This window comes from Motacilla alba, chromosome 19 (assembly GCF_015832195.1).
Source record: "Motacilla alba alba isolate MOTALB_02 chromosome 19, Motacilla_alba_V1.0_pri, whole genome shotgun sequence".
Classification (NCBI taxonomy): Eukaryota; Metazoa; Chordata; class Aves; order Passeriformes; family Motacillidae; genus Motacilla; species Motacilla alba.
The window spans coordinates 455,004-700,134 of NC_052034.1; the positions used below are offsets into that span (position 1 = coordinate 455,004).

Here is a 245,131-nt window from a genome sequence, read left to right on the forward strand (position 1 = left end):
CCTCTGACAGAAATCCCAGCCACCTTGTTGTCAGGATGTCCAGCTTTTTGAAGCGCCAGATGAGCAGTGTGAGCCCTGCAGAGGGACACCCCTGCAGCACGCCAGCACAGCACAGCCAGCCCAAGCCGTGGGTGTCCCAGCTCCCTGCTGCTCTCCAGCTGCGCTTGCCAGGGGCTGGGCTGTCCTCGGCTCCTCTGCTGGGATCAGACTACCCGGTTATTGAATCTGACATATACAGTCACTCACAGCACGTGCAGCGTGCACCTGAACACGTCCGGGCTCCACAGGGAGAGCCGGGGAGATGCCAGCTTCAGGCAGCCCTGGAGCAGCTGTGGCTGCGCTCCCGAGGGCTGGGGCACCGTGTGCCTGTCCCTCAGCAGTGCTCCCGCTGCTGCCGCAGGCTGAGCTCAGCACTCAGCCCGGCTGCTGGGGTAGAACTCCTCCATTCATTGCGGGAGCTGGGAGGAGCCGCTGGGGCAGCTTGCGAGATGATTGGAAAGCAGCTGACAAGTTCGATGAGAAATGAGCTTGTCCCTCCACGAGCTACACCTGCCCAAAGCTACCCCAGGTGAGTTCTTTCGGCCAGGCTTCATCTTCATCTGTATTTTATCTGCATCTTCTGCCCATGTGTGATGACGCTACCCTCATTACTGTGGGGAGGAATTCTGATAACGCAGGGATGAGTTCACGGCAAAGCCCAGGAGGAAATGAATCCTTGCACCTGCAGAGGAGGCTCAGAGGGACGTGCAGCGCATGAGGCCACCGTCACACGCTGGGCGAGGAGGAGGCATCGCCGTGACCGCCCAGCGCGGGCGGCGGCAAACAGAAGCACCTTTAGACCCAGCCCCGAGCTCCACAAACCAGTACAGCCCAGCCCACAGGAATCTGGGCTTGCCCCCTTCCGTGGCCATTCCTCAGGGTAGTTTTCGGTTTGTGAACTCCTTAATGTTTGTAGGTAGAGTGAAAATTCTCATATGAAAATCTGGGGTTTTAAAATCCCATTCCTTCAGTGAGAAGCACTGATTTTTCTAACCAGTTTATTTTCCCTTTACTTCAGTATCTCTTCCCAGCCAAAAACCAGAAGTCAGAGGTAGATAGAATGGAAATTAGAATGGAAAATTCCTGGTGGATAACTGAAGTTCAGTTTAGTTTCACAAGCTACTGACAAAGGGGCTGTACACAGCAAAACGTTGCTCAAGTTAACCGTAGGCAGCGTGAGGTGTTTCCCGGGAAGCTGGCACTGGTGTGCCGGCTCTTTCCAACGGGCTCCCTCTCTTCCTTGCTTTATCCATAAAAAGGGCTCGGCTTTTCCGTGCAGCCACCGCGCCGGCTGCGGGACAAGGACACGCAGAGCCACGCGTGACCCAGGACAGCCCCGGGAGGCTCCGCAGGGACGGGACACAACCGGGGAGCGCTGCGGGGGCAGAGCGGGACCGGGCCATCCCGCGGGCACCCGGTACCGGCGGGGCGCGGATGGCACGGCGGCCGCTGCCCGGCGTTCGGCGCGGTTCTGGTGCGGGGTGCCGGGCGCTCGGCGCGGTTCGGGTGCGGTTCTGCCCGTGAGTTCGGCGCGGTTCGGGTGCGGTTCTGCCCGGGCGTTCGGCGCGGTTCGGGTGCGGTTCTGCCCGGGCGTTCGGCGCGGTTCGGGTGCGGTTCGGGTGCGGTTCTGCCCGGGCGTTCGGCGCGGTTCGGGTGCGGTTCTGCCCGTGAGTTCGGCGCGGTTCGGGTGCGGTTCTGCCCGGGCGTTCGGCGCGGTTCTGGCGCGGTTCGGGTGCGGTTCTGCCCGGGCGTTCGGCGCGGTTCGGGTGCGGTTCTGCCCGGGCGTTCGGCGCGGTTCTGGCGCGGTTCTGCCCGGGCGTTCGGCGCGGTTCGGGTGCGGTTCTGCCGGGGCAGCCCCGGCGGCGGCGCGGTTCTGGCACGTGCGCGGGGCGCGGCGGGCGCGGCCCCTTTAAGGCGCGCGGCGGCGCGGGGCGCCCATGTGGAGGGCAGCACGCGTGTTGTGCTGCGCGCCCATTGGCCCGCGCGCGCTGACAGCGCGCCCCGGGCCGCGAGCGCACTGCGGGGGGAGCGCCGCCCGCAAAACGCGGCGCCCGGACCGCACCGCCGCCGCACCGCGCCGCCCGCCAGCGCCGCCCGCGACCCGCGCCCGCCCCGCGCCCGCCCCGGGTCGCCCCCGCCCCGCCACACCGGCGGGGCTGCGGGGCCGTGCCCGCGCGTCCCCGGCCCGGGCCGCCCGCCGCGTCCCGGCGCGTCCCGTCCCGTCCGGGCGGCGCCCCGAGCTCCACTCCGCGTCTTGGCGCCGCCCGCCGCGTAGTAGCGGGGCCGCGCCAGCGCCCGCCTGTTGTGTTTCTGTTGCCACCCGCCATCTTGTCGCCAGCGCTGCGGCCGGCGGGGCGAGCCCGGGGCGGCGCGGGCGGGGCGGGCCCGCGCTCCGGGCGGCGGCGGCGGCGACGGCGGCCGGGCCCGCGCCATGAGCATCGAGACGCTGCTGGAGGCGGCGCGGTTCCTGGAGTGGCAGGCGCAGCAGCAGCAGACCGCACGTGGTGAGTGACCGGCCGCCCGCGCCTCGCGGGGCCGCGCCTGACAGCCCCGGCCGGCCCGGGCTACACGGGCACTGGCACCGGGGAGGGGTGGGGGGGGGCACCGGCGCGGGCTTCGCGCTGCCGGGGGGGATCCGACCCGGGGAAACTCGGTACGGGCGGGGCAGTGTCAGCGCTCGGGGGGGATGCGGGGCCGGCGCGGCGGGGGCTCCGCGCGGGCGGGGCTGCCCCGGGCCGGGCCCCGCTCCCGCCGGGGGCGCCGCCGCCCCCGCCCCGCGCGCTGCGTGTCCCCGGCCGGCGGGGGGGCGGGGCCTGGCGCGTCACTCGCGCGGCCCCGCCCGCCACCACGTGCGCGCGGCCCCGCCCCGCCCCGCGCGGCCCCTGCGGGGGCTGCGGGCGCGCCCGGGGCCGCGAGGGGACGGGCGGGGAGCGGGAACCCCCGGGGCCGCCCCGCTGCCCGCGCCGCTGCGGCGGCCCCGGCCCTCCGGGGGCGGCGCTCTGTGCCCCGGGGCCGCGCAGCAGCGGCGGCGGGCGCGGCGGGGCGCGGGCTGCGGGACAGCGGCGCCGGCCCCGCTCCCGCTCCCGCTCCCGCGGCGGCCCCGGCGCGGGGGCTCGGGCGGAGCTGCGGGAGCGGCGCTTTGTGCCGCCGCCCATTGTGTGGGTGATGAGTCACGCAGCAGACGGGGGATGCGGCGGTGAGGGGCCGCGCGGGGCCGGCCGGGAGCATTCCCGAGCCCGGAGCGCAGCCCGGCGTCTGCAGATGGCAGGGGCTGCCCGGCCCGCTCTCCCCCCGGCTGGCTGACAGCTCCGGTGCTGCTTCCCAGCCCTTGGCAGTCTCCTTGCCACCGCCAGCCCTGCGGCGATGCCGGCTCCGGGCTTACAGGTGGTGCCCGTGCTCTGGGTGCAGCAGTAAAACACCCGGGGCTCGACCTCTGCGGGTTTGGGTTTGTCCCTGCTGCTGGGAGACAGCTTCCACTGCCGTCCCGCTCTTGTGAGTGTGTCCGACAAGCTGGGCTCTGGGTTACAGAGGAGCAGGAGGTTGTTGTGCTGGACAGCTTCTGAGGCAGGAATTACTGCTGAGCAGGGTATATGGGCAGGGTAGCACGGCAAAGAAAACGCACCCTGCAGGCTTCTCAGCTCCAGGAGCAGCTCACAGGGGTCTGTGGGGATGAGGCGTTACACGAACCCGCTGCAGGCTGGAGCTGCCACCACGAGCGTGCCCCGGGCTCTGGGTGCTGCTGGGGGCACCGACCGTAAGGGCTGGGCTGGCTGCAGGGCCAGCGGCGTCAGTGCAAACGTGGCCGCTTCAGGGAAGTCTGAACACCAGGAAGACTCTGGCACGGGAGGGAGGAGCCCTGCGGTGACCTTTGGGTGGCAGGAAGATGTCAGGGGAGACCACAAGCAGAGGAACAGCTGGGAAGCACTAGGAAGTAATAAGTAAGGGCAGTAAGACTGGATTGGCTTCTTTGCCTTGTGTTCTTCTCCTCCTCCCCCTTGAAATCTTGTGTTCTGCAAAGTGTTATGGTCTGTTACAGCCCCAGTTACACTGTGGAACTTCAGGGGTCCAGTATGGCCCGAAAATCAATCCATTTTGGGAACAGCATTAAAACATACACACCAAACTCCTCTAAGGGCTGCTGGGTCTGCAGCTGACGGCAGTGCCTGCTGCTGTAACCCTCTGTAAGCATGTGCCTCCCAGGCATGTAACACTTGTTTAACATGGGCCCAGACTCACAGCCTGGGGTCCTTTCTCCCTCTGCTGTGTGCAAGCTCCAGAGACATTTGAATTAGAGGATGCTGATTTCTTTGAATTTAGATTAAGCCAGGAATGTTCCATGATCTAAGAAAAATAAATTTTTTTATAATTGCAAGTAACCGACACTTGTTTTCTTAGGGTTTTTCCCATAGATTCTGATCTGTGACTGTCCAGCTTGTGTTTGCTGCTCTCTCGGTGCTGCACATTCATTCACACCACTCCTTTCCTGAGTGGTGCCAGTGCAGGCAGTGACCCCACAGCGAGCACAGTTCTGGGCTTTTCCTTCTCACCTGCCTGCCATTCGGGCACGCTTAATTGCCTGGGAGCGGTGATGGTGTGTGGTGGCCAGAAAGGTTTCCTTTGGCAGTGGTGCCACCTTCCCTGTGCCAGTGGGTGAGGAGGAGAGCCTGCTCAGACCCAGCCTGCGTGGTGGGCAGTGGCTCAGTGCTGTGCTCTGGGTGGTCTCTCGCCGTTGTCTCTCAACAGATCTCGTCAGTATAACGTTGGGATGCATCTCCAGAAAGCTTGTGGGGCGTTTTGGCCACCACTGGCTTCTGTGTGACCAGGGTGCTGTGTGGCCTCAGCCTTGGCCTCGCTGGCCTCGCTAGCACACCCACCTGGGTTTCTTTCAGGGGAGGTTAAAGCACCTCCCAACACACAGTGTGAGTTTATCTGTTTCCAGAGGCTTCCAGGAGAGCTACACTGCAGTTCTGAGGACAACAGTGCCATAGTGACAATTAGACTTTGACTTCAGGAAGGGCCTTGTTCTGTGACACAGCAATGTCTGAGTTTCGGGGGTGGCAAGGATAATTGTCGTGGGATTCCAGGGATAACTGCCTTGATGCAGCCAGTTCAGGTGGTGACTCCCTGTTTTGATGGGCAGATACCCCTGGTTCTTCTTTCTTTTTCAAGTATGGGGATAGGGTTCTACAGGGTAATCTGCACATTTCCATTCATTTCCTTGAGAAGAAAGCTGGCCAGAGTGAGCAGCCTGTGGAAGCAAGCCCTGGTGCAGCCCTGGGATGGAGGTGCAGCAGTGAGCCCTTGTTCTCGTCACAGGATCGAGGAATGTTACCTGGAGCAAACGTGCTTACCTAACAGGCTGGCTGTTATCTGCCAGATCCAGTTTTGCCATGAGTCACTGAACTCATTTCACCTGTCTGTGCTCCCTTGCTGCCTGTGTAACACACACACACAGACTGTGCTGCCTGTGTAACACACCAGCAGCGTGTTTGCTGCCTGTGTAACACACCAGCTGCAGACTCAAGGCAGCCTGCGGAGCACTTGCCAGCAGTGGATGAAGTGGGGTCTCAGAGTTTCTTCTGAGGGCACATCTGTGGGCTTTTTGGTCTGTTTTAAGGATACCTAGTCTGTTCATGATACTGTTTATTAAGCCAGTTCATGTTTGCTGTTCTTTTCCAGCCTGTACATTTAAGGCATGCCATGGTTCACTGTTCCTGCAGTGTGTGCCTCTGTCCCTGGGCCAGCAGCAGGGACAGCAGTGTCCTCATGTGCGTGGGAGCAGGTGGGTTGGGTCCTGCCTGCCAGCAGCATGACTTCTTGCTCTGAACTGTGACACAGGAGCTGTTCAGCTGGCAGAAATACATGCTTTTTATCAGAGTGCATTACTTTGTCTCCCTGCCTCTTAAAAACGCGGCTGCCCGGTGGAAGAGCACAGGCCCATGTTGTGTAGGACAGCTCACCTGCCTGGCTGCCCGAGTGCAGCTCCCTGGATGGGGGAGCGGGGTCAGCATGTGCTGCTGGTGCCCGTGTGGCCTGTCAGAGCCAGTGCTTTCCTGTGCTTTATCCCAAACACCGGGGAAAGGTACAGCAGGGCTTGTGCATCCCTCCAGCCCGCCACGGTGCGATGCTGCAGCTGTGACAGTGGCACGCTTGGCGTCCTGGTGACACGATGGTCCTGGGGTTTCTGTAGAGATGAGGCTCTCCATGATGGTTTTGTTTTTTTAGCAATCTTGATTTGTTTTCCTTTGTAGTGCTGCTAAATCCTCACCCTTTATTTCTTTCTTCTGTCCACAAAGAGTTAGTTGTAACTAAAATGCAGCTAAAATTACTCTGGAGCTGATTCAGGGTTTCATTTAAGCACTGGAATAGCTTATTAAAGCACAATGTAAATTATCTGTAGAGACTGGAGAAGCTGTTTTTAGAAATGTCTGCCAGGTGTTTATTTAGTTATCGTTGATTTTTCTTTGGGGCTTGGGAGATGAACTTCTTCAAGATTTCTTGAGGGTCTTTCCTGCTGTGTTCCAGAAGGTGCAATGGTTTTGTTGAAAGTAGATGCTTCCTTGTAAGCCATGTGTCTCCATAAAGTACCAATAAAGTGTGTGCTCCCTAGATTTTATCAGGCAAGAGGATCACCTTGTCATTTTTCATACTTGGTTTCGGGTTTGGATACCAAGGCTGCTGGTTTTACTAGTGGTCTGTACTGGTTGGTGCTAAGGAGGAATAGTTCACATGAAGGCTGATTTTGGTTTGCCTTTAGAGTTATGACATAAAGGTGTCATCATCCTCTGGCTGAGAAAGTGGAGATCTGAGTATTGTAGTTATTAGCAGTGAATAACCCAGCGTGCGCATGAGGTGTGAGCATGTGGCAGCAGTGGCAGTGCAGCAGCATCGCTCGGCAGGGAGGGTCTCAGGTGGGGGCAGGGGTCTCCGAACCCCTGAAGCTGCCCCCACGTAGGCTGGCCTAGCTCTTGCTTCTCTGTAGTGTATTGTGAACCTCTGAGTTCTAATGGTGAAGCATTTCAGGTTCCTTTGTGAGCAGTGTGCCCCTGAAGCACAGTGTAGTTGGTCTGTGAGGTGCTGGTAAGGCCCAGTGTGTGTGGGGAGCAGAGGAGTGGACTGTTTGGTGTCAGGCTGAGCACAGCGCTGGGCAGCAGTGGCGAGTGGCCCTGTGGAAGTGTCACCGGGTGCCTGGCAGCCAGCTCCGTACTGAGGGCACGGCCAGGAGCCCAGAGGGCTTTGGGAAGCTGTGCCATGTCTTGGGTCTGCCGTGGTCCTGGTGGAGAAATAACAGTGCTGAGGGCTGGGCACCAAGCTGCAAAGGTTTAGCTAAGATGGGAGAGAAAAGTGGGGCTTGTGCTGTTGTCAACCAAAATTCAGAAGGAGTCAGAAAAGTGTCCTGATTTTAAAGGGTTCTCAGTCCTGCAGGCTTGTTCTTGGGCCTGGAAGTGCCCGTGGCTGTGTGCTGCAGCCTCTGGTGTCAGCAGCGTTTGCTGTGACTCAGAGCTTGCTTGGCTGATGCTGAGCTTTGCTGGGCTCCAGTTCTGCTGACTGTTCTTATCTCCCCCTTCCTGGTTCTCCCCTGCAGAGCCAGGAACCTGCAGAAACAGAATCCAGCCTCCAGGCTCCAGCCTGCCCTTCCTCTTGGCATGACTTGTCCCCCCCCAGGGCAGCCTTTGGAATAGTAAATACTTGGAGACTCTTCTGTACCCAGCACTTTCCTGGAAGGAGCCTGGAGTGACTCCTGCGGGTGACACTGCTGCATATCCAGAGTGAGTGACACCCAAGGCACTCCTCTTCAGGGCTGTAGCAGTTCAAGGTGTGCAGGTTAAGTTCCCAGAAGCACTGAATGATTCAGAAAAACACTTCAGACCATTCAGAGATCAACACCACAGAACTGCCTCACCGTTCCTGGAGTGAGAGATGTTCTCCACAGCACACACACAGGTGGGATGCTTGGCTATGCAAAGGCACACGCTTTGATAAACTCCTGGTACTGATAGTGACCCTAGTGGAAGGTAGGAGCATTCAAAGGCATCCCTTAGAGCCTGCTCCTGCAGCATGGCTCGGGCCATGCCTGGCTGCTGCAGGCCCATGCTGCCAGCCCGAGGGCATGTGTGGCTCTGCCCACTGCTCCCTGGCTGCCACTGGCAGCCGTGCCCCTGGCAGATGGGTGGCATTTCCAGGGCAGGCCAAAGGGACGGATATATTTAAACGCAGCAGATTATTAGGTAACAAAGAGTGTCTGGTGCTGTGTACTCAGACCATCGAGGCCCTAAATAGCACCAGGCCACTGGTCAGGGGTGCTGACCCTGTTTCTGTGTCCTCGCAGGACAGGATTTGCTGTTCTGTCCCGTGGCTGCCGATGTTGCTGTCACTGCCTGTCACTGCCTGGGTGGTGTGGCCAGGGGCCTGAGGTGCCTGCTCTCGCAATGTGAACCTGCTGGCAAGCGGAGTGCTGTGGGCTGGGTGGCATTCCAGGACCCCTCGTGCTTGGGCTGTGGTTCAGATCCCCTGGGGGTTCTCAGGACTGGTTCACTCCCTTGGTTTGTTCTGTCCTCAGTCCCCTTGTTAAGAGTGTGAAGAATGAGTGGAAATCACACATAGTTTCGAGGTGCACCTTTGGATTTAGCTATCCTCTTAGCCAAGGGGATGCCCTGAGCCTTGGCTGCTTTCTGTGTATGGGCCTGCAGGAGATCCTGTGCTAAGTGTGCCACGAGGGAGGGAATGAGCCTTGCATGTGTCTGGCATGTGTCACAGCACACAGCAGGGGGATCACCCCTCCTTGATCTGTGTCTGTGACCAAACATGGGCGAGCTTCCTTCATATGAGAAAACAGAGCTTGGGGGGGCTTACTTCAAAGGGTGTCTTTGGTTTGTGAGTGTGAGTGAAAAGCGAGCAGGAGACAGACCTTCACCACCCAGTGAGACAGCTTCTGTCCAAAGAGGTAGCTCAGGGCCCTCCAGTCCTTTTGCTGGGGCTGGGAGCATGGGTCCTTTCTGCCTGTGGGTTACTCAGACTGAAGAGGACACTGGCTCTTCAGTGTTAGATTTTGGCTAAAAAAATCCTTGAAATAAACTCTTTAGCTCAAGGGAGCAACACCAAAGGCCTTGCTGGCAGGTAGTCAGCAGCCCGAGGGCTGCACCTGCTTCCAGAGACATTTACATAAATACTTGTGATCAGTAATGCCTGCTTTAACCTTGCTTTGCTGTTCTCTGCCTTCCCCATGAGTGTAGCTGGTTGTAGGAGTTCCAGACCGGCTCCCACTCCCTCTGCCCTCGGTGCACATCTCGGCTGTCCTGGCTGGGGGCTCTGCTGCACTGCGGCCGTGTCACCTCCAGCAGGTCCTGCTGTCCTCACCAGACCCCGGCACTGCCACGGCTTCCCGTTAGTGCCTCCTTTGCTGCTCCCTGCTCTCAGTCTCGGGGCAGCTGGAGGTCTGGGTGGCGGCTGTGTGGGCTTTGCTGTGCCATGTGCCTGGTAAGGTGGTGCCGCTCAGCCTGCGGCCGCTCTCTCTGTCCAGTGCCGCTCAGCCTGCAGCCGCTCTCTCTGTCCAGTGCCGGTCAGCCTGCGGCCGCTCTCTCTGTCCAGTGCCGCTCAGCCTGCGGCCGCTCTCTCTGTCCAGTGCCGGTCAGCTCCAGCCGCTCTCTCTGTCCGGTGCCGGTCAGCCTGCGGCCGCTCTCTCTGTCCGGTGACGGTCAGCCTGCGGCCGCTCTCTCTGTCCGGTGACGGTCAGCTCCAGCCGCTCTCTCTGTCCGGTGCCGGTCAGCCTGCGGCCGCTCTCTCTGTCCGGTGACGGTCAGCTCCAGCCGCTCTCTCTGTCCGGTGACGGTCAGCTCCAGCCGCTCTCTCTGTCCAGTGTTGCTCAGCCTGCGGCCGCTCTCTCTGTCTGGTGCTGGTCAGCCTGCGGCCGCTCTCTCTGTCTGGTGCTGGTCAGCCTGCGGCCGCTCTCTCTGTCCAGTGACGGTCAGCCTGCGGCCGCTCTCTCTGTCCCCAGGCCGGACGAGCACCGTGACTCAGCAGCTCCTCGGGGCTGGGTTTCCTCATGCGCCCTGTGCCAGGGCCATTGCACTGGCTCTGGCTGCGAACCAGCAGCAAAGTGGAGCAAAAGATCCGCAGACAAAGGGCTTTTCTTTATTAGTTATTAATGTCGTCGAACTGAACCACTCCGAAATTGTTGGTAGCTGAGATTTGTGTTTGCATCAGGGGATTCCTGCTGGGGTTTTGGTCACTCTGCGCTGTTTCGCATCTTCCTTTAAGGAACTGTTGATAATACCCTGAAATATTTTGAGAAAATACAGAAGAATGCAGCTTTAAGGCTCAGCTGCTGCTTAAGCAACCTCCCTCCTATTTTGGAGTCAGTCAGGTCTTTTGCTCGCTCACCCTACTTGTGCTGCAGAAGTTGAATGAAAACTTTGGGTTTGAGTCTCGGGCAGCCCTGGAAGAGTGCTGTGTGGATGTGAAACCCTTCCTGATGGCAGAATGTGGCGCTTTGTGAGTGCGCAGGGTCAGAGACTGGGGCTGCAGCCGCAGTGCTAGAGCTCGTTCCAGAGGGTGTTTCTCCAGGTGTGGGTTCAGGACCGTGTTTACCTTGGCAGCTGGCTGCTTGACCTGGCTCGTGCTCTCCAAGGGAGGTTGGGCTGTGTTTGGGCTGCTGCTGCAGCTGAACTTCAGGAAATTGTGTCGACTGGATCTGGGTCGGTGTTGCTGTGCAGTCACACGTACCAAAGGGCATTCAGAATCAGGAGTAAGAGTTTTGTTGCCTTTTTTTGCTCTCTGTAGTTTTTGCTCTATACCCCTCTAGTTTCCTAAATGCACGTTCTGACTTCAGTGTTTCAGTCGAGCCAGAGCTTCTCCTGGGAAAGGCTCTCTTGGGATGTTTCTTAGAGCTTCCTCTGAATTACCTGATTTTGGTGACTGTATAAGAGAACACGCAACTGTCCACGTCCTTCCCCTAATCCCTCCCTTGATAAATTAAGGTTTTATTTTCCAAATATTTGTATATCACTGTGAAGAGGTTGCTGCACCACCTTTCGTTGCAGGTCCTCAGAGGTTGTCAGGAGCGGGATGTGCCGAGCCTCACGGATGGTGGGTTTGGAGATATTTGATTAAGGCTGCGCAATGTCTAGATGCCAGGGCCACTGGCGCCACAGGACTTGTATAAATAAATTTTGTTTGTGCCATGTTCACGCAATTAAAGCCAGAGCCCTGGATTGCGTTTGATGAGGTTTATTTTGCTAGTTGGGCCACGCAGATTTCATTTACTTTGTCTGGTGTTCTGAAAACATATAGGAACATACACACATCAAAGCCAAGTTTAAGAGCTTGATTAAAATCCACAGCACTAAAGAGGTGCCCTGATGTGTTTGTATCAGTGCAGTGTCCGTTGAGCTGGGATTCACTCAGGATGGTATAAAACCCAGGGTATTTTAACTTAGGGATCCTGCCCCACGCTGGTTGTAGGCTGCTCTCAGGAAAGGTCAGGGAAGCGCCGTTGCTCACTGTGGGTATTTCTCTTCCAGAGGAGAATGAGAAGCATGAGAAGCTCTGCCTGGAGAGGGAGCAGGAGCAGAAGAAGCCGGGCAAGGCCAGCGTGCCACGGTCCAACAGCACCCTCTCCCCAGAGGAGCCCCGGAGCGAACTGCTGGTGCCCATCTCCCCGCCGGGCCCCGTGCCCCTGCCGCCCGCGCCCCTGGCAGCTCCCATTTCCGTCATTCCCATCCCCGTTGTCACCAGCTCCCCCCAGCAAGCGGCCCAGACCGCCCTGTCGCCGCCGCTCGTGCAGCGCCACCAGCCCCTGGTGAGCCCCGCCAGCGTGCCCAAGGAAGCGCCGTCGGTGGCCCCGGTGATCCAGCGGCCGCCGGGCCCGCAGCTGCCGGACGGCAAAGCCGGCACGCCGCCGGCGGGCAGCCCCAAGCAGCTGCCGCCCTACGCGGCGCCGGTGCTGGCCATCTCGCAGCACCATGTGGTGCCGCAGCCCATCCAGCCCCTGCAGCCCCCGGCTGCGCCCGCGCCCCTCGGCGCGCTCAAGCTGGCGCCGGCCGACGACATGAAGCCCATCGAGCTCAAGAAGAGAATTGGAGGGTGAGTGCGCTGCGTGTGGGTGCGTGTCCAGCAGGGACAGGCACAGCTGCGTCTCTCTGGAGCGGCTCCTGCTTGTGCAGAGTGTTGTCGGATCAGAAATGCCGAGAGCTGTGGATGTTTAACGTCTTTGAATTGCTGAGAGCAGGGGTTTTTAGCTTGGCGGGTTTTCATTTCCCTCCCTCACTCCACACTGTAAGATTTTGTGTAAGGATTTTTTTTTGCAGGCCAGAACCGTGTTAGGAAGCAAGTCCCAGCCCTGCATGTCTGATCTCAAGTGGTATCTCGTGTTATGTTTGGCAAAAGATCGCTGCTTGTACTGGTCAGGGAAATCAAAGTGCACTGCTGCTTGTGGGAGCTTTCTTGAAAACTGGAATGGGATCTGGGAGATGTTATTCTGAGGACAGAGATCACCAGTTTCTCAGTGCTGTGAGTGCTAAGGGCCTCCTGCTTGCTCCGAATCTTGCAGCTGGAAGTGGCTGAGGACTATTTAGTCTGCCCTCACCCTCTGACAGGACTTGTGGCTCTGATGTTGCTCCAGGTTAGTGTTTTTCTGGCTTGTTCTTAAGGGCTTTGGCTGGTGGAGACCCTGCCTTCTCTGTAGGTGGTTGTTTCCAGACCACAGTATCCCAGTAGGGAGTCTGGTATTGCTGCTTGTGGACTGGGAGAACAAACCATTCCCTTCTTCGCAGCAGTTTTACCTGTTTCCTTTGGCCCCTCAATTTTCCTGCAGCATAAGTGACCTGGATCTGTTCAGTCTTCCCTCCTGGCTGTTCTCCTGGCTGCCTGCAGCAGGGGGTGTCTCCTGGCAGTGGTGTTGGAGATGGTGTGTGAATGCCATGGGGACTGGTGGAGATGTATAATGGACAGCAAAAAGGTTCATTGGAATGTACAGACCCCAAAATGCATGGAAACAGTGAAAGTAATGCAGACAGGAGCTTGTGAAGGTAAAGGCTTCAGTAAAATACCAGTGTAATTCCTCTAAGCAGATTGGGATCTTCAGAGCCTGCCTGCTGCTGGAAGGGTCTGTTGGTCTGTGCACTGATGAAGAGAGCCTGTCACTGATGTTGTGTGGGTTGAGGGAGCTGTGGAGGAGGTTTCTGCTGGCACGGGGTACCAGGGCAGGCTGCACAAGTTTGGCTGCCTGGGCTGTGGGCTGTGGGGTGGCTGCAGGTGCACCCACGATCTGCTGCTGTGCCGTCAGACTGAGGTGAGCTGGGGGGGCTGTGGTGCCAGTGTGGGGCACAGCATCTCCACTGCCTCCCCCCAGAATGGCTCCATAAGCACAGAAAACATGTCCCTTTCAGACTGTAAATGTTTCACGGGAAAATGCTGTCAAATACTTGTGACAGTTTATTAAATATTATTACCTCAATGCCCTGTATTTTCAGTCAAAGGCAAATGATTACTTTGCACAGTGTATGAAAGATACTTGAAATCTCCACATCTGCTAATGTACCTTATCACTGAAAAACTGAGCTGAAAAACTGAGATAACGTATTGGTTTGGCTTTTCCTAAAAATATTCCTCTGATTCAGAGAGTGGGTGGACTCAAACCCCAAAACCAGAAACTCACGCTGGTTTTTCCTTGAGCAGTGACTGGAGAATTCCTGTATTGCTTCATTCTATGTTTATCCTCAGCTGTGTTTCACACACAGTAAAAACCCAAAGCAGCTGGAAGTGTCTGCCCCATGCCCAACGCTTGCATTTGGAGCTGCACAAACCTTGTCCCACTGGAGCGTAGGCATAGGTCAGAACCAGGGCAGAATCTGGGCTCTCTGGGTCTCTACAAATACTTAAAATCCATACTTTGTGTCCTTCCCTGTTGTTGGTGGTAGCTGCAGCTGCATATATGCACACACATCCCACCTGTTGGTATCTTCTGTGCACTGTGTGCACAATGCTTGGTTCCTCTGGTGCATGTGTAAAGCGTGGAGTTTATCTGGAAACAGTATAGGCAGAAATATATATATATACTTAATGTTAAACCAGTGATGTATGAACACTTCTGCTGCTTTTGCATCTTGACGTACAGACACTGCCGCAAGCACAGGTGCAAGGCAGGAGTTTCAAACCTGACACTGAGCTGATCTTTGTTCTGTTTGGGTTACAGGGTTGGGACCAGGGAAGTACATAATAAATTGGAGAAGAACAGGTGCGTAGAAAGCCAGGGGTTTGGGTTTTTTACTTGTAATTCTCCTCCTTTTTTTTGGCCTATTGTCTGTCAATATTTGTTTTGCTTTGGCGGGTTTTTGTTTGTTTGCTTGCTTGTTTTTTAAACAGATAACCTGAATAAAATTCTTAGTGACTTTTACTGAATCTTGCAGTATTGCTTGGCTTTCTTATAGCTCAATTCTGCATTTCTTGCTTCCCAGTATGTTCTGTTTAACTGCACCATTGCATCCCAACCACCCTGATCCTGCAAAGCAGTAACAGTGCATAACAGCGTGACTCTCTTTTGATTTTAAAAGAGTAAAATACCCCAAATGAGGGGTCAGTGTACAGTGTGAATACAGAATAAACATCAGTTTCTGACCCAAGACTCTTGTAAGCCTGACTAGCTAAATTGGAAGTATGGTGACAGTGAAAGCACCAGTGCAGCGAGATGAGATATTTTATTTAAGGCTGCACGGTGTTCCTAACAAAGCTGGGATAGAGCCCAGGCACAGTCCCTGCTGGGGTGAGCTGGCTCAGCTGTGACCTGCTGTGCTGGGGGCTGCTGTGCACAGGTGTGGCTGCTTTGCTGGATTAAGGCCCCAGTTAAGCTCTCCCCTCTGGTGGAATTGGTTCCTGCTGTGTCTCCTGGCAGCTGACGACCCACCTGTGTTTTCTTTAGACGTGCACATTTGAAAGAGTGCTTTGAGACCTTAAAGCGCAACATCCCCAACGTAGATGACAAGAAGACCTCAAACCTCAGCGTCCTCAGGAGTGCCTTGCGATACATCCAGGTACGTGCAGCGCTCGTGGGCTGGGGCTGGGCAGGGCAGAGCCCGGAGCTGACTCTGGGGTGCACAGAAACTCCCCTTCTGGGGGCTCCAAGTGAACCGCACATCATCCTTACCAGGAGGGCTGATGGCAGGGAGCAGATCATTCACATGATCTTAGAGATCCAGCTGAGTGAACTTCATTTGTTTCCTTTTGGGCTCAGGTGAATTTTAGTATGTATGGTTTGGGGAGGTTTTCTGTTTGCTTAATCAAAAGATTTCTGTAAAGATTTGGTATGTTTCAAAATTTTGGTGAGGTGGACGTGTGAGTACAAGTCATTTGCTTGGAGGCAAGGAAAGTCTAGAATCTGAGGCTGCAGCATGAGGCTGTAGGTGGATGCAGCACCACCAGGAGTGAATCTAGGAGAAAGCAAAGGTAAAAATCAGTTGTGTTTATAGCTGGAGGGAAATAAGTGTTAGTGTTTGCTTGTTTAGTGTTTGGGAAAGTGGTTAATGGTAGCACAAAAGAAATTGTTGTAGATGTCCCCTGTGAATGTGAAATCAGTAGCATGTAGGGCAGTTAAAATTCATCTGGAAACTGGAAGAGTTGCTGCATTTATAGTGCAAATAGAGAGCCAGTACACCTTGTACATTTTGACTGGAATAAAAGGTGCTGAGGATTGATCACAATGGTCTTTTCCACAGTAAAACGTAATCTTTCCTCACTTTGTTTCCATTTTTCCTCAGTCACTCTCAAACACCATTTCCCTCTGGTGTTCAGAATTGATTATTCACTTCAGCTTTGCTTTGGAGAGTCAGTAATGCCTCAGAATTAGATCAGTTCAGCCTTCCTCTTAGTTTTCACCAACAACTTCCCTCAGAGAGACTTTGGTTGGGGCAAATTCTGACTGTCCCCAGCCACTCTGTGTTGCTCAGAAAAGTGATTGTTGGGGGTGTGGTTGTACTGAGGCCTGATGGGCTTTGGAGAAGACCTGAGCCTTTCTTTGGATTTTGGCAGGCTGATGTTGTGATGGCAGGAGGAGCCTCTCTGGTGGCCAGTCTGGGGTGTGTGGTGCTGGGCTGGGACTGGCTGGCTGTCTGTGGCTGTCCGTCAGTCCATGTGCAGTCTGTCCGTGGCTGTCTGTTGGTCGGTGTGCAGTCTGTCTGTGGCTGTCTGTCGGTCAGTGTGCAGTCTGTCTGTTGGTCGGTGTGCAGGCTGTCCATGGCTGTCCGTCAGTCGGTGTGCAGTCTGTCTGTGGCTGTCTGTCGGTCAGTGTGCAGGCTGTCCATGGCTGTCCATCGGACATTGTGTGCTGTCTGTCCATGGCTGTCCGTCGGTCGGTGTGCAGTCTGTCTGTTGGTCCATGTGCTGTCTGTCAGTGGCTGTCTGTCAGTGGCTGTCTGTCAGTGGCTGTCTGTCCGTGGCTGTCTGTCGGTCGGTGTGCAGGCTGTCCGTGGCTGTCCGTCAGTCGGTGTGCAGTCTGTCTGTGGCTGTCTGTCGGTCAGTGTGCAGTCTGTCTGTCAGTCGGTGTGCAGGCTGTCCATGGCTGTCTGTCGGTCGGTGTGCAGTCTGTCCGTGGCAGTCTGTCCGTGGCTGTCCATCGGTCAGTGTACAGTCTGTCTGTTGGTCCATGTGCAGTCTGTCCGTGGCTGTCTGTCCGTGGCTGTCTGTCGGTCAGTGTGCAGTCTGTCCGTGGCAGTCTGTCCGTGGCTGTCCGTCGGGCGGCCGGTTGCTCGCCCGGCTGGCAGAGAAGGTGAGGGTGGCCTGGGCCGTGGCCGCGTCCGCCTGCACGTGTGCGGGGAGCACGTGGCGAGCGCAGGGCCCGCTGGCGTGGCGCGGCTCCGCGGCGAGCTGGCTGTGACCCGGCCCCGCAGGGCTGGCTCGCTGCCCGCGGGCAGGGACACGGCACGGCCGGTGACGTTGTGTAAGCCTCGCTGCACGCCTTCTCCTCCTCATCCTCTCTGGCAGCTGCTCAGGGAGTATCCCGAGCCCTGCTTTCCTTGGCAGCACCAAAGCCGCGGGTCTGTGGTTCAGTCACAGGATTCAGTTGTGCTAAAAACCCAGATTACTGGAAACCTGATTTGAAATTTCAGCATTCAGAGACAAAAGTTATCGTTTAAATTTATTTTTTTTACTGCAGTTTGAATTTAGGTGCGACCTGTTTTAACAGAACTAACATCTGTCAGTATGGGGATGGCTACCGATCACGTGCCAGGCTGCATGTGTTTCACTCACAGGCTCAGTGTTTCCCTTGAAAAGAGAACAGGACAATTGTACAATGGAGATTTAAAAGTAAAAGCTCTCACTCTCAGGATAGCAAAGTAGTTTTTCACTAAAGGGAAAAAAAAGCTCAAGAAACTCAAACCCAAATGAGCCTCGCAGGGGAGGAGCACAGCACCAGCCAAAGCTCTGCACAGCGGCTGTTCTGCTCCTGCAGGCACTGTGACAGTACACTGATTGTTGCAGCATGTCTTCCTACAAAATCCTTCCTTCCCCCCTTCCCAGCTGGAACATCTTAGAAACAGGCTGTTTGTTTCCTTGGCTGGATTTAAATATTTGTATCTGCATCAAATCAGATAAGTTAGAAAGTTAAATTCTGAACTTCCCATAGAGCCGTCATTTTAATTTATCCTTGGACCTGGGCTTGTGCTCTGCAACAGCAAATTAGAATTTGCAATTAAGCACGCTGTTGCACAAAGGAAATGGGGCCCAACGCAGCTGGAAGTTAATAATCCCTTTAGCTGGTGATTCAGCCTGAGGCAGTGTGGGCTGTTGTGCTGTGGCTCTCAGCTGAGGAGGGTGTCCCGGTGGGTCCAGCAGCGCCGTGGGCTCCAGACCCGGCACACAGCTGCAGCCAAGTCTGTTTGACATGGGCCACCTCAGCTCCTGTCCTTCGCTTTGCTGCCTGCACAACCTGAGTGAAAATGCCAGAGACCTCTGGGAAGTTTGTGAGATGCACGGAGCGATGTGGAAGAAACCACAGTGAGAATAAACTGCTGCTTGCTTTGCGAGAGCAGAGCCCTGTCCCCGGGCCTGCTCCTGATGGGTGTCCCCAGCAGAGGACAGCCCTGTCCTCCCCGGAGCCCCTCTGGCTCTGCCCTGCCGGGGAGGGCACGGCCTGGCGCATGTCAGACGTGGCTCACAGCCCGTGCAGCTGGGCTGGCTTTGCTTCTCCCAGGAGGATTCCTTCCCCCTAGGAAATGGAATCATCTTTGGAAGCCAGCTGAAGCCCTTAAGCAAGACTGCTACTCTGAGCTCTCAAGCTGTGCCTGTCACTGTGGCACCTGAACACCCTGCAGTTTTGGGGTTATTTTCTACTGTACATTTAGTGTCAGATGACATCCAGGTGATGTGCTCACCAGGTGACACTGGGACAGCTGGCACGCAGCCCAGCCCAACCCATCAGTCTTCGGTTGTGCTGCAGGTCCTGCTCGTTGGCCAGTTTCCCCAGTACAGTTGAAACGCTGACTAAATAACAAGGTGCTTTCAAAATCTGAGATGCACTGAGCTTCCCAGGGCATGCAAAACGCAAAGAGCAAAAGCCTTTGGAAGGCGTGGAAGCAAGGCACTGCTGTGATCCCAACCCCTGCAGATGCTGCTCGGGTGTGGCAGAGGCACTGGGGGCTGCTGTGGTGACAGGTAGGGCCAGGTCTACAGAGCACTTTTGGCTCTGTTTGTGAAATAGACTTTGCTTACTAATTCACCCAAGTCCTCTGGCATCCCTGCTTGTGGTGTTGGAGACAAAGCGTAGCTGTAGTGAACTAAGGGTTTATAGCATGGCCAGTTTGTCATTATTACCTTGGAGAGGGCAACAAGGGTGAAATTTCCCTGTGACTTACCTGTGCTCACCAGTGCTGCCAGGCATTTATGATGTTTAAGTTTATCCTCACCTCATCTCCCTTGGCTTCTCAAGCTGCCTCAAGTAACAGTTGTGCTCCTAAGAATGATACAGTTCCCTGTTCATGCCAACAGCAATCAACAGATTTGACTCCCTTGGGGTAGAATGATCCAGAGCACTATCCAAGGATGCCTAAGTAGTGCACGTAAAAATCCTTTGTGAAGCCCTTTTTAAGCTGATCTTGTGGACATGTGAACAGACCAGATACTGGTTTTATGTTGGTTAAATTTTCCTTTTAAGCTTCACAGCATCTCTTTGTCTTCTAGTTTGTTTTATTTATTGGTCTCTTCACTGGTGCCTGAGCACAGTCATTCATCCTGTCTGTGTAGAGGACCAGAACAAGACCAGTGGATTTTTGGGTGCCACAGCAGTGCTTGATTTGGGTGTTGGTGGGTGCAGAGGGCCCTGCAGCCATGCCAGATCCTGGTGCAGGGAGGTGCTGGACTGCAGACACAAACCACAGGTCTGACAGTGGTTGTGGTTAAAGACCAGAACTCATTTGCATTCAGGAACTGTTGTGACTGGATTATTGATCAAAATGCATAAACTGAACCGTGCTGCTGAATCCTGTTAAGTTCCTCACCTTGACAAGGATGGCTGTAATTGTTATTTTTTATTCTGTGCCAGCTATGAGGTGAATGTACCCATCTTCTGCAAAACTTGTCTAGTAAGAGTGGGGTCCATGAGTACCTGCCGTGCCTCCCTCACGTGAGCAGCGTTCAGATGCCAGGCTGTGCTGCTTCGTGTTGTTTACCTGACCTGATCCACTGATTCTATCTTGTCTAATTAGCCTGAATCTCAGTAATGAAGGCCTCCAGCATCCATAGGCTATGGTCATGCAATGTGGTGTCATCTGTAGATTTCAGAAAGTGGTGAGAAGAAATAAGACCTTAAAAAAACCCAGTGTTTGATTCCCCGCTGTTGCTCCAGCTGCAGCAGGACCTGTCTGCAGGGAGGCTCATCCAGGGAGCCATCAGGGCATTTTTATTTGCAGGATTGGCCACAAAACATGTCCTGTAATAGTGATTAAAAATGTCCAGCATTTGGACCTTGTTGAGTAATTGGAGCTGTTTCTTAACCATTGCCAAGAGGGATGGTGATTTTTTTTTTAAAGTATCTCCCTCATTACTTGTGCGTGAGAATTTGGAAAGGGTGAATGGAATTGTAAATCTGTCAGTGTGTTTGTAATTGTCAGAGACTCCACACCTGTTCCACTGCTGTCATTGAAGTAGTAGTTTGAAGAAGCACTCAGGGTTGTAAAAACCAAACCAGCCTGTAAGTGGATTGCAGCACGGGGTTTGGGAATGCTGCTGTGTGGTAGCTGGCGTGTTTGGGGGCTGTTGCTTGGTCTGTTCCCACCTGCTTTGAGAGCTGGCATGGGAGGGGAGACAGCGCGTGGGCCCTAAGGAGAGTAGTGATAATTACAGCTTGCTTGCATGGGCTCTGCTTTACGGGTGCCATTGCAGGGGTCGCCTGCCTTTGGAGCACAGCGAAAGCCCCGAGCAGAGAGAGGCAGCCCCTCAGCCCAGCGGAGGAGCAGCAGGGCAGTGTGAGTGCCAGGGCACAGAGGGCAGCAGTGCAGCCCCAGGCCCTCCTGCACAGACAGGCTTGCACCCGGGCACGGCCCTGCCTCATGGCCTCGCGCAGGCGCTGCAGCGGCTTTGCCTTTAACAGCTGGCTGCTGTGTCCTCCCACTGCCACCTGACAGCGAGGGAGATGGATGGAGAGCAATCCTCTGGTGACCCAGATCTGCTCTGTGGGCCGGGGGTGGAGCTGCTGGGGTGCAGTGACTGGCACTGAGCTCCTTGGAGGGATGGGCAGACAGGAAGGAGAGGTGGTGCGGAGGATGGCACCAGCTGAGTCAGCGGCGCCCCGGCCCTGCTGCCGTGCCGTGGGGGCGTGCTTCTGTCTGACCCTTGGCTCCTGGGACCAGCACCACCTGCCACAGCTGTGTTCTGGGAGCTGTCCTCTCCCAGGAGAAGCCCTCACCTCCCTGCTCCCTGCACAGGGTCCCTTCAGGTGTGCAGCTTACCTGTGCCGTGTGCCTGCTGGCTGGCCAGGGTGTAGGAACAGGAGCAAAGGGAGGGCTGCACCAGCACCCATCCAACACTCTGCCTTGGCTCCTGCGGCAGCTGCTCAGATCTGCCTCCAAGGAAAATAGGAAGCACTGCAGCAAGTGGATATAGGGATGAAGTGTCTGCTCAGAAATCTCCTCCTCCTCGCTGGCAGACAGCTCTGGCTGTGGCTCCAAGGTGTAAACCTGCCTGTTGCCCTCTGGAGCTGCTGTCCCTGCGTCATCACAAAGGCTTGGGAAGAGCTTTGGGGTCCTGCATCCAGCAGACGTGTTGTTAATAGTAATAATAATAATAATCCCTTCTTGAGATGCAGCATGCTTCATTTCTGTTTGCAGAAAATGATGACACTTAATCTCAAAAGCATATTTTCCCACAATTTTTTTTCCATTTCAATTTTTAAAAAATTTAAGTACTGCAGAATTAAATTTGAAATTAAAAATTGTCAAGTTTTAATTTCCCAAGTTATTTTAATTTGTTTGGGATTATTTTCTAAGTAACAAACGTGGTATTTCAGGGTCTTTGGGGCATCTGGAATCCACTGGAATCATTAGAAATATCTCATTTGTTTCCTGAACAACAGAGACTGGTTAAAAAATAAAAAATAGGAAAAGCAAAAGACATGACCAAACTGAACACCAAGGGGTTGCAAGTCATACTTCAGTTGTTTTAAAATTGAATTTCTTGTGTCCTTGGGAGTCATATCAAGGAATTAAATCAGATCTGCTTACCTGGTGACAACCAGCATGGGGCCAGCGACTGGCCTCGGCATGGCTCTGCTTTTCCTTGCTTTGTTGTACTGTGGGTTCCAGTTGGTTGCTGCCTTTTTGTTTTGTTTCTTGGGTTTTTTTTGGTGGTTTGTTCGTTGTTTATTTTCTTCTGAATTTATTTTTTGTCTTCCTGATTTGGATCATTCCTGCCCTCTGCCCCAGTGACTGTTTGTACTTTGTCCAGTGTGGTGCTCCAGGAGGCTGACTCGGGCAGGTCGCTGCAAGCAGCCACGTTCCAGCCTAGTTCTGATCACAGGTTAAGGCCTGATGTCTTTTTTTATCAGGAGCCTGTAGTGCAGTTGTCAATGTGAAGTGATAAATGTAAATACCAGTGCATGCTCTCATTTTCCACGACTGCTCCAGGCATATTTCCTATTCTGGGAAGTATTTCTGTCTAGAAGTCCATCCCTGCCCTGCCGCCAGGTTGAGCAGTGGTGGGTGGTGCTCACCCCACTGCCGAAAAGCAGGCGCAGCCTGTGCAGCGAGGACGGCTCCTTGCCTCCAGTCCCTGTGCTCATGGGGCTGAGGTCACCTCCCAGGACACAGCAGCGCTCCTTGGCTGCTGTCCTCGTGCTGGGCTTGGTCACTGGCAGAGCTGGGTCACGAGGCTGCTGGCAGGCACCCATGGCCTGGCTGTCAGTGCAGGGCTCACGCTCACGGGGAGCCAGGGACACTCTCTGCTTCACCTTGCAGCCTTTGCTTTGGTTTGGGTCCGGGTGTGAAGTTTCAGTTTGGGATCTTGGGAGGCTGCAGCTGGGGCACGAGCCCTGGGAGCCTGAAATCCTTGTCCTGTGGCTCCCCCCAGTTGCACACAGGCTGTCCTCTCTCCCAGTCCCCTGGGGACCGGTCCTGGTGAGACCCTCGCCCCGCTCCCCCGGCGCTGAGCACAGTCTGTTCACTTCTTAGGGCTTTGGGCCAAGCCCGTTGTGACTTTAGCTTGTGTTTGGGGAACTGTGCTGAGCAGGGGCTCCTGGGGCACAGGCTGCAGTGAGGTGCAGCTGTGGCTGGTGGCAGTGCCCAGGTGCAGCTGAGGCTGGTGGCAGTGCCCGGCTGGTGGCAGTGCCCGGGTACAGCTGAGGCTGGTGGCAGTGCCCGGGTGGTGGCAGTGCCCGGGTGGTGGCAGTGCCCGGGTACAGCTGAGGCTGGTGGCAGTGCCCGGGTGGTGGCAGTGCCCGACTGGCTGCAGGCAGCACTGACGTGGGCTGTGGTGGTGCCGTGGTGCCCCACCTGTATTTCGCTGTGGCGGTGCCGGGCCAGCACATCCCAGCACATTGCTGCGGGATCTCATCTCCAGAGCCGGCAGAATGGAGCAGTTGCCATGGAAACCATGGCTTTGGTTCCCGTGGCAACCAGCCGGGGTTCACACACGGCTGCTGCTCGCAGGCAGAGGGGCTCGGGGCAGGGAGGGGTCTGGCAGGTGCTGTCACCTTGGAGGGTGCAGGCAGTGGCTGCAGGGAGGGGTCTGGCAGGTGCTGTCACCTTGGAGGGTGCAGGCAGTGGCTGCAGGGAGGGGTCTGGCAGGTGCTGTCACCTTGGAGGGTGCAGGCAGTGGCGGCAGAGGCTGGGCACGCTGGCCTGGTGCTGGCAGAGCTGGCTCCTGGCCTGCCCAGCCCTGCAGGCTCTGCTCCTTGGCAGCAGGTCGGGTGGGCTTGGGGCAGCGCTCGGTGTCGGTGCCGTGCCGTGAAGAAACTGCTTGTGGCAGCTGAGGAACACTGACAGTTTAGCACCATTCAAAGTAGGAATGCCCAGAGTTGATGGGAGTGATGGAAAATCCCCAAATCCTACAGGTGAGTGCCTTGGCCAGTGGAGTTTTGGCAGCTGGGGCTGTTTGGGTTCCATTTGGGACTCTGGGGACAGCTTGTTCCCCAGCATCCCTCTGGTCCTGGGTGGAACATTTTTGGAATCAGGCTGGTGGATTCTTGCTCCTGCTGTGAATCTCCTGCACCATGGCAGTCCCAGCAAGAATAAGATCTTGGGATGTAGGGTTTTTTTCCATTACATATAGGAATCAGAGCTCTGTGCAGCAGTGGAGAGCCTGACCAGCTGGTCTGGTCTGTGCTGGAGGTCCTGCAGGTCGGTGGCAGCCAAAGACCCCCCTGGCTCAGCATGTCCCACTCTCTGGCACCAGCTGTGATCCCCAGAGCAGAGAGTTAAAGATTATCTGGCTCAAAATTGCAAATCGCTCTCCTGATTGCTTATTGATGAGGTATTTTCAATCAGCAAATGTTAGAGAAGAAAAGAGCTGAAATATGCTTTGGAAAACTCATAATTGAAAGCATGTTTTTAAACAGCTAATGAAATGTTTACAAGGGGAGCTGTGTAATAAGGCCTTTTAAACCTCTGCAGTGCCAGCCGCAGGGCCAGCAGCATTCCTGAGGCAGGTGCAGGGGAGGCGTTGGGGGCATTATTTCCAGTCTTGACAGGAGAGTGAGCAATTTAATTACAGTCGGTATAAACTGGAAAATTCTTTGCAGTGACAAATGACTGTTGCTATACAAGGAGAGCAGGAGTTGGCGTATGGTTTGTTTACCAAATGATGACAGGGAGATGCACACAAGGACCAACCAGTGGCTCCAAACCAGGCAGGACAGTGGGCACAAAGTGGGGAAGAGTTACCACTGGAATTGTGTCAGGCCTTTGCTGTCCCTGCCGTTGTCTGGTCTCGCTTCAGTAATCCAGGTGCATGAAGGCTGCCAAGGAGCTGACAGGTACAGGACGAGAATCAGATACTCCAGGGGAGCAAAAGCAAACCCACATGTGGATTTTAATTTGGTTGCTGGTGTTTAAATAAAAGATGAAGGGACTCACCGCTGCCCTCGTGTCCTTGTCACCTTGCACCTGCACACGGAGCAGCCCCTGCTGTGCCCGTGCCGTGCTGCCTGCCAGGGCAGGGTCAGGCCCTTGCTCTGGGCAGAGCTCACTCAGCTTCAGCTCAGCAGAGCTCAGGGTGTTCAGAGAGCAGCATCATCTGCTTTCACCAGAGCCAGCACTTGATTTGCAAAACTTCCCAAGCATCAAAAGCCATAGGTGGATTCACAGGAGTATGAGGAAATCCATTTTTTCTTCCTGGGGTAGCTCAGCTTCCCCCTTGGCATGGCCAGGGCCTACTCTTTTAAGTGATGCTCATGTGGAATTTTTTTTTAAGTGAGAAAAATAAAAGAGTTCTTAAGTCATAGCTTCTGTAGGTTCCTCACACTGCAGTGTAACAGTTGCCTGGGCAACCAGGGTTCCCAATTGCTTAACAGGAAAAGAAATGCTGCAGTGATGGAGATGCAGACGTAAGAAGGAGGGTCTGTGCTGGAGCCTGGTGCTTGCAAAGAGCAGTGTGGGATGGGGTGGCCTCAGTGACAGGCCACCCCCAGCTTTGGGCTGCCCTCTGCAAACAGGACAGAGCTCTAGGGCATGCCTGGCCTTCCTGGGACAGCCCAGCCTGGCCTCTCCTGAGGAAGTGGGAAAACAGAAATGCAGGTAACTTCAGTGATTTTTCTGCTGTGGAGAAACAGGATCACTATTTCATGAGCCAGGTTAAGTGTGTGTCCTTCAGGATCTTTGCAAGCACCTTGACTGTCATCCCCGGTGCCAGCCCCACATGGGAACCCTTGCCATGGTCCTTCCCAGTGGCTGTGGAGGTGGGAGAGGTGGCAGCTCCTGCCCTGCAGCTGGTCCAGGCCTCTGCCTTACTGAAATTTCAGATTTCAAAGGAAAGGTGGTTGGGCATTTGTATGAATTTCTTTTATCAAAATTTAATTCTCAATTACTGTGTTGTTTGTAGTTTTAGGGTCCCCTCTGCCCTTTTCAGTGCTACCATTACATTCCCATTCTGTTGGAAAATGGCAAAGGCTTGGGGAGAAGTGTCTGTGTGGTTATATGTTATTTTAAAGTGTCTGGTTTTGTACTGCAGGGGATCCATGGTGACAGTGCTGACAAAAACCCCTGTTTTAGAAGAACATCCTGGGGATCAGTGGGAGTCTCTAAAGGTTTTGATGTGCCGGGCAGGTCAGTGACCACAGTGCCAATGACTCAGGGTTGGCTGTCACTGTGCACTTTCTGTTGACTGACGGGAAATCCTGGCACCTGATGTGGGCAGGATGATTTGCAGAAAATAATCTGCCAGGAGGCGGGTGCCAGGACCTGCGTGTGCATGGGCAGAGCCACGAAGGCACAGGGGTCCCTGCTCCCTGTCCCTTGACGAGTACTGGTTTCTGCAGTGGGCTGTTGGTGCTGCCAGGCTCAGCTCCCAGGGCAGGGCAGCTCGCAGTCCCTGCCGAGCCTGGGAGGGGACTGCGCCCACGGGTACCTGCAGAGAGTGGGGCAGTGCTGGGGGAAGAGCTCAGAGGAGAGGGAAGAGGGCTCCAGTTAATCCCACCCAGTTCTTTATTAGGCCAGAGCAGCTCAGCCTGGAGATCTGTCCTTACCAAGTGAGCTCTGGTGAATTGCATCCCAGAATAGGTTTTGAGAGATTACCGGTGCCTCCAGCCCATCTGCTGCTCCAGCCTCCCCAGCAGCTCCCCTTGGAGAGCCCTGGGAGGAGATGCAGACCCAGCAAGGGGCTGCCGGGAGCTGGCACCCAGTCAAGAGCTGGGACTGCTGGCACCGAGGGAGGCAGAGCCCACAGGGCTGGGCTTGGAGCAGTGCCACATCCCAAAGCCTGTGGAGTGCCTGCAGAGTGACATAGTGAACTCCCTGGCTCTCTTGGCTGGGAGACACGTCCTGCTGCTTGCTAAGGGTTTGCCTGCCTTCCCAGTAATTAAAAGTTTGTAACTAATTACCAGCTGCCCTGCTCATACTTTGTAGTAGTGCTTTTCCCCAGTGCCGGGAGTCTCCTCTAGAGCAGGGAGTGAAGCCAAGTCTGCTTGAATATGCGTGTGCTGTGCCCGCTGCGGTGCGAGGCTGCTGCGGGGATTCGCGCCTGCTCCTCCTGGAGAGCTGTTCTGCTCTGTCCTCTCGTGCCCTGCGTGGAGAGCAGCTTGGGGAGATGCTGCAGAGAGGGACTGGGCTCACGTTCGCACAGCAGGTTTAGCCTCAGCCCTTCTCCTACTTGCCTGATGACAGTGAGGGGAAGACATTCAGACGAGTTACACGCGAGTCTTCTTGCGTGTTTAAACCTGATCTGGGAGCGTGCCCCTTCCTCGTCACCTTCCCCTCCATCCCTCCCTGTCTCACCCACACCCTTTGCGAGACAATCAGAGCACACGCAGCACGTGACTTTTCTGGGTCAGGCAGAATGCTTTGGCTGCACTCAGTAGGAAACAGACTTTAAAACTAGCCTGTGGATTTGGGCCTCAGCCATGTGGGAATCTCTGGGCTACAGGTCAGGGCTGGTGCAGAGCCAGGATTCCAGGAGTCCCCATCCTTCCTTTCTGGCTGTCCCCGTGGCTACCTCCCTGCAGTGGGCTGCTGGGCTTGCCTAGGACAGAGCTGTGGGAGTGTTGGTCTGTCTGCAGCCTGGTTTGGCTTGAAAAGCAACAGGAGAGAAAGGACTGCCCCCTTTGCCTGAAAACCCTCTGCTTTGAGGAGCTTTTAGCTGATCTGGAGGGAGAGGAGCTGTCTCCACTGACACACCTGCAGTGGTTGTGCCCTGCTAACACACATTGTTTGGCTCTTTTAAAAATACTTCCTTTATTGCTATTACTGGGACAAAGGTAGCAGCAGGAGCTGCCCTAATCTGTGTTGCCTTAGGCTGCATTAAAGGCTGGCTGAACAGGCTTTAAGGTCCTTCCCAGCAAACCTGTGAGTTACAACACCAGCAGAACCATTGAAAGGCACGAGGTCAGGCTCTGATTGTACTCATCTTGGAGAACCTGAGAGAGAAATAAAGAGATGTGTCAGGAAGACCATGAGCCTGGTCCTCTGCCAGGTGTGGGGTTTGCTTCTGAGCTCAGTGCTTGCCAGCAGTGAGGGGAATAGGAGCATCCGTGTGGGCTCTGTGTGGCTGGTATTTTCAGAAGTGTGTGTGGGATTTAAATTCCTAGTGTTGAAACTTAACTTCAGAAGATGGAGAGTCTGTATGTGGTTTTACAGATTTCACCTAATTTTGTCTCTCATGCATATAGTAAGTGTGGCCCGGGGCTGAGGGACCAGGTCTCTGACCGTGCAGTGCTACAGTGGCCTAAAAACTCGCGGAACAGGCCTTGGAATAGCTGATGCCCCTTGGGGGTCGTGGTTTGCATTTCCCAGCAGTAGTGCTGGGCAGTGTGGGACGTTTCTCTGTATTGTGCTGACTGATGCAGCAGCTCCCCTGACCTTACCAATGGCTGTGGTGATTCCCAGCTCCAAGGGGGCACTAGCAGAAGAGGACAACAAACACCCTGCCTTCCTGTTTGACCTCGGGATTTCCCCGTGATGCAGGGGCTTGTTGGTTCCACCGTCCACCATCTCCTCTAGGTCAGGAGCTCTTGCTCAGAAGCTCATCAGTACTTTGGCTTTTTCTTCTAAGCATTTCCGTTTTGGGGGCCTACCAGTTTTCCCTCAGGAAGCAGAACACCTTCACCTAGAGCAATACTTTGTGTGCCAGCTCTTGTCCTTCCCTTTCTGCCCGCATTTGGCAGGTGTAAATATAGCTGAACACGTTTTACACCGGCATCACTGGCAGTATGAAATAATGAGCTGTGGACATGGGAGTGACCAGATCAGTGTAGGTTATTCTTGTCTTTGTTCTCATTACATTTCTTTTTCTTTTCTCCGACTTCAGACTTTAAAGAGGAAGGAAAAAGAGTACGAGCACGAGATGGAGCGGCTGGCGAGGGAGAAGATCGCTACGCAGCAGCGGCTGGCGGAACTGAAGAACGAGCTGAGCCAGTGGATGGATGTTTTGGAGATTGACAGAATTATCCGACAGACAGTTCAGCCAGAGGATGACCAGGCATCTACCTCGACAGCATCAGGTACCCATAATTGTTCTCTTTTTCTTAATTATCTTGGAATGTCATTGACACAGTTACGTGGAGTGGTGGGGATCTTCATTTAGCAGCGTCAGAGCTTCTTTGCATTCAGAATAAAGTAAAAGGTTTTGGAGTTTTTGTAATGATTGATGTTGTTAACAACACACTGCTGCTCATGTGAAGTAAGCTGAAACTTGTTCATCAATGTCAGGTAGATACGAAGTGCAGGTTTGCACATCTGACCTGATTGTGGAGATAAATCCCTGCTTTCCAAACTTCGCTCTTTTCCTGCACAGCTCTGCAGCCCTGCTCATTACAAGTGGGCATCCTGGTGTATTTATGTGGATGTGGGAGGGTGTTCAGCACATATAGAAGAAGGATTTGGTACAGGGAGGATCACCAGAGCATTTGGACAACCTAATGAGCCTTCACATTGCGTGAGGAGGATTCACAGTGAAGATGAAATGACACTAATGGATATCTGCCGTGCGGTTCCAGTGAGATAGGAGAATGCATGCTTCTCTCCACGCCAGGCATCTGCAGCAGGAAGAGTAGGCAGTCTGTGGATGTAGAGCTTTCCAGAGACACAGAGGCTGTAGCAGTGCAAAACCATTCACAGCAGTTCCTTCAAGTCAGCATTTGCCCTTGGCATGCCAGGCAGATGATATGGCAGGTTCTGGGAAAGGAAAACCTGAGTTTGTTCAGGCTCATCACCTCTGGTGGTAGGAGCAGGCTCCAGGTGTGGTCTGATGGAAGCTGGGAGTCCCAGTGCTTTGTGTTACAAGTGCCAGCTGTTCCCTCTGCAGAGGCCTCTGCTGAAAGTGACCACATCAAGCTGCTGCTTCCCAGAGCTTGGGAAGGGGAAGTGTCTTCCTTGTGTTCCTGCTGCTTCTGTGTCTCCTGAGACTTTTATTCTTTGCTGCATGGCTGGCACTAGAACAGGCAGTGCAGGGTGCTGGGCTTGTCTTCCTGATCTCAGGGCTAGTATGTTCCTGTTTTGCTTCCTTAGTTCCTGGACTGGACAAGAGTCCATTTTCCAGAACCAGATGAGAGACTTGCTGCCATGTTTCTTCATGGCAATTTCCTTCCTGCTCTGGGAGCAGAAGGAATGGTGCTGATCAGTGGAACAACTGGCCAGGAAAGGAAACCCTGTTCCTCCTCCCAGAAGGAGCCCACTTCAGCCCAGACAGCTCAGCCAGGTGCTTTCTGTCAGCCTCTGCTCGTGGTGCTCCCCTTGCCTGCCCAGTGAGACCTCTCAGCCTTTTGGGAGCACCCTGCTCTAGCTGGGTTTTTGAGCTGTCACACCTGCCTGACTCGGGGTCCTTGGCCCACAGGCAGTGAGGAGAGGGCTGTGCCGTGCCGTGCCGTTGTGCCATGCCATTGTGCCATGCCATTGTGCCACCAGCCTGTAGCTCAGTGGTGCCTCCTGCACGTCTCTTCTGCTGATGCTGCCTTCTAGGGAAGCTCCTTGGTCCAGTTCATGCTCTGCTTGCGTTTTTATGGGAGTTTCTTCCTTTCGTGTTTTCCAGAGGGTGAAGACAACATGGATGAAGATATGGAAGACGACAGGCCAGTGAACTCATTACCAAAACTCACCCAGCGCCAGCACCCGGAGCTGCTGAAAGCCGTCCCCCCCAGTGCTGCTCCCCCCCTGCCCACGGTCCTGCCCCCACACGTGTCCATCCAGCAGAAGCCCCACGCCCAGCCCTCCCTGCAGACACAAGCACTGGTCCCGCCGCAGGCGATCGTCCCTGCACAGACTCACATCGTGGCGGCCTCGACCGTGCAATCGACTGTTATCGCCCACACGGCCACCACCCACGCCTCGGTCATCCAGACTGTCAACCACGTCATTCAGGGGCCACAGACCAAGCACATTGCTCACATTGCACCTTCCACATCCAGCCCCGTGCAACTCACCACCGCTGCTCAGCCCATCGGCCACATCACTGTGCACCCAGCCACCATCAACCACATGGCCCACCTGGGCCCGCAGCTGCCCCTCTACCCCCAGCCCGTGGCCGTCAGCCAGCCCGTCGTGAGCCACATCGCTCACACCATCTCGCACCAGCAAGTGAACGGCACGGGCGGCCTGGGCCAGCCGGCCGTGGTGGCCAAGCCGGCCGTGGGCACGCAGGTTGTGCATCACCCGCAGCTGGTCGGGCAGACGGTGCTGAACCCCGTGACTATGGTGACCATGCCGTCGTTCCCGGTGAGCACGCTGAAGCTGGCCTAGAGGGGACGGCCCACCGGCGAGGTCTGTGTTGGGAACCTTTCCTAAGGAAACTCCGTACATTCCAACCGCGTCGGCTCGGCGGGAGGAGGCGCGGAACGCCGGGGCCGCGCCGCCCGGGGCCGCGCTCGGGGCCGGCCGCTGAGACGCTTCAAAGACAGTTCTTCATGGTGATTTTTTTTCCTTTTATGTGTAATGAGTGAACTATGGATATGATGTTCTTAAGACTTTAATTTTGCCCTCTTATGTGTTGCTTCTTTGTAGAATAAAAATTGCTGATCTCTTTATTGAGACATTGCGTAGAATGGGAAAAAAAAATCATAGAAGTCTATATTTATATATATGTGTGTATGTGTGTGTATATATATATGTATATACATATATATATAAATATAACATTTGAAGGCCTTTTGTAAGGTTGATTATTTTGCAGGATTATGAGACAAAATTCATTTTTGGAGGAAGAAGCCAGAGTGTCCTCTCTAAACAAGAAACTATAAGATAGATGGTTTGGTGGACCAGAGTACAGTGACAAAAAACCCCCAACAACAAACCATGAGTCAAACCATGTTAAAGGTATTTCCCATCAATATATTACATTTCAAAAACCATCTAAAATCACTGTGACTTGTTATGGCATTTTAAGGAAATTCTCTGTCCTGTCTAATAAAAGGAAAAAGAATACACAACCAGACTTGATTTGTTGCCATTTTATAAATGATTTTATATCTATGTCCAAAAAATACTGGTTTTTATCATTTTAATGATTGACAACGCTTTGTTTGGATGTTTTTGGGGGAATTTGTATTTTGTCTGGCTTGGTTTGCTGATGCAATAATTGGTTTTGCAGATCTCTGTGCATGGCATGGCCCCGGTCAGGGTCCCTCCTGCTGGTCCAAGCTCCCCCCAGGTTTCTTGGGTTTGTTGTTTGGCAGAGGCACGCACTTTGTGCTGGCAGCTTGCAGGGCATTTCTGTGGCCTGGTGAGTAGAACCTGGGACGAGAAGACGTAGAGAAATGAGGTAGATTTGCTGCATGGGTTGGTGTTTGTTAGTTTGTTCTGTCCTGGCCACGCTTTGGTGTGGGAGCCGGTGGGTTTGGAGGGGGATAAAAGGGGCTGTGGTTCCCTTCCAGAGCGCAGGCAGTTCAAACAGCTGTGTTCCCTTTGGCAGGGAAGCAGTCTCTCCTTGTGCAGGATAAGGGTTTGCTGCAGGAGATCAGTGTGAGAGCTCGTGTCTGACCGTGAGACGTGCACCAAAGAACCCTCATCCCTCAGGACCCTCCCGTTCCCCCTGCCCGGTGGTTGGGGCAGGCCTGTCTGAGGTCAGTGGCAAATCCCAGAGAGCCAGGAGAGCAGGAATGCTGTTTGGCTCTGCTGGTACCTGCCAGCCTGCCTGGGAGGCTGCTTAGGACTTGTGCTGCTGGCTGGATGTTCTGGTCCTTGCACAGTGTGTGTAGCTACTGCTGTCCATGATCTCCATTCTGTCTTCCTCTCTTTCTAAAACACGTATTCCACAGTCCTTACTGCAGGCAAAATGCTGCTGTAGCCAGCAGCTGTTCTTGGGCAGGGTGGGAGGATGGTCCCACGCCTGCCCAGAGCTTTGGGAGAGGAGGAGAGGGTGGCTGAGCCCCTCACAGTGCTGTGTCCCGAGCGGGGCCAAGGTCTCCTGCAGGAAAACAGCAGCCATACTCTGCCCAGAAGACCTGCTGACTCTAGCAGGACTTCAGCCTGTTGAGGACTGGTGTGAGCAGTGTCAGGGATGTAACTGAGAACATCTGCCTGTTCCACACTGTCCCCAGTTAAAACTGGTCTGGAGGCAGGAGAAGTGACTGCAGAGGTCAGGGGTGATTGTGCCTTCTGAGCAGGTGTCACTGGGAATTGTGTGAAGTTTGTTCATAAAGCCCCAGTTACCACTTGTTTTATTTTTCTTTTGTGCATTCTTGAGTTCAGGAAGGTCTTGGTTGTGCTTGCCAGCACAGCTCCTGCAGAATGGACAAACCTCCAAGGATTTCTTTTCATAGAACCCCATTTAAGCAGATCATTTGTTCTCATTCCAGTGCACCATTAACACTGGGGGATTCCCAGAATTGCCGGGACTTTGTTATCCTCTGTCCCTGCAGGAGCTTTCCCTAGGAGGCCGTTGTGTGCCAGTATTTGAGAGATGGGGTTGGGTATGGCTCAGTTTCTCCTCATCAGAAACTCCTCAACGCTGAGTGTGTGCAACAGGGTCACCTCCCTTCTCAGGAGGGAGTGTGGCTTTGCCCTCTGCTGCAGTGTCAGGAGGGGAAGGATGTGTGCTTCTGCCTTTTTTACTGTTCCAACTCACAAAATAACAAATTCTCCTCATTTAAGGAGAGGGAGCCAGGTTGAGAATGTGCTCAGGGCAGGAGTGTTGGCCGAGCCCAGGGAGATGAGCTTGCTGCTGGGTTGCTGAATGGCCTGTGCTGTGTGGACAGGGGTGCTGCTGACCTCACTTCTACTCCCTTATGGTTTAGAGCAAAGAGTGCCCCTGCCATGCCCAGTCCTGTACCTTGGCCAGTTTTTCTTTCCCCTTGGAATTGTGCCATGCAGTCTGTCTGTCTGATCCCCTTCATGGGTGTTGGCCTCCCCATTAGGAACATCCCCCTTGGCCCATCCGGGAGCTGCTCCAGATGTCGTGTGTACCCCTGTTCCATCTGCCTTTTTCAGGGCTACCAGAAACATTCTTTGGGATTTTTCTTTTTCTTTTTTAAAGTCAGCGAACTTCTCTCTGTTCTGTGGGAAGAAGAACGGCCACAGCCCTTCCTTTCCACCTCTGTTACTCCTGCTCAGAAACTTTGGATTTACACTGATGCTCTTAGAAATCCCGTTCAGTACTGTATGACAAGGGGCACTTTAGGAATGTCTCTCCTCCTTTGATATATGTTTTCCCTATGGAGAAAGCTATATATAAATATATATGTACACTTGGGGATTCGTAAGATCTAATTTGTCCCCCAAAAAACCAATAAATATGAAGTTTACAAGAAATCTCTTCTGTTGTTGAATAATATTAGTTACTGGTAACCATGCCACAGAAACAATAGAAAATGGGGTTTCTGCGTAGCAGTTGGAGAGGGTTTTCTGTCCTGTCACACCTGGCTCCTGTTGGCCAGTGGAGGAGGTTGTGCCGAGGGCAGGGCCGGGGTGTGGCAGCTGGGCAGATGTTGGGCACAGAACCCCGGGGTGGCCACGGGGAAACCTCTGGGTGCTGGGCTGTGCCTGCCCAGGCCACTGCCAGCTCCCCCACCAGGGAGGGCAGGCAGAGGGCAAAGAACCCGAACTGCTGCTTTAAAATGATCCTGAAAAGAGCTCTTAACGCTGACACTTTAGATACAGGAATGTATTCCTGACCTCACCGGTGAAAACTTGCCAGATCTGTGTAGTTTATCTTAGGAAGGGAAGTGATCTGCTTTCCCGTGTTCTCTGCAGTTGCTTGCGTGGATCCGAGAGGCAGCGGGTCGTGTCCCTGGGGGCACGGTGGGGGCAGCTGGTGACCCACATCTCACATGGGAAATAAGGGCTGGAGCCACACCGCTGCCGTCGGGGTTCTTCTGCATGTGTGTGTGTGTGTGTCCATCTGTCCGTCCGTGCTGGGGCCCAGGCTGGGTGTCGAAGGCCAGAAGGGCTCCAGTGTCACTGCAGTGTCACCACTGGGCCCCTGGCCACGGGCACAGCTGGGTTTTGGTTTCTTGAGCAGAGCTGGACAGAGCTGGCCCTTTGCAGAGGCCTCTGCTCTCGAGGTGCCCACGGCGTGTCCCGAGCGTTCATCATCCCACTGAGCCAGCTGCTGCTGTTGGGCTCCTTGTCTTCTTTTTTCTTAGTTTTATTTCAAAGTGGCCTTCTGTAACAAAAGAAACAAAAAAAATGCCTTTGGGTGGTTTAGGTGGAGGTGAGGTGTCGCTGCTGTGTCGGTGTCGGTGTGGTTGTCCGTGCGCACGCCTGGTAGATTCCTGTAGACATGCAATGCAAGGCTTATTGTGTCTGGTTTTTGTATGTAGCCTGTGTCTCTTTGGACTGGTTTGCATCCTGAGGGTGTTTTTTGCATTTAAAGAAAAAAAAGTGAGAACTGTTCCAGGTTGGGTGGGCACAAGGGGCTCTGGGGCCCTCCCGTGTGCCAGGGGTCGGGGGAAGGTGTCTCCTGCCCCATGTGATGATGTGGTCGGTGCTTGTTTGGCCCCTTTGCTTTCTGTGATGGGCATCCAGTGTCCCCACTGTGTCAGTGGGTGAGCAGCCTTGGCCAGATGAACCAGGTGACCTCTGCTTACCTGAGCAGGACTTTGGCTCAGCCTGTCTCGGTGCTCAGGCACTTAATTAGCTTAGTTAGATACATGGCTGCTGCAGAGGGCTCCTGGAGCTGGTGTGGAGGTGGGCAGCTCTGAGCACTCACAGGTGAGGCTCCTCTGAGACTTGGCATGTTTTTTTCTGAACAGTTGTTCATTCCAGTCTTATTTTGATTCTAAAAGCTATGGGGGTGAGGAGAGGAAAACCCTCATACTGATGGCCTGTTCTCCATCCCTTGTTATCATTTGGGACAGATTAAAATGGATTATAACACTGTCTTTAGGTTATTTCCTCCCTGAGGGAAACATCAGTTGTTAGAAGCAGATGTTTAGTGTTAAGGAATATAGGCTGTGGGTAGACTCAGTCATGGCTTCTTTCTGTCCCTGTTACACAGAACTTGATAATCCAGACTTGAACTATTAGAATTCAGCCCGAGCCCAGCACGGGATGGTGCAGTCTCGGCAGAGGTTGTGTTTGGCTGTTCCCAGGCTGGCTCGCTCCTTGCCTGAGGCTGCTGATCAGTGAAGGAAGGCCCCACTCACCTCTGTCCCTGCTCTGTCAGGGCAGGGAAGGGCTGCTCTGTGCTGGGTTTTGGTGGGAATGGGCTGTGGGATGTCATGGTGCTCCTCATCAGGACGGCATGGCTGGTTCTGCTCTAGCTCTGGATGAGGCCCATTGATTCACCCATTCCTTGTGCTGTGAATAGGAATTTGAGTGTGAGGGAGCGCTGGTCACACCAGGGAAAGCCCCAGAGTGCCAGCCCGTGTGTGTCCTGAGGCTTTCCCTGGCTGGCAGGCAGGCAGTTCCTGCCGGGGCTGTGTGGCTGTGGCAGGCACAGGCCCCGCGCTGGCTGCGGGAACGCTCCGGTGCCGCTGCCTTACGGATACGCCTTAACAACCTGAGCCCAGAGAGTGCTGGGGCTCGGCAGAGCGAGAGCAGGGACTGCCTGCGGCCCCACAATGGTTCATTGGCTTCTGGTCAGGCCCCAGCCTGGGCATCGCTGGGCGAGGAGCCGTGGTGGGAGCGGGGACCCCCTGCTCTGTCACTGCATGTGACCTCCCCCCCTCTGCCTAAAGCATTTATTTATTTATTTTATCTCGCTGTGCTCCCCGCGTTAGGAATGTGTCACTGGAGCTGCTGACTGTGAGCCCAGGCGCTGCCATCGCTGGCCCGGAGCCCCGTCCCTCCCCTGCACCTCACAGGAGCCCCCCTGTCACTCACCTGGGCAGGTGCAGTCTGTGTTTACAGTGAGGACGTGTCACTGTGTTACCAATTTACTGAAATACTGAATATTGACAAACTAGACTGTAAAGATTTTTATGTGTTTGGATACATCTGCTATGTGAAAAAGCAACTAATTTTGTACATATTGTATTTTTACTATTCAGCTGTACAATACTGGCTCTTCATGCTCCAGAATTTAGGTATCCAACATGAATGATATCCATGTAATAAGCACTTGCCTGAAATAAATATAAAACTGAAATAAACATGCACTGAAATCAGAAACAGGTTTCTGCATTTGCTTCCCTGTGCTTTGCGTGCAGATCCCTCACTTTGTTTGTGATTTCCCAGTTGGAGAGCAATGCCTTCCCTCCCTGCGGAGCCCCCGCGGCGCTCCAGGTGCGGACACGGAGCCACGGAGCTCACCCAGGCCAGGCACAGAGCTTCCCGAGGGCCGTGAGTGTGTCTGGATCCAGCAGTGCTCTGCAGGGGAAAGCAAAGCCTTTGCAGCTTCAGCAATCTGTGAGAGCTCGGGAAACGGTGCCCTGTCCTGTGCCCTGTCCTGTGCCCTTCTCCTGCTGAGCCCGGCCCGGCCCGGCTGCAGGGCAGAGGGTCCCACCAGCCCCATCGAGGCCCAGCAGAGCAGCCTCGTGCCCAGGACCCTCCTGCTGGGACTCTCCCAGCTCTCCTAGGCAGCCCCTCCAGGGTGTCTGTCCTTCCTGTGCCGTGGGCTGGGGCTGAAAGTGCGGCCAGACCTGCCTCACGTGGAACTCTGTCTCTCCTGCAGGTGCTGAAGCTGGAGCCCCGGGTTCTCCTGCTCCCTTGTCTCCAGCAGTGGATGCCACAGACGTGGATGGTCATCAGCACGGGGCAAGTCAAACGCCAGGGTGGTGCTGGGGCAGCAGCTCAGGGGGTGGGGCTGGACCCCGGGTGGGCTCAGGCAGAGGGGCTGGGGGGACACCAGGGGTCTAAAGAACTGCATTAAAAATCACTGATGCCGTGCAAAGGAAACGGTGGGGACGTGTGGGAAGGACAGAGGGACAAGAGCCAGCTGTAACCCCCTGCCCACCCCAGTCCCACCATGTAGACAGGTGAACGCAGAGGACACAAGGACACTGGAAGTTTATTTAGGCCAGCATGTCCTTGGATCACTTCATAAAGGGCTGATCCTTGTTGATAGGGATAAATACCTGATTAGCAGCTGGAACGAGCATGGCTGAGGGATGGCTGCACCCACCCCAGCTCACAGAGGCCTCTGTTGGGCCCTTCTGTGGTGGAATGGGGAAATGGTCCGTAACTCCCTGGGGACTCATCTCTGGGCAGACCTGTTTAGCCTAAAATCCTGGAACACAGCTGCAGAAACTGCCAGTAGCAGCCAAGTGGGACTGAGGAGGGACCTTCCCTGCTGCAGAGGAGACGTAGCTGGAGGAGTTTAAGGGGTTTGAACAAGGACTGGGAGTGATGGAGGAGGATCTCTCCTGGAAGTCCAGCAGCTCAGCTGGATTCAATGCAGCTGCAGCACAATCAGGCCTGAATTTCAGGATGAAACTCTTACTTTTTAACACTTGTGATAAGCCTGTTTCTGTTCCTGGGCTGGACTGGCTCAGGATCAGCCAGTGGGTACATGAAAACTGCCCTTAAAGTAATTTAAGGGACCTCAGGAGTCTACTTAATGGTGACCTATTTATTGCCTTTAGCACTACAGCTCATGCAGCTCATCAGAGAAACATTAATTACATCTTGCCCTATCCTCCCAGACAGCCTCATCCCTGTTCTGTGGCAGGAATCACCTCAGGGGGAGAGAAATCGCTCCCAAAGAGCTCCATGGCATGCCTTGATGATAAGTATTTATTCATAAGTTACATTTAAACATAAATAATTGAGCAATAAAGAGAATAGTCTGCTCTCAACAAAAATAAATAATACACAACATTGATAAAATCCAATCAGACAGAATGTTCTAACAAATACAGCAAAGTTCACAGATTGGGTTTGTGTGAAACAGCTGTACAGAACATTCCCAACATACCAAAGGAAAATAGTGCAGTATTATCTGTACATCCATCACTCCCTGGGCTCTGGGAGTTGGAGGTTTTTCTCACTCTTCTCATTCTTTTAAAAAATACTTTTCCAGTTTTCGAGTGACCAGACAGACACACGGGGCTGGGCAGGGGGCCGGGCACAGACTGTCCTGGGGCACTTGGAGGGCTCCTTGGGGCTGCAGCAGCAGCTCAGAGCCCCCAGAATTCCAGCTCCTTCACCTGGCAGGGGCTGGTCCTGCTTGCAGAGACAGGGAGGGAGGAGGAGGAAGAGTGTGCAGTGAGGATCTGGGGGAGGCTGGGCACTGCCATCCGCTCTCCATGGGATGTGAATCCAGGAGCTGCCAGCGTGAGCAGGGTCCTGTCTCTGGGCTGAACCTGCTCACCTGAGCAACACAGGGCAGGGCCTGGCAGCTGGAGTGGCCACAGGGTGAGTTTATAAAGCAAAACAAAGGCAGGTCTGTGTGGGCCATGGAGACTGAGCAGTGAGAGCCAGTCAGCCAAGGCCAAACCAGTGTTTCAGCCCATGAGCTCATCACTGCTCCCATGAGCTGTGGCATTTAGGTTAAGGCCATTCTCCCAGCCAGAAACCTTATCAGCTTTAATCACTGCTAAATACAAACCCAAATGTTTTAGCAACATGAGCTCAGACACATTCTCTTCCATGTTCAAGGCAAAGACAGGACCGTGCTCCTCCAAGGACCCAATCCAGAGCTTGCAAGAGTGGGCCCAGCTCCACGGCAGCTTCTGGCAGAGCACACACAAGGTGCACCCGGGCTTTGCAGGCGCAGTAAGTCAAAATAGAAATGTTGCAGTTTGTCAAATCCCCCCTTTCAACATCGCAAAGATGTAGACAGATGTCTTCTAGAGAGGAAAATAGAGAATGCAAAAAGATTTTGTCTAGAAATACAAAGTCAGTGTAACAAGGACTATCAAACACCAACCTCATCTGGTGAAGGGAAAGTTCCGGTTTTAAAAGTCTGTTACTGTCTCCTCACTATTTATTACATTACATGGAAGATGCAATTAAAACACCATTTGGAATTACAGTGCAAGGAACGCTGCATCCAGTGGCTCACAGGGACAGCCTGTCCAGGGTCACTTGTTCTCAATCAGTGTCTGCACTTTGTAGACAAGGTCTCTGGCTATCCTCAGGATCTCCGCAGCATCGTGGTGCTCAGCCATTTCTAAGAGACACAGACAAACATCTTAACTCCCAGCACCACCTTCCTGCCCTGGCACTGGCATTCACATAGCATCAGCAATAATTAATTACTGTAACAAGCAGCCATCCCAGAACATTCCAGGGGGTTGGTTTTGGAGAATTAAAGACATAAGAAGTGGATGAATCCCTTGAGCTGCAGGACCTGGCATTGAGACTCAGAGCTTAAAATGACCATGGGTTTGTCACAACAAGAACTGCTCCAGACAGTCCCAGGAAGGGAGAAGGAGCAAAGTCTTACTACTTTTTATCAAAATAGCCCTTACCATTAAAAAACTTGATGATATCAGTGAAGTCCATGTTGTTATCACGGATAATCTCTCGATAAACTTCCACAAGTGCTAAGGCAATGAAAAGGACAAAATGTTCTGAAGAGATGTGCTTTGCTGCCCAAATAACTTCCCACACTGTAAATACATCCTCGTACAACAATTCTGAATGGGAATAAACATTACAAGAGCATCTGATTATTCAACTGACCATGTCCCTCCTCTCTCACCCATGTCTACAGGCCTTACTCAGACATGAACAGACCCTGGTGACTCCTCCTTCTCCTCTCCCCCTCTCCTTCAGCCAACTCCTGTCACTTGTGCACGTAAGGCACAGAACTGTTTAAGAACAGTTACACAGCCTGGAGGTGGGGTGGTGCAGAGCCAAGCCCAGGAAGGTCCCTGGACCACGGGGACCATGTGAGAGCAGCCCAGGAGGCCGGGGGTTCTGCAGCTCCGTGACAGGCTGCAGGTCTGAACGTGTGTCCAGGTGTATCTCGGCTCTGCAGTGGGCCTGTCAGCACCACCACTCTGCTGGAGTGTGCTCGTGCAAGGATCCTGGGATCAGGGCTGCTCCCACACCATGCAAGGCCCCTCACTCCAAGTGCAGCAGCTCCTGAGCTATTGCTGAGCTGCTCCTTATTGTCACAAGGATGAGACAGGAGGTACCAAGGCTCACAGGGGACTGGGATCACCTTCTTGAGCAAACAGGCATTTGCACTGGGCAGGAACTTGGCTTCAATCACATCATCAGGAATTTGCAACTCCCCTTTCTAAGCCTGGACTTGTTCCAGTGCTGTTTCATCTCAGAGCTGCATTACCTTTCCTGGCTACAAACTCTCCAGGGATCCCAGCTGCCACTCACCATCCTGACACTCTCACCAAAACACAGAGGTGTTACAGTTCTACACAACCCTAAACTACAGGCACAGAACATTATTACCTCTTTTAAAGTCAAGCAGGAACCAGCGATAGCAGAAGTAAAAATGAGTGTAATCTCCATTCTGGTGCATCAATTCAAAAAGTTCTGAGTCCAGAATCTAGAATGGAAAACATCAGCTGTCAGGATGTGGTCTGAAAGCAGCCAAGGTCAGAGGTGCTGGACACCCTCTCTGCTCCTCATGCCGTGGCCAGAGCAGCTGCTCAGCACAGGAACAGCCCTTTCTGTGTGTGCCAGTGCTGGGACCTGCGTGCCCTGACTCAGTGCTGAGCTGAGGAGTCACAGTTGATCTTCACCATGACTTTAAAGGGCCAAGGAACAAGGTGAAGATCCTACTGATTTCCAACGAGTGGCAAATGTCCATCTCCACCTCCACCCCGCTCTCAGGCTGTAACTCTACAAATCCACTTACAGCTCCTCCTCCCCAGCTCTGAAGTCACGCCTGAGCCCCGCTCCTTGGTGCTCTTACCCTTCACTGTGGCATCAGTGAGTGCTGAGCCTCTGGCACAGCCCTGCCTTCCTTCAGATCCCTTAAACCAGACTCACCTGGATGAGGGAGCGCATGTTGGCAAAGTGTGTGTCCATGGCTCCTCCGTTGGGGAAGTTCTGGCTCATCCTCTTCATCAAGTGGCTGAAGCAGCTGTAGGCCAGCTGATCTGCAGGGACAAGGCAGACACTCAGCGCTGGCAGTTGTGGGACTTCTTGAACCAAAATACTAGAACTGCAGGGCTTGGGAAAAACAGGGTCTTCCCCTTGGCTGTTCTCTGAATCCCAGGATTCAGATGAAAGAGAGGTTGGTTCCTGACTCTGGACCATTTTTACTAGTTATGTTTCAAAGAACCCAGCCTGCAGTTGACTCTTCAGCATCAGCAACTCCCAGAACACAGTAATTTTACTAACTTTGGTAAAATTTAATCTGGAAATCAGTGAGTGACAGGGCAGCCCCGAGACACTAATGTTAGCCATTTCAACAGCCACAGATGGAGAAAACACAAATCAGGAGCTGTAGGTTTGATTTTGCTGGTGACCCAGCCCTGGTTAATGCAGACAACTCCTTCTGAAACAGAATTTCTAAGGAATAGACCTCTCTAAGGATACCAGCATGTCCCAAAGGAAAACCCTTCCTACCATTGTCAAGAATAACCATCAAAGGAGCCAGGAGGTCACACATGCCTTGGACATAACCGACTTCTAGGTGCTCCCAGACATAGCTGTGGAAAGAAGAAATCCTTGTATTGAAGGCTGATTCCATGTGTGAGATCAAATCCTAGGCAGCTGCTGAACATGTGAGTCTCAGAACCTTCTGACTCTTCCCAGAGTATTTCACAGCCCTTTACTGTGAAATACTGGATAAAGTGGCCCCCTGAGCATGGAGGCATCATCCTGATCAGGAGAAACCCAAACCTCAGAGTACATTTAGAGAACAGTTCTCTAAAACAGGGTCTGCCACTTGAGAAATCTTCTCAAACCTGCATTCCAGACTTGGACCCATGCTCTAACCTGCCATCCTGCCTGTTCCTCCTGGCAAATTGATTCAAAGTCATTAGTGAGAATTCTTATCGACTGTTATTTGCATATTATTATAGTTTATAGATTAGAATATGGATTGTGACAGAAATGTGTCCGTAGTTGGGTTTACAAGCTCATTACCTGCACATGACATTTCGGAGCTTCTCCAGGTTCTCAGCAGTGAAATACCAGTAATTCCGGTCACATCTCTGGACATCTTTATCAATTCTGTGCAAATTTAAGGCAACAGTGTCCAATAACTCTATCTAGAACAGAGAAGTTTCAGTTAGATGTGCCAAGTTTACAGCATTCCCAGGACTCTGTGCAAATTTGCTCTGAGAATCACCAAACCAGAAACAGTACAATTATACTCTGAGGAGATGAGAGCATCAAAATACTCAATTACTGTCAAAAATGCAAGGTAAAACACATTTGTTTTCACTGGGAAATGTGCCAAACCTGTCTTATTTCCAAATGGCTATTTCTAGCTAAATAACTTCAGCAGAGAGAAGCAAAAACTATACTGCTGTGTGACAGCAAGAGTAACAGAGGTGGTGGCATCTTGAATCTAGATTGAGGTTGTGGTTCAGTTTGACTAGATGGAGGTTTTAGCTTGATTTAAATAACATTAGAATCTTACAAGCAGTATATTGTCCACACCCCCAGGCACTAGAAAGTTCTAACTGCTAGAAATGTGCCACACTGATTGTCTTGCCCTCCTACTTTAAAAAAACCCACAAATTTATTTTGCAGCCTTATTTCCAATCTAGCTCAAAATCCAGATGAAAAGATTTGGATGGGAAAATCCTCAGTTTTCATCCCACCAGCTGTAGTTCCAGTTTGGGACTCTCTCTCACCACATCCTATCTGACAAAGTACCGGTGTTTGCTGGCAAAGCACTGCTGTGCCGGGAGAGGATGGTACTCGAGGAGTGACCTACTGTGTAGGACGCGGCGCAGACCGAGGCGACATCCAGCAGACAATCCACCCGGGAGCACGGCTGCTCCTCTGAGACAGAGTCCTGCGCCTGCAGCCCCCCGGGCGCGCCCGGCTCAGTCCCCCCCGCCTCGGGGCTGCCTTCCTCCTCGGCCCCCTCCTCGAAGGAGCCGCTCTGCCCGTCGTCAATGCTGGACAGGATGCCCGAGGCCACCGAGTAGTTCCTGGAGGACGGCAGCCCCGAGTCGGGCGAGTCGAATTCCGCGGCCGCGGGGGCCGGCGCCGTCAGCGGGGGGTCCTCCTGCCCTTTGGGGTCCTGCTCCACCGAGTCCGTTTCATCCACAGATATAAACACCTGCAAAACCAAACACACACTTCAACAGCAGCAGTCATTTGCTCTGTGCTGGGTCTGACTAAAGGACCTACAAGGAAGAGATGTGGGGAGCTGTTCCTCCACTGAGAGGGGATCTGCCTTCATAGGTGAACCTTAGAGCCCCTTAGGCATGTCCTGCTTAAGAGCATCTGTAGACTGCCCAAAATTCAGACCTGCTCTTCACTCTAACATGAAGACACCACAGCTCCAATCTCTGCCCAGGATCCAGGAGCTGTGCTAACTTCCAGCTCTGCCTCCTGGGGCTGCACCTCTGCAAATGCTGAGCACACTCCAGACGGTGAGTGGGAAGGGAGCACCTACATCATTGCTGATGGTGGAGTCCCTGTGGATGAGCCGCTGGACGTGGCTGTCAATGCTGCTGCCCGAGGAAAACTTGGCCAGCGTGGCTGAATGCGACTCCTTCTCCCGCTGCTTCACAATGACCTCGCAGGCCTTCCACTCTGCCATCACCTTCTGGTACCTCAGAGCAATGTCTGCGTCCACCTGCAGACAGAGACGCGTCCTGAGACACTGCCCTCCTTGCCAGAAGGCACCGACAGTGGGAGGAAACAGGAGGGAGAGGTCTAAGGCAGGTGCAGGGTCTCAGGCTGAAAGCCCCAAGGGTGCCGAGACCCTCTTGCTGCAGCAGCACATCCCTGTGACTGGAGAGGAGTACTCAGGTGTTGGGTATTAAATGCAGGGAATTAATAACACTGTAGGCAGCAGAAAGGATCCATATGAGCAGGCGTATACACTGTCAACAGCAGTGTGCCACTGTGACAGTGACCCAGGACAGAACAAAAGATGTCACGTGAAACCTCACACAGAAGTCAAATGCAGTCTGCGGAGCAAGCGCTGCCTCTCCCTGCACCACCCCTAATTCCATCACACCTCCTTCCAGCTCCTCTGGCCCACCTCTAATGTAGCCCTTGTGAAGAATTCCAGGTCACAGGTTTATAGACACCAGCCTGTACAGAGCCAGATCCCGGGACAAACTCTGGAATCCCAGCTCCCACAGCCCCGTGCCGTGGCTGCACTGTGCATGCCAAATCTGCCTGCACTGGGCACCACAGGAACAAACCAGATCTTTGTCACTGGTGGCTTTCTCTTTTGAAAGACAGCCACAGAAACCCCCTTGAGCTATTAAGGGACATGTAGCAATTTGACTACTCTGTCACTTGTCAAGAGCTGAAGAGAAAGCCCAGTTGTGAGCTGGCTCCAGGCTCCGCACTCGGCTGGCTGAGCTGCTGCCCCAGCGTTCCCGCTCAGAGCTGCAGGCTGTTTGTCACTTGAGGTAGCTGTCGAGTCATAAATCATAAAATACAACAGTTACTGGAGGGCTGGAGGACAGCTACATCTGGAGAGTGCAAAAATACCGTCAGAAGACAAAGATGATAAATCACCTGCAATGACTCCAGAGAAGGACACAATGAGTTTCCTGTACATGCAGGTGTTATGACTGTTTTCATGTCTCTCATTTAACACACTCCTACATTCAGTGTAAGCTTCCATCTCCAACAACCCATTGCTTTGAGGAGTCACCTATTACTTGTGTTTACTACTGGTGCTAACTGCTCCTTACAATTCCAGGTAAGTTCAGAGTACCCCTGGGTTAGTAGGGTACAAACTCAGGGAGAAAAATCTTCTGTAGGAGCCTGTGTTCTGCAGATCAGATCATTTCTGTCTTGTAACATCTCTGTATGAATTTACTGTAATTCCTATCATACAGACTCCAGTATTTATCTCTTCTTGCCAAATCTCCCATGTTCTAGCTGTACAAATGCACATGCCCTTTGGAGATGGGGCTAGCATCCATGAGAGATGGCTTCACATCTCCCACTCTAGAAACTAAACTGGGTCCTTTTGTTCATTTCCAGACATACCTTTTATTTCTACACATGGATCATAAATTTGATAGTTCATGTACTTGTGGAGATCAGAGACAGCAAAATGCAATCTATGCAAGAACCCTCCAATATCCTTGCCTTTCTTGAAAATCTGAGATTAAAAAAAGAATGGAGCAGTGCTCAGTAGAATATTCCTGATGTGCACGCTACAGCCAGAAAATCTACAATAAACATCTACTAAGATGACTGGATTCAGGGGGGACAATCTGGGCTGTGACCCACTTTGAACAGGGAAGGGCTCTGTTTCTCTATCTGTGTTCAGAACTGGCTTTTAAAGATTATTGTGAGGAAAACAACTCAAATTGCCACAACAATGTTGGTTTAGTGCCCCATTTGCAAGACGCTGATTTGTCCATGGCAAGGCTTGAGGTCAGGCTGCCCTTCTGCTCTGCAGGGATATAAATTACCCCTTGGCAAGTAAAGTAATTGGGAGTTAGCAAATGCCAAATGTTTTGATATATAAACCCCTCCTTATCAATTTAATCTAGAACAGAATCAGCTACTGCATGAGTGCTACCTCCCTGGTAATAACACTAACTGAAAAGCAGATTAATGTGTTAATTATATTCCAGGCCAAACCTCATTACTGTTCCATCCAGGTCAGCCAATCTTTGGGAGATGTCACAGAAAAGCAATGTTTTACCACCACACAGTAACTCCAGAGGGTCCATCTGGGCTGTTCCAGGCTCCAGAAAAAGTTCATGCATGCAGATGCAGCACCATAGAGAATAGTGTTTTTCTCTTGGGAATATCACACAGTAATAAAGACCAACAGTTGCTATTCAGCAAACAAAACCTACTCTGGAAATGTGACTCAGATTCCACGGAAGCTATGGCTTACCTGGTCCATCTCCTTCTTGGCCATGCCAAATTTGTAGTGACCTAACAAGAATGGCCACACTTCCTTCCGAATCTCATGCTGGACCCCGCCATAGTAGACTCTTCTTAGTAATTCCAGCTCCTTGTAGTTCTACAGTGGCCAGGAGAAAGAGGTGTTGAAGGCAATACATCAGTATTTAACTCAGGTACACTCAGAGACACCTCACACTGAGTACAGAGACAGTGAAATACATGCAGGACACTAAATAAATCCTGCAGCTTGATTCAAGCCTTCAGGACCTCAGCTGAAATCCAGCCTAATATAGGCTGTCATGCCTTCCATAAAAATAACCTAAATTTGAATAGATCAGTTGCTTTGGTAGTAATTATATCTTTGCCATCATCAGAGAAGCAAAGGAGAGCAGAGACTGTAAGAACTGACTCTCTCTCACGAGCTGAGAAGCGACCCTGTGGTCAAACACCTTTTATATTAGTGGGGCCCACTGCAGGTGGTTTCCTGCCCGGCACAGCAGCGTGGGGAGCCCATGCACGCACATTGAGGGGACGTGTCACTGACCTTCTTGTCCTTCTGGTACTTGCTCCAGACCTCCTTGGTGAGGCCGGCGGCGGCGCTGGCGGGTCTGTCGGGGGGCACGATGCTGTGGTTGACCAGCGCCGAGAGGTGCGTGCGCACCGTGGACAGGTGCCGGCAGTGCGCCAGCCCTGCGGGGACACCGAGGGACAGCTCAGCCCCGGCGGCCTCGGGCACCCCCAGGGACTGCCCTGCCTGGACTGGGCTCGCTCTGCACCGTGAGGATGAGCAATTGCAGCAGAGCCAAAGGCTCAGCAGGCGGGACACGGACCAGCAACACCCGCGCCGTGTGTAACGCCGCCGTGCCAAACTGCACTGCCTGCACTGGGCAGCACTGCTCCCACTGCCAGCAGCAAAGCCACGAATACTGAAACACTGCCGCTGCAGCTACATCCACCCTGCTGCCCTCAGTTTAGGGCCAGACTGCTTTCTGAGCCACACATCCCATGTTGGTTAGATAAACATACGGATACCACATGGGCCACATAGAAGAAGCTTCACTTACATCCATAAAAGGCTCTGGAAATGATCTGCCTCTTCATGCTTTCACACAACATCTTTAGGGGAGTTCTGTGGAGAGGCACCGACAGGATAAGAGCAGGTAGTGAAGAATTACATGCTGATCCCTGTGTCCTACACATAGCAGTTTTTTCTCTGCACCAAGATTTATTTAGTTAAAGGACACAATAATAACAAACTCCACTTATTAAAGCATTTCCCCCTACAACATTTTGGCCCCAGACAGATTTCCCCCTGGCACACACAGCCACAATTGTAGAGGTCTGTGTCAAATTTAACTGCTGCCCTTCATTCAGTTGTGAATGACTTGTTAAAGATAAGGTTCCCAGAGCTGAAGTATTTTACACTAGACAAAATAACTAGATGAATTTTTTCTATCAAAATGTGACCTGAGCACAGTTTAATAGGTTAGTTCTAATAAACTATATTTTTTGCAAAATATATACAAAATATATTTTGTATTTTTATAAAAATTCATCTTTTTATACTAGAAACTACTTGAAAATTGTTACTTGAAAATGGTTACTCTTTGTCTTGAGTGCTGCAACCACTCAAACCTTCCTGCTTTTACCCGTGGCATGCACACAGTCCCCAGGTAAGCTCTGCACAGCCTGCTCACCTGTCGTGGATGCAGGTGCAGCAGCTGGGAATGTCGTAGGGAGAGCTGCCCATGGAACAGGAGATACAGGAGGAGCCCTGGCTGCAGTGCTCCAGCTGCCACGACAGCAGGTGTGCCCCAAAGCCTTGCATCTCTATCATCTCACTGGTGTCTGTGGAAAAACCAAACAAGACAGAAGGACATCAGCCTCTTCCATTCTCTCCCCCTGCCGCTGTGCACCCTGATGGCTCATGCTTCACTTCTCAGCAGGCTCAGAGCCTTGGCTCCAGAAACAGGAGAGCAGCATCCTCAGAATCACTGCTCTGGACCTGCAGCATGCTGTGCAGGGTCCAAACCCCTTCACCATTTGCCCCTCTCTTGCCCATGCACATCCCAGTTCATGTTTCAAGAGAATAGAGAAAAGGGTGCTGCAGTAACAACTAAACTGGTTCTTGTGTAATATTATGGAAATGTTATTTATGGCCAGAAGAAATAGTCTAGGCCAACGTTCTATTTAATTCAGGCCTCTGAATTTCATTTTGCAGTTCCTGGAATCAGCCATAGAACTGCTGGTCCAGCCAGAGTGAAAGCTGGAGCATGAAAGAAATTAAGGCAAACTGAGTCAGTTACTTTCAGAAGATGCTTCTTTCCCCCTCAGAACCAGATCCTAAAACACTTAGCACAGAAGGACAGTTCCAGTCCTGCCCATGTCCACACTGTATTTTAAAAGGATGTGATCCAACTGTACAATGCAGCTGCCTGAGTTATCCCTGCTCTACCAAATCTATTTGCCTTTTTAACCAGCTTCAGAAAGGCAACTCAAAAAATCAGCAGCTCCCTTCAGAGAGCTTGGCTCAGCTCTTCAGCCTTCCCAGCTGGCATTTGAACTCGTGGGGTTTTGGTTTATAATAAATAACTGGCCTTTCAGCTCACCCATGATTAAAATTAAGGCAAATACAATAATGCATGTCATAAAGTATGCCACTAAATTAACATTTACAAGCAAAATCCAGTCCCCTGGGCCGTGCTTTTAAAACAGATATTTGTTGAGTGGTGGGGAGGGGCAATTCCAAACCATCTCATGCATTTTAAATCAAGGTAGCACAAAGCATTTTAGGAGTGCCTATTAGAAAGTGGGCAGAGGTGAGGGAGGAGTGGAGTAAACCCATTTGTTAACAGAAAAAGCACAGGCTCATGCGGAAGCAGTCATGTGTGTTTCATTTCACAAAACAAAGTGTGATGCAAAAATGCTCTTCACCTTAATTCTTCAGGAAGGAGCTGAACGACCCAGTCTTTATTGCAGCTTCTTATTGGGTTCAAATAAAAACCACTGGATAAACATTTTTAGATCATTAGTTTTTGCCTCCCCTCTCTAGACAGGAAAATTGGGTTTTTCATTTCTAATTTTTTATTCTGTTTATTAGAGAAACAAGGAAAGAACCCCACAGAACCTAAAGATTCAGATGAAAGGTACCTGAATTAGTGAAGAATTAGAGTGAACAGCATCTTTTATTTAATTGTAGTGGTGTTATCTGTAACTTCAGCTACATGCAAAAGTCGAGCATGTTGCAAAATGTCAAAGCAGATGGCTGGCAAACCTGCTACAACAGTGTTGTCATTATGGGATGGGGCTGCTGGAGAGACAGCAGCCCAGACAGGCTATTCCCAGGCACATCCCTAACTCTACCACCCTCTTCAAGATTAAATAACCAAAAGCAGACACCTGACAGCCATTCTAGTGGGATAACTTACATGTTCTATCTGCTGACTAAAAACTAAGCTGTGTTCTTTATGGTTAATGTGTATGTGACAGTTCAATGTCTTCCTTCCCATTTCTGCCCATATCCAGGCATTATCAGTTAGGACACACCGAAACTTCCTAAAACAGAATCTTTTTTCAAGGGCAACACTATTTTTGCAACTTCTTTCCATCCATGCCTTCCAAGAACTCTTTATTAACTTGGGCTGGGCTTTATCAATTTCCAATTCCCTTGGGATAAGTGCGTGGGCAGCCTAGAAGAATTGAGGCTTTCCTTGAAAATCTGTTCATAGCCTGTCTAACCCAGAACTTTGGCACTGTACAGAGATGCAGGGCAATTATTGTCTCTTGCAGCCAGTCCAGGCTTTAAGAGATAGCAAGGACTTCTCAAAATCAGAGCTAAACTGGATGCCAAATGCACACACATCTTGAGAATATTAACTTAAATAGTATGAAGAAATAGATGACAAATTTGTGGAGGGGTGGTGGAGCTCACAGCTGATCCTCTGAAGCCCACCCTGCCTATGGATGCAAGTGGAATGAAAGCACTGACCCCAGACAGGCACTGCATCTCCACACAGCCTTGTCTGCATACTCTGCTGCCTCATCTGTGGGAGCACAAAGCTGTCACACCCCCTCCTTCTCTCCTGAGCACCTGCTCTAGTGTCCAGCCTTTATGAAGGTGGGGCACGAAGCCCCATAGGAGAGGAGGTTTGCTGCTCAGCAGCACACCCATCAAGGGACAGGGAGGATGCTGTTCCCACTCCCCACAGGCTGTGAGCCCACTGCCAGCCTCTCTGCACAGTCACCTCCATCTCCAGATCTCGTGGTGTGAGCGGAGCGTCTTTCCCTGTAATAATGCCAACACTGTTGTATGCATCAGTGGAAGGAGCTGCAAGAGAGCTCTGGGACACAGGGGGAGGAGGATAAAAACCTTTCATCCTATTAGGAGCTGTGAGGTTCCGAGAGCAGATCATTGATAGCATTGCGTGTAGCTTATCTTCCTCCTCCTCATCATCGTCAACAGAGGTAGAGCGGCTGGCAGCTAAGTGGTGGTAGTTAATAGTTACTGCTCAAAGAAAATAGTGAAAGAGGAGCATAAGAAGAAAGAACTCAGTGCTGTGGGAAAGCTCAAAAGGACATGGTCAGCAAAGACAACGGACCTGAATCCTGCCCTCTGCTCGAGGGCACAGCTCTTGCAAATGGGTGTGAAAACTGAGTTTCTTACAGAAACAAAGCATGCTCCACCAAACTCAGGCCAGCCTTTGAGTGTGCACAGGCTGTGAGAGCACACGTGGCACACCACAGCCAGGGACAGAGATCCCAGTGGCAGCCTGCAGCAGCTGAGCATGCTTTTGAGCAAAGCTCCAAGGGAATTCTGGGCTCCAGCTAGCTTCTGTCCTTCACTGTGCCCTAGCACTGCTGTGGCCCCTTCTGTGAAACCTGTGCCAGATGCATCTGGACAGCAAACGTCGCTCCCAGCTGTGTGTGGCTCTGCAGACAGGCAGAGTTCCTGCTGGCACAGGAGCTCCTGCCCCACGAGCCCCCAGGCTCTGCAGCCCTCCACCAGGCCAAGGCCCCAGGTGCTGTGCACACAGCACAGACCTACCTGTGCCAGCCCAGGAGCCTGGCAAAGCCCAGCCAGCACTGAGGCCTGGGGCAGGAGGCTGCAGAGGAGACTCCTGCTTGCTCAGCTGCACTAAGCCCCAGTGTCAGCAGTAACTCCAAATCCCCTGTAAACTTTAGGGTCTGATCTTCCCAGGAAGTTCTTGCTTCTTTGCCAAGGGGAATAAAACTGAACATGCTGCTTGAGAGCTAGCTCCAATGCCTTCTTGCATGTAAGGAATTTGTATTCACTGATGACATGAGGTGGTTTGGTGCTCGGGAATTCTTTTAGTTTCCTTGGAAGGGCCTTTATCCATTGTTAAGTTTGTGCTTCCAAGCCAGGAAAACTTAGCCCAGGGAGTTCTTGTGGTACTTTTAAGGGTTTATGGTGGAGGGTTTTTTTTTCCTAATAACAACATTATGAGCAAGCATTGTGGCCAGTAAAAATATCCTCACTTCAGGAGCAAAACTGCTCTTGGCTAGTCAAGCAATCTTTTTTGTTTCAGTCTCAGTTTGCAAGCCCAGGGGAGTATTTTGAAAACTTGCTCTGTAAAACACAGAGTAAATATAAGATTCCCCACCTCAACTCCATTTCCACTAAGATAACAAGTCTCACTGCATTAAGGAAACCTAAGCTGTACCTGTTGATCACAATTATCTCTCAGTGAAATTTATTAGAGGTTTGGTTTTTTTACCCGCTTACAAAAATGTGGCTTGTCACCTGCAGGTACTTCCCAGGATATCACTTCAAGATTTTTTCAGATGTCTGATTTGTTTTTCATTTGTTTGTTTGGTTTTTTTTCAAACAAAGCAGAACAGAGGCACTTACTGTTATCATGCTTGTGTCCAGGATAAATAATCCTGAAGACATAGTCCGTGGACGTGTCCTCAGCTGGCATCTCCTCCAGGTCCACTGATTTGTTGCTGTTCCGTTTTCGAAGCTTTGGAAACACCTTGCCCTAGAGAAAATAATAATTCCATACATTCATCTATGAGTGACTAACAGAGCACAACAAACTAAGTACTACAGTCCTTTGGCATCATAAATCTCCAAACTTTCAATGCTGGGAGAAGGTGAGGGAGGAAACAGTGGAGTCATATACAGGAGGTGGTTTAGGGGTACTTAATACTACTTTTCTGCGTGCTGTAAACCAGCCTTTTGTTGTGATCTATGGGAGCTGGGCACCCCAAGCCTCTGGCAGCAGCTCTGTCCAGCCCATCTGAGTCTCACTTCTATTGTGTGGGTTTGTATGTTGATGCAACAGCAGACTCCAGCTCATTCTCAATGGGGAAATGAAGGTACGAATGATTTTTAAAGACCACGTGTATAAGAAGCAGGCTGGACTAAATGGAGTTGTGTCCTACTTTACCATAAAGCAGCTTGAAGCCAGTGCCTGACCCTGTGGAGCAGGGATATCAACACCAGCCTCACCAGAAGAAGAGCTCACCAGAAAAAGCAGTACCTTGCCCTGCTGGGACCACAGCGGGGGCTCCAGCTGGCCTCGGGGCAGGAGCCCATTTTCCAGGCAGGACAGGAAGGCGAGGAGGTGCCCTCCTTGGGGGAAGTGCAGCGGAGGCCTCTGCGTCCCATCCTGACTCACCAGCACTAATGTCCATCTGCTTTCTGCTGCAAGGAGGACAAGGGGAGTCCACACTGTTACATCACAGCCTCGGTTTTCTGCTCTAACCTTCTAAGTAAATTTTATTTGGGATCATCTCTGAGTAGATAAATAAACCTTTAAGGCACAGTGTGATCTAAGGATATCAGCCCTTTAGTCCTAAAGAAACTCAAGATACAAGCAAACTATGAAAGCCTTATAACAGTTGTCATCCTCTATCAGCTGGGACTGGAGATTTTAACACTCATTCCCACATGGCCAGAATTAGTCAGGGGTGTTCCCAACAATGAGGGAGGAAAAGCAATCATTCAAGTGGCTCTCCTGTTTATGTATTTTTAAGGAATAGATGCTTAAGGGTTATGCTTACGTTGCTGGTGGCAGTGTATGCAGACGATCTGGCTCAGTGGCACAATCAATGCGTAGTCCCAGTAAACACTAAAAAGGAAGGAAAATGCAGGAAACATTGTTTTTTCCACATTCAGGAATGCTTGCAGTTCCAAGCACCTGATAGAAACTCTGCTAAGTTATTAACTGCTTATTAAATTTGGTCAATGCAAGTAAATTATTAGTGAAGTAAACAGCAAAGGAAAGCTAGTTTCTCCACACTGGATATTCTGGTACCAGGTTTGTACAGCCGCTGCTTCCCTCCTCCCCTCCCCTTCCTCTTTCCTGGTGCCTCCCAGCAGGTTACACAGTTCTTTCCATCTCTCCTGAATGCAATGAGTACCTTTTCTCCAGTTCTGAATCTCCAAGGGTTCCATTCATCAGCTGGTTTGGAGTCCATTTTAATGTCAAACTGTCTGCTGATTGATGAAGGGAGAGATACCCAGGAATTGCCTCCAGGTCATCTTTCTGTTCACAGAAGCAACAAACGGACAACTCAGGTGACTCAAATGCACAAAATATCTGCATGAAATATATGCTCCAGACTTTCTGTGCCATGCAAGCTCCATAGCTGCAGTATCTGGGCAGTGCTGAGGGAAACCCTAACAGCACAAGTACTGGTATACAATATTGCTACTAGCAAGAGGGGAAAAACCACAACAAGTCCAGTATGTGTGTCCCTGCCTGCAGCCCAGTGCTCACTGACAGTGGCCAGGCAGTGAAAGCATTTGTCACGTGTCAAATCCAGCCCAGCACAGGAGGGCCAAGCAGAAGGCAGCTCTGAGCTGAGAACAGAGCGCAGCGAGCCCGTGCCAGCTCGGAGCCCTTCCCGCAGCTGCACCCCTGCCTGCTGCAGCAGCAGCCCCAGGAGCTGCACTCACCGGCTGCACCAGCACGTTGTTCTTGCCGTAGAGAAGGTGAGTCCGGGAGTTCTGGTGCAGGGACTCCACGTACTCCCGCGCCGAGGCAGCGAAGCGATCCTCCGACGTGCTGCCGCTGGAGTGGCGCTTGCGGATCTGCACACACAGCCGGGGCAGGTCAGCCAGGGCACAGCACAGCAACCCAGCCTCTGCAGAGAGCAGCTCTTGTGCAGCCAGGGGCTTGCAGAGAAACCACCTGGACTCTCAACTCAGCCCTGGTCACGGCAGCTCAGAATTTCTTGTGAACTACCTGGTCAGATAACACCTGTCCAATGCCACAGAATTTAGTGCTGGGTCTCAAACTTTTCTACGTACAGGTAAAGAGGACACTGTGGCCCAAATGGACTTCTAATCTGTGATAAAGCTTTGTTAGAGAAGAAAGGCTGCTCCAGATTCAGGTACCTCCCTCATGGGGCTGTGTTTGTTGTCAGCCTGTGCCCTAACTCAGAGACAGGTACAGAGTAAATACCTACTCCCAGGGCTGGGCGCTTGGAGGGGGAGTCCTGGCGGCCGTGCGCGCCGTGGATCCGGTGCCGCTGCACCAGCTCGTCGGCCGAGGGGTCTGTCCAGTAGTGGTCAGCTGTCTTCAGCTTGGTGTACTCCAGAGCACATGGTCCAACTAGGAAAAGAGACCAAGGGAGGAGCCTTCTGAGCCTGTTCGGAGGCACACTCACTGCTGTCCTGCTGGCTGAGCACTGAAGGGGAGATTTCCTCCTCAAGCCAAGTGACTAATAATGGTCACTGATCCTATGGGATCAGCCCCCGCTACAGACAATATCATAATGTACCACTCCTATTATCCAGGGCTGCATGAGAGTGTTCCTGTAGGACACAGTGCCCTGCCACAGCAGCATTAGCAGAATGCCAGCAAGCATTCAGTAAAAATCCATTCCCGTTCTGCTTTCTAATCCAACCAGTAACTACCAATAAAACCAGATGATCGGTCTCTTCTGGTCTTGAAAGCAACAAACATCTTCAGTGTTGCTCTTTTTTAGATAGTTAACTACACACAAGATACTAAATTCACCTGTTGTAACACTGTTATAATGCAAAATACTTTAAGAAACAATTTACTTTCTTCAGCATAAAAAGTAACTTTGCAAGAACTCACCTAGAAGAGAAGCCAGTATTGGGCCACAAACAGGATCTGCCAGTAAAGCTTCCTTTTCATAGTATTTACTACAAATAAAAGATCAGCGCTCAGTTAAAAACAGGAGTTGGTATGCACCATTTCAAAGCTTGGGTTTGCTACAGGTCTAACACAATGGGCCTCTTGATATGCTCATTCTGTCTCATCCATTTTCCAGCTGAGCTCTGAGAGGCAGGAGCTCGCCTTGTGCTCAGTACGTTTACCCGGTATATTTGATTTGGGGCTTTGGGCAGAATTGCAATATGGAAACAAACAATAGTTCTCTGCAAGCAATTTTTCCATTTTCCACAGAGACAAAACAATCCACACGTTCTTAAACACGTCTTCCATCTGTGAGGAATCATCTTGAAACACTGTGAAGAACTGTGAACTACTACGTTGCTCTTGCAGTGACCCTGAAGTCACTGCAAGTGACTTTGCAGCAGGAAAAGCTGCTTTACAAAACCACACAGCCAAAAAATCCAAACACCCACAGTTCTTGAATGCCACTGTCCTCTGTGGTCTGTTCACTAGATGGGGCTCAAACTCTAAAGCACCTGCTCCTCCTCCAGGACAGAACAGCTGAAGGATGTGAACATGGAGCATTTGAGCAGTAGTGACACAAAAATGCATGGTAACAAGCCTTTTGAAAAGGTTTGTTTTATTCACCAAGTCAGGTTCTCAAAATCACACACCTGCAATGAAGGACCTGATCCTAACTCATCTGAACGGAGGGGGAAGGCAGTGAGGTGATGGAACAACTGAGAGCAAACTCCCCTGATGTGTCTCCTGTGGATTATGTGGAAAAGAAATTAAAACCCCTTGTACCCATGTATCTGCAGACACTGAGGCAGCGGACTAAAATGCTTCCATTAACTGTGTCTCTGGGACATGGCCAACCCTCCCTCTGTCTCTTCTGCACACAGCTCATAAAATCCAAGCTGGCATTACATATCCCAGAGCAACAGTTTGCTTGAACAGCACAAAGACCTTTCTTCCATTCTCTTGCTTTTAGTGGCAAGATACATCATGAAAGCAAAGCTGATGACAAGGAAAACAGTAACACGAACTTGGAAATACTGTGAAAACAAGCTGCTTTGCCCTTAGCTCTCATCCTTGTTCAGACCCACTGGCTTTGGATGAACAAGAACGTGTTGCCAGTGCAGAATGACAAGAGCACCCCACCAGCAAACTTCCTTCCTGGGACCACACCAAGCTTTAGGTGCCTTCCTTTCTCTTTTTATGGGAGACTGTCCTCAGTGTGCCCCATTAAGTCTTCTGTATCATGGGTTATGGGAGGGCAGGAAGGGTAGGAGTTAAGAGCTGCTCCTTGGCAAACCACGGCTGATGCTGGGCAGCAGGAAGCAAGAACAGAACAGAGAGGATTCATCTTTGCCTCTTAAGGAGTCCAAAGGGAATACATTCATAAAGCACTGATGCTCTTCTCTGCTTTTGCAAGAGAAAACTTTCACTTTACACAAAGCTTGATTTTTCTAAAAAAGAAACAACGTTCAAAGATTGTTTTCACAACCCTAAGGTTTTATGACACTAGCTCCTCCTGTTCTAATTTTCCTTTCTTTCATCTACAAAAGGCATTTTCCTCCCTGACATCCTAAGTTCCAAAGGATTACTTTCAACTCATGACCTATTAGAAGATATTTCTATTCCACTAAGGTCTAGGTCCCATTACAATATGGGCAACTAATATACTTGAAGTTATGTTTGTAGCTGATTTCTGGAAAGCTGAATGCCTGACAATGTTTTTTGTAAGCCTGAAACACTGTCAATAATGAAAAACTAAAGCACATTTTTTTTCTAAATGCCTATGTAACTGGTTTTCATCTTACCAGAAGCCTGCATCACAGGGGTTTGCCAAAGACTTTTGATGAAATCCCTTGCTGCAGACACCTAAATGCATCAGTCCAACAAATCCCTGTGCTTCTGCTGCTTTCCTTACCTGCAGTTATCAACAATGTACTGCACAATCTTGTCCAGCACCTTCTCAATCAAGGCTGTCCGAACCCAGATGTGCTTGATGGCCTGAGGTGTCAGGACAGGTGCTTTGCTTGTGGTTGATCCCTGCCTTTTGAGGGGTTCCTGCCCATTTGGCTGATTTTTCCTGCGAAAGGTGATAAAATAAAAGTAGTCAGAATTTGCACAGCTCCATCATCCAGCAAAACCCATCGTCCTGCATCAGGTAACACAGTGCAGCTGCAGGAGAAAGGTGGCTACAAAGCACAGGGGCACATGCCTGGGCTCTCCACACACTGCCCCGAGCTGAGGGGAACAGGAACCCCCTCAATGTCTTTGCCAGAAAACCCCTCCCCTTAAAACAGAAGAAGATTCCATTTTGCCTCAATGAGGAAAGACACCCTGACACCTTCAGTTCTTTGCCAGCACTTGGGTTCCCTTTCAGGAAACTGTCCAGTTACACAGAGTTAATACATTTGTTTGGGCTGCTTTGGGTGAGATCTGTAATTCCCCCCTGCACTGACAGGGTCCCAAATCCTACAGCAGGCTGTGACACCAGCCCTACAGGCAAGGAAGACACGTGGCACCACTGACATCAGAACAGTTTGGGTGTGTTTAGCTGCATCCCAAACACGGCTTTTCTTAAGCCACAGCCTCAGGAACAGTTAGGCTGTTACAGCTCTTCTGTCTCATTTCATACATCCAGCAGAGTGAGTCCACCCCCTGCAGAATTTCCCAATAGTATCTTTTCTGTGTGTATTTTCTACAGCACTTAAATTTTGTGGCTGTTAATAGCTGAAAAACATACAAAATTTGTCCAAGAGAAACCACAGAATTTAAGTTCATTTGCTCCTCTCTGTTAGAGGATACAGCCAAAGTTCTCTTGTGGTTAGAAGGTGTTTGTGTGGGCTCTTAACCAGGAGAGAGGCTGGTGAATTTTCAGTAGAAAGCATCCTTCTTCCCAACATTTAAAAAACTAAACTGAATAAAATCCTTGTCTGTATCAGTAGGCCCAATTAAAAATATATCAAAAATAGGTACATATCTGTCAAAAACTACATAAAAGTCTGATAATTATAAGTCTAATAAAGATAAATGTCAGAAAATTACACAGAAATATAGGTGCTAATTTAAATAATTGTCAGGAATGAAAGACAAGCTCTCTCACAAAGCCCATCTTTACAGCAGATTGATCAGAGGCTAAAAGTTCCTACGATGTGCAAAGAGCTCTGAGGACTCAGCAGTGTCTACAAACAGAATTAAAAACGCTCTTGTCCTGAGCTTATAGGACAAGACACTCATGCACTGTGATTCCATCTACAGAACCACATGGAAAATTTTAACTTTGCTACTCACCACCAGCAAGAAGTCTACGACTTTCAGTAACTTCAAGTCCTTGACTCCAGGATTCTGTTGTGCTTAAGTCTGGTTTGTACTGAACAGCTTTCCTATACCATCCTTCTTCCCGTCACTCTTTGTATCCATTAATTTAACTTTCTGCTACGATACCTAGAAATTTGTTCCTGATTTGGCAGGAGCATGCCAAAACAGCTCCTCCAGGATGTCTGTTCTTGAGTTCCTCCTTCCACCCCCTCCCTTCCCACCAACAGTCCAAGCTGGTCCACCATACCCAGACTGTGAGGCCTCTCTGAAATCACCAGTAATTAATCACTTCTCTTGCTGTGTGTGGGCCGAATGTGCTCCTCTGCTGTACTGAGAAGCAAAATGAAACACCAAAGCCCCAGTTCCCCCTGTCTGTCCCTTTGCTCACTGCCAGCTTGATCAAACACAAACACCTACAGGTGCCAACAAGGCCAAGCTGCATCACCCGAGACAAGCCCTGTGCTCTCGGGGGCAGTCTGTGTCCCAGCAGGCTGCACACACCCTGCATCCCCCTGGCTGATCAACAGAGCTCAGCCTCACCTGCTCTCTACCTGCTGCTGCAGCTCCTGCACCTTCTTGCACACGTCTCCAGCGATGGCACAGGTCTTGCCCACCTTGGTGAAGAGCGCGGCCACCTTGTCGGTGCGCAGGAAGCCGGCAGCCCTGCGCTTCAGCATGTGCAGGAGACACGCCTCCACCACGCCTGGGGACAGACAGGGAAGGGGACAGAGCGTTATGGTCCAGCTGCTCCTGCCTCCTCCTCGGCCAGCACCCCCTGCTCACTGCCTCTGGGCAGGTGTGGGTCAAGAACAGAGCTGGGGGCACAGACAGACAGACAGGAACTCAGAATCAGATGATGTCAGCATGTGTCTATTCTGCTACTACAAGCACCTTGTGAAGTACAGATAATGGCAGTATATAAATAAACTGGAATCTGAGTGTTTTCACCCCACTGTACAGAACCACACTAACATCCCCTGATGGCCACCAGTGAAACACTGCACTGCACTATGCAGCCTTGCAAGACTGCAGCAGAAATCTATCCAGCTCTCCTGTAACCTGCTGCAGGGCAAGGAAATGAGAAATACAAATTAAAACAACCACAACAAATCTAAACAAAAAAAAGCAAGCCTTCCTTGTCTATCAGCTTCTGAAGTGAGACTGCAGATGACTCACAGAGTCATACAAAGGGATGAAGAACAGACCAGTTCATTCACAGGCAAGGGGAAAGACCCAGCTCTGTGTGCCAGGAGTGTGCCCAGGGCAGGGCAGCCTTCACAGGGCTGAGTGCAGCACTGCGCAGGGCTCTGCTGTGCTGGGTGGCAGCAGGCAGCCCATGGGGACACAGCAGCTCCCCACCTTAAATACTGTTTACAGTAACAAATGGCACTCCATCTGCTCTGACACAGCGGCTCTTTTCGAGAGAAGGCAGCATTTTGTTGCACTTTATGCCTAACACTGTCAGGTGCCGAGCATTTCTGAAGACTCCTCTCCTTATTGTACTTGAAGGCTCCAAATCCCATAACACCTGAAAGCCTGCATCTGAAATAGACCTGTCCTCACTGTTCAGGCCCTGAAAGCTAACCTGAGTCCTGGGCCAGGCTGGGGTCGCACAGAAACACCTGCTGCTGAACGCTGAGGAGCCCCAGCCCGGGTGCGGCACCATGGGGCAGTGCCCTGGGCTCAGCTCTGGCACGCTCCTGTTTGCTCAGGACAGGAGAGATGGCTCAGACACAGACAGCCAGCAGCAGGTCTGATGCTGCTTCCCATGCTGGTGGCCCTGCCAGCCACAACGCCTGCCTCAGAAGCCACCCACCCCCAGGCACAGCAGCCTGTGCACGGCGCTGGTCCCTGCAGGAGGAGCGGCACATGCAGGCACATCCCTGAGCGAGCCCCCTGAGCCCTCAGAAACCTCCCCTGCGCTCCAAGGACAGCCGTGGGGGGCAGAGGCAGAGCCCGTGGTCTGGCAGGAGCTGATGCCATCTCTGAGGCCAGGCTGGTTCCACTGCCAGGGGAAGGAGCATCCGTGCAGGGAACGCCCGCGCTCCGCGGGGACAGCCAGTGATGACAGCGCGGACAAGCTCTGCGCAGCACGGTCTAGCTCCTGTCTAGCAACCATCACAACAGCTCCTAACCCAGCAACTGTTGTGCTCTGTCTTTCAATTAGAAATGAAGAAAAAAGAAAAGCAGCTTTCCAGATGCCTGGAGCAATGCAGCAATTTGATTCCAAATCTTAGATGAAGCAACCGCTTTAAAAATAACTGCAAAGAAGTGCACTGCTGTTGCTTAGGAAACAGACTCTTCCCACCTTCACCGTTTTTTTTTTATTTCTTTGAAACAATAAAATATTAATGAAACAAATTTAGTGAAAAGCACAGCAGGCACAGCTTTAATTATTAATAAATGCTGCAGCTGCCACTGAGGGCAATTTCCCCAGTGACTGTCCCTAGAGCCCCAATATTTAATTATTATTATTGTGACATTTCTCATCACAAAAACGTGGGTAAGATCAGTCCCCAGCTGCCCATAATGCTCACATAGGGGTCATCTGCAAGGGGTGAGACACTGGAATTTGCTGCTGGATTGCCTCAAAGTGTATTTTCACAGGACAAGAGATTAACACGTGTCCAGTTCTATGTGCAGGGAGCCCTTGGACTGGGGGGCAGGTCACAGCCCAGCCTGTGTGACCCTCAGGTCACTTCACTCTCCTACACTTCAACCCCAGACTGAGACTAACAGCACTGGCTGCCAGCACTCTTCTCTCCAGGCTCCTTTCTACAAGAATTATTCCAGAACAGCTGGAATACACTCATGTCTGACTTGATCTGAATGTGCTTGCAAATACATCGTGGCTTTAAACCAGTTTAACTGCAAGACATGCAAGCAGGGCAGCACATCTTGCAACACAGGTGCCACCCCGTTCCAACCCAGGGGACCATGTGGATGCCACCCTGGTGGCACAGGCCAGCAGCAAGGGATCCCTCCCACGCACCAGGAGAACGGCACGGCGCTGCAGGGAGGGCCCAGCTCCCTGGCAGAGCCCCCAGGGCTTCCCTTGGCTCTGTGTCCAGGGCAGGCACCGATCTCAGTGCACCTTGCCAGCGTTGCCCACGGCCACGCTTAGTCAGAGAGGAAACCTAACACACCCTGAGCAAACTGGCAGAGCAGGCACCTCCAGCTGCAGAACCTTTTCAAAGACATGAGAGGACCTCAGCTGTGGTGCTGTTTGATAAAGCAAAACCAGGTGATCCCCGGGAGCTACAAACTGCACAGCTCAGACTGCTGCCTAAAGACACAACACAAACTACTTCAGCAGTTAGAGTATGAGAACCTCTGGCACAGGGAAACGGGGCTATTTACCCATTTCTGGGAAAATGAACCATTTCTCCCTTTTTGTAATCTGACACTCTAAGCAGACCTAAAAATAGATGACTCAGGTGTTTCTGGAGAAACTGCTAACATCAGAAGGGCACCACTGGGTGGTTCTGAGTGCACACAGGTAGTCTGTACACCTGCTTTTGGCTACAGGTATGTGTGCACACAGGTAAGTAACTGCTGCACAGCCCAGAGTGATCCCGAGCCTGCCTACTGTCACTGTACCTACAACAAACACATACAAAAACCAACCAGATCAAAAGGCAGTGGAAGAGCAGCTCTGCACTGGGAATAAGTCAGCACAGCTCAGGTAATTCTCTTGTATGGTTCAGCTGACAGCAGCCATCTAAAAATTCATTAACTCCAGACAGATTTGAGGAACATTCTCTGCAGTATTCACTGCTGAATTTAATTAAGTGCAGATATATTATTGATTTACAGTTCAAATAATCACAGTGCCCACCAGGCTTCAGGAAATGTCACTTTTTGATGACTTCACCACAGCTACCCCTTCCAGGGTCAGGTGAACAGGTTTGTTTTTGTCCTTTTTTGGCTCTATGAAAATTCTGACATGACTTAATGGACTGTGAAATGAAAGTTCTGGGGCTGGAAGGGTGGTGAGCAGAGAAAAGAAGGCCTGTGGAAGGATTATTTATGGGGTGTACTTAGCAGATGAGATTTTTCTTAGACAGGAAGAAATACTGCAGCTAAATACCTTGTTTTCATGGAAACTGTGCACAGGGAATTGAATTCATGAGGCTGAAGAAATTAAAAACAAGTGAAAAGAGGAGGATGATAAAGAAGCCATCAGATGCTCATGATCTCCAGCTGCTGTTGCTTTGTCCTAAACACAGATCTGCCCAGTTTGAAACCAGCTTTCCTGCCCTGCTGCAGCCTGCTGTGTCACTGGGGCGGGCACGCCGAGCAGGGGACACGCTGGTACCCGAGGGCAAAGGGCTGCAGAGACACATCCAAACCTGCTCCTGGTGCACCTGCACTCAACCTGCTTCTGCTGGGCTGTGCCACTGAACATCCTATGTTCAATAATTCCCTAGAAAACAATAATTTTAAAAAAGTATCTGAAAGGACAATTCCCAGTTCTAAAGTGGCTGAGAAACTTCAGGGCTGAAATTTGGTGACTGTTCCTCTTTAAAATCATGATCATTAAGCTTCAAGGATCTCAGCAACCTTCATAAAACAGAAAAGGTTTCATTAAACACAGTTAAGGGTAAATCAAGATTACTGAAATTTCTCTAAATATTGAAAATTATCCAATTTGATGACCCAGGATCAAAGCAAAATATTTAGCAGAGTTCTCTAAAAAGCACAAGAGATTTTATTTCACTTCTCCAGCTAAAAACACATGCAGTTCAAAAACTGTTTCATTTCACATCAGAGCTAATATTCACTCTGTTTTTTTCCTCTCCACCACAGCACACCACTCATTAACTTAAGCATCATCTTTGGAGCACAATCAAAAACCTTCTAAATGTGCATGAAAAAATATTTGCCTCCCCCCAATTATGATCATCTCTGGTACACTCTCTGGGCTAATGTGTTTATCAAATGAGGTAGAGTCTCTGTAAACTATTTTTTGAGCATTATTCATCATTGAAAATGTTTGTTTCTCAAATAGGAGCAGTAATACAGGGAGACTTGTGTTTTGTTTGTGAGAGATCTGCACTTCCATAGCAGATGATCTTCATTTTTTTAAAATATCAACGCCAAGGGTAGAAAGCCAAAAGAATTAAGATGATAAACTCTCAGGTTGGGCAGTGGTTATTTACATCTGTTTCTACAGAAGTTACATATCTGTGAACTAAGGAAAAAAGAGAGAAAACTGAATTCTTTGTTTTCTGTCAAATCTGAATATGGCGCTATTTAGAAGCCTCAAGGCAATCAGCTAAAAATCCCAAAGCATAAGAGATCTCTTCCTCGTGGACACTGCTCCGTGACCTCAGCTGAAGCTCTTTGATTGTGCTCCTACAGACGTGCAAGGCCCTAAAATTTCACACCTTATCAGATCTCAACCACAGGGCCCCAGAAAATCCAGCCACACAAGTGGAGGAGGGCTCTCTGACTGCCTCCCCCTCCAGGATGGACGGAGTGCTCAGGAAGCTGGGAATCAACTGTTGAACTGTTCCATACACAGTCCAATCTTAGTGTTTTGCACATTCATTAGTGACAATCCTGTCAGACACTGGATTGCCTCTGAACTGTGAAGAGGACCCAAGAGCCACTCTGATTCTCAGAACACACCAGTCCTTTTGCTGTGAACAGATACTCAGTGGCACAGAACTATTTCAAATAACAATTCCCTCTACTTATTTTTGAAGGAGGAAGCATCTTACACTGATGATTATCCAAGTCTAGATGCCCCAGGGCTCTGTGAAAGGAAGCTGCAAGGATGGATACGGGGCCTACACATCAGATCTCGAGTGTGGAATTACAGCCTGAAGCAGACATCTCAGAAGCACTTGTGGGTGACAGCTCTCCTTGCTCTGTTTCTGAGAACAATAAATGCTCACACAGTCCTGATGCACACAGACACTGCAGGAGAGCAGAAGCACCAGCAAAAGACACAAATGCCAGCTCAGGAGTGCTTCACAAAAGCAGCCGTGGAGTCAGGCTCTGACCTGCCACAGCCTGGCACGAGTCAAGGCTGTATTTGAGTCTCTCCGAGTGGAGAAACTCAGGGAAGCTGCAAGAGCTGCTGTACAACTTACAGGAGCACCCAGCAGAAACTGTACTGAGAAGAAGTACGATAGCACTCCCCTACCCCCTGGCATGTGGTGCTTCTAGACCTGGAAGTCACCCACACAGAAGAAGGATGGACCCTGCAGAGCTGGCCAAGGGCACTCCCAGCACTGCACGGCTGCTGCAGGGATCTGTTTGAGCATGGACCTCCTCAGCCACCATGTCCAGAGCCACCACAGGGGCTGCTCAGCTTACAGACAAGACTGGACTGGCTGCAAGGCAGCACTTGGCTGTGCTCAGGCAAGTGTCCCTTCTCTCTGGGTGGCAGATGTCTGCTGCAGGGCCTCAGGCCACCTCTCTGATGCATTATTCACACAGAGAAAGCACCAAGGACTGCTTACTAATGGGAATTCATTACCTCCCAAGCTCCCCCCGGCAGGCACCACATCCTTCTTTTGTTTGAAGGGCTACACATATGACTAAACACAGTCACAGACCCCATACAAACACCTTCAGGTAATATCCAGATCCAGCCCTGCAGTCAAGCCCTGTCACCTTTCCCAGTGCATGACTGGACAGATCGTGATGTGGTTTTGTTCTTCTTTTTTTAAGATCTGTGTTATTTAAACACAGCATTACCCAGAAGAAAAAGCCAGTCATTTTCATCAGTTATTAAGAGAAGAAAAGCAATATGCATAATGGGGATGGAAAAAGAGAAAGTTGAGGTTAATGCAGCTAAATCATCCCCTAGGGCTGAGCCAGCCAAGCTTCCCCAGCTCCTCTAGGAGAGGCTCTCTGCTCCTCTTCTCTGCACCTGGAATTGCAGGCTCTGCAGCAAAGATCCTCAACAAATCTATCAGGACAGAGCAGTAATGTAACACCCAGAAACAGCAAATTTTCTCCTTGGGTTCAAAAGGGGAAAAGCATTTCTGTCTGTAAGTCTGGTCTAGACACAGTTTTAGAACAGATTTGGAAGGCAAAAATTATTCAATGACACTGAAGGAAAGGAAAACCAAATACTTCCAATTGTCTTTGAAGTGAAGGACTGAAACCAATCCTGGTGGTAAGTTAAATATTAGTAACTGAAGATGGGAAGAAACAGCACATGTCAAGTATCCAAAGTATACCAAAATAGCTACAAGCATCAAGAAAACAAAAAAAAAAAAAAAGATGGGATTTTTTTTGTTTGTTTTCTTTGATAGAAGAGCCTCAATGTCTTACAGGATTTGAGTTCAGATTCAGGAAAGGACCTGGTGATGCCCTTGCCACAAACCCACCCACAGCTGCACAGCTCTGGTGCATCCCCAGGAACAGCAGTGGAATCCCCCAGCTCCCTCCTCTCCCTCACACCCCAAGGGACACCTGCAGTGCCATCCTCAAACACGGTTTCCAATAAGCCCCAAGCACAACATTAAATACCATTCTGCAGCTCAAATCAGAACTGGCCTTTTCAGTTCAGCCACAAAGGGATTCTGCACATTTTAATTAATGGGTTTAATTACTGGCAGCAGGTTTATTATTCAGGCCAAAAAAAGCTTTTTGTGCAGTTCATCCCTTCCTTAATTTGAGCTGAAATCTCCTTGAAAAGCCAAATTCTGCATGTTTAACAGTGCCCAAGTTACTATTTTTACTCATGTTTACTACTAACCTTTCCCCAAAACACAGTAAGTATATTCCCTCTGCCAAGCTGGCATGCTAGATTTACACCTAAACAATATATATTTTGATTGTGACACACACTAACTCTCCAAAACCCACCTGAATTCTATGGGGATTAGTTTATAGCATGGGGAATTCAGGATTATTTAATTTAATATACTCAAAATATCATTCAAAGAGAACAAAGTACTAATTTCAAAGTAGATATTGGAAATGTAGAGATCATCTGGGTAACCGTGTCTGAGGCATTCACAAGTAAACCCTGTTTGCAGTATGAAGCTGACTTAAACAAGTTTTTTAATTGCTTCAAGCAGCACGTTACTGTCAGACTAAAGGTGGGCAGCCACACAGAAAAGGCTCAGCAAGCTGCAGCAGCTTTTGGACAAACACTGTAGGCGTAATGCGCTGCACTGGAAACCCTGTAAATACACTTGAGGTAAGGCAGAAACAGAGAGGCTTGCTTTGCCTTCCCCTTTTCCTCAGAGCTGCAGAAGCGGGCAAGGGCCGGTGCAGCTGCAGGGCAGCAGGAGCTCAGGGCAGGCTGGGCAGGAGGAGCTCAGGGCAGCAGGAGCTCAGGGCAGCAGGAGCTCAGGGCAGGAGGAGATGCAGGCAGGAGGAGCTCAGGGCAGCAGGAGCTGCCCTGGCTCTGCCGCAGAGCTCCGCCAGCCCCACGTCAGTGGCAGCTGCCGTTCCCAAGGAAACATCTCCCAGAGCCCAGGCTGCGAAGGGCCACAGCCAGCTTCCAGCAGGAGCGCTGGCCACTGAAGCTGCTGCAGACACACTGCCAGCACTGCACTGTCCCCTGGCTGGCCACTGAAGCTGCTCTAGACACACTGCCAGCGCTGCACTGTCCCCATGCCAGCCACACGGCCCCAGTGGAACTCGCCCCGCAGCAACCCTGGCCCAAAGGAAGGCAGAACTCTGTCCCGCAATGGCACGCATCAGCCCCAGGCCAACTGAAGCTGCTGTGGCTCTGAACCACAGAGGCAGAGCTCCTGGAAATCAGAGGGGATGACAGAGCCCCTGGGATGTAACTTAGGCTGGTTTTATGCTGGGCTGGGAGCAAATACAGACTCTGCTGCACTCGCTGCTTCTCCACAAGGATGAAGACATCGGCCCTGCTCTCCTTCTCCCAGAGCACCCCAGCAGAGAGCACAGACTGGAGCAGAGTCCTCGTGGTTACAGATCCCTCCTGCTGGATGAGCACAGCTGACCTGCAGGGAGGCACCGTTCCTCCAGGCCATGGCACAGAGCTGGAGCCTTTCCCAGGACAAGGGGCACATGACATTTAATTGGCACCTTCAGCCATCTGGGACAGCTAAGAACTGTTCAGCTACTGATGCAGAGAGACCCTGAAATCAGCCATCATGTATTTAAGAGGCTCTTGCTAAACTCAGCCTAGCAGGAGAGTAAAATGATTCACAAGAATTCTATATTTATAATGAAGATTCACCAAAAATGACTCATGTACTGAACCAATCTAATTTTAAATAGAAGGGAAAAACCTCTTGAAGAGTCACACGAAAGTGGAGGGGGGGGAGGGAAGAGAACTGTACACACAGGAGAGCACCAGCCAGGAGCTGTTAGCCAAATCTGCTGGAAGAGATTTCTCCATTCAATCAGCCAAAGTAAAAACAGAGCATTCAGCTTCACCTTCTTCTGGTTTAGAGTTAATCAAGGCCTCCGTTCAAAGCAGCAGCAGGCTGGAAACCTGCTTTAGGACAGGTAGGATTGCTGGGCAATAATGAGGCAGCTCAGTGCAGAGCTATTAGTTCTTCAGAGCATGAAGAATTCAGGACACAAAACCAACTGGAATCACAGTAGGAGGACGAGAGAAGTACGAAGACTTTAAAGTATTCCTAATTTTGGCCAAGCAGAGTCTAACAGAAACAGCTGCCACCCCACCACCTGTTACACCAACAATGCAGCACAGCTTCCAGGACAGGACTCCAGGACAGAACAGAGAGCAGGGACACCACACTGGGAGCTCCCCGGAACACACAGCCAGCCTCCAGCAAGGCCACCTGTCATCTTGGCTGGGTACGTGGATAATTCCATTTTAGTAAGAATTATTTTACAATTTGTAATGTAAAAACACATGTAGCAAATACAGAGGTGAAATGGGGCTGACCACCATGATTTCTAGTATCCAAATCCCTGCATTTACCTCTGACAGCAGAGAAAATAAATGTCTAGAAGAAAAGTAAGGTTAGGTAGCATTAGCTGTTCCGCGTGACATTTACCACATAAGGCGATGATGTGACTGCTGTCTTCATGTACAAATTTCCGGGTGACAGCTTCTTCCATGATCTGCTTTACCTAAAATGAATAGAGAGAAATGATTGCATGATCCCAACAAAGTCAGCACAGCACTTGGGAGTTTCAGTTTCAACCACTGCTTGCCCCTTCCCCCCCACCAACAGACTAACAACTCCCCCGCATCACATTTCACAGGAAGAATGGATTTAAGGAGGGAAGGCACAAACAAACCTAAGGGGCTTATAATAGCATGAGGAAACCTCTGGCAGAACAAGGACAGGTCTGTTTGGGCTGTACCCCCATAAAAGGCAGATTTCAGTGTGCCCACAGTACCCTCCAGAGAACTTCTCCAGCATAACTTTTGAAGAGCTGTGAAAGACTTTTTATCCTTGGCCTTCACAGTCTCTTCTGCTCATGAAACCAGACTGTGTTGCTATGTCCCATTTCCACTCGTGCCATTCTGCTCTTTTTCAAGCACAAAGCATCCCTGAGCAACAAGGGCACACATTCCCAGAGAGGTTTAGGGCCTTCCCCCTACCTGGGAAACATGGAACATGTCACAGCAATTACAAATTATGCCTTCAAAGCTCTACTGCACCAAACAGCACACAGAATTATTACAGTACCTACAGAGAAGGCACTGCCTTCAGTTTTCACTTCAAGACACAATTTAGCAATTGTAGCAAATAAAATTACATCTATCACACTTTTCACTGATTTAAAACAAAGCTCCTTTCCGGTTTTCGGGCTCAAGATGTGTCAAGCTCCAGAGGGAAATCATTGCAAATCACTGACTTTCAAAAATTAAAGAAGCAACAGACAATTCTTACAATGAGGCTCTTGGCAAGGGGCTGTAGTCACCCTCCATTCATCTGCCAGTGATTTCTCCCCAGTGGCTTCCTCAGCCTGACAGCACATGAAACCTCACTGGTTTCCAACTCATTCATCAGACACTCATTTCCTCCTGGCCGTGGAGAGCTCGCTCTCTTCCATATACAAATTAGCCATGATGTTTGACTTCTCTCATTTGTGAGCTGCAATTACAGGGTTATGACACTCTGACTAAACATATGCCAATTCACTTTCAATATATGAAAGTAAGTGCTACCATGGCAAAAGACTCAACCAGACACTCTTCTTCCAACATTTAGAGCTAACTGGGTGCCACTTGATGGCACCGACAGGTCCCAAGGTTTTGGGCTTGTCCCCTCGGCTCTGGACCAGGAGAAGCTGCAGGGGCAGTGCTCCACTGACAGCTGGGCTCTGCAGCTGCCTGTGGAGGGGCCTTCTCCGGTTTGAAGGGCTTCCTCCTCCAGCAAGACCATCTGTGAGACCAATTCTGGATGCTGTAATTAAACATCCCCTCCCCCAGAAATCCTCCTGGGGCCTCTGTGCCCACTCCTACACCCCCAGCCCGGCTGGCAGCAGGCTGCAGCTCAGGCACTTGCTGCACGAGCCTTTCAACACATGGCATTTGCCTCGCTCCAAATTCTGGATCAAGTGGATCCTCCAGAATTTGTGCTCCTTATCAAACAGGAGCCCTCTGAGTTGCAAAGAAAACACTGGAGGGGAAGAAGGAAACATGTAAGAGGCTTTGAAAGTAGAACGTGTTTTATAGCTGAGGATTTCAAAACAAGTCTTTTGCGCTTTATAAAACCTGGCTCGCTGCTCACACCTGAGGCCTGACAATATAAACTTTGAGCCAGGCAATTTGTTTCTTCCCTGTGGCTTTCCTGACATGGCTGTCAGAACTTAGGACCTCACAGTGAGGCAGCTGGAGGTGGAGGAGTAAGAGGGTATCAAGGAAGAAGCAGAGGTGTGAGGAGGTCTTGTGAATGGGCACTCACATCTGGATTATCCTCACTCAGCAATCCCTTTGGCACAGTTTCATTCACACAAGGAAAGGGCTGATGCACTACTGGCAAAAAGCAACTGAGTGCCCCTGGCCTGAAGACAGACAGACAGAGTCTGCCCTGGAGCAGCACAGTCACCACGCTGGCAGGGTCACACCAGCCTGTGCACACATAACTCAGGGTCACAGACAGGACTTCAGGACTGCAGAGCATGAAATCAGTCTCAACATTCCAGAGAACAGGAACTGGAATTCTCATCCTAACAACAGGGAGGAAGAAGAGTCCTTTCGATGAGGAAAAGCTCAAGTGCTCAGCAGCCAATTCATTGCTACCACACATTTCCCAGGCACACCCCAATCAGCTCAGCATGTTATTTAGATCCCCATCAACTAAAAATTTAAGTGTATAAAAACTGAGAAAGAAAAGCATTTCACATTCAATAATCAACCCTACTTTTCTAGAGCAGCACCATCCAGTGTCTCTCAGGAGACTTTAACCCCCAGACTCCAGAGCTGAGGACACAGAGCAGGCTCTCTGTGTGTTCCCCACTGCCACTGGATGCCAAGCAAGCTCCGTGCATTTTCTGGAGAGTGACTGAATGTTATTAGAAAACATTTTTAAGGCATAGACAGGATATGAGAAGATTCAAAAGCTGGAATGCAATGTTCTTCAATCCCACGTCATCCCTCACTGCCACGTAATTCATGGATGCTCCAGGCAAGGAGCTAAAGCAAGTGTTTCTGATCAAATGGAACACAAGCTTTTTTTTTTTTTTTTTTTTTTTTTGCTTGTTTCCTCAATTCCCTTGCAATATTGCACAGCTCTTCATAGGGGATTCTGCTGCTTTGTCTCCGTTCTCGGGAGGCACTTGACAATGGAGCTTTCTGAGCACAAGCCTCCACACACACCCACTGGCAGCTACCAGCAGACCTGACCAAACTGCAAATTAATCTCATTAACAGAAACATCAGCACCTGCCCCCACAGTCACCCATCTGCCCCCACAGGGAAGGGATGTGCAAGGGATGGAGGGCTGCTCCCAGAGCCTGGAGAGGAGCCTGTGCAGGTGGCAGGGAGCACTGAGGCCAGCTGTGACACTGGCTCGGGTCCTGGCCTTGGAAACATCCTCCTGTTCTCTGTGCCTCCCCTGCAGAACAACACAGGAGCCACTCGTCCCAGCCAGGCTCTTGCCTGGACCTGCCTGGTGGCACAAGCACAGAGAGGCACGCGTGTCACTCGGTGTCACTGTCCCTGAACCAGCTGCAGCCCCGGGGGCACCTGCTTGCCCTGGCAAAGGTGCCAGGCTCTGGGGACACGCCTGCCAGCCCCTGCGAGCAGGGACAGGAACGCTCTGCCCAGCCAGGGGAAGATCTCAGCGCTGGAGGACAGAGGATCCTGGTGGCAGCATTATACAGGTAAAGCAAAGCAAACTCCCCAGAGAGAAGCTGCTCAGCATCTTCTAATGGATCACTGCTCTTTCTCCCACATCCTACAAGGGCTAAAACTTTCAGAAGCAAACACTGAACACATACCATAATACATGGATCGTTTATTAAGTTTCACTGAAGAAATACACAAGAGAAATGCCTTTATGTTTAATTTTTAAAAATTTTATTATCTTGAAACTTTAAAAATGGTAAAGAAGAATGCTCATAATATACCACAATAACCAGGAACACAGTTAAAGCCTACAGAATTTTTACCTCACAGGAGAAAACCTAATGTCCACCATCCAGATCTTCTTCAGCTTGTGCAGCTACTTGTGCAGCTTGCTCACCTCCTTTATTGACAGCTCCCACTGCACTGACTCCTTACTCCTGATGAAAGACCGGTAGTGTAATAAAAGCTGTTCAATAAGTATTGCTCTTCTGCTCACAAGTCCTTACATTTCAGCTGCAAGTTGAGCAATTGAGTTTCTGAAGTGCTCTGAAATCGTTCAGGGTAGAACTGCTAAGGTTATTGTTACCCTGTTTGTTTCACAGCTAGAAAGTACTGTTTAAATTCAGAAATGGCAAAACCCTCCATTTCAGGAGGCAAAAGGAAATGGCCAGAGAAAAAAGCCTGTTTTATGAGTCTGCCTGTCACAACAGATTTTCCTGCAGAGAGAGATAAATGCTTGAAATGTGAACTTCCAAGCGGCCTCAGCATGAATCCCAGCAGTTACATTTTCGAAACACATTACATGTCTTCCTTTCTGTGAGAGCCAACAAAACACATTCCCTACCAATGGGAACTGCAAGTCCATCTGAGGAAAAGCAAACAGCATAAAATTTCCCAAAGGAAAAATGCAGAAATTTTAGCTGAGAGACTGAGGCAAAATAAACGCTTTGCACCAAGTGACTTTGGAGATAACTGTTCTGTACTTTGCAAAGACAACTGAATTTTACCAGGCTTGGTGGAGCAGCCCACAGAAAGAACCCACTGCCTATGAACTCCTTTGGCTACTGAGCTTATGGGAAAGGCACTCAACAGGAAATAAGGGTCTGGGTTTGAAGGACAAGGGGAGGGCAGCAGGGCTCTGAGAACAGACATGGACATGGAGTCAGGTGCTCCCAGCAAGCAGGCAGAAGTGGCTGCATGAAGTCACACATGATAAAAAATGAGGTTGAAAGTTCTATTGGAGAAAGTTACATACAGTCATTATGGGCAGCATTGTCTGGTGGGCAGTTACCATGGCTCGTGTTCAATTCCTGCCTCCGTGAATTGATTATTGAAGACAAATAAAATCTCCATCTCAGGGTCTCCAACTGCGACCTGAGCCATTTTCTGACTGTGAGCATAGGCAGGGGCCCTTCCACAGGTCTGTGAAGGCACAGGTAAGGGGTGTTACCTCAATCTGCTTATAATCAACAAAGGCTCTCGTGGCTGTTTTAGACTGGAAAGCTCTGGCCAACCCTAAAAAGCCAAGCCACTGTAAGTGCTCTAAAAGACCCTTGGTGAGGACTTGGGAGAAGGAAAAAACAAATCTGAGACAAAACAAAAATGCAGATGACAGAAGGTACAAATAACACTTTCAAGCATTATTCAAGTCATTTAAAAACCAGAGTCCAATTAAAAACATTTTAGAGATTTTAAAGACAAAAAATAGCCTCAGATTTTTTAATTACACACCACTACTTCTCCTCAGCTCGAGCTGGCTTGGATCATGAAAATCCATTTCACTTTCCATCTCACGCATTAGCGCAAGATTGCAATGTTCACACTTGGAAAACATTTATCAGATTTATTTATATATTTAAGCATTACTCAGGAGAGCAAGCGCACCCACTTCTAAATAAAACCTTGCACTGCCTCAGCTCAAAGGTTCTGGTTCAAGCAGAAATTTCTAATCTAAGTGGCATGTTTGTGGCAGCATTCAGCAGGTACCACCTGCCCAGAGCCAGCTGCTGGCTGGGTCATCCCGGGACACAGTCCTGCTGCTCCACACACACTGTCCTTGACGTGTCTGTCCCTGCTCTGCCCCTTCCACGCTCCCTGCAACACCTGATGCGTTCTGATTCCAGCATCAATGAGCACCAGGACATGGCAGTCGGGCTCAGGAACCCTGGCCACAGCAACAGCTTTACATCGGAACTTTGACAGCTCCTGTTGCTTCCCAGCAACGAACTGCAGAGGGGAAGGAGCAGGAGGGCAGGTACCTGTTAACAAAACTTGTTACTGCTGTGACGGATAAGCATTATATCTCCACTTCGCTGCTGTGTAACAGCCGGCAGCTCCACGCAGCTCAGCGCAGCCAGCGCCACAAAGGCACAAAATCCGATACCCGGGTGCGAGGGGAGAGGCGGCCGCGGGGAGCCCCGGCTGGAACGCGCTCCAGAGGCGCGCATGGTCCGGCGCTTGGACACCAGCGGCACCTCCTCCCGCCCCGGCAGGAGCCCTGCTCCAGCGCGATGCCGTCCGTCCGTCCGTCCGTCCTGCCCGGCGCCGGGCAGGGAGCAGCGCCCGCCAGGTACGGAGCACCGCCCTGCAGCCGAGCGGCACCGCCAAGCCCCGAGCGGCACCGAACACCGCTCAGGCGCGGGGCTGGGCTCCCTGTGTACACACGGCTCTGACCGCCCCAGCCCGGGAACGGCACACAGTGTGTGCAGGAACAGCCACCCAAATTAACCCTGCCCAGGGCACAGGTGCCAGGGCTGTGGCACCTGGGAGTCAGCTCGGCTCATCCACGGACACCTCAGAAACACCTTTCCTACCTCCGATTTCTCCCCCTTCTCCTCTAAAGCTCACAGTTAAGGAAAAAGTCATAAAAAACGAGCGCTACGGGAAACGCCGGGAAAGGAGCGGGAGCCGATGTCAGCCTCCTGCCGCAGCAGAAGTCCCGCGAGCGGCATCCCGGCTCCAGGTGCGCCGGGGGAAAGAGCGCCGAGCCTCTCCCACCGAGCCTCTCCGGGGAGGGAAAGAGCACCGAGCCTCTCCGGGGGGGAAAGAGCAAAGAGCACCGAGCTTCTCAGGGGGGTAAAGAGCACCGAGCCTCTCCGGAGCCGCACCGCCCGCCAGCCCCGCCAGCCCGGCCGAGCGGCGCCGGGCAGATCCGCGTCCTCGGCGGCAGCCCGGGCGGGCGCGCACGGCCGAGCCCGCTCCCCGCCGAGGCACCGGGAGCGGCAGCGGTGCCGGGTCCGGCCCGGTGCGCCCGGCCGGGCCGCAGGGCGTTCCCCACGCGACCCGCGGCCCCCCGGGGCCGGACGCCGCGGCTCTGCCCGCCGCACAGCCCCGGGGGCTCCCCCGCCTCCGCCCTCACCTCCTTCTTCACGTTCCACAGCAGCCTGTCCTTCACGGCGTCCGCCGAGCAGCTCATGTTGGCGGGCCCGGGGCGCTCACAGCTCCCGACCCGGGCCCGCCGCCATCTTCACCGCGGCGTGACGTCAGCGGGCGGGGCGGGGGCGCCGCCCGGCCGCGGGGGGGCGCTGTGCGCCGAGAGGCGCGCGCCTGGGGGGGACGGGGGGGGACAGGGGGACAAGGGGGATAGAGTGGGACAGGGGGACAGGGGGGGACAAGGGGGGACAAGGGGGATAGAGTGGGACAGGGGGGGACAGGGGGGGGCAAGGGGGGACAAGGGGGATAGAAGGGGACAGGGGGATAGAGGGGGACAAGGGGGATAGAGGGACAGGGGGACAGGGGGGGACAGGGGGACAAGGACCAGAGAGGGAAGACGGGGGGACAAGGGGGACAGGGGGATAGAGGGACAGGGGGACAAGGGGGGACAAGGGGGGACAAGGGGGGACAAGGGGGGACAGGGTCCAGAGAGGGAAGAGGAGGGGACAAAGGGGACAGAGGGACAGTGAGACACCGGGTCAGGGGGGACAAGGGAGCAGAGAGACAGAGGGAAGCGGGACAGAGACAGGGGGACAGCAGGACACGGTCCCCCACTCCACTGCCAGCCCCGGTCCGGGAGCTCCAGCCCCAAATCCTCAGCGGGGATCACATCAGAAACACGGAACATAAGTTCCAGAGACCCACACTACCAATAAAAAGTTATGACGCTGGAGAAAAATCACAGAGGACAAAATATAACACTTTATTAAAAATTAGTGTTCTATTTCCTTTTAATGCACCAGTGAAACACTTTAATCAACAGGTAATTGATTAATTACTGCATTAACTAGGTACTTTATCTGTAAAACTGACCCTTAAAAGTTAGACATGAAAATAAAACAAAGACTGAATCTCTAAGAAAATAACTTGATCACAGAATGTCAGTTTAAACAAGATCAGCAATCATATTTGTTATTCTCTGGATATAAAATATCATAGAAACCCAAAAGAATCCTTTACTCTCAATAAACAAATTAAGTGTCAGCCACCCTGTGAGGTAAGGGAGGGTCTTACTCGTTCCTTTGGATGAGAAGTGACACCCATGCAGAAAACAGCCTGCTGTCTGTCCCTGAGGGAGGGCAGAGCTGCACAGGACTGGCCTCCAGCACACCCTGCCCGCAGCACGGGGGAAGGTGGCTGCGAGGAGAATGCCAAGGATTGTCATCACAGCCTCGCTGTGTAAGGCAGGGGCTGCTGGCAGACCCATCCAGCTCAGGGGTATCTCCAGTATTGCCTGGAGGGAATTCTGTCTGAAAATGAAAAACCTCGAGGAGAACAAAACCAAACCAAGCCCGCAGTAGGCAATGCCCACTCAAACGCAGCTCTCGGTGGCAGCACAGCCCCGCCAACACCCTCCCTGCCCATCACTTATTTTCTGTTTCAACCAAGAAGTGCAAGAGATACAAGTCACTGGAGTGGAACATTGCAGCAGGATAAATGTCTCCTGTTCACAAAGGAAAATGTCAAGGTGAAGGTGAAGCAGTGACTTTTGTCACTGGGCCCACAGAGCTCTCCCCTCTGACCCTGCTGCCCCATGAACACCCACCTAGGGCTCCCTCCCTCGCTCTGACACCGAGCCTCCCTCCCTGCAGAGGGCCCGAGGCTGCTGTGCTGGCAGGGCACTGGCACTCCCTTTGGGAACACCCGGGGCCCTCTGGCACTGCTGGGCACGGCTGGCACCGAAAGGAAAGGCTCCCACTCACTCTGCCAGGGCACTGCCTGAATGCACGAAGGCTTGACTGAATGTAGGAGTGAAGAGGAGTGAAGAGTCCTGTAAGAAGGACAGCTCATGTAGTTACAATTCACACCCCACAAGTGGGACAGAAAGGCTCTTTTTTCTCCCAAAGGCTACTCCAAATTCCCGGGCACACCGTTAATGCACCCACTGGTGATGGTCTGGGTGGAAGCCAGCACAAGTCTCAACTTGCAGACAAACACGTAATTAGAAACCTGTATTGTCTTAATCTGTGCTTAATTTGAGCAGAGATCCTCGGAGAGCTCACTGCAGAGCCACCAATGCTGCCTTTAGACTGCGTCATCCTGCTGCTGCTGCTGCACTACACTGGTGTAAGCTCACGTTCTAGGATGTCTAGATCATTCCTGTCACAATAATTAATAGCCTTCAATTACGTAAAGACTGATCAAGGTGAGAATACAAAGCATGTGTTACATCTCAGCTCCGGTACTCGAAATGATCAGAACCTGGCGGGACAGAGACCGGACCAGGGCACGATTTTGGGGCAAGGGAGACTCAGTGACACCCTGTGCTGGAGCAGCTCCAGACAAACAGGACTCAGGAGAACCTGCAGCGAAAAGAAAGGGATATCTGCACGTATTTTAAACATGTGCACAACTGCTGACAGCTCTTACTGATACTGCACATCCACAAACACCAGGAAGATCCTTCGCACTTGGTAAAAGATTCTCACAACCCAGATGGTTCTCAAAACTGTTTGCTTCCCAGGTTAATTAATCTAAATTCAAATCAGAAATTAATACTACTTGTTGGCTGTGGGAAATAGGGAAAGGAAAACTAAACCCAAACACAGGCTTTTCTCTGCTTCTTACAGTGTAACAATTCACAAGTTGGGTCCATCTCGTTAATGAATGCTGTGAGTACAGAAAGCCTCTGGAGCAGCACAGGGATCTGACATTCTCTTTCACACACTCCTTCCCACACCTGTCCTCCCCAGAAAAAATAAAAGCAAATATGACATTTTTCTGCTTATAACTTCATTTAAACGCAGCTTTGCAAGGCTATCAGCATCACTTACTTACTCTGTTAACATTCACTACGATAGTAACAAGAAAAAATATATAAATAATTTGCCAAGAAACAAAAGTGCCACGTGTTTTTTAAATGGCATCAGCCTTTGTTACAAGATAGAAAAAGCACAAGATATTAACTTGAAGCTATTAAATGCAGCACAAAGTCCCCATCACTGCAGCCTCTGCTGGTGCCTTCCAATTAAACAGCATCAGTGGAGGGAAAAAAATTTAAAAATCCACATCACACTCTAGCAGAATTAGAGAGAAATACCACAAAAATCTTTGTTGAAACTAAACCTCAACAGCTGTATTTTCCCTGGCACAGCAGAATAACCAGCTGGAAAACAAAAACTTACAGAAAGAAATACAAAAGAGGTTGCCAGGATTATTAGAGATTCCAAGAGGCCTTTCACAAGAAGGCAGGTGCATCCCTGTGCAATGCTGCTTCCTGAATGTGAGGAGAATGAAGTGAATCCTGCCACGTGTAGAGGCAAGAAAATCCTACAAGTCTCTTAGTGTTTTCTTACTATCCCACAACTTAATTTTCAAAAACCTAGATGAGTGCAAATAATTTTTTGTTCTCTCCCCTGCTTCTATTACTCCAAAACCATCCACATCTCAATTCCCCTTATGAACTCCCTGCAACAATTTGGGATTATTTTCTTGTCAGGCTTTTGCAGTAATGTTCTTTAAATCTGTCAGGTGGATTTGGCACTGGTCAAAGCAGTTCAGAACTGACCATTGTGGAATCTGGAGCTTCATGACCGAGTATGACATGGGAACACAAAGGCAGCTGTGGAATATATCCAAAAAAACCCTGGCTCCAGTGGGCAGCCAGCAGGAATAACCATGACAGTGGCAAAACTGCTACCTACAGCTCAAACATACAAGCAAATGTTTAAAAATACAACGATGGCTTTTCATACTTGAACTTGAACTTTCATACTTGAGCTTGAAACTGTTTCCAGAAATTTCCAAATTTGCAGAGCAGACTTGACTCCCACCTCCTGAAGTGCCCTGTACGATCAGCACCCAGCCAAGCGCTCATAATAAAAGGGATTATTTCAGTTTAAAATCCAGTATAAGCCACCTCTCCTGTGCCCAAAGCCTCTCCCAGTTCCCTGTTAGAACAGTATTTTCACAGCTGTTTTCCTTCTCCAACTTCTACCCTCTAGAAGGGATTCAGGACACAAAATTTGAGTTCACATATTCTAGTCTTGGAAAACACTGTTTAGCCTGTACTTCTCCAGACACTGCAATTTTTCCCCCCACTGCTTGAGAAATTTAACATTAAATAGCACGTTTAGGCCACAGGAGGAAAAGAATGTAAAATCAATACTCCAGACTGCCCTTGTTCATATAAACAGGATTTCACAGTGACAAGCTTCCACCAGGGCAACAGTGCCACAATCTGCTCAAGTTTGCTTACTTCAGGTTTCTCCCCTCACCATACCCATTTCCCCTCTCCCAGGACAAGTCATTACCAACACATTTACATTTTCAGAGATTTCCATTTTCACGTGGAGAGGCTGATGACTTGATTCTTACCACTTTGGAAGAGCTTTCTTGGAATCAATGAGTTTTAAAGACACTATCCTGGAACACAAACCTTTGCAGGTGTTCTGGGACAGGGGTGGGAGAGCTCAGGTGCAGCTGACTGGCCAGCCAAACGTTTCTCCTGGGGCTTATCCAATGTAGGGTCTGCCAAGAGCAGCCACATTCAAGTTCTCTCTTCAGTATCTTGATTTAATAACTGCAAGTTCCATTAAACAAGGCCCTGAAAGGGGAGCTGTCTGGAAGCAGCTTTTCAAACCGCCCCACCTCACTCAGGAAGAGCAGCGCTGCTCACGGCAAGGGGGAAACTGGCAAATCATTAGACAGGAAAGAGCAACCACAAACCGAGAACCGGCGTTCCACATCCCCCTCCCCAGCAGGAAGAGGGGCCAGCCTGCAGGTAAAGCACAAGGTGCACAACTCACACCTCAGTTCTCCAAGCCCTCGGCCTTTAGAGCTGCTGCGTGCACACAAATCCCCGTTTGCTTTTCCAGGGGGCCGAGGCGCCCCGTGAGGATCCGTGCGCAGGGGATCCCTCCCTCGCGGCCGGGGACCAGGCTGTGAGCTGGAGCCCTGCTGCAGCGCCCGGTGCGGCTAGTGGCCGAGCTGGCGGTCGTCGTAGGTGCTGTACCTCTTGACGTGGATGCGGCGCACGCGGTCGCGCAGCTCGAAGCCCTCGTCGTCCTCGCTGTGCGAGGCCTGGCTGCGGCTGCGGCTCGTGGCCTCCAGCAGCGAGTTATCCGGGACTCGGGGCGTCTCGTACAGCAGCACGTTTAGTGTTTCCTCGTAGATCCGTGCCTCGGGGAATTCAACCTGCCAAGGACAGCACGCGCCGTGGTGTTGCATTTTAGTTCAATGGTGCGCTCTGTCTCACCCCTGGAAAATGTACGGCTTATTCCCAGCTGTGATCCTCCCCTGCAGTGTCTGTAACCACACTGGCCCAAGTCTTAGTCCGTGCTCACTTTGAATCTCCCTGTTAAGCTGTGCGAGGGGGACGAGACGCTCTCTTGGCCCCTTTTCTCCCCGAGGAGGACCCCCAAACAAACTGCTACAACATGTCCTGTTCCTCAGCCATCCAGGATAACAGCTGGAACACACACCCACACGTGTAAAGGTACTGAGCCATAAACCCACGTTAAAAAGAGTAAAAAATTCCTGGTAGAGGGTTACTCCCACCAGTTCACCTCCCTCACCTAATCTTTTAGATTGCTCTAGAAGGGAATACAGTATCTCTGATTCTTAACATTGGACCCTGGTAACCTCAGCTGCACCACTGCAAATTCAGAGTTACCTCCTGAAGCGAGAGAAACTCTGCAGACTCCTGAAGCTAATCACGACGGTTTCTAACCCGTAGCACGGGCGGTGAAGCTGCATTACCTTGGTTTGCTTCTTCTCCGTGGCGTAGACGATGGAGGTGCAGCACACCTCGGCCAGCTTGCGGCCCTGCCCGTAGAAGGACCAGCAGCAGATCTCGTCCCCGATCACGTCCTTGATGAACAGCACTCTGCCGTTGAACCGCAGGGACAGCTTGTCAAACAGCTCGATGTTCTTCAGCAAGTTGTCATCGGAGTTACTGAAACACAGCAACAAAAGCAGGAACAGGGCTTTTCACGCAGCCATCCCTGCGTGTTCCGCCAGCTTTCAGCACTGATCCAACTGCAGAATACAAATAAGTAGTGACTCACTGCCGCATGCTGCCAAGAAAAGAGGGGTAATAGCCCATTTCAGATACAAATACACTGCTCTGACCCCATGAGCAAACACACCGCCCTTCAGAGGTCAACTTACACAATTAATGAGGACAGCACAATGTCCCAAACCATTACATCAACTATCCACGCTCGAGATGATCAAACCCCACCTCACTGAAGCTCTCTGGCTTGACGACAGCAGAAGGCCAGAGTCGGTGTGTGCTGGAAGGGCCACGTGCTCTGCATCCTGCACACCACAGACACACTGCCAGCATGAATACATCATTTTCAAAAATAAGTCTTATTGACAGACATGCAATGTAGGGCCCTAATTACTTTTCAAAGCAAGATACAGTTGTCAAAACCCAAAACAAACCAAAAGAAGCGAAGTTAGATCATTCGTCATCATCTTCCACTCCCATAGTCAAAAAGCAACTTTTCCACTAAAGTGAGGGGAAAAAAGAAGGGACATACCTGGTGTAGGAGTATTTATTGTTGCTTCTATTATACAGCAGTTTAACAACAGGCTGTTGGGAGTGAGAGAAAGGAAGAAAAGGTAAGTTCTGTGTTTCGATACATTTAGCATAAATCCACAGTTGAAAAGAGCAGTTACTTTCATTGATGACTCTATCAGTCTCTCCTCTTCTTTCGGAGAGGTGATAATAGGGATGCTGCAGACAGGTTCATACAAGTCTTTCTTGTCCTGTTTTAATGAAAGAAGAAAGAGACGAGATAAGAAAGGAATGCTGAAGCTGACATTGCTGCTGCCTCCTTCAGCCCCTCCAGCCACGCTCCCAAACGCCGTGATGCACAGGAAAAGAGCTGGGTTGCTACAGTAACCACCCAGCTTACCTTGATCTGCAACCCAGAATCACAGCACAGATTTCTCATCCCCGGAAGGCAGCAGTAATTGAAATATTGGGATGCAGGTGGATGTCCTCAGATATAGCGAGGACAAGGACTAGTCATACTTGGTTTGAGTGGGTTTAATATTCCATCTTTTCTTGAAGAAAAGGATAGAAGGAGTCTGCAGTAGTTTTAATCAACTCAAACCACTGCACGGAAGAGCATCAGCCACTGTGAACTGAACACTTGGCAGAACAGGATGTCACCAACAAGAGCCAGCCCTCAGGGACACAGAGCAAAACCCAAGCGTGGCCAGGCCAGGCCATGTCCCCAGATCCCTGGGGCAGCACAGGCTGAGTCCCCAGATCCCCCACTGCCTATTTACTAAACCACATTTTAAAAATGCCTTGTACACCTCAGACTTGGTGCCATCTCTAAGGCCATGAAATAATCTCTCAAGTTGTCTGAAGTAAATTTTATAAGCAAAACACCCATGAAACACTTCACAGGATACTTCTGTCCTTACCTGCAGGGCTGCTTGGCACATGTCCACTAAGCCCTGGATGAGATAGTACTTGGCTTCTGCCATCAACGCTTTGATCTCCTGCCTGTGCTTTGGAAGTGCAATCGTGTCATCTCTGAGATAGTTTAAAATTGTTCCAAAGTGCTTCCCACAACGGTCTATAAGGATCCAGCCTGAAAAATAACCAACACATTTCAGTCACCTCAACACAAGAGGCAAGAAGAAGCTCCCTGGAGAGGTTAAACACTGAGGTTTCCTGACACTGCTCAGGACACTTCTCCCATTTCACCCAGTGGAAGTCCCCACTGCCTTTGAGCTAACTGAAGCTGGTTCCAGAACAGAACCTGACAGTGAAGCCCCTGTAGTGCTGCCCAGATGCTCCCAATGCTTTCCAGCACCCCAAAAGCAAAGCCCAAGCTAAAAACACTCAACCTCCAGCACAATGCACCGAGATTGCTGCAGGAAGCCAACTGCATGCTACACTGTGATACTGGGCAGTCAGAAACTTCTGAGAGCCAAGGAAGGACTAGAAGAGAGAATTCACCAATGACTGCAGCAAGCAGATATGGATAAGTTCTGTGGCCTAATGAGGATTTCTCTAAAGGAATTCTCTAAACACATCCGACAGATCAGGAGGAAGCACAGAGGGGATGAAGCAGAGGAAACAGTAGCAAATGGACAAATTCTTGCAATTTTACAAAATCCCTGAAGTCACATTCCCTAAGGAAACAGGATGTCTGACTGCTGCCAAACAATAGCAGTGTAGGATGCACACACACACAAGAATTAGTACGGTGCCAAACCCTTTCCCATAATGTGGAAGGCAGGAAAAAAGTGTTATTTTGGAATCTAGGTAGAGAAAACAACCTAGGAAAGTAAGCTAAACCCCTGCTGGACTCTCCAGCTGGAGCTATCAGAACATGACTCTCATTTTCCATCCAGGCTGAGGCTCTTACACAAAATTGCCTGTTCTGCCCTTTATAACGTTTCAGGGATTTAAAATATCCTGTGTCCAGCTGGAGGTGACACACTGCCTGACTGATCTCTAAATGCTGCCACAGCACCATGAGCCACGACTGAAACATGATGCTCAGGAAAAGGGGAAAAAAAAAAGATTTTTCAGCAAAGCAAGGCAGGCTATTCTGAGCCTCAAAGCTGAAAACTGCACGTTCCCCCTAACGTGCGTGGTTTGAATAATGCCACTGCTCGATGTGACAGAAATGACAATCCACAGACAGTCTGTTCAGTCTTTTCAACACCACCACCAACCTGCCCACCAGCTGCAAGGGCTGGAAAGAGGACCAGTCCTTCCCCAGTTCATTTGAGTAACAGAACCAGGTATTTCTATAAAGCCAAAGGATTGCTAGCACCAACAGGACTTGCCTGCCTCATGTCCCCAGTTATTTTTGGCATATATCATTCTCTACATCCTTAACGGAGTAAAACCACCACCAAACCCCTGCTGTTTTACGAAGCTGCCAGCAATGAAAGCCATACCCTTACCTTCCTTGTCAGTGAGCACCTCCATCCTGCCGCTGAACATGGCCTTGAGCATGGTGTCGTGCCTGGTGAGCACCTGCACCGTGGTGTAGTACAGGGAGCCCCCGACGTTGAGCCGCACGTACTTGTTCCCCAGGCTGCCGCCCTTCAGCCCGCCGGCCTTGGGCTTGTGGCCCGCGGCCGGGCACAGGGCGCTGCCCAGGCACGTGTCCCCCGACATGTCCTTCTGGAGGTAGATGACCACCCTGCAGCGCGTGGGCCGGGCCGGCCCCGCCGTGGTGCCGCCGTCACGCCTCAGCGGGGCAGGACGGCGGGGCAGGGGCCGGCATCACCGAGGGGTCAGCACGGCCAGGGGCCAGCACGGCCAGGGGCCAGGGGTCAGCACGGCGAGGAGTCAGGGGTCAGCACGGCGAGGAGTCAGGGGTCAGCACGGCGAGGGGCCAGCACGGCCAGGGGCCAGGGGTCAGCACAGAGCGCGGTCAGCATGGAGCGTGGTCAGCGCGGAGCCCCACGGCCACTCCACACACGGACGAGGATGTCACTCTGCGGAAGAGACACTTCCTAAGGACACAACCACGCACATCCTGACAAAACACGATTTAGTAATTTTTCAGACAATCGATGCAGCCAGTGCTGTGTCACACTTCTGAGGCACGCGAAACTCGTCCGACTTCCTGTTGTTGTATCTCCAGCCAACACTGCAAACGCCACACAGCACCGCACGCTGCTGGAACTCAGCTCCCCCTCGCTTCCCAACAGAACCCGTCTCTCTTTGAGCCCAGCTGAAATGCCCTGGAAGAGCTTCCTGCCTCTCCTTCAGCTGGGGTGTGTGTGCATCCCCCTGAGCGGGATTTGTTGATGTTGGTTTGACTTTAAACTGGAGACACAATTGTCTCTTCAAATGCCTCCACACTGAAAAGAAGGATCACAAGGTTCTATTTTTTTGGTAACTCCTTTCATTCAAAACTCTCCTGCATCCATCCTGAAGCCCTGACCAGTGAACGTAGTTCTAATTTGAAAAGAAAATAAACACGCAAGACTCCCCACCACGTACACCACTGTTTGTCACTGGTGTCCGGCCTTGCTTTAAACCCTCAAATCCCCTTTTTAGAACAGCGGCATGTTTGTAACAGCAGCCAGACCGAATCCGTGAGGAGACAGGAATCCAGCCTGTCCGACCGAGCTCCTCAGAAGAGTTCGCGGTCAGTTCCATCCCTCCAGGCAGTTTCTCACTGCTCTGACCGAAGAACGAAGCTAAACACGAGCAAAGAAGCTAATCCCCCTGCCCAGCCAGCGCAGGCAGCAGCCAGCACAACTCCTGGTCACGGAGGAGCTGCGAGGCCTCTGCTGTAAACAGCCAGAGATCTTTAATTACCCCCTTTGACACGACCGAAAGCTCCCCACATCCCTCCCGTCCCTTCGTGCCCCGCGTGGGAGGCAGCACGGGCTGCGAGCGATGGCCCCGCAGCGGGACCCGCCCGCCTCAGCCCGGCCGCGAAGGGAGCGACCCGAACGGCTCGGGGGGAGCCGGGGAGCCCGAGGTACCGGGGCACATCGGGAACCGGCCCCGCCGCCCCTCAGGCAGGGGCCCGGGCCGCGGCCCCGCTGCGCCACAGCCCCCGGGAACGGCGGCACGGCCCGGGACGGGCTCCGGGGGAAGCGAACAGAGGCGAGGCGGCCCGGCCCGGCCCCGCTCACGGCCCCGCACACCGCCCGGCCTCTCGCACTCACCCGCCGCCGCCGCCGCCGCCGCTCAGCCCCGGCCCGCCCCGGGCCCCGCCGGCCCGGAAGAGTTTCCCCGGCTCCCGGCGGGCGCAGCGCTGGCAGAGGCGGGGCCGGGCCGGGCGGTGCCGGAGGAGCCCGAGCCCGGCAGTGCCGGCTGAAGCCCTGGTCCGCTCGGTTCGGCTCGGCTCGGCTCGGCTCGCTGCCCCGGCATGGCGCAGGCGGCGCTGGGCGCGGCGGGGCTGCACTTTGACGAGCTGAACAAGCTGCGGGTGCTGGAGCCCGAGGTGGCGGCGCAGACGGCGCAGCTCCGCGAGCAGTGCCGGGCCTTCGTGGACAGTGAGTGCCGCGGGCCGGGCACCGGACACTGGGCACCGGACTGGGCTCCAGGCTGGGCTCCGGGCACCGGGCTGGACACCGGGCACCTCATGCCTTCTCTCATCTCTTTCAGCTGATTCGGCCCGAATGCTAAAACCTTCCTGCTTACTGTAAACTCTAAGCGTACAGCCGCGTCTAAAAACTGTACGACAAAGCAGGAGCATTAGATCTCGTGAGGGAAGTTCTGGGTATCGCTTGACGATTTTTTTCTTTACAGAAACAGCAGAATTTCAGAACATAGTGGGCAGCTTGATTGAGCTCGTTGACCAACTGGCCAAAGCTGTAGAAAGTGAGAAGATGAAGGTACTGTGCAGTAAATTCCTCGCCTCCCGCGTGCACTGTCCTAAGGCCTCTCTATCCCTCCCTCCCTTTACAGCAGAAGCACCGATTCTCTGTCAGCGTCCTGCTGGCATTCCCTGGGATTAACTGGGCCTTTAAAACTGATATTAATGATAATACTAATCAATAATGATGAATTAATGAAACTTATGACAGTGTCACATTGCTCACACATGAACTGGTCCTGCTCTCCCTGCTTGTCTGTATTTCTGCACAGAAACAGAACGTGTGCTTTCTAATCACTCCGTCTTGGTAGAACTTGTCCTCCAGAGGCAGGAGAGGCCTCTGGTAGCCTGAGCTTGTCTGGCTGTAGCACCAGTGCCCAGGTTGTGTGTCCAGAGGAGTCACTGACTTTGTTCCTCGAGTTTGGGGAACACCAAACTCCCACCAGCCCCTCAGGAGCACAGCATCACCCTGTTATTGCTGGCATGGCTGAAATGCCTCACAGTCAAGCTGCTGGGAGGGAAAGGGGCTAAAGGAGTTAACCAAAACCCCTCCACACATCCCTGCCCTGTCCTGCCAGGCCATCGGGGCACGGAACCTGCTGAAGTCGATTGCAAAGCAGAGAGAGGCTCAGGAGCAGCAGCTCCAGGCTTTGATAGCTGAGAAGAAGATGCAGCTGGAAAGGTGAGTTTTGTGTTCGGTGCTCTGGGGTGTGGTGCAGGCTGGGCAGGCTCAGGGTGGACACAGGGCTGACTGCCTGTGCTGTGGCACCCTTGGCTGGTTCCGACAGCCCCACGTGCAGCAAAGGCGTGTCCTGGCCAGAGCACATGGCAGCAGTGCCACAGGCCTGGAGCTACCTTCAGGCCCTGCAGGGAACCAAAGAAGGTTCATCCCTGAGGACTCCAGGGCTGAACAGAGGCAGCAGGGGCTGGGGCAGTGCAGAACTCTGACACCTGCATCGGCCTCGAGCTGGCTGATAGAGCTGCTGTGTGTGACTCAGGCACCTGCTGCTTTCAGGTGACTCACACAGGGAGCCCAGCTCCCCTCCCAGCTCCGGGGGCTGCCCTGCCCCACCTGGCACGGGGGTCCTGGGCCCTGTTCTGTCTCGCAGGTACCGGATCGAGTACGAGACTCTCTGCAAAATCGAAGCGGACCAGAACGAATTCATCGACCAGTTCATTTTCCAGAAATAGAGGATTTCAAGATAAAAACCAGCTCACGCGGAAACTTGACCATTCCAGAACCTTGAGAATTCCAGAAATATGCAATTTCCCCTGTGCAGGAGTGCGGATGGTTTGTGCACTGGAGGGGCTGTACCTCGGTTTGAGTGTCCCATGGCAATAAGAAGGGCTGACAGCTCACAGCTGCACAGACTGTTCTGGCCTTTGATTTTATACCAGTTTTGTACAGTCACTAGTTCTAATTCAAATTCCAGTTGAATTAATGCTACTGGTGCTTTGTTGTGTCGCTTTTTGAAATCTACAGCTCTTTCATAAAAATCAGAAAATAAATTATTGTTCTCAGACTGCCTGGCTGTACCAGAATTAGTTGCTCCTCCTCTATTATTTTTCAGTGTAAAGGTTTATACACAAGCAGCAGTATTGGATCTATATCTGCCTATGTTACTTTTTCTGTGAATTATAAAAGAAAGACAGAAATGTATGATTTCCAGAATGGACCAATTACAGATACAAAAAAAAAGCAGAAACTACATGAGAATTAAGAACTTTGAACTGTTCCTGAGGAATGTCCATTCTGGGCTGTCGTATTATGAGACCCAAATCCTCTTCTGGGCATCATTAGGATGGAACACCAGACTGATGAGGGAAACCATTCCAAGCGTCAGTGACACCAGGAGTGCACAAACTGTAAACTACAACCACAAGTGTCAACTCAAGCCTCATGCTGGAAGTGCAAACAGATGCATTTTGTGTATAGCACTTCAGTATGGAAATGCTGCCCTTTCCAAAGCCTGGGGAAGGCTTCAGCTTTACACGGTGAATAAAATGTGCCAGCAGTGCCTGAGCAGCTTCCCGGGGCCCATCACCTCACCAGGCTCCAGCTGAAAACCACCCCCAAGCACAGAGCTTCTGTCTGCACTTGTAACTTACACAGGGATTTACTCTGTGAACTCTCCACCATCTCGTGGTCACTGCAAGTTCCTTCAGCCATTCCCTGAAGAAGACTGAATGCAGTTTAATGCATTTAGTTATTTATTTCCATACCAGAAGTGATTTTAGGGAAGAAAGAAATTTCCAACTCCTTGGTTACAATTCCTGAAGTACTTCAGAATCCTCTGGGCAGTACTCCCGGTTGTCAAGGGTAACTTTAAGCATTCATTAATCCAGATTTTGGCACATTTATCATTGATCAGACATTTATAATTAATCAAAATGAAGCAGAGCAAAGGCAGTGGAAATTTTAAAGGAAGGGGCAAGGAAGTTAAGAATTATGATTTGATTTAAAATGCTTCAAAAGAACAGCTTTGCAAATCTGCGTGTAATGGGTTGGGGATTCTTCAGAATATGTGGTTGGAAGACAGATTTCCTACTTGAGTGGTTTCCAAACAGTCATCTTGGGAAAAGGGACCTTGGAAGAACAGTATCAGCTGCAGAGTGTGAGTGTGTGTGTGTCCCCTCACAGAGTTACACATCGAAGGGTTAAAAGACCATTTTCCTGGGAGGGAGGCCTTGCACAGACCTGACCCCAGGCTGGCCCAGGCCCCTGCCAGAGCTGTGAGAGGTCGAAGCAGGGCTGTGCACTCCGACCAATTCCATTTTTCCTTGCAGCAGCCAGTGCTCTGGGAAGAGCCGCTGCAGCCAACACGAGGGAGACGTTTGTCCCAGAGGACTCCGCCGGCGTAGGGTCGGAACCAAATGCAGCCCAGGTGTGGTGTGTACGACCTCCAGAGCCCGCTACTTCCTTTTCCTCTTCTCCACGTGTTTGTAGTGGGGGTTGCAGAGCATGGTGAACAGCAGCAGCAGCGGGATCAGCAGGTAGGGCAGGTAGATGGAGAGCAGCACCAGGCGCTCGCGCAGCGTCTGCGGGCCCGCGTGCTCCGACTTGGAGAAGTCGTGGAACAGGATGTGGGCCAGGATGGCAAACAGAGTGGTGGCCACGTGGGTGGAGTAGATAATGGCAGGAGTCCTGATCCATCTGCAGCCACCTGCACAGAAGCAAAAAGAAAACAGTATTTAAGTATTTTGAAACAACCAGAATTCCGGGTGACAGAGCACTGACTGCTGCCTCTCTGCCAGGGTAAGCCATGACTCAGATGGAATAGGGAGCAGAAAAAACCCTCAGTACTGGTAGGAAGCAAGGAAATTTCTCTTCCCTGATGGCAATTTAGAACAAAGGGGTGATCCTGAAAGATCTAAAGTAACAAAATAAGTACACAGGCTTGACCCAGACCTTTAGCTGCCCTGGAAATTAGCCAGATGTCAAATGCTGATGGTGGTTACACAAATGGCTGACCCAACAAAGGCCTGTAGTTACAAGGTTTTGTTTCTGACAAACTTTATTCCGTGCTGCTTTCTCAGGTAGAACACTCGTGTGGGCCCTAGCAGCCCAGCCCTCCGCAGTACCTCCCTCAAACCCCCTAATCTGATACAGAAACGTTCTCTGCTGCACAGCAGCAGCTGTCCTGCAAAAGTGCCCCCAGGAGATGCCCTCAGTCACCCTGGTTCTCCCCCACCTTTCAGGAAGGCGTAGGCAGCGATGGGGAAGAAGGGCAGCTGGAGAAAGGCTTCGCAGTAGATGAACGCCTTGAACCACTCTGGGGGCTGCAGCATCATGGGGTCCCTGAAGGCAGCTGCATACTGCTGCAACAGGTCTGTCAGCTGAAAAAACCCAAAACAACAGTCAGTCACTGAGCATCCCCCAGAGCAGGGCAGAGCTCGTGGTTCTCCGTGGGAGGAAGCCACCAGGGTGTGAGCCCCTGGTCCTGAGCGGGGCTGGGGCTCCTTCCCGGGGCTGCTGCAGGGGAACAGCTCAGCACCAGGAGCTGGGCTCAGGCAGTCACACTTAGCTCCTGACAGAAATGTAAACTCCAGCTCAGCTTTACGTTGGACTTTGAACAGAGAGATATGCATTGAGATCTGCTGGTTAACTATTAATTGGAAATGGTTCCTATACTGGAGTAATCCTCCAGGCAGTTCTGATGGCAAAAACCAAATCACCAGTTGTAAAGCTCAGACAGGAGGTGACAGCCCACCGCACCCTGACGATGAGGGCTGAACTAATTATCTGCCATCCAACTTTATTATCTGCCATCCAACTGTTATTTTAATTGACTTTATCATGTTCATAGTCTCCTATGATTTTGTTCAAAACCCAGAAAACCAGAGATTTTTACGAATAAATTGGTAAATTTGGCATGCCTGCTCCTGCAGCGGCAACAATTCCCTGTTGCATTTTTGGCAGGAGTTTGAGGGAAACCCGGGATCGGAGAGCGCCCGGGCCCGCAGGAGCCCGGCCGGGGCACGTGGCACCGGCCCCGCGCTGCCGCAGCCTCCGGGCGCCGGTGCCGAGCGCGACAGCGGGACAGCGAGGCCATTCCCACCGAAAGGATGTGCTCGGGCAGCCGTGAAACAGCCACAGCCCGCTCTGGGCAGGGGAACATCCCCTCCGCCCGTTCCCGGGGCGAGCAGTGACCCCGCACCGCTTCCCGGGGCCTCCGTGGGACACGGAGCGGCCGCCACATCCCCGTCACAGCTCCCGGCAGCAGCATCGGCCGCAGCCGCCGGACGCAGCATCCCTCTCCCGTTCCTATTCCCTCTCCCATTCCCATTCCCGCTCGGGTTCCCGTTCCCGTCCCCGCTCCTCCCCAATGAATGGCCCGGCTGTGACTCATCCCGCGGGCCCCAGCACCGCTTCGCTCCCAGGCGCTCTTTCACGCGTTCGCCGCAGTTCCTCTCTCCCTCCCCGATGTCTCCACACGGGACTGGGCGCAGGCCGCCCCCGGCCCCATCAAACCGGCGGATGCCCCGCACGCATCCGCGGAACGAGCCCCGGCCCGACCCCCGGCCCCACTCACGGCCCGCGGCGCGATCCCGGCGGGCAGCAGCGGCTGGAGGTCGATGAGCGCCGTGATCGGGATGTGCGAGAGGAAATAGAGGGCGAAGAGCCGCTCCCGCCACCGCGGAGCCGCCGCCATCGCCGCGCCCGGGCCCGCCCCGCGCCCGCGCCGCCCCGCCCCGCGCGGCCACGTCCCGCGACACGGCCCCGCCCCGGCCACACCCTGCCCTGGCCCCGCCCCGCCACACCCCTGCCTGGCCCCGCCCCGGCCACACCCTGTCCTGGCCCCGCCCCGCCACACCCTGTCCTGGCCCCGCCCCGGCCCCTTTCCCCGCTTTCCCCGTTCTTTTCCCGTTTCCTCGTTCTTTTCCCATTTCCTCTTTTTTCCCCTTTCCCCACTCTCTTCCCCCTTCCCCCGTTCTTTTCCCCTTTTCCCATTTTTCCGTTCTTTTCCCCATTCCCCCTTTCCCCACTCCTTCCCCTTTTCCCATTTCCCTGTTCTTTTCCCTTCTTCCTGCTCTTTTCCTCTTTCCTCGCTCTTTCTCTGCTCTTTCCCCCCTTTCCCCGTTCTTTTCTCCACTCTTTCCCTTTTTTTCCGTTCTTTTCCCCCTCTTTTCCCATTTCCCCGCTCTTTTCCCCTCTTCCTGCTCTTTTCCTCTTTCCTCGCTCTTTCTCTGCTCTTTCCCCCTTTTCCCTCTCTTCCTCCGCTCTTTTCCCCGTTCTTTCCCCATTTCCCCGCTCTTTTCCCCATTTCCCAGTTCTTTTTTCCCCTTTCCCCGCTCTTTCCCCTTTCCCCGGCGGTGCCCGCAGCCGCGCCCCCCCAGCCCGGCTCCTGCCCCGCTGGGTCCCGAGCCGCAGAGCCCCGGCGGGGACAGCCCGGCCGGCGCTGCCGCGCTCCGCTGCCCCTGCCCCGGCCCGGCACAGCCGCGGGAGCCGCGGGAGCCGCGGGAGCCCCGGGAGCGGCACCTCCCGCCCGCCGCACCCCAGAGGAGAACGGGAAACGGCCCCGAGACCGAGCCGCAGCCCGGGGGAGAGCGGGCAGGGAATAACGACAGCACCGCCGCCTTCTCAAATGTCACATTTAATGTTTTCACCACTGTACTCCAAATCTACATTTTACAAAGTGACCAGCAAGTGTGCCACATTAACTGACCAACCTCTGAGATTTTACCTTTCATACCAGTGTCTTCTGGGGCTCGATAATTAAACACGTTTCTCATTCAAGTGAATTGAAATGCTTCAGTTGGTTTTATTCTCGTGAGCCTCATAAAAAACAAAGATATTGCACCATCTTTGTTCAGTTATTCAATGTTTGTCTCTTTCACAGCAAATAATTACTTCATTGAAGTTAAAACTTCCAAACATAACTTACTAATAGTCTCCAATTCCAGCTCAGATCACTCTTGTTGAAAATACTCTGCTAAATACAGATAACTTACAATAACTTTAACAGTTAATTGTCCATAACAAACACCATGGTTTCTCTCCAGACCAAGGCTCAAATTTTAAGACCACCTTTTAGTATTCCTTTGTACAGGTGAAAAACAGTCTTCAATTTTCTAGTCTTGTTTTAAATACAAAAGTTGGAAGGGACATTCAAGTTTCAAGTCTCCACACTAAACTTAAAAAAAAAAAAAAAATCATGTGGAGGTAAACAAACCAAGTTGTATACTCCAGGAGGTAGAGGCCTTCAATTTGTGTTCATATATACATATGCACAGAATTCAGTGTTCCAACAGAAAAAGAATTAGCCAAAAAGTAATAAAAGTTATTTACTACTGTGACATTTCAAGACTTCCACAGCTCTGCCTAAAGACACGAACACAATTAACAGAATTCCCTATGTGCTTTTTTTTGTCCTTTTCTTTTTTTTTCTCTCAACTGTCCAGTGCAGGAAAAAGTTCTCACAAAATTTCACAGACCTAAAATGTGCAAGCTAGTTTCTCTCTATACAGCAATGATGTCAGGGATCTCTGAAATTAGCCCATAAATGGAATTATTTACACACATAGAAGATGCATGCTGGGGGGTTTTATGTAAGAAAGAGCAGAAAAACTTCTAATAAAAATAGATTAAATATATATATATATTTATACTGGGTAAGGAAACAGAAGTTTAGTCTCTCCTAGTCACAAACTCATTCTCTCTACTCACAACATTTGATTTTAGAACAGCACACATCACCATCACAGCTCTAGTGAGAAGCTATTTATAGGGTTGGGCATTGGGGACCTGGCCACTTCCCACGGCCACAGCCACCCAAAGGGACTTCATGATTGGTCGCAGTCAAGTTTTCTGTATTCCTTAGTTTTAGAAAACCCAAAATCTTCAGGAATGGCTCAATATCAAAATGTATGTCTATCTGTTTGTACAATCTCACTTCAATAAAAAAAAAGGAAAAAAAAGAAAAAAAAAAAAAAAGAAAAGAAAAAACCTCCCCGAATTTGGTTCAATTCTGTTTGTTCTGAGCTGAGCCATCACAGCTGCACTAGAATTCATAAAACACGTGCAACTCTGGGTAAAATATTTTCTTCTAAAAGCACAACCACTTTACAAGATTAAAAGTCTAGTACATTTCTAAGTATTATTCATATTGTACAAGTAGTGGTTGTTAATTTAAAACTTCATTAGTAAAATTACAGTACAAGCATGATTAACCTCCAGAATTGCAAATCCCAGACTCCAGTGGAAAGCTACATTACATCTTCAGTAGTACGGGGCGCTCGGGTCACTCCCACACCAGCGGCGACGGCGGCATCTCGGAGGGCTGGGCGACCGTGGAGCTGCACAGACAGACAGACAGACGGACGGCTCACGGCAGGGCCAGGGCACTGCTCACTGCTCAGGGCACTGCTCAGGGGCACAGCTCACTGCTCACTGCAGGGCCAGGGCACTGCTCACTGCTCAGGGGCACAGCTCACTGCTCAGGGCACTGCTCAGGGGCACTGCTCACTGCTCACTGCAGGGCCAGGGCAACAGCTCACAGCTCAGGGCACAGCTCACTGCTCAGGGCACTGCTCAGGGGCACTGCTCACTGCTCACTGCAGGGCCAGGGCACAGCTCACTGCTCAGGGGCACTGCTTACAGCTCAGGGGCACAGCTCACTGCTCAGGGCACAGCTCAGGGGCACAGCTCACTGCTCAGGGGCACTGCTCACAGCTCAGGGCACAGCTCAGGGGCACAGCTCACTGCTCAGGGGCACAGCTCACTGCTCAGGGGCACAGCTCACTGCTCAGGGGCACTGCTTACAGCTCAGGGGCACTGCTCACTGCTCACTGCCGGCCAGGGCACTGCTCACTGCTCAGGGGCACTGCTCAGGGGCACTGCTCACTGCTCAGGGCAACAGCTCACTGCTCAGGGGCTCAGCTCACAGCTCAGGGCACAGCTCACTGCTCAGGGCACTGCTCACTGCTCAGGGCACTGCTCAGGGCACTGCTCACTGCTCAGGGCACTGCTCAGGGGCACTGCTCACTGCTCAGGGGCACAGCTCACAGCTCAGGGCACAGCTCACTGCTCAGGGGCACAGCTCACAGCTCAGGGCTCACTGCAAAGGCCCAGGGCCACACCTCACTGCTTGGGGGACCAAACACCCAGGGACAGCAAACCCCAAACCCAACCTGAGCCCGCCAACGGCCACCAGCCCCCACAGCAAATATCCCTTATCTGTGCTTCTTCACCTCTCAGTCCCTCCTTCCAATGCCAGCTCCACAACCAAAACTCAACTTGCCAACCTTCCCAATTCCAGTGTCGGTCTGACTTCTGTTCTTTTGCACAAAAACCTTACTTGAAACTTTTTTTGCATGTTTTACTTAATTCTAGAAGAATTCATAAATACAGTTCACAAGGGTTTTATCTATGGGCCCTTCCTCATCTCAGGAACTGAAAACCTAAAACATTCTGGATGTCTGAATTATAAATATACTAATAAAGGGGAATTAGTATCAGATGTGATTACATACAGTTACCTAATAAAGCTCTTAAAAGCAGCAGACTGAGGGTTGATGCAGAGAGGCACTCTGTTTCCTTTCTGCTGTTCCAAAATGAACTGATGAATTATTTCTGTACACGGGAGAAAAATACAAAACAACACAGCATTAACACTTCTGGCTTCAGGAAAATGCAATGTCAACTGGAGGGAAACAGAACTTCCCTTACTGAGAGGACATTTTAGGGAGGATAAAAAAGCTCCAGCCTCCCTAAATCTGATGGCTCAACTTCAGCTCCAGGCTGCAGGACAGCTGTGGAGGTCACACCTCACAGCCCCAAAAGGCCACACAGTGACTTCCCCAGGGCCATCCTTCAGCAAAAGGATGAGGAACAGGGCACCAGGGATGGGCACGGCTGAGGTCTGAAACCCACAGACCTCTGCAGGTCAGCTCATGCTCGTGCCACTGCCTTATCTCAGAACACTTACAGTTCTGTTCTTTTGGTGAAAATGAATTATTTGCAGTGTCTACTATGGAAAAATACCTAAAAGAAACCAGCACCGGGGTCACTGTGAGGACCCAGAGCACAAATCCCAACTCCATCCCAGCTCCATCCCACGTCCCCCGCTGCAGGCTGGAGCAGAGGGACAACTGCACGTGCAACGTTAACTCCTGCTCACCTTTAACCTGCCGAACAGAACTGAGGTTCTTCTCGAAAGTGTCATCGAACTTGGGGTTAGTGACGGGCTCAAAATCACTGGTATAAACTCTGCCAGTCGACGTGGAGAAACAACACTTGCACATACAGGTGTGGTACCGCAAGCGGCCCTCGTCCAGGTAGGGGTGAGCTAAGGCATCCTTAGCAGATATCCTTTTGGACTGGGAACAGCAAGGAAAGGGAGGAGAGCAGCGTGAGCTGTGTTCAGAGCTACTCATGGATGAATCCTGCGTTTGTGAACCCCTGGTGGTGTGAAGGGAGCTGCCGCTAGAGGGGAGCTGAGGCTCACGAACCAGCCTGGGTGGCACGGCCTCAGCTCAGCCAGCTCGGCCAGAACGTGAGCACACAGCTTTAGAACGTGCCTTTCAAAGGCTTTTTTCTCTGGATAACCTTACAATTGTGACTCCTGCAATAAATCAAAACAAGCTGGGAAAAACAGCATTCCGACTGTTAAGGGAGTCAGAAAGGAATTTTTTTGTTTTAATGTGGAATTTTTTTTTGTTTTAATTTCCATAGTTCTGCTCAGCAAAGCAATCTTAAGGTTTAAAAAATATACACTCCAAAGGCAGTGCTTCTAAGCACTTCATCAACCCCCAGCCTCCTCCTTTGCACTGCAGTCACTCTGTTTTACACTTGCAATATTGGGGGGGTTCTGTGGGAATGAAATAATTAAGATTATCAATTCCAATATCACATTTTCTTGTGACAATTCTCTACAATGTCCCAAGAAACGAAATCCAAAATCCACAGCAGCACATTTTCATTAGAAAAACAGATGCTCAGTGGAAAAACGATCCTGTTCTGTGATTGGGGATGCAGGAGGAATTTTTTGTGTGTTGCAAGACCAGGAACACCCCCGTGTCCCTAATTAGAACTGCATCAAAGTAGCTGATGTTCTGCTACCTACACCCAGCTCGGAAAAGAGCATGAGTCATGCACAGCCTCATCCTTCCCACTGCCAGAGCTTCCTTCCCAGGACCACTCGGATTGAAATGTGAAACCCCCATTCCAGGGGGAATTGATTGGCCAATTATAGGATATTTTTACTTTTTTCATGGACCAGAAGTGCTGCAATGCCATGTAGAAGGAAATCAGCTAAAGCAGCCCTTGACTTACAACACTCATTTAAGCAGCAGACAACAAAACCCGTTCACAGCAGAGGTACTGGAGGTGATTTTCAGTCCTACTTACTGGATCAAAGACCAACATCCTGCAAAGGAGATGAACTGCTTCATGGGTAGCTTGACTGGAGAGTGTATATAGGACAGGAAGGGATGGCTGTAGGGGGAATGGGAGGAAGAGAAGCACAGAGTGTCCTGTCAGATCCATCAGCAGGAGAACCCTGTTCCCGCACGCGCTATTCCACAGCAAGGACAAACTCCTTGTTAAAGGGGACAAGTGGTACTAACGCTTTCCAGCATGACAATAATCACCATTACAAAACCCAGCAACCGTAATCGAGGTCCAACTGATCCCTGCTCCCCTTAGTTCAGGTGCAATCCCTGGAAAAAGCTGCTTTTCTTTATGCATTTTTCTCTACAGACACCACTCCAGCTGTAGCTGCTCCAGGGTTTGATTAACTCCATCGTTTCCAGTAGTTCATTTTTTAATCTCAATCCCTCCCAAATTATGGATTACTTTGCTTTTCTTTGCCCAGGCAATCCACAGCTGACTGACAGTGACAGAAGGACTGTACTGGATGTCAGGGTTGCTGTAAATTTCCCAGTGTAAGTAAGAATTACACCTCCAGAGTGACACCAGTCGAAGTTAACCCTGCAGTGCCACACAGAGCCCTGAGCCCTTCCCAGCCTTGGTTCCTCAGGGCAGCCTATGGAATATAAAGCAGCAGTGCCTGGTAACTCTCCTCCTCCTGGCCTGCTGTCCCACAGCAGAGGGATCACAGCAGGCAGGGGATGGACCCCACAGGTTTTCCTTTGGGAAGGGGGTCAGCAGGGACAGGGACAGCTCACTCACCTGAGGCTGCCAGGGACATGATTCACTTGAACTTTTAAATACCAAAGTGACAAAGTCAATGGAGTATGTAAATACCCATTTTGCCAGCACACAGTGGGGTAGGGGGGGTTTAATCAGAAACTTCTCGCATTAATCTATTTTTACACAGAGCAGCAAAATGCCTCACCCCTCTCTCCCACTGCGCTCACCTACGGCGAGTAAAAATAGTCGGTGTGACAAAGCAATCGCCCGTTTCTAACTTGGGCTTCTCTCCCTGTTAGCCTAATCAGGAAACCAGAAACGTTTAACCACTTACAACCAGCAAAAGCTCCATTGCAGAACATGAAAAGTCAGGAATTTGCACTCAAACATGAAGTGTGCTTCAAGTTGAAAACAGAAATACCAATCATCACCTGGAAGCTCTGTATCCCCTGTCTCCAAGGTGCAATGAGCACTCCAGCTCCCATGGCACTCCAGGGAGAATGAGCACTGTTTTCCCCAGCACACACACAACTAACTCTTAGAGTGTATTTCTTACAACTTTGTGGCCACAGGACATTAAATCTGTAGTGGAAACTTTTTAGACCATTTCACCTCACTAGCTTTTTAGGATTCCCACCACCCTGTGGGTCATAAGACACTGGCTTTAGGAGTCACAACTCTTCTAGCCCATGACAGCAGAAAAATAAACTTGACTTAAAACTGGCAGAGAAAACCTGAAGGAAATCCTCCTGTTATTAATGCTCAAATTAAAAAATCCTGTCATGAAATGGAAGAGTGACAACTTTATGTAGTGGATCCAAAGTGCCAGGGAGGCAGAACTCCCACACGTCAATAATAAAGCAGAATATACATGCAATGCTCATTTCTATGGTAACTACTATTGTAGTGAGCAGACGTGAGAAATTACTTCAACATGCAGAAAATAATGATGCAAACTTAACTACTGGAGCAAGTACAGGCCAATAATTTTGTTAATTTTGTTAGCAATCATAAAAATGACCCTATTGGAGAGTCACAGAGCCTTATCCCTGCACCAGAGATGCCTGCACAAGCATTTCTTTGTATCTGTTAACACTACATTGCATTTGCCCTTTTTATTGCCCAGTCAGCACAATGACTCCATCCTGCCTTTTTCCTTCGGTTTGGTGTCTTTTTCCAAGCTAACTTTTACTCCAGTTGTGTTGAATGCTGTATCTCAGCTTTCAGCCTCTTGTTGGGCCTTCCTGAGCAGCTCAGCTCTGAGCTCAGGTGTGCAGGGACCCTCTGGGTTTGGGGTGCTGGAGGTTCTGCCCTTGGCTCTGGGCAGTGGGTGAATTCCACCTCTCACACTCCTGATCCTGGCAGTGCAGCAGCCCTCCAGGGCTTTATGAATTATACTGTCAATTTTAATTTAGGTCTCTTGCCAGTACTAACACTTAAATTTAACATCTTCATTCAAAGGAGGTATCAAAGCACTGCCGCCTTAGAAAGGGACTTTCACCTGGCTCATCAAGTCCAACAATCCCCCCAAGGCAGCAGCCAGAAATGCCCCTGACTGGTGAAAAGCCCCCCTGTCTCCACAGCAGGTGGAGCCAGCACAGATCAGCCCCCATCCCGAGCGCCACAACCACCCGTGCTCCACTCAGCCCTGTTCCCAGGCACAGAGCAAACGCCCGAGCCGGGTGTTTTCAACCAACAGGCCACAGGAATTCAGTCAGGATGAGAAAGCCTTGGAAGCCCTGCCTGGTGGGGCTGGGGGGCTGCAGTACCTGTTTATGAGGACCCCTGAGTATGTGTGCCTTGGCGCCTTCACAAGCCGTCCTCATCGCCTCCAGCGACGGCGTGCCCAGCAGGTCTGTGATCAGATCCAGCTGCACAGAGCACACAGGACACAGCTCAGACACTCGGACACGGGATGCACTCCACTGCAGCAGCACACTCCCGAGCCACCACGAATCAACATCCTGTCCCTGTCCCCTGGGAGCAGAGCCTGACCCCCCGGCTGTCCCCTCCTGTCAGGAGCTGTGCAGAGCCACAAGGTCCCCCTGAGCCTCCTCTTCTCCAGGCTGAGCCCCTTCCCAGCTCCCTCAGGAGTTCTCCAGCCCCTTCCCAGCTCCACTGCCTCCCCTGGCCACGCTGCAGCCCCTCCCTGTCTCCCCAAGGTGCACCTCTGCCCAGGGGCAGGGGCAGCGGGAAGGCTGGCAGGGAGGGTGAGGGTGGATACCTGCTGGATGGGACTCTGTGCCTGGAACAATATCCTTCTCCCAAGCAACTCTGCAAAGATGCAGCCAACAGACCAGATGTCGATGGCATTGCTGTAGTGCCGGCTGCCCATCAGGATCTCCGGAGCACGGTAATACTGAGTGACAACTTCCTGAGTCATGTGCCGGGATTCGTCTAACTCTTCCACCCTGGCCAATCCAAAATCACAAATCTAAATTGAGAAGGTAAATAAGAAAATTAAAACAACCAAAACACCTTCTGCATTTCAAATAGGCAACCTTCTGGGAAGGAGGCAGGGGATCCCCAACCAGCATTTAAATACAGATAATCTGCTGTAACTGCCTAAGCCAGGGGAGAGGGGATAGGAGGAAATTAAGTTGCTTTGTTCCACAGCCATTTTAACTTCCTACAATTTGATTTGAAACCACAATACATTTTAAGTTGGCATTACAATATTTATAATCTGAAAGATTAAAAAGCTTTGCTCTACAAAAAACCCAACCTCTGTGTACGGAGTATTTCAACTCAAACAAACTTCATTTGCTCAGGACATGTCTCAAAATATTAAAGATTCAGCTCTACTCATTTGGGCTTGGAGAACTGTTAAAAATGTCCTGAACCAGAAGGGTTAAGAAAAGAGACCAAACTTTGCCAATTAGAACTCTTAGCAAATCCCTGTAAACAACACTGAATTTTTGTGTTTGGCACAGCTGTACAACACACCTCAGCCCTCCAAAATTCCATACACCCAAGGTTAATGAAGTGCCTTGGGCATTTGGTGCCATCTTCCCCTGAGGAGCACAGGGACACTGAGAACCCCCCGTCCCTCCCAGGCACAGCACATCCCACCCAAGCCAAACTCAGGAAGTGTCTCTCTTGCTTTCAGAGATGTGGGGAGAGGCAGGGAGGAAAGGGGAAAGGCAGATGTTTGCTCCATTTCTACTTTTTAAAAAATCTGCAGGATTTTTTTCCATTTACATGGACTTTCAGGGCAAGTGTTCACACGGAATGTTTGTTGTTTAAAAGTTAACTACATACACACATGAACATCTTCAATAAATGTAAGCAGCACCTTAAGGACACAGTTGCTGTTCACGAGTAGGTTCCCTGGTTTAATGTCTCGATGTAAAATGCCAGCAGAATGTAGATATTTCAGACCTGAAATATTAAAGGAAATTAAAATAATTTTTTTCCCTTTCAAGAGAAGTTTAAGGCTGACAGCATATTCCCAGAAGGTCTGGCAACTCCTGATCAGCAGAGGCTTTGCCTGTGCCTCAGTTTTCCTACGAGTATCTCCCAGCCACTAGTGCACACTCAGCCACTTAATGACAGGGTACAATTTTGGAGTATGTAAAATAAACAGAAAAAGGAATTCAGCAGTCTTGCTATAAAAATCCCCCTCCCCCCAAAAATCCAACAAATAACAAATCAAAAGCAAAACATCATCTCTGATTATGGCATGGACAGTCTGCTAAGCCCCACACTGGAATTTTCAGACACCTCTTACTGCTCTGTTTTTCAGTAACAATTTTTGCCTTAAGGGGATATAATTACACGTATTTACCCATCTGGTTCAGTCTGACTGTCCTTTTTGTTCCTTGATTCTAAAAGCATGACTTTTCTTTCCCTGACAACACTTCAAGGCAGCAGGGGTGCCATGCTCTTGTAGCTACAATAACTCATGCTTGGTATTTATTCAAATATGAAATTAAAAAAAGTTCCTACAGGAAGCTTATTCAAGATGAGAATGTCTTGAGAATAAACATTAAGAAAAAGAAAAAGAAAATTCTACTACACAATTTTCATTAAATTTAGAGGAAGAAAAATTACCTCTTAAAATCTGGTAAAGAAAAACTTTGACATGATCCGAGCTGAGAGGCTGAGGAGAGACGATAATCTTATGGAGGTCACTCTGCATCAACTCAGTGACAACATATCTGCAGTTCAGGTTAAGGAAAAGCAGAACAAGCACAGAATCTCTTGAAACATTCACTAACTCCTACTTACTTGAGCTCCCACAGGTCAGAGCTATTGAGTTAAAGAGAAGAACGCTGCTTCAGAGGTCAAATTCGCACAGAAATGAAAATAAAAAATGGCTTGTGAAAGAAAACAGATTACTCCACGAGAGTTTGCATCAAGGCAGTTGTACAAAGTTACTGAAAGGCAAATGACAAGTGAGACTGAGGGGAGGTGGCTCCCAGAGGGGCCTGTGTGTGTTCAGGGGTTTCAGAAGCACTAAACAGGGTGAAAGCTGCACACAGGATGGAGACCCTCCTGACAATGCCCTGGCTGTGGGACAACAATAACACACACAGAAATCACCGCAATAAATACTGGGGCAACTACAGGCATTAATTGAAAACATTACTGCTTTAAAAGCTTCGTTTAGCAGTCACATTTGAAACACAAGTCTGCTATTATCACATTTGTGGCTGAAGGAGGTAAAACACATTTGCCCATGTTAACTGATACAGTCAGGTATTGAATGCTCATTTTCTTTCATCTCTACCCAGTCAATGCTCTGCTTTCATCTGTTGCTCTACAAACCCTCTCCAGCCAAATCCCTGCTGGCCAAAGGGTTCATCTGCCAACAGAACACCACACAAAAACTCATTTCATAAATTAAATATCTCCAACTTTTTGAGGAAAAAAATATTAAAATTGCATTCATAAAGAATTCATAAAGAAAAAACCCAACCCTGCAGCACCATAATTTGTAGTCCTCTAATTTTTCTTTTCCTTTAGCAAAGACCCTTTAAAATATTTATACCAGACTTTTAAAATTTGCGGTTTACCTTATACCTGCAACAAATCTTTGCATTCAATTTAATGCAAAATACTTTTAAAAACCCAAAAGCATTACTCTGCACTTTATTATGATAAGATTTTTGTTTTGCTACGCCACAAATCCTCCTAAATCTCAATCCCGAGCATAATGTCTCCCAGATGTCTCAACTAGTTGCCATGCCAACTAAAGCAGCTTAAATTAAATGAGGGCCTGAAATGGCACCTGCACCACTGCAGGTCTGGGGCGCATTAAATCAAGCCCTTGACAGGCTCAGAGGTGCCATTAACCCCAGCAGAGCCATCTGATTATTGTCTCTGGATAATTGAGCCAGCGCCGACGGCGGCGGGCTCCGCGCTGGCCCACGCGCCTCTCCTGCTGCTGGGACCCCGCGTGCAGCAGCCACTGCTGGGGACACCGAGCCAAAGAGAGGCCCCAGCCCGGGGATCTCAGCCCCTCCTCACACAGGTACCTGCAGTTTGCTTTCCCCAGCGCCGGGCCCCGGCCGTGGGGCGGCCGCTGGTGCCGAACACGCCGCTACCCGGCGCTGTACCGGAGAGAAATTGCTCCTGACAGCAGTAATTAGTTAAGTAGCTGTATAAAATTAGATCTACAAATGTACCAATTTGCTTCAGAGTAATTATCAAAGCAAACGCGCGGCACAAAAGAACTCGGCTTGCTCTGCTGGCTGGGACCTGCTGAGTTGGTGAATTTTGTAACGCGACAGACAAGCGCTAGAAAGGGATGGAGTGCCCTCGGTGAAGTGGCACTCTCATCGCGGCTTGGACCGTGCTTCACTTGGTCTGTGCACCCCTCACACCCCGTTCTGTGCTCAGAGTGAGCCTGGCAGTGCCTGCCCAGCTGGTCTGGGTGCACGCCCAGAGGAACTGGCCGCAGCAATGGATCAGAGGAAAACCCTGTCCCAGGGCGAGCACGTGCTGCTGCTACAGCAGGGCTGGCACTGAGCCTCACTGCCTGCAGCAGCCCCTCACCCTGCTCCTCTCCACCCTACAGACACAGGGATCCACCTCAGAATCCACCAGAACGCAGCTCCTTCACCTCTCTGAGAATTCACTGCACAGCTTTGCTTTTCCTGCTATTCAAGCCTTTTCCAGACCCCAGCCCTGAAAAGCGGCGACTCTTCAGCAGCTTCTGATACCCACTGCAATGGGCAAAGTTCTCAAAAAGTTACTACAGAAACTCTGGATGGTTCTTAGAGGAGAACATCCGTGGATCTGCAGGTGTTGAATTCAGTATTGCAACCACCTGTGGAAGGTTTTGTCATTGGAAAAAAGAGCTATCAGTCATTCATTTTTGCACTAGGTGTTATTGGCAAAAACATCAATACCTGTAAGATCCAAAATGGCCACAAAGATTTTTCGACTGGAAACCTCATTATGAATTCAAATTACATCTTCACCTGACTGTTTGCCAGGAATTTTCATCCTAAAACAAAAATCTCACTAGATTAAAATTCCTTTATTCATCACTGGTTTCCTTAGAAATCTTTTAATTTATCATTAAAATGTTAAGGTGGCTTTATAATTAGTTCTCTTTAAAAAATACACTGCAATTCCTGCTGGTACCTACGAAACACTGAATAATTGAAATGAACTCTACCAGCTCATTTGCAACACATCATTCATATCATTTTAGTCATTCTTTTATTACATTTCTTTCCCCAAAAAGGGCACTACAACTCTTTGGAAAGAACAAAGGAAATCGCTCAATACCAACTCCAGCTCTTTACACTTTTATCACTGTTCAAAATGTCCTACTGTAAAAATGGAACAACCCTATGATATCTTTGGGAACTCTACCAGTGGACCAACAAAAGAAGTTTTGACATCCACACCCCCCAAATATGGAACATCTTTACCTGATCCTCTTCAAACCAATCTCAAGTAATTCTCCTTACACTACAGCAAGCAGAAACACATGCAATTAAAAATGGGTATATAAATCAAAACATTTACTAATTCACTCTTTTAAGGAATTTAAGGGTCCTAAGTGCACTTATTGTAATTATTTCAAAAGAAAGGACAAAGAAGACTACACATAGTCTTCTGTTGCCAATATCAGAGTTAAGAAATTAGCTAAAAATATAAAACAAGACAGCCCTATAGAACACAACTCAGAATGACTTAAAGTCAGTTAGCCATGAAGGAAACTAACACTTTGGTTTTATATTCAAAACTTGGCAGTAGCTAAGCTCATAAAAATAAGCTTATCCCATTTAAATATTCTTGATTGTACAATTACATGGAAGGAGTAATCCTTAACCTAGATCTGATTTATAACTCATATGACTTGTTCTAAATGAGGGCATTGAACTAGTGCACATAACCAAAATCCACTTTCTGAAGACTACTTATATGCTCTTCACGTGAAAGAAATATCAAAGCAGAATTTTAAAGCTTTACCTAAACTCATATGAAAAAACCCCAGTACAGCACAGCAATATTTTCAACTAAATAAAGTGCTTCCCCAGCAGCAAGCTGTGCTGTACTTTGGTTAAAATCACCACGTTGATTACACCTACTTTCTTCACCAATGAATCCAAGGCATTATATAAATAGATCAAACCATACTTCAAAAGTTCAGGTTACCTAAAAATAACGACAATTTCCCACCCATTAATTGTAAAGTGGGTCATACAAAAAAGCAGCTTAGGCCCACCAGCAACAAACCCAACCTGCCCAAGCCTAACCACAGGAGTGGCAAAGAACTTCTCCTCCCATGAGAGTCAGGGATTCACTTTTCAGTACTCCAGGAAGCAGAGATTCTCTACTTCACAACTAAAGACAGCCCAAGCCAAGTTAGAAAAGGAAAAAAACCAAACCAAAACATGACATTCATGCGAAGTTTTCCCCTCAAATTCACTGCTAGAACACAGCTCCCCAGAGGCAGCTGGTACCTGTGCTGCACCAGTGACACAGAACACCTGCGGGACACAGCTCTGGGCAATGGCTTCTGGACCAGGACAGAGCTGAGCAAGGACAGCCACAGCCTGCCAGGCCACTGAAACCTCTCTGAATCACCACAAGGTCTTCTAAAGTACTAATAACTGAGAGGAGATTAATTACTGGATATGGTTTTTAAAAAATGTTCTGGGGGATCCCTGTGAGCAGCAGCAGCAGCAGCAGGGCCTGCTGGCCAGTCCCACACTCCCTGCACACACTGGCCCATGTAGAATCAGAGCTCAGCTCAGTCCTGCACCATCCCACCCCCAACACCTCCTCAGAGTTCTGGATGCTGCAGGTTCACTTCTGGAAATAAAACCATCCACACGCAGGCTCGAGGCTTCTGTGGTTCCAGCTCATAGATTACACCCCACACTGGCAGCTTCTCAGCTAATGAAAATCACATCTGCCTCAATTCAGATGTTCTATTTTTATATTTAGGATACATTTCTTCAAAATAGTCGATGTGTGGAGGCTGGAGGATGTCGAGGGCAGAGAGTACCTAGGAAACACCACACAAGGTCAAGGCCTATTCCAGATCAAATCCCTTTCAAAAAGACAGACTGCACATTTCTCCCATTTTATTTTATTTTACTCTAGCCCACAGACAGACCAATGTTCTGTCTCACCAGGTATGTAAATTTAATAACCCACCATGTCAGATATTCTGTACGTTCAATGTCTCTCTCTTTTCTAACTCAAGACATTTTCCCAGCTGTTTGAGTAGTAGTTTGAAAGCACAAATTTATCTATCCAATGAAAAGTGGTTTCTTTACAATATATATGAACATAGAATCTTTGAAAGAAGCAATTCCAGCAAAGAAATGTAAAAGCAGAAGATATCACACTTTGTTCTGCCTTAAGTCTTTCAGAGTTTTGTGATTCATTGCTTCCACATGGGAACTGCAAACCCCAAAGTTGTTCCCATTCTGAATAAGCAGCTCAGTGGTACAAAAAGCAAAAGGTAAAAAAGGTAGAAAAAAGCAAAAATGTAGAAAAGCAGCAGCAGAGAATTCCCCATCCTCTCACACAGAAAGGTACTCCTTGATGTGGTGATTTGGATACTATCCTAGGAAGGTTCATGACATTTGGGTGAAACACCCAAACTTCAGATGCACTTCAAATTTCATGGGTCAAACCAAAGAGTGTTTTAACTTAAGCTGGCTGATTTTACCTAAAGCAGGTTTGGGAGAGGACCAGCAAAGGGGAGAGGACAGAGCAGCTCAGGAGGAACAGTGTCCAGCTGACACAGCTCTGTGCAGCCTGACACAAGGCTGGGCAGAAGTGTACTGATTATCTGTGTGCAAACACTTTGGAGGGGAAATTATGAGTATCCTTAGATTCCTGACAGTTTCATTTTTACAGTGTTTGTAACAGTAATATCTGAGTTTCCAGAAAATCTGATCACTGTAAAATCAGAGAGCTCTTCAAGCGTCTTAGATATTCTGTAACAAAACACACTTCTGTTACAGAGAGCTCCATTTTACATTTAGGTTTTCTCAAAGATTTTAAGATTACTTTGAATTTACTTACATTACTTTGAATTTACTTACGTTGTCATGCTTAAAAAAACACAACATCTTCAACTCCCGGAAGACCCTTTTACAAGAGACCAAATTTTGGAAGACGTTGGGCATCTTTTTGAGTGCAACTCTCTTTCCATCTCGTGGATCTGTTACTGACCTACGGAATAAAAGACAAAGAACATCACATACTCCTGTTAGACAGTTTTTCTAAAGAAAAAAAAAAGAATATTTTAAAGTTTCTTATTCTTCTCAGCTCAGTGAGTCAAAACAAAGCGAAGCCATTGCTAGGGAAAAGAGCAGTAATGTGAGGGCACTGAGCAGTGTCCTGCAGAGCCTGTGTCACACAGATGTGACCATTCTGTGGATGGAGCACACAGCCAGCCAGCAGTGCCACACAGCTCATGGTGGCATCAACTCCTGCAGTGGATGTCAGGATAAACATCCCCCTCACCTCCCAAAAACACCTCATTAAAACGCTCTCAGTTACCCAGACTGGATTTGATCAGCTCTATGGCTCACTTCTTCCTCTCCAAAGAGGGTGAAAGATCTAATAATCCTGTTCTGACAGAACACTGGCAAGTGTAAGACTATTTATTGGTCTATCACCAAATCACATCTGGAGAAGCAACAGCACGTGGTATCCAGGCTTCCACAAGTGTAAAACAGGCGTGGTACTGGTCCTTCTCCCACACAGCTTATGGAATGCAAGTATAGTAGCTCAGGAATTACAAGGTGCTTTGCACATGGCAAGTATTTTAATTTAAAATAATTGGATTCTGAAAATAGAATTTTATAATGAGAACCATAAAACTAGAGCAAGGAGATTATGGTGCCTCAATTCCCAATCCCAGTTTTTAAGGTGAGTTTCTCAAATGTCACTACAGAATAGAGTATATGCATATTTTTACTGGGATGACCAAAATAACTTCAATCTCAGTGCAGTGCTGAACCCACAGAAGAATCCACATCCAGCTGTGCACCCTGCTAACTACATTTGTCCTTTAAAAATTGCTGGCTTTTCTCTCTCATGTGACTCCTCAACAGCAGACATGCAAGGCAGCTTCTTATGCCTCAGGTCCATGTTTTAAATATCTAAACAAAAAATTAGACCGGAGTGTTCAGATATCTACCTCACTCCCAAGTACCACATCTGATTTCAAACCCATTCAACCAGTCCAAAGTCAGTCCCAACACCTCAGGCAGACACCTGTGAACAGCCCTGTTTGTGTTTTAAACAGGGGGCAAGGGGGAACTTGGGAAAGGTGATATCACACTGTTTATACGGTGAGAAACACAGCTAAAAATGATCTGAAAAGGTCTTTCAATCCATGACGTATTCCCCATTTCCTCCAGGACTTTTGCCTCTTGCCCGAAGTGGTGAGGAAGGGCAGAGAACTGCAGAGCTGCAGCTCACACAGCAGGGCACGGGGGACCTGGGGGCACCTGCAAAACAAGGTGTTCCTATCACCACCAGGCACACGAGGGGCTGGCACGGCTCAGGATGCAGCAGAGGCAGAGCCTGAGCAAGACAGGCACACAGCAGGGTCGGCATACATCCCCTGCCTGCAAACTCAGGCTGTGTCTGCAGCAATCAGCTTCCAATCCCTGCCACGCCAGCAAGGCACCGCTCTGGTTAGTCACAGAGAACATCCCATCCTGGGCACAGGAACAGGCAATTACTCAGCATTCCAGAACCAGCTGGGGAATTGTAGGTGGTTTTGACACATTACAGTTTCAGAAACTGCCCAGCACAGGCTCATCCCTGCCCAGCAGCTGATGAAGCAGGGATAACAAGTCCTCCAAAGCAGCTGCCACCGTCCCCTGTGGGGCTGTCCCTGCTCAGTGTCCAGCTCCACAGCCAGCTCCTCGTCAAAGCAAACTCCACAGGAATCATTCCAATGTTCCCTACAGGGTGCTTTGAATGCATACTTTAAACAAACATCTGATTTTTACTGTAAAACATCTACTTATATAGTTCCTATCTAAGAAAACGAAACTTAAAAACTGCTAACATTTTCATTTTATTAGTCTAAAAATCAAGCTAATAAAACTATAACCTACACTCATGTATACTCCTCAGATGGTGCCATACCTGCACACAGAATTACCAGATGACCTCAAATGTGTCCTTTTAATTCAATTCTAGATTAAAATGGTCATTCCCAACTTCTAATAAAATATTAAACTAGAATAAGAGAATTCAGTTTGAGAATAGTAACCCAAAACATTTCCAGGCAAAGTCTGAAATTTGATAAATTATTTTAAGAGACCAGAAGTACTCCTCTCCCACTGCCCAAACTGAGGGAAATGTTAAAATATGGAACCAGAACATCTGAAGTGCAGGTCACTGCAAAAAGGTATCAAGGATTTTTGATGACTTTGGATCCACTTGCTTTCTGCAGCTGTTCTTCTACAAAACAGTGGCTGCATAAGACACAGAAATCAACAGTCAGCTTTCACCAAAATCAGTTCAGATGGAAGCTACATTTTGGGATACTGAGTAAGTCCACGCCAGCTCCAAGGAGAGCCATGAAGCAGTTCCCAGTTGCCTTAATTGAAGTTCTTATATCAATGTTAATTACACATGAACAGTAATACAACCTGCATCACTTTGTTCCTATTGATATAGAGCCTGAACTTTGCCTAACTCCCTTCCAAATTCATTTATTAAAATTTTTACAAGGAAAACATTTTAGCATAAACATTATCTCATAGAGGAAGGCGTTCAGTGGGGTTGCTGTGGCGTTCGCATTTATGACCAGTTTCTTTTTTCTTTTAAATAACCACTTTTACAAACAAGTGCTGATCCCCTGCAGTATCCATTTGGAAAGCAATTCTCTGCTCTTTCCCCCACAGCAGCAGCAATGCCAGCCTGCTCCTCGCCTCCCTGCCTTGGGCTGGGAGCTCTGTGCTACTCACCAGCAATTTCACTTCAAGGGGCAGCACAAAACTAACAATCCAAGTTCTGAAGATCAGAACTGTCAGGCCTGCATTCCAAAGAACAGAAACAAGAAAGGAAGAAAGGAAACAGCCTGTCTGAAAACCTGGTATTTACAGCATCCAAAAAAAGATGCTAAAAATGTTGCTTTGTGTTTGTGTACAGTACCTACTTTGATACTAGTAAAATAATTATTTATAGCAATATGCTATCAGGTCACATATCCCCAGGAGAAACTGGAAAAGCAGAAAATCTCCTAGGAGCTAATTGAGAGAACAGCTAGAAAGGCAGCTTTACTTACTGCTGCTCTCAGAAGAACACATTTGAATTCCCTGCCCTGCTTTGTGAGGACATTCCAGCACGGGTGAATCCCGCAGCAAAGGGCCCAGCAGGCAGGAGCCATCCATCACAAGGCACTGCTGAAGCCTCAAAGGGTCCACTGACTAACCACCAACTGCAGCTGGGGATAAAGAGATCACAGGCCAAGACTCAAACCAAAAATAACTTAGCAAAAATTTATATATAGGTATGGGGCAAAAAATAAGTTATTGAATCTTGTGTCAAGGCAGATGGCTCAGCTCTAACCATGCCTTTGGGAGTGACACAGAACAGCAACCCCGAGCTGGCATCCAGCCCTGAACACTGCGAGTGCAGCCACCCCCAAGCCCAGCCCTGGAGGGACACAGGGGAGCTGGGCCAGCACACAGCTGGGACAAAGGGCCAGCACGTTTGGGGAGCACATCACAACCAGAGCAGGCGAGGGACAGCAGCAGACCAGCCCTGGGGCCACACAGGAATGGGAGGCGTCCCCTGAACTGCAGTGGGTGCCCTGTGCAGCAGGGCCACTCTCCTGCCACCAGAAACCCTTTTGTTCTGCTGATCATACATAATGTATGCATGTCTTGCTATATTTAAGAACTATATAAAAAGCTTTTTAAAAAATCTGACATAAAACACACAAAGAAAAAAGATACTTTACAAAACCTGCACCTTCTATTTACTTTGCAAGCTAATCACACCAGAAATAATACAATTTTTAAAAGTAATAGGACTACAGAAGAGATTAATGACACAATCCAGACCTCTAGTTAAAATGTTTTCAGAGACAATCCTTATCTCAAAGAATCCTTGCAGGCATTCAGCCGTTTCAATTACGCATTATAAGCCTTTAGCAACTCTCTGCCATGCTGATGGCAAATTTTCAAGGTGGAGTCTATGCCAACAGTGACTTTTTCTCTCCCTGAATCCAGGTCAAGGCATACACATTGTTCCGTAGTTTCAACTGGTAGAAAAACAAGTTTGTGACTGCCCCGTGCAATTATTGCACAGGAGCAAGATAATGAAAGAATGCTCTTGGGGTGGTGTGGGAAACTGCTGGTGGAGTTTGTTCTATCACGGAAACAAACCTTCCTTCCCGTTTATAGAGAACATCTATCAATTTACATCAGGACTTACCAGAAGGGAGGGAATTTAATAGGATTACTCTGCAAGTTTTTCTTATTAGTCAGTGAACTTTTTTGCTCAGTTGCTTGACTCTTATTAATCACACAGGCTTTTCCAGCAAGCCTTACTCTGAGATATGTAAGTGACCTGGTCCCACAAGCATTTCAGCTGCTCACCCAGGCATGTTTGATGTACCACTGTAAAACAAACAGCACAGCTCATACTCAAGGGCATGTGATCCCAATATGCCACTTTTGCAGCACACGGTATTGCAATCAATCACATCTTGGCATATTTCAAAATATACTTGAGCATGGGATGATATTAAAAATCCCTTAGAAAAGCTCACAAACCCACAAGATTCCCGAGACTGAAGTGGAAGGGCAGGGAGAGGCTGTGCACTTATCAAATCTCTTATCTGGGAAATGCTTGATTGAGTACATAAAATTTGCACACAGGCATGAGACCAAGCTCTGTTCTCTGTAAAACACTGAGCCCTACCAAAACGTGACAAAAACTGATCCACAACATTTCATGGACTGTTGGGTAGCAGAGGGGAGAGGTGAGGAAAATAAGGACCTAAGTGTGAAATCCTTAAGAAAACAAACCAATATATATACGTGGATTTAGCAACAGATGTCTTACTGAAGGAAAAAAACAGAAACGCATCCACAGAGGCAGAGTTTTTATGCAAAGCAGCTGCTTTAGCAATTGACCATTCTAAAGGTTCAAGCACCAGGACAAAGGTGATGTTCCAGGCCCTGCAGTGACCTTGCCTCCTGCAAGGACAGCAGTGTTTTCTCCCATCACAGACTGCATCCCTGTCCCACACCGCTCCTGACCCGCCGGCGCTCAACAAGGCACACAACGCCTTCTGAAGCCCGGTGACAATTCCTGATGGAAGTTAAATTATTCAAATGTCTTCTGTCTAACTTTAGTAGCCTCAAAGTCAGTTTTCCAGCCCAAAGCTGCGAGTGAGGCGTTCCTGCCCTGGGCAGGGGCTGCTGCAGCTCGGGCTGGCCCCAAACAGCTGTGCTGGCACGGTGACACGGCGAGCAGGAACAGCCCCCAGACAAAGGCAGGACAGACGGACGCTTGTTCAGGAACAATGGCAGCCTAGGCATATGTCAGAGAGGATCTCAGTCAGCCACGCTGCCTCTGCCAAGTGAATAAGGAGAGGGAGAGGTGGGATTAATCTCTTTTTGAGGGCTCTTGGGTAACACATGAGCTGTTTCTCTAGAGGTGCCTCACCCCAGCAGCGAATGCAGAGAACCAGCAGAGAACCTCGTAGATAACCAGATTCCTGATCTGAGGACCCCAATTTTCTAATTTCATAGGAGTCTTTTCTCCCTGTGTGTGCAGCCAGGCCGTGCTGAGTGTCACAGGCCACTGTGCACCCTGTCCTGCCAGCAGGGTGACCTGGGCTGCCCTCCAGCAGTGCTGGGAGAGGGATCATCAGGAGTGAGGTTTTGTTTTGGCTGGATTTCTCACGAGAGAGGTTTAGCATACACACTCATGCAATTAGCATGGCATTTTAATGGGTTTTACCCTCTGGCTGTACATACATTGTCTGAAAGATGCAAAAGCTGATACAATCTCGTTTAGAGGAGATATTCATAGTCATTTCAGCTGTAATTTTTAAAAGAAAAGCCACCCACAGATTCGTTAGGAAAAGGAGGAAAATATTACAGCAGAGCAGTGCTCAGTCCTCTTCACTTCACTGCCATGACCAGAGCTCTCTGGAAGGCTGCTCTGAACTTACAGCACGAGGCCTGTCCCCATGAAGGAGCAATAAAACTGGAAATCAGGGGCCCTGACGGGCACAGCAGCAGGGAGGCTGAAGGAGGGGCACAAGCCAGGGAAGCACACAGAACCCCAGGATGACTCCAGGGAGCGAGGAACAGCCATGACCAGAGGAGGATCCTGCACCCACCCACCGGCCAGAGACACAGCTCGGAGATGAATCACACCATTCCCTGTCACAGCACACCATTCCCAGGTACAGCACACCATTCCCTGGTACATCACACCAGTCCCTGTTAAATCACACCATTCCCAGGTACAGCACACCTTTCCCTGGTACAGCACACCTTTCCCTGTTAAACCACACCATTCCCTGTTAAATCACACCATTCCCTGGTACAGCACACCATTCTCTGTTAAATTACACCATTCCCTGTTAAATCACACCATTCCCTGGTACAGCACACCATTCCCTGTCACATCACACCTTTCCCTGGTACAGCACACCTTTCCCTGTTAAATCACACCATTCCCTGGCACATCACACCTTTCCCTGGTACAGCACACCATTCTCTGTTAAATTACACCATTCCCTGTTAAATCACACCATTCCTTGTCACATCACACCATTCCCTGTCACATCACACCATTCCCTGTTAAATCACACCATTCCTTGTCACATCACACCATTCCCTGTCACATTACACCTTTCCCTGTTAAATCACACCATTCCCTGGTACAGCACACCTTTCCCTGTTAAATTACACCTGTGAGCTACGTTAATACCTGCTCACCCCGAGGAACTGAGCAGGGCCCACGAGACTCAAACACTGACACGTGTGGCCACCTATTCACATCAGCAGTTTGGGGACTTAAAAAATATTCCACAACTTGCAGTAAATCACTGCCTAGAAAAAGTCCCAGCAGCTGCCCCACAGAGGAGTCTGAAGCACTGAGGCAGAGCTGTTAGCGACAGCAGAATTTTTAGCACACGAGCATGGAAAAATAAGGTTTCATTGTTAAAAGACATTATCAAAAAGAACAGCTGTTATTTTTCGAGCTATTTAAGCACTGGATGTGCTGTTGATTTTCAGGTCACTATTGCTCTGTAGCAGCCTCCAGCTGGCAATACTTCAAAGATCCTAAAATGAAATATTTACCGTGGGTAAAAAAAAATCTTTGAGAGATATGATATGAAAGCAAACTGCAAAAAGATAGCTAAGGAGATACTACTGAGCAAAACTTGGATTTCACTTGGATTTAACTTTGAGGCAGAGAAGCCAAGTCACACAGCTCCCTGTTTCACCCATCCTTGGGGATCAGCTGCTGCAGTCTGAGTGCTCCCTGACACAACTGACGGCCTGACAAGAAGCCATGGGCAGGCTGATTTGGATTGACAAAAGCTGGGTGAAGGTGTTCAAAGACAAAAGTAAAACCTTCTTACACTTTTAGACATCTGGGGCCTAAAAAAATACACTCCACCTGCTAAATATTTTCTTAATATTTTGGCAAGTAAAGTAGGTTTTGCATGCAGGAATCTGCATGTGAGCAACAATTGGTGTTTGTTGGAAAGGCACTGAACAGAAAATAAGTTACTTAAGAAGATTACACAAAAAGACAATTTAATTAACTGACTACCAATATGCATTCTCAGCATTTCATTAAGTTTTCTCAACATTCTCCATGGAATACTGCAAAGTAATCAAAAAATACCCAAAGGCACTTCAAGAAAACCCGTAAGTTACTCCAAATAGCAAAGTCTTTCTAACACATATTCTCAGGAGCTGGTCTTTTTAGTGGTGTGGGATCTGTTCAGGGAAAGAACTGACTGAAGGCAAGCTAACAGATTTCATGTAGAACTTTCACATGAGTCTGAAGAAAACATACAGATTCCATTTCCACTTACAGGTACTTGACAGGAAAGGGTTAAGCGACTTCAAAGGTGTTCTTCACTCCCTCCTGCTAAACCCAGACCTCTCCAGAGCTCCTTTTCCAACCATCCATGTCCTAAAAAAGCCTTTTAACGTTGGTTCTAATCACACCCTCCAGCATGTGTGCCATTATCACTTATTCTTTACAAATCAGAGCTAAAAGCAAAACTGATTACTGCAAGAAATCTGTCTCCTTGAACAAAAAGTGATTCAGAGTATCTTACTTAAAAGAAAGGAGTGAAAATTAAAGGGATACTGTTATGGCTAATATCTTTAAAAATGTTTAATTTGTCTTCCTTCATGGAAGCTTAAAATTGAAACTGCTTTCCAAATCAAATTTATTTCCCCATTTATACAAAATTTTCTGACTCCGCTTCAGACCTTTTTATTCACTTCTCAACTGCCTGTATGAACCACAGCTACAATAAATTACTACATACACATGGCATTTATTCAGATACATTTTTAATTTCATTTTTAACTTTTTTTTTTCAGCCAATGGCACAGCTATGGATGTGATGCTCACAAATAAATAACACGCCCAATAATCACACAGAGCTCCATGCATTTTTACAGATCTTTCTTCTTTATTTTTAAAGCTTATACCACTATAACATGCACATTCCTGCCCCAATTCACTGACCTCTATTCCCATTGCCACCAGCCAACCAAGAAAAGCCCAGATGAGAAACCTTCCCCTCCACGTCCAGCAAGCCTGCAGGCCTTGGCACGGTTCCTGGAGTATTTCTGCACCTCCAGAGCAAAGTAGGTTAATAAGGTCTCTGGTCATATCCCCGACCAGTGACCACCCAGCAGCTCTGCCCTGCACTGCCATCCTCCCAGCACAGAGCAGACCCGCAGGAAATGCTGCCCAACTCCTTCCTGCACAGCAATCCCTGAGAATCAGCTCTGCACCTCATCCCAATCAACACCCCAACACGTCCAGGGGAAGCCTGTCCTATTCCAGCCAGTCCTTTTTCCACCACAATCATGTCTGGCTGTTTCCTGATGTAGGAGAAAAGCAGAGGAGGATAAAAACCAAAGAGTACAACAAATATTTGAAACTCAGTACTTCAAAGTAATTACACTGCAGTGCTCCCCGCTTCCACCAGGGTGGTATTTGTATCTCTTGGTTCAGGATTAAGCCTCAGGACTTTGATGTATTTGTAATAAATATTCAAATAAATAGGTATATATGTATGAGGCTGAGGATGCCTTTTAATTGTATGAATTACTGCTATTTATATTTATCTCCCCAAATTCCGTAGTGATGATAAATACATGAACATTCATCAAGGTTTTTAGCTGGAACAGCCAAATCTTATTCACTGACCTTTCAAGTTTCAACTTACTCCACCCATTCCTTATTCAAAGGAATTCTGTATTCTACAGAATAATACAGAACACAGATTGAAACACAGAATGCTTTGTAGTTGACACTTTCTCTTCCATTCTCTTTACCAGAATTATTTTAGATAACAGTGTTTTATTAGTTTTGAACAGGCATGGATGTTAGAATCACCAAACTTTAAAATATTACTTAAAACACACACTAAGCCTGTAAGATGCTGTAATTCCCAAGCCCAATACTCCACAACGGCCAAAGTAAACACTAAGCAGAGACATCTCAATTGCTCTGGGCTGAACAAACCACAGCAAGAGCTGGGAGCCAAAGGAGCAGCACACCTGACACGAGCGGTGCAGCTTTTCCCAGAGTGGCAGCTCAGGATCATCCTCCAGGCTGCCTGACAATGGTGGTGAAGGCCCAGCCACATCAACAGCTGTGTCCCTGTAGCTGTACATGAGGCATTTCAGCTTTCCTAAGGCTTCCTCTGCACGTTTCACTCACGTAAATTATTGCAAACTGCTGCCATTTTTTTCTCTGTAAAGATTTCTAAGTGCTCAACCCTGCCCAGTCATTCCTTCTCTGAATTACTGCAGGGACAGAAGGGACATGCCAGAACACAAGTGTGAAATAAATACATTAATAACCTCTACCATCCAAAAGTCTAGAGGATGTCTCAGATGGGATATTTTTGGAACATGAAAGAAGTGCATTATGTTTTATTACATGTTAATGAAGACTTAAGAAAGACCCATAGCCTTGCAAAAAAGAAGGGGGAAAAAAGTAAAAAATCAGTCCTCTATTTATTGCCAGGGCATTTAAAGACACATCAGTGTCCCATTACCATGGGCCAGTGAAGTGAATGATCCTCTGTCACATACCATCAAGTCTCACGGAGCTGTAAAAATTCCACCTATTTCCTTGACAGTCTCAATTACACTGGAGCCATAACCACTCCTTTTCAATAGATTCAAAAGGCAATTTCAGAAACCCGGAGACATTGGAGTGACACACTAAAGTGGAGAGGTGAACAGCACCTCTGAGTGAACAGCCTGCTGAGAGTGGGACGAGGCTGCTCAAAATCCTTCCGTGTCTGCAGCAGCACAACATGTAGCTGATGAATTTCTGTGAGAGGTCGTTTGGCTACTGTTCAAATGTCTGAAATACTGTAAAATTTGCAAAATCTAAATTTTCAGGTAAGCCAGCCAACCCCGTCCATGTCTTGGTGCCAGAGCCAGGTGACCTGTACCAGGTGCTGGAGGCAGCACAGCTCCAGTGAGCCTCAGCCTTTTCCCCCTTCTGAAACTCACCCACAAAATGTCATCTGACAGAACTGTTCAAACTATTACAAGATCTTCAAGGAAAGTGTGTCTCTCCCTCTTCCCACTAGAAGAAAACCAGCCTGAATTGTTATAAACCAAATTAACTGATGATACAATGCAGTTGGTTTGGTTTCACATCTCCAGCCACAGAAACACCAAGGTCTGACCTGCAGGACTCCCTTTCGACCTCCTCCTTTCACAGCTGTATTTAGCTTCCAGTGATCTCCATGAACTGACAGGAAAAGCCTAATATATGTTTCTCTATTCTGAGCCTGTCAAAAACCCTGTGATAACAGATGGAATCACTACCATGGGTGCAATTCCAGGGGAATGAAATTAATGACTCTAAAATACTTCAAACTCAAAATTTAAACAATAGTCCAGGATGAAATAAAATTATTACAGAAGAATTCCCTTTACTGGGTCATTTGGAAAGTGACAAAATCTCCTTGGGAACAACTGTGGGAGTGATGATATATACATTTAATATTCAAATTACCAAACACCTGTCAGTTCTCAATGTTTTAGATGAGGCTTCACATGAGTAAACAGTAGCTTAAAAATGATAAGGTGACATGCCCAAGACAGAGATCAGAAAAAAAGCCACAAGTAGGTCAAAGCTGGTCCTGATTCTGTCAACATTCACCTACTTTTCCTCAGCTGCTTCAGAAAACAATAAGCAACCCAAACCTAAAGAACATACATGCTTTGTTTCTTCAGCAGGGGCAGAAGGGAAGCTCAGCTCAGCTTACAGGCTTGGGTGAGGATGTGAAAGCCCTGCTGGCAAAAGCACAGTGCAAGTCCTTGATCCTGACTTTTCAAGTGCAATCAATGAGCAAATATGCTCAGAAAAGCACTCTGATACCTTGAGGTATCTATAATAATTGAAAAACCAAATCAAATGTACTTTCCACTTCATAATTAAAATCTGCTTTTAGTTAAGCTCTTAGGTAGAACTCTTACTGTCTTCAATTAAATCAAGTGATCCATGGTAAAACAGATTTTTTTAAAATACATTTTTGCCTCTCAGAGTGGCTGCAGGACATTCTATTTTAGAACAGTGGTGCACAAAGCGTGGCAGAGTGCAGGATCAGGGCTGGTCTTGCTTTAGTCACTGACACAGAAGGATTCCCCAGCACACACAGACACTCCCCTCTCCACACACAGTCCAGATCCACAAGGGGAAGATAAAATTCTTTTTCTGCCAAAGCATAAACGGCAATTTTCAATGGCTTTTAGATTTAAACCTGAAGAGGGTTCTAGCAGGTCCTAATTTCACATCCTTTTGTTCCAGCTCATCAATATTCACTGGTGAAGCAGCACTGGACAGAGCACTAACCATGCAGGCCACTGTCCCTTTAAATTAACAGCAATTATTATGTGGGAGCTTCTGCCCCCAACAATTTGAATTTAGACATAAGAATAAAGTAGATGCTAATCATTACTCACTGCCATTTCACTTTAAAAGCTGGGTATTATTTTTATACTAGCCTTGGTTGGTTCTGTGTTTGGTAGTTGGGGTTTTTTTCCATTTTCATATGCTGAACTGCAGGAAAACAAAAAGCACTAAACCCCCCTGGTCTTTACCTGTAGATCATGTTAACAACAGAGACTCTGAGAACAACGACTTAGAAGACACGTGCCCTTGACAAAACTATTGCAGATCTCCATTTTTGGGTCCATTCTCATCTGTCCTTGCAATTGAGATACGAGCTGTGACTTGAAAAATGCAAATTGACTGGGAGACTCCCCACTTGTGTTCAGAAACAGTATCTCAATTCCCTAGCACTGTTTTGGCTGTCTTTATTCTGTTTTTTTCCAAAGAGCTGAGAGCAGCCCCCCGGCGCTGGGACACCCCTGCACACAGCCCACGTGTGACCTTGGGCAGTGCTCTGTGCACCTTCTGGGGAGGGACCTGTCTGATCCACAGCCCTTCCTCCGGCCACAACAACAACAAGAACAGTCATTCTGCTCCACCATCACACCCACCAGCTACAAATCAACAGCAACGAGGTCTGGTCTCCGCTTCAAACCCATCGGGGACAGCACAAGGGAGCCCGAAAGCACTGAGAGGCTCAGGAAATTATTTTCTTCATTTTACCAAAAAATCCTAGCCTAGGAATTGATAAAATTAAGAAAGATGGATGGCAAGCAGCCCAGAAATAATAATGCCTTCTCTTCCTTGTCCTGAAAAGAAATCCTCCTTCCAAAGACTGCTCTGAGCGAGCCAAGCAGAACGTACAGAAACATCCAAAGAGAAGTTACACTGCAAGAGGAGAACAGCCTTTAAACAATGCTTTTGTGCTGTCACTATGCAATCTCTGGGGGGAAAAAGCTCTAATTGAGGCTTTCAAATAGTCTCACATGGGCTGCCAAGGGCCTTCAAAAGCGAAGGCAGGAGGAAGCCAAGCAGGTCCCCAGTTAAAAGGCAGAGACACACTTGTGCTCAGAAGGCAGTGACCTGCAGCTCTACTCCAGACAGGAGTGCCCTACATCAATCAAGGCCCTCAGAATGGACTGGGACAGAACTTTTTCTGTATTTCCTGCAGTATACCTTAACCCATGAGGAACCAAACCAGCAAAGGCTGGACAGAATAGTTCTGAGAGAAAGCCAGGCTCCCCTCCCTCGCCCGCAGAGCACCAGCACACACCTGAGCACTGTGCACAGGAGGAGCACTGCCCCTGGCTGAGAGCTGCCACTGCCTTCATGGAGAAAGCCTGGCTATTCACAGAGAAATACTCTCCAATAGTTACATGAATTTACATCAGATAAAACAACAAACTGCATCACCTGCAACAGCCAACTGCAGACACACAGCCAAGGGAGAAGGCAGAGTCAGGCACTCTTCAGGAAAAGCGTAACAAACTAGCTCAAACCCTGAACGAGTGCTTGGCCACCAGCTCAACACCATCCCCAGCTTCACTGGTGCCACCGAGCAAAGGCTCTACCCTGACACCACCTAAGCTGCAGAACTCAGCAAGCCCTGAGAGCACCGCCTGCTGGTACCCAGATAATGGAGAAAAGTGCTGCGAACCAGGAGCAGACTGAGGATCAGCACCACCCCAGGACAAGGAAACTGAAGCACCAGTTTCTCTGGTGAGCAATTATGGGGTTTTTTTGCAACTATTAAAATGTATTTTCATATAAAAGAGAAGGGAGGAAAGAAAATCCTCCTCTAAAGTCCAAGGATTACTACAGTTCCCAGTATATTTCACTTTTCCACAAAACTTCCTGTAAGAGTTTTTGAACAGAATGCTCTGAAAAACATTTTATTTTTTTTGAATTACACATAAGCACCATCATATCATGTTCTAAGAAAATTAAAGAAATAAGAGAATATGTATTTTACACAATGATTCTGCTATAACCATTCTGATGTTATATCCAACAGCATTAAGAGCATAAAAATTCCACTCACACACAAATGCTTCCAAGCCTTCACAGAAAAACACCACATCAGGAAATTAAAGAATGATACTACCAGGACACACTGATTCTGCCACAGCCCTCAAGATTAAAGCTCAAATTCTTACTAGGCACTTTTAAAGACTGTACATGGCCACGTTCCAGAGCTGTAGCCATGGAAGTTGTTTCATATCAAGGCTGGTGTAAGTCTGCCTTCATTTATCCATCATGATTGCTGAAGAAAAGATGATGCAGCTTTAAATACTGAAGTCCAGATTATTCTGGTAGGTTTGGTGTAATGTTCTGGTGCATTCTGATCAGCATTCTGGTACCTGGCTGTCCTCCCCTGCAGCTCCCTGCCCTCCTGTCCCCTCTCAGGGCTGCACCCACACCAGCCTGAACAGCACCACGTGCACTCACTTCACACACCTGAGTTCACCTGAACACCACTGGCATTTTTCCACAATTACTGAAACCCCCCCAGGCAATTTGTAGGGAAACCAGGGAACTGTGGGCCTAGAAAGGTGAGCTGACAGCTTCATTGATCGAGGCTCGCAGCAGGCTTACAGTACAAAACTGAACCTTACAAGCACCAGCACCTCGGGGATTCTAAGGCATTTGTGACCATGGGCAAGCTGGGGATTTCCCCAGTGAGACTCACTCTGTGACCCACATGCTGCCATCACAAGTGCTCCCACAGCGTGCCCCCACAGGCTGCAGCCCATCCACCCGTGAGCCCACAGCACACACTAAGGAAGGCCACGTGTTTCTGTAGAGGAGATGACTTTGCTCTTTTCCAGGTTCCTCCTGCAATGCACAATGGATGGAGCTCCAGTGATTTCCACAGGGAAATGTTATTTACTTTCTACAATTTACCCCTCGTCTCCAAACACAACTGTTTTCATTTCAGCATGCTGTTGGTGAGCTGCACTTCATATCAAGCACCACAGACAATGGCAGAAAATAAGAAAAATGGGCACAAGTGATGAAAAAGTCAGAAAAGACAGTGGGGGAACTAAAAATTAAATAAAATATGTGACCTACATTATTTAAAAAAATACTGCTACAACAACATTTGTTTTTATAACCCCTCTTAGACAGCTGATGGCTGTGGTTTGTACCACCTGTAGCTACCACCCATTCAGTGCCCATCCCATCCACTTTCTCCCTGTTACTGCTGATTATGAACAAATACTATCATCAATAAACAAAGCATTGATCCCAGAAGTCTCTATCCTTTTCACACATGTTTGCACTGCCTGCCATCTGCCACTTTGATTTCAGCATCTCCCACCTCACTCAGGGATCTACTTTTACAAAACCAGGTGCAGTACTCTACTACCAATAAACCAAAATTCACAGCATCTACTGCGAGATTTTCTAGCACTTGAAACTCTTTGTGGATTTTTAACACACCTTTTAAAAAACACCACCAATTATACTAATGAACACAAATTCCATTTAAGCAAACACGACACACCTTTGAGCCAGCTTTGCTCACAAGAACAGCTGCACATTACCTACTCCAGACCAGGAGGCAGAACTTTCCAGAGGATTAAAGATACATGAGACCCAGATACAACCATTACAAGTAATCAAAAAACACTTCAAACATATCCCCAGGGCTTCCTCCACTTCACCTGCCCAAAGCTGTTCTTTCTATCCCATTGTTCCCTGAGAAATGAGGCAGCCCAGGCACATCCAGCAGCCTCCCCCAGAGCCTTTCATGGCCTTCATCTCCTGCTCTGGGGGATCCCACACTTCGGGCTGCACCTTCACCCCCCCAAAACACCAACAGCTCTGTTTTGGATTAGGGAATTCAACAACTTAAATATCCTCTTAAAAAGAGATGAAAGAGTCAGGGGGAGAGAGAAAAGAACGTCTGAAATATGTCTTCTGGAAAATCAATATTAGACTGCTGATCCAGTCACAAGCTGTAACATTTGCAGAATTCAGAGTTAAAAAGAAAAAACACTGAATGCTACCAGGATCTAACTGGATTATCAGCATCCAGTCCTGTGTGGATACAAACAACATCAAGGTCTGCAGGTGCTGCAAAGCAACTTGCATTTCAAGTGACCTCTGAGACGCTGACCTTGGCATAATTTACAGTGAACTAATTTATCCCAAATGGTCCTTGCCCAACTTTGAGGGAAAAAAAAAAAAAGTTATTCACATTCCTTCTTTCTTGCATCATGTTACAAGACAATAATGAACAACTCGTATATTACTTGGATAGAATTTCACCTAATCCCAACGTCTAATTTGAATGCAAGGAGTTATTATATCCATTTCATTTAATTCACTCCATTTGGGAAACAGTCATTTAAATGTTAACAGAATTTTTCTTTTCAGGAAATTTGAAAAAAAGCCCCAACCACTCAAACACATAAAGCTTTGCAAAACTTCCCATATAGAAAAAACTGAATAAGGTCATTGTTCTACTACATTTCTTCACAAATAAGGTCAGAATCCAATTTAGATAAAGCAATCCTACAAAAAAATACTGACACAGGGATCTAAGACCATCACCTGCAGCTCCTTCCACTGTGATGGTGAATGTGAAACCCCATCCCCACTCTACTCCGTGCCCACTGCCAGCGCTGCCTCCTTTGCCTTAGGCATCCTCCTGGTTCCCTCCAACAACTGGATAAAAATGACTCTGCCTCCTTCTTATGAAATCAGTGTCTATCTGCATCAGACAACAGCAGAACCCACTCAAGTAGAACACAAAGAGTGGAAAACTCGTGGTCTAAGCCCGGCCCCTGTGCCCCCTGCTCTGTGCCCTGGGCATGGTGCCCCGGGGCTGGAGCTCCCTGGGCCCCAGGGACTGAGCCCTCCTGCACCCCAGCCCTCTGCTCTGGGCTGCCTGAGCAGCACAACAGCACCTGCTCTGCTCAGCAGTAACAAAACAGTCACTTCAGACTAACACAAAATGTCACATTACACAGGTCAAAGCAAACCACTGTCCACCTGTTAATACTTCCTGATGGCCAAATACTGTCTTCTGCTAGCAGGTGAGGTTTGAGGGACTGCACAAAGATGATACAGACAGGTTCAACTTCAGGAAAAAACCTCTCCCACCAGAAGTCCTAATGAATTTCATAAAAGAAATGTCTATGTTCAGCTTTTGCTAAACTTTCCTTGCTTACCAGCCTAGGCATCATTAACAGTACTAACTATGCCAAACATCATTGTGGTTTTCAGCAGTGTCAGACAGCAGAAGGGGAACTTCTCCTGACGCTTCTCAGACTTCTCTGAACCCTTAACACCTTTTTTCCTTAATACACATTCTGGCAATTTCATCCCAAACACATTATCCCCACTGCATCCTTGCTCAGCAGGACACATTCCTTTAAAGGAAAGGGAGATTATCAGTTTATCCTGGAAACGTCTTTCCTGCTGCTGTGCTTAGTATCAGTGCTGGGATAAAACCCTCTTAAAATAGTTCCAGGGTCCAGGCAACAATCCATTGTATGCAGTATTCTTTGGGGTTTTATGGAGCAATGACTTGAGCATTTTCAGGCCTTCGCAGGTCAGGAATGAACAGTAGATTAAGGCTAAATAATTTCTGCCCTTAAAGTTATGACAGCCTGAACATGATGTCCTGTGTCAACACCAACAGCCAAACTGTCTAGAACACTCTACTGTCATGTGACCTCCTGAATAAAAAGGATTAGAAGCAAGTACTTTAACCCACACACACAGTTTCAAATGGGGTAAATCAGGAATTTAAAAAATATTAATTCAAATACTTTCTCCTATTGTCACTTGTAACAGCTTTCCCACAGAGATGCATTTTAACATGGATTTGACATTATTAAGAGAGATTGCTTGGTTCCACAGCTTTTGATGAACGACAATAACTTTTCAAAATTAAGAGACACAAGGAAGACAAGTAGAATTCCCCCACACCTTGCATTCCTATCCCACTGGAGTAGATATATCCCAGCCAACAGGACATTTCCACATTTCAGCAGCAGTGTTACCACCTTGAACCAGCAGCAAGAGTCTTTATTCCCTACCTCCCTCCTGCAGCTCAGAGCCTCTTCACTGCTCCAGGAACCCTGCATGGAGACAGCACCAGCACCTCTTGCACAGGGACTGAGGCTTCACCCCTCCTTTCAAACCTACCAGCCTTGGCAGGTTCAATCAATACATTTTTTAATTATCAATATTATTATTATTTTTTTAGGAATCCCACCAGATGGCAGCAGCATGTCTCCCCAGCAAAACTGGGAGCACTTCTCCAAAGGACAGCTCCTCATTCTTGGAACAGACACAAGACTTCCAAAACTCAGCCCTACTCAGTCTGAACCACAGGGCACAGAGCTTGCTGCTGACATTAAAATCTGGATTTTTTCAGCACTTTAGGAACATGAGAGCAGGGAACACTCCAAGAGCAAACCGCTCTGGTTTTGGCAAACGAGGAACATGACTGGGTTTGCAGCAATTCACCAAACCAGAGCGTGGGGAAACAAACCTGAGGGACCTGGGAAAGTCCCTGCACACCTGGCCCTGCTCAGCAACACCCCCCCAGTCCCAGGTCAGCAGGCAGAGCAGATGCTGGGCCAGGGACAGCAGATTTCCCCAGCAGTGGTGCCCAGCTGGGCGTGCACAGACACCAGCGGCAGCAGGGGTTAATAACCAAAGTGCTGAAGCACCAGGCTTTGGCTCTTCACGAGTGAAAAACTCCAGCAGCACATTAGCTACCCCGAACATCATCGAGTAACAGAGACAAATGAACTAATGACAAATGCTAATTCAACTGCCAAGAGAAAATCTCTCTGGGTGAGGTAACGGGAAGTGCAACACCACACGCTGATCGCTCGTCTGATGCTCTGAGCTGAGCTGCAGGTCAGCTGTACCTCCCAAACAAAGCAGTGACACATCAGAGCAGAAGATGAAAGACTCCTGCAAATACCTCGACTGACTATGGAATAGCATCCCTTTCCCTCAGAAGCACTGATAACTTTTCAGTTACCTATTAGCACAAATAATGCTCAGACAAGATACTGAGAAACAACAAATCCTCCTCCAAAGTCACTCAGGCTTTGCGAATCCTGCGTCAAATTGAACCCAAGTGCACGTTGCTCATGTCCAAGTCACCTCAAACTATAAATACTCAAGTCAGTGTTTACTTTATCTCACATAGCTAAAATTCAATTACACGGGCATTCTTCCGCATTTTGAATGAAACTAAAATTCAGCTTAATTACTGCTTACAGACTCCTAAATTGAGCCTGCACTCACCAGCAGAAGTTAGCATGAAATACCAAAAGCTGCGCAGTGACCACGGAATTCAAACACACGTGAGCAAAGAGGAACTCACTCCCACCAATGACATCCTCAGCCAGTGCAGCCCCAGCTCTGCCGGAGGGATCCCAGCTTCTGCTTTGAGCTAACACCCTCCCCCTTGGTCGTTTTCTCTTTCCCAAGCTGCTGTTACCTCCGAGCAAAGCTGTAGCTGCAGCTCTGCAGGCACAGTCCCCCGGGGCAGGTGCTGCCGCAGGTGCGCGGCCCAGGGCTCGGCATGGGTGGATGCTTTTGGCACTGCCTTTCCTACCTGATGTCAGTCAGACCCTTCCCTCCACACCTCCGTTCTCCCCCCAGCACTCTTAATGATATTATATTTAAATATGCAAGCGTGACCTTTCATTCTATGAATACTGTGGAAGCAGATCTCTCTCTGCGCTCTGTTTTTTGGCGAACAGCACTGGGAAAATAAAGACCTGGGAAATGCACAGGCAAACAAAACACCAGTAAAAAGGGCTGATCTTACATAACGACGTGAATTTAAGCAAAGACTGTAACAAATTAAGTTATAAAACTCCATACTTTAAAAAAGATACAAACTGATGGAAATACCTTCAGATAATTTTTTTACAGCAGATTCCTTGTCAGTTTTCATTCTTTTACACCCACTTTTCAATGCTGTACCACAGCCAGAGCACGGCAGTGCTGACTGCACAACAGCTCCCCTCCGCCTGGGAGAACTCGGTGTTTAAATTAACTCCCCAGCTCCGAGGGAAGGCACACAGAGCAACCACAGCGCTGACCTGCACCTCGCTCCTGCAGCTCCCCCGGCCTTCTCAGAAAGCACCATTTTGCTACCAGCACTGGGCTGGTGATGCGTGGCCACCCTGAAGGGCTGGGCTGCAGGCAGAAGGGGTTTTGCTCTCCTGAGGCCTGCCCTGCTGAGCCCTGAGCCTCCCTACGCTGGCACACGCCGTGACCCGGCCACTCCTCTCCCCGAAGCTGCAGCTCGGCCAGAGCCTAAAGCAAAACTCCTGGGGCACCCCAGAGGCTGGGCTGGGAATGCTGCAGAGGGCTGGGACACCACGCACAGCTGCACGCTGCAAACTTTGCATTCGTGCTGCAGGAAGCGCACTGCAACACGCCTGCTCTCCAGAACAACCCCCTGCCAGCCCTCGTGCTTCCCAGGCACAGCTCCGAATAGGGCACGCCGACAAACATCTATATACAAATACATATATATATATATATATATATATATATATATATATATATATACACACTGCTGCCAGCTTCGTGCCAGTGCTCCTGAAGGGCACTCATTACACACATGGCTCTGAGGTAGTCACAAAATGCATTAGGAGAGATTCCACTCCGCTGACAGACTCCTCTGAAACGCAGCTGGGGGATAAAAGGGCCGGAGGCAGAGCTACAGAGAGGCAGGAAATCCCATTTCCATTTTTGAGAGGGGAGCAAAGTTCAGCTGCGCTGTTTTAGGCAGCACACAGCACTACCGCAGGTCAAACCGCCGTGAGACAAAGATCTTGACAGGTGACTGCACAAGGAAGACATTTTCATACGCTTTTCATTTCTGACTCTTAAGCCAGGTCAAAATGAATATTCTAATGCTCATTTGTTAACCTGAAATTTTGGGAAGCACGGCTTAGCTGCATGGATGCACGCTCTAATTAAAGGCACAGAAAGGGCATAAACGAGCTGTATTGTCTCAGAAGAGAACGGCAGGGTGGGCTGTTAGTCAGAGGTGGCTCCTCACCACTGGGAACCTCGTTCTGCCAACGCAAACAAGCGAAGCAACTTTCTAAGAACGGAGAAGAACCAGCAAAAAAAGCTCTTAGTAAGCAGCTCTCTCGTACTCTGATTCAAATGACAAAAACAAGGATGAGTTATGACCAGGTAAAGAATGACAAGGAGGTACCGGTTCACTTTTGTCTCTACTCACCAGACAACACCAAAGGCTCCGTATCCGATGGGTCTGTCCGGCTCAATGTCCAGTTGCTGCTGTGGATGTTGTGAGTGCTGATGATGGTGCGCTTTGACTGCAGCAGCTGCTGCAGCCTGTACCTGAGCTGGGGCTGCCGCAGCCGGTCCGGGGGCCTGGCCCGGGGCCGGGGATGGGAAGTACGGCTGCTGCTGCCCTGGGTTCAACATCGCGGCGGCGGCGGCCGCGGCTGCGGCGGCCGCGGCGGCCGAGGAGGCATGCTGCTGCACGGGGTGCACCGCGGCCGCCGAGCCGGCGTGCAGGTGGTGCTGAGCATGGTGGTGGTGATGGAGGTGAGGAGGAGGGAGGTGAGGAAGGTGGTGGTGATGGTGGTGGTGGTGACCTGCTGCTGCCGCAGACGTACCGCCATTGTAAGCCGCCATCATTTTTGCGTTGGCTGTTGTGCCACAAAGAGACATTCAAAAAAATGCCCTTTGATTGGATAACAACTGGGTCAAGCTGTCATTTGGCCATAAAAATTAAATCTGCTACACTTTAAAAGAAGTTGGGTTTCATCATACACGGCCCACCTTTAAAAACATGGAGCTCCACTGGCCTTATCTCCTCGCGAAGCCAAACAACTCGGGGAGTCTCTTCATGTGTGCGGGCGCCAACCCCTTCCCCAGCATCCAGCCGGGCTTGGCTACTCCAACTCCATCCTTGGGCAGCTGGGGTGGGGCCGGGGTGGGTTTTTTCCTTCACTTTTGGTTATTTTTGTTGTTTTTCTTGTTATAAAAATTAAACACCGTGGTCAATCCCCCTTCCCTCCGGAGGGAGGGCTCGGAGCCTCTGCCCGGAACACCCCGCGAGGGCTGGCCAGCCTAGCCCTGCCATTCCCACACCCTCTCCATGTGTCCCCCGAACCTCCCTGAGCCCGGGCACCTCCTACATCGCTCCCTCCTTCCAGACACCTGCTCCCTCCTTCCAGGCACCTGCTCCCTCACAGCAGCAACAACTCGGGAGTTTGCAACTTTTCCTTGAAGGCCTGAAACACACACAAGGACCCAGAGAAAGTGAAGGGGGGGCGCAGGGCGAGGAGAGGGGGGCGCGGGGGCTAAGAGAAGATAAAAACAGAAAGAGGAAGGGAAGGGCCGGGCAGGACAGGGATCGCGGGGGGTGGCGAAGGAGGGCGAAAAGTGGCGAATGAATGACGGGGCGGCGCGGGGCCGGGGAGGGGGCGCGGGGCAGGACGCAGCGGCCCCTGACAGAGCGACCCGCGGCGGGGCGGGGCCGGCCGGGCCGGGGGGGGTCGGGCCGGGGGTGGAGGGCAGGGGGCCCGCGGTGCGGGCGGCGGGAGGGTCTGGGGGCGGCCCCGGGTCCCCGCCCCGCCCGGCCCCGGCCGCGGCCCCGGCCCCGCTCTCACCTGGTCCCGCCGCCCCGCGCCGCGCCGCGGGCACGCGCTCCCCCCCCCCTGCGGGGCGCGCGCCCGACGCCGCCCGCAGCCAATCGCGCCCGGCCCGCTGGGCTGCGCGAGAGCCGCCCCCGACCAATCACCGCGCGGCGCCCGGCGCGCCCCGCCCACCGCGCGCGGCCGTGCGGAGCCCCCCCCGCGGCGCGGCCCCGCCCCCGTGACCCCGCCGGCCAATCACCGCGCGCCGCCGCGCCCGGAGCCGCCGAGACCCCGCGAGATTCCCTCACCTCACACAACCCTCACCCCGGGCGGCCCCGCCTCCCTCACCTTCCTGCCACTCACAGCGGGCCGCCGGCCAATGGACTCTGCTCCTCAGCCAAGGCCCGCCCCCGGGACCCGCTTTTCGCCCAATCGCAGCCGCCCATCCAATCCAATTAGCCAATGAAGAGAAACGAAAGCCCGAAAAGAGGTTACTGGGCCAATGGCACTGGGAGGCGGGGCGGCGGCGTGACCGACAGCTCCCCTCACCAGTGGTCGGAGCCGGTGGGCGGCGAAGGAGCCGCCGCTCCGCAAATCACGGAGCGCGGCGCCGCGTGACGGATGAGGAAGCCGCCGTTGCGCCCGCCCACAGCCGGCAAGCGGCCAATGGGCGGAGGAGCTCTGCTGACGGGCGGCGGCCGTGGCCAATAGCGGCTCGGGGCGGGGTGAGGTGAGGACGCGGCGCGCGCGGGGTCACCGTGGGCGCTGAGGGGGCGGCGGGCAGCGGGGTGCGAGCCGCCGTGAGGGCGGGCTGCGGGGCCTCCCACTGCCCGCTCCCGGTGCCCGCCGGCGGCTCCCTCTGTGCCCTCTCTGCTCCCGCCCGGGTCACGGTGCCCTCGGGTCTCGCTGGCTGCGGGCCGAGCCCGCTCCGTCCCTCCAGGGCCGGTCCCGCAGCACGGGGGGCCGACGGGGGCTGCCCGCGAAGGGCGTGGGGGTCTGTGGGGTTTCGGGGCCTGTTTTTCGAGTCTCTGAGGGCCGGGGAGCGGCGAATGCGGAGCGGGCAGCGGGGCTCCTGGGCTGTGGCAGCAGGTGGTGGCACCTTGTCACGCCGCGCGTGAGCTCCCCTTGGCAGGGAAGGGAAATAAACCGCTAATGAGAGGGTGTAGATGCTCCCAGCAGCGCGGCCGTGGCCCACTGCCCGAGGCAGTCCCTGCGAGGCTCCCTTCAGCGTGCTCAGAACATGCTCTGGGGGCTCACTGCGAGGTACGTGTTAACCAGGGCCAAAATATTCTTTGGTTGCTGTTCTAGTTCCCTCACGCTATCAGTCTGCATGCTTGGGGACTGCAGTGTCTTTGGGTAAAGCATCAGTGTTCCCTAAAACACAGGGGTGGGTAAAAACTCGACAGTTTTAACACCTTCCATTTTCTCATGTGAATATTAATCATCTCTGATTAATAGTTTTACCTCAGAAAAACTCTCCCAGGTTACTGGAGCCTTTCCCATGGTGGTAGAGTTAAATTACCGTGAGGGTGATAAAGAGGTTCCTTCAGGTAAGTGAGCTGAGCAGTTGAGAGGCAGTCGGGGCTGCGGGGATCTGCTCGTGCTGTGCTGGCAGAGGGCTGCCAGCCCCTCTGCTGCCCCTGGCTCCAGTCTGGGCAGGGCAAGAGCCCCGCAGAGCTGTGCCAGGACAGCTGCAGGTGTCACCAGCAGATCCCTGAGGGTCCAGTCCTGTCACCTGTCCTTTCTCTTTGTCTGTGAAAACCGGACAGCATCGGGCTCCTCTGTGAGGGGAGGAGGAGAGAGCATGAATGTGACAGCCTGTTGTGAGTCCCAAAACCTCAGTGCAAAATCTTTGCAAAAATGGGTTTGATACCTTGGGGATACTTTATAACAGTGGGGTTTGGGTAATTTTTGCCTGCTCTTTGAGGATGTAGTCAAGAAAAGTCTTGCAGGCCTGAAGATGGGTTCCTTTGTTAAAGCTATCCCTGTTGCATTTGGAAACACCGTTACTAATAGTCCAGTCTGGAATTATATCAGAATTTTGCTGTCATGTCCCAATTTTAAAAACAGAGTCTGCACTTAAGAAAAAAAAAAACAAAAAAAAAAACAAGCAAATTTTGGTTTACAGCCATTTTATATTACCTGTTGGAAGAAGAGACAGAATACTTATTTAGAGCTCACGTTTGTAGCTGTCTGGTTGAGGTTTCTGTGGGAGCTGATAACAAGCTGGGTCTGAGTATGGCACACCCCAAGGGTTCTCCTGGTTTCTGCCTCCCCTCGGCTCTGGGGAGGCGTGGTGTGGGGGAGAGGGAAGGAAGTGGGTACAAAAGGCTGTGTTGGCAGGACTGGAAGGCTTTTAAAACTCTCCCACACGTTTTCACTATGGAGTTTTCTTTTTCTCTCTTCTGCAAAACCTTTTCAAGTAGTAAAAGGGAGCAGTGGCCTGCTAATCCTTGTATGGGAAGCTGGGTTCTCAGTGTGTTTGCAGGTCAGTGTCTCAGTGCCATTAGTCAAGTCTGAGCACACAGTGTCACCTTAACTGTTTGTTCCCTTAGGTTCTCTGCTGGGTAAATAAGTGTCTTGCCTCAGAAGAGCCCTGGCAGTGTTGTTAGATGCTGTCCTGTCGGTGGGTTCCCAGCAGCAGCAGAAGTGCAGGGTTTGCAGTCCTGGCACTGGCACGTGTTTCCTGGCAGTCCTTGACCAGATCACTCCCAGCTGCAGTGCCCAGCTTCATCTGTGAAGTGCTGGTAACATCTGGGCCCCACTGTGTTGATTTCAGAGGCCCTAAACACTGCAGCCGTGCTGCTCTGTTTGCCTGGGAAGCTGCAGCAGCCCCGCTCAGTGAGGGCAAGCCTGCTGAGGGGTGCACTTATCTCGGTGCCCATATGGAGTTCTGCCAGGTGCCACCGTTGGGTGGCCCACCCAAACCAGTGTATCTTCCTTGCACACTGGCTTCATGAAGGCGTTCAGCTGCTGGCCCTGGCCTCTGTCACACTGTGAAACTTAAGAGCTCTCGGTTCAGCTGCTTTTTGGGCTCTTCATGCTGTGAAAGTTAAGGAGGACTAGATCAAGTTAAATCATAGGGAAGTGTGTGTAAGGAAAAAGCAGAAGGGTAGTAAGGAAACCATGAAACTTGCCAAGTGCTCACCTAACAGACCCTTTGTTTCCTCAGCAGAGGTCTGTTACTGCGTGTAGGAGTCAATGCTGTGCATCAGAAACACAGGGCTCACACGCGTTCATTTCTGAAAATCCACAGCTTCAAGTTTAGTATTTTCTGACTCTTGAGAGGTTTATTTTCCTCTGGGATTTGACACTTGGTTTGCAGGGGTATAATCTCTTTGACAGTGCTCTGCATGCAGGCAAGGGATGGTAGACACTTTGTAATCAGCTAGTCCTGTTTCTTTAATGCTCCTCAGCAATGTTTTAACCTTAAAATTCTACAAAAAGATTGTATCTTGAACAATATAAAATGTAATTGTCCAGTTCCAGATTAACTTGTCAGCATTTTTTTCTTGTCCCACATGACTAGCTGTGAAAACAGGACTTGAAATATCAGAGTAAGTCTTTTGATCGTGTGTTGTGTGTGAATGTCCTTCAGCATTTAGTCATGAAGGGGTTTTGTGAACCTTTAATGCAGAAAAAAACAACATTAAGTGGAACAAAGCATAATAAAATGCACAGATTTGTCTCTGATCCACAAAAGGGGTGCTCTGAGCTGCACTATTGATAATTTATCCTGTGGGTGTTTGACAAGCCCACACATACCCTGATATAACACTCTGCAGATACAGTCCTCAGCGTTCTGTAACACCCTGGAAATCTTTGATTCATAAATCCTGATGCTGGAGCCCTTAAGGTGTCAGAAGCATGGTGCTCATGCCTGTGAATCTGAGCAGGTTTGGTTAGTCAGATAAATACCACGCTCCAAATAAACTGTGATCCTAACGTGCAACAGAATAAGCAAATACACGAAATGTCATGGGATTAAAATTGCTGTTTGAGGATGTTAGCCCTTTTCTTCACATGGAATAATTTTCCAGAGTTTTTGTCTTTAAAACCTTTTCTCCATGAAACTGGAAAAGAATAAATTCCTCCATTAATAAAATTCAGAGAGGAGCAGGGGAAGAAATATTTTGGTTTAGCTTTGGTTGTGTATAAAGGTTTCTGTCCTAACTTTTGAAAGGATGGCAATATTCCTTCATCTAGGGGAAGGGCAGGATCTGCTTGTCTTGTGGAATGAGGGACAAATCCCTGCCCTGCTCAGGGCAACATTTTAATAAGATAAAGGGAAAAGAATCGAGTAATCCAAGGGAGCAGGTGAGCCATGGTGAGGCTGTCGGGCCAACAGGCAGGGTGACTCTTGAGAGCAGCGCCGTGGCAATGTGGCGCTGCCTTGGACAGCAATTAAATGATGGAATGGTGCAGCAGGGCAGCATCATGTGCCTGGGATGGGGTAGGGGACAGCTGGCGTCAGTGGCAGATGGTGTCATCCAAGACTGTGCTTCTCCCTGACGTTGGATATCAGACTCTGCGGGTACCTGCGTTGCCTCCCTGGCCCATCAGCCCCCTCTGGCTCTTGCAGAGCAGTTTTTTGTGGTGGGATCACAGCCCTGCCCCAAGTCTGTCCAGTGTGCTCCATATGCAGATATGATGGTCAGGATGAGCACTGCAGCTTGAAATCATCCCAGAAATGTCACCTCCTAAACACTGGGCTTGTGCTCTGCAGAGCTCTCTAGCCAGAAGTGTTTTCTTCTGAGAGTTCTGAAGGACTTAGCGAGTTCTTTGCTGACTGCAGCATTTAAGCATGAGCTTGGCTTTAAGTGGGAATGCTCAGGGGCTTACAGTTGGTTTGTAATAATTAGTCATTTACAAAGTTAAGCCTGATTGTTCAGTCCCTTCCTAAACACCAGTTGCAGGAGGCAGAGGGGACATCTTTCTCCCCTGCTGCTTTCTGGAGAAAGTGTCATTTCTGCAGTTCTCTCTGTTCTATATTTCTTTGCACCAGAAATGACCCTGCTGATCTTTGTCGACAGTGTTTCCTTTTATCCCTCTCCTGGCAGCTGCTCTTGCTCCATTCTGATGTTGGAACAGCAAATGAATTCCCTCTGAAGCAAATGTCAAGCCAGTAAAGATGTTGAAGCAGCAAGAAAATCGTCTCTGTCTCTGAAGACGGAATTGGAGACCTTTGTGAATGAGATGTTCTTAAAATAGCTGCACAGTGTGTTATCTTCCCTAGAAGGTGCAGAATTGAAAGCATCACCACAAGGCACTTGTCCTTGTGCGAGCAGCATCCCTAAGTGATGGGTTTTGGAGAGGGGAGAGAAGCAGGCTTCTTCCTTTTCCTCCTCTCCAGGCAAAAAGCAATGCATGATTTTAATCTCAGTGTGGTGGTATACTCAGGGTATTTCCAAGAGTTGCATCGCTGTTTGCTGCTTGTTTAAATATGTCACGTGTTGATTGACCTTGTTCTCCACGACCCGCTGTTTCTGGAGGAAGCTGGTGGCTGAAACAATGCCAAGCCACAAGTTGAGTAGAGGTGCTCTGAATTGCCCTGTCTAAGGTTCAGGGTGGCTGTGGCCCCTGTGGGGAGCAGAGATTCTCAGCTGGTGGGGTGTGCCTCAGCCTGGATAGGCTGAACTCAGCTTTGTGTCACATCATGCATGATGGATTTGAGGGTTTGGGCAGTAAAATTAATCAAGAAAAGTCTGGCACAACCTTTTGCCAGAGTCATGAATAGAATCTTTTACATTCCTGTGAATATCTGAATACTTCTATTTTTCTTCAGCTTGGTGGAAGGGGAATTGATAAGTAAAAATACTAGATGCAAAAATTAAATCACTAATTGAAGAACGGGGATTTTTATAGCAGTTTCATAATTATATTCATAACATAAGTTTAACTAGGAGAAATGTTAAAATTTTGACATCTTCAGTTTTTCATCTTTTGTGTGAAGGTGGGAATAATTAGCTGTGCTGATATAAACACAGTTTTCAGAGGTTTCTCAGTTGTCTTAAGACTCGTAATGTTTTTCCTAGTCCTGTTTTTTGACATGATAATATCTCTTTAAGGGCTTTCTTTACCAGATCAATTCCTTTCCTACCAGGAGAACTAAAGCTTTTCAGCTGTCTGTCCAATTTATCCTTCTGGACTAAATTTCTCATCTTGAGATAACCAGCAGCAACTCTCCCCTCAGGAGATTTGTATCAATTAGTTCTGCATCACTAATTCCTGTGGTATTGGGGGACCAGTGGGTCGTAAGGGAGCTGCTCTGTAAACAGCTGTGGCTGCTGGGGGTTTGTCTTGACTTTTTTTGTTCCGAGGTCGAGGTGCCATCACCGGAGCTCCTGCTCGTGCTTGCCCTGTCCTTGCCTGCGAGGCCGGGCACCGCTTCACTGCAGAGGGTGTGCAGGGCTGTTTTGGGCTCGTGCTGCCCGGTGGATTCAGGGCATGTGAGCTCTGTGCTCTCTGGCTGCAGCAGAGGCCCCGCGGCCACCCCTGGTGTCACCGGCTCCTCACATGGCTGGCCAGGTGGCAGGTGGGAACTCACTGCCACTGTTGGTAAAGGAGTGGCAGATGCAGTCTGGCAGGAAAGCAGGCTAGTCTGCAGCTGGAATGCAGGCCAGGCTTCCCCTAATCCCTCCCTTAGCCACAGAAAGGTGGCTTTAATCTATTTGTTCTGCATTTGGTTGTTTTTCCAGCACTGATCTATCTGCAAATGCCATTGCACTGTTGTCTGTTTCTATCCGTTTGCCATTAGCAGATGTGTTGGGACATGAGGCTGTTTTCAGCCACTCAGGTCTAATCCCAGCAGTGCTGTAGGATCTTGGGAATTGCTCTGCATTTATACAGAAGTAAATGATGTATAACATGTAATTTTTAAGAACCTGCTACCAGCAATCTTAGGGTTTTGTTAGGCAGCTGATTTTCTTTTTGCTGATGTTTTAGACAAAATTAATTTGGTAGGATTATTAGAGGAGGAAAATTAAAAGGACAGAATCATCCAGGAAGCTCATTAAAATGGAAACCCTGAAAAAACTGGGTAATTGGGCATTGATTCTGTCCTCCCCCCCTCACTTTATGAGCAGTATTGTATTAAAAGTAACATGTCTGCAGGATGATGCTTCAACATCTGTTACTGCTGAAACAAAATGATTTGCTTGTTTTTTCCTCTCTATATTCTTCCAACAGCTGCATGTGTAGATCTATCCTGTATATTTTTATCCCATCTAACACAGCTCCTTTCCAGGGAAAAGGCATCAAAGGGAACGGGATCCTCCCTTTGGTTTGGAGGGGGATTCTGCATTGCTCACTTGCATTAGCTCTTGGGTGACTGGCTGTGAAATGAATCGTGTGAGCGAGGACCCGGGGCTGCTCAGGAAGCCCAGGCACAGGTTTGGTGCTCTGAGATGTGTTTATGTGGAACAAAGAAGTTCACAGGCTGCTGGCTGTCTGGCTCCTGAAATATCAGTGTCACATTATGGGATTAAACCTATGCAAATAATTGTCCTTATTTTCTGTTCTCAGAGTATTTGCAGGGAAATCACATTTTTTAAAAAGTATTTCACTCTGAAGATGCTTGACAATTGTGCTGGGATCTAGATTTTTTTTTTTCTTTATAGGCTGATTCAATAAATTGATTCTAAATCTAGCTTGCTGAATGTTTGCTATTTTCAATCACTCTGGCTGTGATTATTGTGATAGTAAGCAATATACTTTCTTTGGTTTAAGTTTTGGATATTTGCTAAAATATACATAGTTGCGTGTGCCAATCTTAAAATTCAGTTTATTTACAGGTGTGACGATTTTCTTTCTCTTTGTATTTTAATAGTACATATACTAATTGCATAAAGGTTCATAGCAAGAAAATAGAAAAAGCTGGGCAATAGATTTGAAATAATATTGGGAAATATTTCCTGATCTTTAATAATGATGATGTTGTGTCTTCCAGACTTGAAAGTAAGCATGGGAAATTTAAGCATGGTAAAGCACCTGATTAAATCCAGTCCTATCCAGCAGAATTTTTGAACTTGGTTTGAAGCATGTGCATTAGTTATATTAATAACTCATAACTATTCCTTAAACCCAGCCAGTGTCAGACTGACTAAATATTAGAATTGCAAGGTAAATACTGCAGTAAATAAGATAAAGATGGGTGTTGGCTTTGTCAGTGGTTTTGACTTCTACAGTCATTTTAATGGCACTTGAAATCAGAAGAGAATGGAAATTTCAACTAATTTTTTAATATGCTGAAATGTATTAAGTTACACAAAAGAATCCATATTATAGTAATCCTGCATATATACAGGGAAAGAGTACCCAGCGTGCATGGCAGATGGTTTCAAAGGAAATCCTCGAGAGCTAGGATTAAAAAGCAATTTTCAGCAAGTTTAAAATGGGTCTCCATATTTGGGTCACAGATATTAACTCTTTCATTGCAAACAAACCAGGGAGAAGTCTGGTCAGATTATTATGGAAGTGTTTCTCCAGTGGAAGCTGAGCAGTTCCTGGGGAAGAAAGGTGTGAGCAGGGCAGTTGATTCTGCTCCTGGTCCTGTTCTCACAGCAGTGGGAAGTAGAGCTGTGGCACACAGAAACAGGGATGTAATGCAATGAATGGGATTCATCATCCCATGAACAAGCACTGGCAGCCCTCTGAAAAATAATATCTGTGTGACTTTGGAAATTTGTTTCAGTGGGCAAAAATCATGAAGACAAATGGATAAATAAGTTTTAGCGTGCTAGAAACGGCACATTTATACCTGTTTACCTTCAATAAATTATTACCAATCACTATTAAAGTGTAAAGACTTTACAGATGGCATTTCTGTATTCCTTTTGGACATGGCGAGCATGTATGATACAGGACAAATAAGAAATTGAACAGCATTATTGTTGCTCCCTCATGGACAGGAATGAACACGGGCTCCCAGGTTTTGCTCAGAAGTATGTCTGTGCCTGGAAAGTAAGCCTGTTTTCCTGAAACATGTTTTAGAGGCACACTAGAATTTAATTATCTGTTTTTAAAGGTTATATAAAATCACCAGTGGTCTGCAGCCATTGTTCCAGGCTGCAGCTCTTTGGAGGTGGCATATGAACATGCAGGAATCTTGTCACCAAGCTGATGCACAGAAGGGATTGACTGCAGGTCAGCTTTGCACTGGAGGATCACAAGAAGGCACTGGGCTTTTAGTAGATAAAAATAGGGCAGCAAGTTGGAGATTATTGGCTTTAACTAACTTACACCAGTTAGTAACTGTGTCAGGAGTGTAATTCACATTTACATCAGTGCTCTTTACACACTTTGGCAGCACAAAGGAACCTCAAGTTTGACATGAACTCTTCTTTAAAAGACACTTCCAAAGTGGAAATTCAAGTTAGACCTTAAGCACTGTTTATCAGTGCACAATGAAACAGAGCAACTGATACTGTTTCGCTGTGTTCCCAAAGCTCAGCTGGGTGTATTTGGAGTAGCTTTGGAAAGCTTTCTGAGCCCAGGTGCTTGATGCTCTGCTAAGTGAATTATAGCAGTAACTGCTGGTTTGAATATCAGCCTAAGGAGAAGTTAATTGTGTTGCTCTCTGGGTATTACATTGGCTCTGAGTTAACAGAGGACTGCACTTCTGAAAGGGCATGGTGAATGTCCTGGTGGGATAGCTAACTGCAGGTGTATCTGCTAAGTGCTAATTAACAATGCTAATGAGAGGTGCTTTCTGCAGCACTCAGCCAAGATCTTTAGCAGAGGTCCTCTGCTCTCAGAAAGGAAAATTTAGGTGATGGATGAAAACAAGGCAGCTTTTGGTGTTCAGTTCTTGTACCACAGCTAGAAAGTGCCAGTGGACTCAGGATGAGCTTTTAAAGTTGAATCTGTTCTTCTGGGTTCCTATTTCACATTGCCTATTCCAGTAAGTCTGCCTGTGAGCATCTTGATGTGGCCTTCAGAGGGCAAATATAAGTGCTGGCATTAGATACCGAAACTTGAACATCCCAAGCTGTTGTCAATCATCATATGTCACCGAGTTCTGCTGCTATTAAATATTTGGAGGAAAAAAAATCATCTGTGGCAACAGCTGTCTTTGATCCCTGTGTTTGTAAATGTGCTTGAGAGTTTTGCCTTAGATTTTTCAAAGACTCGAGTCTTTCAAAAGGAGGCAAAACAGATCAGTTCAGAGTCTCTGTCGTTATCTTCCCGGACTTTTGTTTTAAGTAGTTTTTGAAAATCTCTGTGACAGGATCTGAGATAAAACCTGATCCAGATGTCTTTGGATAGCCAGAGAAATCTGCTTGACTTCAACAAACTTAGGAGAGGTTCTAAATAAACCATTTAGTGTTGGCTTTAGAGAGCGAGTTGCTTTGCTTTACTCACTATACAATCGTGTGTTTGAGAAAAAGCAGTTTCTTGCGTGCTGTCTGTTGTTGCCTGGGTCCAATTCAGTTTTTTGTGTGCAGAATACTGTAAAGTAATTATGATGTCATTGCACAGAGTTCCGAGTGCGAGAAACGGTGCCTCTTTAAAGGAGGTAAATGCTTTCTTACCTCCAGCAACGCTTACCAGGAAATACTGAAGGGTCAGTTCTCCTCAGTCAGAATTTCTCTCTACCTAAATCTTTTTGTAGGGTATATTTTTTAAAGCTTTTCAGAGTAGATGACTGAAAGCAGCAGCCTGTTCTTGTTAAAGCCATACATTCATGTCTGATGTAACTGGTCAGATGAAAGTGAAAGCTCCCATAGGGATAAACTGAGCTGTGGATGGGCTTCTCAGCACTGCTTTATTAATGGCACTTCAAGGAGCGAGTTGAGGAGAAACAGATAATGAAAATTGATTCTTCTCTGCAGGTCTCTTGCTTACTTCTGGACTTGGACAGGCCTAATCTGTGAAGATAATTAAAGTTCCTCCACTGTGGATGCTGTAAGTGAATTTTTCATTGTGTGTCTTGTATCTGGTTGAGAATATGCACCTGAAGTCTCAGCATTGACCAAAATATCATGTAGAGAGGCCAGAGGGCTGAAAAAACTTGTGAATGAAGAATGTTCTCATTGGCAGCAGTGACACAGGGTGGTGGCAGTTGAGTTCCAGGTGCCATGATAACATAGTGGGATGTTTCCAATACCTTTTACTATTCAATAGACTTCTCCCAGAAGAGGCCTGTCCACTTTAAAACCTGTCCCTGTGGCAGCAGGGTCTTTGGAGCATATGGGACAATGCCCTCCCTAGAGCAGGGAATGGGCTGTAGCTGGCACTGCAGGAAGGAGAGGATGTGTAGGAGGCTGGGAACAGAATTCCATGGCTTTGACCTTGTTGCAGCATCTCTTTGGGATCCACAGGACACGGCTCTCTGCGGGTTAATTATCACAAGTGGGGGGAATGACACATTTCTTATTCCTGCAAGAATGTCTTTAAAACACCTGATATTCTTCCACCAGTGAAAGCATGCAAAGAGCTCTTCAGATCCCCATTTTCTCCCCAAAGCTGTGGGAACAATTTCCTGGCTTGTAGAACAAAGAAGTTGGACCAGATGACATAGCCAACATCTGCACCTGGCTCACGGAGGAAGCGAATGTTTGGCATAGAGGCTGAGCTCCCTTCTGCCAAGAGAGCCGTGCCGATGCCGTTGTTCAGGGATGAAGATGGCAAAATGTCTTTTCCTTCCTTATTGGCTCACCAAAGCAATTTTATTGGTCTGTCAGAGTAAAAAAATTTTGGGGAAGGAAAATGTCTTTACTTTTAAATATCAGAGTTTAGTCAACGGTTAATCAAATGCTGCCTAACCAACCCCGTTAAGATTTTGATGGTGTATCACTTCAGTTCCGATGGCAGACACATCACATATGGGTTGCCATTTTGATGGCTTTGAATGGTAATCTGACCCATAAAAACTGAAGCATAATATGCGAACTGATTTTTTTCTGGCCTGCCCTGTTCTTGGTGCCATCTGTGTTAGGATGGAAACGAGCCTGCTCAAAACGTGGGCTGCCGGTTTTGAGCTGATCACAGATGGGTTTGAAAGAATAGCCTTGTGTGCACAAGGAGAGGGAAGATGCTCCTGAGCAGGAAGTTTCACTTGAAACCATATTATGTCTGCTAAATCCTGTGGCCTTTCCAGACCTTTCCCTGAATTCTTCATATGGATTAAGTAAACTAAATTTACCTTCTAAATACCAAGAAAACCCCCACAACTTCTAAATATTGCTCTCCTTCCACTACTGTGTTCTACTGCTGTCATCAATAATGGAACAGAGTACAGAAAGCTGACATTACCTGACCCTGTCAGGTATTTTCTGTGCATCTGTTCAGCAAAACTGGACACAGTAATTCATGAGTTTTGTAGATTGATTTTAATCTGTAGTGTGAATCCTGTTGAACTTACAGGATTCAGGCTGCTGTTTCTGGATTTCTGTCTTTGACAATTAACAAAACTCTGTGTTGTAGGTGAAGATGAGTACCTGTCTTCTGCTGTTGCATCTCAGATCAAAAATTCAGATATTGAAGTGCCTGATTCTCACTGTGGTCAATGAGATCTTGGTTTTCTTCTCATGTTGAGAGAGCCTGTGCTCTAACGTTAGAGATTGACTGGCCTTCTCTTACGTGGAACCACAAGTGTCCTGGTGCTATTTATAATCCCAAGAAACACATGAAATAATTTTCACTGGTTAGGAATATGGTGTAGAGAACTCTGATTTCTCTTTTTATTCTCTTTAAATCAATGACATTGTCTGAGTGACCGTTTCTTTGTCAGAAAGGAAGCCTGTAGAAGGCAGCAGTCATTGATGAGTTTCACGGTCGTGACACACTTGAACATCCCTCTTAAGACATCTTGAAGCCTTTTATTTCCAGGCTAAATAAACACCAATTTCAGCAATGTCTCATCTACTCCCTTTAATTACTGCTGCTGAGAGAAAGTTTCTGCCAATGCAAATGTGCTATTTTGTCATGTCACATCAAATTGCATCAGCCTTATATTTAGGAACAAAAAGAGGGGGAGGCTGAGACAGGATGTGGCTACAAATGGAACCAAAGGGTTTTCTTAAATACAGGCTGAAAATAGACAATCGAGGCAGTGATGCTTTTTCAAGCACAAATCCATGAAAGGGAAGATGAAGGCTGTGACGGCAGAGCAGGGCTGGGGGTGGGCAGAGGGAGTTCTGGGGGAGGCGGGTGCTGGCAGGGAGGGGCTGCTGAGCTCCTCACTTACGCAGGCCCCCCTGTGTGTCAGAGGGCCATGAGGTGCACGGGGTTCTGTGAGCCCACAGCTCGTTCCTGTGCTGGCTGAAGGAGGGGAGCTGTGCTTCCCTGCCTGCCCCTTCCCGAGGATGTCTCCCCGTGCAGCAATAACTCAGCTCTCTGAACGAAAGAAATCATAGGAAACAGGCATAGACAGAGTTGGAGTGGCTGTCCAGAGAAGGGTCAGAGCCTTTGAAAAATCCCTCACGCCACTTTAAAATGTGGTGTCTCTACAGAAATAGTATTTTCTAAAACTTGTTCTTTAAAAAACAGCATCTTCCCCATGGGAAACCCTTTTTGCCCCCTTAGTATTGGGCACAAAAGGATCTGTTGAAAACAAATGCATAAATTATGGATGTAATGGAGCTTGCTTTAAACTGATGAGTCTGATCAGAGCCTGGTGGCAATTAAATCGAGTTCTGAAAGATCAGCTGTGTTTGAGAACCAGCAGAACTCAGGGAGGAAGTGATCTGGGGGCGTGTGAGCAGCACCTACTTAGCAAATTGGAAAAATATTATTCATTTCTTGCATCTAAGTACTTGGAATCTCTCTTCAGAAGCAATTGGTGATGATAGAGGTAATATTTTTATTCTTGTCACCAAGGATAATAAAAATGCAGTAGAAGCTTGAAAACTTGTGTATTTACAGCATCGTGACAGGGGTAAGTCAAGCAGCATTTCAGGCTGAAGCCAGAGAGCAAAGGCACCCAGGTCCCCGTGGCTGGATGTCACTGGTCCTGGTTTCACAGAGTGGTGCTGCCAGTTGTTCAATTCCTTACAACGGGCAAGTACTGCCCGTAGTGCTAAATCCGTGCACACAGTGCCCCTGGAGGGGAAGAAAGCAAGGAAAGTTTACCTGGGCCTTTGCAGCCCCACCTGCAGCGTGTGGGGTCTGTGCCGGGCTGCACGGGGCAGGGGCAGCCTCGGGGCTGTGCCGGGCCTGGGGTGCTCTCCCTGGCTGGGCTCGGGGTGCTGAAGGCTTTGTCTGGCCCTGAAACAGGCCAGGGGTGCTTCCTGCAGGGTGAGGCAGCAGGGCTCAGTCCTGGGGCATTCCAGTGATGCTTCCAGCAATAATTTGCATAGAATTCTTTGGGTTTCATTGTCATTTAACCCACCTCCCGAGACTTAACCACATCTGATTTTTGCTTCCACTGACATTTTCTTTTCTTTTTGAACACATAAGCATTAAAAAACCCTCAGTAAAAATGTGTGTGTTTTCATAGCAGGGAAGGCATTTCTGTAATACTCTTTCAAAGCAAATCACAGAAATATTAAATAGGGGAGGAAAAAGATAGATGTTTGGTTTTTATAGTTGGGGTTTGTTTATTTTGAACTGAATAAGTCTGAAAATACTAGATAAAAAGTGCAGAGCACATGAAAAGACTCCATAAGCCGCATCCTCCAGATTGTTCCTCAAAAAAAACACCCAACTGACAACAGTACAACAGAAAAGTGTTCTTAATTAACATCTTCAGTTAAGGGAGAAGCATTGTGGATCTCTTAAATGTATTATTAAATCTTCATTGTTTAGGTAATTGGATGGGGACAGACACTTGTGCTGAGTGCTTTGTCAAATTCATCAGGGCCTGCTGTAATTCTAGTGCACTTGCTGGATTTCACAGCTATTTGTCGGGGTATGGGTGTAATTTGGAGGGTTGAGTGAAGCCAGATGACTGTAATGAACTCATTTTGTGTCTTTGACTCAGTTTGGGGGGAAAAAAATGCTATTAATAGGGTATTTTGTATTGTTAAGACTTCTGTTCTTCCTGTCTCTCAAAGTTTCTCTGGGTCGTTGTCTTTGCTTCATCACCGATAATTATATCAAATTAATTCAGCATAATTGAGTTAATTATTAGCACTGGAGGTTACCACCAGGACTCCCATTGAACCAAAGCTTTTATCCCCCTTTCCCTGAGGTTTCACCAGATGTAAACAAACCAGAATCATGGGTGAAACCTAAGGCAGCTCCATTTCCATCAAATGCTTTTACCACTCAGAATTGTCCTGCCACGCTCATTCACTCAGATGAGTATTGATAAATGCAAAGGGAAAAGAGTTCTCTCTCCCCCCTTCATCTCTGCCAGAGCTCTAAATTGATGTAGTTACTCAGTGGAGTTGGTGTGCTGTGTGTAATCAGTTCAGAGTGAGCCCTGTACCCCCGAGAGCAAAATCAGTTCAGAGTGAGCCCTGAACCCCCAAGAGCAAAATCAGTTCAGGGTGAGCCCTGTACCCCCGAGAGCACATGTCCTGCAGGGTTCTGGGGATGTCTGTACTTGTGAGAGCTTCTGGCTGCCCACACCTTCCTTTTCCTTAGATTGCCTTTGAGCTAGACTAGGCCTTGCAGAGTGACACTGAAGTTTTGGGGAAAACTTGAGCTGTGGCTTTAAGAGCGCAGAAGTGTCCCGAAGACATGGCGGGATCTGCCCCTGATTAGCTGTTGGTATGGAAACAATCCCTGATTAGTGAGCTGGGCCAATCCCCCTAAGAGGCTAAAGGCTCCCAGACTTACACGTCCTGTAATAGTGCTGCTTATAAACACTGCTCCCAGGAACGTGGATTCTGCTCAGTGTGGTGGGGCAGATTCATCCGTGGTCTAATTCCACCACAGACAGGGTTTATGCAGGAAAGGGGTTGGCTCAGATTATTACTGTGATTCAGAGTGAAGGATTGGCAGATGCTAAATTTCAGCAGGTGTGGATTTGGAATAATAGACATTGAGTTGTTCCTGACACTGCTGTGAAGGATAATGTGAATTGGGAAGGACAATTCCAGGATGAGGTGTAGGTCCCAGGGCAGGGCACAAGCCCCACCATCACCATCCAGGGATTATGTGCACAGTCAGGGCTGGAAGGGATGTGCTGGGGCAGCAGGAAAAGGAGAGGTCACGCTGCACAGGGTTTATTCCCTTGTGGGCTGGGTGGGATGGTTGCAACTCTTGCACTTTCCTAAGAAGAGCTCCTTCTGCACTGACAGCTCCTTGTTTTACTGTCTTGACTTTTTCTTGAAAAAATTATAAAGTTGAATTGCATGAGCAAAGTAAGCATGTGTTAAAGAATAATGGTAAAATAAACTTCACTCAATTTCAGTCCTTCCTGAGCAGTGAGAAACCACTACAAAACCTTATGTAAGACTTACTGTTCTTCCCATGCTTGTTTGAGCCACAGCCCATAGAGCTAATGTGGTCATTAATCTGACAGCATGGTTTTGCCCTTCAAAGGCACCTCCATGCCTTATGCTGCCAGCTGGGTATCTGTCTGTCAGGAGCAGTTGTGGCGGCTTATTTGGTGCCCAGTTGGATGTTTCAGAAGGTGAATCAACCTCAGCCAGAAAGCTGTTGCACTAACTACATGAAGTAGTTGGGAGAATGACAATTGCTGAACTGGAACTAAGCATTGGATCATTTCAAAATACAATCTTTACAAAAAAAGGAATGAACAGGCGGTTTTGGCTTAAAGTTGATAACTCAATTCCTATTCAGGCATGATCCCAAAGGTAAATACGTACAGATTTGGCCACTGTGAACAAAATTAATTTTGTTCAGTTGAACTGAGCAATTCAGAGCTGAGAAGAAAAAGTTCTTTTGAGACCGTGCCTTGCAGAATTTCCTTTAAGCCCCAAAAATCATATTCAGGAGAAAGAAGTGGAGAAGTTTGAATTGCACCTAAACCAGGAAGGTTCCTGTCCCTCACTAGTGAGTATGCACCAAAGAATGTTACTCTAATTAGTCTGATCATGCTTATTAATTATACAGAACAAGGTAATCTGGCCTCAGCATGGGCAGCATGTTTCCTCATTGGTGTAGGATTGCAAAAGCCTGAGTGGTTTATTTGCAGTATTGCATGTCTGTGCTGTGTGATACCAAACCAGGGCATAAAGTAAGGCATCTGCCCTGTGGCTTTGGTTAATTTATACAAGTAGTCATTAGGCCCAGCTCTAGCACTCTCTGTCATTCTCAAGTTTTATCAATTACAATTCTATATTTTGTATTTATATTACATTTACAATTTATTATGTTTTCTATGTTTATTATTAATAAGTTTATTACATTTCTAAACTGGTGACATTGTTGAATAGCATTAGGCCTGATCCTGATGCTGTAGAACTGCATGAAGGGTGTCCTAGCAGTGATGATTCCTTGTCAACAGAGATCTTCAGGATCTCATTTGCCAGTTCTTAACCCTTCATGTGCTCTACAAATACTGTGTAAAGCGAACTTTACACCTCAGGGCTGTGCCCCCCAAATGGTTCTGCAGAGCCACCTGACATTGCTTCTGCCTCATGCATCAATCAAAGCATAAAGGGCAGAGGAGCAGAAACAGAAGTGAACAGGCCTGGCTGCCATCACTCATGCAGGGGACTTTGCATCCCGTGTTTAGAAAGGACAAAACCCCAACAATGCCCGGCCCCGGCTCGTCAGAAGCGATCACATCAGCGCCGCGACCTCAATGAGAGCCAGCGAGACGTGGCTGCTGGGAGTGACTGCAGCATTGTCCCTGCTCACCCACACAGCAGGGCTGGGCTGCGGGGCAGCCGTGCCTGGGGCTGCCGAGCCTTCCGAGCCTCTCAGTGCCTGTGAGCAGCCAGGGGCGGATGGACAGACAGACGTGGGCCGGTTTGCCTGGGGCAGCAGAGCCCCTCACGCTGCCCTGGACCTGCCAGGCGCTCCCGTGACCCACTGGGGACTGAGGGGACGTGTGGCAGTGTCACAGGCAGCGAGGGCAGCTGTGTCCCAGAGTGGGGAGTTCTGTCCCTGCTGCAGGCACTCGGGGCTGGACTCACAGGCCTGAAGCTGGGAAGCCTGGAAGGGAGGACAGATGTGACCAAAGAGGAAGAACCTTCTGGGTAGCAGCAGTTCACTTGGGTGCCTTCCTGGACTGGTGTCACAGCATGAACTAAGATGTTTTGTGGTTAAAGAGGTTTCAAAAGGCTTCAAATTTCTTAGTTATTTTGGCATTCTTATTTTTCCTGAGATCATGAGGTTTGATGAGGATGGGGAATCATAAATTCCTGAGTTAAGACTTCTGAGGGTGTAATACTTCAAAGTAGTAAAACACATCTCTAGCCTGTCTGCTGGGGAAAGAGAGGGCTGAGCAGGAGGGAGGAGCCAACCTGTAAACAGCAACAGCTCAGGTAACTCTCGCAGTCCTTTAATTAACACTGCTAGTCTCTGGAGCCCAGCTTTGGTGGCTGTTTAACTAGTTAGGGGGGATTGGGATGATGACTGTTGAACTGTGGGGATTTGCTTGAAAAACACAATAGCAGGAAAAAGAAGTAAACTGAGAGCAGTGGCATAGTGTCATCTTAGCTTCATCAGGTTCTGCTGTGCACGGGGTCAATTGCCAAAGCTGCTAAGGCAGAGTGAAGATTAATTTGCTTTGGTCAGCCTTTGCTTCACTATCTGAATATCATTATCAGGAATGTAAATGATTATGCAATGCAGAGAAATGCCACAATAGTCTCAGTGTCTCCTTTTATACTTGTCTCTTTGTGAACGAGGCTTTATCTAAATGCAAATGTGATTTCAGCCTTCTGATTAGGACATTATACAGTCATCCATTCCAGAAAAGCACAATTAGTGGATTATTTTATTTCTGACTCAACAGTTCTTGGTGTAGATAGTTTGTTTGTTGTGCTGTGCACGATATTTAAGTTACCAGAGGGAGATTTACATTATTAGTCAGGATTATAGCCAGATTTTGTGAGGTTGAGGGGTTTTGCGTGGCAGATAAAACTGGTAACATTTGTGGGATTCAAGGGGAGATGTTTTCAGAACAAAAGGCAACAGTGCAGATTCTTACTGTGCTTCATTGTCCTCCTTGTGCCAAGGAAGGGGCAAATCACAGTAGAGGCTGTGCAGATTCTCCAGGGCATCGGGAGCACAGGAGCAGAGGGTGGCTTACCTGTTGTCAGGATCTTGTCCCTGTTGAGGTGAGCTTGTACAGGGCACCAGTATCTTAGAACTCCACAATGGGCAGGTCGTGAGATTATTTATTATTAAACAGCCACTTTACCAAAACAGCCATGAAGTTTTTCCATGTGCTGTGGTAGATTTCCAGTGAAGTTTTCAGCGGATGAAGTTACATCCTAAGGAAAACATAGATCTTTAGTGACAAACTTCCCTGTGAAGCTTGCCCATATCACAGCATTTGTAGCATTTTTGGAACTGTGAATCTGTCAGAACTCAGGTGGTTTGTTTTTTTAATTTGAATATGAGAGCCTCATAGAAGTTTAAGTTTGATAATAGATGGGGTAAAAATTTCCATCTTCAAACCTTTTAGAAAGTCCAGTATTTATGAAAGGTGAAGGATGAAAAAAATTATCCGTGCAAATGTATTTGTCACACAATTTGAATTCAACAGCTCATCATTTTCCTATGAAAAATTACTGCAGTGGAAAATTCCTAATTATCTATAGTGAAACATTTTCAATTCCATTGATCAGCTTCATCTTTCCATATCCATATGTTTCCATGACTGGTTCCTTCCTCTCTCCCAGAGCTGCTTTTCTGTGTGCTGGAGCAAGCTGTCCTGGACAGTCCCAGCACATGAGGGATCTTTGCATTTGTGACAGGAAATCTATTGCACCACTTAGGTTTAATTAGAGCACAGTGACATATGATGAGTTTACACATCAAAGCCTAGAAACAACTTCACAAGTTGGCTCTGGTCCCAAAGTGTATTTTGGGATCTGTATTGAATTTTGGGATGTTTCACTGTATTAAGTGGGAATATGTGGAATGCAGGGTTGGGTCAGTGGAATTATACAAATTCTTACCAGCCAAGAATATAGCCCAAAAAACGTGTGTGAAGTTAAATTTGGGTTCAGATCAATTTGAATCCAACTACATATGCCAGTTTTCTCTGTTGGATGATAAAAACTTCTCTCTCTCATGGAGAGAAGGGCAGGGAATAATTCAGTCTATATGTTAGGAGTCACATTTTGGAGTTGCTTATCTTTCTGCTGCTTGTAGGGGAAGCGGGGATCTCTCAGCTGACTGTCAGGTGTGTAATCACCTCCCCTGCTTGAATGCCAAAGTGAAATTAATCCAAACCAAACATGCATGGAGCTGATGCCCAGCATAGGTTTCACTGAAAGAGAAAAGGATATTTTACAGAAAAAAACATGGGAAGGAAACAAGAGATGAATGTGTTGAAGCTTGGCAGTATTTGGACGCCTTTATGATGGGCATTTATAGGTGCAGGGAGAGGAGATTTTCCCCACTGCAACAAGATTTGGTCTATGCAAATATACAGCCCATGTAATAGCTGTTGTGGTGTACTCTGAAATACATTCGGCTAAAGGACTCAAATTACTTAAGAAAAAGGAAAAAAATATTTCAAATAATGAGTAGGTATCATAATGGATGCTAAAACAATGGCATGCACCTACTTCATTATTCAGTTGTTTGTTTATTTCTATTCTTAAGAGTAATGATGTAAAAAGTGCCTTTTTCCAAATGTTAATTTAGTTCTTTGCAGATGGCAACCATCTGTTAAATGACAAGGCACTTACAGTCTTTGATTAGCACTTTATAGGACTTGGACGGACTTACTGTTACACATGTAAATATAGTTATGGAAGTGAAACTTGGTAGATTTGTTCTTTTCCTGTTGCTGTTACCAATACATGTAAAATTTCAAACCTAACAATGTTTCTTTCTGTCTTCTCCCGTATTTATCCATGTTGTTCCAGCTGAAGCCTTGAAATTCTTGACAGAATGACAAAACAGGAAATACTGTTAAATTCCAGCAGCATTTGTAGCCATTATGAGCGTCCCCATTCTATAAAGACACCATGTGGATGAGCTCCTAGGGATGCTCGAGGAAAGCACTGGGAGTTTGAAGGGCTTTAAGGATCCTGGCTGTGGGCTGATCCAGGTTTGGGCACTCAGCGACAGTCACCCGGCAGCCTGTCTGTAAACACTGTGTCTCACGGGGCTGCTCTCACCCCCGAGTGATCCTCTGGGGTGAGCTCTGCCCGTTGTGCTTTCCTCCCTCGAGCAGTGACAGCCAGCCCCGCCTGTCCATAAACTCGGCAGTTCTCTCTCATTTCGGGTCGGGCTTGATTCTAAGGTGTCTGCGGGTTCCGCTGCCCAGCTCGGCGTGCCGGCCGCGTTCTCGCTGCGTGCTGTGGCTGGGTGTTCGTTCCGTGCCGCGGTGCCGCTGACGGTGCTGTGCTTCGCTGTGTTGCAGAGCCGCGGCCATGGCCCCGCTGCCGGAGGCGGAGCTGGTGCGCAGCTCGGTGCAGCTGTACCGGTACCTGCTGCGCTGCTGCCGCCGCCTGCCCGCGGGCCCCGTGCGGCAGCACTACCGACACGCCATCCGCCAGGTGCGTCCCGGGGCTCTCCTGCCGCTGAACCAACCCAAACTGCCCCCCTGCGGCCTTGAGACCTTGGTGCGTCTGAAGGGCTGTAGTGGGGCTGCGTGAAGGACCATTGCTTTTTGTTTGCTTTGAATCTGAAACCTATTTTTCTTGGCTTTCATCTCTAATTCCTGTGTTAGTCAAGAGAGTGAACAGTCATTACTTACTCCATAAACACATATTTTATGGTGAAACCTACTGGTTCCATGTCAGTCATTTATATATCCCCCCCACCGGGTTAAATCTCATCTGACTGTTCATATTCTATACTTCATATGGAAGTAATGTCATGCCTTTGATCACATCTGTTGTCCTCTTTCTAGTTTTGACATACCAGACAATTTCAATTGTTCTGAATTGAAGTTCTCTGGGGTTTTTCTTGTTGATGTATGAAAGGAGTAAAATACTTAACATGAAATTCCATATGACCAGATTTGTTATGGAAAGAGGATGGCCAGGTGTTACAATGTGCAGATTTACCCTTTTAGACCAACACTTTATTTGCAACAAATATTTTTCTGATATTTCAATGCTATCTTTATTTTGACAACTGTTGTGTTGACAAGTCAGTGACGCTTGGAATGTTGCAGAGTTTCAAAGTCCATGCTGATGAAGACGATCCTGAGCGAATCCAGCAGATCATTAAGAGAGCCATTGAAGATGCTGACTGGGTGATGAATAAAGTAAGTGCTTCGGGTTGTCTGCATTTTGGTTTCAGAGCAAAGAAGAAAATATTTAAAAGCAAGTTCTGAATAGCGAATTGTTGTCCTGGATGTTGAAGTGTCTGGGTGAAAGGAAATACCCAGCCAGAAGGATCTGTGATTGGCACTTTTTGTTTAAAAATTCTCTTAGTCAGTATAGACTAATGGTGGGGTTTTTTCAGAACCAGTAACAATTTAGGTTGGTCTCTGTATAAGTCTTCGTTTCAGTGTAGAACTCTATTAAATATCAGCAGTGGTGGCTAGTATCACTCTATTGCAGGAGAAAAAATTAAAATACAGCATTTTGCAAGCCACATCTTGCTGTGCATCATCTGCTTTCCTAACAGCATCTACCCTCAGACAGTTTACATGAACTGCTGTTGCTTTTCCTCAGACCTTGCCCATGGCTGCAGAGATCGGGGACAGACCACGCAGGGGCACAGCTGTGCTGCTGGGCTCCCCTGTGCACAGTTGTCACCCAGAGGATCTGCCCCTGTGCTGTCAGACTGCTTTCTCAGATGAAAGGATGAGATGGTTTCCATTAGACAGCTGAGAGTCACCTGTGCTTCCTGGGATTTCAGCCTGGCTGGGCAGTGTGATACCTTAACATGGTGTGTAATGAAACAAGTCAAAAGTTCAACTTTCTCTCTAAATATCTGATTTAATTTACTAAGTGACTGTTAAGTCCTTCTCTCTGCCAGTCCATGAAATCCAAATGAGAATTGTTACGGGAGCAAGCACAGATTAGTCCCAGATTATGATATTTTAGCAGTAACCAAATCCCAGCAGGTACAATCTAGTCAATAACTGTGCCTGATTTATTGTTTTGTACTGCAAAGGGAAAGCCTACCAAATTTCAATCTAACTTAAAGAAAATGGACATAAATGTATGTGGACCATGAAGAAGAGTTGTAAATCCTTGTTGGTATGAACTTTTACTTAGTTATGATGTCCTCTTTCCCACAAAAAAAAATTCTTTTTTTTTTTTCAGTATAAAAACCAGGAGTAGAAGAGGAAGGATGAAACCAAGGAGGACATTGGTAAACATCCTTAGAGGACTTGCAGTCAAGCCCAGCACTATATTAGAATTATTGCCTGAAATTTTGTCTTGGATAATATAAATACAATAATTTATATTTCACTGGGATGTCATGAAGCTAAATTAATAATGCTGAAGAAATTTAATTTTGTAAATTGCTTTGTATAATCACGAACTTCTAAGTTAAAGCCCAAGCTTGCCTAACGTTTGAGTAACTTACTCCATTATACTGTTAGGCCTGGATCAACCCTAGCAGTGTGTGATAATGCTGGTTCTGCTGGTTCTTTGGGGACAAGGTTTCCCTGCATCAGTCACCGAGGATTTGGGGACTGGTGCTGGTTCTCTGGGGACAAGATTTCCCTGCAACAGTCACCGAGGATCTGGGGTCTGAGCATTTCATGCCCTGTGTGTGTGACGCTGGTCACGGCTGGCACTCTGCTGGGCCGGTCGGTGTTCAGAGTGCCCTGCTCTGCAGCTCGGAGGCCTCAGAGGGCTGTGCAGCACGTAGCGGGTGTCCGCTGCCCGGCAGTCCGTGTCCCGTGCCGGTGCGGGGCTGGGCGTGCCGGTGCCGGGCTGGGCGTGCCGGTGCCGGGCTGGGTGTGCCAGTGCGGGGCTGGGTGTGCCGGTGCGGGGCTGGGTGTGCCGGGGCGGGGCTGGGTGTGCCGGTGCGGGGCTGGGCGTGCCGGGGCGGGGCTGGGCGTGCCGGGGCGGGGCTGGGCGTGCCGGGGCGGGGCTGGGTGTGCCGGTGCCGGGCTGGGTGTGCCAGTGCGGGGCTGGGTGTGCCGGTGCGGGGCTGGGTGTGCCCGGGCGGGGCTGGGCGTGCCGGGGCGGGGCTGGGCGTGCCGGGGCGGGCGCTGGCCCGGAGGGTGCCGGCTGCAGCTGCGGCGCGCCGCCTGCAGGTGGCGCTGCGGCCCCCGCCGCTGGCCCGCGGGCAGGGCGGCAGCGGGGAGCTCGCCATGGCGAGGGGAGCTCGGCGGGGCCGCGCCCGGAACCGGGCTGCCGCTGAAGGGCACCGGGGATTGCATCCCAAAACTTCCTTTTCTCTGCTAGCCCTCCTCTCCTGGACTTCCTGCTCGCTGGTACACTGCCATCGCCACTGCTGTTCCTCTCTCTGCTCCTGTGTCTTTCACATCACCCTTATGCACCCTTAACTTTAACACCCTTAATTTGTCTTTGTTTTACCTATTCCTTCATGCTGTTCTCATCTTGTCTCTCTACCCCCCTTATTTCTCCTCCTCAAGTCCTTTTCTGCACCAGATCACACTCAGTATTATGCTGGAGCCAGCCTTGTGCTTAACTTCAGATAAAGCAGGAAGGTAATAGACTTTCTCTACAGAGCAGCTGTTTCTCCATGTGAGGAAAGCCACTTGTCTTTCTACCTAGATACATTTTTTTTGAAATTACAGCCATTCTGGTTTAAATCTTCAAAATAATTTTGTGCAAGGTAAAGCACAGAAAGCTTCAGCCTTGGTAGTTGACAAGGAATATTGAGTATGAACACTAATAAAAAAGCTCAAGCATTTTTGATACAAGCTCTCTGAATGTGCTGCTTCTGATCAAGACCAGCAAACAGGTGACCTGTGCTGTTCTCCAGGTCTGTTCTGTGTGTGTGGTCTGTAGCACAGAGATGCACTGAATTTTGTATCTCTGCAATAGTGATGAAAAGCTCTCAGACACAGTGGGATTAACAGTGTATGGAAGCATGGCAGTTTCCTGAACTTTAAATGTGGAGTGATCACAACCCTCCATGGCTTCAATTGACTTTTGGTAGTGTGAGATGTAATATTTTGTTCAGTTACTAAAAGGATAATTGCATGTGTTTAAATCATTCTTACATGCCTGTTATTTAATTTATGGCTAGTTCAAGAGGGAAAGGACCGTGGAGCTGGAAGGTACAGCCATGGCTTGTCTGCAGCTCCAGATGTCTGAGGTGCCAGCTGGGATATGGGAGCATCAGACCAAAGGTATGGTAGATGTAACTAATATGAAGGACCAGGATCTGTGAATTGTAGGCTTTGGAAGTGACAGAGCATTCAATTCTCAGTAGGGTGCAGACGGGCAACATGGTTGGTGAGGCAGGAGACATCATCACTAAGTATTTTGACAGTAGTGATTCAGCTGGAGGCATGAGGAGATGTCTGAAGGACTTTGGTACAAACGTAATCTGGTTTTCAAAGTAAAAAGAGTTTTAATAGGGTCAAAGATAACTTTATTTACTCAAAATACAAGTAATTTTCCTGCTGGTGAGGAGATACGATGCTGACAACTATTTACATCCTTGTAATAGTAACCCCAGTAGCTCAGACATGTTTCTGTAAGGACTGGACTGAAGAGTCCTTCAGCTGCAGAGCTGAGGCTTTTATGTTTTCAAGACATTATACAAATTCCATTCTCCAGCAGCATAATTTGAGACCAAAGATGTTATAGTAACCCAGATGTAGATGAGAACCTGAACTCTGAATGGGGTTTGGGGCAGAGCTTCAGTACTTCCGACCAACATTACTATTCCAGAAAGTTCTGCTCAGAAGTCATTTGACCCTGGAGTTGTCCAAATTTATCACTCACTGACCTGCCTGACCTGAGAGTTACACAGTGTTCTCTTCACCCGTGTTTGAGCAGCTCTCTGCCACCCAGCCCTGCTGAGCCTGAAGAGCTGTTCCCTTGGTGCTGGCAATTACTGCCCTCGGTGACAAAGGCACGGTCACAGGCAGCGTCCTCCCGGGTTCTGCTGTGGCAGTTGGGTAGAAAATAGCAACCCCAAATACCCTGGTGCACCTGTGTTCCCATTTTCAGTCCCCCAGAATCTCTGACCATAAAGATGGCAGATAAATGAGGCTGTGTTGGGTTCTGTAATTATTTTTGAAGAGTTTAAAACTCATGATGCTCGTGAGGCTGCTGACAGAACAAGGGATTATGTCAGTAAAAGGAAACAAGTGTATTCATAGGCTTCAGTTTCCTTTACTGCAATGAGGAACCCATTTCTGTGCTAGTTCTGGTAAGTGATGGGCGTTGATAGGTGATTGCAGTAACCCCAAAACATTGCCAAAACACTTTTGCAGCTGGTTCCAGTGGGATCTTGAGTCAATGACTTCTCCTAGGTACTCCCCAGTTAGGAGTTGAGTGAAGTTAACAGTTCAAATGTTGTGTGCAGGCAATTCTTGATTAAGGTAGTGAAGGTTTCACTGGAGGCTTGTTATGCAAGAGCAAGACAAACATTAGGACAAGGAAAGACAGTGGGAGACTTCTGATTAATAAAGTGATATCATGCTTTACATTCTTGAAGTATGGAGAATTAATAATTTAAATCACTTTACAGACCTACCCACATCCAGTCTAAGGCCAGAACCAACACTGGTGCTATACTTTCTGTTTTGTGTATACACAGCCTTGGAAACCTAAAGCTGAAATTGTATGTGAATAATCTGTGCATTACAAATATGGAAGCAACATGTCGAAAGATGGAGCAGTAGCAGTGGGTTGGTCAGTGTATTTTTAGTGTTTATGTTGCTGCTCTTAAGTCCACAGAGAAATGGTAAAGACCACTTTGGTCATTACCAGCCTTGGAGCCTCATGCAGAAGCTTCCTGTGTAGTGAAAATCTTTCTTTTTTCTTTATTTTTTTAAATTTATTTATTCATTTCAGGTTTTGGTACGAAGATTGTAAATTCATGTTTTATGTAATATCCATTCTGCCCTTCACGTGGCCAGAGACAAATACACTTCTGATCACATTCTTGTGTCAGAAGTGTTACTGATTTCCATTCAACTTGCCACCAAAGTCATTTGAGCCCTGTGGGTACTGAATAGAATATTTCCAGCCCAGGCCAGGCCTTGCTTAGCACCATTTGTCAGTAATGGAATAGTCTTTAAATCATTCTTTAGCACTTTGTAAACTTCCCCACGTGGTGGGTTATGTTACAGGCATTGCTTTTTGTTCAGGGACACCTGAGCATGAGGACTTGATGCTAAACAAAAATCTCTCCTCTGTGGTGTTTGGCTCATTTTCAAATTTCATAAGGAAGTAATCTTTATTGTGATGCTGTAAGGAAGAGGAATGCACGCGATTTCTGGGAGAAACAAATAATGTTCTTTCACTTAGAGGAAACAGTTTCTTATTTGTAAAAGCTTTTAATGTGGCATTATAAATTGTGCCTTCATATAAAGCTTTGATAAGCTGCAAACTGAACAGGCAGCACATCTGTGAGTCTTAAATACTCAGTATCATAATATCTATTCGTTGTCAGAGTCCCTGACCTTAAACTGTAAGAATGAGTCATTAGAGCTTTATGCTCCACAATGTCATGTCCCTCAGTGTCACCCCAAAGACAGGGCTGCTTTGGGGTGAGCAGTGTCTTGGCCAGAGCAAGTCCCTGACACACAGACCTGCACTGCCCACTTGGTCTGTCCCTTTCCTGCAGCATTGCCTGCTGCTCAGAGCTGATGTACCTCTGCTGGGGCACGAGCCAGCTGGTGCATCTTTCAACTTTTGTATTATTTGATTAATTTATCTTATACTTCTGTCAAGCCAGGTTTTATGAAATAGTGTTAACTGAAGTATACACCAATCATCAAGTACTCCTCTCAGCTTGTGATTAAGCAGGGCAGACACATTAACTTTAAAAAAATCCCCGTTCTTTGAGGACTATTTTCTGTTTTCCTCGTAACTATTTGATATTTAAAACAGGTTTGTAAAAGTTTAGAAGCAGAGGGAGGCATCTGTCACTTGCACCTAAGAGCTTACCAGTGTTTGTCACTGGGGGAGAGGTCCCTGGCATTGCTCACTGCACTTGTAGAGTCTGAAGAGGAACGTTCTGGAACTGCTGTTTGCTGTCCTCACTGTGGACACTGAACTTACCCCTTCTGTAACTATCAACCTGGGTGACTTTTCCCCCAGAAGAATCTGCCTTCATGTTCTGCATGAGTCCATTCTGAAAAGGATTCATTTGATTTTTGTTTTTTAATCAGCAACTTCTGAGCCAGCTTGGTTTGAGTGCTTCACAGAATCATTCAGGCAAAAGACTTCCCAGCCCACGGAGTCCAAGCTGTGCCCAATCCCCACCTTGTCCCCAGCCCAGAGCACTGAGTGCCACATCCAGCCCTTCCCTGGACACCTCCAGGGGTGGGCACTCCACACCTCCCTGGACAGCCCCTGCCAATGCTTGACAACCCTTCTGTGAAGAAACTCCTTCTGATGTCCAACCTGAACCTCCCCTGGCACAGCTTGAGGCTGTGTCACTACCCTATATAAAATATTTTCTTTCAGCTGCAGCTGCACAACTTCAGACTGAGTGGCCTCATTACCTTTGGGCTTCCTTCTGCTGGGGTTCAGCATCATCTGGTTAAAAAACTCTGCACTTAATATCTTTTTATTGTTACACCTTATATTTTGCACCATCTCTGGTATTCATTCTTGTTGAGAGGAGTTTAAAACTGCTGGTGTTTAGATTAATATTCTCCCCTTCTACAGAATGGATTTTAAAAGATGCAAAATTGACAATAAATTCTTGTGGCTGATGAGGTTGACTCACATTCTGCATTAAATAAAATCACACAGGATATGGGATTTTCTCAGTCTTGCTTCAATTTCTTAGCAGTCATTTCATTTACAAAAAGTGGTCTGTGTCTCAGCTAGTGTGAAACAAGGAACAAGGAAAACAAATGTCAAACAGAAGTTAGTCTGGAAAATATTGTGTCATGATGGTGGGCACAGGCAAAGGTTGTATATTTTGGAGCCACCTTCCTTATACTGAGTCAATCTGGGGACTGACTTTTCATGCTTAAAAATAGAATATTTTGGTTTCCACAACTGTGCAACTGCAAGGGCTGCTTTCTCTTTTATTTTCTGTTTTCCCCTCCCATTTCTAGAGGTCACAGAAATGCTGTGTTAAACCACAGTTTACAATACAGAATGCAGACACCTGTTGGGTCTTGGAGCTTTCTCTCCCCCAAGAGCTCTGTTGAGTTTGTCCTTTCCCTAGCTGGAAGTATCTCACAGAGTACATTGCAGCTTTCTGGCCAAGATTTCAAAGGTAATTCTCAGATTGCCTTTGAGGTGCTTATCTCAGGAGACCTTTAAAAGGCACACAGACAGGTTGGGACTCAGGGCACAAACAGCAGGAAATTGCTTACTCTCCACTAGCATGGCTCTGAGGTAGGGGGTAATGACATGGTAATGATCATTTTACAACTATTTCAGAAACATGGTTTAAAAATATCGAGATCTCCAAATCCTGCTCCCGACTGACAGAACAGAGCCTGTAGAATGTCATGGTGACACTATGCCAGGTGTGGTTATTCCTAATTGGTGAAATGCAGTGAAAAGGCATCCAGGGTTTTTTGTGAAATTTGAGATGGAGAGCCAGTCTCTGCACTCTAACTTCCTTATCCTCATAAGCAACGGTGCAGATTTTATAGCTGGCATAAATATACAAAGAATGTACACAATATGAGTGGTATTTAGCATAAAAAGTAACTTGAATGCAATCCATGTGTGGTTGAGAGAGGAACAGAACCACAAACCCTTTGATGTAACAATGAGTCTTTGAAAGGAATAGATTGGGTACAGTACTGAACCTGTAATCTGCTCTCTTTATTGCACTACATGGGGAGGGCCTTATTTATTTACTACAGAGGAAGTGTTTTCAATTTTATAAGTATCTGAAAGAAATCACAGCTCATAATTATGTAGCTTTGCCCCACAGAGCTCCATAACACTCATGAGAACCTCTGGAATTCATAGGGACCGTCTGTTAAATGGGAGACACCAATCTTGCCTTCGTGCTCTATCAAATTCTGTCTTGGTCTGTACTAACAAAGGCAGTCTGGATATTGCTTATCAGAATGTTTGCTTTCCACGCTGCTCTTGGGTTCTGAGCCAAAGCCACTGGAATCAAAGGCAAAGACTCCCATGTACACTCCATGACTTCAGTAGTGTTCACCATCTTAAACCATTTTGCACTTCTGGAATACTCAGAGGAGTGGCCTGTGCTCAATCATGGTTACCAGAATTAAAAGTGAAACAGTTTTGTTTTTTCAGTTCTACAAAACACAGTGTCTGCAGCAGCCTGGGTGGACAAGTTCAAGAGGTGGGTGTGATGCTGAAGGCAAATGTATCCTCCCTAAATCAGCTTGGAATCTGGGCCCAAAGGCATCACTTTATGTGAGGGGAAGGCAGAAAGAATTTTAAAGGTTTTTTTGTCCACTAATTAATTGCTTTCTTTTCCCTTTTCATATGCTCTTTTGGAAAAATAAATATTAAAAATTCTGCTGCTGCCTTTAGTGCTGAAGAACTGCCTTCCTTTTTTCTTGTTTTCAACTTTATCAGTGTTAAATCCAGCAGTCTGTTTTAAAATGGGCTGATGGTTTGCTGGGCAGTGGCTTATGCTGTGCTCATTTGTTTGTCTCTCCACTGGCCTGGGTCCTTCCTTCTCCACAGTGCACTCCATTTGCTGCTTAGTCAGGAATGGGGTGGTGTCTTTCCTGCAGAATTATCATCCAGCTGGGTAGGAATTTATTGCAAGACCCTACCAAAACCATGCACAAGCTGTCATTTCTTACATCCTTTTCAAAAGGTGGCAGGAACTTGAGAAGTCACCTTTCCTGCAATGGTCGTTTTACCAAATGAAGACATTACCAGCAAGGATTTCTCTCTTATGAATGTGGAATCATGTGTCTTCCACACATGCAGCTTTGCTCTTCCATTAAAAAGAAATGGGACTTCAAGAGCAAAAACATGGGAGAAAATCGGGATCAGAGATGTTACATTGAACAAGGACTTTGACACTTCATGCACTACAGAAACTGTTGGTCCCCAAAAACACCACTAGGAAGAGGAGCGGTGTGTTCTTTTGGGGAATTCTCAGATTGCAATTAAGTCTTTGAAGCTGGTACATGAGAAGAAAGAAGAAGGTGTCATAGTGGCTTTCAGCTTGTACTGGTGAGAGAGGTCTCTTGAGCTGCCCAAACCTAAAGGACAGTGTTGTAAGTCACAGAAAATTCCCCTTTATTTTCCCTTCTGCCAGGTTTCAGATGACTTAATCAAAAGTAATCATCATAAAAACAAAGTGAGGCAAGAACATGTTTTTGACCAAAAAAGTTGCTGTTTCTGTCCTGTAAATTACATACACATTCTGCATCAGCTCCTCTTGCTTTGGAGGCTGTGGTCCAAATACCCCTCTCTGCAAGAGCTGGGTGAAACATTGAGATTGAATGAAGTAATTGGTTTGCATCTTATCCTTTCAGAAATTGAGACAAAAATTGTTATGGCTAATAATAGCACCTGCTAATTAATCTGTAACAATCCTTTGATGTGTGTACTAAGACTGTTTGTTATAGATTAACCCCTGAGACTTAACCCACTCCATAAAGCCTCCCATCACTTGCTAGAACCTGACCTTGTCAACACATATTCCTCCATATCTCTTTTTTGTATTTTCAGTGACTTTTCAAGCTCCCAAGTGGTGTCCCCCATTCCAAATGTAGCTTCAAAGTCCATCCTCTCTGTCACTGTGGTCAACAGTTGTCTCAATCAGCAGCGTGTTTGTTCCCTGAATGAAAACCAAGCTAAATAGCATGTCCCTAGCCTGGAATTCCTGGAGAAGGAGAGAAGGAAAGCAGCACCATTGGATAATCTGCATCCTTCACTGGAGAGCTACTGAGTCCAGTTTGGGTCTCCAGTACACAAGGAGTGAGCTCAGGGGAGGCCATCGAGGTGATTTGGGCTGGGGCACGGTGCTGCCTGATGAGGAGAGGCTGGAGGAACAGGGCTTGTTCAGCCAGGAGAAGAGGAGCAGCCTTCCAGTGGCTCTCAGGTCACTGAGGAGATGGAGCCAGGCTCTTGGCAGAGGTGGGAAGATGAGAACCAATTGAGCTGGACTAGAAGCTCCAAATCAATGAAAACTCACTAAAAATACTCTGAAGAATGTGCCATGGAAATTGTCTTTTTTAGTAGGGGAGGTGGATAGTTGCTGGAGAAGGAGCTATAAGCTCACACCCCACACCCTCTGGCACCACTTCCCTGTGGGGAAGGACAGAGGGGAGGCAATTTCACTCTCATGGAAAGTTTTGAAGATGTGATGTAATTCATGCAGACACTGAAAGTCATGCATGCATAGGCAAGACTGGCCTAACTAGTGCTTAGCAAGGAGTCCTTAAAAACAACTGAGGTAGTAAAACGGTGTTTATAGATAAAGCAGAGCCATAAAATTACCTGAGAAAACCCCTGTCTCCACTCAGGAAACATGGAAAGCGGGTCAGCATGCTTTGGTTTTGTGTAGACTAAGGTCCACTGTCCAAAGTGTGACACCTGAATGTGCAGGAAACAGCTGAGTAGATAAAGGCAGGTGTAAGGAAAGGATACTCAGAGGTCACCAATAAAGAGAAGCACATACATTGTACTGAAGTTGTTCCAACTCTGCTGTGTGTTCTGGAGTAAAAACACCAAGGTTTTTAGATTCAGAACTCAAGTTACTTCTATACTTCAGTATTCTGTTCTTCATTTTGGCCCAGAAATGTATGGGTTGTTTTTTCAAAACCAGTGTTCAAATCTCTTCTGTTACCTGTCCTTGGTTAGGGATTCTACTGGCCTCAGCCAGTGCTCTGTTACTGAAACTGGAGTTTCTTTCTTTTACTAAAGAAGACATTTGCAGCTCTGTAGTTCACTGTAATTTTTCAATCATAAAACTCTTCTTACACACAGTAATCTCGCAGTTGTTTTTTTTTTCCTGTTCTGCTGTGACAGGCATGGATTGCAGGAGCAGAAGTACCAAACACTGTTCTATACCTTTTCCAGATCCACATGCCAGCTTTTCCTTGTGCTCCACACAGGGACATCTTCAGTGTAGTGAAATGATGTCCAGGAGTGCAGGACACAGCCTAGCTTGTGACAGCACATGCAGGACATCAGGGTTTAGGCCCAGTCAACTGTTAATTGCTATTTTGCTCTTTTTTTGCTGTAGTTTTGTCTTTGCTGCTGCAGCTGTGGCTGAGGATCTCAGGGGTGAGTCAGGAGGTGTCAGCAATTGCTTCTGCCTGAGCCAACGTGCAGCCAGGCACAACAAAGTCTGGCTATTGACTGCCCTTGGTCCTCCCTCACTTCCTCATCCCTGGGAGTTTTGGAGAGGTGACTGATGAGGGAATTCTGTTCTTTCTGCATGTCTGAGTTTGGCCTAACTGACAGCGAGTAGACAGGAAGGGATGGGTTTACTGGCACGTCTCTGCAAATTTAGCACTCCTTAACTTTCGTTTTCGCCCTGATGGTCAAGCTGGGAAATTTTGCACCCTGCCCTGCCATCATTTGACATTCAATCTTCCACTGGAGAGCAGGACATGGTAAACAAAACATTGCTCTTTCCACACTAAACTGCTGCTTTAAACATCCCTTAAATCTGCAGAAAATGAAAAACAGTCCAGACTGGGCTGGGATCCTACTTTTATTCAAGTGCCAAGGCCTGGATCTTTTATTTTGCTTTTTGTAGAGTTATTATCCCCACTTTGTCAGGAACATTTTGAAATAATAAAGAAGCCAATGAAGAAGGGGCTACAGTTAATGGTGAATATCTTAAAGTCCTTCAAGGAATAGTCAGCAATCAGAACACAAACAAACAAAAAAACCAAACCAGAGTTGCCATTGCAAAGTTTGGACAAAGATTCAAACCAAACAAATACTAAACCAGTGTAAAAGCAGATGACTGACAGTAGTCAATGAGAGGAGATATTTGGGAACAGCAATAGTTATTATTATTAATTGTATCTCTGTCAGAAACCACCAGATGTGAGGGTAGTTCTAACAAATCTGAGATGCTGTGTTTACAGGGGTTGCAGTACTGTATTTAGTGTGCTGTCACATCAGCACTGCTGCAAGAGACAGCTCAGACAATAGTTAGGAAAAGAGAGTTAGAAAGAGTTCACTGACAGCCTGTGAAATGTTGGGACACTTGAACATCTCTGGGTTCCATGAAGTTGGGAAGATCAGCCCTCCTTGTCATCAGCTTTGCCTCAGTGTCGTAGTTCTTTGAAGACTCAAAATGCCCGGATCTCAGAGGAGCAACCTTACAAGCAGAGCTTGATTTGTAAATGTTTTCAGGAATGTGACTGCTTGAGCTCGTGCAGAATCTTGCAGATAGGGTGTATATTATAATATCAGACACAGAATGTGACTCACTTGGAAGGAGATTGCAGAGAGCTGATTGTTGAAGCTGCAAACCATCAGACACTCAGAAGCAAAACAAAATTTAAGTCAAGATGACAGCATTGAATAGGTCAAAGTCTGCTCTGAAAGGGCACCTCTTTCATCAAAGTTAATGCAAGGAAAGCAACCAGTTTTTGCACTCTGATATGGCAGAGGAAGAAGTGTCCGTTCAAATGGGCAGAACTGGTTTTCGGGAGGAAATATCTTCCAAGCCCTGTAGAATATTTGTAGAAGGAGTGCCCAACAAGCTTGTTTAGGTAATCTCTGATCCACCTGAGGATTGAATGGTTCTCTGTTGTTTTTACTGTACAGAGGGAGTTTTATTATTGATTTCAAGTGAGTAAAAAATCAGGTCTCATTTGAGAAACTGGAGTGATGAAGCAGTTCGCTAAATGGCTGTACCTGAGACAGTCCTTTTAACAAGGATTCCTTCTATCCTAAGATGTTTCTCCTCCTCTGGTTATCCCAAATCTGATTTTTCATATCCAATCCCTATATGACCTTTCCTAGATTTCAGCAGTCCCAAACACTGGGAGATAAGGAGGGTGAATACTAAAAGCTTAGAACCCACTGAATTCAAATAAACTTCTACTAAGATATGATCTTTCTTCCAGTACCAGACACTGAGATTCCCCATGTTCTATAGAAGAAAGAGGTTAATAAGAAAGGAAAGGATGAAAAGAGAATTTTTAAACCCTGTTACAAAGTGGCAAATGCAAAAAAAATAATGTAAAGGCAGAATTTTCTGGCATGGCATTGAGTGGCACAGCTCTCACACATCGTTTCTGCCTGCTGATTACATCTGCCTGATGACTGGAATATTTTAAACAAAGGGATTCACCTGCTAATTCTGGTGAGAAGAAAGGCACCACATTAAAGAAAAATCCAACTGTGAAAATTCATGAGCAGTGGATGCTAAGCAGCACAGGCTTGATAAAGCCAAGCAGATGAATGCTCAGAAAACTCAGGTCTGTTTATCAAGAGATTCATCTCTGGCAATCCTGGATGGGATGCATACAGGGGATCTCATGCATGAACACGTGTGCACAGCACTTGCTTTGCCTCTAGAAATGCTTTACACAATCATCTAATACTCATTTTCAAATAGAGAAGCTAGACACAGAGAGAAGAAAACACCTTGCCCAAGCTTGCCCAGTAAAGGAGTGACAGATGAGAAAAGAACACACATTTCCTCATTTCTCTGGCTGCCTTATGCCTCATTTCTGTAGATCTTTGGTCAGCAACTGTAAATCTTTCCCTAGTTATCAATGTAGCTCACATTATTCAGCAGATTTATTAGTCATCTTTAATTTGTAAACAGTTTCCTTAAAATAGCCGTACATAATATCAGAAACACATAAGGCAGGTCAAAATCCTTGTTGGGGCATTATCTGGCACCAGGCTCGTGGGCTGCAGGTGCCTGACAGCACTGGGCACTGCTGCCAGCCCTGTCCCGAGGGGGTTCTGCCTTCCAGACTGCAGGGAGAAGCCTGGTTCTGTAAAAGGTACGTGTCCACATGCTGTCTGATACTGAAAATCAGCTCAGCCATCCCATCTTCCTCATCCAGCTGTCCCTCTGGTATTCCCACATACACCATGGGGGGAATGGTTTGTACTTCGGGAAGCTGCAGTTTCCTTGCAGTATTCCCAATACTCTGGAAAAGCACCAAGGGACAAATCTCACAGGCAGCAACAGGCAGAACAGGGAGCTCTGGAGAGCAAGAAATTCTACAAATACTCTATTGAGAAAGATCCTTTAAAACTTGATAAAAAGTAAGGAAGTATGTGTAGGTGAAACTTAAAATGCCTGTCCTTAGTTATAAGCACGTGGTTAAATGCTTTCCTGGCCTGTACTGTGAAGCTCTACAGCTCTGGAACATTTCTCCTGAAGAGAGCTGCTCACTCTCTTCCTACAGCCGTGGGTGGTGTACAGGAGGGTGCCTGGAGACTGGCCACGCAGGGATAAAAGATGTAAGGAGCCCTTCAGCATTTATTTCTTTTAATCTTAACTCTGTGTGCAAGGCTCCAAACAGTGTTTGGTGTGATACCCTGGCCTTTCCAGGAGCACCAGCAGGAGTCAAGGCTGCAGCACACCGAGGGAAGGAAGAGGTGCTGACAGCAGCAGGAGCTGCCTCCCTCCTCACACCAGTTGTGTAATGCTGCTCACACAGCAGCCACACACACTGTTATCCAAGTGGACAGGACAAGAGTCGGGGGAATCCCCAGTTGCACTATCCATGTCCAGCCTTGCTCAGAGCTATTTTGCATACATGGTCTGCACTATAAAATGCTTTTGCCTCCTGGGAGGCAATGCTTTTGCCTCTCAGGCCTCCTGTCTGAGAGCTGAAAGGCAAGAAGCTCTGAGAGAGAGGAGTCTCTGCTGGCAGGGTTGGGACACCTCCCACAAAAGCAAGGTAAGAAGCACCATGTCCAGGTGTGCACTCTGTCATTTACTGCCGCTCACAGGCAAACTAATTATATGGCAAACTATCTTTTTTTTGTCTATTAGGAGCAAAGTGTCAGGCTCGGTCTCCTGCTCTAGTTCCAAGCTGTCCAGCTGCTCTGAAAACTTTGTCCCTCCTTTCTGCTGATTTAAAGGTTTGTGCACGTAGCTGCTAACACTGACAGTGCTACCCACAGAACCCCACTGGGCAGGACACAAGGCAGCTTCTTGCTCTGAGTGCCAGTCAAGGGAAATGTGAGTCTGCTCTCTTTGGTTTTGCTTTTTCTTCTGATTTTTTTCTTTTTACTATTATCTTTCTTTTTTCCTGTTATTATTTTTTATCTTGTTCCTCCTTATCCTCCTTTTCTTCCTTTTCCTCCTTTTTCTCCCTGTGTATTTTTTTATGTTTGTGTGAGGTTCCCCCTTTTTTCCTTTTTTCTTTCTTTCCTTCTTTGTTTGTTTCTTTCTTTTCTTCCCCCCTCCATTCCTTCTCTCTTTTCCCCCTGTATTTTACAAAATTGCATAGGCACATCATTGCATTTTTTATTGCAGAATAGTAATTTAGATTTTTTTTCCTATTTTGTAACTGCAGAGAAATGCTTATTACACATTATTTCTCTCACCTGGAGTAGTAAACAATCCTAACACCTTGCAGCTTCTGCACAGACAGTTGGATGGATTTCTCTTCTTGTGTAACTTTACAGCAGACAGCATCTTCAGAGTCCAGCATAAATTTAAATTTTACTGTAAAAGTAATATAAATATCAAAATAAGACAGAATTTACAAAAGGAATATGTGACAATGTCTGTTTTCTCCCTTTGTCTCTAACTTCTTGGAAACATCAGGTTTTGATTTTTGTTATGAACCAGATTAAAATGCTGGGGCTAATTCTCTCTAACCCTGCAATTTACTGGCTTGATCTTCCTATTCTGTCACACCTTCCCTAGCACAAAATCCATCTTATGTTCAGAAACGAGCAGAAATTGTATGTTAAAATGAATAGCATAAACTTTGTACACTCTTATGTAAATGCTATGTGTTACATGGAAATGAGTGCTGCAGATCTTAGAAACTACAGACCTGAGCCTCAGAATCCTGTTTGTCTCTGGCAGGTGGATACACTGCAAAATGGTTTGGTTCATATATGAGCAAGATTTTTTCATTACTGCCTGATTAACACAGCAACATTTCACATCCCTTTTCTGAGCTTGTGGTCTGCTCTGACACCAGTATTTGCTGCTTTACACGACATGGGGTCATCTGAAATCCTCTTGCCAGTGTTTTAGATTAGTACATGGCTGCACACTACACTGACAAAGTGTTTGGGTTTAGTATCACTATCCTAAGAATCGAGCAATTTTCATTTTTAACACAGGATGTTAGGTCAGTTAGGCTGGTGAGTTTCTGAAAGATGTTTCTAAAAGGGAGTTGCCTTCTTGGGTAAAAACTGACCTTGTTGGCTTTTTTATGTCCTTAGAAGTGTTCCCACATCACACAAAACAAGGTTTCAGCACAGTGAAGTAAAACCACCAAAAAAACCCATACAAAATGCTGTGCCCGTGGCAGTTTGTGTTCAAATCTCGTGCTGCCAGGAGCCAGTACCCCAGAGAGAAGGATATCAACAACAACGTGGAGAAAAATAGGAAGATCCATGGGTAAGATCCTGGTTAAATGGTTTCATAGTTTATCTTTGATTTGAAAAGGGAAGATATTAAGTGGTTTGGGTCCTGGAGAAACCCGTAATGTGTTTCCAAAATACTGATATTAACCAAAGAACTGTGGGTCTCTGGATGGTGTAACTTGTAATGAACATTAAACACTTGTGTTGAAGTTAAACAGTCATTGAGGATATAAATCATCTTGCTCTCTCTTTCATAGTCTTAAATTTGTTTGGTGTGCTAACATGGTTTCATGTATTCTAAGTCTCAGGAGGTGTGTATGCCACAAAAATAGCAAAGCGATTATTTATACTGTAATTAAGTTGGTGAAGTAGTTCTGTGATGCAGTTCATACACAACATTGTAGACAATAAATTGCACATGCATCTTAATTTTCTCAGTCTTCAAGGTGTTAGTTATTTCAGGTTTCATACCCTGCCTTCCTTCCTTTCCTTCCACACAGTGCTCTGGGAAGGGGCACTGTGGCTTTACCACTGATTCCTGCCCACTGCCACGGCTGGGTTGTGGGCTCAGGACACATTCCAGAGACAGCACTGAGCATCTCCTGCTCCTGCTGAAAGCAAAGCCTAACACAAAGGACGCTGCCTTGTACTGACTTTTCTTTCTCTCTGTTGAAGCTCAGAAAAGGATGGTGCCAAATTGCACAAACCCAGCAAGAAGCAGATGGAGAGGCTGCCTATCATAGCTTCAGCAAAGCCCAGTGAGGGAGGAGAGGTCTGTTCCCAGCATCACTGTTTGATGGTAACAGTTCACATGAGTGGTGCTTGCTGCTCACAACTGCTCCACGTTCTCCTGAGGGGTCTGGCTGTGGTTGCAGGAGGTTAGGACTGCTGGGACATCTTTGGGTGAAAGTTCTTTTCTGCAAAAACGGAGCACTGATATGACTCAAAGGAAGAGCTGACCCCACGGGGACTGGGATGCCTGATTCCTTTACATACCTTTGAAAACCTTTAGTAACAAACCTGTCCTGTCTCTAAAATTAGTTCACTGTTTTTCCTGAGACTGTGACTATGATGCTCAAAGATACTCAGAGGATTTACTGAAATTATAAAGGTATTTACAGTGGCAGACCCTGTTTGATTAGAACAAAAATACTTTTTTCCCCCATTTCATATCAAAGTAGATTAAGTCACTAGTTTTGTAGTCAAATAATCATGTTGGAGCAGATGACATTTATATCTAGTTTCTTGAATTTAAACTGAAATATTTTGATGTTAACATTAAATCTAAAATGAAACTGAAATATATTCAATAGGTCTGAAGACAGTATGCATTTTTATCTGTTCTCTGCCCAGAATCTCCCTCCAAATGATGTCAAAGTTTCAAACCAAATATCAGGATGCCCAAGACATGTAAAAGTAAGAAACTTGGAAAATGGATCCAGCTTTCTTGACACACTACACCTGACTGCAAAAGAGGTAAAATACGGAAATATGAACAGGGAGTTTTCATAAATACACAGACTGCAACATTGTTTTTTGACATTTGATTGTTTTTCAGGTTATCAATTGCCAGACCAAAGCCTGCCAAGGGTCACTCATGACCCCAAAGGGCCTGGTGAGAGGTACCAGAGATGGGCCAGTTCCACTAGAGGATCTTCTACCTCAGGCAATAGACTTCCTCAAGCAATATTATAGTTCATTTAAGGAGTAAGTCAGCTTGATTTTTGGGTATAAAATCCTCTACCTACCTGTGTGTCTGTGAGCCTCCAGCAGGGTTTGGTTTCTTCACAGCTCTTGGTAACTCTCCTGTTACATAGCATGCATTCAAAAATACATAAGGACTGTTTAAAATGCCAGATAAAGCTGTCATTGCCCCTCATGTGCTCCATCTGCCAACCCAAGATCTTGGGAACACAGGGAAGGACTCTGCACCATGCACTCCTCAGCTCCATCCCTTTGGAGTGTGCTACATTCCAGTACATTGTGGACTCTCTGCCAGAGCATTACCTTCTGTTTTCTTGGGATTAGCTGCCCTCAGATCAGTCTCAGTGTGGATAATGCCTTTTGTTTGTGTTGTTCCAAGTATCTTTTCTCTGTGTTCCTCTCAAGGCTTTAGCCAAGATTGGAAGGCCAGTGTTGCTTCTCACCCTTGCTCTGTGCTATCAGCATAAGCTCGCTGAGCATTCTGAGAGGGGTTTGTTTTCACAAAAACAGCCATGGTGCAGAGGCCTCTTGTTGCAGGAAATGCTGGAACAGCTAGTTGATGTCCAAGGGCTTGCAGTGACATTCCACATGATGAGCTTTCAGGCAACAGTTCAGTGTTTCCTCATCCCATTAGAAAACATTATCAAACTTTCAAAGGGACTCAGCCACATAATGGCCACTTCATTAGACACTTTGAACTCGTTTCAAATCTTTCTTCCCTCTGAATCTTTCTGAAAGTCCCTGTCTTACACACAGGCTGTCCTCACCAGCCTATTGCATTTGCATATCCCCGTGTCTCTGCTCATGGCTGTTTGATCACAGTGATTTACACTATCTCATATGCTTGCCCTTGATCTTTCATCTTGCTGAAAATGTGAAAACTCTCAGACAGTGCAGGCTATTTTCATTCTGTCTGTAAGACAACAAAACAATTTTTGTCTCTGCTATGATAAATATTTTCTAATGTTTTGACTTCCCTCTCTGTTATCAAATTCAAGAATTTTAGAGTTGGTTTCCCTGACAAAGGAATTGCTCAGCACTTCCCTTTAGGAATGAAAATCTTACTTACTTTATTCAGAAGAGCTGTAGCCTTGTAAACACAATGGATCTTTGAGAGGACAGTCATTCTCAGCCTACATGTGCCCTGAAACTCACCTGTTCTCTGTTTTTTAGTTCCTTGTGATTTTTTTCAAATTCATCTAGAAAATCCAACTTTAAACCAAAAGCTTACACAGAATAGCTTGCGGCCAATCCATGCATGTATGGAGTGGTGAAAGGATGGTGTCACTACTTAAATTTCTAGTGTGTTAGTTTCTTCATGGGGCCAGTAAGCTCTGTACTTGCACTCCATAAGGACAAGTCTTAAATTATGAAGGCAAAATATAAAGAGAATGTCATCACTTTGAATGAAATTCTCATTGTTTCTTTTCATGGCTGTTTCCTGTTCAAAAGGCCAAAAATGAAAGAACAGCTGGGCCGGCTGGAAGCAGTGACCAAGGAGATAGAAACAACAGGAACCTACCACCTGACAAAGGATGAGCTGACCTTTGCTGCCAAGCAGGCCTGGAGGAATGCACCCAGGTGCATCGGGAGAATCCAGTGGTCCAACCTGCAGGTGAGCTGTGGATCTACACCTGAGCTGTAGCCAAATAGTCCTCTGCTGTGCCTCAGAAGAATGGCCTTGCCTTTGCTAGAACATGTCACTGCTTGGATTGAGGAGGAGTCCCTCCTGTCCGTATCAGGAGATTGGTTTCTTGGTAGTTCTCTGCTTCATGGCTGAATGAAAATGTGTGGCAGTGTGAGTGTGAGTGTGAGCGTGGTGTGTCATGGAACCCAGTACATGTTTTGGTCCTTGGTGGGTTGCTATGGGTGAAAATGATGCATATAAGAACTATAAAAAAGAACCTTTCCTAGTGGAGCCACAACCTTTCCATTCCTTAAGTGCATAGGAAAAATAACAACTTTGCATTACTTTTCCAAAATTTGTATTCTTCTTTACATTTCTGTTGGAAACACACAGGTGTTTGATGCACGGGACTGTAAAACAGCCAAGGAAATGTTCGAGCATATCTGTCATCATATTCAATATGCCACAAACAATGGCAATATAAGGTAGGTCTCTAATTTTAATTTTAAACAACAAAAATCACATCCAGATCTGGCATCAAAACCACATGAAATGGTCTATCTAAACATTTTGACAACTTGTCTCTGCTCTTAATTTTCCTGGTACTTACATTTTCCTCTCATGCGTTCCATCAACCATCTTGAAATTTATTACTTTAATGGCTGATGTTACAAAACCTCTTGCAATTCCTTGGGAAAAGAGATGACTTGAAGATTTGGGGAGGTGGGTAAAGAGGATGAATGATTTTATTTTGACTGATGTTCATTTAGAAATGTGAAACATTTTCTCCTGGTCCCAGTTTCTGTGTGACAGGTGAGGGTGTGCTCAGGGTGTGCTCTCTGTCCGGGCAGGTCAGCCATCACGGTGTTCCCGCCCAGGACGGACGGGCGGCACGATTTCCGCGTGTGGAACAGCCAGCTGATCCGCTACGCTGGCTACCCAATGCCAGATGGCTCCGTGCTTGGAGACCCTGCCACTGTGGAGTTCACCCAGGTACGGCTCCAAACTCACCCTGCAGCTGCTTCCCATCCTGGCCGACCCACCTCCCTGGGGCTCCCTCCTCGCACGTTCATGCAGAGGGCTAGGGAGGTGAGGAGTGAATGGCATGTTCTGCCCCATAAGTTCCAGGAGCAGGCTGGAACAATAATTTATTTCCTACAGCTCTGATACAGAAGTGCTGCCCTCCATCTCAAAACAGGGTAAGCTGATATTGTCAGGGGACACAACCAGGCACACAACCAGTACTTTGTCAGCATGGGTCAACATTGTTTGAATGGCAAAGTGAACCTTTTTCACTTAGAATTTACCTCAGCAGGTTTCAGAGGGTTAAAATTCTTTTGTCTTCAGATCTGGAGGGGAAACCTGAAAAGAACACAAAATGTGCTTTCTGTATTTGCAGTTGTGCATCGAGCTTGGGTGGAAGCCGAAGTATGGCCGCTTTGATGTACTTCCACTTGTTCTCCAAGCAAATGGCCAAGACCCAGAAATATTTGAATTACCTCCAGAAATTGTCCTCCAAGTGCCAATGGAGCATCCAAAGTAAGCACACAAGATTTAGATAATTGCATTTTTGCCTCTGCCTCACCTTGGCAGGTTATTGGGCTGTGCCTGTGGCAGTTGTTTTATGAGTTCTTTGTCAGGATGAAATGATGGTAAATCATCCTGAAAGATAAAATGCCTCTTACAACAGTGAAATGAGATTTAAATTAAGGAAGCAAATGACCATTTTGTTGGAAAACTTTTTTCCCAATTTACATTTCAATTATATTCAGGATCTTAAAAATCCTAATTTCTTGTGCTAGTGTAATACACATGTAACACTGCACTCATAACAGTGTTTATTGCCTTCCTCTCATTGCTTTTTTCTTTCTGTTTGCTTTGGGACTGGCCTACAGACTGCAGTACTCTGTAATATGGTTCTGCAGTTCCTGTAGCTGGTGATACCCAAATTCTGCACTGAACACTGCTGTGAGTTTCTGCAGCCCCCAGTCCAGGGGTTCCTCCTAGAATCAGTACTCTTTATCTTCTGGGCTTTTCTGGTTTTCGAGGAAGAGACACACAAATAATAACTCAAAGTGCTTGTTGGGCAGGTACGAGTGGTTTAAGGAGCTGGAGCTGAAGTGGTACGCGCTGCCTGCAGTGGCCAGCATGCTGCTGGAGGCAGGAGGGCTGGAGTTCACCGCGTGCCCCTTCAATGGCTGGTACATGGGCACCGAGATTGGAGTGCGCGACTTCTGTGACGCTCAGCGCTACAACGTCCTGAAGGTGACCTGGGCTGGCTGCAGGGGAGGGAACTCGGTGCAGGAAAAGAGACACTATCTGTGTTCACTGGGATGGGAGAGAACCACTTCCTGCCTTGTGAAGCTGGAGCGTCCTCAAGAAACAGAACTCCAAAACTCCAGTTTACCTTTAATCTCTCTGTTTCTGCTGCCATCACTTTCCCCAGCATGAGACTGACTCTTTCCCCTTCTTCTTCTGCACAGCTTTTTCCTGATACAAAGTTGATGAGGTTGAGAAATCATGGGGTCTAAGTTCCATACAGTAAGTTGCTTTCCCCTTTTCTCTCTCTTTATCACATGTAGGAGGTAGGGAGGAGAATGGGACTGGAAACAAACAAACTGTCATCATTATGGAAGGACCGAGCTGTTGTAGAGATCAATGTGGCTGTGCTTCACAGCTTCCAGGTAAGTCATTGAGTGTGGGATCTCGAGAGACACTGAGCACTCACTGTGCCTTTTTCCCTTCTCTCAATTATGATTCCAATAGAGTTATTCTTGATTTTCACCTGAGAAAGTGGAGGAATCCATATTTCCTCACAGGTAAAGGCAGAAGAAGAGAAAGAAGCAAAGGAAGTTAAGGGAAAGATTTTCCATCCTTTTAACACATTTATCTATATTTCAAAACCTATGTAAAGCCATTGGATTAATATATTTTATTTTCAATTCCAGTTTAACATATCATGACAATATGAAAAGTGGGTAAAAGTGAGTCAGAGCCTTTGCAACATGCACTCCCAGTGCTACAGAGGTAAAATGCTGATGTTAAAGAAAAGATCTAAGAGTTCTTAATCAAAGGCCCGCGCCTCAATCTGTATCTTTACAGTAACTGCTGATAGTATTTATTCCCCATAAATACTCCCTTTACTCTGAGTAAAGTCCTTGAAATATTGACCAGAGCAAGAGGATTACTTCAGCTACACCAGGTAGAAGGGCAGAATAGGGTTTTTAATGCATGCTTTTCTTTTTGCCATTGTTCTAGAAACAGAATGTGACCATCATGGATCACCACTCGGCCTCGGAGTCCTTCCTGAAGTACATGCAGAGCGAGTACCGCGCGCGGGGCGGCTGCCCGGCAGACTGGGTGTGGATTGTGCCTCCCATGTCAGGCAGCATAACCCCCGTGTTCCACCAAGAGATGTTGAACTATGTCCTCACTCCCTTCTATTACTACCAGGTACACATCATCAAAAAGAAAAACCGACTCTGGCAGACAAGCTCAGCAGGGCAGATGCGATACGGGACCTGAGGGAGTCTGGGTGCCAAGCCCTGGTTCATGGAAGGTCACTAGACATGATTCAGAAGTAGCAGGCAGGAGCTATTTTATGTGGGAGGTGTTGTTAGTTCTGTTGAATTCTCTGGCTTTAAGTAAAATGAAGTTTAATGCAACAGAGACTGAGACCATAATTTTACGCAGTGGATTGTATATACAGATTCTATTTCATCTGGCCCCTTAAAGATACACAAATTGTTTATTTACTATTTTGCTTTCCTTACCTAAAGCATGACTTTTTTTTTTTAATAGGTGGATGCATGGAAAACACATGTGTGGCATGATGAGACCCGGAGGCCAAGGAAAAAAGAAATAAAGTTTAGCGTCTTGGCAAAGCAAGTTGTTCAAATAAGATTCTTCATGCTTTGTCCAACTATTCTATTCTTGTAATGTTTCTGCTCTACTTCTTTAAAAACATTATTACAATAAGGACCACTTGAGTGGTTTGAATCATAGCCTTACCTGTCCACCCTGAGATAACATTCTAAGCATCTTGCTTCTGAACCATCTTCCAAGAAAAGCCATGCTCAAGCTCAGTCTTTCCTAGCTTGTTTGTGAATCAACCTGAATTCATGTAGCTCCATTAAAAGTTGTGTGTGACTGTTCTTTCCCCAGGGCTGTGCTCTTTGCATCCTCACTCATGCGAGGGGCAGTGGCCACCAGGGCCAAGGTCACCGTCATCTACGCGACAGAGACGGGCAAGTCGGAGACGCTCGCCAACAACCTGTGCAGCCTGTTCAGCTGTGCCTTCAGCACCAAGGTGAGCACTACAAATCAGCCACGCCTCGTGGAGACAGGAGTTTGGCTTCTGCAGGCTTTTCCATTCCCCAAACCTGTGCTTGGAATGTTCTACGAGTTGGACTAGAACTTTGATTTTGTATTAATTTAGCATAATGCCATGTGAGTTTGGTCAGCAGTCATCTGAGATATCTAAGGCTAGTTCTTATGTGTGCTAGCAATTTCTCATGAGCTTTATTCCTTCCAGATCCTGTGCATGGATGAGTACAACATTTGTGACCTGGAAGAAGAAACACTTCTTTTAGTGGTTACTAGCACTTTTGGAAATGGAGATTCTCCAGGTAACGGAAAGGTAATGTTCCCCTCAGAAGTGTGTATGAGACTCAGCTCAAAGGCCAAAGACAAACCTTTCATTTATCTCATGTCCTTCAGGAAGATATGGATCAGGTTTCAGATCAGAGTATTCTGTCTTAAATCAGTGTATTTTTCTAACCTTAAGTATTTTATGTATTTTTATGCAGGCCTTGAAGGACTCCTTGCTCAGACTGAAACTGTTGAGAAATAAAATTAGGTAAAAATACTTTGCTGTTTGGTTTGCATGCAATTGAGTCCTTTAGCACTCCATACAGCAGAACACTGCAATCGTCTTCTCATCTCCTGCAGGTATGCTGTGTTTGGTCTGGGGTCCAGCATGTACCCAGAGTTCTGTGCCTTTGCTCATGCCATTGACCAAAAACTGGCCCAACTCGGGGCTTCCCAGCTCACTCCAGTGGGTGAAGGGGATGAACTCAATGGGCAAGAAGAAGCTTTCCGCAGCTGGGCAGTCAGTGCTTTCCAGGTGAATATAGAAATACATCTCATATTCTAGTCACTCATCCATTCATTTTAGTTCAGATCCCATAAAAATGAGGGAAAATGAAGGAAACCAAACATCTGAATTTATATCTGAATTTGGAACTCCCCTCTTCTCTGCTTGCCTAACAAGGAGAGGGAACTGGGTCCCTTTTCTATTACTTTTTAATATCCACACAAAATTGTGTGAACCCTTTTGAATAATGGAATGTTCAGTACGAACAAGTGTAGCATCAAACATATTTATATTTTGCAGTAGATCTTTTTTGGCTATGCTGTTATAAAGTGAACCTTACTGAACTCACTGAACCCACACACCAGAGACACTAGAAACCAGCAATCTGTGAAACTGATAGCTCCTTATTAGGATTATGACAATGCTAAGAATACTTTCTTTACTGTGAATAGCCTTTATTTTTGTGGTTTTTTTATCTAGGCTGCCTGTGACATTTTTAACGTCCGTGGGAGACACAGTATTCAGTTGCCTGAGATCTACACCTCTGAGGAAAGCTGGGACCCTACCAATTACAGGCTAGTGCATGAGTCCCAGCCCATGGACCTGGCTAAAGGTATTGCTCCCACCTTGCCCTCCCTCTGCCTTTGCTGCTTCAGAGGGGCTGCACTGTGAAGGTTTCTCAGAAGTGCTCGTGGCCCTGCTGGATGGTAGAATGCATATAATGAAGCACATGGTCAGATTTAAAAGCACACTGGTTGACATTGTGTTAGTTATCTTTTCCAGCACAATAACACTGGAACTGTCACTCATTTGTGCAGCCCCAGAGGAACAAAAGCTGAGATGAACTGCTTTGAGTCAGGGAATGGGGCACACTCAACTGACTGGTGCTTGGTCACCTTCTAGGGCAAGCGTGGTTCAGTTCTCCTCTGCATATTATTTGAAGACATTTTAAACAAAACTAATCACAGAGTTACCAAGAGTCATATCCTCTTTTCTCACCAGCTCTTGCAAACATTCATGCCAAGGATGTAATTCCCATGAAGCTGAAATTCAGGCAGAATCTTCAAAGTTCAAAGTCCAGGTATGCTACCTCATTCTTTTGAATATTGCAATACTGCATTTTACTAAAATCTTAAACATCTGAAGTGCCTGGTAATAAACATCTTCTCCCTGCAGTTATTAGAAAAGATATTGGATTTTTATACTGTCCTTAGTAGAAGCACGTGAGCTGTGCAGTCTGCAGTGGGGCAGCACTTCCACTGGCTGATCCAGGCAGAAGTTGAGCACCTGTTTGTTTGGATACAAGTACTTCTCATGCCTGGACTCTGATTTGTTTAAGTCTCTGTGAAGCCCTAAGCTGGTCTGGTATTTGGTAATGAACACAAGGGAGCCCTTGCCAGGTGCCACTGCACATTTATTCCTTTCCTGTGCAATCCAAGGGAAATCCTGTCAGTGTAACCAAGATCTGTCTCATTTCTCTGTCTTTGCTATGCAGTCGTGTCACCATCCTGGTTAAGCTTCGCTGTGAGACCGATCAGGAGGTGCGCTACCTTCCCGGGGAGCACATCGGGATTTTCCCGGGCAACCAGGCAGAGCTGGTCCGTGGCATTATTGCACGAGTCAAGGATGCCCCTCCAGCTGATCAGACTGTCAGGCTTGAAACCTGCATTGATGGTAAGCTGGGTCTTTAGACAAAACAACAGAGTATGTTGGACAGACTCCTTTAAAATTCCTAAGAATTTTTGCTGACTGAATTTAATTCTATGATCCTTTTCTCAGGTTTCAATGGGATTTTGTTGCTGCTTTTTAGTTATTCTTACAATTCCTGGTTCTGATTTTGCCCTTTCTGGAAAAAGCATGGCTTCACCAGGGTTTGCAGAGGTACCCGAGGTGACGCTGTAATTCAGTTGCTGAATTGGCCATTGACTGCAATTAAATTAATCAGCAGTTTGCTAATTGATACATGTAGAAGTCCTAAAATAGAATATATGTCCTGCCCATCTTTCCCATATTAGTAGGAACAATCATAGGATTCTGGAACACAGAAAGATGGTTTCCCCAAATGAAAGACTGTGCCTTTCCAAGTGGTGTTTTGTCATGAAATTCTCTGTATCAGATCCTCCCCTTACAAAATGTTCAAAACCTCACAATAACCTCTTTCAGAGGCCTAGACCTGCTGTATCCTCACTGAAGGGGTATTTTGAAGGACACTGAGTTTTGCAAAGCTCTACAGCTGTCAAATACCACAGGTGTTGCTAAGTGTCCTTTTCTCTCCCTCATTTCCAGGTGGGTATTGGGCAAGTCACAAAAAGATTCCAGCCTGCACACTACCCCAGGCTTTGACATACTTGCTTGATATCACTACTCCACCCTCCCAACAATTGCTAAAAAAACTCTCCCAGCTGGTGAGGGCAGAAGGAGACAAGCAGAGGCTGGAGGTGCTGTGTCAGGTGAGCCTTAGGGCTGGAGTTTTGTTTGCACTGGGCCCTCTGATGCCCTTTGACTCTGTAGCAGAAGCTTAAGAATTTTTGTAGTGATGGATTTTTATGCCTCTGTTACTTGTTCTGTGGTCTTAGAAAGCCAGCCACAGTGAGAGAAGGAGGGGTCTGAGGCTCAGCTCGGGTGTGGGAGCCAGCATTTGGTGTTTCCTGTGTGGTTCTGGGTGGGTCACTTGCCTGCCTGGTTCTCTTGCCTCACGGTGGTTTCTGATGAGACATCCTTGAAGCCTTACACTTCGCATGTGGAGGAGCTGCAGGGCAGCTGGTAGATGTTTTTGTCAGAGAACTTGCTACCCTGAGAGTCAGAGGGATGTGGCTTTAAGTAATGACTCACAGGTGTGGTGAGTGCTGGCTCCTCCTACCAGGTTCAGGGAGGCTGGGGAGGGGTCAGGAGCTGGAGCTACACAATTTCATGGATGTGCCATGACAGGGAGCACATCCCTGAGAGAAATGGATTCTACTTCACTTTCTGCATCCTCACTGAGAGAGCAGGTGTCTAAGAACATTGTAGTGGGGTTCTGTGTTCAAAATTAAATTATTTCTTAGGAAACCCCAGTATTGGTCCTGGCAAAGTTTTGAGGACTCTTTGTTACCTGCATATTTAATTGAATGTGAAGCAGGAATCTTATTTATAAGTGACATTTGAAGTATGCCTGCTCTCCTGAATTCAGCATGACCTGGTAATGTTGTGGTGATGCCTTTTGGCTTTTAGAGCACAGAAGAATACAATAAATGGAAGTTTTACAACAGCCCAAACATCCTGGAGGTCCTGGAGGAGTTCCCCTCTGCTGAGGTCTCCACAGCTTTCCTGCTGACTCAGCTGCCACTTCTGAAGCCCAGGTACTATTCTGTCAGCTCCTCCTGTGACATGACAGCCAGAGAGATTCATCTGACAGTTGCAGTTGTAAACTACAGGACAAGAGGTAATGAATTGTTGTTTTCATCTCTCTCTTAATTAAATGGTATTTAGACTACATTCTGGTTCAGGAAAAAAAACCTGTCTACCATACAGCTTGAAGAATATCTGTAATAAAGAATTTGTTGTCATACCTGCAGAATAGTACCTGCAGGGCAGGTGTTCCTCCTGGGCCAAGATTTGCTAAAACCCTGCACCATCATCAGTGTATCCATGTTTTATAAATCATTACTAGACATACATGTATTTTAAAGCTGTAATTTTAAGTATAAAGTGTGCTTTTTTAAAAACAGAGGGCTTTTGGGTGCTGTCAGAGGTGTTCTGCATTGCTCTGCTTCTTTTAGATGGAGAAGGGCCTGTGCACCATGGAGTGTGCAGCACGTGGCTGAACACGGTCGAGCTCGATGAAACCGTTCCCTGCTTCATCCGCAGGTAAAGCAACTTTAACAAGTAAGAGCAGCTCGTAGTTCAGCTTCTTGGGGGGCTTTCCCTTGGAAATGTTCACATGATTGGTGAGTTGAAGTTGGAACAGCTGGGCCTGAGAAGAGAGGGAATTCCCTGTCTTCCAGAGATGAGATCTTTTACCATGCCTTATGTTTAGTAAAATTACACATCATTAGGAAACTCTGCAATCATTCTTTTGCTATGGCCCCATTCCCCACTGCAGAGCAGGAAAAGGGGAGGGAACCAGGAGCACCCAGTTCAGCCCCACTGCTGCTTCCACACTGGGGGCTTGGGCTGTGCTCAGTCATTCAGCAACTGAACATGAGTTTCAGTCAGAAAGCAGCCACCTAATTAACATATTCTTGTCTTTTAGTGCTAATGAGTTCCACCTCCCCGAGGAGCCAGGCCAGCCCTGCCTTCTGATCGGCTCGGGCACCGGGATTGCTCCCTTCAGGAGCTTCTGGCTGCAGCGCCTCTATGACCTGGAGCACAGAGGTACCTGCAGGGCCCGGGGCAGCTGGCCCAGGGACACCCCCAGTCCTGCAGGCACCCACAAACGCCAGCCGAGAGCCCTGCAGGGATCAGCACCCCCAGGCTCATCGGCACTGCACTGGCTCAGCCAGTCCATCCCCCAGGGACCATTCCCGTGGGCGGGGGTCCTTTGGGGACTTGGAGGGCACAGCCTGTGTGCCAGTGGCTGCCCCAGGCACTCAGACTGCCACTGTCCCCCACGGGTTTCAGGGCTCAGAGGAGGGGACATGACCTTGCTGTTCGGCTGCCGGCAGCCAGACCTGGATCACATCTACAGGGAGGAGACTGAGGAGATGAAGAGGAGGGGAGTCCTGAGAGATATCTACACAGCTTACTCCAGACTGCCTGGCCAAGAGAAAGTAAGGCTGCTTCCTTTGTTCTTTAAGGGTTAACTCCTCCAGAATCATCCCTCAAGTTAAGATCTGGCCTCTGATCTTTAAAAAAATTAGCATTTTGCTTCAGTGTAGTGTGAGCAGGTGTGAGCTTCTTCAAATGAAGGAAAATCTCCCTGTGCACTCCAGCACAAGCAAGCTGTGCCATAAATATAACCCCTCACTGCCAGAGAGAGGCACATCCAGTGCAAACAGCCTTTGGAACTAGAACTGGAACGTTTTCAGAAACCTTGTATTTTGCAGCATTTGATTAGCCCACGAGTTAGAAATGAGTTGGCACTGGCCATTTTTCCCCATTTCAATGACACAGTGACCATGGAAATTAATTTTATGTAGAAGAATCTTGACTGGGAAAAAACACAACAGAATAAAAGTTATTCTCTTTTTAGCTTTCCTGGCAGTTAGGAGACTTTGGCTTGTAAGACTTTGCAAGAGTTTTTGTCTGCTCAACTTTGATCAAGAGACAGGCCCAGCTTCCAAATCTGGGCTTGTAAAGGGCAACCTGAAGACGTTTTTACCCTTGCTGTGGTGCAGGACAGAGCTGGGCGCTCAGAGCCCTGGCGCACAGCCCCTCGATGGACCGAGCCAGCAGCCAGAGCAGCCTTTCAGGAGCCCGGTGTGCTGATGGTTTTTGTGTTCCAGGTCTACGTGCAGGACATCCTGCGGGGGCAGCTGGAGGCCCGCGTGTGCGAGGTGCTGCTCCAGCAGCGGGGCCACGTGTACGTGTGCGGGGACGTGCGCATGGCGCGGGACGTGGCGCAGGAGCTGCGGGCGCTGCTGGCCCGGGCGCTGCGCCTCGGCCCGCAGCAGGCCGACGAGTGCTTCCAGCAGCTCAAGGTAGCTCTCACCGCAGGCCGTTCCTCCGGCGGGTGGGGACAGCCAGGCTCAGGTGCTGCGGCTGCCGTGAGCTCCCGGGTGTGAGCTTGGCACCCCCGGAGTGCCAGCGCGGCTCTGTTGGGTCAGGGTGAGAGGGGCTCTGCTCTTGCACGGGGGTCCTGGGGATCAGCTTTGCAGGGTGTTGGGAGCACCAGGAATTTGAGGCTTTGTTGTACCAACAGAGGAAAGTGAGTTCGGGAATTTCGTGGGCCCATCACTAAGAAAGCAGTGCCTGTGGCTGCTGCTTTTTCAGACCCTCCTGATATCAGAACTCGTCCTGGTGCATTTGTGCCATTTCAGGGGGATTCAGGGAGCTCCCTTTCACTGGCAGTAACAAAAGTCTGCAATCACAGAACCAGTGCTACAAATGCAAAAGGCGTTTTACTGAACTGATGGCAGCATTTCATTCATCTCTTGGGTGTCCTTTCTTTTTGCAGAGCCAGAAGCGATACCATGAAGATATATTTGGGGCTGTGTTCCCTCATGAAGTCAAAAGAGCTTTGCAACCCACCAGCTGAAGAACAAATCCACTTGTGTTTTAGACAATACTTGCACATTTGCTGTTATTTTCAAAAAACAAAGAGTCAAATCCTCCTTCTTATCATGCATGTGTATAGGATTGTAGGATTTGACTCTTAAACCTCAGCCTTAATTAAGTAAAATATTAAATTTAACTTTTATTGCTATTTATTCTGACATTTTAATACATTACCTTAATAGTGCAAATTATTTTTTTAATACCATCTATGCTAATATAATCTGGTGGTTTTTATACACACAAGGAAAATCTACAGTTTTGTACTAAGTTAATTAGAGCTGAAATCTTTTTTTAAAATGCACTGTTTATCTTTGTTACCTTATTTATATCAGATTGGTTTACTTGCATATTACCTTCACTTGAAAGCAAGTGAATGCACGGTTGTGTTGCTGGGAGCTGTCTGGCCACGTGCCTGGATCTGGAGCAGTGTTTGCAAATGAAATGAGAATGTGCTGGTCCCCAGGTGGCAACTCCTGCTGCCCCCAGCTCAGAGGTGTCTGCTCAGCAGGCAGCAGTGGGGATTCTGCTTTGTGGGACTCAGGTACACGAGCATCAGCTGTTGTTGTTACAGAGCCTATAGCAGGAAGGTTCCAAAAATTCCAAAGCACTTTGTACATTTGAATTCTATGCTCTGGTTTACTTGATTTGTTTGTAATAAAATCTGTCTTTATACTGAGACGAAGCGTGTGGCTCAGAGAGCCTCTTGCTCTTGGCTCCAGCCTGCAAAGGCAGAGGTTACAAGCAGCTCTCAGGCTCTGGTGAGGTGGGGTTGGTGGGTTAGGGTTAGGGTTTGGTGGGTTTGGCTCCAGCCGAGGCTCCTCCCTGAGCTGAGGGCACCTCAGGAGTTGCAGTCTGCCTATCAGCAGTTCTGCATTTTTGTTACTGCCAGGCAAGTGTGAGTTTGCACCAAGACTTGGGCTCTTTCTGGGCATTGCAGTTACATCAGAAATAGCTCCTTCTCTGAAATTAAATATGAGCATATTTAAAAGGTGAGATTTTCCTGCCATCCCTCATGTCCAGGAGCTGGAATTGATGAAGGCAGAGTTGAGGCTCTGAGGTCAGCAGTGCTGTGTGTGAACAGTGTGTTTCACACGTGCTTCAGGACAGCCCCTAGCCATAGGAGCTGGGACTGGGCTGAGGTGGCTGTGCTCCCCCCTGGGCTGGGATGGACTGGGAGTTACAGGTGAACACTTTCTGAAGCAATCAGTGACTTGCATTGACATTTAAACCAAACTTATGTGCTTTAAGGGAATGCAGCATCCAGAACAGGCTGTGTGCCGGGGCACTGAGGTGCAGACAGACCTTGCTCTTAGCCTGGTTGTGTACCTGGATTTGGGTGCTGGTAAAACCCCAGGAGCTGGGCTGAGCTGGGGCAGCTGGGCTGAGCTGGGGCAGCTGGGCTGAGCTGGGGCAGCTGGGCTGGGCTGGGGCAGCTGAGCTGGGGCAGCTGAGCTGGGGCAGCTGGGCTGAGCTGGGGCAGCTGGGCGAGTCCTGGGCTGGCAGCACAGGAGCACTGCTGGCTCCCCTCCACCCCTGAGTGCACAGGGTGCACTCCTGAGCTTTGGGGAGCAGTCTGACATTGGGATATTCTTGGAGCCTGGTTTTCATAGCACTATTGACTGAAGGAAAAGGAATGGAACGTGTGGACAGTCCATGAGTGCAGGGAGGTGACAGAAGGTCGGGCCCTGCATCAGGGAAATGCAGGAAAGCTGGGGGCTGGGGGATGAGGGATGGTTAAGGCTCACAAGGCACACCTGAGGCTCACAAGGCACACCTGAGGCTCACAAGGAACACCTGAGGCTTGTTAGGGACACCTGAGGCTCATAAGGGACAGCAGAGGTCTGGGGGCAGTCTGGCAGCTGCTGTTTGTGTTGGGGTGATGTGCAAGGCTGAGGAGCTCTGGAGACAGTGAGGCCAGGTAGGTGAGAGGCTTTTTCTTCTCCTTGGTGTTTTGGTGGTGCTGTGTCACGTTGTCCATGTGCAGAGGGGTTCTGCCTGCCCCAGTAACCCTGTGGGAGCCAGGGCTGGAGCTGCTGCCTTGGCTGGGAGGAGCAGGCTGAGCTCTGAGGATGAGGCCTGACGTGGTGTGTCCAGCTTTCCCAGATCCAGCTCCAGTCAGTTCATTTGTAGCCCGAGCTGTGCTTTGTGAGTCGTTGTTTGGTGTCTCCTTTGAGTGAGCCCCCATTTCTGTGCCTGCTCTGGGAGGTGTTGCTGTCGAGCACCCAGCTGGGCTGGTGGAATGTCCCTGTTGGGTGTGGGGGCTCTGAATGCCACTGAGTGTGGCAGTGCAGCTGGCAGGGGCTGGAAAGGCTCCCTGTGCTGGGTCTGTCTCTGCTGGGCTGTGTGTGCTGCTCCTGTTCCTGTTTGCTGTGGCTCTCCCTGGGCAGAGGGACCCCGCTGTTGGTGCCTCCTGGGGCAGTTCTGGGGTACAGCTCCGAGCAGGGAAACATCAAACTGCTGCAGTCACAGCTAGGGCAGAGCCTTTGTGCTTGGGGAATGGAGTTTGTGTGGTTTGGTTTGTTAAATGAAACACTGCTGCCCTTCAAGTACAACTGAGAATTAAATTTATTATTTCTTATACATTCTAAAAGACAACAAAGCTGAACTTATCTTAAGCTTTTTATTGTTTGCATGTGAGATGTAGATAAGATGGGTGAGATGTAAAACTGTGCTTTTATGATGCCCTGGCCCATTCCTGGCAGGACGGCACAAAGCCGCCGTTATTCCGGGCACAAAGCTGCTGGCAGCAGCAGAACCTTCCCGGGGTTAATTAACACGCGCTAATTGCCCTGGCAGTGCGGAGAGCCGGCTCTGTCCGGCGGAGCTCTGCCCCACTCTGCAGGTGGCAGGCGGTGGCAGGACCTCGTGCAAAGGACAGAGAAGGTGCTGGGGGCCCCAGAACGGCCTCGAGTGCTGCTTTTGGGGGGGAAGCAGCTTCTTGAACAGCTCAGTGCTCCGAGAAAACCCCGTGCTGGTTTCAGTACCCATTAAAGAATTGACTCATCGTATCCAGCAGGGAAAACTTCGGTACTTGCAAGGGACTCGTGCAGGGGGAGATCACCTGGTGTCCCTCAGGGAATGGGCAGGGAGCAGAGGGGATGGAGGAGCTGGGGGGTCTCTGTGGGCCTACAGTCAGTGGGAGGGAGAGGTCAAACCAGGACTCAGTAACACTTGCTTTATCCAGACCAAAGATTTATTCACTGAAAAGATTCCTACACATCCAGAATTCCAGTAGCTTAGAGTGCACTCTTTTTTTCTTTCTTTTTTTTTTCCTGGTTGCATTGACTAATACAGAAACTGCTGTTAATTCTAACAATTTGTAATTAATTTAATAGCAATTCTGGAAGACACTCAGTTCATAGAAAATATAAAAAAAAATTTGTACTGTACAAAGTTTACATCACATTTGAAAAGAAAACGTGTCCATGTTCACCATGTAACGACCATTTACATTCACTACTGACATGTGGCTCCTGTAGCAGCATTGCACGGCATCGTCACACTGACGGCTCCACGGGGCAGGACGTGTGACACAAACACAACCCGGGACCGTGCTTGGTGTGCCCGAGCCCTGAGCCCAGAGCCCCGCGGGGCTCGGCCGGGTGCCCCTGCCTGGCCCGAGCTGAAACCTCCCCACAGACCCTGCCGGCCCCTGGCAGAGCACGAGCTTTGTGCTCCAGGGCCATTCCTGGGTGTCCCACACGGCACCCGGGACAGGCTGGATCCCAATCCCCGGCAAGGACAGGCTGTGAACAAGCCCCGCAGCACCCTGACCAGGGCACAACGGGCTCCGCCCGGCCTGACCTGCACAGGGGGACCGAGGGTCAGCCTGCGGCTGCAAGGAGCCAGGGCCCGTGCACAGCTGGGCCGCTGATCCCACACAGAAGGTTCTGGGTGTCCCAGCTCTCGGGGCCTGCTTTATGCACCCAGAAACTGAGCGAGGAGCACCCCGAAGCTGCTGCTGCCCTCGACACGGACTGAGCCAAGGGCCAGCCTGCATCCAGCAGCAGCTCCTGCCCTTCCCTCCCTAAGGCAGGAAGCCCACGCAGGGTTCCAGCCGAGGGGCAGCACCTTTCTTCCCTGCTTTGGGTTTGTTCTGCTGCTCTTAATTAAGCAGCACTTGGGGGAAAACAACTTCTGCTTCAGGCTGGTGACACACGGGTAGTGAGAACAGCAGAGCCCGAGGGGGACAGGGATCAGGACAGCACTGCAGTGCCCAGCCACACCAAACCCATTTCTCTTTTGATCTGAGACACATTTAAAAAGTCTTTGTAACACTTGTAAGAGGCTACAATGGACTTGCACACAGGACTGAGACTCCGCTCAACAGAACTCAGCTTTTGTGCCACGTCGTTCCTCACACGGGGCAGCCAAACTGAGAGCTGGTGCTTCGCCTGCTCAGAGGGCTGGGAGCTCCCCAAGCCTCGGGGATGATGCTGGGAAAGGGGAGCCTCTGGTAACTGGGCCTGTAACTGATTTCCAAGGGGGATGATGCATCTGTCACCTCAGGGTGCTCACTGGCTGTCACCTCCACAACCTCCACACTGCACTGCAGGAGGGGATGGCTTTTGGTTTTAAAACTAACCTCTGAAACAAGTTAGAGGTGTTGGGGTCAGGCAGAGCCTCCAGGCCCAGATATTGCCTTCTTGGTTACAAGATTTGTTATTCTTAAAGGGTTTTTTCCTCAAAGCAACTGCTTTGGTCCTATGTTTCTCAAACAAAGAACTTGCAAGCCCAGTCATGGCCAACTGTAGGCAGTGGCAACACTCTGTGTGTGTGTGTGTGTGTATGAGTGTGTGTGTGCAGGGGCTGTGACACTCTGTGCATCAAGGCCTTAGTTAATGCATTATTTAGGGACAGCTTTTGTCTCGTCCTGTTTCTCTTGCCTTTCCCTGCACTCAAACTTTGTCTGAACTTCAAAAGAAGAATTGGTCCCTGTGCAGAGCTGTGACGAGTCATGAGTTTATTTTTTAAGGCCAGCAGTTCTTAATTCCTCTGGATTGTAGGAGAAAGGAGCAGGTTTTAGTGTGAGTTCTGTGGAGAAGAGCACTTGAGTCACTAACGGAGAGCCAGCCCCCATGGCAGACTCTACCTGCAGCAGCTGTGTTCTGGTGTGGCCCAGTTCAGGGTGACTGACCCGGAGCTGGAGCAGCCCTGCTGGGACAGAGGGTGCTTTGGGCAGTCCCAGTGCCCAGGCTGGGCTCTGCCTGCAGGAGAGAGCTGAGCTCTGCAGGGCCAACACCTCGCAGGAGCCACGGCGCAGCTCCCGCTGACCACGGACACAAGGAGGAGCCAGGAACAGCTCAGCTCTTTCTCAGTGCTGTTTGAGAATGGCTGTAGTTCAACTTGATTCACTGTTTATTATGTTTAAAAAAATATAGTTCACACAAAAGTATCATGTAAACATTGTTAAATAACTGCTGGTGCTCGGGCAGCACACGGGCTGAGCTGATGGTCTTCAGTGGGGCGCACCAGCCTCGGCGTGGAGCAGCCAGGGAGGGCTCCTGGTGCGTGTGGGAGCAGGCAGCCAGCACGGGCACAATGACACCGGGCTACAGCTTGGGGTTACTCGGTTCCAGGATTCCCAAGCCAAATCTTTCAAAACGCAGGACAACTTTGCTACTGTTAATGCTGCAGAGAGTGGGGAGGGAGAGGAGAAGGGAGGGGGAAACAGTTACTGATGATTCATCTCACAGAGCTGCTGCCCTACCACAGGAGCTGAAATGAGTTTGGTTCTGCTCTCGCATCACTTCAGGTCACCCAAGAGATGCTCAAGTAATTCAGCAGCAAACACATGAAGTTATTCATGCAAACATTATCGGTGGGGAGAAACTGCACAATCTGATTTGCCCACCGGGGAGGAGCGGGAAGTTTTCCCAGGTCTCTACCGAGGGCAGAAGCCTCACACTGGTTTTCAGTGGGCACTTGCTTCTCTTGAAGTAGAAGGGAAGGAAAAACTGATAGAATTTTCTTTGTAAGAGAAAGGGGAGTTTTGATAAGGAAATGAACAGGCTAAGAAACCCCAACAGAACAAACCCAAACCCATTTGCTCCTCCCCAGGCTCTACAAATATGTGAAGGGGTCTCTCCCCTTGCCCTCACACTGCTGGCAGAGCCAGCAGCACTTTCACCTCAGAGCTTTCTGAGGAGGCTCAGGGAATGATGGGGAGCTTGTCCTCAGACAGCAGAACCCCCCTTGGTGTGTGCTCTCCTCTGTCCCTGTCCTCTCCCCTCCAAACCAGAGAAAAAAGACCTTTTCTAGAAGGCACATGTTTGCTGTGGTAGCTGTGACTCTGCCAAGCCCCTAGGTTGAGTCCTTCTGCTGCCCAGCGATGTAAACAGAAGCAAACTGCAACATTCCAAGGCCTGGATCTGCAAGGGGAGGAGCTGAAGGGTGCTCTTGCTTTGCTCCTCTTTTACACAGCTGATCCCAGCTGACCCACGCAGACCTGCCCCAACACTGCCCCAGCCTGGTTCTCAGGGGCAAAGGACCCTCAGCTGCTCCAAGCAGAGCAAGGACCATCCTTCTTCCCACTCAAGAACTGACCCTGGCTCCCGTGCTGGCTCTGTGCCTGAGGGAGAACCAGCCTGGCCTCAGCTCCTGCTGGTCTGCGGCGCGAGTGCCGTGCCAATGTCCCTGTCACCTCGGCCCTAAGGACACAGCCCCAGAGGGGCTGGGGGCCTGGCGGGACACGCACGAGGCGCAGCAGGCTGGGGACAGCCCCGAGCTGCAGGCAGGACAGGCAGCCTGCCTCGGTGTGCACCTGGAGAGGCAGAGCGGGTCCCGGCCGCCGCGGCTCCGAGGCTCAGCAGCCCGGTGTTAGCCAGGGAGGTCTCACAGACAGGAGTGGTTATTGAAGCTACAGCCCACACCAAGCGAAAGGCAGAGAGGAGAACTCGGATAAAGTGTTGATTATGTCCATGGGTTAATTTCGTGGTTTGTTTTTGCTTTTTTAATGGAAGGTGATTGTCCAAGTTGCCGGTTAGGATACGACACATGGAAGCATGCAAGGTGGAGCCCGTTATTGCACCAGTAGCTACAACCTACAAAGAAATATGGGAGGGAAGGGAAAAAGACACCATGAGAGTTAGTTTTCAGTTATTTAAAGCAAGCCCTTGAGAACTACACGCTGTACAGCTTCGACCAGGCTGCAGCAGGGGTTAGTGCAGTGTGTGAAAGGGTCTGGGTGAGCTGGGGGAGCTCCACTGCTCTGTGCATGGTCTCTGTGTGAGGGTGAGGCCAGAGTCTGGGGGAAGCTTTCTGCAGTTTAAGTTGTTGGGCATCACTGGTGAGTCAGGGATCCAGTACAAATGGGGGGGAAACTGCACAGGAGAAGTGGCAGAATTTTCAACCAAAACTCCAAAGCCCCACACCCAGCAGAGACCAAACTGCCACGACAGTTCCTGTGTCAAGCTTGGGTGGTTCTGATCAGGTGTTGCAGGAAGAGGGTGAAGGATGATAGAAAGGCAAGGGGCGGGTTAAACATCAGAACAAAGAGAAAGTAAATACGAGCAGGTGAGGAGATGACAAGAAACACTGAGCCAAGGTCACGGTGAATGGGCACAGATGTGTCTGTGGCCTCAAACCCATGCAGTCTGAACCACTTCAGAGGGAAACAGTTCCTGGGTCCTTCCCTTTCTCAGGCAGTACTGCCATTACCATCACAGGGGAAGTTCTGACCCCGCTGGGGTCAGTGTGGGCCCTTCCCAATTCTGTCGTGGATGTTCTCTGACACAAACAGGGGGATCAGTCAGCTGCTGCAGGGAGGTGAATATGGTGAAGTAGGAAATGAACTGTCTGAGGCTCTTGGCTTAGTCACATCATTTCCCAGGAACTAGAGAAGCAGAGGAGCAGCGCTCCCACCCTGTCAGGTCTGACAGCCCCCAGGAAAGCCAATAAAGCTCAGAAATGACACCAGTCAGCAAACTGCATGGCATCAGCGTTGAGACCAGCAGCAGGTACTCACTCAGCAGACTTCCAGAAGTGCCCTGGGTGGGAGAGCCGGCGGTTCAATTTTGGCAGTTTTTCAAGCATTTCCATGAGGACAGTGAAGCTGGGCCTCTCGCTGAGGTCAAAGGCCCAGCAGGCCGAGAGGATTTCCTGCAGAGGACAGTGGTGATTCATTATCTCGGTTCATGGGTCAACTGTGCAGACCAGAAAACTGTCTGAGCACTGGGATGCGTGTGAGCACAGGCAGATGCTGCTCACAGAGGGCCTGGACACTGTCAGAACCCAAGAGCGCCCTGTGCTGGGGATGTTCACTTCTGCACCAGAGTTACGGGCACAGGCTTAACCTGGTCTCCCATTCTCATCTGCTCTCTCTGCTGCCCTTTCTCTTTCCAGTTCTGAGTGCAATAACTCTCTTGAAGCAGCCCCCTCTCTCCCTGACAAGCAGCTGTGTGAGGGACTCCTGAGGTACTTACATTGACCTCTTTGCCCAGGCTGACAGTGGCAAGGACTTGTCTCACTCCCTCGCCGCTGCCGATCTGCCAGATGAGAGCCTCTGCAGGCTGGGTCCTGAAGGGCCACTCCCGTGCCTGGAGCTCGTACCACACGGTCCTGCAACACCAACAGACACCTCAGGCCTCTGCCTGCCCCTGACAGACAAAGCACCCAATGCTGGTACTGTTCCAGCTGCTTCAGCTGAGCTGTGCAGCAAACCCCTTCCACCCATGACTTTTGGAATAGGTGAGGAAAATGTGTCCCAGCTGGAATCCTGAGTCTGAGAGAAGGGGAGCACTGACTGCAAGGCTTAGGCCAGTAGCCAGTCTCACTCAGCAAGCTCTCATGGTACTCCTGGCTGTTCTTTTCTTACCCAAAGGCATAGATATCTGCAGCTTTGGAGAAAGGCAGCTTGTCTTCATCTTTCCCTGGGGCCATCTCACGGACAATCTCAGGGGCCAGGTAGCACAACCAGTCATGAGGCAGCTTCAGTTCGTTCTCCCTCCTGAGTCCAAAAGAAAGAAGCAGGACTAAAACATTGGCGTGGAGGCTGTATCAGTGCTGCACCTGATGCTTTGGCTTTATTTACTCCAATGTTTTTGGTGATGTTTTGTTTCTAATTTTCTTGCCATGTTAACGAATAGTCACATGTCAGCCTGACACTCAGAGCCCCTTCCTGGGCTCAAGGTCTTGTTTGTTCTGTGCTCTGAGTCTTGATCCAAACTCTCTAGCTGTGCTACTGCAACTGTAGGAAGAACTCTGCTCAAAAGGAGAACAAAGCAAACATGCACAATGCAAACTGAGTGCGTACTAAACCAATGGATGCTTCTTGTGCACTGCAGGAAATGTTTCCCTATTTGACCATTTGTCATTCCAGAGCTGGAACCAAGCACTGAAACCTCCACTTACCTTCCTTCCTGAACCACACCCGAAATTCCAAATAATCCAAAGTCGGTGATCACAACTTTCCCATTGTCATAGAAGACATTTTTGGATTTCAGATCCTTATGTACGATCCCCTTTGCGTGGAGATACCCCATGCCCTGGGAAACACAGCAGAGATTGAAATGTTTTTGGGGTTTTATTATTCCCAAGCATACTCTGCTTTCTAGTACATTTCCTCTTCCTAACTCCAGTGTCAGGGATTAGTTGTAACCGGGGACAGGGCCCCTGTGGGACTTGTGCAGGAAGGTGTGGGGACAGGCTGAGGGAGCAGCTCCCAGTCCTGCGTGCAGCTCTGAGCTCTGGCTCAGGCCCTACCAGTGGCTCCCTTGGCATAACAAGCTCTTACCTTAATGATCTCCTGTGCTATCTGCCTGGTTTTGTTGATGTCCAGGGAGATCTTGGGGTCCCTCACAAAGGAGTGCAGCGTCCTTCCTTTGCAGAAGCTACAGGAAATGTTTATATATGACAACAGTATTAGCTAGCTCTACAGTACATATCTAGTAGAACCAACAGAAAGATCTCTCTCCTTACCTGGTAATGATTGCTAAGTGAGGAGGGTTCATGCAGGCTCCCATGAACAGCACCACGTTCTCATGCCGGGTCTGCCTGTAGTTCATCACCTCCTTCTTGAAGAGCTTGAGGTGATCCTGGTTGTTGCCGTCGATCTCCAGCAGCCTGATGGCCACCTCCCCGTGCCACTTGCCCTTGTAGACCTTGCCCCAGCGGCCCTGGCCGATGGGGTCCCCCAGCTGGATCTGCTCGAAGGGGATGTCCCACTCCTGCAGGTACACGCTGGTCTGGCTGGGTTTGCGGTAGATCATCCCCTGCAGGTGCGGCCGCCGGTTGGGCAAATCTTCCACCTCATCCTCATCGTCCTCGGGCTCCGACTTACTCGCCTCTGGCTCCTCCACCTGTCCGGAGCAAGGGAAGGGACAGGTGTTCTCACAGTCCCCCCGGGGTGGCAGAGCCAGCCCAGCAGCACAGGCTGCTCCAGAGACCCCTGGGGCAAACCAGCAAACCCACCTGTGCTTCCCGCGCGCCTCCGCCCGTGCCCGGCTGCTGGGCAGCGCTGCAACAGAAGCAGGGAAAACAACGTTTGCCATCGCTGGGGAACGGGGCCCTGCTGCCACGAGGGAGCAGAAGAAGCCAATACAGAACAGAGCCTGACAGTTACAGAAGCAGAGAAAAATACAATTCCTGCTCCGTGTAAAAGAGAAGCGCTCTAAGCTCACTTTGGCAAATGAGGGACAAAGACTGGAAGTGATTCTTGATAATTAAGTGGCAGGAATTGATTTGGCAGGGGCATGGCTCTGTTATTACACTGTGTTCCAGGAATAGATGCTCCCATTCCTACCCTTGAAACACCTGCAGTGGAGCAGCTGGCAATGCAGGCTGGAAGCTTTTCCATGCCCTGCAACTGGGATCCAGAAAGAGCTGTTTGCCTGCAGCTCAGTGTGCTGTGCCCCTCAAGGTACTCCAGCTTCTGTTTCACCTGACCCTTCACACAACCAGGACTAGATATTAAAGGCTTGGACTCCTCAGTGTGCCATGTAGAGTTAAGTGTCATTTTCAGCTTTGTAAAACTGGCAATACCAGCATCACCCTCAGTGACTAAAGTTACCCTGGGACTTCTCAGGTGTTAAATCTGGTTTAGGCCATAACACAGCATTTCTGGACTGACTTGGTTACCAGGTAAATGCTGTGCAAATGAAAATATTTAAAACTCTACTTACTTAGTGTCTGCAGCAGTTTCTGGAAGCTGTGCTGTTTGTGCAGGACTGGGAATTTCTGGGAAAGTAGAAACAGTTATGATACATCTTCTACACTTCAGTCTCCTATAAACTGCAAGTTTTAACATTGCAATAGCAGCTATTTGCTTCTTATTTAGGAATTATAAACTCAACCACAGACAAAGTGATTTTATACTTTTACTGATTTAAAACTGCTCATCTCTCCTATGCCTGCATGTTGGCTGAGCCCAGTCCTCTTCCAGTTCCCCCACCTGTCTGTAAAGTCCTTTTGGCCAGGCACAGAGCCATAAAAGTGAATCTTTAGAAAGGAGGAACATGGATGTGACTAGAATCCCACAGCAGGAAACAAATGTTCTACAGCTAAATATTCAAAGTTCCATCTCAATACATAAATCACATCACACCTCAGATTAGGGGAGAGAGGCCTGAGTACACACTGAGATAAGAGAAAGTCTGGATTGTTGCAGACAGGTTTTTTAAAGCAGAATGATTGTTCTTGGGCAGCATGCAGAGGTTTACAAACAAGTTATGTTTTGGCAGTCGAAGTTGGTTAGTAGAATTAAAACAATCAACTCACCTGGGAAGATAAACTGTTGTCTATGCTGAAGGTAGTAGGCAGCTTTTTAATTAATTGGGGTTTTGTAAAAAAGGAACAGCGAAAAAAATACCAGGAGAAAAAAACAAAACAAAACAACACAAACAAGTTAGAGGATCATCAGTGAGTGCCTCGTGTGCATTCAATGAATTAGTCCCAGGTCACTGCTGGGAACAGATTAGTGGATTATCAGCCTGCTGGGGGGAATTTCAGCAGAAGCATTTGGGAGGGCCCTGACAGATGACAGGTATCAAACACAAGCTGTGCCACCTCTCTCAAACAGCCTGGTGGGCAAACACCACACCTGGATCCCCAGTGGCAGGAGCACAGGGAGAGCCCAGGAGTGTGCAAGGCAGGCCCACATCAGGGGTGATGTGATGTGCTCCCATGTCTCAGCTTTGCAGAGGTGCCCCCACCGAAGCTGAAGCTCATGAACTATCCGCCTTTTTTTTTTTTTCAGTGAATCTGAGCAGTTTGTCCCACTGCAAAATAGCTGCAGTGGAATCCTTACACTGACCTGCCTCTGGTCCTTTTTAGCAGGCTCAAACAGCAACTTGAATTCACAGGTCAGAAGCTGATGCAAAATTCAGCAGTGTTGAAGGCCAGATGTAGTAGCTACTGAGCACCATGTGACTTCAGAACAAAGAAATTACATTTATTCTCACTGTTTAGATCTTTGCCCTTGTCAGAGATACTTGCCCCTCTCAGCTCTAGTTAAAGCTGCACACGGGGGCTCTCAATCCATGGGGTATGAAGGTTTTCTCTCTACCAGTCATGCTTGACAGTGGTTAAAAGGTGGCGTTGATTGTGGGTTATATTTTGGAAGGGTCTGGTAAAGTAATTCATTCCAGTTCTCACTTTTACAGCCTGCTTCAGCAAGCACCTCTCTCCTGACTGAAAGCCCCTGGTGAGCACACATTGCAGGCAGCATGCATGGTACAGCACAAAGGGGAAAGGAGGAGAAAAATTAGCTTTTTTATTCAGTCCTTTTCCAAAAAGGAAAAGGAGAAACATTCCTCAATAATCTGTTTCCTGCAAAGATATCTCGCTGATACCCTTTAAAAATTTGTAACAAAGACATTTTCATTTTATCAGATAATAAGATACACTTTTCACCTTGCTGAAGGCACAACCATGCATTCAGAAACCTGCAAGTCCCTATGAATTCCTGGTCAGCCTCCTGCAGAGTCTGCTGCCAGAGAGGAGCTTACCTGGGAAGTTAAACCGCCCGTCCCTCTGGCCCATGGGGGACGGGTTTGGGGGCGGCGTGGCACTGGGAGGGTTGGAAGACTGGAAAGGTGCTGGAGAAGATGGAGTGGATGAGGTTGTAGAAGAAGGATTACTGCTGGAGTCCAGGTGGTTTATTGCTGGTGGATGCTCCTGCAAAGCAGGGAAAGACACTCGTGAGAGAACAATAAAGAGAAAGGAGGAGTCCCCCTCAGTGTCTGCTGGACACGAGGGAACTTGATCCCAGGCCTGATCGTGGCATTGCTTTGCTGAATAAGCACCTGGAGCTCTGCACACCCCCTGTTTTACAGGGACAAAAGGTCTCATATCCAAGCCTTGCAAAGTGAAAGCTCTCACTCCAACCAGTGAGACCCAACCTCTCCCTACTGCAGCTCCCCAGGCACTCTGGACAGGCTTCAGCCACCTCGTACCTTTTTAGTTAGTGCTTTGGGGAGAGTTCCAAACTGGGGTTCTGTGGGTCTGTCTACTGGATTATTGATATCAGATGGGACAGACTCTGTTCTTCTTATTTTTGTTACTGAAAAACAGGTTGGAGAAGGGAGAAAAACAGCTTTAATGAGACTTTTTATTCTTTCCATACCATCAATTACATTGAAGTGCCAAGAATTTGTAGAAAATTACTTACTGGGAAGGAAGGATATTCTACAAGCAGGTGCCTCTTTAGTACATTTGTTGTGACATTTTAATCTGAAAGATAACCATTACATGTTAAATAGCAACTTGTTCTTTCCCAAAAAGAAGAAGCCTACCCTTAATTTGTAATTCTTATGCTAATCTCAGAAGGAGTTCTGGAATGCTCAGCCCCAGAGCAGCAGGCATTCGTATGGAGAATTCCATTATTCAGGCTAATGAAACCACAAACACATCTTAGCATCTGATTTATTTTTAATAGAGTTACTTCCACTGACTCTCAGCCAGCAACCATGAAGTAGTAAAATCTCAGCCCTCTGGACTAATAGGCCTAAAAGAGAAGCAAAAATTAATATCCTGGCTGTTAGTTAGGGATCCAGCTCCCACTACAAGATTTGCCCAGGATGAGGTAGGAAGCCTGCAGCAGGGAAACAAATTTGGTTCATTCATGTGTCAGGCTGCCAACTTCAAGTGTGAGTTGTGCCAGAGCATCCCTTTGCCAGGTCAGAAGGACTGAAAAAATGATGCCACTGCCAAAGTGCATCACATGAAGAGACACGAGTTACTGCAGGCTGTGGTGAGTCCAGTTCCAGGCTGTTCTGAAGGACACCATCCCCGTGTGCTCACCTGCAGTACTTACACTTCACCCCGAACATCATGCTTTTCTGGCACACTTGGCAAATCTGAGATAACCAGGACTTTGTGGAGAACCTACCCGAGACAAGAGAGGGAAAATGAACATCTGTAGGTAGCTGAACTTGACAGCTGAGACACCCAACCTGACCCCAAACCCATCTCAGAGTCCTGTGCCACCACGGCCCTGCCTGGGGTGCTGGGCTCTGCCCCTGGCTGCTCACCTGGGAGCCACAGCCCCAGTCCCTGGCTGCTCACCTGGGAGCTACAGCCCCAGTCCCTGGCTGCTCACCTGGGAGCCACAGCCCCATTCCCTGGCTGCTCACCTGGGAATCCACAGCCAGCCCCAGTCCCTGGCTGCTCACCTGGGAGCCACAGCCCCAGTCTCTGGCTGCTCACCTGGGAGCCACAGCCCCATTCCCTGGCTGCTCACCTGGGAGCCACAGCCCCAGTCCCTGGCTGCTCACCTGGGAGCCATAGCCCCAGTCCCTGGCTGCTCACCTGGGAGGTACAGCCAGCCCCAGTCCCTGGCTGCTCACCTGGGAGCCACAGCCAGCCCCAATCCCTGGCTGCTCACCTGGGAGCCACAGCCCCAGTCTCTGGCTGCTCACCTGGGAGCCACAGCCCCATTCCCTGGCTGCTCACCTGGGAGCCACAGCCCCAGTCCCTGGCTGCTCACCTGGGAGCCACAGCCCCAGTCCCTGGCTGCTCACCTGTGAGTCACAGCCAGGCCAATGTCTCTTCGTACCGTCTGGGGGGATCCCTGGGAGAGCTCTGGTGGAGAACAAGAGGAGGGTTTAGGGAAGCATTGCTGACATGTGCTCACCACCCAGCACCCTCACACCTGGGGCAGTCACTGCCCCAGGTCAGCACCTCCAGCCATGAGGTGTCACAGGAGCACAGCTCAGACCGATTTGCCCTCTGTGAAGTTGCTCTTGTATCTGTTTCCATATGACCAGAAAAATCATGATGTTTTACATTTAGGGATTACAGAAGTCCATCTAATCAGGTCTAAGCCATTCTTAAAGTGGAAAGTCAGACTTTACTCCTAATTGGTTCACTCCCAATTGGTTTACCACAAATGCCATCACCCAGTTTTCCTGCAGAGTCAGTAGATTTCAGAATATTCTATTTCACTGAAAATTATCTCAGTTTTCTAGGCAGGGCCAGCAGGACCCAGAAGAATAAAAACATACATGTGAGCTCAGTGCAGAAAGGGAGAGCTAGACTTCCAAATGCCAAACCAGCATACAGTGGTTAGAGCACATAACTTCCTGAAAACTCTGCAATACTCAGAATTTTGGCATATTTCCTGAAGGAAATCTACAGAAATATTGCGCATCTGAGGCAAACCCCAATGTGCAAGTGTCAGCACAGCAGCAGGGCTGGCTCACAGCCAGTCTCCTCACTTGACCATAGATGGCACCACAGTCTTTTTTATCATTAGTCCAGGGAGCTCCTAAAGGCATCTGTGATCCCCAGCCTCTTGGAAAAGGCTGGAGTGGCTAGCTGCTTTCCCGAGGAATGCTGCTGGCCTAGTGAGCCATCCAAACAATCCCAGCACAGCAGTAAAGAAGGCTGTGAACATCGGGTCAGATGGTTAAATCCTCACCAAATGAATATCAACCAGTCTGGGATTGTCCGGGACTCACCAGAGCCCACAGCAGACACTTCACCCCAGCCAAGAGGTCTATTTGAAGAGGAGCACCGAAATCCTTCATTTCTGTTTGAGTTTATTCAATGCCTTTTTCATTTATTGCACCAATTATCACGCTCTCCCCAGGGAAATGCTCACATTTCTGCTGGCATTTTCATTTTACAATCTTTCTATTTCTGAAAGTAATTTCTGAGATTTTTGTTTTAAAGGGCATTAGCTATATGTGCAGGGCTTGGACTTGCTTTTAATACTCAGATACTTTTGGACACTTTCCAAGCTGCTGCAATCTCTCTGCATTAGCTTCCAAGGTTACAGGTTGTGTCTGGGGCACACCTCAGGATGGCTAGAACTCCCAGTGGCCCTGGAGAAACCCAGCCCTGCTCCTGCCAGCCATCAGCACATGAACAGGCTCCTCAGCACAGAGGGAACACCCCACATTCCAGCAGCTCCTCACAAAGCTGCACACACGTGTCCTAACTTCATTGCAGAGACACTGGGCAGTGCATATCCAAAGCCACTAAATGGCTAGATGTGAAATTCCTGTACCAAGAGGCATCTGTGCCAGGTGTCATAGATAAGCCCCCCTTGGCTTTAACCCTTGAAACATCAGTATTCCTTTGCCTTGCTTGTGTCATCTTAGAAAATACCAGGTGCAACCAAGTAAAACCCTGCGGTTCTGTGGCAGGCCAAGCTCCTGCTCAGTTAACAGAAGCTCTGGGATAGGAGGGCCCGTGGAGAACCTCCAGAGGCTGCCCAAGGACGGCCAACAGGGAGCTGACAAGCTCAGGTTCTTCTCTCTCAGCAAGGCACTGCAGATACCCCTGTGAGAATCTCTTACCGAACCTAGGAAGAAGAGAAGATATATTGTTTTAGGCACTGATACTCCTGCGCCAGGTAGGCAGTTTGCTAGAGCAGGAGCTGCTGCCTGCAGCACGTGCTGTCAGGTCTGCAGACACCTCAGGCTTTGCACGGGCTCCTGAGGCTGCTGCATTGCCAGTATCTTCCTGCCCGCACAGGGCAGCCCTGGCCGGGGAGAGCCCCAGCTTCAGGCCGGGAGGAAACTTACTTTATCGGAGGAACTTCGTCGATCCTGTTGCCCAGCTGAGACTCGTGGGACTTGCTCCTGGTGAGGGTGGGGAAGCTGGGCAGCAGCTGGAACACCTTGCGGCAGGGGGGCGGCGGCGTCCGCGGCGGCTTCAGGCGGTGCCGGCGCTTGGGCTGCGGCGTGGCCGGGGGGGTGACGGTGATGCTGTGCGGAGTCCTGGGCCTGCCCCCGGCCGCGGGCAGCACCAGCGGCTCCAGCAGGCTCTCTGCCGAGGGACAGGGCCCGTGAAGCGGCGCCGGCGGCTCGCAGGGCGGGGTCGCGGACGCGGAGCGCGGCTGCTGCTGGCTGCCCTTGGCCGGGGCACACGGGGACCAGGCGGGGTCCGGCTGCGAGCTGGAGCTGTCCCGGCGCTCGGGGAGGGCCATCGGCACATCGTCCCTCGGCTCCCCTCCTACGCAACGGAGCGGCGTTAGAGACGGCCCGGCAGGGAGCGCACTGCGGAGCCGGGGCCGCTCGGGGCTCCCGGGCAGGGCTCCGGGTGCCCGATTCACCGGGCAGTCATCTCCCCTGAGCCTCAGCAGGGCCCCAGGCTGCGAAAACTCTGCACAGGGCCTGATCTGAGCTGTTGAGAGACATGTACCTGGGTTTTCAAAAATGCCATTTCTTTCTAAGAGGTGAATGCCATAACTCCTGAGCAATGGCTGGTTTATACAGTGTGGATGGGAAATATTTGACAGCCTGGGATAAGAAAGATTAGAAAAAGGAAACATGAGACTGAGCTGTTCGCTGATTTTTTCCATTAACTAATCTTTACCATTTGCAAATGGATGAACTGTCATAATACCAACAGGAAACATCACCTTTCAGTGACAGATTGATAACTGCTACAAAGAAAGATGTGGTGCATGTGAGTACCAGTCTGCTGGGAGAGGCTCTTGTACAAACAGATTTTACAGTGCCTGTGGAAGTGCTAGGGGAAGGTTTCTCTCTGAGCTGGCAATATTTGGGAAGGCATCACCTACAAGGAATCTGGTTGTATTTAAGTAAGTCAAGGATGTGTACTGACCCATGGAGAATGAACTGGAGCATTAGACACAACTCTGAACAGAAAGAGTTAATGAGGATATACTCTGTTGAGTAGGAGAGGATTCCACATACATTATTTCCATTCATTTATCTGACTTGATGTCCAAACCAAACCCAGCTGACAGCTCTAGACAGGTTTGATCAGTGCACATCCCAGAGCCATAGGCTGGTCACAGAACATCCCCAAACAGTGTCTGCAAGGCAGCAGCAGGGCTGGGCTGCTGGGACCCCAGTGCCACGGGAGAGCAAGGCAGTGTGTACCTGACTCCGTCACCTTCCGCAGGCAGCTCAGGGCCCCGTTGAGCCTGGAGCACTCCTCGTCTCTGGCTCCACATCTCTTCATTGTTTCTTTCACCTTTGACTCATTCATTTCTAGTAAGGCATCCAGGGTCAGCTCCTCTGGTATTCTCTGCAGGAAAGCAAGAGAGACCCTTTTGTTGCTCCCTGTGTACAAACAGGAGTGTCACCTGTCAGTGCTTCCAGCAGTGGCACTGTCTCACCGCCTGGGCTGACTCACGGCTCACTCCTTCAGCAGTGCCCCTCTCTGGCACGGCCAGCAGTGCCCACAGCTGCTCTCTCCCCTGCCTGGGGTGTGAGTGTGCTCTGCACCTCCAGGACTGCTCATCCTCTGCTATTCCACTTTGGATTACAGGGGATCAAAATACTCCTCCCCTTGTGGAAAATTTTTGCAAAGATGCTAATGAAACCTAACTTTTTCATTAAAAATAGGATCAGAAATAAAACAGGTCTAAAACTTGAAAAAGAGTAAGATAAGGATGTTTGGCTTTTCAGTACTGAAGTGAACAGCAGAAACAGTGAGAAAAATTACTTCTTTATTTGAGCAAAAAAGAAATGTTTTGAGAAAGATAGCGGCCTCCTCCTCAAGCAGTTTTTCCTTCACCAGAGAACCAGCCTTACCCATATCCTGCCTGGAGAGATATCTGTGCAGAACTCCTTCTACATCTTAATACACCAAAGCCCCACAGTGATAAGGCTCAGATCAGGCAGACACAAAAGATACAAGAGCCTGGAAAACACAAAATGATCTGGTATTTCCTGACACAGAACTGAGCTGTGTGTCTCTCTCTCCTCCCCCATTCAAATGTTTCCAGTGTAAGTCTGCAGCAATTGTGGTTAATAAACAAAACCAGGATATACTTAGCCCAGTTACCCAGGAATTTCCCTGTAAAGTTCTGCCTAAACAAACCTCCCTGTTGCCTATTCTCACAATGAGATCACAAATTTCACAATATTTGGCCTTTATCCTAAAGTTTCGACTCCTGGAATCAAACTATATAAAAGGCTTTGAACTTTATTTGAAGGGGAAGCTCAAAAGTGTGTGTCACTGCTCGGTGAAACAAAAAGCTTGGAATCCTCTAGTCCTTAAACGCCACTTCCGACTCCAAAGCAAACGTGAATGTGCTGAATGTCCTTTAACAATTGCATCTGTCTTAACCCAGACTTGCTTGAGAGCTGACGCAGGGCTTTCTGTGACAGTGCCCAACAGCCCCAACCTTTGGAGCTCTGTAGGTGGCAACACAAAGAGTTTCCAATTTTAGTAACTGTGGCATGGAGCAAACAAAAAGAATAAATTAAGAAAGGGCAGAAGTCTAAGAAACACATCCTGTATCTTCTGTCACATGCCCTGAACTGGATGAAACACAAAACACAGCTGACTCAACAGGAGGACAGGAATTTAAATGAGCAGTAAGCACGAAGCAGGACCAGAGCAGAGCCAGAGTTCAATGAAGTTTGGGTAGACTTTCTTTCTTTTTCCCTGCAACTAATCTTTGCAGAATAACAAAAGCACAGACATACAACTGATGCTGGGTATTGTTCATTTTTCTGCACATCTGCACCATCATGATGCAGGACATAAGACTGCCCCCAAAATCTTGTTCCTGAATGACTTGGATAAAATTCAGAAAGAACAGAGACAGTGCAAAATTAATCTCCTGGGATTCCTGCTCTGCTATCACACTCCAAAAAAACAAAACTCCCAGGGATCCAGATGCTCAGAGCTGGACCTGTAACATGTTTCTACAATTCCAGCACCCCAGCATGAAGGCAGCACAGTTTGCTCACACAGAGCCCCAGCTGAGCTGGGCTGGTCACACCAGAATTGCACCAAGTCTCTCTCACAGTCAGTCCTTTCCTCAGCACCCCCTGGATTCCTCTCCCTGGCAGCTCACAGCTTTGTCCTGCCATGCAGGACCAGGCCCTCAGCCCTGGGGGACACCAGCACTCTAAAGGGGACAGGGGCAAACAGGGATCAAGGTTTAGTGGGACATGGAGACAGCTTTTTAGCCCAGCCCAGGTGCTCCTGGAGCCAGGAAGCCAATGCTGCCCTGTTAAGCACAAGGAAAAGCCAATGTCTTACAAAAACATTTATCCTATTTCATACTGTTACATGGTGTTAGAGTAAGTGGGATTACAGTGATGCCATTTTTTAACTCTCTTCAAACATTTCCTCTCTCACCATTCTCCCCTAAGAAAACAACACAGCCCTTGCTGTAGGCAGGAGCATCACTCCAGATCCCAGCAGGAGCTCCCCAGTCCCCTCACCCAGGACCCCCTCACTTCCCAAGCTTTCATGCACACATGTAAGCAGGAACTCATCAGAGCTGTTAGTAAGTTGGCTGGCAAAGTGGAAGAAGCCAAGGTTTCCTGGGGAGTGCAGAGCTTTCCCACCACAGCCAGTGGTAGCTGGAATGCAGGCCCAGCTGGGGTGGCAGCATGGCTGGGGATCTGGTTTCTCAATGCCTCTTCTGTGGCAGGAACCACCCTTCAAGCTGGATCAAGGAGTCAAGCCTTCCTGGTTGCAGAGAAAACCTTTTTTTTTTTTTTTAAGATCCCAAGCTACTGAGCACTTCAGAAGTGTCAGAGCATCCTTCCTTTGTCCCATCCCTTTGGAGGACACAGTCTCTCTGTGCCCAGAGCTGACTGGTGTGTGGTGGTCCCCACAAGGCCCAGCTCAGCTCTCACACAGACCCTGCCTGAGGGGACTGCGCCCACACACAAAGCCCAAGCTCCTCTTCTGCTCAGCAGTTTAATTTTAGAAAGACAGAATAGCAAGTTATAGGAAAGTAGAAAGTACAGAAAAGGAGATTATATTTAAACAATCCCAGTGACCTTGAGCTGGGAGAGCTCAGACTTTGTGAACCTGCTGCCAGCCCCCATGACACGCGACAAAAGAAATAAGCCTTCAAAGAGGGGGAGGGAGGGGAAGTAAGAGGCTTTCTTTAAACAGCCACTCATGTGCTGCACATATGTGGTGGCTTAATATAAAACTGGTCAACCTGATCCCTGTAAGATTGGCCTGCTCTGCCTTGGCTGAGTGTCACCCCCCAGGCATTGTGACAGTGAGGAGGGTCACTAGTTCAGGGTGGCTCTCAAACAGGCTCTGCTGCTGCCCTGGCTCAGCGGGGGGAGAAGGGCCCCTGCTCAGGGGCACTGGGGGGCTCTGGCCCCTCAGTGCAGCTCTGGGCCCTTGCACAGGGGTTACTCCAACTTTTCACCTCTGAGGGTGAGAAATGTGGGTCCAGCTGACCTGTCTTTACCTGCTTCTTCAGTGGGTGCTGAGGATTTTTTAAAAAACAGCTTTAAAAGTGCAGATTAAAGGCTTGCATTAGGACCAAGCTCAACACCACCTCCCTGGGCACACCTTGTCTTGACAGGGAGAGCAGCAAGTTATTCAGACAGTACTCTACTAATAAGGTCAGATTTAAAAACAGAGAAAAAGCAGGAGAAGACAGAATCTGCTTTCTATCTTCAGCACCTCATAACTGCCAGCAAAATCTAAAGCCTAACCATGCACTGCTCAGCAGAAGGGATGCTAAAAAGTCCAAAGCAGGAAATTATTCCTCCCTACAACAGGTAAGAGGACTGTTCCCTGAAGCCCTCCTGTTATCAGACACAGACTGCACTTCATGGTGCACATGTCTAAAGAGAGAAACGTGAGTACCACTGCATCCAAGGAGCCATCCAAGGGTCAGTCCCAATTAGTCCGGGTGAGGAGTTCACAACAGTCTTTAATCTTGTCTGGTGTCCAACTTAAATCCCTGAAACATGGCAAAAATGCTGGTATCTAACACAGTGGAGGGGTTATTTTTGGTGAAGATTCCACCCTGCAGATAAGCCTACGTAGCTAATGCTGCTGCGGGCACTCTGCAAAATCAGCCTGACCTGCTCCTCGACCCAGTAGCCACAGCTCTTCCTGTAAAGCTGGACAGTTGTCAAGGCCCCAAATGCCTCCTCTTAAATCAATACATTCCCTCTCCAATCATCCTCCCGTGAAGCAGCAGATGCTAGAAGAGAAAGCCCATTACATAAGGTGCTTAAATTCCCACTGATAGCTCTAAGCAAAGCATGTAAAGATGCTCTTAAGAACATCTTGTGCCTGCTAGTTGTTATTTTGCAGTGTTTTTCTGGTGCCCAGCAATGAAAGTACTGAAAAATTGCTCTATTATTAAATTCCTGGAGATTTAATGGCATTCTGGAAAGCCTCTCAATTGAAATTTCCAGCTTGCATTAAGCTGTGAGCATAAACAGGCCATGGTTCCACCTAACATCACCCTCCTCGCTGTTCCACCTCACAGCAGAGGCTGGAGAGGAGCTGACAGGCTCAGGGCATTCTGTCCAGCTGGCTCTCTGGGGACGGGAGAGCTGCTGTCACTACTCTTCTGTGGCAGACAGGTGTAGCAGTTGCAGATGCCTCGGGCTGACCTCAAGCCATGGAGGGTTCACAGTGCCCAAAGCTGCAAGGGGCACCTGAGCCCTTGGCGGGGAAGGGGAGCCCTGGCAGTGGTGGAGACTATCCCCCAGGAGCTGTTTACACTGGGGAGGGCCTTCAGCTGGAACACTGAAGGAATTTTATAGCTCAAGGAAGCCTGCAGGACAGAATTAATTTGCATACACACAATTAGCACATCCAGGATCTCTGCTATCTGGCTGGCCAGGCAGAGCTCCTGCTGCCAGACCCATGGAAATCCCCAACAAACAGCCACGGTCCTCATGGCCTGTTCATGCAGATATGCTGACAGAAAAAGATGAGAGGATACAGCTGGGGAAACCTGATAGGCATAGGCAGATCTGCCTCTTCTATCCCCCATCCAAAGGATGCACTCACAAAAACCCCTCACGGCTCCTCCAGTGACAGATCTGCTACGAGCTGGGCCACCCTGTGCAAACAGAACCTCTGCCACAGCAGCAGCCCCACGCCCGTGGCTCACCCCTGGCAGGGGCATTTCCACAGGGGCAGCACGAGGCTCTGGCAGACAATTCCTGCTCATGGCATGAGCCCTTCCTGCTCTGCTCCTGCAGTGCCCAGCCCTGCCCCTGTCCTCTGCAGCTCTTTGGCATCAGTGCTGCCTGGGGATGGGCTTCACAGGCAGGCAGCAGGGATCCCAGAAAAGGGTACAAGGGTACCATTGGGACTCAAATCCGTTCCCAAAAGGAACAGCCTGAAAGCAGCCCCAACCACAGCCCCGTTCCACCTGCTCCCAGTCTCCCTGGTGACACAGCCCTGCTGATGGCCAGACCCCGGGGCAGGATGTGCCCCTCCCTGTGCCGGACAGTTACCCACTCTAAAAACAGCTTTCCAAGCTTGACTGACTGGCACCCCTGCTCCACACCAGCAGGGCTGGCCCAGACATGCTTCAGAAGATGATAAGAAGATGACTCTGTTCTTAAGTTAGTTTTTAAGACAGTGACAAGTTACATGTGGGAACAAATACAATAGTTAGGTTTCTGGGAAGCACAGTGATAAAGGCAGAGAAAATCGCTTTCTGGGTTGAAGAAAATAAGCCAACAGAATTTGTTTTAGTCTCTTCTATTTCGCAGATGTACTCCAAGCTCAGAACCCAGTAAACAGCTCTGCAAGAGACTTCTTCCATCAGCTCAAGAGTGCAGAGAGCACTCTGTTCTCATCCTCCTTCCCTCCCACTGCCCTTCCAGTTCCTGACTCCAGCTCCCAAGGCAAGCAGGACAATCCAGATCAATGTATTTTTCTAGGACCATTTTCAGAGCAACTTTTACCCACTCAAGATGACTACATAGCATGAACACACCTTCTGTCTGTAAGGCTCCTTGCCCTGCCTTTTCTACGTCTCAGTTCAAGTACCTCTTTGCTCACTTTCATCCCACCATATTTAACCATTCATACATCATTTTTGGCATTAAGCTACACATATAATCGGTCTCTAGAATTAATCAATCAATCTCTAGAACAGATCAGATTCTAGAACTCCTAAGCAAAAACAAGGACTCCAGCATTCCCTAGAAAAATATTAAACACCAAGTTACAGCACCACATCAGCCCAGCTCCAAAGCAGAGCCTGCTACCCCTTTCTATGATAAAAATCTGTCTGGCGGCTGATGAGAGGAACAGTAACGAAGCCACAGAAACAGCACAGGTTGGGGCGGGGGTCCCAAGCTCCCTTACCCCTCGGAAGCGTGTATTCCCAGAGAGGATCCCAGGTGGGGCTGGCAGTGCCCACCTACCTGCAGGCCCGCGAGGTCGGCACAGCCCAGCCCGCGCACCCGGCGCAGCGTCACCGGCTCGCTGCTGTCCGTGCTCCCGGCAGCTTTAGCTGTTGCCCAGCGCCATAAGCACTGCATTGTTACTGCTGCAATCTCTTCCAGAGCTAAAGGACTTTACAGGCAGTCATTATTCTCGTTTTAAATATAGGTTTTCAAAGAAATAAAGGAGCCCAGCAATTATAATCACCAGAGCTTTCGAGCTTCACAATGTCTAGAGCAAGTCACTGAGCAAAAATAGTCTTCACTCAGGAGCAGAGGAGTCAGCAGATATTCTAAATTGGAGCTGCTGCTCTATTTCTGACAGGAGAGCCTGGGAGCTTCTGTGCTTCCCTGCATGGCAGCTTTATTTGGGAGAGGACTGGGGGGAGCGAGGGGAGGGGAGGGGAGACAGAGAAACAGAGCATTGTTCCTCTCACCGCTGAGCTAAAGAACTCCTGCAATTAGGCTGCTTTTCAACAGTGTTATGTCACAGATTAGCACAGTCTTGAAAATACTCCCTCTGGTAGCACTAGAAATGCAAAGGGACTCAGAACCATTTAAAACAGCAAAAACCCAATCAACCCAGGCCTTTCTCCTGGTTTGTGGCTGACAGGCAGCAGGCACAGAGAGCCCTCCACTGCACCTCCTCCTGTGCCAGACCTGCTGTTCTGTTCAGCTCTCAGAGGTGCCCCGGGCAGGGCTCTGAGGCAGCTCTTCTGGGACTCCACAGGTAGTTGGCAACCTCTCCAACTAGTTTCAGAGCCTAAAAGGCACAAGAAGAGAGGGCTGTGTGCCACGTGATCACACTGTGACACTTGTGCAGTTTTCCTCCTCTCTACACCATTTTTCTGGAAGCCTTAAGAAGGAAACCCAGCATGCCTATTTCCATTTTACAGCGAGCTAACAGTATCTGAGAGTTGGGAAGCTGTTCCCAGTAGCACAGAGCCAGAACCACTCAAGGGTCCCATTTTCACAGCATGACCTGCTCAACCCTGTCTGCAAAGGCTCCTCCCCATCCTGTCACAGGCAGTGTGCACGAAGCAGGACACCCCTCTAGATTTTGTAATAACTAACCTATTAAAGCTCCTTCTGTCAGTGATTTCCATTTTGAAAGCTTTCAGCTGAAATGCAGTTCAACATGCTGTATGAAATCTAAACAACAGCAGGAATGATCCCATGATACCTGAGACATTTCTGAAAGGTAGCTCATCCCAGACAGCTCTCAGCACTGTGCTGCTGTCAGTGTCCAACACCAACAGTGGCTGCATGGCTATTTTTTGAGCAGTGAAATAACAGGACCAAAAAAAAAAAAACCACTGCAAGAGCAGAGCACTTAGTTTATTAGCCCAGCTATTTCCACTTCCCCCAGCTCACAGCCTGTTCCAGCATGCCTACTCAGAAATTATTTTAATGACCCACAGGGTGTTGCAGTTCTGCTGTCCAGCTAACACAAGTGCTACAGAAGCAGCCTGCAGCATGAAATGGATGCAGAACCCTTGAATGATAACCATACATTTGGAATCCCAGAGGAATTTCAGTGCTTTGTACACTTCTTACAGTTCTGTCCCAGAGGGAACAGAGTTCACTCCTTTGGACACTGCTTGGGAGGGGACAGCAAGAGAGCACAAATCACAATAATACAGATCTGGGAAATTCTTTCTGCCTTAAACCAAACCCGAATTTGTTCACTCCTTTTAGTGGCCACACATACAGAAGGGCAGTCTCAACTCTCTCTGCTTCCTGAATTAGCAGGATGTGGCAGATTTGAACTGTCCACCTCCCTCCTCCCTTTCCTTCACCTCTTCCCCCCTCCTTTCTGTAGGCATCACAAAGGATTTATAAAAGAGCTACAAAGACATTCTTTTAGCCTCAGGCAATTCCAGTAACCTTAGAAACCAACACTAGCTGGGAGCCTGGCAGTTTGGCCACAGCAACAGGCTGCTTTTGTCCTCTCATTGTCACTGCTGTACCTTCGGCTGCGCCACCCAAACCTCGCTGGGCTGGAAGGCAACACCAGCACCACATTCAAAATGAACAGTAGGAAATAAAAGGAACAACTTGGTCCTGAACCCATCCCGTTTCACCAGAGACCACTTAGTTACATCAGAACCAAGCTGGAATAACTTCCATGAAAATTTGTGGAATTTTTGACCCAGGCAGATTCCTGCTGAGGTCAAAGAAAAATTTTGGTTGTTTAGCGATCAAACAAAACTGAATAAGAACATTGTGATCTGGCCTGCAGTGGCAAAAATGGGAAAAAAGAATAGAAAAAGCCTTTTCTGCCTTATTTAGCTGTCAGTGGACTGAGCTCTACATGTGTGTGTGAGACTGTACCAATGGTCTGTTTTGGCTAATGCTGGACACAGAACACAGTGCAGCACAGTACTATGAGTATCAAAAAGGCAGTGAGTGATTAAGTCCTGCCATGGCTCTCAGACCCCGCAGGCAGCTGGGAATGTCCTGAAGGGACAGGAGGGCTCTGTGAGGGCTGTGTCCCCTCCTTACCTGCACCACCTCCTTCCTGACGTTGACGATGTCCAGCCAGTCGTTGAAGCGGGGGTAGCTGTTGAGCTCGGCCGTGCGGTCGCTCAGGGGCACGCTCAGCTTGCACTGCCGCTGCCGGTGGATGTAGTCAATCAGCTTCACCTGGGGACCCAGAACACAAACTGTGAGCTTCCTCGGCTCGGGCTGGCCCTTCCCAGGCCGTGCTTGTACGCGGGGCATGCTGGCTTGTGAGCAGGGCTCTTTCATGACACACAGGTGACATCCTCCTATGAGCTCTCGGGGAAATCCGGGCAGTGCATTTTCCTCACACTGAGCATCTTTGCTCTTCAGCATTTCAGCAGAAGGCAGGACCTGCTCTGAACCCCCATCAACAGCAGTTCTGAGGCAGGAATAGCCAAAGTACCCAAAGACTCCGAGGCCTGTTATCTGATGGGCATTTCTATTACAAAATCAACATTAAAACCAGCTAACTCCAAAGAACAAAAATTCAGGCAGTTGGACTAGATGATTTCTGCACATCTTCTATTCTAAAGTTTTATTCCAAAGCTTTTATCACCTGACCACCTCGTGGCAAATGCACTACACAGAATTCTTCACTTTAGGCACAAAAGAATAAAACAGCAAAACGGAGTATTGTTTGTGCCTTATGTTTGCTTATCAAAAAGAAAATACTCTCCAAAGATTGCTCACTGTGTCACACATTCCCATGAGGGAGGCTTAAGCTTCAAAACCTTCCTAACAAAACAATGCCTCAAAGCAAGTTAGTTGATCCATGATTTATAAACCAAAACATGTTCTTAGTCAACAAATTTTTAGCATCTGGGACATGATCAGACTAAAAATGTAAAGGAAAAAACATGGGTTTTTTGACCATTATCATGTGTCTCCTCTTACAGTTTAAGTGCTTTCCTATGAAGTTAGTTACGAGCATGGTTTATGAGTAGCGTATTCCTTACAACTATCAGCTGTAACAAGTTTGTCCCTGCCCACACACCAAACTCTGACAGCAGTGCCATGCAGTTTGAGATTTATCAAAAACTGTGAATACGGAAGTGATTCAAATTCCTGTAATGCCCAGAGCAATGCAAAGCACTGCCATTCCCAGGAGAGGCAATCCAGGACTGCCATGTCCTAGAAACTCAGCCATCCCTTTGCACTCTCACTCTGACCACCCCTGCTGAAACCAGAGGAGCCTTTTCACCACAGCTTCCCACCACGGCTTTGGAGCACCAGCCCTACAATGAGCTGGAAATCCCAACCACTCGTTCTCAGTACCTCTTTTTACATAAAGGGGCTGACAGCACTTCCTTTTTTCCACCCTGCTCTGCTTCCTCTGGCCCGAGCAGAGCAGGGCAGGGCAGGGCCAGCCTCGGGAGGGATTGGCCGTGGGCTCAGCAGTGCCTGGGTCCCGGTGGCTGCCACGCTGCTGTGTGCCAGGCAGGGCCCGGGGGCTCTGTCCCTGCCACGTGTGCTGGGCCCTGTGACGGGCAGGGGCTGCTGCTGGCTGTGCTCTGGCTGCCTTCTCTCTGCACCAGCCCCTCAGCTGTGCCCTGCCCTGAGTTCCCCTGGCTCTGGAGCAGGGGAGCTGGGATCCTGCAGGCAGCTGGGATCCTGCAGGCAGCCCTGTGCACGCTGGGGCACACACGTGTCACGGGCTGCCTCAGTGCTGACCTTCTGCTTTCTCACTGTCACACGTCCTTTCCCACAGCAGCCTGTCCACAGAGCTCTCCTGCTCACTGCCATGGCAGAAAGGAGCTTGCAGGTGCTGTCCCAGGGATTTTCCTGCTCGGGGCTTGGTTTAAATGTTCTTTCTTCTCAGTGTGCTTTTCCCCTCTATGAACACGGACACTGGGCAGGCTGGGATGAGTAGAAGGACAAGGGCCCCTCAGGACAGGCAGAGAGAAGAGACTGCAGGAAGTCTGTAGACTCAACAGCCCCCAGTATGCCAAAAATCAGCTTACACAAATGAGAAACAGCTTCCCAACTGTGCAATAGCTATGTCATGGAAAAGAGAAGGAAGACAGAAATCACCCAAGCCTTGTCTCTTTGCAGAGGCCACTCGAGGGAAGGGCCAATGACGATATGTGTTCTGATATACAAACTGCAACCACAACATCCAGCCCCAGGCAAACAGCTCAGCGTGTTTGTGAGTCCATGGAATTCCCAGGGCACTGTGGGGATGTTGCTGCTGCTGCCCCGGCTCACCTCACCCTTCCCCATTCCTGGGAACGCCTCAGGGTTGCAGAGCACCTAGGGACAGAGGCAAGATTGCAGAGTGATGATTTTGGAACTGGTACAGCCAGCCCTGATGGGCCTGTGTCTAAAGCAGCAGCTTGGCTCTGCAGTCTGACTGTAATGTGTTATTTTAGTGTAGGATCTCCCATCAGGCAAGGTTTATTTTTCCTGGAAGAAGATGAGCTATCAGCATACTCTGTAAAGCCAGAGCTCCACACTTCATTATATGGAACACTAATTACAGGCAAATGCCCTAAGAGTAGCACGTGATCCAGAATAAAGCAGGGAACTGCAGGCAATGGAGGTGTCAAAATCTGTTCCAAAAACCACAGTGGAAGGAAAGGAGGGCTTAGCATCTATTTATAAATGAAAAATCACAAATTATGTAAAAGAAACTATACAGAAAGTGTGTGCCCCACATTATCCAACTCCAGCGTGCAGTGTCACGAGGACAGCACGCTGCTCGAGGCAGGATATTGCTGAGGTACAGCCACTGCTCTTGCACTCCCCACAGAAGTTCTCCTGGCCAGCCTCAGAGTAACTCCAGAAGCATCATGTGAGTAAGAGAACAGAGCTGGGCTGCACTCCTGGCTCTGCCACTGACCTGATCTGTCTGATCAGGAACAAACGCACTCATCCCTCCCCTTCTCCCTGCACGCAGCTCTGCCTGCTCATCCTGCTGGAGCAGGTGCCAGCCTCAGCTGTTTTTGGTACTGCTTTAAAAAATACTGGCTCAAGAATTGCCCCTTCCCAGGCGTCATCCACAGCATAAACTCCTGAAGGACACTGCTGGAAGGGACTCTGTGCAGCATGGATTTCAATGTCGAGCTTTTCTCCTTTGTTGGAATGTAACAAATTCTCCACAATGGATAAGCACTCTGGCAGCACAGGTCTGAGTGTCTCAGAGGGCCAAGGCTGGTTTTTCCCAGATAACTCTTTCGCATTTACTCCTCAAGTCCAAGTTTGTTTTCCCCTAGTCCTATAAATAGTGTATTTGCATTCTCGTCCCAGCCTACATGCACCACGCTTCTCCCCTAGGATGAATTTCATTTTGTTGTTTCCTGCCCAGACTTTTTACTAAACTACATGGTTTGGCTTTAATAGCTGAGCTGTTGCAAAACCCTTTTCTGAGAATATAATAAAATTTCTTGGTTCAGTGACGCACGTAAAAACCCACAACCAGCACACAGGTCTCCAACCACAAACTAGACTGAGAGATAAAGCCAATAGTAGCTACTCACTGCCTGCTTGCTAAATGGCACGTCCTACTCATCACAAATGGCAAACCCCACACCAGAAGCAGCAATACTCCAACTGCCTCGAACCCACAGAGATGGGAAAGGACAAGAACAGAGACAGGATACAGAGCAGCTGGAGCACATCGCTGATTCCAGGGCGAGCCCTGCTGCTCTGCCTGGTGTAGCTGGGGGCCAGGACACCAGTTCTCACTGCTCTGAGAAGGGCACATGCTGCCAGGTGCTCCTGGATGCATGCTCCTCTCCTTACAGTGCCTTTAAAAGATCCCTTTACAGCACAGATGAGAAGCAGGTCCAAGAAGTTTAGGAGAAAACTGCCAAGCTTGTACTTTTTTATTTATTTCTGCAAAATAAACAGCAGATCTCTTGAGATGCAAGCCTGCCCGTATCCATGACCTCCAGCCAACAGCTGGGACGTTAGAGGACAATAAACAAAAAGCAAATGCCCACAAGTTTTTCAGCTGCACTTCTGCAGACATGGTACAGAAAAGCTTTTGAAAAACCAGATCGCTGATATCGGGGTGCAGAATTCAGGAGATACTAGAAGGAAGAGCTGGAAGAATTCTGTAGTCAAACTGCAGCCCAAGTATTTCTGACCTCTAGTTAACTGATCAGAGCTCACATTCTAGCTTCTTCATTTGTCAGAGAATGTTAATAGTTATTCTGTCCAGCCAGATAAATCAAGTTTCATGCATTTGGGGGTCAGCTCTCCCCAAGCTTCTTGTCGATGATGTTTTATTCATGTTTAGAAAAGTGGCATCTTGTTCCAGAGTCACTAAAAGGCATTAAACTTACACCTATTGCAGCTTCTGCACTTGGTCAAAACCCAGTCTGAATCCAATGCACTTGATCCAAATAAACATGGAAAAAGGAGCAAAGGCCAGAAGACTCCCCATTTCTCTGAAGCCTTCTGTGGCTTAATCTCATGCTTTTAATCTGCCTATCTTGAAATACCCTATAAATGTAGCAAAAATAATAATTTTCAATTGACAAAAAAAAAAAAAAAAAAAAAAAAGAAACCATGGCAGAGAATGGAAATTATAAATTAAACAACGTGGGGACAGGCAGGGGGAGGACTCTGCTATACCAGGGTGCCAGCCAAGATTTCTTCAGAATACCAACAGTTGGAGACCAGTTTGATTCAATCATACGTTTCACAACCAAATGCCATGTTTTCACACTTTCACAAAACTTATAATCTGCTCAGTGAAGCCTGCAACTTCTCTTGTTGACTTGAAACATACGCAATGTTTAGAAGAGGAGTTTTGCAATACCCAAAACAAACAACTGTCATGATTTAATCAACAAATCAAGCACATGGTCAAAAGCAGATCCCGTTGCTCCTGTGCCCGGAGATGAAATCTCAGGGAGCCTGGCAGCACTGGAGGAGACAATAAACATGAGCTTACACGGAAACTTCCAAGGCCACAACCAAGTCCTGCCCTGCAATTTACCCAGCTGGTGGCTGAGGCTTTAAAAGGATCAGATCAATGTATGGCCCAGCTCTTGCATGTGGTTAAGAGAAATGCAAATCATCTATCTTGCCTCAGACAGGAGTTGATCAGGAAGGAACTCCTCTATTAACCTCCTGCCAAGAGCCAGCCCAGAGGGCAGGGAGCGCTCCCTAAAGCACCCCAGCAGCTCCTGGGGCAGCAGGACACTGCACTGGCCGGATCAGGATCAGAGTGTGCTGCATTTCTGCCTCCTCAAACAGAAGACAAAGCTTCTGAGCTGGAGTTTATCTGCACGGGGCACTGGGGAAAGTCAGATGAGTCATCAGAAGGCATCCAGTGAAAGTGCATTCCCTTCACACCTTTTGCTGACTCTTACCTATTCTCCCCAGTGCCACTATATACACAAACTATGTCAGACCGAAAAAACCTTCCAGGCCACCTGAGCACTGAAGAGAACATCAAAAGGTCAGAACTGGACCAAATTTGTCTCTGAAGTCATGCTTGGCAGCCATGTGAGAAACTGATAAAGATCTCAGCAGCTACTGGGAGAGCAGCAGCATGTGAGGATACTTCAGGGCACTTTCTCAAAGTCATCCAGTTTAAAGTGAAAAAAGGGTACAGTGGGGTAGATCTATGCAAGGAAAAGACCTAGGATGTCACTGTTATACAGCACACTGAGAGCTGGGGCAGAGCCTGGGCTCTGGGGAGCTCAGAAAGCCCCTGTGCAGGTGCCCACACAAGGAACCGACCCCTCCCCTGCGAGGCACCCACAGCAGCCACTCGAAATATGGGCTCAGTGCCTGCTCTGCCTCAGGATCTGCCTTGGAAACGGCCTCCAAAGCAGCCCTGCCCCTGTGGGGTTTGGAGAGAGGAGCACAACAGAACTAACGAGTGCCTCAGATCCCACACTAGCCGTGTGGGAATGCCAAACTGGTGGAAATAGCAAACACTGAAGACGTAGAACTGTTGGCTGGTTCTCCAGCTGGGACTGAAATGCAGCAATGCTGAGCATGTCCTGAGCAGAACCTTCCCCAAAAGCAGGAATCAAGGCGATCTCAGGTGTGATCAGAGTGCTGTTGAGCCTGCACACTGGCGTGGGCCAGAGGGGTCTCCAAGGAATACGCCAGGACAAGTGTCTGAGGAGGGGACTGCGACAGGGCTGAGGAACCACTGCACAGAAAGAGTGCCGAGGTCATCCCAGTGCACCCAGGAGCCAGGGATCACAGGACACAGCTCTAGGCTCAGCTCTGGCAGGGATCCGCAGGCACAGGACAGGCTTCTCTGTGCTGTGCAGCCAACCATCCAGACCAGCTCTGCTCCAGTGAGAGGGTCTGCAGGGCTCTTCAGCTGACAACAGCCCAACCGTGCCTGCAGCTCTGCCCACAGAGCGCTGAGCTGCTCCTTTGTGAACTCAAGGCAGCAGCTGACTCATCTGAATGCCCCCAGCTATCTGGATGGTTATCAGCCTCTGATCACAGCATCACCAGCACCAACTGCAGCCTCAGAAATTCTCATTTCCCCCTCTGCTCAGAGAACTCCTCCTTGTGCCTGTAGGTATAAAGATACCTGATGACAGTGTGAAGTGTTCCCTTTCTAGTACAGGGAGAATTGAACTACTGCCTGGTTTTGACTGGTTTAGAACCAAATCTGCTTGCTTAAACTGAGAGAGTGGGTCTGTACCCTTTTCACATGACATATGCTCAATTTGCAGTGAAATCTGATCCAAACCTGTTCATAGAACACTTCGTTCAGCCACAGAGAAAACCATCCTTCCCATCTGTGCTTCCATTAGGAACAGTCACATAATACAGGATTCAGCTGGAGAGTCTCACAATCTCACAAATTTCCAAAATACCTTGAGATCAGCATGAAATTCTAACAGCTCTTTCCAAGGCGAGCACAGGATCTGTACAGGATCCAAAGTACGAGGAAAAGAAGCAAAACACTTCAAGGAATTATCTGTATCCTAAAAAATAAGGTCACTCCATTTGTCACCCACATGGCTTTGCCCTCAAAGCCAATAGAACTGAAGCTACTAAAGGATGATATTGTGACCTGTATTTTCACCAGCCATGCATGGTAAAATAGGTATCAGACAAAATATTACAGAGAAATAACTGGCAGCAAAGTCATTTGCTTTATTTGAGGTGGCATCTGAGAAAAAAAAGGGGCTCACTTACACGTCAGCCTCTGACCTGCAGCCTGTGGAACTCATTCTCTCCTTGAACCCAGCTGACTCACTCAGCAAGAAGCCTGGCAGTGAGCAGGACACCTGTCCAAAGGGGAGGCCTGGTTTCTGTGGTTTTAGCTGTGCTGAAACGGTAGCAGAGCTCCTGCTCTCTTGGGTGCATTTGCTGTTCCCTCTGCCCTGATCACACAGGTGCAGTCACAGGCTCCAGGTCTGCAGGTGACTGCTGTGCTGGGCCACAGGCACAAGGCCCTCGAACAAGACTGGCTGCAGAACAGTGACACTGCTTTGAATGCCTCAAACACCTCAGGAACATCAATGTACTCAAAGGACCCCATGCAGCAGCACCTTGTTAAAAACAAGAAAGAGGAAGAAGGATTGAAATAATTTGCACAAAGTGAAGAAGCAGCTCTGAAAAGAAGCCGTGAAAGCTCTCTCAGTGCTCTGCTCTAACCAGTGGCTCCCAGCAGCAGGGACTCTGAAAAGCAGAGGGTGTCAGAAGGATGCCAGGGATGGAACAAGCCCCCGGGTGGCAGTCCCACCATGGAGCCCTGGTGCCAGCCCTGCTGCTCCTGCAGGACCCAGCTGTGCTGCACAGGGACTTTGGGCTCACTTGTCACAGAAAAGGAAATAGTTTCTCAACGCATTGCTAAACAAACCCTGCAAAACAGGAGCCAGCACAAGGCAGCAGGAAAATGTGCAGGCAAGGTGTGCTGGGGGGGAGAAGCCTTAGGAGAAACTGGTAAATACAAGCACAGAGAGGCAGAGGGCTAGGGAGAGATGGAACACCAGATGGATGGATTCTCCTTTGAACCCTCAGTCATGCCTGAGGCTGACACAATAGCCACTGCCCAAACACTGCAGTATGTTATTTCTGCTTTGTCAAATGATGCAGACAGCATCATTTCTGGGTCACTTGGAGGCCACATACCACTCCTTTTCTTCTCCCCTCTTCTCTTTTTCACAATCCCAGCGACTGAGGCCGTAAACACTCAGTTGAGGCCTTCCCAGCCAAGAGTGGGAGGATGAAACTGCACAATCAAATAGTTCCCTGAGCCTCATAACATAATTCTCTTCAAAGATTTCATCCCAGCGAGGCATTCCAGCCTAATGCAGCTACAGGAACAGTCCTCTGCTTACAGATCAAAGATTTCACACCCACTGAACACTAAAAATGAAAGCCCTCCCCCTTCCTTTGCAACCCGAGGACACACAAGTGTAACAGAATGACTGAGAGCATTCTGCAAGACTAAGAACTGTACTTGCCATTTGCTGAGCACAGCCCTGCTGCTGCCACAGATCTGCAGCTCTGCTCCTCTCAGCTCACAGCTCTCCAGCACCCAGCATGCTTCTTCACCTCAGCCACGCTTCATCAGGCTTAGCTGTGCCTCCCTAGGGAGCACAGCACCCTCCTCCTGCCCCGAGCCTCTCCTGAAGGGCACTGCCACTTCACACTGCCCTACAGACCCGCTCAGGCTTCCCATCCCTCACGGAGTGTGTGCATGGCCATCGAGCAGGCCGACGGATTCGCCCTGCAGTGAAGAATATCACACAGGCTTCTCCAAGTACTGCAGGTAAACAAGTACCTGTCCAGCCCTGTGAAGCCGTACAGAGGCAAATGCAGCCCAAACATAACATTGATACTCTGCCTCTCTCTACAGTTATTCCGGGCAAACCCACTGGCTCTCTCCTCCCATTAAAAAAACAATTACCCCCCACCCCTGTGGGCTTTCACACGACTGCAGCAGAAGGCAGCAAGTGACAGGGAGAAAGACCATGGAAGGCTCAGAATCTGGAAAGGAAGCACCAGGCCATGCTCTGGGGATCAGCCCATGGATCTCTCTGTAAAATTCAAAACTTAAAGTGCCCTTACAGAAAATATCCTCCATAGTTTTTATGATGGCACTAATCATTCTCACACATCTCTGAAAGAACTCTCAGGTATATTTGGCTGATGGTTCAGGAAGTGGAAATAAAGACACCAACAAGCTGTGCATGTGTAAACTCAGAGCCTAAATAAAGGAGAGTTTACAGCAGACAATATAAAGCCAGACATTTCCTTCAGCAAGGCCAGGAAGCGAATGACTAATTGCAGATCCCTGTCATATTCCTGCACTTCCCTTTCCTCACTGCAAGCCTCATCCTGCAGGTCCTGAGCACCCCGAGCTGGCACAGAGTGAGCTCCAAGGCAAACACCTTGGATGAGGTCTGAACACTCCCCAGCACAGAACTGAGAGCTCTTGGAAGGAATCAAGCTCCTTCAATGGAGCATTTTACTGCCCAGGATGGTGTCCCTAATCCCAAAGGCTTTTTCTCATTTTCTTCCCCTGCCTTCCCAGCGATCTTCCTTTTGTCCTACACATTTCTTTTTCTGTAGCCTCAATAAAATACAAGCATAAACCTCCAGTCTCTACCATTCCCTCACGTACTGGCTGGGGAATGAGACAGATTAGCAGTCAGGCTTATTAGCACACCCAGGGAAGGAAACAAAAACACAACAAAATCAAATCCTCTGCTTGTTTGACTCAATTATTCAGCACTTCCAGAGGTCCACCTTCCCTCCTCCATGGCACACACAGTTCCCCAGACTGCTGCCGGGCTGGGCTTTGGGGAAGAGGTTTACACAGAGAAGTGTTAAATCTCTGTAGGAGCAGGTTGCAGGTCCTGGAGCTGAAGACATTCTGTCTCTGCACCCTGGGAAATCTCAGCTAAGAAACTGTATTCTCTGAAATGCTCCCAATTATTGGGTTTCTGCTAGAAAGAATTGAGCTATTTTGGCAAGGACTGGGGTCACATTTCTCTTTTCACAGACACTGAGTGAGAAAGCTGCCATGGCTCACTGCTCACATTTTGTTTTTCAAAAAATCTCCTTGGGGCTCTCTCTTACTGGTTCGCATGAGGGGTTTCTATCATTAGTTAAATACAAATACAGGATTTTGAGTGCAGACACCTGAACCCAGATTGCCAACCCCAAAAAGAACATTTTTTCTTACGACCCTGAGACTTTCACCCACAGCATGTTGTGCCCACTTAAAAAGTAGAGGAAAATACAGCTGCTGACCCAGTAATAGTTGTAAGAGGAAAAATACAGAGGGGACTGATAAGCAGCAATTGGCCATACACCAGACAGTTCTGCAACAGCTACCTGGCATCATACAGCAGCCTGGAAAGATTTTAATCAACACTTGAAAAAAGATCACAAAGATAACAAGCTCCAAGCTCAGCATCTTTCAGGCAGGTACAACATCCATTACTTTTGTGAATTTCCACAGAAACTTCACACACCACATCTGTCTCTGTACCTAAGCAGAACAGGAGGTTGGGGTTGGGGCTGGTTTTCCTTTGGTTTTGTTCATTTAAGAGAAGTGTATTGTGACAGTTGGCTAAAACCAAGTTTCTCATTTTCAAAGCGTTCTATGGAAGCAAACTAAAGTTCTTAAAACATATTCTTCTAATAAAAATCGGCATTAAATGTACAATGGAAGAAAATGTGCCAGTTCAGAATCAGAGTTTAAGCATTTTGCTTCTGTGTCCAAAAATTATTTTATGCAGAATTTGTGAAAAATCCGAGCCTGACATCTTTGCCCCAGTTGGGGGTTGGAAAAAGGCCTTTAGAGCAGCAAAGTTCCCACATTTGCCATCACTTCCACAATTCAGAAAAAAATCCAGAGCATCAGCCTGTAAGAAACATTTCTAAAATGTTATTTAAATACTTGTATGCTTTCATTCCATTTCTCTTTTCATGTTTTACAGGCTCTTTAGGAAATACTCTTCAGAACACTTCTTCATCACCCCCTTGCATTCCTTGTGCTGAGTTACATCCCTTTTGTTTCAGATGATGTTTTTGGATTATGTGCTGCAGAGAAGCTGAGCAGGCTCTGGGTTCAGGGCTTCCACTGCCCCTGCTCAGCCCAGAGGAGGGACTCACTGTGCTGAGCCACATTGACCCGAAACACACAAAACCCCAACTGCTGAGGAAAGAAAAAGCCATTGTAACAGCCCGTGTGCTAGTGTGTCATGGAAATACTCTCCTCCCAAGGAGCAGGGGAAACACAAAGGGATTCTGTGTTGTATTTCTCTGCCTGCCAGCGGACAGCTCTGAGTGCTGGATGCAAATTCATGCCACAGGAGCTGAGATTTCTCACTGCAGCCAAGCAGCTCTGCATCGTTGTACAAAGATCACTCATGGGTTTGTCCGACTCCTTTCATTTACAGTACTTCACCTTGATCTCTCCAACAGGAACATGGATAGGTTAGGTGTTACTGAAAATCCTGGACCCTGAGAATGCTGTAGAGAGCTGCAATGCCACATCTGGACAGTGGAAGACACTAAATGCACTGCTACTCTACTACACCTCCTGCCAGGTGTGCTGTAAAACTACTGGGAGGAATTCTTTCTAGCACTCCTCCAGAATACCACAGCCAGAAACACAGTGAAGGCCTATAAATGGCTAAGGGATCCAGCAGATCTGCAGACAGCTTCTTACCTGTCCCACAGGCACAAAGTCAGTGCCCACACTCAGCTTTCCTAATACTTGGCTTGATCCAAAATAGAGCACAAGCTGTCCTTCCACAGCTCAGTCGCTCTGAGGACTTCCACAAATGCAAAACTTACAGTGCTCAGCCATCACAGGATGAGCACACAAAACAGCAGAATTCCCTGAGTATCAGCAGTCTAGCTTTAGAGTCAGCTTCTGAATCCAAAAATGTCTTGAACAAAAAGAAAAAAAAACCTTTTTACCTCCATCCTTCCTTCATAGATAGTCTTATTTCTCTTTTGTGTTTTGGTAAAGGAAATTTATAAATTCAACTAGATTGTTTACAGTATAATCTTGAAAGTGCAAATAATCAGCAGCACATTATTATTAGCTTTCCAGCTGTGATCTCATTCAAAGAACACTGAAGTTATCTGAAACTTCCAGATGCCCTGATTTCCCCGAATGCTGGACAAGGTCCTGCCCGTGCTGCCCGTTACCCCAGCAGTACAGCTGAGCCTTGTGCTGGGTCAGGTTACAAACACAGGCATTTGGGAGCTCAATAGAAGCAGTCTGGCTGCCCAGGCTCGGGAGACCATTTCCATGGCCTGCCTGCAAAGCCCCTGCATGTCCAGTCTTGCCTCTTCAGCACAGCCACTGCCAATCATTTCCTTCAGCTGAAAAGAGAAAGGGAGAGGACTCAGCACAGTCACCCAGAAATAGGAAGCTGTAGCATTACTCATTACCTTGAGGACTTGCCTGCTCTTCCTTTTCAATTACTCAGCAGATGTTCCTAAATCAGTTACTCAGTTTCTGCGTGCACCTGCCAAGCCCCAGTTCTGCAGGACACGGGTCCAGCCCCAGCACTCAGCGAGGCGCATGGGGCAGCCGGGAGGAGCCTGGCGCTGGGAGCGAGCCTGGCCGCTCGCTGCCCCGCGTCCCCAGGGCAGGCTCCCAGCCGCGCCAGCGCAGAGCTGCTTCTGGGGGCTGCTGCAGTAAAAGAGGGCAGATCTACCCCCATGAAGGAAAATGCTGTTTCCAAAAAAAGCCACAGTTCTGAAAAATTCCAGTTGGCCACATACACCGCAGTCCCCCGTGCCAAGGCTCCATGTTCTGTTCTCATGGTGAGACTCAGGAAGGGGAGTTTGCTTCAAGTATTAATACAAAGGTGGGGGCTTCTGTCTTGTCTGGGGTATTTTGTCTTCTTGCAGAGAAAACAGAGTAGGGACACGGCTGAAAAAAACGTGCATTAAAAAAAAAGTCAACTATAGGAAATTGCTTAACTGGAATGTGGCAACTTGCCACATTCTCTCTTTTAAAACAGCAAAACAGCTTTATTTTAACAAGCTGCTATGAGATTGTACTTTGGGATTGTCAGGAAGAACAAAATACACTAAACTCCACTCTGTTCAAAATGCTTTGAACCTCTAACACAAGATTTTAAGAGGGAAAAAGAAAAGCTTTGGTATGTTCTGCCATGCAGTGGGATCAGAGATTTTCAGTTTGCTCACCAGTTATCAAGAATGCTCCCAGAGTACTGTGTACAGGCACTGAGACACAAAACACAGGACTGGAAAAGCTGTGAGTGTAACTGAGATTCAGCTGCCAGGTTAACTGGGTCCCCCACAGCTCAGCTCTAGGGGAGACTCCTAAAACAGTTAAAAAGTAAAGTGGTGTCAGTGCACTGTATGAGCTTTATCTTCCCTCCAGGACTGGGATGCCATTTGCCAGCGAGTCTGCTTCGGGGGTCAGCTCTGTTTCCTTCTCAGCAAACAAATGTTCTCACCAGCTCCTGTCCAAAGCCCCCTCTCTCTGCAGTTCCATGTCCTCGGGTTAGCCTTCCTGCTCTCTCAAGCTCAGGAACGTGACAGCCTCAGACAAACCTCTGTGCAGATCCCTTCTGAAAGCCCAGGACCATCCCGCTGATGGAGGCAGTACAATTGCAGTGAGAATGAAGGAGTACTTGAAGGAGTTTGGGTTAAACGTGGGATGTGGGGAAAGGCTGTGAGACAGAAGATGGTGTTGCAGAAAGGTTTCATTTATGGCCTTTTCCCTGGTTTTGCTCTGAAGTTACTGGGATGAGCTGTGTGTTCTACTCTGCTCAAAGCTGCTGGCCAGTTGCTGGGTGTCTTTGACTGTTCAGTGACGTTTTGTACTGGACTAGTTCTTCCTTCCTACTCCTCTGCTACTCTGCAGGGCCATGGGCAGAGGGAGCGAGGCAACAGGAAGAGCAGGAGTGTAGGAGTCACCTCTACAGAGACAGAGCAGGATGTGACCTCTGCTCCCTAAAGAGGGCACAAATGGTCAGAGCCTCATATCCAAGCTGGGCTCTCCCTAAAGGAAAGGCTATAGCAAGGACCAAGTGAAACTATTAATCTTGAGTCAGAAACTAAATTTAATTATATCAGTGGTGCTTTGTAGGAGGAACTTAATTATTAACTGCAAAGAAGTCAAATTATTGACTATTCTGATGGATGCTTGCTAAACTAAGCTTAAACACTCTAGTACTTGATGGAACTTCAGTTCTGCCAAAGTTTTAGCTCACAAAGTGCTGGTGCTGCTCCTACCTGAAAGCATCCAGCTCCTGCAGCCTTGGAGCTCTGCTCAGGTAGGACAGAGCTCTGGAAACCTGTGTGACCTGTTTGTCCAGCCCAGAGGCTCCCCTTCCCACTGGCTGTGCAGCCCTAGTGCACTCTGAATTTAACAGCCTCTGACCCCAGTTTGCTCCATGAGCTGCCTGAGCCCCATTTCCCAGGGCAGCACAAATTCAGCTGGAATGGGCAATGACAGCCAGCCACCACAAGTTAGTCTCATCTGCACATACAGATACTGAGCTGTGCAAAGTGTCTTTTCAGCCTCAAGTCTCAACAGAAGGCTGGATTAGCGTGCAGCAAAGCACAATTGAGGGAGGCTTTACTGCTGCTAACTTGGTGCTCCCATCCTGGCTGCAGCTACACATGGATTGCTGCTGCTGGGTCTGTACAACACCAGGCATAGCTCCCCAAAACTACAACTTCATACTCTGAGGGTAATGATTCACCTAGTTCAGCCCCTTTAATCTCCAGTCTCTCTAAGAGACCATGACAATAACTTCTGAACATGCCTGCCTCAAAGCTATCCTAGATCCTGTCTACAAAGGGCTTCTGTAGGATCCTGGATGACGAGAAAAAGGCACTGCAGTTAAGATGACCAGCTCAAAAGACAAAAACAGGGAGCTCCCACTGCTGCTTTAGAGCTTAGTCCTCCATGTATATATTTTTCTACTTCAAAAAGGAACCTTAGTCCATTATGGATGAGTGCTGAACCAGCTTCTTGCAGTGCTTCAGCTCCTGCTTGCTCTTCCTGTTTAGCTGAAACCCTTGTGTATGAAGCTAAGTAAAACTGACCTAGAGGTTGTTTATGCTTTCAAAGGGTATATGGTCTGTGCTGGAAATGAGTACCTCGATCCAGCCTGACTCCCTACTACAATAATAACTGGAAATGAACTCTGGACCATCAGTTCCCAGCCACTCTGGGTTAGATCACGTTGCACAAGGAATATCCCAACCCGGGGGAGGGGAAGGCTCTCAGTGACATGGAGCAGCACCTTCTGCTGCAAAGGCTCTCCCAGTAGCTGCACAAGGCTCGGGACAGGGATGATCCATATGGAACCAACAAACAGCAATGGCAGACAGAGAGAGGAAAACACCTGTGGCTTCCACAGCAGCTGAAAGGAGAGGAACCACTCTAAAGCCAACAGTGTCACTTGAATGTGAACCTTGAGACTCGAAGGTAACCTGTCAGGTGTGTGCCCCAGATATCCAACCCAGATAAGCAATGCTAAGGCTCCCTTTGTCTCCCAGCCAGGCCATCTGCAGCAGCAATATGAGAATTACAGGGCAATAAAGGTGCAGTTAATTCCCTTCTTATCCCGACTTCCACATTGTCCTGGCCCAAACACTAAATAAAATCAGGACTAGAAGCACTTTCTCTGAAACGCGTCTGCCTTTGCTACTTGCCAAGAGAAGTTAGAAAAGCCTCTCATGAATAGGCCGACTGCTTTCAGTTCCTCTCAGCGAGACTGTAACTACTCAGCTTTCACTTGCCAACATTAAAAACTCCCTCCTCGTCTTTGGTCATTCTAGAGAATGAGGAAGGATCAAAGCATGGGTTGAATGTAGGCAGTGTCCCTCTTATTGCAGAGGGAACTGCAGAGTACACAACTTCTCACCCTATTGTCCCTTCTGAGGAGCCTGTGAAGCATGCTGACACATCCAGGATTTCAACACAATTAAATTGTAAATTAGTCTTGTCCTTCACAAAAGGCTCATGACACACAATGATCTCCAACGAGCTACAATGACCTGCTAAATTCTCTATTGGTCTCTTGGGGGTTTCCAGGACCTCCCTGTACATCATTCCCTAAAGTCAAACAGATGCACTTACCCACTGAAAGAACGCATGGATTGGGCAATGGTAGGGGTCGCTTTCCTAAATACAGTTCTTGATTGCCAGCTGTGCTATTAGTTCACTATCAGCCCCAGGAAAAGGTCCAAGCACTTAAAAATTCAGAGAAGGAGCTTAAGAGTAATTGGACTTTAAAGCATTCCTGTAATCATTTCATCGGCAGAGATTTCCCAGATAGATGTGAGCAAATTAAATCTTCATACAAACAGTGAATATTATTTAGGCCGTGGGTAGCAGCACTTGCATGTTATGGATGAGAGCATCATTTAATAATTTCTTGCCACATACATGGCTCAAAAGGGAGAAGGACAATTAAGTGTCAGTTCTGGATGTTAAGAGAGAGCTGAACAGTTATTGCTATAAACTTCCAGGGGTGCTGGGGTGGATGTCAGCCTCATGCTGGGGCTGTCTCATCAGAATGGGAGCTGAACTGGCAAAAGAGCAATGTTGCTGAAACGTGCATTCAACAAGATGAAAAATGAAAGGTTATCTTGTAACTGTAGAATTTCCACCAAGAGTCAGGTGAAATAAGGCACAGAAAGAATCCTTCTGTATTCTAAAAATATCCACTTTCTCAGTTGGTTATCCTTTGCTATGTGAGTGTTGTTTCTTAGTCCCTTGATCATTCAAAACACACTTTAACATCAGACCAAGTCTGAAGACAGTACAACAGTACTTGTGTTTAAATAGCTGGAGCTTCAAGTGGGGGTCAAGGCCATGCTGTTTAAGGTATTCAGCCTTGAAAGGCACTTATAAAAGAACTGAGCCAGCAGAGACTACAGCTAAATTCAGCTCTTACCCTAGTTTTAAACGGCTTCAAGTCCTTTGTTTTCAGTACAGTCACATTCAATTGCTCCTCCTGTACAGGAAAGTGGGCTCACATAACCCAACTTTCATCTGATGTCAGCTGGACAACCCCAAGGAACATGAGTGGGGTTCTCGGTCAAAGCCAGCTCTACTCTTTGCCACAGATGTCACTTACATGATACCTTTAGCAGACCAAGTGTTCCATCAAGTGATACGGCTGTAAATAATTCACCAGCAACCCCATAACACTTGATTAAAACCTACTGAAAGAAGATCTAATTAAATTGTCTTTTAAAGAACAGACATGATATGACGACTGTGTGAAGGGCAGATGGCAAGCAGAAGCTCATTGGAACATGAGAAAATCATTCAGAGGACAGTACTTGGTAGCCAACACTATGGGCTTTGCAGGGCCATTGGCTTTAAAGCTGTGTATCTGCTGTGCTGTGAAATATATGTCTTCTTGATTAAATAATAGTTGGACAATACGTTATAGGAATGTAACAGCTACCTTGCTGGAATGATATGTGCTTTGAGTTAAAGCAACACAGCTCACAGAAGATTTTCCATGTCTTTCAACTTCTGAGGAAGAAAAGAGCTTTATTTCATACCTCAAATCTAAGAAGAGATATGAACATAAAACTAAAATCAGAGAGCCAAGTATAAATCTAAAGTAGCCCCAAAGTTCAAATGTGTTATCACCCAGTTCAAAGTTTTGCATGAAAACAAGAACTTACTGAAGAAAACACAGACTTTTGTCCTCTGTATAATGAAGTCCATCCCAGTTGGAGGAAGAGAATCTACTGCTCAGAGACAGGCTTTCAAAGTAATTAAATGTGATCCTGGTGCAGCTACCTGAGATCAAAGCAAAGCTGTGCCATGGTACCCACCCTGACCTCCCAGAAGCTACGGTCTGTTTGCAGTCAGTCAGTCATCTTAGAGGAAAAGCTCCCAAAATTATTTTTCCCAAAGAAATGAGTGTTTCTTACTGATAAATTTCAAAATTCCTCATGCATCAGGATGGCTCTCCAACTTCCCCCTGTTCTCTCCCCCAGAGTTTGAGGTTAGATAAATCTCAGAGCCACAGCTACTTGCATGAAGAGGCTGAAGGCTCAGCACTTAGAAGAACTCTTAAAGAATTCTAGCAATGCAGAGACTTGCAGAGCTCACTAATGCTGTTCCCACACCACTGAGGCTCTGTGAGGGAAGCTGACAGACCATGCTGCTCACCCCCCATGTAAAATACAGCCTGCATGTGGAGACTTTATTCTTTGCAGTATAAAGGGGCCATGCCTGCAATGGCAGAGACCTCACACGGCTCCTCATGTCAGAAATACAGGAAGACTGAAAGGGCTGAGCCAGCCTATTTCTGTGGAGGATCCACGAGGAGTGAAAGGGAGAGGCAGGGATCACACCACGCATTTCCTCATGTGTTTCCCCTTCCCCTCTGCACCTTGGTTTTACAGCTGCAGGAAAGATCAAGCCAGAGGTGTGAAAATTGCTGAGTCAAGCCGTGTCTGTGGGGCCTCTGAGAGGCTGTCACAGCGCCGGAGCCAGAGGACAAAACCTTGTGCTGAGGCAGAGCTGAGCAGCCACTGCAGGGTGGGGACAGGCAGGACACAGCCACTGCAGCCTGCAGGCACAGGCAGGAGGCACTGGGCAGCAGGACATCACAGGCAGCAGGACATCACAGGCAGCAGGACATCACACCCTGCCTAGCAAAGATGAAGAACCAGAAGCATTTTACATTAAGAGAACTGGAAAGAGGATGCAGGTTAAGCCTAGTGGGATTTAGCTAGTCCTGGCTAAGTTAGCATAAGGAAGACAGCCAGAAATGAGCATGGGGGTCTCTGCAAGCTCCCCTGCAGTGGTATACTCCTCTTCTGGTGTACAGCAGTAGTCTCTAACAGTGAGAAACGTGTCCTGTTTTGGCACAACAGTTCAAAGGACATTGAAAAGTCTGTTAATAAAATGCTAGAGGCAGGATCTGCCCCTTCATTAGACGAGCATCTGGGCTGACTGAGGAGAGGAGCTGCAGGAACTCCCAGACACTCCTGAGGACTCCAGCTCAGAGCAGGACTGCCCCACCACTGCATCTGCTGCCAGCACTGCACTACTGCAGGGCTGCCACTGCCTTCAGCTTGAAATCTTATGTTGCCAGGTGTCCATCCACTGCAAAGCTCTTGACCTCAAACCCCAAACTAGTTATTCTTAGCAACTGAGGCAATTTGAATAGCACAGTAGAAAAAAAAAATAAGAAAAGAACACATCAGTGGAACTGGAACCTGCCCTGGCAGCACAGTGTGTTGTAGATTTAGTTTCCACAAGACTTAAACACTAAACATTAATGTCACCCTAGCAGAAGTATTCAGCTAGCTCTTGCTGAGTTAGCCACCCCTCCAGTTACAGACTGGCAGGAGAGAACTGATAAAGCCCAGTCAGTTACAGGTGAATGGGTAATTCCTGCTACAGAGGCACATTCAGCATGAGTTTCCACAGATTCCACTCTAGTCCCTAGCCATGACTGCTAAAGGCTCAGGAATTTAGGCTGCATGGAGAGACATCCCACAGAAACTCTGCCTTGTTATACTCAGACAAAATGCTACCAGTACAGCAGTGCTTAAATCAGGCCTGTAGCAGTCAGCCAGTGGTTCTACAAATATCACACCTGATCCACAAAGCAAGACCAAACCAGTTTCAACACACATATTACCCTGTGTGAATACAAATGGGACTGACAAGCCCTTCGAGATCTGCTCTGGGGTTTCTCCCAGCTTAGCTGTGTGAACTAATGCTAAGAATCTTTGGTGTTTGTGCTCACATTGGCTCTTCCCGAGCTATTCCAGACACCCTTGTGTTTCACAGAAAAAAGGAAAGAAACCTGAAAACTTTCTTCTTCCAAAGGGAGAAGGCTGGAGAAGGCTGAAGGCCTGTGCAGAACTCCCCAAACAGATCAGTCCCCTTAGAACAATACCTGTGGATTTTAGTCAATCGTTTCCTTAAAACAAGGGAAGGTAGGCAAGGGCATAGCTTCCAGAATTCACTAAAATGAGGGGAAAAAAACACTGCATCTGATCTGCACTCAGAGTTTTATACTACTAGCTGATGCTGGCCTCAGCCACTCAGATCTGTGTCTAAAGAAATTATGGGAAATTACAGCTAGAACTCTGTGGAAAGTTTCAGTTTTGCTCATAAAGACAAAAGGCCTGAAGTCTTTTGCTTGGCAGATAAAGAACAGTTTTTAAGGAGACATCAAAAAAAGTCAGGAAGCTTTAAAAACCAAAATCTCCCTACTTCAGCTTATTTCAGAGGAGCTACGTAACTGTATTTCAAAGCAGGATTTAATCCTCTAGGTTACTCTAGAAATAAAAAGGAAAAACTGCTCTGGAAGAAGAAAAATGTTGCTAGAAAATTGGTAGGAACCAGGTGTGAAGAGGTTCTCCAAGAGCACTGTAGGCAGCATGAGGGGCATGGACACATATCTCCCCATGACTGCACTTACTGACAAACCCATCACCTCCCCTAGCAGTGTCTTTTACTGCTGATGGCCGAAAATCAATGTGCAGCTCTCAATCTGTAAAAGCTACTAATTATTTCTTCTCTTCAGTTTATCAATAAAACCTCACACTGGAACCTGGAGGCCTCAACAATAACCCATACACAGCAACAACGAGGAGCTCAAGACTTCCTTTCCAAATTTAGGTTGCTTCAAACAGAAGTGAAAGTTCTTTGATAAATCAACAAACCCACGTTTCAGAAGCACGTAAGGAGAGCAGAACTGGGCAGGAAGGTACTAAACTCATTGCAAAAAGATTCTGAAGATTTCCAAGGCCCCAGCCCTGAGGCTCCTGGCTGCACGCTGAACACTGGGGTCAGTGACCTGTTCTGGCAGCATCAGATCAGACCAGATCAGAGCCTGGATCTGCTGCATCCCAGCAGCATTCCTCAGTGCCACGTTAATTACTGCTCTAAAGAGAGCTCACAGGCTCTGCTATTAGAGCTCTTCCATGTGGGATAACTACTAATCATCCTATCAGGGGCACTCCATAACCCCGACCAAAGCGTGATTCCTTACTCTGGGCTTAAGCGTCCTGTGATCCTTCCCTGCTTCCCCAAGCTGCACACAGAACCAGGCAAGAAGGGAATGAGAGACCTGGCCTCTGCTCACTTTAGAATATATACACAAATGACAACTGTATTTTACCTTTAAAGACAGATTTTGAACAGTCTTGAGCTGAGGTGTGTAAGTCCAATGAGATTTGGATCTTCCATCTGCCTCCAGCCCCAACAGCTCAGACTTCAGCCCTCTGTGGGGCACTTAGAGCAGGATAAACACCAGACACCTATGATCAGCCTGGGCTGTGATTCCCTCAAACCCCAAGAGCAGGGCCTAAGCAAAGGCTTGAGTTTCCACCACAGGAATGCTCCAGGGTTCATTTCAAACAGGTTGTGCAAAAAGCAGTTTTACAAGGACAGGGAGCAGAGCACAGAACAGGTGACTGTCACCTAGCACAGGTGCAAGTGAACACCACAGCTGCAGCAGTGATTACCTCACGTCCTTGGAGGTGTGCAGTGGGAGCAGGGCTGGCTGGGACACGCCTCCGGGATCTGGAGGTGGCACAGGAGCTCTGTGCAGCTCTGGCTTAAGGCAAAAGGCCTCTCTGACCACCTGTAAACTTCGGTGCCTCCCAGTTGTTCTCCCACAAGCAAAGCAGAGTTTATCTAGTTCAACTGGGGACTGAGCCTGTCCTAGATCTCAGGGGCTATGCCAATGAGGACTGGCTGCTAAGCCAGAATGCAAACTGTTTCCTAATCACGTGCTAGTCTGACTAGGTGCAGACTCCCACCAAGCAGCAGGAATGCCCATGACACTTCCATGCACAACTGCTCACAAGTCATGTGTTGGAAGAACTCCCCGTTTCTTTTGGAGCAGGTGTGTTTCCAGATTCAGAGAGCTTCTGTTCCCTGTATTTGCCTGCTGTGGCAACTCTGTGCTGCTGGTAGTGTCAACTGCGTGGGATTGCTCCACAGGAGTGAGAAATGAGCAGGGAGGGAAGTCTGAGAGCTGGCTGAGTCAGGATCATCCATACATCACTCTGTGCCTTTCGCCACAACAGTAATCCAGCCTATACATTCTCCAACCCCTAACAGTGGGAGATAGCCAGGCTTGCATTCAGCACCATTTTCCTTTTATTAAGAAAAAGAAAATTCCCTCTAAGCTGAAAATGAGGGTAAGAAATATTAATCTTAAAAGAAACGTGAGGGTTTATCCCTCAAGCATCTAATAGATTACACTTAGTTGGAAATATCACTGTAACAGACACTATTCCCTAAATAATTTGGTATGTCACCTGACTTCTTTGTTAAGTGCTCCTATTTATGACCATAGCAGGTGATAAATTTGTGTACCCATTGCTGACTCATTGCTGTACATCTGTCTCAAGCACGCAGCTGGAACACTGATCGGGGCTTTCCTGGGGTGAAGTGCAGTTCCCAGCACTGGAACTGGAGTAGCAGCCCGAGGTCTGCGCAGGTGGGATCTCAGCAAGCTCGGTCACAAGCAGGAGTTCAGCTGGACACAGCTGGGGCTCAGCTTGGCTACTTCCCTGACTAGATCAGTTCTGTGTTAGAAGTTGTGTGGCACCACAGGCTGTGCGTTCCTGTCGCTGTGCGCAGGCACAGACAGACAGAGCTCCCAGCCAGGCTGTGCTGGGCTCCTGCCCTGCAGCTCCAGGGCTGCAGCAGGGTGAGCAGCAGTAATGCTGTGTTACCAGTGACCGCACAGGCAGCCCTAGAAAGGCAAAGGCAGCACAGAGCCTTACTCTGACACTTCCTTTCTTGTTTCCCAATCAGCGCACCATGGAATCCAACACAAGGCAAAAGTGAAGAGTCCCTTGTCCTGTCTTCATACTGCTGAAAACCTGCTCACCAGAGCTTGTCCCGGGCACTCCAGGTAAGTGAAAAAAAAACCTGCTGCTGAGTTTTTGTGTCAACGTTTATATAAAATCAGTGGTAAGAGATGTGCTAAATTCCATTATGATGTGGAAATTCTGATCATAACTGTCACAAAGGAAAGATGATGCCTGCAGACTAGATAATAATATATGGTCTTCCCTTCTTCCAAGTGAAATAGAATCTCTGCTGAAGACTATCTTGTACAAGAAGTGCACAAATTTAACAAAGGAGAAAGAGTCCTAAAAAAACAAAAGACACTTTAAGAAAAACAAATGTGTTGCATATATGCAAAAAGTAAGATGAAGTAAGAGACTTTCTTCTTCTCTTACATAAGACCTGCTGGGAAAGGAAGTCTTTTCAGCTGAACAAAGCTCATAAACATGTGGCTACAGGTTGCAGTTTGGCCTGAAAAATTCACTACTCCCACTGCTTCCAATTTACAAACACAGTTGTCCTTCCCTTTTGCATACCACATGCCCAATTTCCAGTTTGCAAGTGTGGACTATTACAATCCTTCTTCCTCTTCTCTCATGCCTCCCCCCATTTTCAAATCGTTTGTTTCTGTTCAGAGATTGCCTGGTAAGATAAGCCTTTTCTAGACAAATTGCCAAATGAATTGAGATAATGCCAACGCAAGTTCAAACAGATTTAATCCACAGGTACCATTCAGCCACTGAACAACTGATTTGTGGAGAGCAGACTGACTTATTTGTGAGACAGCCCAGCTGGAGTCAGGCTTTCTGATCTGGTGCTCTGTTTGCTGAAGGTGTTGAACAGAAGACATTCCCAAGAAAGGAGCCAAATTGATCTTTGCACACAGGGCCAGGAGTGTCTCTATCACGGATCTAGTCTGGCCAGAGAGCCAGGAGGACAGTTTTCCCAAAGAGCAGGCAGAACTCAGAATGTGTGCTACTGCCTCACCCCGACACTCCCACCATAACCAGTTTGGAGGCAGCTGCCGTGCCAGAGCCACTGCAGTCAGCTCTTCCGAGGCAAGAACCCAGCTAGAAGGAAAACACATCTGCAGTCTAAATCCACTCCAGGTCTCGCAGTTCAGCCTTCCTCCCTCATCTTCACTGCAGCCAAAACTGGGGGTGCTGGGGGAAGGTGTCCCACTTAGTCTGGGGATTCCCACAGCTCACCAAACCAGCTGTTTCCAGCTGAGAAACCACAGGAACCTTTCCTGCTGCCAGCACCTGCGACTGTGCTCTCCTGCTCACCTCCAGCAGGCTGGCTTGAGCTCTGGTTGGAAGCTGGATGTGCTTCACCACAGATGTCTAGTCCCACCAGCAGTTTCCCAGCCAGGGAAATCAATCCAGAAAGATACTGCCTTCACAAAGAAATACAGCTAAAAATAATACGCTTCTAACTTTGCAAAACCAATTTGAGTCATACAAGGGATTAGTGTAAGGACAGAGGTAAAGACTGACAGAGCTATTTCTTTCCAAGGATGCTTGGAAACACACTGGATGCTCACTGCATGGCAGACATTTTTTTGCTCTCTTACATATGGGTTAAAATTACAATTATTTTCCATTTCAGTTTTGTAGTCAACTCGAGAAGTGAGTAAACATGCTAGGACAGAACTGAAAGCACAGACCAGCACTGGGTAAAAAGAAAAACTCTCAAGCACTTATTGGGCAGAAGATATAAAACTTAAAAAAACCCAAACCAGACCTCGTGGCATCAAAGAACCCAGTCTGCTAATAACCAAACTAACAGAACCTACTTTCCACTACAGGGAAAATCCCTGCCCTTCTAAGAAATGGCCTTCCTACCCTGAAACAGGGTCAGCTCATGTAACACATTACACTCGACACATCCTTTGCAAGCAATTCCCACAGCCCTTTCTTTCCTCTCCTTCCTGTATCTCAGTTTTCCCTGAACTCTTCTGAGCCACCGTGAGTGCTTATCTGTACCTGCCAAGGTCCAGTTTGAAATCCTTATCTACCATGTGTTTTATTTTGAGAACACCTTACAAGCAAGAAGAATGAGGAAGGAATTAAAGCATTGCAGTAAGTGGGGAGGGAGCTAAGCTTGAGCCCAAGTGCCCTTGGTTAGGTTGGTGTTCTTTGCCTGGCGACGACACATCGCCACACACTTTACCAGTTACATTAATGGAACTAAGTTTTCACAATTCTTTTTCCTCTGAAGTCTTTGCAGAAGTAAAGCCCTGTGAGAGCTCAGCCCCAGCCTAGACAAGCTCCCAGTTCAGGACTAGTAATGTGTATAGTACAGATGTGGATGTATAGTGCAGATGTGGCTCACAGCACTGCACCACCAGTAGACACTAATCGTGACCTGCAGAGCCATTTGGTGACTTGTGGAGGCCACCAGGGAAGCACAGCAGGCCCGGGAGATCTCTGAGCTCCCAGCTGCACTCTAGGCTCTTCAGAAGCTGCCTGCAGAGTCCACCCACCAGTAGCCAGCTCCCTCCAGGACCAGAGCTCATGTCTGTGCTGGCATGACCCCACAGGCAGAGGCACACGGCCACAGTGGCACTGCTGGCACAGGAATCAGGGCACAGGAACTCCACCTGGTACCTGACACAGCTCTGGGCCCACCTCCCTTAGGGGCACCGCAAGCAACAACAGCTCGGGGAAGCAAACACAGACCCTGAGCTCCTGCAGTCTGGCTCTGTGACTGCAGCCTGGCACAGTCAAGCACAAGACTCGGGCTATGCCCGACATGTATTTTGGTACAGGCAACCCAACAGTGTAAAGAACATGGAGTCTGTACCCATGCCCACAGCTCCATGTGTGGGCAGAGATCCAGCACTTGGTTGGACTCCCAGGGAAATCACATATTGGACTGTACATCAAAGAGATTTTCTTCTGAACAGAAATTTTATGATCATTGGCGATTGTGGCACCCATTTGTTTAAACAGATAAATGCTGAAGAGGATTGTGTGCACACACTCAACAACTATCACTAGAAACAGCTTTTGTTGCTTTGAGAAGAGCCTCAAGATCATAAAAGGCCTTTATACTTTGTGAATAAAAGGTTTTCTTTTAGAACAGGTCCACAAGCAAAATAGTGATGATCATTTTCCGAAATGATGTTGATTGGCATCGTTTGGGCATCGAAAAGGCCCTCAAGTAAGGCTGCCAAAAGGCTATAGAAATATTGTTTCACAAAGAATAGCCTTTTGGATGCTTTTTAGAGGTGACAGGAGGAAGAAGAGTACTAAAAATTTTGGGGGAAAAATCACCAACCAAAACAAAACACCCCACAAAACAAACCAACCAACCAACCAAAACCACAAAAAAAGTCAGACGAAGAATAAAGGAAGAATGATAGATTTCCAGGAGGCTGTGCCAAAAGCTACCTACCACCTATTGTTTCATGGTTTTCTTCCCAACCTTCATTTCTCATGTGATGGATTTTTCAGCATGTAGGTTTATTACAGTTACAGTGTTACGATGATCCTTTCTTCCTAAAGAGCCTAACGCTCTATCCAGCTCCACTGTCTCCAGTACCAGGTAGAGAAGAGGAGCATTAGCATTTACATCAAACTTAAATCAGAGAAGGGAACGGGAGAGGACTGCTTGCTTAGAGCAAAACTACCTGCACAGAAGGTAAAAGGAAACATTATTTAAGTTTCTAAAGGTCAAATTAACTAAGGAAAAATACATCTACTTTCCTTTCCTATGTACTTATACAGACTTTTATACAGATCCAGCTCTTCTCTGAGAGCATCACAGCAGTGCATGTTTCGTGTTTGAAGAATTTCATATAATCTTTCTAAAGAGCAGAATATCTCTCCAGCCCAGTCCATGATGCTGTTTGAGCCACAGCAACAGAGGGAAAAGGAGGATCAGATTAGATCAGTGAAACTCAGCCAGGGATAGAGAGACAGGCCTGGAGCAGAGGGCAGGAAGCATCAGGAGCAAACACCAAGGACCTGAGGCAAAGGGGAGCTTTCCGAGCGCGCCAGGACAGCGGTGTGGGGACACACCTCCTGCCAGCGAGCCTCGAGTCACCTTTGCACCGCGCCTCGCATCGCATCCCGCTGCACAGGGACACGGGAGCCCGGCACAGGCCCCGGGGCGCGGCGGGGCGGCCGCACGCTGCCGCACGGAGCTGCCGCGCACCCGCCCGACAGCCCGGGGCACCCGAGGGGCTGCCCCGCACCTGTCCGCGCTCCGCCGGCACCGCGCTGCGCCCCGCGGCTTCCCCGGGCGGCGGGCCCCGCGCCGGGAGCGCCGAGCCCGCTGACAGCTCCGCGGCGGGGCCGGGGCGCCGCTGTCCCCGCCGCCAGCGCTCGGCCCGCGGGAGAAGGAGCGGGCGCGGCGCGGCCGCGGTGCCGAGGGGACAGGGCGGCGGGCAGCGGCAGGCCCCGGCCGCAGCCCCGGCCGTGCGGGGCAGAGGCGGCAGCGCGGCCCCGCTGCGGCGCCCGCGGCTGCCAGCCCGCGCCGTACCTCCAGCGTGCGGATCTCCTGCTGCGTGAGGTCGTTGGAAGCGGCACACTTGGTGCGGAGCCCGCGCAGGTTGGAGAGCGAGATGTCGATGAGGTCCTGCAGCAGCCCGCACTGCTGCAGCGTGCTCCGCACGGCCGGCAAGCCCCGCGGCCCCGCCGCCTCGCCGCCGCTCCGCTCCTTCCTCTCCAGCATGCCGGCGGCTCGCAGGGCAGCCGCTCTATCCATCCCTCGGCATCAGGGAGGCCGGGAGGCGAGGCGGCGGCGGGGGAGCGGCGGAGGGAGGGAGGAAAGGAGGGAGGGAGGCGGGCGGGAGGCGGCCCGGCCCGGCTCGGCCCGCCCCGCTGCGCTCTCCGGGCAATCACCGCGCGGTACATGCGCGGCCGCCGGGCTCCGCAAGCGCGCCCGCTCCGCCCCCGCCGCCGCCCTCAGCGCCCGCCGCCGCCCCGGGGCGCTCCCCTCAGCGCCCGCCTCACCCCTCAGCGCGTCCCTCGCCCCTCAGCGCGCCCTTCAGCCTTCATTTCCCGCCTCATCCCTCAGCGTGTCCCCCACCCCTCAGCGTGTCTCCCACCCCTCAGCGTGTCCCTCAGCCCTCAGTTCCCGCCTCACCCCTCAGCGCGTCCCCCACTCCTCAGCGCGTCCCTCACCCTTCAGCGTGTCTCCCACCCCTCAGCGTGTCCCTCAGCCCTCAGTTCCCGCTTCGCCGTGTCTCTCCCCTCTCCGCGGCCGCCTCAGCCTCCCCTCAGCCTCCCCTCAGGGATGCCAGGGCTCGCAGCTCGCTCCGAGGAGGCCGCGGTCGGCTCCGCTCCCCTCCGCGCCCCTGGAGGAAGCAGGGCCGGGGCAAGGGCGGCCTGCCCAGCCCCGGGGAGGTGTGAGCGGGCATTAGGGTAAACATGTTTTAGTGAGTATAAGCTTTGCGATAGGTGTGTGGGTTCATCCCTATCATGACTACGACGGAACTTCATGATGTCCTTGTGGAATTGCGGTGGTTTCAGTTTTCACAGTGGAGATGTGAGAAAAATAGTCCAGGTAACTGCATTACATTCGGTTTCATATCCAGCCTGTCTGATGGACTTGCACAGAGCTGGAGCTGTCAGTGCAGGAACAACTCATCTCCCAATTATTCGAATTGGGACTGTCCATCTGACATGAGGGATCCAGAGAGGCAGTTAGGTTGTACCTTACTGACAGAAGACAGCCTCCTTAATTTGCACTAAATTGATACCATGTTTTAAAAGCTTAAATGACATCTGAGCCACGTGTGGCAATACAGAAGGGAGATTCCTGAAAAAAAAAAAAACAAACAAAACTGAATTTAGGACATGAGGCAGTGGAGCAGGGCAAAGCAGCTGACACGGAGCTGTTTTTCTCATGGTTAAATAAATACTGGTATCCACATTAGTTTGTGTGGATTTGCATCAAGTAGTGTGGCATATGCTGTTTAGTAATTTTCTTAAGAATGTGGGTCAGGTTAAGTATTTGATTTCATTGTCATTATTCACATGCTATAAATTTCATACGCAATAAGGGCTTTGCTGGATTAGGGTTTAATTAGTTTGCCATCTGATGAGTCCTGTGGTTTTGGGAAAGTAACTTTGCTTATTACCTCCATATTTCTGACCTTGTGAAAAAGCCTTTATCTACCCTGTCTGCGCTCAGGAGCACTGGAAGTTTAGCACTGGAATTTTTTTTAGTTTCTAGGACTCTGACAGGTTGGAATCCTCAAATACAGGTGACTGTGGAACTCGGGAATGTTATTAACAGGATTTTGTTCTTGTAGGCATTCTCTGCTGCGTACCCACCTGAGAATACCCATTTGCTTATGGACAAGAGGCCGAGCGCATTGCATAAGAAAGCAACCTAGGAAACTTGTGGGCCGCGCATCACAGGATACTTGGCATTCCCTGCAGTGTTTGTGTGCTGGGAGTGCCGGCCTCATTACCCGGCTGCCATCCGTGGGCAGCATTCCAGTCCAGCACACAGGGCTGCCCTTGGGCCTGCGGGAAGAATGTGCTGACTAAACACTGCCTCTGCGTCCATCCCTGCTCAGCATCGCTGCTGCCTCGCAGGTTGTGGGGCTGGCGCCCTTCCCAGGAGCTCAGGCTGCTCTTCCACCGCAGACTTTGTGCGCACTCCTGGTAGTTTAAGTTGTCTGAAACCACAGCTTTCTGTCTATAAGGAGATGGGGTAAAAGCACTGCTTATCAGAGGGTTTGAAAATAGAAATACCATGGCTGGGCCGTGCTAGAAGGACCGTGTGAGCGACTGAATGAGCTCTTTTCCCAGAGATTCCAGGAAGTGACATATTTCACGTTGTACTTTACACATTTATTGATGCACCTGTTAGGATTTTTCTTTTAATGTACAGTTTATGTAGGGTGGACATAAGGACTGCATTCTTCTCCAGAGTAAAACAACTGCTTTTTTCTTTAATTGAGTGAACCATACCCACATTGTCCATGTCATTGTACGGTGGCCTTTTTTGCCACCGTGTCAAAAAACAATAGTTTTGAAAACAACAACAAAACGTGGAATGCCTGAACTGGATTGGAGAAAACTGGTAAGTCCTTGGTTAAGCCACTGGCCTAAGGATTGAGGGGATTTCTCTTCCCCACTGCCCCCATCTCTCTTGCCCACACAGATCAGGTTCTAGCTACCTCAATAAAGCCCAAACCTTGCTAAGCACCCCTGGAAATCCTGGTCCAATGGTCTTGGACTCAGAAAAATAAGCTCACTGAGGAAAAATACCCTTTTTTTGTTCCTGAAGAAAGAAAAGCACTGATGCATTTCACATGCTGCCTGTATGAAAAGCCTCTATTACCTTTTTAGCTATCTTGCCCCAATTTCACTCAGCCATCACAACACTGAATTTAGATGATGAGACTGAATTGCTCTATTTGATGTGTTTAACACATAATAGAGACCTGTTTTAAGAAAATGCAGTGTTGGGATTTGAAGAGCTGAAATGTTAGGTATTTCAGATAAAAGAGGCCTTTATTATCGGTGATTTTCCCCTCAAAGGCTTCCTCCTACACAGCCATAGGAGTACTCCTCTCCCCGGCACAGCACAGGAATACACAGTAGCTCTGGCATGCTCCTCTGCTGGGAAGCTGAGAAACTTAAGTCCTATTTTTAGACATGCTGCTGGATATTCTTGTTAGGATATACAGAGAAAGTGAGGATGGAGAGATGGTGTTCCCGGAACAAATCCTCACCATTCCCCAGTTTAGCTATCTCCATGGCTTGCATCTGAGCCAAACCAGTTCACACAAGCATAAGATGTGACCTTCACCTTAAAGAAAAGTTTTAGTCCAAGTCCGCTTCTTCCATGGATTTTTCCTGCTCAGCTGCCTGTGTCAAATGGCACGGTCAAATGCAAGGGATGGACCAGCAAATCCACAGGTTAGGCAGTGGTGGATCCTAGTGAGTCAGGGATAGATACAGGAAACTGAACTGTGTGCTGACAACAATGGAGGAAAAAATGTGAAAATGAAACACTACTCCTCTTCTTAAAAATAATTTTCATGGGTGGGGAAAACAGTTGGTTTTGGGTGATCTAGAGGGAATTTCTGCCCCACAAGTGGAAGGCACAAGAAACTGCTATGTAGCTTCACTGAGTGCTTTCTGTGGACAGGTGTGGTTTAACCCCAGCTGGCAGCTAAGCACCACCAACCCCCTGCTCACTTCCCCTTCAACAGAAAGGAACTTTGAGATGGGTCTGGGAGGAGGAGGACTGAGCGTTCATCTTACCTTCTGGAGTCACGTGAGTAAGCAAGCATTGCAGCTGTTACAGCAACCAGAAACTTTCTAGCTTTAAGAACATAAGAATTTTAGTTGTCTATAAAACAAATAAAACCCCCAACATTTATTTTTAGAGTAATCTCGTGGGTTTTGCAGTCTTTCTTTAGCATTAGCTGTGTTGCAATAGTGCTGCCTTTTTGTCTGCTATTTATCACCAATAAAATAAACTGTTTGGGCAGGAAGAGTCTTTTACTCTCTGCTTGCACGGCAACGCCTGAATCTCAGCGAGAAGCCTCTGAGCTCTGCTGTAATATAAATACTCAATAATTACAGGCCCAGAGGCTTTAGCCCCCACCCCACTTGGAGCCCTGCCAGCTTGTGGGGTTTGTTCTAGCAGCAGACGTGCCAACAGTGAAAAGTGACAAATTTTGTTGGCGAAAGATATTCATAGGTCTAACAAGGATAAGAAACACCCGCCTTTAGAAACAGAGGCTTATGTCTCTCCAAGGATAAACACACCCTAGATTGACTCATGCTGGCATAATCCCCTTGTGCAATTTGTATATTGGCATTAGATATGTGTGTGAGGCAAAAAGACAAATATTTGGTTAATGAAACAACACAAGGAGAATAAAAAATAATTAGGCAGCTTTACCTCTCAGAACAATGCAGCAGGTGAGCTGCTGCTCTTCCCCTCAGACAGGCATATCCCTGCAAGCAGAGCTTCCTGATGTTTGTTTTATTTGCAGCAAAATAACCTGTTTATTTTGTTAAATGCGCTCAGAGTAAAAATAATTAATTAATAATTAAATTAATCAAGTCCAGTAGCACGCAGTCTGGTGAGGGAGGGGGTATATACTGTGGTGGAAAAAGCAGGCTCATATTCCACAAGAGAGCTTTGTCAAGTGTATTGCATAAGGAGATTACAGGCCTGAGTCTGAAACAGGCTGAAGGTTTTAGTTGTGTTTGTCATTAGCACGCTGTGAACTGCAGCACAACAGCCCCTCTTTCATCTGGGTGAGAAAAGGCTCCAGGTCCATCATTATGATTCTGGAGCTGGGACTCCACATGGCTATTAGCTTCATTCCCCAGAGCCCTTTCTTGGTGTTTAAATAGAGGAGAAGAGCTGGGCGGGTTAATCGGGGCTGCCATTATCGCCGTGCCTGGGATCCGTTTGATGTGACAGCCCTCTGGGAGGGCCCCGGGCCCAGACTCTGCTCTGCACGCCCCGCTGGGGCTTGTCCTGCGCTCGGGCTTTTGCCAACGGACTAATGTTGATTAGCAAAATGAGAACAAACTCCTCCCACCCCCGTGCCCTATGTCTGTTGGCAGCTCTGAATCAATGCCAGTTTTTCTGGTAAAAGGAAAAAAAAAACAAAAAACAAACCAAACTTCTCCTGATGCAGCCACTTCTGTGTGGAGATTTTAGCACCAGCTCTTGTCCTACTCTGTGGGAGGCCTCCTTTCGAGTTCTGCAGCCCTTCCTCCACAGCTGTGTGTGCAGTGCCTCACGAGCGGGGTGACCACAGCCATTTCTCAAGCAGTACATTATGTCTCTCATTACATACCTTGCAGGAATGCTGTCCTGGGATCATCAGGGTCTGCTGGATAATCCACATCCCTTTCCATGGGAGGAGCAGCACCACAAAGACCACTAGATCCAATATCCACATTCTTCCCAAGATCCACCTGCACATTTGATGGCTGTATCCCTCTCCTGTGCATGGTGGGACCTGGGAGGACCTATTGCCATCTTTCACTTGTGAAACATCCAGGAAATATCTTTTTCTGAAGCATTCTGGTGCATGTCTTGTAGCTCTCAGTGGTCCCTGGGGCAAGCTTGCATGCACTGACAGCTCTGTTTTAGAAGAGCTGCAAGAACTCTGCCATGGATAAAATGGAAGGAGCTGACTTCTAGAGCTTTCTAAACATGGAGACACTGTGAAAGAGGCTGGGCCAAATGATATGAGTGGAGGGACTGCCCTGATGCATCTGAGGGGCATTGCCTGTGGCATTCCTTCACTGGAGATGGAATTCTGCGTACAGCTGCCTGTGTGTTCTGCTGTTCCTCCTGGCCTCAGACCCTGCTCCTGCTCTACTGAGTCAGGCTCTTGGAAACCAGGTCTGTGAAAAACCTGCAGATAGTCTGAAGAAAGCTTGCAACATTCTGAAGAATATTTAGAAACTTAAACCTGTCCGCTGCAAAAAAAAAATAGCTCAGCAGGAAGTCCATAGAGTATGATAATAGAAAGGACATTTTATGCAACTATCAATCATTCTCGCTCTTGATGAGTTGAGAATTAATCTGCAGAAGGAAAAGCAAACACAGATCTTTTGTTCCTTCCAATTCAAAGTCCTTTGAAATCAGCGTCTTCGTACGTTTTGGATTAAGTCCTTGTTCCACCCTCCTTTCCCCTATCCCTGCAGTACCATGAAAATTCAGGCTGTTTCTCTTTACTTCCTTCCTCTTCATAAAATGTCCAATAATCAGCCATCTGGTGTCCAAGATGCCTTGAGTATTAGGGCATTTCCTTTATCCAGGGGAGGCTTGTGAGAAGGAAGATAAATGTGTCCATGACCCATCCCTGCTGTGTGCTGATTACAGTCTGGCAGTTTTTCTTTGTTCACAGTGATTACAGTAGTGCTAAGTTGTTTAGGAGAGAAACATATTTAAAGGGAAAATCTTGGTTTCTGATCTACTAGATTTCATGACATTGCTTAATTATGCTTAATGAGGATTCTGTAGAACAGTATAATACTTGTGATATGTGTTAAAGACAGAGTGGGATTTTGAAGGGAAGATGCAAAATGAGATTTATAGAAAACCCTGTGTATCCTAAAGAACTGCAGTCTGGATTCATTCTCATTTTAATTCTGTCTCACAGTGGCACCCTATTTTTCAGAACTAGCTAAAAAACTTAACCCTTTCCTTTCATTTTGTATTCCAGAGACCACAGCTGCAAGCTGTGCACAGAGCTCTGTTCAAGTCAGTGTCAGTCCCTGGGAACAAGGGTTCTGTGTGCCATGCTGAGTAAAACTGGGTCAGGTCTCAAGGTAGCCAACGGCTTGAAATTCAAGTTTAGGAGGAAAATACTGAAGGACACAGAGAAACTGTGACTGAGCATCACTGGACAATTGCAGGTTTTTAAAACAAAGCCTGGAGGGACAGGGCAGGTTAGACTACAAAGAAAACAAAAGCAGCAGGAAGAATCTGCAGCCTTAGCTCTGAAGTTAAAGAAAAAAAACTACCTTCTATTATTCTGTGACAGT

At 48.7% G+C, this 245,131-nt stretch overlaps 9 protein-coding genes across 32 annotated transcripts; 4 read left to right on the forward strand and 5 right to left on the reverse strand.

Moving 5' to 3' along the window:
- Positions 1 to 2,253: 2,253 nt before the first annotated feature.
- Positions 2,254 to 31,590, forward strand: MNT (MAX network transcriptional repressor). Its single transcript, XM_038157768.1, has 6 exons — positions 2,254 to 2,543; positions 11,559 to 12,120; positions 14,231 to 14,272; positions 14,954 to 15,065; positions 28,474 to 28,666; positions 30,193 to 31,590. The coding sequence occupies exons 1-6, from the start codon at positions 2,471 to 2,473 to the stop codon at positions 30,897 to 30,899; spliced, it is 1,689 nt and encodes a 562-aa protein (XP_038013696.1). The 5' UTR covers positions 2,254 to 2,470; the 3' UTR covers positions 30,900 to 31,590.
- A 6,662-nt stretch (positions 31,591 to 38,252) lies between these two features.
- On the reverse strand, positions 38,253 to 75,626 carry SGSM2 (small G protein signaling modulator 2). 7 transcript variants are annotated; one of them, XM_038157770.1, is made up of 24 exons: positions 75,496 to 75,626; positions 68,890 to 68,965; positions 59,456 to 59,618; positions 57,519 to 57,680; positions 55,544 to 55,611; positions 54,906 to 55,051; positions 54,394 to 54,528; positions 53,856 to 53,980; positions 53,496 to 53,563; positions 52,973 to 53,133; positions 52,339 to 52,468; positions 50,839 to 50,973; positions 48,167 to 48,317; positions 47,534 to 47,598; positions 47,014 to 47,159; positions 46,459 to 46,587; positions 44,032 to 44,214; positions 43,342 to 43,692; positions 42,543 to 42,667; positions 42,021 to 42,103; positions 41,439 to 41,548; positions 40,896 to 40,992; positions 39,950 to 40,117; positions 38,253 to 39,648 (listed from the first exon to the last, which is right to left on the reverse strand). In XM_038157770.1, the coding sequence occupies exons 1-24, from the start codon at positions 75,550 to 75,552 to the stop codon at positions 39,560 to 39,562; spliced, it is 3,123 nt and encodes a 1,040-aa protein (XP_038013698.1). In that variant the 5' UTR covers positions 75,553 to 75,626; the 3' UTR covers positions 38,253 to 39,559. The 7 variants fall into 7 exon arrangements, with proteins under 7 accessions (XP_038013698.1, XP_038013699.1, XP_038013700.1 ...); XM_038157771.1 differs by having other exon boundaries at positions 50,839 to 50,949; positions 52,973 to 53,136; XM_038157772.1 differs by having other exon boundaries at positions 42,066 to 42,103; positions 52,973 to 53,136.
- Positions 75,627 to 76,265: 639 nt separating this feature from the next.
- Positions 76,266 to 84,820, reverse strand: TNFAIP1 (TNF alpha induced protein 1). Its single transcript, XM_038158105.1, has 6 exons — positions 84,456 to 84,820; positions 82,956 to 83,125; positions 82,197 to 82,286; positions 82,058 to 82,110; positions 81,270 to 81,465; positions 76,266 to 80,705 (listed from the first exon to the last, which is right to left on the reverse strand). The coding sequence occupies exons 1-6, from the start codon at positions 84,670 to 84,672 to the stop codon at positions 80,487 to 80,489; spliced, it is 945 nt and encodes a 314-aa protein (XP_038014033.1). The 5' UTR covers positions 84,673 to 84,820; the 3' UTR covers positions 76,266 to 80,486.
- A 1,439-nt stretch (positions 84,821 to 86,259) lies between these two features.
- On the forward strand, positions 86,260 to 88,378 carry IFT20 (intraflagellar transport 20). 4 transcript variants are annotated; one of them, XM_038158107.1, is made up of 4 exons: positions 86,260 to 86,513; positions 86,770 to 86,855; positions 87,415 to 87,518; positions 87,625 to 87,842. In XM_038158107.1, the coding sequence occupies exons 1-4, from the start codon at positions 86,387 to 86,389 to the stop codon at positions 87,782 to 87,784; spliced, it is 477 nt and encodes a 158-aa protein (XP_038014035.1). In that variant the 5' UTR covers positions 86,260 to 86,386; the 3' UTR covers positions 87,785 to 87,842. The 4 variants fall into 4 exon arrangements, with proteins under 4 accessions (XP_038014035.1, XP_038014036.1, XP_038014038.1 ...); XM_038158108.1 differs by lacking the exon at positions 87,625 to 87,842 and adding an exon at positions 87,874 to 88,378 and having other exon boundaries at positions 86,261 to 86,513; XM_038158110.1 differs by lacking the exon at positions 87,625 to 87,842 and adding an exon at positions 87,852 to 87,875 and having other exon boundaries at positions 86,264 to 86,513.
- A 651-nt stretch (positions 88,379 to 89,029) lies between these two features.
- On the reverse strand, positions 89,030 to 92,025 carry TMEM97 (transmembrane protein 97). The gene is made up of 3 exons (XM_038158106.1): positions 91,870 to 92,025; positions 90,529 to 90,673; positions 89,030 to 90,000 (listed from the first exon to the last, which is right to left on the reverse strand). The coding sequence occupies exons 1-3, from the start codon at positions 91,987 to 91,989 to the stop codon at positions 89,750 to 89,752; spliced, it is 516 nt and encodes a 171-aa protein (XP_038014034.1). The 5' UTR covers positions 91,990 to 92,025; the 3' UTR covers positions 89,030 to 89,749.
- An 888-nt stretch (positions 92,026 to 92,913) lies between these two features.
- NLK (nemo like kinase) lies at positions 92,914 to 130,785 on the reverse strand. Of its 4 annotated transcripts, XM_038158049.1 has the most exons (13): positions 130,673 to 130,785; positions 129,840 to 130,294; positions 129,271 to 129,706; positions 107,954 to 108,083; positions 106,847 to 106,902; positions 102,483 to 102,589; positions 101,725 to 101,810; positions 100,654 to 100,863; positions 100,199 to 100,300; positions 97,686 to 97,772; positions 96,457 to 96,655; positions 95,816 to 95,909; positions 92,914 to 94,633 (listed from the first exon to the last, which is right to left on the reverse strand). In XM_038158049.1, the coding sequence occupies exons 3-13, from the start codon at positions 129,693 to 129,695 to the stop codon at positions 94,579 to 94,581; spliced, it is 1,551 nt and encodes a 516-aa protein (XP_038013977.1). In that variant the 5' UTR covers positions 129,696 to 129,706; positions 129,840 to 130,294; positions 130,673 to 130,785; the 3' UTR covers positions 92,914 to 94,578. The 4 variants fall into 4 exon arrangements, with proteins under 4 accessions (XP_038013977.1, XP_038013975.1, XP_038013978.1 ...); XM_038158047.1 differs by having other exon boundaries at positions 129,271 to 130,294; XM_038158050.1 differs by having other exon boundaries at positions 95,810 to 95,909; positions 129,271 to 130,294.
- A 401-nt stretch (positions 130,786 to 131,186) lies between these two features.
- Positions 131,187 to 154,103, forward strand: LYRM9 (LYR motif containing 9). 3 transcript variants are annotated; one of them, XM_038158201.1, is made up of 5 exons: positions 131,187 to 131,369; positions 141,472 to 141,544; positions 152,049 to 152,250; positions 152,808 to 152,900; positions 153,910 to 154,103. In XM_038158201.1, the coding sequence occupies exons 2-5, from the start codon at positions 141,540 to 141,542 to the stop codon at positions 153,925 to 153,927; spliced, it is 318 nt and encodes a 105-aa protein (XP_038014129.1). In that variant the 5' UTR covers positions 131,187 to 131,369; positions 141,472 to 141,539; the 3' UTR covers positions 153,928 to 154,103. The 3 variants fall into 3 exon arrangements, with proteins under 3 accessions (XP_038014129.1, XP_038014128.1, XP_038014130.1); XM_038158200.1 differs by lacking the exon at positions 131,187 to 131,369 and adding an exon at positions 131,376 to 131,902; XM_038158202.1 differs by lacking the exon at positions 131,187 to 131,369 and adding an exon at positions 131,376 to 131,902 and having other exon boundaries at positions 152,049 to 152,184.
- Positions 154,104 to 154,802: 699 nt separating this feature from the next.
- On the forward strand, positions 154,803 to 184,500 carry NOS2 (nitric oxide synthase 2). Of its 4 annotated transcripts, none has more exons than XM_038158214.1 (28): positions 154,803 to 155,921; positions 167,654 to 167,842; positions 169,066 to 169,243; positions 169,885 to 170,008; positions 170,563 to 170,685; positions 170,768 to 170,916; positions 172,366 to 172,528; positions 172,934 to 173,025; positions 173,392 to 173,533; positions 173,940 to 174,079; positions 174,631 to 174,805; positions 175,123 to 175,224; positions 175,799 to 175,993; positions 176,342 to 176,424; positions 176,705 to 176,849; positions 177,075 to 177,179; positions 177,349 to 177,398; positions 177,491 to 177,665; positions 178,116 to 178,248; positions 178,638 to 178,716; positions 179,131 to 179,309; positions 179,922 to 180,085; positions 180,846 to 181,056; positions 181,394 to 181,481; positions 181,867 to 181,988; positions 182,235 to 182,383; positions 183,059 to 183,253; positions 183,730 to 184,500. In XM_038158214.1, exons 3-28 carry the CDS (start codon positions 169,137 to 169,139, stop codon positions 183,808 to 183,810), a joined length of 3,471 nt encoding a protein of 1,156 aa, XP_038014142.1. In that variant the 5' UTR covers positions 154,803 to 155,921; positions 167,654 to 167,842; positions 169,066 to 169,136; the 3' UTR covers positions 183,811 to 184,500. The 4 variants fall into 4 exon arrangements, with proteins under 4 accessions (XP_038014142.1, XP_038014141.1, XP_038014143.1 ...); XM_038158213.1 differs by lacking the exon at positions 154,803 to 155,921 and adding an exon at positions 159,107 to 167,558; XM_038158215.1 differs by lacking the exon at positions 154,803 to 155,921 and adding an exon at positions 159,107 to 167,558 and having other exon boundaries at positions 169,885 to 169,981.
- Positions 184,501 to 188,616: 4,116 nt separating this feature from the next.
- On the reverse strand, positions 188,617 to 238,349 carry KSR1 (kinase suppressor of ras 1). 7 transcript variants are annotated; one of them, XM_038157737.1, is made up of 20 exons: positions 238,125 to 238,349; positions 210,887 to 211,027; positions 202,124 to 202,271; positions 200,798 to 201,227; positions 200,570 to 200,574; positions 198,788 to 198,848; positions 198,069 to 198,152; positions 197,437 to 197,498; positions 197,222 to 197,328; positions 196,775 to 196,943; positions 195,546 to 195,587; positions 194,951 to 195,005; positions 194,241 to 194,286; positions 193,749 to 194,128; positions 193,564 to 193,660; positions 193,182 to 193,315; positions 192,646 to 192,777; positions 192,254 to 192,389; positions 191,797 to 191,930; positions 188,617 to 189,461 (listed from the first exon to the last, which is right to left on the reverse strand). In XM_038157737.1, the coding sequence occupies exons 1-20, from the start codon at positions 238,347 to 238,349 to the stop codon at positions 189,383 to 189,385; spliced, it is 2,667 nt and encodes an 888-aa protein (XP_038013665.1). In that variant the 3' UTR covers positions 188,617 to 189,382. The 7 variants fall into 7 exon arrangements, with proteins under 7 accessions (XP_038013665.1, XP_038013667.1, XP_038013666.1 ...); XM_038157739.1 differs by having other exon boundaries at positions 188,617 to 190,873; XM_038157738.1 differs by lacking the exon at positions 195,546 to 195,587.
- Positions 238,350 to 245,131: the final 6,782 nt, after the last annotated feature.

Bases quoted from the DNA above. Each gene is read 5' to 3' on its own strand.
- MNT (XM_038157768.1), top strand. From the start codon at position 2,471: ATGAGCATCGAGACGCTGCTGGAGGCGGCGCGGTTCCTGGAGTGGCAG. The intron at 15,066-28,473 runs GTACGTGCAGCG...CTCCGACTTCAG, and splicing joins GTGCCTTGCGATACATCCAG to ACTTTAAAGAGGAAGGAAAA. The intron at 28,667-30,192 runs GTACCCATAATT...CGTGTTTTCCAG, and splicing joins ATCTACCTCGACAGCATCAG to AGGGTGAAGACAACATGGAT.
- SGSM2 (XM_038157769.1), bottom strand. From the start codon at position 75,552: ATGAGCTGCTCGGCGGACGCCGTGAAGGACAGGCTGCTGTGGAACGTG. The intron at 68,966-75,495 runs GTGAGGGCGGAG...TATTCATTTTAG, and splicing joins TGTGGAACGTGAAGAAGGAG to GTAAAGCAGATCATGGAAGA. The intron at 40,118-40,895 runs GTAATAATGTTC...ATTCCCATTCAG, and splicing joins CCTGCTTGACTTTAAAAGAG to AATTGTTGTACGAGGATGTA.
- TNFAIP1 (XM_038158105.1), bottom strand. From the start codon at position 84,672: ATGTCGGGGGACACGTGCCTGGGCAGCGCCCTGTGCCCGGCCGCGGGC. The intron at 82,111-82,196 runs GTAACTGCTCTT...CACTCCCAACAG, and splicing joins TGATAGAGTCATCAATGAAA to CCTGTTGTTAAACTGCTGTA. The intron at 80,706-81,269 runs GTAATGCAGCTT...TGTCCTTGGCAG, and splicing joins CGGAGAAGAAGCAAACCAAG to GTTGAATTCCCCGAGGCACG.
- IFT20 (XM_038158107.1), top strand. From the start codon at position 86,387: ATGGCGCAGGCGGCGCTGGGCGCGGCGGGGCTGCACTTTGACGAGCTG. The intron at 86,514-86,769 runs GTGAGTGCCGCG...TTTTCTTTACAG, and splicing joins GTGCCGGGCCTTCGTGGACA to AAACAGCAGAATTTCAGAAC. The intron at 86,856-87,414 runs GTACTGTGCAGT...CTGTCCTGCCAG, and splicing joins TAGAAAGTGAGAAGATGAAG to GCCATCGGGGCACGGAACCT.
- TMEM97 (XM_038158106.1), bottom strand. From the start codon at position 91,989: ATGGCGGCGGCTCCGCGGTGGCGGGAGCGGCTCTTCGCCCTCTATTTC. The intron at 90,674-91,869 runs GTGAGTGGGGCC...GGGTTTTTTCAG, and splicing joins CCGGGATCGCGCCGCGGGCC to CTGACAGACCTGTTGCAGCA. The intron at 90,001-90,528 runs GTGGGGGAGAAC...GCTTCTGTGCAG, and splicing joins TGCCTACGCCTTCCTGAAAG to GTGGCTGCAGATGGATCAGG.
- NLK (XM_038158047.1), bottom strand. From the start codon at position 129,728: ATGTCTCTTTGTGGCACAACAGCCAACGCAAAAATGATGGCGGCTTAC. The intron at 106,903-107,953 runs GTAAGTAAATTC...GGTGTTTCCTAG, and splicing joins GTTTTTTTAAGCATGACAAC to GTACTCTCTGCCCTCGACAT. The intron at 94,634-95,815 runs GTAACTGTATGT...CTGTCTGTGCAG, and splicing joins GCTTTTAAGAGCTTTATTAG to CTCCACGGTCGCCCAGCCCT.
- LYRM9 (XM_038158201.1), top strand. The intron at 152,251-152,807 runs GTGCGTCTGAAG...GGAATGTTGCAG, and splicing joins CCTGCGGCCTTGAGACCTTG to AGTTTCAAAGTCCATGCTGA.
- NOS2 (XM_038158214.1), top strand. From the start codon at position 169,137: ATGCTGTGCCCGTGGCAGTTTGTGTTCAAATCTCGTGCTGCCAGGAGC. The intron at 179,310-179,921 runs GTAAGCTGGGTC...CCTCATTTCCAG, and splicing joins GCTTGAAACCTGCATTGATG to GTGGGTATTGGGCAAGTCAC. The intron at 181,482-181,866 runs GTAAAGCAACTT...CTTGTCTTTTAG, and splicing joins GTTCCCTGCTTCATCCGCAG to TGCTAATGAGTTCCACCTCC.
- KSR1 (XM_038157737.1), bottom strand. From the start codon at position 238,349: ATGGATAGAGCGGCTGCCCTGCGAGCCGCCGGCATGCTGGAGAGGAAG. The intron at 211,028-238,124 runs GTACGGCGCGGG...CTGGGTCCCCAG, and splicing joins AGGAGATCCGCACGCTGGAG to GTGAAGCTGATTGACTACAT. The intron at 195,588-196,774 runs GTAAGCTCCTCT...TTAATTAAAAAG, and splicing joins CGGGCGGTTTAACTTCCCAG to CTGCCTACTACCTTCAGCAT.